The sequence below is a fragment of the Pungitius pungitius genome, chromosome 10 (assembly GCF_949316345.1).
Source record: "Pungitius pungitius chromosome 10, fPunPun2.1, whole genome shotgun sequence".
Classification (NCBI taxonomy): domain Eukaryota; kingdom Metazoa; phylum Chordata; class Actinopteri; order Perciformes; family Gasterosteidae; genus Pungitius; species Pungitius pungitius.
In genome coordinates this window covers 18,981,591-19,204,093 of record NC_084909.1, presented here as the reverse complement: position 1 = coordinate 19,204,093, position 222,503 = coordinate 18,981,591, and the positions used below count along the sequence as shown (strand labels likewise).

General features: G+C 44.1%; 15 protein-coding genes, 2 long non-coding RNA genes and 2 pseudogenes across 27 annotated transcripts; 5 read left to right on the top strand and 14 right to left on the bottom strand.

Annotated features, from left to right (window-relative positions):
- Positions 1 to 8,662: 8,662 nt before the first annotated feature.
- On the bottom strand, positions 8,663 to 13,462 carry asb1 (ankyrin repeat and SOCS box containing 1). Of its 3 annotated transcripts, none has more exons than XM_037489344.2 (5): positions 13,238 to 13,458; positions 12,571 to 12,709; positions 11,521 to 11,823; positions 10,451 to 10,851; positions 8,663 to 9,864 (listed from the first exon to the last, which is right to left on the bottom strand). In XM_037489344.2, exons 1-5 carry the CDS (start codon positions 13,332 to 13,334, stop codon positions 9,704 to 9,706), a joined length of 1,101 nt encoding a protein of 366 aa, XP_037345241.2. In that variant the 5' UTR covers positions 13,335 to 13,458; the 3' UTR covers positions 8,663 to 9,703. The 3 variants fall into 3 exon arrangements, with proteins under 3 accessions (XP_037345241.2, XP_037345242.2, XP_062421109.1); XM_037489345.2 differs by having other exon boundaries at positions 10,451 to 10,833; positions 13,238 to 13,456; XM_062565125.1 differs by having other exon boundaries at positions 9,762 to 9,864; positions 10,442 to 10,851; positions 13,238 to 13,462.
- Positions 13,463 to 15,172: 1,710 nt separating this feature from the next.
- On the bottom strand, positions 15,173 to 30,116 carry traf3ip1 (TNF receptor-associated factor 3 interacting protein 1). Of its 2 annotated transcripts, XM_062565024.1 has the most exons (17): positions 29,862 to 30,116; positions 28,578 to 28,646; positions 27,498 to 27,659; positions 26,604 to 26,732; positions 26,087 to 26,440; positions 25,933 to 26,004; positions 25,784 to 25,804; positions 25,533 to 25,556; positions 25,285 to 25,360; positions 24,946 to 24,966; positions 24,175 to 24,262; positions 23,302 to 23,388; positions 23,003 to 23,135; positions 22,889 to 22,919; positions 22,674 to 22,750; positions 17,367 to 17,584; positions 15,173 to 17,070 (listed from the first exon to the last, which is right to left on the bottom strand). In XM_062565024.1, exons 1-17 carry the CDS (start codon positions 29,982 to 29,984, stop codon positions 16,905 to 16,907), a joined length of 1,851 nt encoding a protein of 616 aa, XP_062421008.1. In that variant the 5' UTR covers positions 29,985 to 30,116; the 3' UTR covers positions 15,173 to 16,904. The 2 variants fall into 2 exon arrangements, with proteins under 2 accessions (XP_062421008.1, XP_037344719.2); XM_037488822.2 differs by lacking the exon at positions 25,784 to 25,804.
- agr1 (anterior gradient 1) lies at positions 30,096 to 34,760 on the top strand. 3 transcript variants are annotated; one of them, XM_037488825.2, is made up of 9 exons: positions 30,096 to 30,810; positions 30,902 to 30,949; positions 31,037 to 31,147; positions 31,357 to 31,420; positions 31,725 to 31,777; positions 32,914 to 32,990; positions 33,091 to 33,154; positions 33,463 to 33,546; positions 34,628 to 34,760. In XM_037488825.2, exons 3-9 carry the CDS (start codon positions 31,054 to 31,056, stop codon positions 34,681 to 34,683), a joined length of 492 nt encoding a protein of 163 aa, XP_037344722.2. In that variant the 5' UTR covers positions 30,096 to 30,810; positions 30,902 to 30,949; positions 31,037 to 31,053; the 3' UTR covers positions 34,684 to 34,760. The 3 variants fall into 3 exon arrangements, with proteins under 3 accessions (XP_037344722.2, XP_037344720.2, XP_062421009.1); XM_037488823.2 differs by lacking the exon at positions 30,902 to 30,949; XM_062565025.1 differs by lacking the exon at positions 34,628 to 34,760 and having other exon boundaries at positions 33,463 to 33,554.
- Positions 34,761 to 39,710: 4,950 nt separating this feature from the next.
- adarb1b (adenosine deaminase RNA specific B1b) lies at positions 39,711 to 115,188 on the bottom strand. 3 transcript variants are annotated; one of them, XM_037487730.2, is made up of 13 exons: positions 114,965 to 115,188; positions 102,019 to 102,132; positions 90,159 to 90,235; positions 68,765 to 68,802; positions 54,028 to 54,102; positions 50,765 to 51,690; positions 49,385 to 49,499; positions 49,076 to 49,244; positions 48,849 to 48,994; positions 48,099 to 48,267; positions 44,438 to 44,619; positions 42,795 to 42,973; positions 39,711 to 42,374 (listed from the first exon to the last, which is right to left on the bottom strand). In XM_037487730.2, exons 5-13 carry the CDS (start codon positions 54,053 to 54,055, stop codon positions 42,198 to 42,200), a joined length of 2,091 nt encoding a protein of 696 aa, XP_037343627.1. In that variant the 5' UTR covers positions 54,056 to 54,102; positions 68,765 to 68,802; positions 90,159 to 90,235; positions 102,019 to 102,132; positions 114,965 to 115,188; the 3' UTR covers positions 39,711 to 42,197. The 3 variants fall into 3 exon arrangements, with proteins under 3 accessions (XP_037343627.1, XP_037343628.1, XP_037343626.1); XM_037487731.2 differs by lacking the exon at positions 102,019 to 102,132; XM_037487729.2 differs by lacking the exons at positions 68,765 to 68,802; positions 90,159 to 90,235; positions 102,019 to 102,132; positions 114,965 to 115,188 and adding an exon at positions 67,854 to 68,091.
- A 10,716-nt stretch (positions 115,189 to 125,904) lies between these two features.
- Positions 125,905 to 126,846, bottom strand: LOC119229191 (olfactory receptor 1D2-like). Its single transcript, XM_037489374.2, has one exon. It carries the CDS (start codon positions 126,844 to 126,846, stop codon positions 125,905 to 125,907), a length of 942 nt encoding a protein of 313 aa, XP_037345271.2.
- Positions 126,847 to 128,195: 1,349 nt separating this feature from the next.
- LOC119229190 (olfactory receptor 1D2-like) lies at positions 128,196 to 129,137 on the bottom strand. Its single transcript, XM_037489373.2, has one exon. The coding sequence runs from the start codon at positions 129,135 to 129,137 to the stop codon at positions 128,196 to 128,198; it is 942 nt and encodes a 313-aa protein (XP_037345270.2).
- Positions 129,138 to 131,226: 2,089 nt separating this feature from the next.
- On the bottom strand, positions 131,227 to 132,159 carry LOC119229189 (olfactory receptor 5AR1-like). Its single transcript, XM_062565120.1, has one exon. The coding sequence runs from the start codon at positions 132,157 to 132,159 to the stop codon at positions 131,227 to 131,229; it is 933 nt and encodes a 310-aa protein (XP_062421104.1).
- Positions 132,160 to 133,837: 1,678 nt separating this feature from the next.
- LOC119229184 (olfactory receptor 4B13-like) lies at positions 133,838 to 134,764 on the bottom strand (annotated as a pseudogene).
- A 2,120-nt stretch (positions 134,765 to 136,884) lies between these two features.
- On the bottom strand, positions 136,885 to 137,826 carry LOC119229181 (olfactory receptor 5AP2-like). The gene has a single exon (XM_037489364.2). The coding sequence runs from the start codon at positions 137,824 to 137,826 to the stop codon at positions 136,885 to 136,887; it is 942 nt and encodes a 313-aa protein (XP_037345261.2).
- A 2,044-nt stretch (positions 137,827 to 139,870) lies between these two features.
- Positions 139,871 to 140,812, bottom strand: LOC119229179 (olfactory receptor 5AP2-like). The gene has a single exon (XM_037489362.2). It carries the CDS (start codon positions 140,810 to 140,812, stop codon positions 139,871 to 139,873), a length of 942 nt encoding a protein of 313 aa, XP_037345259.2.
- Positions 140,813 to 150,127: 9,315 nt separating this feature from the next.
- On the bottom strand, positions 150,128 to 151,069 carry LOC119229178 (olfactory receptor 4B13-like). The gene has a single exon (XM_062564916.1). The coding sequence runs from the start codon at positions 151,067 to 151,069 to the stop codon at positions 150,128 to 150,130; it is 942 nt and encodes a 313-aa protein (XP_062420900.1).
- Positions 151,070 to 153,587: 2,518 nt separating this feature from the next.
- LOC119229173 (olfactory receptor 4B13-like) lies at positions 153,588 to 155,267 on the bottom strand (annotated as a pseudogene).
- A 1,858-nt stretch (positions 155,268 to 157,125) lies between these two features.
- On the bottom strand, positions 157,126 to 158,070 carry LOC119229171 (olfactory receptor 4B13-like). The gene has a single exon (XM_037489352.2). It carries the CDS (start codon positions 158,068 to 158,070, stop codon positions 157,126 to 157,128), a length of 945 nt encoding a protein of 314 aa, XP_037345249.2.
- A 915-nt stretch (positions 158,071 to 158,985) lies between these two features.
- On the bottom strand, positions 158,986 to 161,892 carry LOC119219055 (uncharacterized). Of its 4 annotated transcripts, XR_009957029.1 has the most exons (6): positions 161,259 to 161,743; positions 160,790 to 160,871; positions 160,609 to 160,699; positions 159,894 to 159,965; positions 159,772 to 159,793; positions 158,986 to 159,148 (listed from the first exon to the last, which is right to left on the bottom strand). It is a non-coding gene; the product is annotated as an uncharacterized LOC119219055 (long non-coding RNA). The 4 variants fall into 4 exon arrangements; XR_009957030.1 differs by having other exon boundaries at positions 159,640 to 159,965; positions 161,259 to 161,892; XR_009957031.1 differs by adding an exon at positions 161,064 to 161,090 and having other exon boundaries at positions 158,986 to 159,965; positions 161,259 to 161,745.
- A 5,661-nt stretch (positions 161,893 to 167,553) lies between these two features.
- On the bottom strand, positions 167,554 to 168,504 carry LOC119229169 (olfactory receptor 6N2-like). Its single transcript, XM_037489348.2, has one exon. It carries the CDS (start codon positions 168,502 to 168,504, stop codon positions 167,554 to 167,556), a length of 951 nt encoding a protein of 316 aa, XP_037345245.2.
- A 3,163-nt stretch (positions 168,505 to 171,667) lies between these two features.
- Positions 171,668 to 174,352, top strand: zgc:162396 (uncharacterized protein LOC555292 homolog). Its single transcript, XM_037489563.2, has 6 exons — positions 171,668 to 172,013; positions 172,094 to 172,254; positions 172,339 to 172,555; positions 173,600 to 173,700; positions 173,874 to 174,011; positions 174,128 to 174,352. Exons 1-6 carry the CDS (start codon positions 171,903 to 171,905, stop codon positions 174,228 to 174,230), a joined length of 831 nt encoding a protein of 276 aa, XP_037345460.2. The 5' UTR covers positions 171,668 to 171,902; the 3' UTR covers positions 174,231 to 174,352.
- Positions 174,353 to 175,384: 1,032 nt separating this feature from the next.
- On the top strand, positions 175,385 to 178,417 carry LOC119229330 (putative methyltransferase DDB_G0268948). Its single transcript, XM_037489608.2, has 6 exons — positions 175,385 to 175,648; positions 175,766 to 175,926; positions 176,383 to 176,599; positions 177,429 to 177,532; positions 177,639 to 177,776; positions 178,275 to 178,417. Exons 1-6 carry the CDS (start codon positions 175,538 to 175,540, stop codon positions 178,369 to 178,371), a joined length of 828 nt encoding a protein of 275 aa, XP_037345505.1. The 5' UTR covers positions 175,385 to 175,537; the 3' UTR covers positions 178,372 to 178,417.
- Positions 178,418 to 182,869: 4,452 nt separating this feature from the next.
- ube2f (ubiquitin-conjugating enzyme E2F (putative)) lies at positions 182,870 to 208,182 on the top strand. Its single transcript, XM_037487986.2, has 10 exons — positions 182,870 to 183,103; positions 185,179 to 185,328; positions 186,204 to 186,233; positions 187,323 to 187,388; positions 192,551 to 192,618; positions 194,796 to 194,866; positions 195,117 to 195,174; positions 197,299 to 197,331; positions 198,495 to 198,557; positions 205,785 to 208,182. Exons 2-10 carry the CDS (start codon positions 185,214 to 185,216, stop codon positions 205,833 to 205,835), a joined length of 555 nt encoding a protein of 184 aa, XP_037343883.1. The 5' UTR covers positions 182,870 to 183,103; positions 185,179 to 185,213; the 3' UTR covers positions 205,836 to 208,182.
- Positions 208,183 to 212,778: 4,596 nt separating this feature from the next.
- Positions 212,779 to 218,076, top strand: LOC134132839 (uncharacterized). Its single transcript, XR_009957025.1, has 2 exons — positions 212,779 to 213,791; positions 213,925 to 218,076. It is a non-coding gene; the product is annotated as an uncharacterized LOC134132839 (long non-coding RNA).
- The last annotated feature ends 4,427 nt before the right edge of the window (positions 218,077 to 222,503 follow it).

Sequence of the window (222,503 nt, the reverse complement as noted above, 5' to 3'; positions counted from 1 at the left end):
ATTGTTTGCCTTCATCAAGCGAAAACCACAAAAGCCAAGTCTCACCCTTCGGGGGTTGGAGTTCGGGCCTCATTTACCGACATCACAGTTTGTTTGTGTGGATGAGTTATGGACCTCCTCTGCTGGCATGTTCTTCTGTGGTGATTACAAAGACCCATACAGTGACTGGGAGGCTTCCACCAAACTGTCACACAGCGACTTCTTTGTTCTAGGAAGACTGGCAGGAGGTGGCTCTTTACACTGCAAACAGCACCACTTACCCCCCTACTGTAAACCCGCCAATCCCTGAGGGCCACCTGGAACCTCAGCAGAGTCAAACAAAAGGGCCTGCATCAAAACCCCAGCGTTTCATCGATGGATCTGGAATATGTATTTCTCACTCTTGCTCACACTTTGTATATTTTCTGGAGGAATGGAATAATAATTCTGAGAATCCACATTTTCCTCTCGTCAAGGGAAAAGCAAAGCCAGTGGAGCAGGAGGGGGGGGGGGGTACCGTTCACGCTGTGGGTTTTCAGGCAAAATCCTAAATGTTCAACTGATCTGTTTAGAAAAGGATCCAAGTGACACTTCCCTGTGTCTTTGCTGATTCCCGAGCTTCAACGTGTTATAAATTGAGTTTAAAAGGAAGGAACCACGAGAATAGAGAAGATTGAGGATCATTATCTAAAGAGATTTCAGTGCAGATGCAGCTTGTAATGTTTTTTGCTCTAGTTTGGGGGGGGGGGGGGGGGGGGGTGTGACAGGCGAAGAACAGCAGTGCCAGGAGCAGGAAGCACACCACTAGACCTTCATAGTAATAGACTAGATGATCACAGTGCTCATTTCAAACTTCAAACGTCAAACATTTGAGCCTCAGAGAGAAAAGAAGAGACAAATAAGTACAAAACAGATACAAACACACAGAGCCGGATAATGTGCATGGTAACAATAGATAATAAACAAGAACGCTCTGCCCGGTTTGGTTAATCCTGCTTCACCGCCAGATGTGCAGAGTTTGACAAATACGATCACAACAGGTGGCAGAAAAAAGTACTACAAGATGTTTTTTGGAAACCTATTTTGGAAACTAAATAGACCGCATTAAGGTTGTATTTCTTTCTGGCGGTTTCCGTTTTAACAAAAGAACCAATAACTGATTTAGAGCATCACTGAAGGTTTTACATTTCTATGGTCCCATGTTTCATTTGACTTGCATTCAGGGTGAGGACAGTGGACAGAAGAACGTTGTTTTACAGAAAGGAACCAAAACCACCACAAAGCAAAACAGACTGAAGGAAAACGACCAACGAAACCGAGCTCATGGATCTATGATGATGATACAAACAAGGAAACAAGCAGCTCCCTTTAACCCGATGCCCGCCAACCGCCTCCGTTTCAGCTCTTTTCAGCTGCCCATCAAACACGGCGTGTGACGCGCCAAGTTGGACTTCGAAAAGCCGTAGGACTGGTTTGAGTAACGCACGAGGCTCGCCACAGCTGTTTGATCATTACCCGCAGTAAGAGAGTGGCTGTGATGGACATTTGGAAGAGGGAGAGACATAAAGAAGCTGGAATGGAAGAAGCAGGGCATCAATCAAACAGCAGCACGAGATGACCTTGACCGTGAGATACAGAGTTCAGGCCTTTCTTCTCCTCCTCCTCCTCCTCCTCTTCATTTCTATCCCTTCCCTTTCTCTTCTCTGTATCACCCTCTCTGTCTTGTCTTTGACCCGCTTTGTTTCATGCAAAAGCCGGCATATCCAGACGGAATAGATTTGGGCGACGGCTTTGATCCTTTTGTTATGATCCTTTTATTTGCCTCAGCCACATCCTTCTCTCTGCTGCAGCCACCCCACAAGATGCTTTGAATTAGGCCGGAGGACGGGACGGTGGGAGGAGAGGGGAGCAAGGGGCGAGGGATGCTCACGGCCGGTACCGACAAAGACGGGCCTAGACGGGACAGGAAATGGATTACAAAGTAAAACGCGTAAAAATAACCTGCTGTGTGAGGAGTCATTAGTGACAAAGTCAGTGAAGCTGAGGTGATGATGTTCTCCTGCAGGGCTCGTGTGTACATCTTGTAGCATCCCATTCCAGAGTGAAGGTTAGTCACGTCAGATTAAAGCGGGGGTCGTTAGTCCAGTTAAAGCTGTTGTTTTTTCACTAAGGCAAGGCCATTTTATTTCTAAATAGAATAAACTTTGCAGTGCAGTTTAAGAGTAACAAAGTTCCAAAATGCAGAAACGGTCAATTGAAGGCAGCATCAAACGATAAAAGTATTTAACCTGGATTTAAAAGGAGCTGAAGGACCACTGCGGCTTTCTGGGACTTTATTCCAGATACGTGGGGCAGAAAAACTCAATGTGGTGGTTCAAATAGAACGATGCTGATTGTCTTGAGGTGATCTTCTATGTGTTGCGCGGGTCTACAGGAGACCCAGCACGCAGCAGTCTGTGTCGGTGCAAACACTAAATCCCCGCGCAGATCTACAGTCAAACCGAAAACCGTGGATTATAGTGATAGCAGGAATTCAGATTACGTGATTCATCCAGCCGTGGCTTATAAAGGGTAAAACATCTGGAATGTCAAAAAGTCTGCTTAGAATGACATTTGTTTGGCTAATTGTTTCTAAAGATAAAAGCTGCATTAAGGTACAGTGTGACAGAAGCTCTCAGTATGGACACACATCCCACTGACAGGCCCAGTGGGTCCAAACGGGGCAGTAAGTATAAAACTATGAGCCACGACCGATTTACAGCCATTTATTTTAATCAGCATCTGCTTTTAGTACCATGAACAATTGCGTTTTTTGTTTGTGTTTTTTTTTTTTCTTATAGGTTTCATGAATATGCTCTTGTATTTAGGGGTACAGTATTGTAAATTTAAAAGCTCATAGAAACAGCTTATGAGACAATATTGGAGATGGAGGTTAAATCTCAGTCAGCAAAAACGCAGTCAAACTCATCATTACATGCAGAAAGCAATAAATCACTTCTTATGTCAAACACTATTCAGCTCCATTGGTGGAGGAGAGAGGAGTGCGCACAAGAGCTTCACCCACATGTGGGACACGTTTGACACGCACACATGCACACACGCACACATACCTGGTCACAACACTGTCCATCGAACACACTGTCAGGAAAAAACAGAGCATGCCGCATTGCATGTGAAACGTCCATGCAAAGGCCGCAGTATGGACTCGTGCTGTACACACACTCCATCTGACACCTTTCATATTTCTTTGTATAAACACGACTTGGCACATGGCACATACGCTTTAATCCAAGAAATGTGTGGTTCATTACCATAGGATGCGGATGTGAGCCGTGATAAATAAAATAGCTGTAGAATGTGAAATGTTTATGGGACGCATGTTTCCTTCCTCCTTCTTCCAACAAAGACCAAGCTGAATTTACAAAAACAATCAGCTCTGGTCTTTTCTGCTCAGCTTTTCCTCAAAGCAGCATTGTGTTATTTTTGTAAATTATGGTCCAATTTTGAGTAAAATAGACCAGAAGGGGCTGCTTTAGGGCGGGGCTACAATGAGATTGACAGATTGCTGCCACGGTGCTGTCTGGTCTGGGAGTTGTCTGTGTTTTAACTTCAGAACATTAACACTTTCATAGTTCATAAAGGTCTCTCCGACGCCTGTGTTTGTGCGTCCATGTGTTTATCTTTTCGCATGAGAACATGGGTGTTGGGCTCCTGTATATGCAGGTGAGATGATTATCAAAGTGTGTATGAAAGATGCAGAGGGCAGGATGGGGGCAGGAGGTCAGGAGGCCGCCTTCTGCCTTTGAACCGGCTCGTCTCACTCAAAGCGCTCATCGTTCCTCGTCGTTTGGTTGAACTTGGCTCCACCCCCTTTTGTCCAGATAGAAAAAGCCAGTGCGACAGCCACACTTAAGGCTTCAAATGGTTTCTCCCCACATCTATCTGTTGCACAGCAGCCGCGGGGCCTCGAGGATCCCACTTTGCGTTGGTGAACCGCCACCTGTCCACCTGTCCCTGAACACACCGCAGGACTCTCCCACAGAGCGGGCGTGCCAGTGGGTGAGAAAATGAGAGGGGAGGCATACTGCGGGGAACAGCGCCTCCTTAAGCACCTCCTCCGGTGGCTTGATTAGAGACGCGGGTCAGATGGCTGCCTGGCTCTCAGACCACAGGAGATGACACATCACAGATCACTCAGCCCACAGAGGGGAGAGGAACTCCATCATTAAGGTCCGTGTTGGGTTCTTCAGTCATTATACAAGTCAACTCGAGAGGTTCGAATTGTGATGCCTTCCCAAATCCCATCTGAGGTTTTAAACCCATTTTGAATTCATTTTAAATTTGGTAAGTTACTGCGACCACGTGACAACCAATGAATGCACACCATCCAATTACATGGCTATTCATTTTTATAATAGATACATGACAAATAATGTCAGTTTGTTTTTGTTAGCTATATGTTCAAGCTTATTGCTTTAAGTACACGACAATGAAACATTATTTATGTGGCATTTGGAGGTGTTTTGGGGTGTAATGCTATGTATAAACGGGAAGGGCTGTATACGTTATGCCTTGCTTTTACCCATACACTTTTGTTGCACACGCACACACACGCACACACGCACACACACACACGTTCCCTGTTAGCTGGGACCCTAGAATAAGCAGCATAAACCAAAGGAGACACACACACTCCTCCATGGAATTCACTGAGGACAGGATGTTGGCTTCACAGTCACGCGATGCTGCACTCATCCCAGCCTTCAGCCTTGATTCCCATTACACATTATCTGCACCAGGTCCTACACACTGACACAATGGATCAAGACCGTGTCTTTGTTATTGTCTTTTAAATACATTCGACAATTACTAATGTCAGTTTCACTTAGTTTAGGTTTCAGTTCCAGTGAGAGAGTGAAAAACTGTACTTTCAGAGCACGGATTTGTTGCCAAACCTATTTTCCCTCAAAGTATTTTTTTTACTTACTCGGAAATCTGGGAAGAGGAAATGCTCGATTTGATGTGGTGCTCCATTGTGGCCTCGCAGCTCGACCTGTAGGAAGAGAGACATGCAAACTGCTGGCACGCTCCTTTTCAAAGTGTAATCATCAGCATGGCATCGAAAAACCTAGATTATATAATACATTTTAAATTATTCATGCCGCATTCTGATATTTCAGTTGATTCATTCACTAAAATCCCAAACAGTGAGCAGCCTGGGGAGGTCGGTGTTACCAGTCTATTCCCATTAGTGCAACTTCCCAACACCAGACACCTGGCCAGGTGTCAAAGGAAAGGCCCTTCTACGCTATGTCATGTCTCTGGGTAGATTTGGAGCCCAAAAGTATCCTGCGGTAAAATTCTGATAAAAAAAATTTCGGGACCAAATTGTCCCGATTGACAGCTGCAATGACCCACATGGGCAAACAGGGCAGGTAGAAAAAAACCTTCCCGAAACACACACTCAAGGAACAAAAACCAATGCAGGCAGAGCAGGATTCTGAAAAAGAAAACACCTTTTCTGAGCTGTGGTTGCAAAGCTGCTCAAATACATGAAGCAAGACGACCTCGGAGTCCTTTTTTCTATTTATTATAGCTGCAGCTTTATCTCCATTTCCAGTGATTGCCGTAACAGTTGGAAGCTCCTTCACGTTCCCTGTGCACAACAGTGGTGAGAAGTCTAATCAAAAAGTATTCATAACTACATTATGAGTTTAATATCAACTGCAACAGAGTTCAACGTTGGAAACAGCCTCATATTTGGTAACTATCCAACTTCCAGCAGTCATTATTTCATTATATTCTCATAAATAAATAATAAATGTTATTCAGGCTACCAAAGTAGTGTCTCTGTACCTTTGGTCCTCTGTGTGGCCGTGTTTGTTCCCCCAATGCACAATAAAGAAAGTGCGTCACTGTTGTTTGACACCAGAGACGTCTCGTCTCTCGGGGGGGGGGGGGGGGGGGGGCGGGCCCCGTTTTCCATGGCCGCAGGTTCCAGCTCTGGTGTGGGATTCCCAAGGCCTCAGGAAAACCCAGTTTACAACATTCCCACAGTGGTGGCCACCCAATGACTGTCTTCATCTTCTCGTTGCCCTCGTTGTTGTCAGGCAGCGGTTTGGGAAGCGGCCCAACGTTTCCTTAGTCCGTTTAAATGAGGAGGAGGAGGAGGAAGAGGATGGGAAACACACAGCACTCACCCTGCCATCCTGGACCGCTCGACCGCTTTGTCCCCCGTCCACAACATCCCCCTCTCCTCCAACACACACACACACACACACACTCCAAACCACGGGATCTTCTCTGTGGCGGAAAATCCTTCCCATGAGCGGTCCGGCCCTGCGGAAGTAATTAAACATGGGTAGTTTGGTGTAATGGACGTTGTCATGCTGCCATTAACTGATCCCCAGGCTCACAAACTCCGCTCCACAGCATCATGTCGGAAGCCTCCGGAAAGAAAACGCTAAGAAACATATACGGTTTCTACCCAGAAGTTTTGAGTTTTGAGACGTGGCAGATCAACGGTCAGCAGTTTCATCCGAGTGGTGGAGGAGAGTTCAGGAGACCACCAAACCCACCATGTGCACCAAGTCCCACGATGAACCAATCCGTATTTAACCCAGCGCCTCACCAGCACCACCACAAGACTGGAGCTACTTGCAATTAAGAAAAAGGAATCTGCTTCTTCTCCCATCGTCGCTGCTGACAAACGATTGTAAGAGAGTTTATTGCCTCCGTCATTCTTACACGTCACTGATTGCTTTTTGAAAGTCTTTAGTATCTTTTATAGTCTTGTATCTTTTAATTAAGCTCATAACACTGTGACAGTAATTACAGAAGGACGTGATGTCCTTCCTGCCCTCGCCCACAATTCACGACCAAGTCTCTCCTGGAAAATAGTCAAATTAAAGCCTCATTAAGTGTTTTAATTAAAGCCCTCGGAGGGGAAACTCATATATGGGCTTTAATTAAAACACACTGATTAGTAAAGATTTACGTCAAAATGTCCAACCATATACTCTGTAATTCTATCTATGAAGCTGAAGGAATTCCTTGGCTGAGCACTGATTGAGTGCTTTATAGAGCGAGATGGCCTTAAACGCAGATAAGTGCTTCCTGACTTGCACTTGGCGTTAGTTTGGCACAAATATATATACACAAGTATATCCTAAAATGTCAGAAAGCATAATGGTATAATAAGCGGTGAAAGAATTTCATAGTAAAAAATAAATAGCATGCAATAAATACCATTTTTTGTGGAGGCTGACTTGGAAGACTTTCATTCCGGGAAGCATCTTTGGACTTTAAGAATACACCACAGACTCACAAGATGAAAATAAAATAGATATATAAGGCTTTGTCATCCACATCTCAGCCTTCGTTAACTCACGAGTCTCGTTAAACCGTTTTATGTTTTGACAAATTCCGCTCACACAAAGAAAAATGCAGCTTGACCTTCATGAAATCTGAATTGCACTTGCTTCGAAAACCTTTGTTTGTGTATGTGTGTGTGTGTGTGTGTGTGTGTGTTAAACACATAGCAATGTGGTCATTGGAGGAAACAGAGTTCCGGACCGCCTGAGGAATGAGATCATTGCATATAAAACGCGTGGCAATTACCAAATGGTAACAGGCTCCCCAGCAGGCCGCCTGACAACAAGGCGCGCACACACACACACACACACACACACACACACACACACACACACACACACAATGTGGGGGATGACTCGACAACTTACAGCAACTCTTTCTACCCTTTACACAAACCGTGTCAACATGTTGTCCACCATAAGCACACACACTGCAGGCAGCATCCCGTCTGCGTGCTGCTGAGATCTGCATCGCCGTGCAAATCCAGCTATGAGCATTCAGACATAAACCTCAGCATCCCCGTTTCCCTTTTGTTGCATAAGGGACAAAAGGAAGCCACTTAAAGTGTTTGAATACGCGGTTGGATTACGAGTGCAGAGCAGCCACTAAATTATAATTTGCTGATGTGCAGCATTCAGTCTAGTGGCATCATTTGGTTCAGGTTCTTCAGCAAAACCATCGCTTCCCTCCAACTGCGACATGAGAGAAGAGCAAAGGGAAACTCCCCTCAGGAAGATAGCGGTTTACCAATGTCCGCTTCGCTCTGCGTGTGTGTGTGCGCTTGTTCTGCTAATGAAAGGCTTGTTTAAATAAGTTCTGAAAGACGAGGCTCTTGAGGACACATGCTGAGGTCCTCCGATGCAAACTCACAAGAGGTGGTCAGAAGGAAAAGAAGAAGAGGTGAAAGAAGGAGAGACAGATGGGAAAGAAAGAGAAACGGGATGTTGGGAGACAACGAGACGTCCGCCATGCTTGAAAGGAAGACAGTGCCATCTAGAGACGTCATGTGACAGTGGTCCCTTTCATGCATGGAGTAACTATGGAATGATTCATTGAGAAGAGAATCATTCTTGCAGAGATGTTTGCAGAAAATCTTTCGAGCGGCCCGAGGCTTTTCAGAGAGAGACCCCGTGTGTCTTCTGGAGTCTTTACGGGACCTTTATTGGACGGACGGCCCTCCTCTGGCTCGGCCCCCGGGCTGCCTGCTGCGTCCACTCGCCGCTGCCAGGCTCCGGACTTTGGGTTTTCACAGAGTTGTTGTTGTTCTCTCAAAACAGCTTCTCAACAATAAAGCGAAGTCTCCACCCAGCACTTTGTCACACTTGTATTGCATCACTCTCTGCAGCTCCCAGACCAAAAAGGATTGATTGACAGCGACCAATCGGGGGACAACAATCTGCTAATCAACATGGTTAAAAAGCCTTATTAGCACACTAAGCAGTTGGATACTGATACATTTAGGCAATAGAGGAAAAAAAAAAAGTAGTTTCATAATTTCAATTTTCATGTGAAATTTGACCTCTGCAGGTCTTACATGATGGTAACGTACATCAGTAGTTCTTGTTTCAGTTATTAGTTAAGATCAATGACAATGATTTTTTTCAGATTTTTTTCCTTTTTATATCTACAATTGTATTTTTAGTATTATCAATCTTTGCAACCCTTTTCCAGAAGTCAATGTTAAGGCATACGGCTAAAATAAGATCCTTGAATGTAAACACAGAATGACAAACATAAAGTGCTTAATGCATCAATCGAAGCAGAATACAAGCTAATCTATAGAACATTTCTTCCTACCTGTACATTAGTAATCATACATATAAAGGATCTAGCTTCTAAACCTACTCCATGTGGATCTCCCTCTCAATGGCCGAGCCAGTGGCTTGCAGATAGCAAACTATGGGCCCAAGTGTTCATGGAGCTAAAGATGTTCACATGAGGGAGGGGAGGTACTCACATGCACAAAGGACACAGTATTCTCTGCTCAGACACTATGTCATGTCAGTGGTACTGAGATCCAAAGGAGGGCCTTTAAGGTGCCTGGTGGCTGCACCGGTTTCACTTTATGAAATCAAGGATTTGAGCTCTTTCACTAAACAGTTACATGAGCGATTCAAAAGAGCTGGAAGTGGGTTCTTCTGCCTCTGAATGGGATGTTTAATACATGGCCAGCGGAGTCACAGCTTCTCACCAAATCACATGTTCACATGCAGGCCAGGACTTACTAAGGCTTCTCTCAATAAACCATTACAACAACAACAGGGTGGGACCATTAACTCTCTGGCTTAGCAATCGGCCTACAGGGACCAATAAATTGCGTTGTGCTGGAATATTTCCCGTGGTTGTTCCTCTAAGCTTTGGTTGGGAGGAGCTCTGGGTGTCCGTTCTGATGAAGCAGGAAGTTCTTGATGGTTTTGGGCAGCGGTAACGAGGTTATGTGATGGAGCCGGTTTTTGCCCATCGCTCTGCGGATCCCGATGCGACACAGGCTGGTCAGCCTGCGGGGGCACCCTGAGAGGAGACAGGAGGACCCCCGTTACACCTGGAACTCGGATATCAGGACACACAAAAGGCGGATCTGTGCATCTAGATTTGAGAAAAGCTGATAAAATGAAACTATGGCTTGTTTCTATTCAAGTGTCACAACAATGTGACGAGAATCCAGACTGAATGTTGAAAGCTGTGCATCTCAATCAAACATAATACGATTCATTTAAGTTCTAGAAGGCTGGGAAGTGGCAGGTGTAAATATTTGGGAGAGCATGACTCAGAGATCGAGAGGGGCTCACTTTCCTGCTGGGTAACAAAAAAAGAGGTGCTGTTGGCAGGTATCAACCTGTTGCACGGTAACTTTCTAAAAAGAAACTAAAAAAATGATATAACATTTTGTAACTAGCAACCAACAAGAAAAAGTGTTTTTAATTTGACTGTAGAATAAATCATCAGAAGAAGAAATAGCAGTTTATGATGTTTTTTACCAAAAACATCATAAACCTTCCCAACCTTCCTCCTTACTAAAACCCTCCGTCCTCTATCAGCTGACCCCGTCGCCCCCCCCCCCCCCCCCGATGCCCGAGTCTTCTCACACATTACTCACGCCTCGCCTCCAGGAAGGCGCCGAGCGCCTCCGGATCCACCTGCCTCCGATTGGGCCCCTCCAGCTCTAAGCCGTCCCAGGGCACCAGGGCCGGGTCGGCGCCGTGGTCCAGCAGCAGGTGGACGAACGCCGCCTCGCAGCCGTGCCGCAGCACGGCGTCCAGCAGGCAGGAGGCCAGGCCGCGGGTCAGCGCCTCGCGGCAGACGGGCCCCCTGTAGTTGAAGTCGGGCTGAGCGCCGGCCTGGAGCAGCAGGCGGAAGCTGTGCAGGTGGTGGTAGGCGGCGCTGACGTAGAGGGGACACACCACCAGGGTGTTGAGGGTGCGAGCGCTCAGGAGGAGGCGGGGCCCCAGCTGGTGGTCCATGTCAACGTCGGCCTTGAACCTAGACGGGAACACGGGTCTAAAACGTGATTACCTTTAATAAATACAGATTCATCTTGATTGGAGAAGTGTTGTTGACAAATTCAATTGCATTTCAAAATATTTATTTTTGGTAAATATTCCTATGTCCTGGCTCCAAGATGGTGGAATGAGCTCTCTGATGACATCAGGACCGCAGAGGGGATGGAAGTAAATCTGTGTCATCGGGTATTGAAAGAAAAAGGTGATTGAATTTCACAGATTTACTTCCATAAGAGAGCCTTTACATCTTCAAGACACACCTTTTTAGACTCTACCTTGACTAAAATACTAACAAACCGTAGCACTTAAATTGTACTTATGGCACTTTTCTATAACATATTTTGAAACTGCTTATTTGATGAAAATTGTACTTTCTTGTTACTTGTTCTTCTGAGTTTGTATCTCTATGTGGAAATGCACTTATTGTAATCCGCTTTGGATAAAAGCGTCAGCTAAATGACATGTGATGTCATGTGTCCACGTGCTGTTGACTCTAGGATTGGGTTTTTTTGTGCATTCTGGGAAAGTTCAGGTGCCTGAAGCAGTGGAACGTTGACCTCGAGACAATCTATGGCATAAATAACAGATAATACATACATAAAATAATAAGGGGGTTTTAAAGATGGACAAAAGCCGTTAAAAGACGCTTCCCGCCATCCTCCCCTACCTGATGAGCTCCTGCAGTACGTCCAGGCTTCCCACCCGCGCGGCGTGGTACAGCGGCGTGCTGCGGTGGTGGCGGCTCCCGTTGGGGTCGGCTCCGGCCCGGAGGAGGATCCGAACGCAGTTCAGGTGACCGTTCACCACGGCGACGTAGAGGGCCGTCTGACCTTTCACGTCGACCAGGTCCACCGCGGCGCCCTGGCCGATCAGGTGGGCCACGCAGGCGGCGTGCCCCGCCGTGGCGGCGATCCGCAGAGGGGTGCAGGGCAGACAGCCGCAACACCAAACGGACTTCTCATTGATACGCCTGGCACCCAGGGGACAGCAGGGAGGCCTTATTGGTGTGCGTCCCAAAGTGAAACAATGTTGAAATTGCATTCTTTTGAAGACTAAAAGCAGACCATTGACGATAAAAACTAAATAAACTTCACTGCGGTGTGGTCATTCCAAATTAAATATTTACCACAGCTACCTGGTGAACTGCTTTCAACACCACTGCCACAGGCGAGTTTGGATAAAAGGCAGGGCAGGGAGAAACCCAACGAAGGGAGAACCCTTTTTAATGAAATAACAGCATGTTGTAAACCATGTGGAATGGAGACGAACTGCCCCAAAGCCCCGTAATGACGGGTTGGCTGGGAGCGGAGAACGAGGGCTGAACACCACCACTGTGGGATTTGGGGTCAAACGAGTGCTGACCGCTGGTCACGCCTGGCTCCGACATGGTGTAAGCGTTACACGTTTCACTACCTGTGGCCACGGTCCCTCCACGCAAGCCAAGTATCACACCCCCACCGGGGGCCAGCCAATCAACCGGGACGGCGAGCCTGTCCAGCCCGTGGACCTGTGCTATGCCGGTTTGGTGGTGGAGACGTGTGAGGCCATGTTCTGCACGCCCTGCGTCTGTCTCTCTCTCCCTCTCTCTACCGAGCTAAACCCGCGCGGCACCAAAACCACAAACCACTTTGGTCCAAACACTTGCAGTGCGACTGCTGAAACACATAAAACTAAAGATCCAGTGAGATTCAAACCAGAACCCCTGACTGGCTCCCACCGTCTGAAGCAGTCTTCCTGCAGCAGGCTCCTCAGGGTGTCCAGGTCTCCCACGTAGGCCGCGTTGTGCAGCCGCATGTCGTCCTGCTCGAGGGGCTTGTCGCAGAACTGCTCCTGGAGCCATTCCTTCAGGTTCTGGCCTGGTGAGGACACACGGATCAGATTCTAAGCCTTATGACTTATGAGCAGGTCTCTGGTACACAACCAACACAAAAGATACACTTTAAAATACTCCCTTATTTCACAGATCAGTGAAAGCTAATCGATTAGGTAGTAAGAGCTTTGGTCTATGATGATTTGGTTGACGACAGTCCGTGTAAGAGGTTTCAGAATGCAGGACATTGTGAAAATACACAATACAATGAATGATTTGGGTGTCATGCATTTGACAGTGCTTTTCTCACTGCATACTAATGAGTTGCATAACATTTTTGTCGTGCAGAAAGCCTCACAGCCATCTGGAGATCCTCGTGTGGGTCCTTCTCATGCACAACAACACAGCACCACGTAGAACAGCACTGACACACAAACTGCCCACGTGAGGCAGGGCCATAAAGTTCTAGTGCAACGTCATATCGCATCAATAGCTGTGGGTCAACACCTCTGTGTCACGTGGTCTCCCTGTGGACCCTGAGGACCATCACGAATCATCCCGGACTCCTGGTTACCTGCTGCGGTGGCGCCGGGCAGGTCGGAGACGGTGATGAGGGGGGGGCGCCGGACGCCGGGCGGCTCCTCGTCACCGGCCCGCGGACCGTCCGCCATGCTGCTGCACCGTCACACCGTCGCTCCGGGAGGTCGGAGCGGGTCTCTCGCGCACACACGGTGGAAAAAACAAACAAACACGGACGGACGGACGTCCGAGCCCAGAAAGGTGTGCGCGTTGACGACGGGGCGCGTGCGATGCTGCGTCACTTCCTGGCTGCGGATTTAAAGGGGAAACGTCGCTTTAAACGCGAGGCGGACGTGGAGCGTCCTGACACGTAACTGTCCAACATTCAATTTAAACGATTTACATGAACACATCTAACGCGCTATTGTAAAGGAAAACTATTCACTTTTCAATAAGGAATAAAATAATTTAAAAAAAAAAATAAGAAAGGAATGATGGCTGAAACTTTACCAACTCAACAAAGTACGGCTGTTTAAATACTAAATCCTGGGGGAAAAACTCATTGAGTTGGTCTGAAACAAGTCATTGAAATATTGATATTACGTTATACATTTTTGTAACACACAGGACAAGTCCTCAGCACCATCAATAGTAGCAAAGTATGTAGCGTTAATTATCAGCAGTGATAATAATAATGCGAATGGGTCCTTTCGTGTATAATGAACCCCAGATGACTTCTTGTCGTGCTTTTGTTGCCTTATAATGAGCAGTTTATCTCTTCACAGAGCCAGCCGCCATGTTTCATCAGCAGCCCTGAGGCCTCCCTGTCCTACGCACTACGTCTGTGGTAAAGAAAGCCGCTGTGAATGAAGCCCACCCCACAGAAGGTCGTTTTAAAGGTCACCGAGCAGTACCGAAAGGAATGAAGGACCCCAAAGAAAGGAGCTTGGCCTCGTTTTTGAGTGTTGATGTGTCCTTTGGGTGGATAACATACACCAGAGTGGCATGATGCAGTCACCGAGTGCCTGGTGGCGCCCTGCGAATGAATGAACGTGTCCTTTAAAGTGAACAGGTCTCCAACCGCTGCTCAGACAAAGCAGTTTTCAATTATGAAATTCAGGGAGCAGTGTTGTGCAAATATAATTTAGAGACATACGGTTTAAACTCATTCCATCTCAATACCTGGGGACATAGGACGCAGCTCGTCCCACTCGTGGCAACTCAAGAGTAGGTCAGACCGGAGAGGTCATGTGACCACTTCCAACCCCGGCCGTGTCTTTCATCCAGACAAAGTGTAGTTCAATATTTAAAAAAGAAAAAAAAAATGGGGTCTAATGGGATGATTGGGATTAACATTAGGATTAGTGAGTGTAGACAACAAAGGTGAAAGTAAACGCTGTGGTCACTCCTTAGCAGCAAGATCCTTTTTTTAAAGATTTTTTTTTAATAGTAAAGATTAAAAAGGAGAGGGGAAACGCAGATGGAGCAGTCCTTTCCTTGCGCTGCACGCTCGGCGTACCTTAATCCACCTGTTGAGACTGGGCCCGTGTCTTTGTCCATGCCGTCTGCTCGGGGCCTTTCACATAAATAAATGCTCCATCCAAATCTCGCTCAATAGCTGTTAAAGAGGCTTCCCGTTAAGCTTTGTGTGCGTGTTGCAGCTGTTTCAGGGCTAAGAAAAAGAAGACAAAAAAAGTTGCTGCTAATGTTACTCAAGGGTCTCAATAAGAAAAGTGAAATGCTTTACTTCTGTCATGTCGGACAGGGCTTCAAAAGAGAGAAGGAGTCCCGTCGAGTGTGACTTGGCGGCGGTGCCAGACGCCTCGAGGACTTCACATGAACTCGTCAAAATCACAATCCAAGGCCATTTATCACGTTGCTCTCGCTCCAGACCTCATTAAGTCCAACTTGACTTTGAGTCTATAGCTTTCTCCAACAACTCTGAGCAACACTCTGCGCTGACTCTAAAAAAACCAACAAGAAACACGTATTTACTGCAATGTAACCATTTATTTCATGCCACTACAAAATTATATAATTTTTGAACTATGATACAATCTTCACATATACAAAATGTACAGTTTAAAGATTATGATACAAGTAGTTTATATTGTTTCGTATGAGACATAAACAAGCAGGTTCTCACTCTTCCACAGGTTTTTTTATGCAACATCTCTATAGCTGACTTTTCAATGGGTTACTTTGCTTACATTTGAGTGAATAAATACTCATAAAAAAGGATGAATGAGTGAAACTTTGCATTGTTTCCCCCACATTTTGTTCAACTATTGTACCGACTATGTTTTAAGTCTGTTAGAATCATGGACTACATTCATCAATCAAACCAAGTGTTTTTAAAATGATTTGGTGTAAACACTGGAAGTGACTCCGTGCAGTAGAACTAGAGGGAGCAACCCTCGGGTACTACTTAAATATGCTAACTGCATTCAGAGGGAAAGGGCCCACTATGCAAGGAATCCCGGCTGACTGCTCTAATCTTCTCACGCGGGGGGGGGGGGGGGGGGGGGGGGGATGTCCACATGGTAAGAAAACTGGGACACTGTGGGGTTTTTTCCAGACAAATATTGATCCTTTTTGGCTTCCTACTGCAATTATCAGGCTATAAAGTCACCAAAGGAGCTTGTAACATCCTGTCATATTTGTCCTTATTCATAAAGAATAGGAATGAACGTTTTAGAAAATAGTGGCCTTCTCACTAAACTTGTCTCCATCCCAAAAATGAAACAATTAGGCAGGTCCGAAATAGAGTGGGATCTTCACAATGATGGCTGTCCAGGTCTTTTTTTTAAAAATTTTTACAAGATATAGTTGTTGTAAGTAGGAAACGGTTGCTAAAAGACAGAATAAATCTCTTTTCTTCATTTGTTTTGGAAGGGTAACTTGAAGAAGGAAGCATAAAGAATAATGTTTGGAAGCAAAAGAAGTTCATGTAACATACATTTCAATGTATGTTACAACCTTGAAAATGTGGTTGGACACAGGAATATTTCATTGCTGGTGTATTGCTCGTTGAACTGGCACTACAGGTGTAACATTCACATGGGAAACTAGATTAAAAGAAAACGCTCCCAGAAGCCAAGAAAAATTAGACGCTTTTGTGAGGCAATGAAAGTAAACTAACCACAAGGTGCCACAACTTTTCTGCTTGGTTAACAAAAATAAAGTTAAACAGAAAGTAAATAGCTTTCAAATTGAATTTTAGGGATTACAGAGTGAAAAAACAAATCAAACATTCATGGTTTTACTACTGTGTATATAGTGAATACATAGGGCTTTTGATGAAATCATCGCAAAGTGAATGCAGTCAAACCTCCAGGCCATGAACTGTGCACTGGCTTGTTTGTAAAAGGCACCATTACAGCAAAGGGGTATATGGTCGCCCGGTTTAGTGTGCGGAGCAAGAAGATATTCAAATTAATGTATCCATCAGTCATTTTAAGCAGATAGAAGAGTAGAATTGGACCTCCAAGCCATCATTTGGAGCGTTTATTTACCAACACCTGACAGATGGTGTCTGATATGTTTGGGTCCATGTCCTTTTGGGACAAAAACCACCTCAAAGTGCAGCGTTTGGTCTCACCCCGCATCACCTCAGAACAAAATACACTCGTCTTACCATCATTCTGTGAGACAGTGTTCATCCCCAGCGCTCCAGTGCATTTATTTGGTAACGTCTTTCTTTGCAGAGTTAGTTTGTCCCGTCAGGTCCTGGAGGAGAAGTTGATTCCAGTCACCATCTTCTGGATCTTCTCCTCATTCTTCAGAATGTTGGACTTCATGGCACAAATCTTGTCCTGCTGGTCCTTGATCAGCTGCTCCAGCTCAACGAGTTCCGACTTCAGAGGCTCCACGGCCCTGTCTGTCACTCTGCAGCACAAGCATGCGCACACACGCGCCACTTTAAAATAGGTTGAAAAAATAAATAAAAAACAAACAGTAACACGCCACCTTACAGGTGCTCATCACTTTTGATTTATGATGACAAGGCATCACACAATATTTCAAATTAGATATGAAATAGTTATTAAAAGTAGAAGGTTAACATCAATTTGGGGGACTTTGCTATTAAAATTAAAATAAGTAGTCCTGAAATCAGTACACAAATGTTAAGATAGCACCTTGCATGGGACAGCGGCTCGGCCTTTGAAGTGTGCCAACCTCACCTCTGCTCCTGCAGCAAAGCCTGCGCGTGCTCCTTGTTCTCCCGCCGCCAGGTGTGCAGTTCAGCCTGCATGGCGTCCACGTCCTCCTGTATGTAGTGCATGATCTTACCCAAGGGCAGGGCGCTGCGGCACACCGTCTGGACGGACGAGCGGAGGCGCTCGATCTCCCGCGTCACCATGTCCCGCTCCTTCTTCTTTAAAGCGTCAGACACAAAGCTCTGCAAGTGGAGGAGAAAGGCCATTTGGTGCAGGAGATGTTATCTGCTTTTTAAAAAAAGGGCGCTACATTTGAGTTTTTGACACAGCCAACAGTGAGGGGGGGACGGGAGGCTGAGTGCTACGTTTCCGTGGCAACCCCATTGGTTGAGACACTGTTGCTCTAAAGGTTAGCAGGGTCAGCTACGTCAACAAAGGATGGAGAAGGTCTTATGAGCAAATGCACCCCCCGCCCCAAACTCCCCCTCCTCCCCCAGGTGGGCATTACTGCCCTGTATCTTTACAATGCAATGTGTCTTTGTGTTATTAATGCTCTGAATACCCTATTTAGCACCTTTAAACTACATCATGAATCAAGCAGCTGTATTATTATTACAGAGACCAAAACATAACAAACCCTCTCTTGAGTTCTACCTTTTCCAGCAGAGGCTCAAATGCCCCCAGCTTGCATTTAGTGGTTTAGGATTTCAAGGCTAAAAATGTTAGACAGGAATTCCACCAAGCTAGCTGTATATATAGAGATCAAAAGGTGCTGTCAATTGGGTTGGGCAAAGCTGGGGGGCTGGTGGATGAAGGCCTCCAGTGTACGGTGCGTGTGGTAGTTGTGGGAGGGGGGGGGGGGGCGTTCACCATATACAAATTACACTCAATGGCAGAAAGGAGGGGGGGGGGGGGTATCAGGGAGTAATTCCAAGGATGTTTGTTCAGCTGGACTTCGCAAGGCTTCGCACACTCAGTGTGTGCGTAATGTGACGGCATTGCAACTCTAAAAGGCGCACACACACACACACACACACACACACACACGCACACACACACACACACACACACACACACACACACACGCACACACGCACACACACACAAGCTCCAAGTCCTGTTTATTTTAGTAACAAGCTGTGGCAGTGGGGTTATTTTACTACAGTATTGAGTAACAACTACTACACTTCTTCCTCCTTTCAAGTTCAACCCTTGGGCCAATTTATACCAATTGGCTCCACACATGGGAGCACCTGTCCTCACAAGGCGGCGGGAATCCTGTTCACTACGCAGTGTAAACGGAGCGACAGCTTCCTGTTCACAACACTCGGCCTGTCACACATGCTTGGCATAGCTGGCACACACATCCTTATCGAGGCATCTCTCTCGGAACGAGCCAAGCGGCCCGGTGATTACAGCTTGACTGGACAAGACCACACGGCACAAATGACATCAAACGCCGAGCGTTTTGCCGTCATGCCTTTTCACAGGAAGCGAGTGCAAAGCTCTGACGGCCCTCGCTCTTCGGGACCCATTTTGCGGGGTTGAAACGCCTCGGCCTCGGCCCCGCCGCTTCCCGAACGAGGTGGGTGGCTTTCCACTGGGCGCCGTGAGCCCTCGCAGCTAGACAAACACTGTACGGCTCATTCCGCCTGCCTGGCTGCGGGTTCGCTCCACACAGCCCAGACAGGACCCATGGCTTCTTTCTATTTGCCGTCCTCTTGCTACCCCAACCTCTCCTTCTTTCTCTGTTGGGGAAAAAACAAACAAAAAAAAACCTTGGCGTGAAAACATGACCCCTAGTTGGAGTCCAGCTGGGTATAAATCAGCACTTTATGGAGGTCTCTGTCAGGGCCTTCCAGACCTGTGTGCTCCTGGTTTTCCTTTTTCTTCACCCAGATCACGGAACAATATTTGGACGTAGTGACCGCAGAGGCGTGGGAGGTGAGGGGAAGGTTTTCCCATTATCTCAGACAGTGGTGAAAGCCTAAGGCAACAGGGAAGACTCAGCCACTGGCTAACGCTACAACGGGCAGGTGGACTAATAAGGGGGAGGGGCCAATGAGAATTGTTTGGTAGATTGAGATGTCTCCATCTTGTGGGAGTACATTCATGTATCTGGTTTTCATCATTGCTGGACTGCAATGTGCAGTTGTCAGATTGAAATCCTTCTGTAGTGTACCTTGAGCTTCACCAGAGTGATCACATGCCCAATTGCCTCAGCTTGTAGCTTTGTGCATATATGTGATTCATCGCACTGGAGGCAGAAGGAAGGCATTCCTCAGTCTCCTTTGAGATTAAAAAAATGTTCATTGATGGGACCCGTCAGCGGAGGAGCAACCTCCAGGGTACCATTATCTGGGAAAGCAATTATCTGGATGCTAGCTGACGACGGGAGATTAGCTTACATCATAAGGGCAGCCGCTCCATGGGAGGATAAGGGACAAGTGTACAAACCTCCCACTGGAACATTCAAGCTGTATCAATTTAAGGAAAATGTATAGTCGTTCCAGTGGGTCATGCTCAGATGTCACTCATTATGGACTGCTCTGCTGTGTCATCACAGAGACACAAAAAGAAGATTTGCCAAAAGGATGCACAGATGATTGAGGAAGCCTTGGATAAAGGTCGGAGCGCCTGGGGAACGATTCTGCTGGTGACCATTTGAAGAAGCCGAGCGGATACTGGCTCTGGGACCGTGTTTATGGGCTTCCTCGTCGTTTGTCATGGCGGGCCGTTTTAAAAGTCCAGCTAGATCATAAAAATAGCTTGTAGTCAGTGAGGTGAGGAGGAGAGCTTACAGGATGTTGTTGTAAGGCAGCCCCTTGGGGAGCCCACTGAGCTCACCCTCCTGGGCAAGAGGTGAGCGGACAGAGGCTCCTCAGCAGTAACTGGAGATGGAAATTAGCTCTTTTAGAAGTTGCTCATCGGTTGTTTTTTTCGTGGTGAGAAAAAAAAAGTCCAATTTCGGAGGTTTGGAAGATAGAGCTGCTTGAGGTGTGGTCGGCTCACCAGTGGGTGCTTCAGGTAGGTGCTCCTCAAAAACCTGACCCCATGCCTCCAACGAGTCAATAGGACTTCCACGAAAGTAATGTGACTAATGGAATGACACAGGGTCGTTTCCGTGTGCTTCCACGAGAAATGTGTATAAAGACACAGAGGTCTGCAGAGAGGAGTATTTATTTTCTTGACAATTCTGCAGAGAGCATTCTGGCCCTTCTCCTCCGTGACTCTCACTCAACAGCGATCCATTTGTATGCCACAGGGTTTATTTATACATTACAAACCTTCATCAAGGCTAATTTGATGAGGGGGGGAAAAGAGTACACAAAAATTCTTATGAAAACGCAGCTGCTGCAAAGGGGCAGATTCTGTCTAAATAAAAAGGGGGCTATCTTGGAATAATATACAATACCGCCGAGGGGGTCATGAGGAAGGGCATCCCCATAAATATACAACAAACTCTCCAGTCACACACACTGGGGTGGGACGTGGCAAATATAATCATTTGACTGTTTAAGAATTACTTTTATTTACATAATGTGGCAACCGGCTTAAACAATGCCTCAATTCATTCAGGAATGACAAAGAACACAAATTACAAAGACGGCAAGAATGCGTAGCCTATCAACATCCTTTCCTTAACGGAACGTGATGTCGGGTCCTAAACATGGGGGGGGGGCTCGTGACTCACTCAGTGTTTTGACAAACATCAGCTTTTGAGAAAATGAAAGGCGGCGGCTGAAATCTCAAACCCGTCGGTCATACCGCATCGAATGAAGGAGCTCAATATTTACATTTTTAACCATGTGTGTTTTACCGTGATTACAAGAAAAAGGGGAGCCAAAAACCCCTCTTCAATTAGGTTGACCTCTCCCCCCTTTCATGTCAGGAAGGAAGTCATTACAGTTCTTTATGCAGCTGACGAGGTAAGGCCAATAATGGTGGAGGGGTGGACTCAACAAGCCCCATGTCCAGACATACCTGTTGGAGGCTGCTTGTGCAGACCATACAGGATACATTAAGGAAATTAGGATAAACTCTACAAGGCTATTCAATGCTCGCGCTCCACAATGAGCTCCTCTATTTAAAAGCTTTTCCCGTGTGTCTGTGCATGTATGTTTTGATGTGTCTGTGCATGTATGTTTCGGTGCATGCTTTCTTTAGATTAGTTGTTTTTAAGAGGAGAGTTGATGTGGGTGGTGCAAATGGGGCGATATGAGAAGTTCACGTCACAATTAACCTGCCCAGAGATTAAGATTCACGATGTAATGCCTACAATCATACAAATACGCTTAAAGTGGCAGCAGAACATACTGGATTCTCTCACACACACACACACACACACACACACACACACACCTGTAAAGTTAAATGTCTGGCCAACAAATTCCTGTCAAGCTATTTCAGTTTACTGGTGGCAAAGCGGAGACAACGTGAGGTGTGAGTTACGAGGGATGCTGTCTGAGGCCGCCGTCGGGAGGAGATGGATCGGGGGATTTTTTGCATGAGTGACAGCCCAAAACAGAGCATCCATCAGAGTCAGGGTGGTCAGCTAGGAAGGGGTGCCCGGGAGACTGTGCTCCAGTGAAAAGGACCACCCAAAGCAGAAGGCATAAGCAATCTCACACCATGGACGACAGACCAAACTGGAAGCTTCACACCGAAAATAACAATGAGAGGCGGCTCGCTCTTCGGCTGATAAATAAACTGACTGACGGGAATCCGTGATCAACGGCAGGGATGAGTCACCGTGCACAAAATACACGCCTAAGAAGAGATGTTGAGAAGAAAGTAGTATTTAATCCTCAAGCCGGTTGTTCATCGTCTGTTCTTCTGAACAACCAAAGTACACACCAGGGGAAGGAGTGTAAACAGACAGAATAAGACTGCTCTGAATGCTAGTCTCTCAGATGGCAGATATCGTCAGAATGAACAGACAGAAAAAAGCAACCGGCTCATTTTGCTCCAGACATCTTGATGAGTGTATCACTTGTGTGTGTGGTCTGTTAGGGGCCACACTTGCTTGTCTGGTTATTAGCCTCTCGGCCTCACTGAAGGGGAGCATATTTGTGGTTACGAGGCGGCGCAATTACACCTCTCTACTCCATTTGTTTATATCTTCATTTTGATAATAACCAGGGCTGCACTGGCCCGTTCACTGTGGTTAAAACATTTGCACTGTAGAGCAAACCTTGCAGAGAGACCGGCTGGCGAGCTTTAGAGGGTCCCCCCGAGTCAGTAATAAGGGTGTGCAGGGGGGGGGGAGAACTAGGCCGATGCTGCCCCCTAGAGGACAAGCAGAAAAACGACTGCTATACCGATCCTTACCTGCTCTTTAGATTTGGGGGACGACAGGGACAATTCATAGTCTTTCTTGGTCTCGAGGATCTTCTTCACGAGGCCACCTGCGCGGAGAGAAACCGTGAGAGGAGCGGTGAGAGGTGAGCCTCCTCACAGCACCACAGGAAGGGAAATGTGACCCTAACGAGCCTTCCAGGATAAGAAATGAGAGGGCACTGAAAAACGTGAAAAAGAGCGTGTACCGTGTTTGTCTTCGCGGTTGACGTCCTGCCCCTGTGATGGAAAGACATAGTGGATAACTGTCCAATGAACTCGCATTACATTCCAACAAGCTCGCTGTCCAAGTCACTCACTACCTCCATCTCAGGAGCCTGTGCAGGCGGAGGCACCGCCTCCTCCACGAGAAACTGCTCATCTTCGTCCTCCTCGTCCTCAGACAGCATCTTCCCATCCATGATGACTGATGCTGGGGGCTTGGCACTGGACAGCCTGGTGGAACAGAGACTCATTTCTAACTGAAAGCTGACATGTGTTTGACCGGTCAGATAATCACACAGATACAAATGCTGTCTTCATTCTGTTTCAGGCTGGCAGCGAGGACACTGAAGAATGTATTAACGAGGAAGAGGAGTACTGGTGGTGTTAGAGTAGTCACCTCTCAGCCGGCGTCACATCGGAGTAACTTTCCTGTTTCTTGACTCGGGGGGGGGCGGGGCGAGCGCTGCCCGGCCGTGGCATCTGCCTGTTGTCACGCATTGAAAGGGTTTAGACACAGAACTGAAGGAAATGACATACGGGTGCATTTATTATAAGTCATTTTCATTTTCATTTGTTTTTTCTTGACGTGCTTTACAGGCCAAATCTTCTGTGAGCAGCTCTCTGGGATTTGCCAGACGTGGACTTAAAGACAGATATACACTCATTCAGACTTTAGAATGATAGTTTGTTGATTGTTGCTGAAACACTGAAATAAAAACAGAAATACCTCCACTACGTGCTCTGCTGGAACAGATCCTGGTGATGGCCCAGGCACAAACTTAGTTTTATCGCAAACATCCTAATATTTAAATAAAGAAATTGGATAAAATGCAATAACTAAGAAATGACAACAGAATGAAATTGCCCAACTGCTGGACTTTATACTGTTGAAACACCCACATCTTCTGGAACAGGTGACCTACTGTACAAGATGATGGGGAAACGGTGTGCTGATTTAACCAATGAGACGGCTCCCTCATGATTATTGTCCTCAATGTGAAAAATTCTCATAAAGAAATAAAAATTAAAAAAAGAAATCACTACACGATTGAAATAGCATCTTAAATCTTCTTAACAAACGGCATAAGCTTGATAACTGTATTTTTTTTAATAGCTATTTGTGTTAGATGTGCATGTTAATGTTTCTCAGGTAACTGTGAGAGCAAATATTTACAGCTAATGGGAGCTGCTTTTTATTGCTAGATTAATGTCCTGTCCCTCAGTAAAGCGCTTGCACAATGAGGTGCGGTTGAGTGCTGATTGTACAGACCTGGAGGCCATGTCGAATGCCACCGAGGAGGCTGCAGTGTCTCCATTTTCTTGGAGGGGCGGTCTCTGGGCTAACGGAGCATCTCCGTCTGTGAAGGGACAGCAACGACTTGTAGTCAGCTCAGTATTATATAGCAAGGGTTAGAGCTGTCCTTCCATGACGAACACCAAGAGCACACAGAATGCCCGAAATGCTGCCAATCCGACAAAGATACCACTGGTTCAGAGACATTTCTAGATGGGTTTTGTTCTTTTGGACTGAACTCGAGTGAAATTTCTCCAACCCGCCTACTGCTACTCCTCTAGTGCTCCCCTCACTGCGTAAGGCGGTGGCAATTTTTTTTTCCTCTATGAGAGTTTAGTCGAGGACGGCAGCCGTTGCTTTAGCAATCCTGTAAGGCCCTTGAGACATTGAATGTTATTAATGAACTTCACTGACTTGCTCAGACCTTTAAAAAAAGAGCTTATTGTTTCCGTATCTACAATGTGATTTAGTCACAGTGACTGAATGTGGAGCATGCACTCAAAAGGGAGCACTCTGACACATTGGGGAAGACATTTCTGGATCCTTTGATCCTTGTGCTTTCAGGACTGAAGGAGTCAGTTTGGTCTATCTATGGAATTGATCCATTTTCTTTTTCTGTTACTGCAATTTGCAAAGGAACCCCTCAAAATTCATTTTCGATCAAGGGCACCTCTGCTGTCATGATGACACCTTCCACATGGAGAATCCCTAATGTTAAATGAGATGGGTTAGATAGAGAACAATTACCTCCCTCGCTGTCAGATTCATCTGTTGGAGAGCAGAAAAAGATTGTGTTAGTTTCTTGACATATAAATGCAGATAGTATGTTTCTTATTGTCAGTGGTATGAAACTATTGTTGACACTGCCAACAGTAATCCTGAATCACTTTTACCTCCCACTAAGTGGAACCAGTCAGTGATTTTATTACGCAAATAGAAACCAGTCAACTGTAAAATCTATTTGGCTGTCGAAGAGACCCTCGGTTGATGATTCAAGGGCCGTTATGCTCTACAGCTGCATGTGAGATACACCTCATAGCTGTAGCCGTTTCAAGTTGTGTGTTGGGGGAGAAAAGATGGGGTTACCTTGACCTCCAATCTTGGGTCTCCGCCTCTGCCCTTTGGCAGATGAAGGCCGAGGTATTCTAGCTGGACTGTCGGCCTGCGAGAGAAGCAGAGACAGCAGGCAGAGGATACACGTTTAGAACGATAAGCAGCGACGGGCCACACATCCGACTGACTGTGTGGACGCCCCGCCATGTAGCCCCCTCTATGGAGCCATCCTTTCATGATCAGTCTTTACAACAACTGCAAATCACCGATTACGAACTTACCTGGTTCTCAACTGCTTCTGCAGGCTGCAGAGACAAAGAACACAACATGACACCACACACCGAGGTCACATTTAGCAATGATACTAATAATATGAGGACACCAAGGCCTCACATGCCTGCTAAAGACTATAGCTCAAATAAGCACTACAACAAGTAGCCACCCCACTAACGCCATTGCAATCAACGGTCAAAGCGCAGATTACAGCACAGCTCTCATTTTCTACGCATTTAGTTTCTGCAGGGTTTAATACCTCCTCGCCTGGTGTTTGATCCTTACAAGGAGAAATAAAGTAGAAATGAACAAGTGTGTCTCTAATTGGCTGACATGGTGTATAGTAAACTAGTAAACCACACCATCATTCTATGAGATAATCAGTTGCTTCCACAAGATGGACCTTACCGCTGGCACAGGTTTGGCTGTTTTGCTGGGCTCGGGACTCGCCTTCTGCTGTGGTTCCTCTGACACTCTGGCCTATGCACAAATACACACATGAGGTAAATAATGGCATTTGTGGCTAACATTTAAAACTTTGGGGGGGTTAAGGCAGGCATACCTTCCTCGTGCCACTCTCTCCACTTTTGCTCCTCTCTTTGTGTCGCTCCCTCTCTTTGTCTCGGTCCCTTCGTTTGTCCTTGTCTCTTTCCCGGTCTCCGCGAGAGTCTCTGGCCTTATCTCGGCCTTTGTCTGGCTCCCTCTCTCGCTCCCTCTCCTTGTCCCTGTCTTTCCCCCGTCCTTTGTCTCGCTCCCGGTCCCGGCTCTTGTCCTTGGCGTGGGGGTCCTTCTCCGAGCGCTCCCTGGCGCCGTGCTGATCCTTCTCCCCATCCCGGCGTCGGCTCTCCTGCTCTTTGGGCTGGTCCGGGTCCTTGTGGTCCCGGCTCCCGCTGCGGTCTGTAATCGTCTTCCTCTCCTGAAATAATTCACGCCGAGCACACAAGGTGAGGATGGAACGCCCGTCTCGGCCACGTGCTGGGACACTCGATCATTCATGGCGATGCTAACTGCTAGCACAGACGGCAGGTTGGAGTGAGCTGTGTGTCGTTGCATCATCAGAGCCGGCGGAGGACTCTCACCTCTCGATCAAGAGGACGTTCGCGTCCCTCCCTGTTCTCCTTGTCCTGGGACCTGGTGGTGCTGGCCCTGGTCTTTATGTCCACCTTTTCTCCAGCAAGCACTCGCTTCACGGCATCGTCACTGGACATCTGGCAGACAAGAACAGGAAAATCCTTCACTTTCTTTTCTTATTTGATTTGGTTTATGTCATGAATTTGAATAATTTTTAGAAAACAATAATTTCAGATCAGACTTTACTGTATACATATACATTTTCCTGCATAGTATTGTTATCATATTGTATACTTCATATTATTGTTTTCCCACAGTAAACTCTTGCTTGGATTGAATGTGCTAATGAATAAGAACAAAAGTTTTGACCAATACAGCTCACATGATGAAGAACTGTGCAAAAGAGGTTTTGGTTATGAAAAAAATGGTTTTAATATCTTTCAACTAATCAGATATTACATATTGGACCAGTTGATTCAGGGAACCCTTAACTTATCTAAAAGCGTTATTGTTGAAATATATCTTTTAAATATAGTACGTATTTTACAACAGCAAATAGGTTGCATAAGATTTACATATACATACATATATTCCCCGTGACATGAAATCAAAACAGTGTTTATAGAACAGCTATCCAATTGGGACAAGCTCATCTCTTTACACTCCATCTCCAGGGCGCAATTAATATATTTTCAAGTTCTTCCCGAGGCTGGCTAGACATTACCACCAAGAGTACTGTTTTTTATTATTTGTTAGAAATACATAGATAAGAAAAATGTTTAGTTTTTTTCAAATATATCATCTGAATGATATTGCTTTTCCTGAAAAGAGACTAGAGACAGTGGAGAATTGTGAAAGTGTGCATTTTCAATGCATCTATTGGGTCTCACATACACACACACCTTGTTGATGCAGCACTTGGCCATGGCCTGCAGCAGCTCGTTGGTTTTCTCGGGCTCATGTCCAGCCACAATACGTGCCGGCTTTGCCCCCAGGGGCTCCCCACTCACCAGCATCACGACGTCGATTGCCTTCTGGAGGAAGACCATTTTGGAGTCCTTATCCTGAGAAGGAAAAAGACGCCGCGATGAACAGGATGCCGCCGAAGACTGACAAGAGGCTTTGGTTGTGAAGACAAACGGACTCCATTGAAAAACCTGAATTAATAAAAAGGCCTGCCTTCACGAAAAGAAGAACCAACAAGCGCCCCCCCCCCCCCCCCCCCCATGACATTGAATTCCAGATAAAGGACCCAGCTGTGTAAAGGAGTAAAAATGATAATTTACAAAATATATTTGAGCTGAAGTTAGTATAACAACACACAACAGTGATCACTTTTGTGATCACTTTTAAATAGGAATGAGCAGTGTCATCCTTGCTCTGCTTAACCAGGATACAAGTTATTCTATTAGTTTAGGTCCTGGGCTGAGGACTTGTGCATCCATGTTTTCTCTCTCTGTACTCTATACCTTCACTCTTCAATTCAGTGGTTGCACCTTCTACAAAAATCCTATGACAGACGTGTATGAGCAAACAATGCTACATTCTAAACTCCACATTCACAATTTAACATTATCTAATGCTCCTGTTGGGAGACATCCAGTTTCAAACAGGGACATTTAACGCAGCATCTTTCTGTCGAGTATCGATTTGGGGTCAACTATCAAGCAGTCCACTTCTGACACCTTGGATGCCCTCTTAGTTATGTCCTGCCAGATCCTCTCCTTCAGTGAGTCACAAAGGCAGCGTGTAGAGTTACTCACTCACTGACGCCCTCAGACTGGGCATCAGATCACCTGTGCGTTACAGACCATGTGACACGCAGGCTATCTCATACACAAAGAAGGCTGCTGCGTTGAACATCAATGCAGATTATGTGTACAAGCATTGACACAAACGATTATAAACCAAAAATAGTGTAATTAAATTTGTGCATCAGAGAGTACAAATGATCAACCAGAAGGACAGAGTGATCAACTTACCTTAACATTATCAGACTTCATTTCATTTTCCCCATACAGACCTTTCATAAAACCTGCAGTCTTGATGACCTGAAAGGGATAACAGGTTAAGGTTAAACACTCGGTTGTCAGATTATTTGCATTTCCATAAAAACTAATAATATATAAAAGTACACATCGGCATCAACATCTCAGCATCCTGTATAATGTGGCTGTCCATTTGTGCAGTCAGACACATTGCTAAGCAGTGGAAAGGAGTCGCACATGCCGACACGCTTCCCTCATCAAATATACATGGATCGACTGACTACTTAACGCGCGCGGAGTGGGATCTCACATGGGTTAAGAAAGGTTAACGAGATTTTATCGTAACTTCACACCTTGTATCAAAGGATTCTGTTGTGTGTAAAGAAAAAAAATAAAAGAATGAGCCCTAGATTTGGTGCATTGTTTTACGGAGACACAGACTTATTTCTGATGGGTTTAAGCTTAGTCTAAACCATCACAGCATTGTCAACAAAGTAGAGATTCAAACAACAGTTGTCAGCCCGTGTCAATCCAAGCCTCCAAAGCTGACGTTTTCTACAGTAGGACATCACCGTGACCTGTAGATAACAACTAATGTTGAAGCCGACCAGAGAGGAGCAGCTGCTCAAGTGGTCCCAACAGCCAGTGAAGCAGACATGTTACCGAGGAGTCCATCACTGGGCTCCTCGGCCCCTCCATGGAGCACACGGAAAGGCTTCTGGTAGATGTGCAATCGCCTCCGGTGATGTTGAACACGGGGAATACGCAGTGATTCATCACGTCACCATTGGTCTTATCAAACAGCCCAGCTGCGATAAGCCGCTCAGCATCCGTGAGCTCAACGTGACGGATTTAAAGAGCAGGACACCTATAACCAACGTAGCATCCTGGATCGGCTCGCTCTGGTTAGCCGACGGTAACAGAAGAACTGGTCGGATCCCGGAGTGCTCAGGTCGTGCCTCGCAACTACACGACGCCATAGACACGGCTAGCTTTTTTAAATAGCTCCGTTATAGCACGTAAAGCGACGCTGTTTACAATTCTAAGCGATCTTTTTGCGTTTTTACGTTGCTTCCCGCTCCTTGGTTAGCATAGTTCATGCTAACGGTGTGTTAGCCCGTCAACTGGCTTGCTCGTCTTTTTATTTTATTCAATAGACAAAAAAACGTTCGTTAGGCGCCAGCCTTTCGGTAAATAAGAGCCAAAGCGGCTCGTGGTGGGGGTGAAACAAACGCCTAAGTTGCTAACGTTATCCTGAAGTTAGCATGCGAGTCTCACCTCGCTGAAGATGTCGTGAAGGTATCGAAACGGTGGCTTGCTCAGCAGTTTCTCCGTGAGAGGAGGTTTCTTTATCACTTTGCCCAGCGTGTCCTGGGTCTTCTTCACCACTGCCCCGTTCATGGCAGCAGGCGACCGTCAAGCTAAGGGGCTTTAAACGCAGAAGAGACAGCAACAACTATTCCGCAGCGCACAAAAAGCCTGCTGGCTGTGTCGCCTGGTTGCCATGTCAATATCCAGCAATCCCACAGTGCATCATTGATGAAGACTGCGCCTGCGCGGACGGTCACGGTTGCTAAGCACCACCGGCGCCCATAGCAACGGCTAACAATCTGCAACTATTCTGACGATTGGATAAATAGACGGATAGACATATGGGCAAATATATAGTTTTTCCATATATACACATATGCTCTGGGAAATGGAAGTGAGAGTGAAAACTCTTGCAACACTTGTAGTGTTAAGAACAATAATTTAAGGCTGTCAAATTTTGGCTGATTTTTTTTTTAAATGTCTTCAGGAAAATTCCAATTAAATTAAGAAGTTTCAGTAAGGCTAGGTTTGCCATTGTGATCTAAACCTCCTTTAAAAGCCCACACATACATGCATAGGCCCACATGTTCTTATGATCCAGTACGTTTCTAGTATGAGTTTATTGAGAAACCACACTAGTACCACTGAAAGCATCAGACAGAGACTGAATTAGTGAGCTGGTTTTTTTTGACGATTGTCAGCTCGGTGTCAGTCTGTCTCTATCTCTCTGCCCCTCAGTTCAAGCAGTTCAAACTGTGTGGGTGTTTTTTAGGGAGTGATTTCTTTTGTTTAAAAATGAAGCGCTGCTTTGCTTTACCTGTTTGGTGGGTTCACCTGCTAGAAAGCACACCCAACTCGAGAGCACATACAGTATATTGAAGGCTGCCACAGGCGCTCGTTGCTTCGTGCCGTCAAGGTAAGACATATATTGTGTGTGACTTAAAGGTCAGGAACACTTGAATTAGAAATTACTTTTGCTATAGAAATTGACATCCTGTTTTTATTAGAAGGTATAGATGGAGCTTTGAGAAAGCTTTTTGAAGACAGCGATTAAGGTTGTGTGCCGTTCGTCCAAAAGTTAACTTGTAATGGCTGGAATCACTTAACTGCCCTGTTGTCCTAATTGTCAACTGTCGTTGCAGTTCTCCCAAAGGTAGCGATGCTCCGCTGTGTCGTGTTTGCTCTGTTGCTGGGTGTCTGTGCCGGTTCTGGGAAACAGAAGACAAAGGCCATGCCGCAGTCCTTGTCGAGAGGTGGGTGACCTTCCTTCAAAGCTGGAAAAGCTTCCTTCTCGAAGAGTTATTGACTCAGTGGATTTTCAAATTGTGAGCTTGGGTCTGGGTTGTAAGACACACAAATAACGCTTTGAATTTGAACCGAGTTTGTCAGTGAACTGACTCAGTCCCGTGAAATAGTGCGCCATGTTCGTGTGTATCGACCTTTTTGCTATTGTGTTTTGCAGGATGGGGGGACGGCATTCGTTGGGTCAAAACTTATAAAGAGGGCCTGTCGGAGATGGTCAAACGGTAAGAATCTGCACACGGAGAGCAGCCTTGAATATTCATTCATTGTGTTCAGGAGGGACTTTTGGTATATTTTCATCCAAACGCAGTATAAATCACTGGTTCATGTTTTGGTTAAAACGGCATTTAATGAAAAAAGGCCATCTGATCAATAAGGACATGAATACAGCCAAAATAAAAGTACGGCACGATGTATTGGTCAGTGTTCTGTTCAAATATGATATCTCATGGATCCCGTTGTGTAATTCTGCATCCACACCCAGCGTTGTACTCATTGTGTTGTTTCCCTGTGGTTTCTCTCTGGCAGTAAGAAGCCCCTGATGGTCATCCATCATCAAGACATCTGCCCGCACAGCCAAGGTACTGCAGTCACAGCTGAGTAGTATTAAACATGAAAGTAAAGGCTTGCACACCCTGCATTGTCCTCACAACACAGACGTGGGCTTGGTTTCATGAGGAACACAATGGGGGGCGCGTTCCTCAATAATACCGAGCCAACCAAGCAGGTTGTATCTATCAATCACACAGCTGGGTTTTAGGAAGGAAGCTCAATGGAAGTCTCTTCTGGTATTTCTGAAATCATAAATAGTAAAGCCGCCTACAGGGCAAAACGGGGCTTTTACCCGTCTGGTTTGTCAGGTTTGAGGAATGAAGCAAAACATGGGTATCATATACTACTACTCGTACTCATATAGGATTTGATTTAAATAGTTTAACTCAAACATACTGACTTGAGGAAAGATTAAATAAATTAGGCACCTGCTGACAAATCTTGATCCGGGCTTAATTAAGTGAAGCACATGGGCCAGAAGTTTTTTATTAACACAACCTATGTTAACACCACACCAACGTTAGAGCTATTTTAACATTTTATTTGGTTTTCGAAATGCGATTATATGGATTATATGTTATGTATTATACTTAGCTTTCTCATTAGCTTATTTTCCCATCGCAAAGCTCCAGTCTTCCTCCATAGCGTGTTCACTTGTCAGTTGTTATGTTGTCTATAATTTGATCACAGAGTTAATATCCTTCCCTCTGATGTAAACGATATCTGTGTGTGCAGCATTTAGTGCTGCGGTTCTGATGGATTGCTTTGTCATGCTTGTCATGCATATTTTGTCAAATCAATGTGTCTGGTTCTTGTGAGTAAACACAACTTTTCGGTTGTAAAGAAAAGTTATTTGGGAACACCATTTTTTTACTTTCCAAACAGGTTCCTGGATACACGCATGTAGTTTAAAAGAGACATTGATTAATTAGTATTCTTCACTTTCAATTTATAATTTCCAGTTCCAGGTAAATCAATATATTTCCGGCCTGCCACTGGGGAACACATTTACAACCCCACGCAAACAAGCTCCTTTTTTAATCTTTATTGGTGCGTTGTTGCAACCAGATTCATTAAATAGTACAAAGTATTGCTATCATGATGACTTTAAAGACCGTCCTGTTTTATAACATCAAATCCATGCTAAGCAGAATTATTCCAACAGCGCTGAAGAAGGCCTTTGCCGCCGATAAGTCCATCCAGAAGATGGCAGAGAAGGACTTCGTCATGCTCAACCTTTTGGTAGGTTCAAGGTTATTTGAAAATAAAAAGCATATTTAGAAGTAACCGTCTGTCGAATACTTCATGCTCAGTTTTGACTAACTATTGATGCTTTTAACAGAATGAGACGGCGGATGGGAGAATGGCCCCCGATGGCCACTACACGCCCAGAATCCTCTTTCTTGGTGAATATACTTTTTATTCATGAAGCAAATTTTCTATTGATACATGGACGCCAAGTGTGACTATATATATGTATACAGCATGACATGCTAACAGGGTAACAAGCTGTCACTTGTGTTCCATCTGCTTCTCGTTCACATGTCCTCTCTGTTTTGTCACTGCTATGCTTCTCTCTTTTTGTCGCGTCACATTCTCGCTGCATGTTGCTCGCCACCAAACAGTTATTGAGATGATCGGCGTTGACCCCCCAGCTGTCTGTGTGTGTGTGTGTGTGTGTGTGTCTGTGTGTGTGTGACGTGTCTCTCCGCAGATCAATACAACACCGTGCGCACTGAGCTGGTGGGAAAGTTCCCGACCCACCTCTACACCTACGAGCCGGCTGACATGGCACTCTGTGAGTGACTGGGGGGGATCACGGGGGGGGCTCACGTCGACCCGTCGGTGGCATGAGGAGAGGCTGTTTTTAACTCATCTTGCGCCCAGCTGTTTTATTTATAGAAACACAACAGGCTCTTTTCATAGGAAGGATTCATCAGAACCAAATCCCTTCAAATCGTCAAATCAAATTCTAAGTGGTGCATTCAAGTTGGTTTTCCAGAATGAATGAAATTGATGAACTCAATAACACCCCGGCAGCCTTGCACTAGCACACACTACTCATGCAATGTAAGGCCCAGTTGCATCCTGCCTGTCCATGGTGGTTCCAGTTCCCTATTCCCAGTTAAGCATCCCATTTGCCGATCCCAATGAATCCTTTAGGAAAAACAGCAAACCCAACAGACAGTAGGTGTAGCAGTGGCTCAGCACCCTGAAGGGAAGGGAAACAGCGCTTGTGTTTTGTTAACCTTTTGAAGTAAGTGAGATGTCTTCAAAGCGCTGACTTTAAGAGGCTCTTTAACGTAATTCTTCTTTGTTCTAATTGGCAATTCTATCTCATTTGAGGTTACGTTCAGACAGAAGAGATGGGACTGATCCTGCAGAACGCTTTGATATTCTAAGCTCGGAAGTTTCAAGGCAAAAACATGTCATGTGGAATTTGAATGTATTTATTTACCCTTAATCCTCCACATAAGTTCATCACAAGTTTATCTGTTCAACCAAAACCTTTTGAAATAGTTGAGATTCATTCTGGGGATCACAAACATCTGGATCAAATTTACGTACAGATTATCTACAAAGCTTTGACATGCGAGCGGTGCTATAAACTCGCGAATCATCCACGTCAAGGAGATTCATCCTCTGAGGACCTTGAATACGAATCACATGGCAATCCATCCTATTGTAGCTGAGATCTTTCATTTGGGACTAAAGTGGGACGGAGAGTCAATGCTGTGGCTACAGCACAAGAAGCCCCACAATGCTTTAACTTCATCATGATGAGGATTCTATTTTTTTTTTTTTTTTAAATGAGCATTTCACCAGCAGGGGAGAAAATGTATGTTGTATATTCTAATTCGTATGCTCTTTTTCAACAGTGACCCAAAACATGAAGAAAGCCGTAAAAGCAAAGGCTAAGAAGGCTGAACTCTAACCAGGTTCCCACCTGCTCAGTGTTCTACGACTGACATCTTCACATCAATAAATCCAGAATAAGTGATTGAAAATCAAAGTGTGCATTGTGTTGCCCGACAGTCATTGTGTGGATGGAATCCTGGGGCTATTGAAGCTTGCATGTAGGATAACTTAATAACTCGTAGCTGTCAATCATCTTAAAAATAAGGTAGTATTCTACCTTATTACTAGCTTTTAAAGGAAGAGTCATTTTAAAGGAAAAGCCTATTAAGATCACTTGAACTCTTCCTCTAGTTTTTTTTATTTTTTTATTTTTAAAAGGAGATAAACTACTCGTATAATTAGTGAAGGTGAGAATTTGGAGGTAGGGTTTCAGAACAACTGTGGACTTCCAACCAAAGATGCTATTGCGTGTTATGGCATGTTTTGACCACTAAGTGGCAGTATAATAGTATAATAGTATCTACAAGGTCCTATCGCTTCTTTACCTGAAATGATGTTGGTACTATTGTCAATGCCAGAAGGGATGTTCTTAAGGTTTCATTATATGCATTGCATGAAGTTTTTAATGAGAGCCTTAGCACAGGTTAAATATATTGTGTGTATTCTTCTTTGCAGACCGTCATGTATTTTAAATAGCATTCCTGAAGAGCTCAGGCCTCGACACAAACCGCCCTGATGGCGTTTTCTGGCGTCACGGCCAGGACTAATGAGCTGTTTGTAGTTGTTATGGCTGCACTGTCCTGCCTCCACCTGCTGAAAGAGTGTGAAGCGGGTGGTGGCGACATGGAGACTGTTCTGCACACTGAAACCCTTTATTAGAAATAAGCACAATGCATCATTTTAACCCAGAAAAACAAGAAAGGCAGAGAGCATTTAAAATGGGTCACTGAGTTTCATTCCTTGATATTAGTTTCCATAACATCTTGTCAGGGAGGAATGATCAATTATTCAGACTGTCAAAGCCTTTTTTATCCTTAAAAAAATGTTTGGGGGACTTCTGTATTTCATTGGGACCCAAGATGATTCGTCAGAAACCTCCGGAGAGTTTTGAACTATTTCCTCGCAATGTTTTTCTCAAGAAATAGGTTTCGTAGGCTTACACACTCCCCCCCGGGTTCATAATACATGTGTTTTCTCCTCACTCTCCTCTCTCTCCATTGCCTGACAATTCCTCGTCTGGCTCACTGAAGCGCTGTCGAAAGATCCTTTCCTCAAAAAAACGTCTCATATTGTGCTCTAAGCATAAAAGTAAGTCTACCAAGAGCGACAGAAATACCAAACTTTGGGTGTAATGACACCAACAAAATAGTATTTACAAGAAACTGCTAGTAGAATATAGCTGTAATAGTGTACATACAGTATATGTATATATAATTGTTTCTCACTAGTGTACCAGGTACAAGGCCTGCAGAGAGGCACATGGGGTTCAGAGCGTCAAAGAGTCAAGGACTAAGCAATTAGGGGAGCTGAAGGCTCTGGATACGATATTTAGAGCATATGAAGCTGTAGTGTTGGAACCTGAAGCTGTGTGAGCTTTGTCGATGGAACTGTGGACGATTGGGACGATGTTGGTCAAAACCAAAACGCAACACCCAGGGTCACCAGCATGGCCTTTGTCATGGGATCCGTGTGCAAAGTTGTCCCTTTGACTACTTTTTTCTGAGAGGAGACACACCGAGGGGGACATTATAAAAGCAAAGCAGGCCCCCTTGTGTTTACAGAAATACTGTTATATGCTGCCACACACACACACACACGTACGAGGTGCTTGACGTTGACTTTGGGTGTGCGTGTGACAAGGGCACGGGGCTATTAGTCCTCGTTTGCACACTGCTTGGACAATTTAGCTATTCAAATAGAGCCCGCCTACTGGAAAACAGCTCCTTAATGAGGAGCTGGGCCGGGTAATATGCCATGAATCTATTCTTTCCCACACAATCACAAACACACAGAACCATTACGTACGCCAACTCTTAAGCACAAAGTTACACACACACACAAGGGCTGACGGATATTATAATTTGTGCAGAGCGAAACGGGCAGCCATTTTCGCCACGTAAATCAAAAAGGTCAAAATGCAAATGTCAGCATTTCATCCCCCCCCCTCTGCCTTTTAATTATTCTGTCAGGTTCAAAGAGGCTTCATCAGGAAGGAGCTGCTGTGACGAAGGACGGCCTGAGCTCACAGATAAGCTCCGTCGGTGTCTCCTTTTGACACTTTCTTCTGCGTATCTGCTCTCCTCTCACACACACACACACAGCGGCACTTAGCATCACCTCAAAGGAAATTACAAAGTATGGGCATGAGACGCCGTGCCGAAGAGAGGCTTCAGCAATTACCAGGCGACTTGTGTGGATCTTCAGTGCATTACTTTAATCTGCGGGGAGTCGTCTTGTTGGCTGATTTCGAAAACTCAAAAGAATAGTTGGTTTCGGGTTGTAGTGCGAGAAGATATGCTCTCCATTATTATAGAAAGATTGTTCTTTTTTTTTTTTTTTTTTTTACAAACCAAGACCTGTGAAAATGAAAATGTTTTGACAGACCTTTTGTGCCATTCTAAATCTATCTCACACTCATTAGTTATCAAGGTAATTAAATCAGATGCTCCCAGATGAAGGCCACGGCACACACACACACACACACTCGTGGAGGAGACTCCTGAGGAACATTTCATTTTTCCTTAAGCAACAAAATAAAATGAATTTACCAACATGTGTGTACAAAAGAAGGAAGGAGAAGGAAGCATAAAAGCCACTGAGGCTTGTATCTTTCAATCCCCGACTCATCCAAACATGAACAGTTTGGCTTTTTCTCCTGAATATGGAGGCCTTTAAAGTGTTGTTGGGTAAGTGTAAGATGCCGTTTAACGTTGCCGTGGTTGCGTACCTCACTCACTTTGTGCCAGGCGGCGTTCATCTCTGTTCCAACTGCATGGTTTGGCTTCCCAGGCGTTTCCCTTCTCCTTGGGGGATTCTTTTTATTTAGGGAGTTGTTTAAGTTGTTTGGGAGCCTCGGCGTGTCCTCACTGGTCAACCTGTGTATGACGTCCATGATACCTAATGAACATGCTTATAATGCCTAGCACAGTGTCATCATAGTTAGAAGAGCCCCTAAATAAGATAAAACGCTTCACAACAATAATCACAACCCAATATAAAAGATGTTATTACGCCTTAAGAAGAACTATGGTAACACTTCATAATGGCTGTGCAGTCCCTGGGTTTCTTTTCAAGGATCCGAGTATTACAATTACTACAATGGTAATACAATGGATTATAACACTGTTTATAGATTTTAATTTCACTTTGTTGTTGAATTAGGGGGGGTGGTCAGTGAGTTTATTCCTTGTAGATGGCGGCTGGCTCGGCCCGTTTGGAGAAACCGACGGAAGTACCGAGTAAAACACTCAGCGTACCTTTAAGACCAATTAAGAGTGAATTCTAAGCTCATTTTATAATCATTCATTATTTTATGTATTTCAAGTATGGGATTTAAAATGTGTGTGAGGAACGAGCAATTATGAAATGTGATGAAACTTGACCTTAGACCTCATTTTAAAAAATCCTGTGTTTTGATCATTGTTGTTCATCATTATGACTCCATAAACATACAAGTAGGATTTCACAGTGTGTTCTTATAAGTCACTATACATCTATGTGTATGTATATATCTATACACTGCATCACACATGGAGCCGGGGCCTCGGGGTCGATGGGTGTGACGCCATCAGGGCGAAAAAACCCTGGCGAGACACAAGGTCACAGAGACAGTGGCGGCGGTGGGGGGGGGAGCGCGGCTGCCACATATATCAAGTGTGCTGAGCAGAAAATGGAAATGGAAATGTGAGCCTTGGAAGAGTGCGGCTCCCATTTAGCCCTGGACCAGAGATGATGATTTGTCATTTCTCTCAGGGCCACGGCGCCGCCGCGAGGCCGCCGGCCCTCACCGGCCTTCACTGGCCCTGCTATGGAGGACAAAAAAAGACTTAAGTATAAATAAATGTATGAATAAATACAGCAATAAATAAATGCGTAAATAAATAAATATGAAGATAAATAAATAAAAGTATCAATACATAAATGCTGAAATATATATGAAAATAAATATATGAATGTAACCATAACTAAATAAAAGTTGATAATGAAACAGGTCATGAACAAATACATACCATATATTTATTTCCACATTTATTTATGCTTGTGTCTGTATGCTAATGAGGTGGGCGGTCCTAACCTCTGTCTGATACTGAGCCCACTATTACAAGCCAATGAAATATCTGACACCAAAACGTTAGAGATGCAGATGGTGGACGAACACGGCCTTCTGTTGATTGCATTGACCTTTTCCCGCTCAACCCTTTTTCCCAAACTTCTCAGGTTTTACTTTGTCGACTTAGTTTGATGATGAAGGTCGGTGTTCAGTAGTAAACCATTTAGTAAAAAGTCATTAGGAAAAGGTGGGGGCATATTTAAAAGGGCTCATTTCCTCTGGGATTAATAGAAAGTTGCCGATGGATACCAATGATGGCGACTTGCCTTCAGTAGCTGAGGGATGGATAACCAGCTCAAAGACGCCTCACAGCCACGGATGGTGCACGCCTGACCTTCTCAGGTATGAACAGCCTGGAGGTTTCCTGACAACACACACGCACAATTACTTTAGTCAGAAATGGGGCTAAATTTACTGTGTAGCACATTTGTCATTTCAGGCTAGTTGTTTTCAGGCTTCACATGAAAGTTCAGTAGCAAATCTTGTAATTACTATTAAGTGTTCTCTGTTGTACATTGTTTTGAGCATTAATATGGCAGCAAATCAAAGCTATTTGGGGGGTAATGTGTAGGAATTAAGTCCCGTCTGCGTGTTGTAATGCAGCGCTGCATAAAAAAACACACATTTGCAATATCTGATCTTTTTAGGTTGGACTCCAACAACAAACAGGCGTTGCCATAGTTACGCTCCAACGGAGAACTGCGTCCACATGTGGAGCCTGCAGCGTGGGAACGTTCTGAGAGGCGTCAATCAAACACACAGAGACAGCGTGATGAGAAAGAATCCCAACCATGTGCAAAAGTAAACTAGGAACTCTTTTATTCTTTTTTAGATCATTTTCTATATCCATGTTTAGAGTTTTTTCTTCTTCTTTTTTCTACTCGAGTCTTCATGCTAGGTGCAGCTTCGGTGTTGGTAGTACATGCTGTGGAGTGTGGACCACTGGAGGGGGGGGGGCAAAAGTATTCCACTACAGGCACACCTGCAGAGGAGTCGTCGAGGGGGGGGAGGGGGGGGGGCACTGACCATCATCGAGGATTCACAAAGGGTTAAGCGGAAGCTGTTCAGTTCTTGCTGTGATAGTTTTCATCCGATCCATAAACAGGGACGGTTTTATCATGACATCATCAGTTGACATCTTTAGTGCAGTTAAAGGAAACAAAAAGAAACCACTTCAGAAGCAGGCAGTCGAGAGGGGGGGGGCAAAAAAGACTGAAGCAAAAGGGGAGGGGGCAGACTCCTGTTTGTGATGGAGCGACATAAAAGGAGACGTCAGGAGTATTGCTTGTGACTTTGGTCTGGGCCTATTTGTCGGGGGGGAGGGGGGGGGGGGGCTGTTTTTTTTTTCTTTTTTCTTCCAATCAGCTGTGTTGGGTTCTCCTTACCTGCTTTTCTAATACTCACAAAACAATCAAATACATTTAAAAAAAGAAGAAAAAGGTACATATATGACATCACACGTGCCAGCTTGTGGATGCCACTTTTAGCTGAGGCACCTTACAGTGCATATTCATTTTTTTTTTTTGTTGTGTTTCTTTTCAAACATTGGTGGCTACAATGGGGATGAAGCCTGTTAAAAGCCCGGCAGTGTTGGTGCCATGCGTTACGTACGGTGCCCAGTGACTCGTGGAGAACCACCTCCACCTCTGAACACTTTTCTAAGGTGGGATGAACAGATTTGTGTAGTTCCTTATATACAGAGAATTTGCTGTCTCACAATGTACACATGTCCACTGACGGCTACAGATCCACTGAAGAAGTACTGACATTTGAGATTTCCCTCATACGGATTGGAATAAACAGTTTTTGTAGCAATTACTACATTGTTCAGTGAATATACAAAAAAAACAACAAAAAAAAACAGTAAAGGGTTGGTTTGAAAACAAAAAATAGGAGGAAGCCAGAAGAGTGGGACAGAACACACATGGACATCATCTTTGGTGGAGTATCCAGAGTACACACACACACACACACACACACTTCCTACAGCTGGGAATAGGAATTGACTGCAGTTACTTGGTAAATATTTTGTCATTTACAAATTGGAAAACACTATCTAAAACATCTATGCACTCAGGGTGTAAAGGTGAGCTCACACAGGTGTTGCTGGAGATGTAGAAGACAGAGGAAACGACATCACACCGTGATACAATTTGGTTATAACCCGTCTTGGCCGACGTCGACGTGGTGGATCACTGCGTGTTTGCGACCATCTGCAGCTCCACACGCCGTCTGTTCCCTTAAAGGTTCAAACCGATCGTAGGAGGTCGGCTCACCACTAGTTTCACTACAGTAGCATCCCACATCCTATATGCCCAATCTTAAGAAAGACAAATCCCAACCCCCCCCCCCCTGAAACAATCAAACCAACAAACAATTACAACACCTTTACAAAAGAGAGACAAAGATTCAAAGCTGCCTGTGGAGGAAGATGCTGGCAATCATTCAGTGATGGGAGCACAGGGCTCTGCACCATACTGCTTCTTCTTCGTGTATTTCCTGCTCCGTAGGCTTCCCGGTTCAGTTCCCATGCAAAAACATGGCTTGGATGGAGGAAAAGATTCAACGTGCAGCAGCTCGTCCAGAGACCCAGGCGAGGAGGGGGGCGGGCAAAAGGGGAGGGGCTTTGGAGGGCGGAGTAGGCCACAACGCCCCCTTTCCCTCCCTCACTGTTCAAGTATGAAATGAGAGTGTCACGGATTCATGAAGTGTGCCGACCTGCTGTGACCTCTGGCCTGTTCTCACCAGTCAGCGAATCAAACACAGCATTTAGAACATTTCACTCTTTAATGCAGGGATCCAACGAACCGACCAAATGACACATTCAAATGTTTTAGAGCTTTTGGGATTTCTCTTTCTTTTCAGCATTTATGGTCCATACATCGTTTTTTTTTTTTTAGGCTACATTTCACCCTAAACTGGCTACACTCGTGGATCCGAAAAATAGATAAAAACTGCATAATTTCAAATTCCACATCCACGGCATAAAAGCACAGATTCCAGTTTTAAAACAGAAAACCAGCAGGAAAAAAACCATTAAAATCAAGTCCTCTGAGGAATGACAGCGAGGAGCTGTGGATGGTTGGTGAACGTTCATTTCCACAGTGCAGGACGTGCCGACACATGGGACGGAGGTAAGTGTCTCTGTGGGCTTGTTCCTATTGGGGAGAGAAGGGGAGGAGGGGGGGGGTCTCTTGCTTTCAGTCCTGGGTCAGGGACAGATGGAGTGTGTGTGTGTGTGTGTGTGCCTGGTGGATCCCTCAGGAGCAGAGGGTGAACTGGTCTTGCTCGCTGGGCTTTTTGACCCAGGCCCCCAGGCCGGCCTTGTGGAAGGCCTTGATGAGCGCCTGCTTGGCCGAGTGGTACTCCGTGGCCACCTGCTTGGCGTCGTGGTACGAGCTGGGCTTCAGCACCTTGATCCACAAGATGGAGGACAGCTGAAACGGAGAGAGGAGCGGGAGTTGAAGAGCTCATCTGTTCTACCTTTCTCTATTTGTCTTTAAGAAAAGAAAGAAATTCCAATCAGCGAGACTGATTAAAGCTTCAGCTAATTTGCACGTGTAGTCCCTTGACCGGAGGACAAATAACACATTAACAAACAGCACTGGATGGAATACATAATGCAAAAATATAATTGGTAAACAGAAAAACAAGAGCTACAGACCAGCATATTAAAAGTAACAATCATTTTGCTCAACGATTACAGAGCTGAGCAACTTTTAGAAGTGTAAATTCATGACATTTCCGATCATATTTGAATAGCTTTCCGATTTGCTTCAGACTGACCACATGGGACAAATCCGAGTGGTCATCCAGAGCAACGGGGGGGGGGGGGGGGGGGGGCGGCGTGCGTCTACCTTGGAGTGCAGGCGCACCCAGCGGCTGTAGAGGGCGTGCTTGCAGAGGCGCGAGGCGCGGCCCATGTCGTCCTTGCCCGTGGTGGCGTTGATCACCTCCAGGGCCACGTCCCCCACCGTCCAGTTCACGCTGAAGTTGGGGGCCTTGCCCGGCTGCCTGGCCTCTGCATTACTTATGCCTGGAACCAAGGAAAAACCTGGAGTCTAATATATATATATAATATGATTCACTTTTTAAGATTTGTTTTGGAACATAAGCTTAAGGGTTTCCTTTCATGTGCTGTGACAGCTTCGCCGCCCTCAGCCTCCTGACATTTTGGACCCTGACAGCGTTACCTTATAACACGCACACAGTGAATTGAGAGCTTTCCTGTGGCAACAATGTCGACCATTTAAGAACCTTTTTCAAAACATTGTGTCCAAAAAGAAAGCGTTTTCGAGCTTTCAAGCGGTAAAAGGGCTGCGATGAGATCATTATTTTCTCCCTCCATCCTCCAAAGTGTCCGTGGGAGACCAGCAGGAACTTAACCTCCTGATATCCGACTGCATGGATGTAATAAAAAAAAAAATGGATGTTGCACCAAACCTGGAAACAGATTACTTCAAATAAAAACCTCTCCCACAGCAACCTCTTTTTTTTGGCTTTTCTTGTTTTGTGCTACCGAGTGAACACAAACAGGGGGTTGTGAGGTCACAGCCTCCACTGTATCTGAAGCATGAACGGGACAACATCTGGCTTCCATAAATCCCGGTGTCCTGCTCCTTGTGTGCGCATTAAGCTCATTGGTTCCATTTCAAAGCCCTTGTGGCAGAAGATGATATAAAAGGGATGAAATCCCCGTCGCTCCGACGCCGCGGCCCTTCACCGCCAAAACCTCTCTAAAGAGGAGAAGGTTGTCCATCTCCACCGCTGTTATCTTGTTCACATGTACGGAGCCACCAGGGAGGAGCACGTGATGAGACGCCCCTTGGCCTCGTCCCCAAATGATGTTTCAGAAGCTCTTGCTGTTTTCCATTGGGCAGTACTGCTGACATGGATTGGGTTTTGGACAATTTAAAACTCCTCCCCCAAAAAACAATTTTCTAATTAATTAAGTCGGTACTTTCAGCTTGCATTTGAAGCGTTTTTAGCCTTTCATGAACCAAAAATACCAAAGTAAGGAAACAAAGAGAAATCTAAGGAATGTGGTTAGATAGCCATATCAGGCTAAACATGTCACTACCTGTAGCAGAGCACATCATTAACTAACCACACTAGGAGGCCATCATGTGTGTAGCCCACTCGCGTGGCTAGCTAGTTGGCTAGCATCTCTGGCGGGTTCATCAGCTAGCGCTGGCTAGCTAACGTTAGCTGATAAACCCGCCAGAGACGGTTGTTGAGTCCTGCTCTGTAGCCTTTTCAAAAGGTTCAAGCCAATGCTGCAAATGTACACAGTGATAAAGCTACTGAAATTCCACGGGAACAAGGTAGTAAATGTCAGCTCACATCAAACAGATGGGAGGCGGCATACTAGTCTTCCCGCTGTGGTGGATAAATGTGTTTATTGCTCACCGTCCTCCTCTCTGATATTTAGACACAGTTATTACCGAGGCAGCGTCGCCTCAGTCTTTCCGCGTTAAAGGGCGTAGAAGCAGGAACTCACCACTGAGCAGCGGCCTGTTGAGAGCGAACTGCTGAGGCAGGTCCTCAATTTCTGCGATGCGCTGGTACATGGCCCTGGAGAGGTGGTCGGCATGGTAAAGGCTGCCCAGGATGATGCTGGAGAAGTAGATCGGCTCTGTGAAGTAGCTCATCAAAGAGCCCTGGATGCCCACCACGTTCCACCTGCACAGCAGACCACACGCACGTCAGGTAACCTGCAACCTTCTTTTTCAGAAATATGCAGTTTTAACCGCTTTCTTGTGTTGAATATGGATGCATAATCAACACAAGTTATTTTAGAAGATAGTCACAGCAGATAAAAACCAAGTATTTCGGCAAAGAAAGCAGACGCTGTCCTAAAGTTCCCATGAAACGGCTGACAAAGTGCTATGATTCTGTTCACTTCCTGTTTGCTGTGAATACATCAGGTCTGACGGTTTCAGTATGTCATAGTGCTGAGTATGCATGATGCCTCTCTGCCAAACTCCCTATCAACAGCAACCAGCCCAACACGGAGACTGGGTTCTACCCGCGCATCACGCAGGGTAGAAACAAAGAGGATTGTGGAGAAGGAGGCCAGCGATGGAGCCGATGCGAGCCAATAGTAGGCTGTGTCTATAATAAAAGTGCTTCATTGAATGCAAAATTAGGATAAGATGTTATTGATTGAAATGCATCCCATTTTGCAGGATGAGTGAGCAGGATTGATTTTTATTATTGTTTTTCCCAAGAAATGAGCCCAAACATAGGTGTCATTTGTCGACGCTGCGTCAGGGTGTTTGTCTTACACAAGTGTGTGTGGCTTCATTCGTGGGCCCTTTGCCAAGCTTTGGTCTGTACAAAAAGGACAGAAAGTCGCCTGACAATTGAGAAGTTCAGAGGCCTGAAACACGGATGAATACTAAATGATAATGTGGAACGTGCACCCACACATACAGCTGCACAGGTAAAAAAAAAATATTTCAGCACATGACACACCAATGCAATCCACCACACACAATCCTACAGTAGTGTACACTGCAGGTTATCCAATTTCATTGGTGTACTTCTATGCTTTGTCTTTTTCCCTTTGGGGGAGAAAAGAAGTAAAGACATACAGGCGGGTGTAACTCACCCTGCATGAAGCCCCCAAGCCATTCTTTCATTGCTAAAACATACATTTTTAAGAACAAATCCCTAAAACAATGGTTTAATTATTGTTAATTAAATCATTTTGGTTTAAAAAGATATTACTCATATGGGAGTAAATGTGCATTTGATGGAGCCTGTTTGAGCTGCGGTTCAACGCACATTTGATGTATTTGTATGAATTCAAGGCAACCAGGCGGCGATGTGGGATTGGTATAAAAACTCCATTCCCCGTTCCTAGCAATGAAAAACCTTGTCGCCAAGGGCAACAATGTGGCTCCATTATGTATGTGGACATTTTTTACATAGGACTCAATGGAACAAAAGAATAAGTGGTAACACTTTCCATGTCTACAATGCATCACAAAAACTATTATAAAGAGTTATATTCATCTTATATTATATGGACATCTCACTTTTAGATATATCAGAAAACAAATTACATGACGTACACCTGGATTCCACAGCAAGCAGCGCATTCGCCATAAAAATCAGGAGACAGTAAAGTTAAGTCAAAGAATATTACTGTGTATGTAGTTGCATGAATGCATGAATTGAGTATTTTTTTCACTTCATACACACCAAGTAAGGACCTCTTATAATGATTAAAATGCATTGTAATATCAATTAAAATCTAAATATAACAATGTGATTTATAATATAACACTTGACCTTTCCATAAACAGCTTCATAATTATGATTATTATGAGTGCTTAGAACTATAATTATTCAGTGTCATAAACTGATTATAACGCAAAATGAGCATATTAATAATAAAGCATAGTGACAAGCATCATGGATGGTGTTACCATGAGGCTTCTTCTACACAGGCAAAACCAAACGCTAGTCGGATGAATGCATTGTTAGTAATGCTGTTTTTATGCTGTTGATACTTTGGTGGTGTATTGATTATTATTGATCCATTATCCATTATATTTTAAAAAATCCCAAGACAATACTATTCTTATTCTCCCTTTTGCTTCAGGCAGACTGCTTGAGAGTGTGTGAAATTACCAAAATGGACCCAGAACAATGAGGAATATGCGAGCATAATACCCCGGGCTACTCAAAAGACACCATCGTCTCTCTGTGTGTGTGTGTGTGACTGATACTGCGTGTGATAATGCAATCTAAGAATTCATCCGCTGCGAGCAGAAAAACACACATTCAGTACAGCCAAACAGCTCCGTGTTATAACACACACACATTCATCAAAACAGGGTTACACAAATACACCTGTAGAAAAAGAAAACACTGTGAAAGGACACACAGGGTATGTAAAAAGAACCACACACACAAACAGATTTATGTTTTTGGAAGCATTCAATTCCTTTCCTGCATACATCTCTGTATTTCCTTGTTGTTTTCTTATTTGATATTATGCACACACACACACACACACACACACACGCACACGCACACGCACACACACACACACACACACACACAAACAAACAAACAAACAGAATCTGCCTTCAGAGCTTCCACCTGGTGCTCCGGAGCTCATTAGAGCGGCGCTTAGGCGGAGGACGGCCGCGGGGCTGGTCATGTGACCGAAAAGGGAAGCGAGAGGAGAAAACACTGTGTGAAGGGAGGGGGCGCAGTGAGAACGCGCCGACCCGGGTCGCTGTATCAAACAGCGACCCCCGCAGCCAACCATCACTCACCGCGAGGACAGGAGCGGGTGGGAGGAGGATTCCTCACCCGGTTACCGGCTCGAGTCCCGAGGGGTGAGGCGCCGCGCTTTCCCCCTTACACGGGGAGGGACGCGCTCTCCATATCCGATCGCAACGGCAACCCGTTCATGTTCTCCCGTTGCTCCTCCCCATCGAGCAAAGCCCGGCCCCCACCTTACGAGGCGTATGGTCCACAAACGACTTTGCCCTCGACTGACTCGGGTCGCCCGCTGCCCCCGCTCTGTCGACGCTTCCCCCCGTCGCACGCGCTCATCGGGCGGTTATTAGCACCCAGGAGGAGGAGGAGAAGCAGGAGGAGTTATGGAGGAGGTTCACCGTTCATCACGAAGGAGGCAAAGAGTCGCCTTGAACACGGACAGAGACTAAAGACACTTTCATCTGCCTGCTGGGGAGGATCCATCAATCCAGGCGTCCCTGACACGCGCTGCAGGAAGTGGAAAGACAAGGCCGCCATGTAATGCAATTCACCACAGCCCACAACATGCTGCAATGAAAAGGACTAATGAAACCAGACGGCCGAATATGTTCCCGCTGACTCAGAACCGTTTGGGAGAAGTCAGCTTTTGGGATTTTTTGATCTTTCATGCAGATTGAATGTGTTAAAAAAGCTTTAGAGGGGTTGGTAGGTGGGTTTTCATCTGAACTGAGCTGCTGACTCTTGCTTTTCTGTTTCACAGAGACGTTACGGCGCCATCGATGTTCTCGTCTGTTGGCAAAGAAATTCAACTAAGATAAAACCTTACATTTCTATTCAATCATTCAATGATCCTCTGTGAAATAGACAGGGCTGCTTGTTAGAACCGGATCATTCACAAACAGAAGCTGCAGACGAATCACCTTGCGATCTTGTCGCTGCAGGACATGGTGAGTAACCTCTCCCCCTGCAGCACGCCGTCCCAGGTCTGGATGGTGTTGCTGGACCTCACGGGGATGGTGCCCTCTCCCGACTCAATTTTGGTCCTCAACTGCCCCCGTGCTTTCCGGTTGGGATGTCGGTCTCCTTGGTCTGAGCCACGCCGCACGGAAGATATTAAAAGGAGGAGAGAGATGCATAAAAGTGGTAAAGAGGTAAACGTGGCTCTGCTGGACGCTGATGGATCCCTATTCATGTGCAAATGTCCACGCAAATCTCAACACGAGGAGACAGAGAGAGATGGAAAAATGTATTATTTATTATTCTGTTCTCAATGTTTTCTACTGTTCCGCCAGCAGGCGCCATCTATTCAGTGACTAATTGAATGTGGCTGTTTTCTATTAAGCCCGCCATGTGCAACGGGAAACACTTTGACAAGAGTAAGAGGGAGGTTAATCAGACAGACAGTGCGAGTGCGAGTGCGCCGGGCGGGAGGAAGACTGATAGAGACAGACAGAGAATGACAAAATGCTCTAATTACTGGAGCCTTGTTTAAATGCGTCCGTGATGCCTATTTGGATTCAGGGTAAAAGTTCTGATTAAATTAAACCGCGCGTCGTCGGGAAACCTGCAAACTGAATTAAACAGAAACCCGCCGTCGTTAAAACTGAACTCTGAAGGCGAGACAAATAAAGACGGGAGCGTTTAGGAGGGGGGGGGGGGGGACCGCGCACCTTCGACTCCGGCCTCGTGAGGGGAGAAGATCCGGGCGTCTCCGCAGGGCGAGGTGCTGATGTAGAGGTGGAACTGGACGTTGTCCTTTAACCTGTAGCCCCCCTTGTCGCACGGCACGAATATCGACCTGTGGTGGTCCTCCTTGCTGCAAAGACAGAGAGTAAATGGGCGAAGCGGCCAAAACGCAGCGTCGCAGCACGAAGGGAATCAGATCCGCCAGACTGACCCGAGAAAGACCTCCAGCTGGCTGTAGAGGTAGCGGATGAGCGAGCGCCGGGCGATGATCTCCGCGTGGCAGTCGTTGAGAGCCAGGCCGCGGTCGCTCATGTACTCGCCGTTGATGCATTTGGTTCCCGTGGAGACACAGATGACCTGTGCCTCTTTGACGTCTGTCCCTGATGAGGGGACAGCGGACAAAAGACACGGCGGTGAAACGCAATGTTAAAGCGCGGGGTGATCTCACGCCACCGATCCAAAGTGTGTTGTTTATTTTGTACAGAAGCACGGCGCACGTTTCCCCCCCCCTGTAACATACCTGTTGTCATAACGACTCCTGCGAGCACTTTCCGTCGTGCATGGGGGGAGGTGAAGTTTTCTGTCAGCTCACTGAACTTATCCACCACCAAGCGAGACACTGCATCAGCCAGAACCTGAAAACACACACACACACACACACACACACGCGCGCGCGCGCACACGCACACACACACGTGAGTTTGCAAAGCGCGTTGCTGCTATCCTCCTCCTGTACCTGTCGGCTCCAAACCAGCATCAGAGCGCTGAAACCGCAACAAACTGAGTTGTCCCCCCCCCCTCCCCCCCACCGAGGTACAAGACCGTTCTAATGAAACTGGGTTGACCCCCCCGAGGTACACGTAACGCACGCTTAGACCGTTCTAATCACCATCTCCCTCCTGACAGCAAAGAGTGTCCTCCTAAACCTGGGGAGTGAACTTCAGGCGTCTTTAGTTCTTTGGGCAGCCCCCCCCTCCTCCTCCTCCTCCTCCTCCTCCTCCTCCTCCTCCCCCTCCTCTCGTTGCTAATGGGATAAAATGACGACAAGCAAGAGGAGAGACGACGGCTGGATGACCACGACTGAGAGAGATTATTCCAATATTACTTCCCTGATACTTTGGAGTCAGCCACTCGTAGCCGGATCATTTGACTCCAGCGCCAAGGTCGTCCATAGTGTGAGAAGCAGAGTTAATGTCTGCCCCCGAAAAGGCGGGGGGGACCAAGACGCAGAGAAAAAAACATGGTCCAAAAATGATGGACATAATAGATGCTTATTTTCGTACATTTATGTCGAAATGCATTTTTTTAATGTGTTTAATGTTTTGAGCGTCCCAAACTACAGAAATACTAAACATGTGCTCTTGGGGACTCGGACCATTTGTCCCCATTAGTTCCTGTTCAATACGGAGCGACAGGGAATTAATAGAGCAATTAGTGGGGGCTCAATCGTTAAAACGGGGTTCTCCTCAAATAAATCTGTTGAAAAGTGGAGAGAAGGAGTACAGGGGACCAGCGGGGCTTGGGGGGGGGGGGGGGGGCCCTGACTGTCCACAGTGTGTTGTGGGGATTACCTTGTTGTCTCAGTCACCTCTAGAGTCGCATGAAACGTCCACCCGGCCCCCCCCCCCCTTTATCCCTGCACACCCGAGGCGAGGGAGGTTAAACGACGTCTTCTGGTTTAGTCCTGGCTTTACACCACCCTGCTTTTATTTTTTTTAAAACCCCATCTCATCATTAAGCTGAAGGCCAAGCAGACCTGTTTCCATGCACTGGATGACACCATGTGATGGAGGGTGTGGTTCCCATGGATGAACTTCGTGGGACTACACTCCGGTTGCTTTTTTGGATTGAGTGAGACTCTCTGCACATGTGGCTATACGGAGAGAAAGGAACACGTTACCTGGGGCAGGTGTAGCTGCAGGCCCTCGCTCGGGATGGGTTGCCGGGACGGCGTCTGGTCGAGCTGCATGTTGAAGAGAGCCGAGAGCGCCGCCTGCGCCGCCCGGGCCTTGGCCAGCTTCTTGTTGCGCCCTGAGCCCTCAAACGTCTGTGCGTCCACCGTTACCGACATCACAAAGTTCTTGGCGTGACTCTCGCCGCTCTCCGAGACAAAGTCATATTTGAGGCCCGGCCTGAGCTCGTTGAGGATCATGACCGGGTTCTTGCCGCTGGACGGCGAGCTGAACGTCGACGGGGGGGGCAGCGGGGCCTGCGCCAGGCTGCTGCCGGGCGGCGCGGGCAGCGGGTACTCCCCCAGGGAGCTTAGGGAGCCGCTGCCGTTGGAGCCCAGATAGAAGGGTTCCTCGGGCGCGGCCGGGGTCTCGAAGCCGTTGAAGAGCATGTCCGGGAAGTCCGCCTGGTCGGACGTGAAGTCCGTGTTGACCGTCAGCGTCCGGCCCATGGCCAGGTGCGCCTCCGAGGCGTTGGGGAACTGCACGAAGGAGCGCAGCGCCTTCTCCGCCGCGTTCAGCTTGGCCTTCTTCTTGGTCGGGCCCATGCCCTCGAACATCTGCCCGTTGACCTCCACGGTCATGACGAAGACGGGCGCGTGCACCGGCCCCGTCTGGGAGAGCAGTTTGTACTGGAGGCCCGGTTTGATCTCGTTCAGCTGCATCAGGGCGTTCTTGGGCAGGACCGGGCCCGGCGTTTTCTTGCGCTTCTTGGCGCGGAACTTGGAGTGCGTGTGGCCATTGCTTCCCTCCTCTAGGGGGCGCTTTCGACTGCCCAGGCCGCTTCCATTGGGGAGCTGCTCAGCCACTCCCAACCCGTCCTTGCAGGACACGTTGTCCAGGTTTCTGTTTTCCTTAACATCGGTGCTGCTCGAACCTGTGGTGCCCAGAAAGAGTAACTTACAGCGCCTTCGTTGCAGGATCTTGTAAATGCAAAATTTATAGATTCCTTTATCACTCTTTGGAACTGAACCAATGATTTGTGTTCCGTTATCAAAGCAAGAGAAGCTGTCTTTTAATTTGATTGAACAACCTTCAGACTATCGATGTAACTACAAATAGTACATTCAGATACGTCAACATATTAGAGTTAGAACATTCAGAACAGTAGGGCCATTTTTTGGACTATATTTGGTATTTTATTTTCAATGAACCTCTTGAAGTTATAGTTATAAAGGCTTCTGATGGTCAGGGTAAAGTAGGAGACACATTTAACTACTGTACTTTTGTCAGGCTGCACGGTGTGCACACACACACACACACACACACACACTATAAATTCTTAATTGCTCGAGTGCTTAACAGAGGAATAAGTTACATTTTAAGTGAACTACACCCTACTGGGGAACACATATCACTGTATCCAGTTAGCAAAGTGGATGGAATATTGGCAAAAATTTTCATTTATAACATCCTTCAGCAAAGGCTTGCTAGGTTACTCCTTGCGGTGCTCAGGAGAGAGAGAGGCCGCAGTGTGCATGAGTGGGATTGCAGGTTGGGTTGAGGGGGTGCAGGGGGAAGAGTGCAGGGGGAGGAGCTGAGGACCAGGCAAACGGGAGGATGCATCAAAGAGGCGGAAGGAGGAGACTCCACCTACTGCAGGATCCTAAAGTCTTGACTTGTGACACTGATGAGAGGTTCAAATGCTGTGTGCCTGTTTTTCATAAGATTTGGAAAAGGAAACTCTGAATTCAAAATCAGTTTCTAATGAGGTGCCATTCATAAGACCCTGCGCCTCTGAGATCCCCCCCATGGAGCTTGTCAGAGAAAACAGTGTTTTAGGGTTGCAAAGTGCACAGACATGCCGTTACCATCTGCATAATGCCACTGACATTTCAAAAAAGGCAACAAAACAAACAAAAAAGACATTTTTCCAAAGAGCAAGAACACATCCTGCATATCCTTCAATTTACGAGCAATATCTGCACAGAAACCATGCGTTGTGTTTTTGCCGTGTGTGTACAAGCAAATGATGGTTTTGCAAATAAACAAGAGGAAGGGGAGGGACAGCATCGCAGCCCAGGCACAAACTACCACCCATCTATACGGTGACAGGTGAAATGTGCGTGTTGGCCAGCTGAAGCCTTTTAACAACTTCACAACCCTCCAAATGAATTGTTTTAAAACAACGCGGCATGTAGTGCTGTTGCTTGTTATGTTTCTCACATGAAGCTCTCGGCTACTGGAAATTTCCATTGAGTTTAATGCATGATATGCTTGAATACTGTCAATACCTCCCGTGGTGATCTTTTTAGTGTTGACAACAAAAAGCCAATCCAAAAGGTCTACTTGCAAAGAGAAAACGTGTGGCACGCTGCACACAGACAGACTGATAACCACACAAAAAAGAACAAACTGGAGCTCTCTCTCTCTCGCTTTCATTTGCATCATCCATCACATTTAAACTCATCCCACAGCCCTCATCCAATAAGAAGAGAATCCGATCAGAGGACGACCATGGAGCAGCAGGAACGACACCATGCAACGAGTTATGGCACACGCATGCGCTTTGGGTCCTCATGCCAGCGTCATGTGTAATCAGCATCCGTTGGTCACGCAAAGAAAAAAAGTCCCATGTTGCTGGATTTGTCGGGTAAAACTCCCCGTGAGGGCTGCATGGACCAAACACTGCAGCTCACTTTGAAATGCCACTCGTTCGAAAGGGCTTTTGATTTGAAAGGATTTGTCACACAAAAGTCAAAGCGTCTCACACGTTTTATCTTTAAATGTATATTTTGGACTGGCAGCAGAAGTGTAAGAAAGATGACCACAGAGCAAAGACACCGAGTGTGGCTGCCTCAAATGAAGCGGTCCGTTTGTATTGCAGGTGAGGAGACGCACTCCATCCCGCCCCTCCGAGCCTTCAGAGGCTCTCCAATTAACTCCCGGGGAGCCGGAGAGGAGGCAATCGGTTACATGACCTGAGGCTTCTCAGACGTAATGATTAGTCTCCGCACTGCTCTGTGAGTCGGTCAGGACAAATGATGGCTTCCATCACGCTGATGTGGATGAGCGGGATTAGGCATGTAACAGATATGTTACTTAATGTGGGGAGCGAAATGCGTTCACACCGATTCCACAGTGTCAACGAAGACACTCGAGGGAAGACATGCTGGACAGACAGCAGGGAGACATGAACACAGACATCTGGAAGCACACAGGGAGACGGACGGAGGGACGGAAAGGGAGAAACAGAAATGGGGAGTCGACTCACTCATATTCTCCTCCTCATCCACATCCATGGCGGCGGGTTTGTTGGGACCCGAGAGCTGCCTCGCCCCCGCTGCACCTGGGGATCAGAGGACACCAAGGTGGACTGCGTGAGCAGGGTCGCAGCAACACATTCAGAGACCTCGAGTGGATACAGCGGCCTTCAATTCCTCTAATGCTCCAGCCCGCAGACACACACACACACACACACAAAGGAATGCACATATTGCGCCCTGCGAGGTGTCCGTGATTCAGGCGTATAAATATTCAGAGGCTGAGAGATATCAAGGTGAGGGAGGAGGCCAGGGCTGACAGGCCTTAATAGCAGGAGCAGTCTATTGTGACTTTAATATCCCTCCGATTAGACCTCATTTCCCACTGCCTCCTGGGAGATATACAGCGAGTGACATGGCCAAGTTACTCCACTGGCACAGGTGCACACATACACACACACACACACACACACACACACAATCCCAAAGGTGGAGAGCGCCATTGAAGCTCAATTAAGCCATTTTTTTCCCGCTAACAGAATCAAATGATTTCTTGTGATCTTCTTTTCTTTTTTTTTTACACACAGACAACCAACGCTATAGGAGTTTGTGTCTTCCCTTCATTTTGGGCCACAGCTCCTTTGAGCCGGTTCCGATGAGCACGGACGGATCCAAAGCAGCAAAGGAGTGGCCCATTGAAGGAAAGAAAAAAAAAAAGCATTTGGTCTACGTTTGACATGATTTAAGTCAACAATGAATGGAGGACAGGAATGTCAACTTGTACACTGTTGGGAAACTAAAACAGGATAAAAACAGTGAAAGAGGTCAACATACAATATTAGCAAAAAGTTGTACCTTATTTACTTCAAAACCTACTTAAGAAGTGCTTGTAGGAGATCTGAGCCCCACTCAGTCACAATGCTACCCGTATAATGTCCATATATTAACATGATATTGCAATTAACCACTTTTAAATAACTTTTTTCTTATCCATAGAATTATCATAAAACTTAAAATAATCAAATATACCCACATACCTAAAGAATACCTTAAAAGACCTTGTGCTGATGTTGCACATCTGCCAACACAAAATGTGCAACATCAGCTAAAGTCTTTTGGGTTGGTAGGGAAATAACAAATTGATGATTTGTGTCAACCATGAAATTCGTTCTATTTCCGCCTGCTGGTCACCAATCTATTGATCTATTAATACTCGTCCAAGGAAAAGTTGCATTACTGGCTAAAAGTAAATGATTAATGACAGAATTAATCGTTGTAAGAAAGCTTCAACTGCATGACTTGCTCCATCGCTCTCCCAAACCAGCCACTTAAAAATGGTCGCGCGACATCGAAAGAAGAAGGAAACAAATCGCGTCCTTTCCATGAGAGAAAGACAACGTTAAAGCGTCAGAGAGCAAAAGGGAGGAAGGGCGCAGGAGAAATACAGAGCAGAATGTGCTGGTTTCTCTCTCGTCTTCCACCGCTGGGCTCATTCCTCAGCCAGACACTTTCTTAAGCTAAACCAAATGGGCTAATTAATCTGGGCTAATGGTGGGTGACAGCAAATATGCTAGCACAATTATCACCCTATTAAAGATTCATATTCCGACCCATAATTGAAAATGAAAAGGTGGGGTGAGGGGAGTGGGTACAACAGAGTGGAAGAGTCATTTTTCTCAGGTAGCAGAAGCCAGGCGACCCCCCCCCCCACCCCCGAGACCACCAGGACCAGATACTTAACACGTTGCAACGCTATTGGGTTCGACATATCGGCGATTTAAGGTTTTAATAAGTCGAATTGGTCTTGGACCCACGTGTATAGAAAATCATTACATTCAGCAGAGGGTAAAAGACTGAATGTTCGGTGCCTTTTACCCGCACACGACCTCTTCCTCCCTCCCTCCCTCCCTCCCGCTCCCCCCAACGCACACTGCCGTGCGGCCTGATCAGCGCGCGGCGCCGAGGAGCCTGTCACTTTCGATTCTTAGGAGGAGGCCGCCATGCTCGTACATCGCCGACTATTCCCTGAAATCAGGTGCAATCAGCGGGGAGAGTGTGCGTGTGTCTCCAGCAGGACATCTGGAGGTTAACGCCTACGCAGTCAGAAAATGACTAACTTCATGGATGGAGCGATGAAGTGATCAATTGCTCTCGATTAAAATCACACAAAATGAGAAAATCGGTGCATTCCGATGCTGTGGGAAAACTGTGCCGAGTGGGTCTCAATGGATGCGGTTTTGTTTTTAGCTGATGTAAGCATATGCTTTTTTTTTCGATACATGCTGATATTCTACAGAGGAGCGTCGGAGACAAACCTATTGGTGGGAAATGATAACTGAGGGTTGCGCTCTCCTCGCAGCTCCTGCACTACATCACATCACATTGAGACAGTGAGCAGAATCCAGCCCATTTTGGACATTAAATGTCTGCAAAAGCAAATTGGACCTTTGCATGCTCGATGTTGGTAAAATGTTTTTCAGAGCAAACGCAACCAGACCAGTGGAATTAGGGCGCTGCGTCATCCAGTTGTGAGGCGGCTTTGTTTCAGGTGATACTGAGTGGGAGGCGGGGAGAAGAGAAAGAAGATGAAAAACCTCAAATTCAATCTGGCACACTGAGAGGGACTGAGGGGAAATAAGGCGGTTTTGATTTACCTCATTCCTCTCCTCTGCTGTGACGGGGCGATAGACTATCGCCAACGTGGAGGGAGGGATGGGGAAGTAAAGGTGAGGGAAGAATGGAGGACGAGACGAATGGAAAAATGCAATCTGATTCAGGTAAAAGTGAATCATTATCTCTTCTGAAACAGAAAGCGATGGAAAGATCTGCCCTTGGCAGGCGGTGGGGTTCAAACCTCCGAAGGCTAGAGAATGAAGTCCGGTTCATCAAAATCAATTCACACCAACTTCTGACCATAAGAGAAAAGAAAAAAACTACAACATTAGAGAGGCAGGGGCCTAAATAATGAAATGATCCTCCTCGCATGGAGGGCTGACCTTTGAGAAGTGACGTAAACCTCAAACGCAACGCAGAAGTAGCCTTCTGCAACCAAATGGGCCACTACATCAGGTAGACCCGTTCAAATCAGCCCATCACAGACTGTACTCCAATGGCCTCCACACTCACCACATCTCAATCCAATAAAGCACCTTTGGGTGCAGGAGATTCTCGTCATAAATGTGCAGCCAACATATCTGCAGCAACAATGTGGACCCATATCTGTGAGGCATGTTTCCAACACCTTGTTAAAAAGAATTAAGGCAGTTCTGAAGGCAAAAAGAGGGTCCGACCTTTTACTGGCAAGGTGGACCTAATGAAGTGGACGGTGAGTGCATATCGAGTTAGTAGCAATTCATTAGCGGCATTAAGGCAATATTCTTCTCTCCGACTGCTACAGAACCAATGGGCCGGTGCCACCGAGCCCACACGGTCACCAACTGCACTCCTCCAAGAAATCTGCTGTAGTTCAAGGGAAAATAAAAAAGGCGGCATCAGCACACAGGGTCTACGATGTGAGTTTGGAGGATAGATCCAGGATTTCAAACTAGTTCAGCAACAAAAAAACAGGTTAAGAAGATAAAGATAGAAGATAAAGCCACGGCTCCCTGTGTGAAGGTGAAACAGAAGACCAGCAGTGATCCGGTAAAGCCAAAGCAGGTACTGTTACAGCTACTCAGTATGGACCTGGTCTGAGCTGTCGATGCTACGATTGGAATGAATTGGAATGAATTGGAATTCTCTGTGCAACGATCTAAATATTCTAATTCCTCCTCGCTACAGTCAACTCCTGCACAGCAAATAAACCAGGCAATTATTTAATGAAGATTCATTTATTTATCCTAACCTTCCACTATTTGGGATGCAGCCTGTGATTCATCTACCTGACCTTTCACTGGAAAGGGACGGATCTTAAAGCGCTTGGGACATGGACCTGTCCTCACTAGGTGGGTCGCTTTCATTGTGTGTCCCTCTAAAACTCTTTCTCTTTGCTTTTCATTCAAGCTCTCTTTCTACATTTTGCCTTTTTTATTTAGTGGCCAGTCAGCATCGGGTCCACGTTGCTTGGGATGTAAAAGGTGAAATGACTCTATTCATTATAGGCTCTTCTTGCCAATAACAGCCCTTGATGCTTGTCCCACTTACAAATCTACTCCTGTCTCCAAAGTACGTTAACAGCAGACCCCCCCCCCCCCCTTTTGATGGTGCTCCTGTCACAACAGACAGGGGAAAGCAGAGCACAAATACATCCATGCACATCCTGGTCTCGATGATATTCCTGCTCCCCAATTGGTTTTTAACACATAACCATCGGCCTTTGGAGTGTTTTAATGGTTGATTAATGCCTCACTTAGATGCACAATAATTGATGTGTAAAAGCAAAGAACCAAACACCTCGGTAAAGTCAAACACACTGAAAGCACCCAGCAGGTTTGTCGTATTCAAGGATAACCGGAGATGTAAAATCTAATGAAGAAAGAGAGAAGAATCACAGAATGAAAGCTTTGAATGAACAACAAAGATCTAAAAGAAAAGCATGTCTCATTCAGGACAAAATGAACACGATAACAGATTTTTCTTTTACTTTGGAAACCTCACTTTGAAAAGCCCCCACCGTGAAAGAAAATACCACTTTTAATTTAAGTTCAATCACTTGACCAATTCATGTATTCAGTCTTTGTTCCTGCTAGTTTCTGATTTAAATGAAAAAGGTCCTTGAACACGGCAGGTTTTTCCCATTCATAATTAGTCGGTTGCTTATTTTTCTTTCATATTTATTCATCAAGACAGAGAGGAAATATATTTACCATTCAGACACAATGACATTTATTTCATTCTAAATATTTCATAATAAACCAAAAACCTGTTAAATCCAGTATGATATCCTAATTGAAATACACCTGATATTTACTAGACTATCCTTACTTACCTGGGGGAGAGCTTTACATTAGAGCTACGAGGACAGAAGCTAATTTACGGACAATAACAAAAGGTGAAAATGCTTTAATCAAACACTTGGAGCGTGCCGGCCGCCGTCAAAGCTTCAAACCTTGAACAACAGAGGAGAACATCTCTCCTCTCAACTGACCCGTCAACTTCAACATAACCTTTGACCTCCCATCAGTGATTGAGAAGCGTCGACGGGAGGTTTAACGTAAAGACGGAACAGACGAACAGAGAAGTGCGGGGCTGTGGCTGTGTGGACGGGCGGGGGGGGGGAGGGGGGGGTTCAGTCTTCCATCATCATGGCGCGCTGATGGCGAGGGGGGGGGGGGGGGGTGGAGAGGCAGAGGCACAGTGTATCAATGGGGATTTTTTATTTGATGGCTTTCAGAGGGAGATTGGATTCCAGAAGGCTGGCACAGTCAAGGTTCATGGAAAGAGGGAGGGGGCCATGTCTTAAAAGGCTGGCTGACAAACAATGCCCCCCCCCCCCCGCGGAACACACAGCAGCGCTCCTGTTTGTAACCCACTATAAAACCAGCCCTGCTATGGGTCCAAACAGAGCGCAGTAAATCACAGGCTTTCATTCAGCTGGTTCCATCTCTGGTTTCCTTTAAAGCCCCCCCCCCCCCCCCCCCCCCCCACCACACACACACACTCGCACACACACACACACACACACACACACACACTCTTTCGGCTGGCTTCAGGTGTGGTCATAAATCATCAGAGTGAGTAGCTATGATTCCCCCAGTAGCAGCAGATCCACGAGGGGGGGCGGCTGATAGGAGGCTGCAGCTAAATGGCCCGACACGTGGCAGACGGCCGACCCCCGCGGCACAGACGCACACACATCGGGGGGGGGGGGGGGACACACACACACACACAGGTGGACACTTGCAGACGCAGCCAGACAAACATGCGCCGGCTATGATCGTCGCCTCGGTACCATGACGACGGAGCGCCATCAGGGACAAAGCCATCATGGCTACACTGTGAAATACATTGACACAATGCAGCCATCGTGGTCTGTGGTATTTTATGTTTGGATGAACCCACTCGGTTAAGTTAAGGGAAAGTGGCGTACACAAGTGAGAGTAGGAGGTATGTTTGTTCCCCATCACCTGCGGTGTTACCGCTACCATTATGTAGGGGGGCACCCCGCCCCCACAAGAAAGTTTACATTATCCACCCTCTGCACACGATGGGCACAAGGTGTCGTGCCATTTAAAAATTGTATTAGAAATGTTTGCTTATGACAAACCATGTTCAGGTTTCCTTGTTGAACATATTATGTTGTGCTTTGTTCATCTTGGTGTTTGATGTAAAAGGGAAAAAAAAAAAAAAATCTACTTGAAATGTACTCATCGTTCTCAATATGTATTCATGCTGAAGCTTATGCTTCAGAAAACCAATTTGTTTTCTGATTTTAATCTGTTTACTCAACTAAACTGAACCTCCAGAGGCTGCTGCATAAAACACCACTCATCACCTTAAGTGATGTCACTGGAGTTTTAAGACAAAGAAGAAGTGACCTTAGCTGACCTCCGTAGCGCGCTCATGATCTCTGCTCCATTAGCCACCATTAGCCTTATGTCACATATTTCACATTAGAACTGTTTGAGGTTGAGTTGCACTGTGGGCAATGTAGGCATCTGGTTTTCTAACAAGGAGAAAGAATGAGGAGAACCTGTTCTTTAAACTTCATGCGTGCTAAATCAGCGATCTCATTCTTTATTGCAAATAAATGAGTAGCTTGTTAAAAATAAAGAAGACAAAATTCAAAATAAATGGTGACAAACATAAATTGACGCAGCTTTACAGGTCAAATTACAGTTATAGCGAGACTTCAATCAAATTATTTCTTGGATAATTGTAAAATACAATATGCTAAGAATTGTTAATTACTTCTGGACACATCAGTCACTCCCAACTGAAGACCAAACCGAACGTAACATTCTCCCTGAATACAAATCGGATTAAATGAGGGTGAGGAAGTAAAAAGAAAATGTTATCCTCAGAGGAGTAGCTCTAAAACAAAGAAAACAGGAGAGTTGTGGCCGAGAGCGGAGTAAGTAAGGGGAAGCAGATCGAACGAGACTGAGAGTCTGTGATGAGGAATCGACGATGAGGGGGAGGAAGAGATGAAAGGAAGGAAACGGAGGAAAGGGAAGCGGACAGAGACAAATGGTCGAGGGAAATGGCCGCTGTGGGAGAGGCGGCGATGAGACAGCCCTCTCAGCGGCCCTAACACAGACTGATCGGCCCACCGGGTTCCGCTACCACTCCAATCCATTCCCCGTCGCCCCCCCCCCCCCCCCCCCCCCCCCCCCCCCGTATTCACATCGCCTTTCAAAGCCGTACCCAACTGCGTGGAATGGGGCAAACGTTACCCTAAGCAGGGCCCCTGGGCCCACGCTTGCTGTCCACTGGGAGCAGCTCCATTGCAGCACTTGGGGGAGTCGTTTAGTAATCGTTCATTGGCTGATAGTGATTAGATCTGTGCACCAGGCGCTGAAAACCATCACTACTTCTTAAAAGCGCGCCTTTCGTATTCCAAAAATGTCCGATGCGATGGACGTGTCCCGCATCACAGCGAAGGACGGCAGGGATTTTCCTGTAAAAAGGCCAGAACGGGTGCAGCAAAGAGAGCGAGGGGGGGGTGGAATGGCAACTAAAGAGGATCAGGGGATCATTGTTAACTGCCTGAGTATGTGGTTAGGTAAGCGGGGGCTACTGTCGCCACCCTACCATCCCATTACTTTCCCCAATAAAGCTTTGGCAGTCCGCTGATTACCTCAAGAAAGGTGCGCGAGAGGAAGAATGTTAATAGAAATGAGGTGGGGGTGGGGGGGGGGGGGGTTTCTGTGAAGTCAGAATCCCTCCTCATCGCTCTCTGAGCAGGTAATGCATGGAGTACGGGCACCGGTGTCCTAATGGAGAGGGGTCGTGGCGAGGGGGGGGGGCTGCCTGTCGCGCTGCCTGATTGGAACTGATGGGGCCGAAGTAAAGGGGGGGGCCCCACGGAGTACTGACCAAGCAACACGACCCCCCCCCCCCCTGTCTCAAACAGAGAGAGAGAGAGAGAGAGAGAGACTCCATTATTCAATTTGGCCCTTCTAATGACCAGTGAATAAGGCTGCCAGAAGCGATTTGCCCTGCGAGCCCTGCTGCTGCTGGACGGACACGCTACTCTCCACTCTGCATATTAAGAGGAAGCAACTGACATCCAATTGGGCACTTTGGCTGAACGAGAAAAGGGATCCGAGACTAAATAAAACACGGGCTGCCTGTCGCACACACCTCGAAGTGTGTTGATTGCAGCTGGAAGACACGCTCTACACGTTACCTTCGTATTTAGTTACACAGATAGGTAATTGGAGTGTGGTGGAACAGGCGGAACACAAACATGTGTGTATACAGTAGAAATATGACGTCTTACATCATTTAACTGCATGTCCGTCCCGGTATGAGGCACAAAAAACTAGAGCTACGACTCGTTGCTCATTGCCAAGAGTCGTGAATAAAGCGCGGCACCAATCGGTTCTGAACACCTCGGCGCGGCCACAAACGCACACCGTAGTGGATTTGACTCAAGCTTTTATCCTTGTTTTTTCTTACAGAAACAAAGCTACACTTTGACCGTACAAAACCAAGGTGGAGTGGATAGAGTAACATAAGAATGGCTGTCTACCTACAAGCCCCAAAAGGTGTGTTTTGCTACTACAACTATCCTGCTGATTACCAACCGTGAGGTTTCTCTTCACGATGCACGAGCTGTCATCCTATGAACCTCTCACATGGACCTATCGCGACCTGCTGGGCCGGTCAGTGCGGTTACTCCTCCTCCTCCTCCTGCTGCTGCTCGTCCCAGGGAGAAACTGATCTACTGTCCCAGCATTTGTGTTAAACTCCCCCAGGTCCTGGAATCAATAATAATAATAATAATACCAATAACAATAAAAACCTCTGCTTTAGCGTTCCCCCAATTTTCCGAGGTTGTCGGATTGCTGCCTCTCCTCTTTTCACTGGCAGCTGTAAAATGTGACAGCTGTGATTTATGACGCACACAGCCATCGAGTGGCTGTGTGCGTACGTTTGAAAGCTGCTAATGTGAGTACGTGAAAGGCCCAAATGGTACAGGACCACTGCTGCTGTGCTCAATGCTCAAGCAATAGTGATCCCCCCCCCCCCCCCCAGCACGCAAACATGCCGACGCGGATCCCTGTGATGGCGTGCACCGACGTCAGCAGACCGAGTACATACGCACTGAGAAGTTCTGTTAGTACACAAACCCAAACCCAGCATTTAACACGACGGGTGTATCTCTACAACATAGTTCATACCCTCTGGTTCCACTTTCTTTTTCCTGTGGTGCTTCTCTGCTGGCCTTCATTCCTTATGGCTGTGTAGATGTATGTATAACCACCTGAGTTAAGCATTTTCATCCCCCCCCCTCGACCCGAACCTGGTTAGCTTTAGAGGCAAAAATATTTTTCATGTTAGTTTGACAAAGACATTTAATTAACTTAATTTTCCACTTCATCCACATTCATTCAAATGTTTTGAATTCAGTATATTTATTAGAAATAAATGAATCAACCACATGAATTGACTGGCTCATTAATGTAAATGTAAATTATGTATTTTCAGAGACAATTATAAGGGTTAAAAGCCAATGGCACATCTTCCACAATAATACATTTTTTATCAATTCATTTGTTTAACATATATGGTAGAGTTACATTCTTTTCAAATGAGTTAGCAGCCAATTCCGCTGAATTTAAGCATTAAAAGACAACCCTTGATCCGTACATTTCCAGGATCTCTTGGGTCGGTTCTTGTGGCTCCAAACATGACAGAGCCCTCAGAACTGTGTCTCCATCTAGTTTGTAAAGGCACACAAACAGTTGTTCCTCGAGACCCTCGGGCGCTCTGCGATGGTCCTGCTTTGCCTCCCTGTGTCCATTTAACACACAACCCACTGTCCCCCCCCCCCGCCTGGATGCCCATGGGTACTCTGCGTTTGCCACGTAGCGAGGCCCGTTCAGGCGCACCAGCTCCCCGCCGCTCACGGACAGCAACGCGTGCGCGGACGCTTTGACGCCATGATGCCTCCGTGTGGGCGTGCCGGGGAGCGCCTGCATCTGCCATGCTGTCATCCACCAGCTGAACTTTCTCACGTTGACAGACAGCAAAGGGGGGGGGGGGACTAGGTTGAGGGGCGCGGGGAGGGGGGGGGGGGGGATGAAAAAGGTTGTGGGGAGCTGACAGAGGGTGGGATGAAGCAGATGTCAGAGGTGGTTGGAGGGGAGAGGATGTGGGAGGATGGACAGGGGGGGGGGGGGGTGGGTGGGGGGCTGAAGCTATATGGTGAGTGAGCTCTTTCTATGGGGGGGGGGTTGAATTGAACCTTTCCTCTGTGCTGCAGACAACGGTTCTCCATTTATATTTTTATTATTATTATATTACAGATATGATGCAGCGGCTGGTTCAGTTACCATGAAAGAGATTCCTATCAAGCCGGCCCACGAAGGGTCTCACACCCCCCGCCCCCCCCCCCCCCCCCCGGTCTGTTACAGTCAATACCGGCGCGCTAATCAAGGCTAATTACACCGAGACGGGCCGACGCGGCTCATTTCCTGTGGTGACGGAGCGCCGGCGTTAGGTAAACCAATGGGGCCGTGTCTGCTCTTTCATTCCCATTGTGTCTGCTGTCAAACCTTAATCGCTCTGGTTGAGCTCTTTTTTTTGGGGGGGGGGGGGGGGGGGGGGGATGGCTGTAAATCTTGTTTTGGGTCTGCGTACGGTTCCCTCGAATACTCAGTTAAGATGCCGCACGTGCCGTTATGTGAGAGGCATCGTTTTTTTTAGTGCATCGATCCTTGTGCGTGTGAACATGAGAATAAGAGAAGGTTCGGGAGGACAGGAGGAAAGGAAGCAGTGGGAGGGAGGACAGGAGGAAAGGAAGCAGTGGGAGGGAGGACAGGAGGAAAGGAAGCAGTGGGAGGGAGGAAGGATGCAAGGACCGCTGAGAGGCAGAAACTCGGTCGTTGCAGGCAAAGTTGCATCCACGACGATGGAGTGGGAGCTCCAGACGGTGCAGACCCCCCCTCCTCCCCCCCCCTCCTCCAAGTTACAAAAGCTCATTTTGGAGAATTTGCTGGCACGGCAGAAAAAGCCTCTGTTCCCCTCATTTTCCATATTTCATACACGGCCCATTGGCGAGCATCGTCTCTGAGTGTCATGGCTTGGCACATTTGAGAGGTGCCTTCAAGAATGGGAAAGAAATGCTCAAGTTCAGCATTTGAAAGTCACTGTGCTCTCTATGCTAATTACGTATAATACAAGCATCCATATCCACATATATAATATATATATATATAGAGTAAATATGAGCCATACTGGAATAACTAATACAATTAACATTTTATTTAGGTATAACTATTAAAAAGTGTAAAAAAAAGGGAGAATCAAAAGGCAGTGCAACAAAATATTAGGACAATGTATATGAAAGAAAATGAAAGCAGTTAGATGTCATTTATAATCAATATTCTCATCCAAAGCAAACACAGCCCAGCAGTAATATGTTTGTGAAGAGTCAAAACCTCCTCCAGCAGCAGACTGAAACATTTAGAAACTGACCGAGGACCCGTGAACGCAGCTGAATAGAATTGAGCCGGTTTTATTCCTTACATTTACATCCTTACACTGTAATCAGGATTGTTCCTCTTGACAGTAGTACCACACTCTCTTCTATTACTTCCATTACATCCTGTGTTCTTCTTCCCCCCATTGTGTGACATGATCAGCCAACAAAGAAGTCCATCATATCGCACTCTCATAAAAAAGCAAGAATGCTAACCGGTAGAGAGAAAAAGGATAAATTAAAAAATTAACATTTTTTAATGTTGTGCACGGGAGGCACCCAGGGGGGCACCATTACCAAACCACCTCAACTGGCTCCTTTCCACACAAAGAGGCACCGGCTCTACTCCACCATTTGGGCCGCTTGTAGCCATGACCTAGTTATTTTGGTAGAACTGAGATTGAGCGGCAGGTCGATTAGTCAGGTGACGTTTTGCACTAATTACGTGCATAGCTGCACCCCCCCCCCCCCCTCCGACTGATGCAATCTACCACATGTAGTCTGGTTAGCGATGGGTTCTGGTGGGGTTAAGGAGGCGGATCGGGAACGCTTGCTTCGTTGTTAACTCCCTGTAGACGTTTCTCCCCCGATGGCCACCAGTTATGCCTCCACCTGGCACAGGTCCCTGAGCCACTCCCCCCACCCGGCCCCGCTGCCTCCCATAGTGATTGGAAACACCTGTTGTGGTGGTCTCTCTGCGTTCCAATGTTCACACATTCCCAGTGCGCTGAATGAAGGGAGCCATCGATCAGTGGGGCCATTAAAGCAGAGTCCTTCTAAGGAATCCAACTCAAACAGCTGACCGTGGACACTGATGTGCACCTACTGTGAAGGACCAGCGAGTCGAGCAGTGACCTCACCGCCGGGCCGAGTTCTGTGGCCCACCAGGGTCGTGTTAAGCAAGCGCCTGACCTCGTCCCCGCGGCTAGCTGCTAGCTGCTAACCCGATGGGCCCTAAAGCCAGAGCACTATGCAAGGGCTTCCAGCGGGGGGGGGGGGGGGAGCAATAAAGCTGACTGAGACAGCGAGGGGAGCAGCACACCGGCCCCCCAAAGGCCGCTTAGTCATCGTTTCCCTCGCTGCGGAGGGATAAGGTGCCACTTTCATTCCCAAGGCGATAAGAGTGGAAATCAGATGTGTGTAATGCTGATGGACGTAGTGGGTTTGCTGAGTGAAAGGCTCTCGAGTGCGGGGGGAGGGGGGGGGGGGGGGGAAGGGAGAAACGCAACATCAGCAGAGGTGTGGATTTACTTGGATGAATGGACGCGGCTCGACGAGGAGTGTGTGTGTGTGTGTGGGGGGGGGGGGACATGGCTAATACTGCCAGTGAGCTGTGGCCACCTGAGTAATTACTACTTTGGCGGGTGGGCTAATCCCCGGAGAAGAGCAGCGGACTCGGGGGGGGGGGGGGGGGGGGAAGAGAAGCTCGCAAGCTTCGGCGGGACCGGTCACCCGCCTTGAATTACCCAGAGGAACACACCTGTCTCCCTCTGGGAAGGTCGGGAGGGGGAGGGAGAGACAGTTCTCCGTGGATCTTTAAACACACACACACACACACACACACACACACACAGTGGAGCTGCTGCTTCCATCGGCCACCGAATACAAAACGGAAACACAAGTTCTAACCCTCATTTGTAAGCGCGTCTTTCCTGAATTGATTGACAGTTGTGATTTCATTCAGCTGCTACCACGAGCGTAGTTCTACTGGTTGGGACCCATTCACACACAGTACATGCAGCATAATTGTTGTTGATTGGTTACATTAGACATAGTAAACATGAGAGTAAATCTATTTGTTTTGTTTATAGTCTTATAATAAAAAAAACGTTTCCTCCTAAAATACAATCCATATGTTCAATAATATTAGCAGAATAAAATGTATAGAACTGATGTTTCTATGGTTGATGATTATATTAAATATATGTATAAATGTGCACATTTTCTTTGAAGGAATTCTTATCATGGAAATGATATATATATATATATATATATATTTTGTAGCAAATAGTCCGGTCCGGTACAATCTCCTACAACAAATGTCTAGACATTATGACAAAAGAACTCCAAACAGATGTTTTTCTCACTCCAAAATAAGACAATTCAAAGCATTTGGACTACACGACATGGATCTCAGATCAGTCTGCTGAAGAAAGATGCAACTTCAAACTTTCCCAGACAAGAGAGGCCAAACTGTCTAAAAATGAGAGATAAAAGTTGATCCTCCCGGTCCCTGTGAGGGGTTACCTTTGCGTTCGGAGCGTTTCTTGCGCCTCCTCTTGAACCTGCGTCGGATCAGGCAGTAGTAGGAGCCCGGGCTGTGCGCTCCGCTGGTGAGAGGCGCCATGGCGCCGCAAGGAGACCGGACGAGAGAGAGCAACGCGTGCACCTGAGCTGCTGGGAGCTCACATGGGCTACCCGGGACGACCACACGCCTCCACCACACTCCTCTTTGTTTCTACATCTGTCCTCCCCGTGTATCCAAGTCATCCCTCCTCCCTCCTCCTCCCCCCCTCCTCCTCCTCCTCCTCCTCCTCCTCCTCCTCCTCCTCCTCCTCCCGCCGTTTCTGTCCTCCGTTGACTCCATGTTCGCCCTATCAGTAGTCAGCGAGGGGGTGAATGTAAAAAGAGAAAGAGGGAGGGGACTAGCGGAGGAGAGTGAGAGGGTTGGAAGCGGCGTCGAACCCTGCACCGGTCTGGTCCCCTCTCAAAGCATCGGACCGGCGTGTCAGTGCAACACACACACACACACACACACACACACACACGCTCATACACACACACACTCATACAAACAAATAAATGAGATTACCCGTACAATGCTGAAATGTAAAACCATGCTGAAATAAATAGTTCTTGCGCTTGTGTTGCCTTGGTTACCTCACCAGAATGAGAGGCCTCTCAGAGGGAAGCACTCTGCTGACCTCTAGTGGTGATCTCTGGTAATTACACCCGGCTTACTTCCAAACCACATTCAAGCAACACTTTTTGACCGCTCTCTAATGCTCAAAATGATGAGGATTGTGGCTCAATGAATTATTCATTGTGTTTTGTTGACTGGATGGTCGACCAAGTGTTTATTTTGAGACAGAATTGTGTTGTGGATAATGAGAGAAAGAAGTGAGAGCGACAACACACAAATGGAAAAGAAGTCTCACCTTTGGCTGTGCAGTGACGTTTGTGATCCAAGACAAATCTGATGGAAAGACAGAGAAGAGGCTCAAAGTTAGTAATCAGTGGAGTTACTGCCAAACATCTGGATTAGTGTGCAACCTATGTGGTGCCATGAACTTTGCGATGGATCAGAGGGAGTAAAAGGCTCATATGCCATCGCTGGTGATTCTTTGACCAGGTTCTTACAATAACCGTTCTGTACCGGCCATAAACCGGCAAAATTGTTCCTAAAACATGAATGATTTCAATATGATACAATGTGCTACAATGCTTCCATGTGAGGCCACTGTTAAGAAAGGTGATGTGGTGGTTCACACACTCATCTCCACCAGATCAAACAAACAAAGCTGTCCCTGAATGATGGGCGACCAACACGGTGATTCATCCTAATAAAGCAGGTCTCATATCATTGAATTGGAGACCTGAATTGTTCACAGCATTCATATTCATATTCAGGGTGGATTAACAGCCTTGTGGTCTGGTGCAGCGCGTTGACGAGAATATAGATCATCGTACAGGTAAACAGGGCAATATATTACATTCCTTTGGATCTAATAGTAAAGACCATGCCCTTTTAGGAGCCACCGTCTGCCACACACATTTTCATGTGATTGGCCGTTTGGGTCGTTTGTCACACTTGCACATTCTGCCACTTTTACACACGCGTGCCGCCGCATGCATGACAGTTTGACGGCGGCACGTACAAGCAAAGGCGGTGACATCACAGCCGGACAGAGAAACCACGTATAGCTCACAGTTTGTGCTCACAGTGCAAGTCCACAGAAAGGTGGGGGGAGCTAGAAAAGAAGAAGCACTAAGTTCATCAGACGGACTCGCAGTAAGCTCCCATCGCATGTGAAATAGAGATAGATATTAGGGAGGATTATGGCTTCTTGAACTTCCACTTAACAGCTTAGCGGAGAGTCTTAAGCAATCAGAGCCCGTATTTAAATAAAGCTACATTCATTCATTTTCCTCTTCATTTGAATTACAGATTTATTGCAAATGACCACTAGAGGACAAACACAAATTCAAAGCACAACCTTTAAAAAGTCTGTGGGCTCACTTGGACTTTGAGACGGTGGAAACTATTTCGTTGGGCCGGTGGTGAAAAAAAATCTGCAAAACTTTATGTCAATTGGAGTTTTTAAAAAGAAAGTGAACCAGCCGCACTGAATCATCAGGGCAGTGCTTTCATCAGGATGGACACATAAAGAGAGAAATTAGGCGGCGCTGGTCGACACGTCACACCTGAGACCTAAATGAAATGGTTCTGTTCATTGTGAGAAACACATCTTCCAGAACCAGCGGAACCAAGACGCTTATTCAGTTTGGTACATATCACAGTGATTATTCAGATTCAACACTCCAAAATGCAAAAGGTGGATCATTTTGTTTTTGAACTGGAATAAAATGAAAGGCACACCCTGTACTAACTGAGGATGACAGTGAAATCTTTTTATTTTTTAAAGCATTAAAGCTCCATAGCCTCGCGATAGTTGTCTCAGTCCAAAAAGATGTCTGACCTCTGGGGTCGTCTCAGGTCAACAAGACCCGCCTCCTCTGCGGCTTCCCTCCTTCCGCTTGGCAAATCAAGAGGTTTTTTCGGGTAGAGCTAATGCAATTTAAGTCAAACAGAGCGAGAGAGAGAGAGAGAGAGAGAAACTTAAAAAGGGTCGAACAGAGAAAAGGAAATAAAAGCCAGTAGGAGCCAAAGAGGAAAGAGAGCCAGCAGAGATTTGTGATTCTGGGACAGAGTGTCCGCCAGAGGAAGCAGGCAACCCTAAATCCCCCCCACCCCCACCCCCTCACCACCAGCTGCCAATCCATTCCTGCCTCATGTGCGCAGGCCAATGCTGACCACGGAAGTGTTTTTTTTGCACTGGTAGAAACCCGACCAGTGGCAGGAACCAGCTCCACCGGGGCGCGTCCATCTGTGGGTTCCTGCGGGAGAGGTACTCGCTGTGGACCAGGCACCACGCTCTAAATATAGACGTAGTGGGAACAGCTTCTGGGCCTTTTTTTTTTTTTTTTTTTGCTTCTCCAAACCATTTATCCGGAATTGTTAAGCCAGTAGCAGAGATTTAGAAGAGCTCGGTCCCAGCGGATGTGCTGGAACAGCAGCCAGACTCGGGCGGGGGGGGGCGGGGCGGCACTCCCCAAAACGGGGTCACATGTCAGATACCGGGGCGTCATCGAACTGACATGTCGGCATTATTTTTACACGGCAAGCGCACGAGCCCCTTTGGCTGCACCGAAAGGGGCTCGTTAGTATTTAGGAGCATTGCTAATTAAACAAAAATAAGCCCTCCGTCCGACGGGCTATTTGGAAACATGGCGACCCGCAATTCTACAGGAGAATGATGTAAGAAGAGCGAAAACGTCACTGTGTCCCCCTGATGCTGAGATTCGAGAACACAAAAGTCTTTCTTGTGCGTCTTCAGGCCCGAATACCTGGACCAGAAAAAAGGTCCAGACGAGGACCCGCTGCCTTGTGAGGACGCTCGCCTGCTGCACTCGAGTCTGGAGGAGACTCAGAGAGCCGGAGGGGGCGGCGGGGGGGGGTTTGTCAGACGGATTAGAAGAGACAGAAGGGGAGAGCCTTCTAGAGTGTGTGTGTGTGTGTGTGTGTGTGTGAGTACTTGAAGACGGCGGGTTGAAGAGAGACGCGGGGGACTCTGTCCAACAGACATTAGAGGCCGGGGACAGTGAGGTTAATGATGCGAAAGAGGGACAGACCAACTGAAAGGGAGACACGGCTGTGCGGGACAATGAGTGTGCGACTGTAAACCTCGGCTACCAGTCTTCGGCCAACTAGACCCCCCCCCCCCGCCCCCACACACACCCACACCGCGTCCCGACTGCCAAGACCCACTACCCCCTCCCTGTGACCTAGCTCTTTACCCATACATGCCTACACAGGGACACGACTTTGAATTAAATCCATACTTTGTGTATGTATACGCGTGTGTATAAGGGCAGAGGAGCTGAATCACTCTCCATCCTCCCTCTGACAATGTCTGGCCGTGTTGTTGTTCTACTGAGGTTCGTCCAGCAGAGGGCGCCACCGCCACGAGACAATCACCCGTCCTGCAGCACGTCCACCCAGAGCCTTTGGATTGGAGTTTTCCTGCGTTGTTGTGCGACTGCTCAACACGTGTCATGCTGTTTTTTACCGTTTGAAGGGCGCGTGCAAAGCGGATCCGGGGCCCCAGGTGGAGCGCCCCCGCCCACACAGAGGTGCCCAATGTCAGCGACCAATGGAATTGTCAAACTGGACACCTTGTCGGTGTCATAGCGGTTGACCCTCTGGAGACCCTCTAAAAGACGCCTTAAAACCGGCCTTTTGAGGAAGAATTTATCAGGCTGTTCAAAGGAAGCACTGGTCAGTGCCCCCTCCCCTCCCCCCTGCAGCTTTTCAGTATTCATGTGCGAGCTCCACATCTTAAGGGGACTGGGTCTGTGGTGCGGATTTGAAGCGTTCTGGGTAGTCCGTGCCAGAGGAGCATGTTTCGGTGCTGCACTCATGGAGGTGGACTGCAGGTGAATTTGGGGCAGGCCTTTGGGAGGCGGGAGGCCGGCGCCCTCCAGACGCCGCTCAGCTTCGCTTCACAAACTTCTCCAGCCATTCTGATGTTAATTTGGAAGTAAACCGTCTTCAACAGTTTAGACACTTTCAATATTTCTAACTGCCGTTTTCTCATCACGTCACGTCAGAATTCCCAAGAAACAGCTGATGAATTAGAATGACAAAAGTTAACGTGTTTATCCAGGCAATTTTAACAGTTGCAGTTAACGCAACTGACTCCCGGTGTGCGTTAACCTCTGACCCCTGAAAACCCCCTCAAACACGTTAAATGATGGAGGGTTGAGAGCAAAGTGCACGAGGACAGAAGGAGTCGCTCGTGGAATTCTGCCTCAAGATGATGAAATTTAAAATACACGCTTTTTAAAGTGATTACTCGTTAATAAGTGCATTCATAAGGTTTAAGAAAAAAAAAAACTTTATTGTGATTAATTTCAAAATGTGTTTAGTCAATAGTCTAATATATATTGACTGCCTTAATATATACATACACTTTTTTTTTTTTTTAATGACACCAGAGAGAATGCCCCAAGAAAAGAAAACTTTAAAAGCGCACCACGCTGTATTGTGTGGTATGATTGCACAGGGTGAATATTTGCTGAGCACTGCATTCGTTTTCAGGGTTAGAGAGACTGGAAATGGGTGTGTTTGCGTACAAATACGCAGTATCGCACAGCAGTCCAACAATTACCTAGGAACTAACCAGAAAGCCAAGACTCCCAGAAACGGGATTATCCCTGTCATTGCAGTAAACAGTTTGGCTTTATTCCCCGTTTACCAGCTGCTACATTTGGTTCTAAATAGGAGGGCCTGTAAATAGAAATGACTTTATTCTTCCCATGGGAGTTCCCTTCAGGCTCCCCAGACCGCCACCAGCTCCCGCCGCTGGGTGTGGTCCCTCCGCCCGGGACACATCCGCTGCTTGTGGCGTACGGGTTTGGCCAGCAGCAGCGTGCGTGTGCGTTTGTCTTGGATTGGATGCACGTGGGAACAATGGCGTGCTCTGTGTTAGCCCCTCTGGCGACATATACACTTAACGGGGGGGGGGGGGGGGGGGGTAAGGGTAATGGACTTCTTTGCCATTAAAAACAAGAGTTTTTGTGGGGCTTTATAAACAGAACCAAACATGGCGCACACATGTTAATATCCTGAATTTACTTCTCTTAAGCCACAGTGATGAAGCCCTATTTCATACCTATAAACCCTCATGAGGTCATCGCACACGCGTGTGTACCGTGTACCCATGACAAAAAAAGGCCTTCCGTTTGAGAGGTGACGACCCGAGGTGGCTGCCGATCGATTAGGTCTTTCCTCGCGTCCGCTCCGACTCAGATGAACAACATCCTGACAACAATCTCCGGGAAATCCTACACAATTTGCATGTTGTCATGGCAACACGGACATGATCAAAGTGGGTTTCTTCACGGTGCAGGTATGGGCTGCATGGATCTGGATGTGGTTTTTGGAAGATGTGTTTGATCCACCAAGTTAAAAAACAACAGCAGAAGCTTTTTTTTTTGGGGGGGGGGGGGGCGGGGGATCATTGATATGGTGCTTCAGGTTAGTGTCACGTTTTTTTACCAGGAGATGTCAGCAGAACATACGCAATGTCGTTTTTCTCCCTGAAGGATGCTCGAGGACGTCTAAATAGTAAAGGGATGGTAAAGGATGAAGTGGCTGCGCGTACACACACGCACACACACACACACACCCCATCATATGTTACAACAGGGATGTCAGCACTTTCCTCATATAACGGATGAGCCCTTCTCTGGGCCTATTCGTCTGCAGGGCCCCGCTGTGTGCACGGTTGACGGCACAACCTTCCATTTCCTGCATGTGTTGCAGAGGAGGAGGAGGGGGGTGGGGGGGGGTGTTGAGGTCACGGCGAACAAGAAACGGAGCCCTGCTCGTAGAAAATGTGAGTATTTAATTAACAAGGCAAGGACAGACGGGCCGAGGTGGCGCGAGGCGGACGGATGATTAAGACTGACGGCAAGTTGTTTGGGAGAAATATTAAAAGCTGGAAAAGCCTGGCTCACTTTGAAATGTCAGCGCTCCCCTCACACAAGGAAATCCAAGCCTGCACTGAAACTATTGGATTGACTGGAGAACACACTCAAAAAGGTTTTTACTGCACCGCAATGCGGTTTGACATTGAGAATAATGGCCGCATTCACACGCACACGCACAAACACACACACACACACACACACACACCTCTAAAAACAAAGAACCGTGGGGACAGTGTGACAGGTGAGTGTTGGCCACTGCGGTAGAACGCCCACGAATAACAATTGATCTTTTTCTTTAAGGCCCGATACTACTCCGTAAAGCTGTCACTGACTGATCATTATTATCATTTGATTTATCTTGAATTAAAAAAAAAAGCAATTTCTGAATGAATTACACAGGAGGGTCTACAAATAGAGTTTAAATATCCAAATATTGGATAAAGACTGATCTCTAAAGCTACACATCACTGAATATATGCTAACATTAGCCACCAATGTGCTAACTCACGCCAGATATTGTGTTCATCAGGAATTTTGCATTAAAAATAGTAAAGTAAAGTAAAAACGTTCTCCCTTTCTGCTGACTTCTTGAATTCAGTTGTTTGCCACCAAGGATAAATCCTGCTTGTGCTGCTGCAGCAGGGGGAGGACTCAACATTACCAAAGTGAAACGGCAATTCTGAAGCGAATCCTTCTCAGCAGTGGGTCTGCCGAATCCAAAAAACAAAAAGGCAGGGGGCAGCGAATGAAACGAAGGCTGGTGACCCAGCGGTCTTTCCCCAAGTGCCCGCTCGCCAAGTCCCCCGTGTGCATCTGCGACCGCTCCCGTGCAGCCCTGCATTCACTCTGCGGAGTGAACACATGGCAGACTTGAAAGTCCCTGAACAAACAGCCCACGTTCCGATGAAACTCTGCTGCATCGGGCCAGTTGGAGGGCATCCCAAAAAAGAAAGAAAAAACCCTCTTCTTTCCTCCCTCACCTGCTCTGATGGGACTGCACGAGTATCCCTGTGCTGAGGGTGCCCACGCAGGCCTACATCACAGTGTGTGTGTGTGTGTGTGTGCGCGCTCCCCTCCCTCGCTGGCTGCGCCTATCTGGGTCAACCCTCTGGAGAGTTGCCAAGGCCCTTGGTAAAGTGGGCATCTGTCCATCACAGCTGGCCAGCCAACACACACACACACACACACACACACACACACACACACACACACACACACACACACAGTGTGGGAGGGGGGAAAGCGTGGCGCCACCAGGTAACATCTGCATTGCCGCCCGCCCAGTCCGAGCACCGAGCGCTGTCACCTGATCCCCGCTCTCGGTGGCGTGGGAGGCGGCGGCCCGCGTCCGTGCGAGGGATCGGGCGCAGTGGGACTCGGCCTGGTTGTAATCATCGGGGAATGTGAGAGTACGCGCTTGTGTTCATGTGCATGTTTGCATACGTGGATGTGCGCCCTCGACAACATCGGGCACAAACTCACTGGACAGGAATGTGGAGACCCAGCCAACAAGCTTTTCCAGAATGGAGCCTGAACCGGGCCCCTGCAGAACCGCTCCTTTCAGAACCCTCCCCCCCCCATCCTGCCCTCCCGGCGCACAATGGTGGTTTAGGCTTTCCCATGCGGCTTTCTTTACAGCGGTCGCACTGAGATTACAACGGAGGTGCTGCAAAAAAGTAGGCCACAGACTGTTGTGTGTGTGTGTGTGTGTGTGTGTGTCAAAACGTCAGGGTGTCCAGGAAAGGGAGGTAAACTAAGAACCTTTTGTGGTGGGGGGGGGGGGGGGGGCTTTATCAGCAGGGCACATTTCTCAAGCAAATGTGTGTAAACGCGCACCAATAACTTATTTGAAGAGGTGGGACGCTGTAAATGCTTACGTTGGTCTGTGAAATCAATTAAAAGTGGAGAAGTGAAGTCATTCCAGGTGAGTCTGTTAGAGGTGCCTGGGAAAATAAATATAAAGAGGTAGTGACAGCGGTGCATAACCAGCCGATTACGGGCCAGGTGGCGGATGAAAGCGACACACAAAAAAAAAAAGATGTATTAAAACTTTGTCTTTGATTACGTTCACAGCCTCCGTTAGGTAAATTAACTTCCTGAAATGTAGCTTCAAAGAATCCCAAACTAACGTCAGTGTGTGGATATACATAGGGCTGCAACAACGAATCGATGAAATCGATAAAAAGACACTATTAAAAGGGTTGGCAATGAATTTCAGCATCGATTTGTCACTCAATGAGAAAAACAAATAAAAGAGCCGAGCCGACGTAGAGGAAAGAGCAGTTGCTGTGAGTCACATGACGCCACGTAGGCAAAGACGTCTGTTCGAGTTGTCCAAGGTGGGCAAGCATCTCACATTGAATTAACAAAAAAAGTGTCAATGGCAAAGCAGAGCGCCACGTAGGAGGAACGTAAGGAGCCTGCAGCTCTTCTGACGCTGCCCTTTACTCCTCATCCAGCTGATGGAAGCTGGTCCACGATGGGGAGAGCTAACCCGAACCCATCTTACATGAAGCCTCAACAGAGTTTTTTTGGGGGGGGACAGAATGTGGAAATCTAAAATTGAAGGAAACTCAAGCACAAGGTATACCCGTTTAAGAAACAAATATATATATATATATATATTTGTTGTTAGAAGGAATCCAGTGACACGCGGCGGGATGGCAGACGTCTTGTGTACAACGCCGCTGTACATGAAACAAAGTGACAGCATCCTGGCGCGTCGTTGTCGGTGCCGATGTGGCGCTCGGGCCTCCGTCCCCCTGACACCCCCCCCCCCCCCCCCCCCTTGTCTCTCCCTTTGATTTTTCCCCCGCCTTCTTCCGTCTGCCTGACACACGTCAACAGAGAAAAAAGCAGTTCCCTTTGGAGCCTTAAGTGACTGAATGTGTGGCTCCGGTTGGTTCGCAGCGTGCGGTTCTCGTCTGTGGCTGCCTGGAACCGCACCCCGGAGCGGCGTCTCCTGTTGATGAACGCGTGTCAGAAGAGAGGCGAGGCATCAACGGAATGGGGCGGGGGGGGGGGGGCAGCCTGGGGGCCTGCTCGGCTGTGCTGACTGTGTTCGACTCTCTATCCGTCTCCATGGCTGTTGTGTGACCCCCAGCAGCTTTGAGGTCAAAATTGATGTTTTGCCAACTCACAGGAGACTTGGGGAATTATTTAAGATGGAGAATAAGAGTTGTGTGGCATCCGTCTGAGTGCAGACGCATGTACAGAAGGAAAAGGAAGTGTGAACCAGCATATTTTACTTGTATCCCCTGTGAGTTCTATCTAATGATCCAAATTATTCAAAACTGAGGGAAGATTTGTGGAATCCGTCATGATGCGCGGCCACTTCAACATGCCAATGTCGGGCTCTCTTCATGTCTCACTCAGAGTATCGTATTTTTAGAAATGAACAAGACCACTGCCAGCCAAACTGGCCCGTTAACTTGAATCTCCTTCCCTCCTGTCCTGTCCAGTTCGAGTTTCGTTGTTGCACGCCGAGAAAGCTTTAAAAGACATTACAGTGAAAAACTGCCTTTGACATCTCCTTTCACCAGGCCATGGTTACATAATGGCTGCTATTTTAGTTTGGTAAGTAATAGGGGGGTGGAACAGCACACAGTGTCCAGGGTGCGATGTCCTACTCCGCTTGGGTCTCTTTGTTCGGAAAAAAAGGATAAAAAATTAAAAAAAACATAATCCTAATTACTAATGTAGCAGTTCAAGCACCCAAATACTAGCATATTGTACATCAATGTATTATTGATTAATAATGATATCATACTGTAATGACCTCCCAATGAATTGTGAAAGTCCCATTCCCAAGGGAGCCCTGGCCTGCTGAGAGCTCTGAAGGGGGCGGAGTCATTGTGATGTCACACCTCGGCCTTTTCTAAAGCCTCGAGTCCGTCCACCCGGCCGTCGCCGTCTCGGCTTTTTGAAACCGATGAACGGACCGTTCTTTGAGTGAGGAGGAGTGACGCAGTATACAACAGCAACCTGTCAATCACCCTGTGAGGTCTCCTGAACACTGGGGGGGAGAGGCACTTTTTTGGTTTTTGGCATAGTGGGACATTCTGGTGCATCCACAGATATGCCCAACTTCAGCTGAACAATGTTTAGACACAAACCGTTTACACAAAGAAACGGGGTCATGTTCTTTCCAGAAGCAAAACAAAGCTGGATCCTCAGGCCCATGAAGTAAAGCCCACTGGGGCCACCTTTAACTAGTTGGTTTTTGCACTTATTACTTCTGACGTTTGTGTACGGTTGGACACGGTCTCTCAGCGCCCGAGGGGCCCCTCCCCGATGTAGTGGTGGGGTGAACACTGCGTATTCTTGTGACCATTTTGCTCCTGTTTGAAAGGAGGAACTTCCAAAGAAGTGGCTATTTGGGTAGAATTAGATTCATTGAGATAATTCAGACATTAAACAAAGTGGCTGTTCATATAGAGCAGGGGTGACCAAAAACATCATGGCGAGGGGTCCCGCTGACGATCCAAGGGTCACACAGAGTAGAAAGTGACCAACTTTAACCCCAGTGGTTCCTAAACGGGGGCCTCAGATTACTTTCCTTGTTACAAACTAACTTGTGTTTAATTGGAGTAGTTTTCTCTCCCAAAAGGCGTTATGTCTACCTCTGACATCTAACATTTATATTTAAAAAAGGGCTATTTTTATTTCCTGCCAGCTAGCAGAATAACATAAGACCTCCTGAAATGGACTGCATGCTCGAGCACAACGAATCCCAAAACCTGGTGGAATAAACGTTGGTTTTTCCACAGCTCGCCCCTTCTAAACGCCGTTTGGGGAGATCTGCCCCACTTGCTCCAAATGTTCTCGTCTGGCATGGACGCTTCTCCACCAACAGGAAACCAAACATTACAGCTTCGGGGTTAAAATACGGGTCTCCTGACCCAAAGGAAATGTTCTGCCCCGCCCTGCACCGCCATCTAATTTACTATGTTAAGAGGTCTAAAAATATGAGGTGTTTCTGTACAGGGAAATTATACAATACGTCACGTATGCCATTGTTGCCTTTACCAGGCACATAGTAAGAAATACTAGTAAGAGCCCAATTTGCATTCAAGACAGAGTCACCAGATTGACTGAACAATCAGTAAGAAAAACGTCCTCTATCACCTCCGTTTAAGCCCATCATCACTTCACTTATGACAGTAATCAATTCACAAGGGCCCTCTCCTGGCTGTATTTCTATGTGTGTGGGTAGAATTGTGTGTTTGCATGAGTGCGTGTGTGTGAGTCGCGTCTGGGTATTTGTTTGGCACCGAGCGTGCAGCAGATGTGAGATAATTTGGAGCCCTGAGAGACACGCGCTCGTGTGTTACAAAGCATCATGGGTACATTTGCTGTCATTGAACTTGAGTGGACTTCAATGACAATGTTCCGTTCTCTACTGACACATTATTTTATTAGCTGGCCTTTATCTTCATGGTCACTTTTGTGTGTGTGTGTGTGAGATGGTCAGCTTTGACCTTTACAGAGGACTCTAAAAGTCTAAAACACTTTCAAATTGTTTTTTATCGTGCACACCAAGCGTTAACTTCTGAATGAAGCCTCACGACTCAGTTAAACCCAGTGTCCAGTTTGCCCAGTTTATATAACTAGTTCCCATGGGACACGGGTCACACTCATGCTGCAATTAAGACAACAATAAAAGAGAGAGAGAAATAAAGTTAAAAGTCAAAATGCTGACCAGCTGAACAAGGTATACTGTAATTGGACCAGAAGAGTGGGCATGATATACTGTTGATCCTCGGGGTGAGGCATGCGTGACGTAATGGGACAAACTGCCATTCTAAGGTGGGCGGTGACAGCAGCGCGTGGAGGCAGACTGACTCTTGCCATGAACAGACAGTGAGGCCTCGAGTCGCCACAGCCGTTTAATCTGTGGGGCCTTCGGTGGCACCGGCTGCAACCTCGGGGTCTTAAAAGTGAAGCCAATGCGGAATAGTCACAAACTTGCATTCTTTCTAACGGCCATTAGGGGGCGCCTGTTTTAGCTATTTAAAAGTCTATTAGACAATGACATCTCACTTGAACACATTATTTTAAGGCCTCACATAGTTTAATTTCTTCTCAAATACAGAATGGTGGTCATTTCGTAAGTTACGGTCCCATTTAAAATTAAAATAGAAGTTGTTCATGTTTTTTTGGTGCTATAACTAACACCGTTTTCTGAGTTTACATAAATTGTCGTTTTTCGAACAACAATGTCTTATTCAATGTTTTGTTGTACTTCCGGATAAATAACAAGGAACAGCCAAAATACAAGAGGGTGACCAAAAAAAATGACTCTAGGGTCCCAATGGCAGATCCCAAACCGATGGCATCACCTCCACTTATATACAGTCTACAGGCCTCCGCTCCACAGCTTTAACCTGTTTTCAGCTTTCGTCCATTTGTTCCCCTTTCACCCAAAGAGACACTGATCCAGAGCGTCACTCCGTATTCTCTGGGGGGGGCGACGGTGGCAGGAGCAAGTGAGAGGATGCTGTCATATTGACAGTGTTGTGCAGAAAGGTGATTCCCTGCACCGGGATGGGGACGGTGGTTTGCTCACAGACACCTTAGTGAAGGTTTTTCTTAAAAGTCAAAGGCAGAATCATGTATCATGATCATGTCAAAAGTCAGCCATCGGTACATAATGTCATCCGACGGCTTTGAAGTGCACTAAAACACAGCAGCAGATGTCTGTCATTTCCTGCATGAAACATTCAAGCAGAGGCAATTTGTCTTTCCATCACATCAATTTTTCATGTATCCACTGCGCGGCATTCGACAACATCCCGACGTGCACGCAGTACACGCAGTACACGCAGTGCGGAGCCAGAAGGGGGCACAGAGAGCAAAGCAACGCAGGAGCGCTGTCATTATTCAATCAGAGCCAATAAACGGTACAGGCATCTCCAGCAGGAAAAGGAAACGTCTCTGGTATGAATTCCAGTGTCTCCTCCGAAGGTCAGACAGCTCCTGGTGCTGACGTCTGGGGTGAGAGCGATAATGTTTTCATTGGCTCGCCGTCAGCATCGACACGAGGGGGCCGACTTTGAATGGGACAGTTAGAGCTCACCTTCATCCTTTGTTTATCGAAACCCATTGGACTCGTCAAATCTGCCCCCACAGTGCCGTGGTTTAAAAAAAAAGAAGAAAACTGAGCATTTTCCCCCTGAATCACAGCGCTGAGAGCGCGTGGAGCGACGCAAACAAATAAACTGCAGGGGACACAATTAAGGGGGGGGGGGGGGGGGCGCAGTGAGGCGAGGCGCTCCGAGGACACAGGAGAGTTTGGCCCCATTTGCTCCACTCGGAGCTTCTCCAATACGTATCGGGATCACCAACTGAGCAACTTTTTAATGTGTTTTTTTAGAAATGTGTCCTGAATTGGCTTCGCATGCATTATGACGATAGTCATAGTGCACGTTTGCTTTGCTGTAAATAGAGGCCCCGGACAGGCAGCGCGGCCCACAACAAACCACCTTCTGCCAGCACATAGCAGCAGCTGATAATGAGTGACTCATCAGTGCTAATTTGCTGAGCTAATTTTATCAGCAAACCTCGCAGGCTTGAAGACACGCCGCTTCGGCAGGACGGGTGAACAGCATGAAGCTCAACGGCAACACGCCACGCCGTCAACCGGGCCCATATTACATCCATCCCAATGGTTATTGTAGAGAATATAATATTTCTGTGAATATGGGGTGCTTTGAGTTAGCGAATTTTGAAAATGAACGCTTTTGTTAGCACTGAGCTACTTAAATATGGGCCAATTAACTTAACTTATTCACAACAGTCTTGTCCAGAAGCACTTCCTTGACAGGAAACGCTTGCCATGGTGCAAACTGAGGGGTGAAATCACTAATGGTGTTCACTGAATGGATTAAATAAAATACACACACAAGGCTATACAGGGAACATTTTAATGTTTTAAGTGACTACCGATAGCGCTGCAGAACGTATAAAAGCCGCTCCTTGGATCAATATTTGGCCATTCCAAATCACAAAATGTAAAAGAATTGCTTGCATGTTCACTAATAAAATCTTCCCCACAACAAATCAATGGCGGTGGAATTTATGTGTGCCGACTCCAGCAGGGCTGCAGTGCCACAGTGTGACAAACAGTGTGAGATAAACAGGGAGAATGACAGTGGGGGACAGTGAATGTTTCAGCGTTGCATGTGGGGAGCAATCTGCTGTGCTGTTGGGCCGCGGTTTCTCCTGCCAACAGAACCTCAGGTGCTTTTTTCCATTCAGTTTAGAAAACAGGGAACCACCGCCTACCAAGATGGTTTAACACATCTAATTATTAGAAAAAAACGTATCAATCCATACCCCAAATCCATACGATTGAACGATGAAGATTCATTCTACATAAGGAATGGTGGCTTGGATAGATGTTACATAGATGTTTTGGATTCTTCTATACTGGTGCTGCTTCTACGATCTACTATTATCATGGAATTCTCTATTCTTAAGCCATGATCATTAGCAGAAGCTGTGCATTAGTATAAACATTATGATATTACACAAAAACCCAACTGAGCAAAGCTCTTCTTCCACTCATAGAAAGCATTTCTAATAAGAGGCTTCTATATTTTTCTGCAACCAGCGCAGCATGAAAGTATTGTCCATAAACAAACCTACGTTGACTACCTTAAAATATATTGTTGCATAAAACTTGGGCCCCATTAATCTGTTGGATGCATTAGTCTGAGGCCTCCACAGAACAGGTTTATTCATCCAGAGATTACATGGCAGACAGGTGAAACCTATTTACTTATTATGTGACATGTAATGGCATTTGCTCGCACCAGATCTTATGTTAGGGGATGACCACATGTTTTTACAGTATTATGCACTCAGACTTCAGACTTTTATTTGTGAATCATTAAAAAAAAAAAAAAAAAATCAATGTTAACTTTCCCCGACTTCCAGATGATGGACCATTTTGTGTTCATCCATAACATAAAATCCCAATGAAATCATTTTGAATCTGTGGTTACACCTTGATGTAGTGCAAAGAGAGTGAAGACTTGTGCAAGGCACTGTGCATAATCCGTTAAAGTCTAGCTTTCCATTCTGCTCGGCTAAACTTGGTCCCTGACTAAGAAGTTTGCTTTGGGAAGGAAGCGGGTGCTTAGCTTGTTGAAAACCTGGAGTGCACACAAATCGCTCATGCATGCACAATGTCTGATAGAACTCCATCTCTATTAATATTTGAAATCCAGCAGCTCAATCTCTTATCGCTCCCTCCCCCCCCCCCCCCCTTTGAGAGCAGCTTCATAAAATCCATCTTGTTGGTATCAACTGCTCCCTCAGTGGGTTAGGGGTTTGCTTAGCCATTCAGTTAAAGTGGAAAATCTCAGAATACGTCTTCCTCCATAGCTGCAGAATTTCTCTAGCCCCAAATTTAAGGCAAGAATTTCCATCCCAGTGGTCCGTGGGGGGTGAAACACTAGTCGTGCCTGAATGACGAGGCATTGTGTGTAAATCTGCAATATAAATTGGTTATTGAATTTCCGTTAGCATCACATGACTGCTCCCCTCACGAGAGACAGGAGAAGCTGTAAACAAGTGGGTCACACATGTGAATGCAACTGCTGTCGCATGTAAAAGGCAGAAATCTCGACGACACCGTGTGTAAGATTTGCATCCAGGCGATTGCAAGCAACAATTGGGGGAGAAAAAAAAAAAGACATCCCCATCTTAGAATCAATAATCCACTGCTCTAAGCATCAGCGTGTCGGCAGACTGAAATGTAAAGCCCTGAATCCGTCCAACGACTGACAGTAATGCAGACGTTTGGGGTGAGCAGTGAAATATCGAAGGACGATTGCATGGGGGGGGGGGGGGGGGGGGGGTGCAGAGAATGACACTGATGTTAAAACCCACATGTAAAACCCTGTCACCACACGTCAATCCAAGTTACCACATACTTCGCTCAAACAGCAAAAGCTCTTCTCATAACCATTTTTTATTGCTAATTCACACGAGACAGTCGTCCTTTTATTAGCTTCGCTGTACAGGTGTACTTTTCTCTGACTGCGGTATACTACTATTACCTGTGATGGTGTATATTTATGTTCTTATTAACATGAATATCTGTCAATAATATTATTAATATAAAACTAACCTTGCTCTGTCACTTTTGTTTTAGCACAGATTATTTTACCATCATTTTCAGGGCGACGTAAGAAATAACAAATCCCTGCTTCCATTTCTAGCTGGTTGGACTTTTCCAATCACAAAAAACTAAAATCCTCAGCCATTTATCTTTTAAGAAGTAAAACAATTATATAATAAATCTATTCCTGTGCACAATTGACTGAATCTTGTACTTCCTTGGAAGTGCAATGACAATTAGTTTTTTAAAAAGCATCAAGCAAAGAAATAAAATGTTTTTCTATGTCGTTCGCTATTTCAGTTCAGTTCAATTGTTATTTTGCTTAATCAAGTCTTGAGAGAGGTGACCTGCAGCCACAGTGAGCGTAGATTAAGTGTCATATACTCCGTTTTTAATGGCTGAATCTTTAGCTGATAACCCCTTTTTTGGGAGATTTCTGAGAAAGACTTCTCCTCGTGAAGAGACTTCTCTGTTTGATACCCACAAAAACATCGTGTTTGGAACATACGGCAGTTACTTAATGCCCTTGATTGAATAACGAGCTGAATAAATATATAATACAAGCCATGGTCTTACATGCCGTGCTATACCACGGACAGCAGTCTCAATGTGCACAGCTACGATCACGGATTAAGTAGGAAGTCTTCATTTAAATAAAGTTCAGAAAATAGCACTACTTTAGTGTGCCAATGCTGGGTTTCCCGGCTCTTGCACTCAGCAGCGCACACCAGTCGGTTTCCTGTAAAATAATGATTCAACACACACACACACACACACGCACACACACGCCATATCCAGGGTGATAATTATAACCAAGTCGCCCATTAATCAGCGACAGCTGTAATTATCTTAATTCCAGTGTGTAATCTGATCAAGGTGAGGCAGATCAAATCACAGCCCTTTTCTCCCGCTGGGCTTGAAGGGGGTTTCAGTAACGGCAGCAACAGCAGAAGGGTTCGAAAGAAATTGGCTTGGACCAAAACAATCTGATAATACGACATAGACGCTGATAAGCCATGCAAGGTGCAGGCATGAGTGGAAGCACTATCTCCGTTGTCTGCAGGCCGTTGTGGCTGCTAAATGATTTTTTATTAATTCATTTATATTTTTAGAATTGGTAGCAACCTCGGATGGAGTATCGCAGCAACTAAAACTATGGAGTCCTCCGCCAATGTTTAGCTGTGGACCTGTACTTATTTTCCCATCAGGGCAGCGGTCACTTCTTAAACCGACTGTGCTACGCTAGTTAGCGAACAAGGAGCCAAAATACTCAACTCAATCACTTGCAATACTGTTTTGGCCGCCCTTGTGGTTTTTAAAAAGCACCACACTTGAAACTTGTTATATAACTGGTGCTGCCTTTCCAAAGAGAATAATAACTGCTTAAATATTGGCATTGGCTTCAGAACTCCACCATCAATCAGCTCACAAAATACCAAAAAAGGTAAAAACATACTCCTGCTATGTACACAACACGTGAGGTCCCTTACATCCTGAAAGTACACAGCAGCCAGGTCCCCGTGGAGATGCGTAATCATGACCCTGCTATTGTAGTCGTATGGAGGACGTCTCGTCCCCCATCCAGATGCACCGAGTGCTATCTGCAGTTTGCACAAACCAGATGTCACACAGACGGTGAGCAGACACGCGCCCTCCTGGGATCGAACCCACGCCATCGCCGATAGCAGCCGCTGTCGCGGCTTTTCCCCGAGCGTCCACGCTGTTTTTTTTCCACATCTGGCCCCCAGTCGCCGGGCTCCAAAACAAACGCGGACTCTGATAGCGGATCCGCACGGGCCGTGTGATGGAAAAAAAAGGACGACAACGGTGAGAAACAGAAGAACCGAATGTGGGAAAGAAGGCAGGACCTCTCCAGATGGATCCTTCACACGGACATCCACGCTAATCAGTGTGGAAACGGTGTTCTGGCTACTGGCTCACGCGGAACATGTGGCGTCTGAGCATCTGAGGCTATCAAAACATGGCCAAATCTCTACTGCAGTAGATGGTCGGAGGCTGATGTGGATTCTCATTGGGCTACGTAACTCAACTCAACCAGACGAGGAGTCGGTTGCGTTCCAAAAACAGCGAGAAGAACGATGGATGTTGAAGGCAATGCCTGTCACATTTAGACCGTGAGCGTTCGTTTCCAATCTGCTCATGCGGACCTCACAAGCTGCTTTGGGAAAAAAATAAAAAGCAAAAAAAAAGAATGTCTCTCCCTTTCTTCAAACCTCACCGGTGATGCGTGGCCCCCTGGCCCCATTTTGCACACATCAGTTGGTCACGTTGCAGAGCTAAAAAGACACAACCATCTGTTAGATTTGGTTGACACCAGAAGGGTCAGAGCTGGGCTTTTTGGTGGGATTCATAACTGGGTCCAATCTGAACGTGAAAACCTGTGTTTTTTGTGCTCAATGTGACTGAATTTTCCAATTCCAAACATTATCCTCCAATCCACCACGATTTGAAGTCTATAAATTGTCCACGCATTGCCGACAGGAACTAAATGCATCAGTAATATAATCAAAGTCACCACAGAGAGCCCTTTCAAAAACACTTCACTTATGTACATCGGTGTAGCAGATTTGGTATCAAAATGTCAGCAGAACCTTCACATTACTGTCCAGAGGGGGGCATTCAATGTAAGCTCAGGATTTCGGCTTAAAACGCTCAAACTAAAGCAACTGAAAAGATTTCAGCGAAGCCCCCCGGCTGCTGTTGATTGAGCCAAAAAAGCCTTGGTCACAGGTACATACAACCCATTCAGTAGACACACACAGTGTGTGTGTGTGTGTTCTTGGCCATAGAGCAGAGATAAACTCTAGTCTTTCCCAGGAACATACCGTAGCAGCACCTTCTCTCAGCTTCATGCGTAACGCAGCACTGGCTGTGGGAGCAAAGGTCATCCTTTGCAGCCGCTCCCATTTCACTGGTGCTTAGATTCACCCATTCAAACAAAGTAAAAAAAATAACTGGGTGCTCATGACACGGATGAAATACTGCCGACCTACTTCCTGGTGGTATGGATATGGTATAAATCATCCGAGGCGGCCGACCTTGTAGCAGCAACATGGGGAAAAGAAATCGATAAAGACACAATAATACGGTGTGTTGGAAGTGCGTAGTTGCCTTCATCAGAATCATCGTCATTACCATCGGGACCCAACTCGGTTTCATCCCAATTGTGTAGTGAGTCAATGAGAGAAAGAAATGCACATCAGCAGAAGCTTTAGGCAGCGGATACTGTGACTGTTCAGACGAGGGTTTCTCAGGTCTCCTCTACAGGTTTTAGGTTGGTTTAAGTATGAATAAATCATGATAAAAACCCATCTACCTTGTCTTTATACTGGTTTAAAAACGAGACCCACAAGCTCGACTAGCACCAGCAGCAACGCCCGTCCAGCCACAAACAGCGCACTAAATATTCAGTGGAGTACCTGAAAGGGGCGGGTGGACTCAAGAGGACAGAGTGCTGCGCGTTGCTACTAAACCACGCGCACAAATGTCAGCGCACGCGGAAAACAGGACATTCAAAATCCCCAAAAACGTGATGCCACTATCTGAGTCTCCCTGGCTCAGCAATAGATCACACACTTCCCACAATGCAACACTATACACTCACCGGCCACTTTATTAGGTACCCCATGCTAGTAACGGGTTGGACCCCCTTTTGCCTTCAGAACTGCCTCAATTCTTCGTGGCATAGATTCAACAAGGTGCTGGAAGCATTCCTCAGGGAGTTTGGTCCATATTGACATGATGGCATCACACAGTTGCCGCAGATTTGTCGGCTGCACATCCATGATGCGAATCTCCCGTTCCACCACATCCCAAAGATGCTCTATTGGATTGAGATCTGGTGATTGTGGAGGCCATTTGAGTACAGCGAACTCATTGTCATGTTCAAGAAACCAGTCTGAGATGATTCCAGCTTTATGACATGGCGCATTATCCTGCTGAAAGTAGCCATCAGAAGTTGGGTACATTGTGGTCATAAAGGGATGGACATGGTCAGCAACAATACTCAGGTAGGCTGTGGCGTTGCAACGATGCTCAATTGGTACCAAGGGGCCCAAAGAGTGCCAAGAAAATATTCCCCACACCATGACACCACCACCACCAGCCTGAACCGTTGATACAAGGCAGGATGGATCCATGCTTTCATGTTGTAGACGCCAAATTCTGACCCTACCATCCGAATGTCGCAGCAGAAATCAAGACTCATCAGACCAGGCAACGTTTTTCCAATCTTCTATTGTCCAATTTCGATGAGCTTGTGCAAATTGTAGCCTCAGTTTCCTGTTCTTAGCTGAAAGGAGTGGCACCCGGTGTGGTCTTCTGCTGCTGTAGCCCATCTGCCTCAAAGTTCCACGTACTGTGCGTTCAGAGATGCTCTTATGCCCACCTTGGTTGTAACGGGTGGTTATTTGAGTCACTGTTGCCCTTCTATCAGCTCGAACCAGTCTGGCCATTCTCCTCTGACCTCTGGCATCAACAAGGCATTTCCGCCCACAGAACTGCCGCTCACTGGATGTTTTTTCTTTTTCGGACCATTCTCTGTAAACCCTAGAGATGGTTGTACGTGAAAATCCCAGTAGATTAGCAGTTTCTGAAATACTCAGACCAGCCCTTCTGGCACCAACAATCATGCCACGTTCAAAGTCACTCAAATCACCTTTCTTCCCCATACTGATGCTCGGTTTGAACTGCAGGAGATTGTCTTGACAATGTCTACATGCCTAAATGCACTGAGTTGCCGCCATGTGATTGGCTGCTTAGAAATTAAGTGTTAACGAGCAGTTGGACTGGTGTACCTAATAAAGTGGCCGGTGAGTGTAGCTACCCTGCATCTAGCGCTAGGCAGAATTAAAGACCTCAGAGACACAGAGGCTATTACACAATCACTTTCATACTGCCAGCGATGAGGAAACGCATCCTCACCTCGAGTGAGCCAGTCGTCCCGAGGCGAAAAGGACAAAAGGGACACATACATACTGTATACACTATGTGTCTCCATGCTTTGTAATGAATCACACACACACACACACACAGAGCCAGGGCTTTTGAAATGCAATCGAATGGGGGTAAGTGGAGGAGACAAGCAGAGAGAAACAGAATGAAATGGAGGAGTCCAGGATCCCCTGATATTTGAGCCCATCTAAAAATAGCCACACTGGCGCACAGATATGAATTGTACTTGTGAAAGTCTTCAGATGGCGTAGGGAGAAGAAGAGAGAGGCGAACGGCAGAGATTCCCCTCCAGGTAAACACCGTGCAGGCCCCGGTGTTTACCTGCTCCGTCTGGGAGTGAATGTGAACCCTCTCCCCCTCACTGGGATTGGTAACCTTACACCTCATTTGGCTCGTAACGTAATTGGAGTGACTGCAGGTTCAGAGAGTCACGAGTCCAGCTTGGGCGCAATAATGGCGTTTCGGTCTCATTTTAAACATGGCGTTAGAAACTGCGCGGTACGGACTACAGCCTCCAAGCGTGTCCACAAACATTCATGTTGAGTCAACTTGAACGCAGCCTGGATCATTGGCTCCAAACCAGTTGGACGGATCTCCTGTTCACTTTGTCCGTCACACGAACGCGGCTGTAGCCGTTGGTCACGCTGCCAGCTGGAGGCCTCGTCTGAACTCACCGTTCCACTGAGCAGTCACGGGGAAAGCGCTTCACATTTGCCAGTCCTTTGCGGTCCAAAGACACCCCGCGACGCACCTGGGAGAGAAGAAGGGCATTAATACACGTGTGATGGGGCTCTTTATATGATGTATGAATATGGTATGTGGACAAGGCGGAGGTTACCATTTGAAAAATCTAAAATCAAAGAGTAGCCAAAAACGAAAGGAAACTTCAACATAATGGAGTCCTTAAGCCAAATAAATGTCTCCCGAAAATAAACCAAATTAACCTCATGAATTGGAATTTTTCCTTTAGCACAAAAAGAGAACACACATTTGTGGCCTTATATTACAGAGACAAATAATGATGGAATGAATAGTTTTAGTTTAGTCCTCAGCAGCGCGCTGATATGCCTGCAGACATGTTATGTTCTACCACTGCACAGTCAATACAAACACCAATGAGGCATTGCTTTAACCATTTACGCCTTTTGTGTAAATGTCCGTATCATTTCTTGAAAAGGAGCCGACGTGTGACTTTTTGGAGCAGAGGCCGAACAAGGCCGAAAAGAATCTCTGCAGGCGGACGGATGAGCTCCTGACTCCGCTCCCAGCAGCCCGCCTAGAACCAGCACCACAACCGAGACGCAGGTAACAGCCTAAAGATCCACAGGGGTGGGAGGAAAAGGAGCAGTTACACCCCCCCCCCCCTATCTAAAGTGACACTGATTAATTAAATAGATGTTTTTCTCTCTACCCAACCAGCCGACAGGTGAGGAAAAAAAGGAGCAACGGACACGTATTTAAGGAGATTTTAAGTTCACATTTAATGCGTGTGACATACATGAACCGATCACGTACCATGATGAACATATGCATTATTAAAACCTTTTAACCTGTAAAAGCTCACAATCCTACTCTAACAAATCAAGATAATCTAATTTATTAAAATCATTCTAGCAGAACAGTTCCACCCTGAACAGTGTTTGGCATGTACCTCTAGAGACCATATGGTATCCACATGCCCATATGGGCAAATAGGTTCCAAAAAAAGACACTATGAATCTACTGCATCCTGTGGATAGGAGTGTGTGTGTGTGTGTGTGTGTGTGTGTGTGTGTCTCCATCATCTGTATTCAAGACACCCACCAAGGTGTTCTACACCTCTGAGCTGCCAGAAGGACCTCGTGCTCAGGAGTCACCTTCCGAAAAGTTAGTTTGAATTTACATGTCATGCCGAGCGGTCCGTTTGCACGACACGAGGGATTCGTGTCTATGGAAAATACAGCCACTTTATAAAAAAACAGATCAGCTGGTTCTCACTTCTACAGACTGTATCATAATAACCATTCCTTATGTCTCGGTCTGGGTCAGCCCTGGTCTTGGTCCTGACTGTCCCAGTTCAGGTGGTCTGACTAAAGCAAGGTCTGCAGTATCAGACATGACTTAAGTCGTGCTTACTGGATCCACAATAGAGTCAGACGGGTTTTTTCTGAACCCAATGTTGCATAAGAAGTCAGCCGGTATGACTCACCTCGTGCCTCCTCTGGCCAGTGACTCGGAAGAGGAGGACGGGCCTCGCCAAGTCTCTAAGGGCATAAAGTGTACGCTGCTAATTCGGCAATCAATCTGAGAACATTCACCAAGTGCTATCTGCGCTTTGGATGCCGCCTCCACCCCCAACTATCAGCAGAAGAAGAAAAAGACACACTGGATCACATCCAAAGGGGCCGGTTGGGGACAGCGGTGGGGGGGGGGTCGCCTGCTGCTGAACGACGGGGGCGTGAGGCCCCGGTAACGAGGTGGGGCCTCGTTAGAAGTACTCTAATGGAGGGGGGTGACTTCCATCCAGCAGTAGAAGAAGAAGAAGAATCTGCACCACGTGTTTGTTTGAGGCAGACGTCAACCATGGTGCATCAAAGACAACACCCGGTAAGCCATTTCATTACGAGGAATCGGGTTGCTCATTTTTAAAAGAGCTTTGCGCGTTCAAGGCCTCTTTTTAATTTGTGAAAGCTGAAGGGAGACTTTTTTAATCTTTTTTTTTTTTTTTAAAGAGGGCCGACCGCTGCTCGCACAGTTCGCCCTTAGCTAATCCGAACTTTCAACACTGTGCAATTAACCCCGTTTCCAGAGGAAGGGAGGAGAAATGGTGCTGGTGGAGGGGAGATGCTGCTGCGCTCAATTAGAAAATAAAAACTGCGATATTGGTTCATCAACGGGTCCATTCTACATGCAAACTCCGTCTGCAATGTCACGTCAGACGAGCTTTGGGCCTCAGTCCTCCGCGGGAATCGAGAAACCCAAAAGGTGACGTCTTTCACCATATTCATAGGAAAGTCCATGTGGCACTGTTGCCCAAACATGACAATGAGGCGTTATCTCACACATATGTATCCAGTAGAGGTTTTTTTTGTATTATATTTATAATATAGAACATTATATAGGACTGGCTGATGTCAATGTAAAAGCAAGAAAAAACACACCCCTTTCTAAATGATCTTTTGGTTTATGGTGATCCTGCTGCACACTGGCTGCACTGGGATCAGAAAACGCCCCGTTGACCTGCTGACAAACGCCGGCTCTGGTTCCTGACGGACGGCGTCGGGGTGTCATGTGGCGCATGAGTAAACACAAAGCGGCTTTCAGTTACAATGAATGATGGATGACGGGTGGATGGCAAGTGTAAACTTTCACGGCCCTCCGGGTGAGTAACCGTACCCCCTACGGATGCCTTTCTTAAGGGACATCTTCTGTTCTACATCCATATGTCCGTATAAACATAGGTGATGAAGATTTGCCAGGTGAGGTGACTGGAGAAGGTGTGTGACCGTCACCATGGTTACGCCTCAGCTCGCCCATCTGTGTACGGTATGCTGTGTCTGCCTTTATGGACTATACGAGGGAATGATGGACAGCAACTGGACTCACACACACACACACACACACACTAACAGTTGATATATTACAACTCCCATCTTCTATGGCGCCAACAGAAATGAGACTTGAGCTGGTTTATAACAATGAAACGAGCGGATAGACACCCACGATAGTACAACATCAAACTACACGACGTCGTGAGCATCTAGAAGTGCAAAGAAACCTGTGACACGAGAGGCATCGTTATACCTGTAATGAGGCCCCTCACATGTCATTTCTTGGAGCTCCAGCCGGGTTTCAAGTCCACCCAAACACGAAAAAAAAGACCCCTGATGATGGCGGACGACTGCAGCAGACACCACCCCGTGCACCTCGTTTTTTTTTTTTTTTTTTTGCTTACTCCAAAATGCTTCAGCACTCCTGCCAGCCGCTACACGTGAGTGGCAGCGTTAGTGGGGATCGTGCAGGCAGGGCTGGGGATTTCGGGTTTGAAATGTGACGTTCCAAGACATAATGAATTAGTGGAAGAACAACAAAGCGCCAAGCCAAGCCGTGAACCTGGGACCGGGGGGGGGGGGGGGGGGGGGGGGGGGGAGAAGGATGAACCTCAGTGATTTCGACACTTGGCTTCCTTCTGTAGGCGACGCAGTTAGCCGCTATCGGGTTTCTTTCTGCCTCCCGCCTGTCTACCCCACATCCTTTTCCCCGCTACCCATCTGCTTTTCTTGCTTGCGTCTGACTCGTCTGACACCTCTGGTGACAGCTCGGCGCGTCTTGACAGTGCAAGAGGCAGCAAAAGACAGATTTCAGCCCAACACCCACAAGGAGCCACAGACGGTTCGGTTTCAGCTGATGCTCGACTTAAAGGAGGCAAATATTCAGTCAAAAAGGACGCCATTGCAAAAAAGGGCCAACACTGGAACACTATCCAAACCATTTTATTGATTTATTAGAAAACTGCTAACAGGTTCCTTTTTTCCTGACTAACTGTTGGATTGGAACAGCATGTTTTATTCAAAGAATGGCCAAAAGTGAACCGTTTATCATCAGAAGCAGAAAAAAAACAATATTAAAACGGTCAGACTTTAAACTTTCTGAACATCCCTCAACAGATCAATGATGCTTCTCTCAGAAAAATAGACTCTCACCAGAAACCTTGCATTCTAAATCTCAGTTAAAAATGAACCGTTTCAAGTCGAAAATCTGTGAAACTCTGACTGACCTGCAGGTCAAAGTGTTGGATGTTCTATTGTTTGATACTTGATTTTACAATAAATCATAAAGAACTCGTACACTGTGATGAGAAATAAGACCACAAAGAGCGGAACGTGAGCGCAGCACAGAGGAAACAAACTGCTTCAGGTACACACAATTGAACCCTCTTTGTGTGTTGAGAGCTCACAGGCAATAGATGCCTCGCTCTATTCAACACACTGGAGCCTCACGTGGTCTGACTTACGGTGGCTGAGGTTTGCAGACAAAATGTCAATGCAACTTTATTGCTGTGTAACGGACATCGCCAATTAAACTGTTGAACTACTTTTTTGCGTTTAACCACAGAGCTGCAAACATTAACACAAGGTAGCCTTAAAAATGCAAATTAAATGAACACATAGCTAGTGAAGAAAAAGCAATACTTTAAAGATATTCTGTATTGCAGCTGTGGTCACGTGGCTCTAGTATTATAACACTCAATTTGTTGTTCTAATATGAGTGTTTCTAGTGGCACAACTCTACACCAAAGAGCAACGCTTGACATTACTACAAAAGGCTAAACGTTGTGGAGGCTTCATGGATAATTGTCGCCCCATCAAGAGAATTCATGTCCGAGAGACACATTGGATTTCTCAGCCCTACAAGGGGCGCGAACACACACACACGCACACACGCACACACACACACACATTAACCCCCCCGGCTTATACGCAGTATAGATTGTGAGTCACAAGCACTCATTAGAAGGGGACTGAACACAGCGGCTGCATTAGAAGAGGTCGCTCTCGGTTGGCTGACTGCAGCACATACATTGCGACCCTGTGGTGTCAAAAGAGGGGGGGGGGCAAAAGAGAGTGTGAGTGTGTGTGTGTGTGTGTGCGTGAATGCAATGGTGACACTGTAAGTAACTTAACAGCCATGCTGGCAGGTTGGTCCAGCTGTACTAGCTAAATGCTAACGTCGGCACGCTAACGTGTAAATGTTCTGCAGACGTTCCCCGCTGTCATCGCCTGAGTTCAGCATATTAGGGCTAGCAGTCGCTAGATGGAAAGTGCAGATGGGGGTCACCGAACATTCAAATCCTCCTGAGTGGATCATGGATGTCCACTTTCAACAGATATTTCATGCAGGATCAATGTGGTGCGCCGAGCGGCTTACGATCCCCCACCGAGCGCCCCACCCCCCCAAAAAATGTCTGTTTAATAGGCGGAAACCAAAGAAGGGGGCCATTGACACGTGTTCCTTTAGTGAGTCAAATTGAACAGGTTTCTGAGTTGCACGGTGGACACTTGGCCAACACACCAGATGGGTTCAGTTAGCAGACATCCTCTGCAGGCCGCAGGGTTTAGCGCTCGCTCTTCCTGCACCGGAACCACATGTAAACACAGACCAACACGCCGCTGGCCCGAGTGAAAACATAACACAGAGCAATCAGGTTCTAATCTGGGCTCAATCTAGTCGAGTGTTTGAGCAAACCACAAACTAAAAAAAGGGCAATGAGCTGAAACCTGGCATCGGGTCCCCGTCTGTTAAAACGTGACATGATTTACTTTTACTTTGTTGCCCGTCAAATGTGGCTAAAGAGCAGGGCATGCGTTACCAAGGTCACCGTGACAACCCGCCGTGCTGTACTTAGGGTGCTGCCAGCGCAGAGGGTACTTGGGAGCAGGTATTTCTGAGGTCAGGTGAGCAGAAAATCATAAAAGATGTTGTCCAGATGGACGGGAAAGGTTGTCTGTGATTAGCGATGCTGCAGATTTCTGTGCCGTTGACTGGGAGACATTTCATAATACGGTCAAGCTGTAGAACTGCTTTTGTGGATCCGGTGCACTGGTGTGTTTATCCTTTTTCATTTGAGTGCACCCACATGTTCTACCACACATTGGTACATTGCAAGGGGTTACTGTTTGTGTTACAGTTACAGTTTGTTCCTGTAGGCATTGACCATTGTTTATCACCTCATGAGAGTCTCACGGAAACACATTCTGGTGAGAGGCACAGAACCCCTCTTGGATCAGGAGTCTGAGGCAGACATCAATAGCGGAACGCTTTCCATCCGACATATTGGCTTTGCTTCGTTTAGAGGCTCACTCCTTTTTTTTTTTTGGAACTATCACAGACAAAAGAAAATCCTGTTTATATGAGTATTAAAGTCTGGGTGCAGCTGCTAAGGGAAGGGAACACAATAATGAAATGACATGAAGCAGTAATTTGACCATCTACGACCACCGTACTCAACTAGAAGGGCACTCAGTCTGTGGAACTGCACACTGAGGCTTCACCCAAATCACTGCAGGTGCCAACATCGTTTCTCCACTGCTTTTGCTTTTCACAGCTGCCTGAGAGACGAATTGTGAAACTCGAGTCAGACAATTTTACCTGAGGACAACTTCAGAATCCTCCCGAATATGTGTCCATCCACCCAATCTTTGTTGACACGTAGTACCGAGAGAGTTCCTTTTTTTTTTTTTTTAGAGCTGCTAGCTGGGGGTAAAGGGGGGAATACAGGCTGAGACGAATCCTTTTGTCATCCACATGCAGGGCTGGGAGCCATGTGACAGCGTGGAGCATGGTGCCATTGGAGAGAGAAGAAGCGGGGAGCTGTGATGTGGCCCTGCTGCGGTGACACATGCTGACTATTTTCAAACGGCTTCCATTTTACAAGCAGCCCCCCCGCCCCCCCCCCCCCCCGGACTTCTTTGCCAGCTGCGACGGCAACCAGTGAGCGACACGGACTGCTTGTTCTCTCGCACACAGCCCAACAAACGCACCCAATTTCCAGCATTAACGACAACTGGCAGCAACAACAAAAAATGTGATTCCAAAATGAGGCCGGACAGGAAATGATGAGCAGGTGAGAGCGTCGGATTAGAGCCTGTTCATGTAGGCCCCCCATGAGGCATGAGCCAAAGGAGAGACCACGGCCTGCTGCGGAATTACGCATTTGTAAAAATGTACATGAATTTGAGGGTGAAGAAGAGGGAGGAGCCATCAGGGCAGCATCTACAGCTCAAATAGACATGGACTCGAGCTTGGGGGATAGTCCGTGTGAGTGACATGAAGTGCGCGTCCACTTTCGGTCCTTTGCGGAAATCTCACTCAGATAATTCCCTCAAAGTGAGTGTAACGCGCAGGGTTTTCCTAGGACACTGCCCCCCCCCCCTCTCACATTTCTTCCTCGCTCATTCATTTGACGCGCTTCCTCCTAATCTTCCCTGGGCTGCCGACCTCAAAGACTGAGGACACACTCAACCATTCACTAACTCACCACTCATTCACATGGCAGAGAAAGCTTCCCTTGTTCAGTGTGCTTAAGTGTTTTCCCCCCCCCCCCCTCCCCCCTCCGTGAGTGTGTGAGTGTGTGTGAAAGTGTGTGTGCGAGCATTTCTGACCGTACGCATTTTGCTGCATGATATCGGAGTCTCCAGCAGCCGAGGGAAGATCTCCTCCATCCAGAGTCCCATTGTGATGCTGAAATACAACTCTGTGACCAAGTGGGGTTCTCCACTCCGCTCTCTCTGTCTGGCAGCAATGAATGGGACCTCTGTGACTCAGCCATGGCAGTGGATGATTCAATGGCTGAAAGGGGAATGTCGCCCGGTTTCCTTCAACCGTCCCTCTACCCCCCCCGGTGGAAGCCGTCGGGCCAGGCCCGGAGGAGCAGGTCACGTGACTCCTGACCTCGGATGCTGAGGCGGCTGCACGACAGCAAGCAGAGTCCCGCCGAGGGGGAACATGAAGTCTTTAAAAGTTGGGTTTTCTTTCTTCCAGAAGACAAAAAAAGTAAACTATACCATTCAAAGATCTATCACTCATCCGTTTAGCACAGCGCTGCTTTGCAGAACCAGATAATGAGGAATCTCATGCCATCCCGGTAGCGTCTATTTTTAGATTGTTTACCCCACATTTTCCAACGCCTGACTTCGGAAATCTGTTAAAACGGAGCCCCTTCTGTCGGAGTCGTGAGCGGTGAGTCATTCCCCCAGCAGCCAATTTGTTATTTGTTGCCATTGTCATGGTTGATGTAGCATATGTGCACTCGTCTTCATCCGCTGCCACAACAGTCTCCCTAAACCAGAGAAAGATGGAGTTGTGAAACTCTTATTTAAATCACCCCCGAAGGTTGGTGTGATCGCTCCAGATCAATGTCTCTTCATGACACACAAAAGATGCACGGGATATTGGAACTAATGGCAATAAGCTGCTGGCGATGCGCTGTGAAAATGTTACAGAAGGTCCTGATCACGACGGTCTTTGCGTTGTCAGAGAAAGAGGGAGCAGCGATACATGAGAGGAAGACCAGCGCAGATCAAGTGGTCCGATGTGCAGGACCAGCAGGGAACCTCCAGATTGGAAAGGTTAATCAGCAGCGCTCCGCTGCCCTCAAATAAAACACCTCACCCCCACAGCTTCATCACTGTGTGGAGGGGGTTGGTGGAAAAGAGCATCCACGTGGCATAACCACGTTTCAAAGCCTTCTTCTACTCTGGCCAAAGGCTTTTTACAAATCCTTGACATGCAGCGACAAAACGCATCGTCCCTCAAAGTGCTTCCCAAGTCCATTCGGCCACGTCAGAAACGTTTAAATTACAACACATGATGAGAAAGAAAACAGGAACACCACCTTGCTCCATTGTTTAAAATGTATGAACACTGGACCAGGCCTCCAGTACAACCAACTACTGGAAAAGGGATGTCATTGGGATACAAAAAGAGAAAAACCACTGCAAGGGGCCGAGCCCTGCGGGAGACCGACGGACCCCTTCAGCGCCGGGCGCCAATCATCACTCACGTTCAGCCCGGCCCCCGAGCCGCGGGGTCCAACGCGCCGCCGGCCGGTCTGAATCACTAGCGAGTTCAGCGCCTTCAGTGTAAACACAGGCATGCTAATTAAATCAATTCATATTAATTAGTGAAGTACAAGGCACAGCCAGGAGTCACTCACATACACAACTTTAATTTGTACCCTCAAAGTAACATTCCTGCTCACAGCAGGAAAAGGACATGTTTAACAGCATGGATAGGATGGAGCTACTTGGATTAAAGGCTGCAGGGCCCGTCGGGCTTGAAACTACACATGGAGACCATGACCTAATGTTACGGAGGTACTAAATCAAGTGAGATCCAACAACATGCACGGGATCCATGCAATCCGACTTAGTGGGCAACGCGAGGAAACGCCCCCTGCTGGCCAGTATAAAGAATGCAGGTAGCTTAATCCTCAATACAATAGCTTCATTCTCAAGAATAATTAAGACAGACACAGCTCCGGAATCCCAAATAAAGACCAATATTTCCCCAAAGACCACCGATTGGTGTCAGAAGATCAAGGGCGTTCCTTCATTGAGCGCATCACAGTCAGCCCACCTCTATACTTCTCCTCCTCCCTTCTGCTATAAACTATGCAAACACGCATTTTTCTGCAGGCTAAATAAGAGACATATGAGACATATTGCTAAAAACAGCACAACTAGACTATGCACTTTGGGTGGCCTCTTTGCAAAAGAAGGAATACAAGTCAGAGTGGCAGACATCCATGATTCATAACTGCAGATGAATCACTGCGGAAAAGGAAGCTGCATCAGGGTCTGTGATCAAAACAAAAACAAATTAACAAATTAGGAGATGTGTAAGAAATTAGTGCTTCAGTACTGAATTGTAGAACCATAGGAACACCCAAATATATTCCTTGGCTTCTTCAAGTTGTATTTCAAACAGACCTCCTTTTGGGACACATTCAATAGAGTCCTGTATTCGGTTCCAATTAGCAGCACTGCATACAAATTAACTGAAGTGCAGCTGTGCTTATTTACATCATCAGTCCTACAACTATAAATACCCCGCTGGAATGAAGACGTGGCAGGATGAAATATTGCCGCCTTGGCGGTGATTTCAGAATCAACCGACGAGCTCTTTATTGCACGGCAGAAGGTGCCTTTAACGCTCACGACGTCCTCCGTAATGTCCATTGCAAATGAAAGCTTTTAATTCGCAAAACCCAAGGAACTTGCCTGAGAATTTGTTTTATTCAAGATTAAAGTAACCCTGCAAAAGTAAAAAGGAAATGCTCATTTCAAACGTTAAATACTTTTGATGCAGCATAAGTGGTGAACGTGAACATCCGTTCACTGACTTGACATTCCACTCATTCCAAGGGTTCATGACGGCTGCGCTGACTGCAGACCGGGGGGGGGTGGGGGGGGGGGGCGCTCCTCTCTGCCACGGAGCGATCAAACGGTGGCCTCATGAATCATGGGAGCCGTCACTGTCTGCTCCGTCAGGCGGCCCACAGAACCATCATCTGAATATCATAGGAGTCATTGAGCAGCGGGCGCGTGTCCGACCTCCGCCGGCGTCACCGGGACATATTTCGTCCCCCCCCCCCCCCCAATGCAGTGGAGCTCCACTGTGTGTCGGAGGTCTGGAAAAACTCGGTACGGTGTATTGACTTTGTGGAAAGAAAAATAGATGAAGAAAAATCTATGTTTATTGATCAGAAACTTCCAGCATTTCAATATCTAATTACTAAAGGAATGCGATGGATGTGCCCCGCTGATGACACAATCACACGCACGGGGGCTTTCCGCTGCGCCGGCCCGACCTCCGGACCCGGCCTGCTGACCTAGAACCCTCGAATGCACAAACGCAACGCCTTTAATATATTCATATTCTGTAAACTCACCTATACTTTCCACGAGTGCATGGCTTAGAATGAGGAGGACACTTATTTTCAGGTTCCTACACCATTAAAAAAGCTTGGCAAGAAAATGTGTCGATGCACGTCCTTATTTAACAGAAGTCAGGAATGTGTCCTGAAAAGGAAAAATACAAAAAGTAACAAAGCACACAAACAAAATCCTCCAACGTGTCGGACTGAGCAACATCAAGGATATTGTGTCTTCATTTTTTGGCTCTGAATCCAGGTGATGTGTAAAAAGAAAGGCTATTGTGCGTATTGAAGACCCAGGTCTGTCCTTGGGTCCCGTCCCAACAGCAGAGAGACGTGATGAGTGAGGCCCGCCGGCGGCGCAGATTAAGCTCCAACGCCGTGCCCTTGGGATCTGCATTAGGAGTCATCCTCTTTGTGTAAAGGTCACCCCCCCCCCCGCCCTCAGAGGGTTCAAGTTTAACTACCAAGTGGAGGTAAAATAAAGAATAAATGACACTTTGTTTAAAGGCAAGGCCAGTGACAAACGGTCAGAAAAGCATTTGTACAAGACGCCACGTTTGACAAAAGACATTTTAAGTCCTCACAGATTTAATCACTGTAGGATTTTTTGTTTTTTTAAACATGAACGCAAACCATACATCTATTAGGGCTGTACACTAAAGGTAGACCGACCTTTAAGGTGGACTAGTTCATTCATATTTTAGAGAAGAGCTGTATTACCATAATTAATGTTTGTTTCCTTATTTAAATACATTTTAGTGTATGATCTATTCCTGGTATGTTATTTTTTTTTTCATATTTGTCACAATTAAACAACACATTTTTCTATTAAACGAAAGTAACCAGAGTAAATAAATAATGCAGTTTTTGAACCAGAAGCTGCTTCTGCAGTTACCTGCGTGCTCCAGAAATGGGGATGAAAAAATAAAAGATGAATAAAATATGCTCTAACAAAAGAATCAGTTCCTGTGTGAGACCCCCACGCCGGTCTAAAAGATGAAGTTGGTCTGGGAGGCCAAATATTTGGTGAAAAATACGGAGCCAGAGCATACATGATTTATGTTAGGTGTTGTTCGGGTGCACATTATGTTTAGCAAAAGGTAAACGATGCTTACAGTGTTTGGGGGGTGTGAAATAGGGATGTGGGGGGGCGGGGGTTGGCAGTCGTGTTGGATGAGCCGGTATGGATCCACCGTGGCATCGGGTCCCCTGGACTCTTCTATCTCGACCTACAGCAAAACAACGACACAAAGGAAGGGGAAGAAGTCAATTTGGTGGCAAAAAAAGAAGGAAAAAGGGGAAACAACGTTGTGAGGAGCGTCCCTGCACGCCATCGTACATCTACGAGTAGAACCGGGAGCAACAGACGGGGGGTTTCCCTCCGCTGGCATCTCCTAATGGATGGTTACAGGATGTTCAAACGGCGTGAGGGCTCCGTCATCTTTCTCTCTTTGGCAACTCACGACACACATTTGCTCCGACCCTGAAATGATTCGGGACGGCGTGCGTTTGTTACGCTGAAGACGGGCCCGGGATCACACTTCCACAGCAAAGTGCTAAAAGCTTTAGCGATGTAGACGATGTCCACTGACGGGGGTCAGGTTGCCTAAATCGGTCCCAAAATGGCACCAGGAAACCATCACAAGCCATCGTTTCACTACGCACAGGCTCTCATGAAGTCTTTGGTCAGTGCCGACTGGATCCCCCCCACAATGCACCAGGTCTGCTCCTTCTCACAAATATTCCATCAAACTGCCGGTAAACTCAAGGGCTGGAAACCCGACCTGCGCCAAAAACAAAAAGAAAACTGCCATGGGTGGCATTGTTTTTTATTCCTAATTATGCCCGTTTGGTTTTGTTTCAGCTTTCTCTCTTCCAATTACTCTGAGTGGACATATGGTGAAAATATGATTCATATTTTGGATTAAGGATTAAGACATCAACCATCTGCCAATCAAACTATTGCCGGAAGCTCATGTTTATAATAAAGTTATTTTAATCAGTTATTACACATCTCAATGGGTGCACATGTTTTATTCACCCGCTATATCCAAGTTAAATATTAGTTAGCTTTAGATTTGTTTTCGTTGATGCCTGGTTATGTATGAATCTTACTGTTACTAGGTTCACTTTGGATTTACAAAGAGCTTGAGCTTTAATATGCACATTTTAAATAGTCTACATTCAGACGCTACTAACTACATACACCAGCCCTCTGTGTCAGACCCACACAAGGACACAAGAAGAAACTATTCATTGTTAGAAAACAAACACACAATGTAATGTAGAGGCCTATCTGTACGGCTGTCAATAGATTCAAATAAATACTAATAATCACACATTTTGGTGTTCATTAATCGCGACCGGAAGGAAACAAAGTTACGTTAACAACGTTAACGTCACACCACACTCTCAAATAAGCAGCGCTAACACACAAGCTAAAATGCATTCGAGTGTCAGAAGGCATCAGACCTCACGCCACACCTTGGTCTGCTGGCATCAGCGGCAGCTTTAATTGACTTTGTAGCAAAAGGAGCCGAGCCCTGAAGAAAGATGGTTTTCTGTAAGCCGTCCCTGTTGCACGGTGACTTTGCCCTTCGACTCGAATACCCCCCCCCCCCCCCCCGTGGGAAAGACACTTTGAAACCCAGAGGACAAGGACACTCTGGCGTCGGGCATATGCATCAGCAGACCTGACAACGTGACAGAGAGCGAGGTCACACGAGAGGACGGCGGGGGGGGGGAGCAGGCCGGATCACGAGCACGGCCACATGAGGGCAACAGGAACGGAGACGGACAAAAGACAAGGGGACTGGAAGAATGGAGGAGGGGGAAGGAGGGGATGATTCAACAAAAATGTGCCGTCAGCATCCCTGGGGCCAGCAGGGGAGCATCAGGCGACTTGACGTGGGACGGCAAAGTCTCCCCCCCTGCCTCCTCTCCTCCTCTCCCACATCTCCCTTTGTCTCTGTTCCATCCACACGGCAGATCTCCTCCCTCCTCCCCTCTGCCCTGCTCCTCACTCTATTGAAATGGCCTCTCTTCCACAGACACACACGGACCCACGCTTGCTTGCACGAGCATCCCACATCTTCATCTTCATCTTCTGAGCCACGTCTTATTTACGGTTCCATTGCGGGCCTCCGATCGCCCTCCAGGACAGACGTCCTTCTCGCACCTTCTCGAACTGTGCAAAGATGTTGAATAAACAAATGGAGGGGGGGGGGGGGGTCATTCCAAATAAAAACATCTCTTGAGAATGCAGCAACAAAAAACTGCAGCGGGGCTGTTGTGAGCGGAGGAGATACGACCCGTTACAAACACAACTTTTTCTCTTAAACACATAAACACACACACACACACTCAAACACATTCCCACACGTTTTGTGTTCTGAGGCTCAATAAGAACAAAGACGCAGCTCAAAAAGCACAAACCCTGCTATAAATACAGCCTGTGATTCCCTTTGCAGTAAGTGTAGGGCTCTGCAGCAAGAGCACAGACACACACACACACACACACACATACACACACACACACACACGGTAATGAAGTGTGTGCCAATGATTGGACAGAACCCCCCCGGGAGGCACAGCGCAGCACTATCGCTGCTACCGAGGTGAGTAATAGCACCGCTACGTCTTTCTTTCCAAAAAGCACACGGTTGGCACTGCCTGTGCACCCGCTGACACACACCACCGGGGTCCGCACCTCGCTCTCCTCCTGCAGCCAGCCGCTCCAGAGACCCCTCGGTGGGACACGGACCCCTCCTCCCTATCCGGGCGGAAAAAGGCGTGCGCGTGCCACGCTTGTTTTTGGTGAATAGTCAGAGGAAGGCTGTAATGCATCGACTCTGGCCGTGCCCTCAGGTCTGTGCTGTCTGTCACATGAGAGGATGCAGTGTGTGTGTGTGTGTGTGTGTGTGTGTGTGTGTGTGTGTGTGTGTGTGTGCGTGTGCGTGTGCGTGTGCACCCCGGGTCGGGGCTGCAGCGGGTTTTGAGCAAAACCATACAACTATTCACCAACACTATGAAGGTATTATAAAGTGTACTTTTTTTCTGATTTGTGGATAACATTAGATTTGCATCCTAATTCTACAGTGTCTTTTTCTCTTAACGAGACAACAGAAGCTCAGTGCTGTGGCTTTGACTAGTAGCCGTTTAAATCACCACGGAGACCAATCGATCAGCAAACTGACAACATTTATTTAAATCAAAGTGTAAAAAGAAGCGGCCATCTGCCATTCGGAGTGTCACTGAAAGCGGTCCCGGACTTTCAGATGGTCCGTTTTAAAAAGGCAGCGCCGACACTTGTTCTGCGTGTGGGTCATTGTCCGGACGCCGTCTGGCTGACAGCACTCCGCAGCGACTATGTAGGTCATCGGGCCGGGTTACGACTCAGCTCGATAGTTTCACTTCACGTTGGCCGCTGTTTCAGCCTCGAGGGCTTTTAACCCTGTCATACAAATAAAGAACTCTGAGATACTGTGACCACAAAGATGTTCTCTTTTCTTGATTTGCTTTGACTAAGCAGAACTAATATGTAAACCTTCAAAACAAATAATAATAATAATTTGGAAAATGAATGTCAGAAGTGGCGAAATGCTGTGTGAAATTGTGAAATTGTCATTTAAAGCTGGTTTTCCAATACGGGCCGACTGTGAAATAAAGGCCGGCACAAACCAATGAATGCTGGTTGCCAACAACAACAGCGGCGGCACGCATGATGAATCCATCATTATGGTCCACAGCGCGGCATCCATTGGGACTTACACCAGTCGTGTGTCCCACCTCTGCTGCTCCAACTGAAAATATTGTTTCATGGAGCATACAGTGGGGAAATTAAGTATTGAACAAGTCACCGCTTTTCGCAGTAATCATAATTCCGCAGGTGCTCTTGACATTTTCACCAGATGTCGGTAACCAGTAATTCAAATGGATAAAGATATCGCAACAAATTAGTTCAAGAGCTAGGTTAGGTGTCATCAACGTAATAATGAGCATTTATTTTTGAAGTTTTTTTTTATTTTTTTTTAAAGGCACATTTTGCTAACAGTAGCTTGAATTGTAGAATAACCAAATACTTGGGTCCATCATCAGAATTATTCCGTGTCAGTCTCCCCTTCATGGCAAACAGACCACTGTCTCCAGCCTATGGGATAAGAGTTTCATTTAATATTCTCTTAATACTCTCCAGGAGACTCAGATTTTTTAAGTAAAAAAAAAGACCAAAAAAAAGGACACTCTCACCTCAAGGTGTTGATGGAAAAGTCTCTTAAACAAAGCTGCTCATGAAGTTCAGCGCGCACGTTTGCAAAGTGGAACGGTCGAGGTGCCGAAAAGTCACACCTCCTAATTTGAGCACATTTTTTGGCAGCAGGAGGGTGTGCGCAGCCTGGGGAGGAGAGTTCTCAGCCATGGGAATGACGAGCAGCGTGTGACTCTGCGAGTCCCGTTTGCCCGGCAGAGGGACTTCTCATAGGCGCCGACAAAACTGACTGAAGGAAAAACCCAAAGTGACATCACAGAGAGCCTCGGGGGCGGGGGGGGGGCTGCCGGCGATGAACTGTCGGCGTGACCCGACGCCCGATGACGAGTCAAAGGGCCCGAGGTCCAGAGCAGTATGCGGACCACACGGCACGCTTCTTCCTCACAGAGACAAAGTCCAGAGTCTCTCTCTCATGCGGCCAACGTGTCCTGTGATCCCCCACCATCACCACTTAGTGACCCACAACACCCCTTTTTGACAGGACCGGACAGGACGGGACGGGACCATCATTATTTGTTGTTGTTGGGGAAAGCAACCGTCTGCACCACCACATTTCCAAATATATAGATATATTTATAACATTACTGGAACGGGTCTGTCAAAACCCACATAATAAATCCTGCAACGTGGGTTTGCTATTGTTTGTGTGGAGTCTAGTAGTTATTTTTTGTGACCTGCAGAGACAACCAGCAAACATTCCACTGCAGCTCGCGCAAACTTTCCACCACCAGAACAACAAGAACTCTGCGATCCGTCTGCAGGCCGAGTTCCACGAAACGAACGACTCGTCTCAAGTGCTCCCGGAAAGTGTGGAGCGCGCGTTGAGCGGATACCACGGCCCAGACGTGTAAACATTTGTCCTGTGTAGCACAGTTTCTTTCCTTCAAAGGAACATATAGTGAAGAGGTTAACCTAAACACGGGGTGTGTTTGTGTGGCACTGCAGCAGCTTCTGTGCGAGCGGTGACATAAATTGCCCTGGGCCGGAACAAATCCTGACCCGTTTTATAGAAACAAAAAGGCTCAAATTAAAATGTTCCCACTGAGTGAGCAGACAACACAAATATGCCCCCATGGGCTGCCAGCACCTGCTACGCCCCCCCACACCCCCCCCCCCCCTTTTGGATCCACTGTGGCATCTCTATTGGCTCTAAGAACCACCTGACCACAGAAAGAGAAGCTCTATATTTAAAAGACGTTTTAACTTGTAAGATGATAGCGGGGCGAGCGTAACATTAGTTCATCTATGATCTATATGTACTTGTTAGTTAATAACTACATTAAGAGGCATTATATTCTTCTTAATCTCGCTCCCCCCATTTTTCTTCTATATATAGCCATCTCATCAGGGGCTCCGTGCACAGCTACGTAGAATATGGACCAGAGGGAAAGGGAGAAGGTTGATGAAATGGGAGCACAAAGGTTCAAAAGTATGAAGGAAAATAAGTTGTTGGAGGATAAAACCGGGCAATATGGCGAAATGTCATACATCTCTATCTCATCCTCATGTTAAAACCAACTCGAGGTGAAACTAATCACCAGCATGCTGCTGGAGACCCGGGCCGCGTTCAATTCAAAGGCCAATTGTTTCCCCCAGGTTTACAACTTCAGGGGCTTAGCAGTAGTAACGGTTATTAGAAAAATGTTGCATTATTTATGGCCTTAATCCAGCACAAATACATGTACAGAAATCATTTTATTAGATATATATATACACACACACACACATCTACAAGGTCATAATTCCCTCTGTTTATACAACTAGCTGCAAAGTGTTGCATCGATCCGATGTCCAATCAGCTGTGACCTCAGAGGCCTCGTCCTGCCCTTTGTGCTGCTGATGCACAAGGACGTGTGTAGAGCATCGAGTGTACTCTCACGCTTACGCACTGACGCTAACCTGCTCTGGCATATGGATTAGCCCCTCTGAGAACACACATCTTTAGTAAAAGTGAAAAGGGGTCACGAAATTACTCAGACATAAGAAGAAAAAGGAATGAAAAGACTTCCTCAGAGCAAAGAAGTAAAAAGTGACACGTTAGGCATCCTGGAAAGTGTCTCAATTGTATAAAGCTTAAACAGTGTCCGTAACCCGCTCGCAATGACAGTGGTGATGGAGCGGCATTGAACCCCCCCCCCAGGGAAGTCAAGAATGCATTTGCATGCAAGCCAGGGTTATGCTGCTTTATTTTAATTTAAAAACTAGCTTGTAGCAGCCTTTGTCCAACACTGAATTATGTTTATTGCTCTGATTGACAATCAGATATTTATCACCTTTCCCCGGGCCTCCGATTAAAAGGATTCGCACGAAATGGTCTGATTTCCAGGACATCCACAAATGCGTCATGACAGCAGTTTTTTTTTTCTGTAGTTCTGAATAGCAGAGTGCACTTACCACGGCCTGCCTTACAGGCCAAGCAGAACCCAGAGGAAGAAAGGAGCTGCTTTAGTGCACTTGGCACAACGGGCAGAGAATGAGGCTTTCCGCTAAATACAAAAGTTTGATTTAAAAAGCACATAAATACAAAAGCACATATTGCCCGACATTCCCACGTCCTTCTAACAAGCTTATCCTCAAAAATATTACAAATCAAACAGCTTGGAGTCAAGATTGGTGCCATTGCTCTTTTTGTAAGAGGTATCCGTACTGGTTGCCTCCGTAGTTTAGGAGCCGCACATCAAACATTACAGGCCTACATCACGGCCCCCCATCTATTCGGTTGATCTCCAATAACCACTTTGTTGGACCCGTTATTACATTTGTGCAGCACACCGGAGAGGTGCACACCGCTGACCCTTCACGTTCCAGTGGTTAAGAGGAACAGCTTTATTCTGATGAAAAAAAAAAAAAGCCAACCACGGCCAACACTAATATAAAATGACACGGTGCAACACAGCTGTGGGTACAAGGCTCCGATGCTAACGTACATAGACGGATACCCGATACCACCTGTTCATGCCTCTCCCAGGCTTTCACGCTGCTCTGTAGCTTGAAGTTAGTAAGAGAAGCACTTGAGCAAACCTTATCTGTGACGGCATGTTTTTCCGTATGTCCTCCTATCAAGAGTCATAACACTCAGACTGCTGTGGCTGCAGTAGCAGCTATCAATTACTTCAATAACAGGCATTTCATTTTTAAGTCAATTCCGGTATTTATCTTCGTTTGCAGAGAGCGCGCTAACTTGTAAATAATTAAGAACGAGGTAAATAACTCTTGAGGCTTTGCAAGTTGCTGCATAAACATTTCAGTGGTAGCATCAGCAATATTATGTGAATATATATACATGGGGACAAAAATAGAAAAGAAAACAAAGAAAAAGTCAACACTTGTAATCTCTAGAAAAAGAGCCGGCAGACACACAGCTGAGCCGCGCTGCTCTGACCTGTTAATGCAGGCGGCGAAATAAAAAGCAAACGGTTCCCCTCCAGACAGCTCACACAGACACAGGGCTTCTCAAGCAAAGCAGAACAAAGCCATCTGCAAAGCCTCCCAATGGGGGACACACACACACACACACACACTGCTGCCACTTTTCAACTCGCATAGAATTTTTAAGTCAATTACGGTCAAGTTTGATCAAACAAAGTTTTTTTTTTTGTGTGGGCGCGCATGTATACACGTGTGTGTGTGTGTGTGTGTGAGTGAGTATGTGTGTGTGAGTGTGTGTGTTGTGCATTTGATAAATTGCCCACATGCTGTCCACACTTGAACTCAATGCAGCTGGTATGTGTTCTGGCTTTAGGACCCGGAGCGCACGCTCTTGATGGTTAATGCGTGCTGGCGTGATGAGGAAATAAATCGGGGATAAATCGGTGGAAAAGGGCAAAAATGAAGGATGCCCACGGCCTGTAACCCCTCTGCGTCTACGTCGCATCAGAGCCCACGCATGTTCAAGTGAGAACTTCAATTATATATCGCAGGCTGCTAGTAACGTGCCTTTTATTTATTTAGTCCTTTTTGAAGCTCCTAACAGATATAAACTTTTTGTGGGGGGGGGGGGGCAACTTAGAAAGGATGAAACGGGAAGGTGGAAACTACCATGTACTGATTAACCAAGTTTGAGAAAACAGGATGTGTGTTTCAGGAAAAGCATTCGGGACAGGATGCGTAGTCGTACGCAACAAATGGCGCGCGGGTGGGCGCTGATAACGAGCCAGCGGAAGTCAAGAGACTTTACTTCATTTGTTAAAGGTTTCCCCCCCCAAAAAAGTGCTGTTAGACAAAGAGCGGGACTTCTGTTTGGAATTACAACACAAACATTACGTTTTAGCCAAGGACATTGGACTAAGCTAAACCGGGTCAACACCCAGACGACACTTAAGACAACAGTGCCGACGGAGGGTGTTTTGCCGCATCGTGTGGGGAAACAAATACGCTCAGCAGGGCACCAAGAAAGAAGCCGCAGACCTTTCATTTCACGGTAGACGTGTAATCAATATTTGGCTTGCAAACCATCATTCATCTCGCCAAAAGTCAGTGGGACAATTGTCACACACACATCACTTTTATTTAAGACCCTGCGCTACTTGCAGGTCGCTGTGTTGTGCCAGATCCTTAAAAAAAGTTAGAAAAAAGCATTTATGGCAAACCCATGATGATGAAGATACTCATTAAACGTTACATGGAATTTGCATGCCGCTAAATACCCAACTGAGATCGGCTTGTGCCGTTCTGAAAAAGGATCCTTCCACCGACCACTTATCGCACTCGGCGACTTCAACGACCAACATTTGCGCATCGTTTAGTTAACCGAAAGTTAGAATAGATTGTCATAGGTTTTATTTTTCAAACATCAGTTTTCGTCTGTTCATGGGAAACGTTGTTGCAGCGTACCCACGGCACACCTGTGCATTACGGCATCGAGGCAGCAGCAGAACCGAAGAGGACACGTGTTGACCAATCGAACAAGCTTGAAGCAAATATTCATGACCACTTGAGTTCGCAGATTACCAAAAAAACATTTGTTTGTGCAGAGGAATCACACAAAACACCTATTTTGGATTAAAAACAGCGAATTTCGCCTAAAGGTGACGCGTTTACACCCATGAGCGATTTTGGTTCCAAGTGGAACTTTGTCCGATAGTTTTGGAGGTTCTATACCCACGTATGGAATGTTAAGCTAAAAATAGCCCTGTGCATGCGATTAACTCCTGATAATGATCCAAACAACGGTTAAATACCCCAAGAAAAGGCCCCGGGACTTGGGGACCAGGAGGGTGGGGTGAGCGTTGGGAATACAGCCACAGATCTACATGCTCATGATTTGGATCGAAGAGATATTTACTCAGAAAGTAACTCCATATCGGGTAAAAAAAAAAAACGCTTATTGCTGTAATTTGGCATTACGATTGGAAAATGTGAGTTAAAGGGGAAATATTATGAAAACTCTCCTTCCTTAGTTCTTCTACACGTTAATTTGGGAATCTGGAAGGTCGACCGACCCAAAAAATAAAACTTCTGTGATTTGTTATTACATTACTTTTATCCAAAGCGACTTACAATAAGTGCAGTTCAACCATAAGGATATAAACACAAAATAACGAGAAAGTGCAATTTCATTAAATAAGCCGATTTACAACTTGTTATAGGCAAGAGCCCTTATAAGTACAATTTAAGTGCTAGAATTTGTTAGTCTTTGATATACGTCGTTATGGTTGTTGTACGTCAGAAACGTGATGCTTGAGTGACTGAGAATGAGCTTCCTCATCATTCTCCCGTCACTATGAAAGGAGTCTCTCTTACATGGGCTTGGTGCATGCTTCCACGCCTGAAGGGTATGGAAAATGAACTGTGGTCCAATCCCAATCTCCACCTATACGGACTGCTGTGCTTTGAGGCGCTGACTTGGGGAGGGTTTAGTTCCGTCCCGCTGTCACATCGCTGGGTGTTTGTCTCTGGCAGATTTCTAGCCCTTTATGGACCCTTTCTGTAAGTCAGCATTAAACGCTGTCTTTGGCCAAGGGAATTACCCACAAGTCACAGCAATGCGAGTGTTAAACACAGGATAATCGTTGGAAGCATGGAGACTTTAAAAAAAGGTTTTAGTGTGAACGTAGCATTAGGGGGGACTTTGGGTATGGGCCCGTCTCTTGCATGACGTTTGAAGAACAATCACTGAGCCTTTTGTAATATATGACATAGGGTTGTCAACATAAACGCATTAATCTAGGAGATTAATTAAAAATATTTAACGTACGTTTTGTTTGTTGAGTGCGGAAAACTAAACGGATGCTGGCTGCAGTCAGTTACGTCAAGATGGAGAGAACAAACAGGCGCGACATGCAGCGGAGGACTTACTCCACGGGTCAAACAGAAGGGGGGTGAGTGGCACCACGGACCACGTAAAGCACCGCTATGCTAAGCTAGCTGCTAGCTGCTAGGCTAAGCTTACCCTGCAGAGGACACCACTGTGTCCCTAAAAGACCGCGGTTTGAAAACGTCCTGCTAAATGTGGGGAGATTGTTGGCACGTCAAACACAGCCGTTAAATGATGGAGAGCTGAGAGCGAAGTGCACGAGGACAGCAGGAAGAGTTCAACATGCCTCCAAGATGATCACATGTGTGTAGTTTTGTGTTTAAAGTAGTGTGTCTACAATACACGTTTTCTAAAGTGATTACTCATTACTTGTTTCAGTCTTTAGGAGAAAAACATTCATTTAAAACATTGTAACAACAACAACATTCATTAATCACCATTAATCAAGATTAATGAATTATAAAATGTGCGATTAGTTGTTGTTTTTTTTCTTCTACTGACAGCCCAAAGCCTCAAAGCGTGTTGAGTTGAAGACACATATGTAGATTCTCATGAACAAGGGGTGGGGATTACGTTTTATTGCCATTACTGCATTCATTGTGGTTCACCATAATAAGTTGGAAACTTTCCATGGGAATTAACGGGACTATACGTGAATTAAATGCATGCCTGCCTGCAGTAAAATGTTGCTCATAAGCAGACATGCGTGCAAACATTTCCAATACAAATTTAACATTTTTTACTCAATCCATGTGAGAAGAACATCATTCTTTCATCAGACGAAAACATGAACGATGAATAAAATGGGTTAGGGGTAATAGTGTATTTTCTATGATCACCCACCTCTCCCAAGAACAGCCACTTCTAAATGTAAAATTATTTAAGCTTCTGGTTTCAGTGTTTTTCCGTAAATCCTTTCAGGTGTACGTCAATGCTAGGTCACTTATAAACACAGCATGTGCTGCATTTCATACATCTTTAACATCTAGTTTGGAATTATGTTTTTATTGCTCACCCTTTTATTAGCAGTAATTATAGTTAATGGTAAACGAGGTAATGACAAAGACGTTCAAAAACAACATGTTTGGGGAAATTTTCCACCCCTTTGCAGCACTATTGCTGCCTCAATAACAATCGAGCATTTGCTCTTTTTGAAGAAAAAGAAAATAAGGGTTTGTGTCGATTACCAGATTTCAAATTTGATATCGTCTGCCTGACCGGTTTGTGCCTTGTGAATTTATTGCCACTAGCAGCCCACAGCATCCCAGCGTCACACCCAAGGTGCAGCAGCTGCTTTTGTGAAACCATCACAGAAGAACGTTATAATCTTTTGAGCACCGAGCAGCCGGATGCTGCAGCTTTTCGTCCATCCACAGGGAGACCTACAAACTTAAATTAACTTTTTTTGACCCCAGACCTGCTCACCTCAAGACAACGATGGCGTTTCTAAGCGGCGTGCGGAACGGAAAGGTGTGAGCAAAGAAATACCCGCACCATATTGGTACCAGGCCGGAAACATTCTGTGTGACACTTTAATACTTGTGTGTTTCAAGCACTTTTTTACGTGAGATTCCTCACTTGTTTAATCCTTGCTTTAAAAGATGCAATGACTTAGGAAAACAGACCAAAAACAGGAGGGGCCTCAAAGAGATATTCAACCACAGAGACTTAACGGCTAGCTCCTGAGCTAAGTTAGCTAGCTAACTCCATCATGCTTTAATGCTGCAACACTGAGAATTAGAAGAAACATAGTTGTCACTCATATGCAATAGCAAGGGGTTTCCTCAACGGTCCATTTTTTTCATCAATTTTATCTTTGACTTGTTTTAGCCACACTGTTTCCGGCGAAACGGGCGGACAGGTGACAGACCCACGTGACGCAGAGCATCCACAGGTCAAAGGGCATCGAGGGGAGACGTCATTCTGGATTCATCCCTCAACGTTCGTGGAACGAATACAGCAAAAACAGTTTCCCCTCGGGAGTATCCACGTGCTTCCATTTTAAGTAAAAAAAAGCCTCAGTTGTTACACTTTTAAGAAGCGAAACCACGCCGTTTGTGTAACTTACGTACGACCGCTCGCTTTAAACCTCCGCACCGTCCAACGGGGCTGTGCGAAACATGCGCGCGACCCTTCCGACATGTCGCGGCGGATAGCTTAGCATTCGTGCCCCCGTTTCCCCGGGCATCGCAGCTACATGACGCCGTCTCCCGGCGAGACCTTTGCCGGCTCCACTGACAGGGCAAACCCTGGGAGAAGATGACAGCCGTGAATCCCGCCGCACACGGACACAAACACACACACCCACACACGCACGCACGCACGCACACTGCTATTCCGCAACGCGAAAGGAAGAAGTGCATATGATGGTGAGCCCCCATCCTCGTTTCTCCGGGTCGAAGAACTACGTCCGCGCAGTTCGGAAGGCTTGCCAGCGCGATCTTACATAAACACAACCGGAACCCAGATCACATTAGCGACCGCGCTCGTCTTCATCCTCCGCAAACCCCGAAATAACAAACACCGACAGCCTACTCACGGTTTGCGGCGCGACGTTAAGTTCGCGTTTTCTCGGACCCCCTCGGGACCTCCTCCGCCACTTCGCTTCAAAACAAAGGTGACGGTTCCGCCGCGCGTCGTCGCTGGCGTTGTTGCGGGGGAGAGAGAGAGAGAGAGAGGGAGCGGGCTGCCGTACGGTCGCGTGCACACTGCGGTGTTCACAGCCTGCCGTCGGCGATCTCCTTCGTCTCGGTGCTTCTGTCGCGGCGGGTGACCGTGACGGTGCACGAGCGCCGCCGAGCGGTGCGGAGGCGCCAGGGCCAGCGAGGAGCGCGGCGGTGACCGCAGGTTAAACGCGCTTCCGCTCGGGGGGGGGGGGGGGGGGGTTGGAATAAAAACCAACACAGTGAAACGTTAAATAAATGCCTTATTTACATAGGGCATTTATTTTCGAGTTAAATTACGGTGTTATGTTTTTAAATATTGATTTCAGTGGGAAACGGCTTTGAGTATCTCCCACTAGTTTCCCTGAATCTTTGGATCCAAACTTCTCCCATCCCCAATCCTTTGTTGGACATAACACAATCGAACATTGCATTGTATGCGCCACTCACCCGAATGTAGTTCACAGGAAAAACCTCAGATCACAATGAAAGTAGTCTCCAAACTCCCAAAATCCCCAACTGCATCCCCGACTTGAAATATTTTTTTAATTATTTTTTTTTTCTTAAAATAGAAAATGAGTGGTTTCATTCACTGACATACATTTTGCTCTTCACTCACCAAACTAGATGGTCAATTTGAATTATTGATTCTATGTTTTACCTATACTTATTTCAGCAGTCAAGCTCTCCCTCTCTGAGTGGGGCTGGTTTAGAGATCCTGCTTGTTCCCTTTTTCCAGCAGGCATTTTAATAATAACAGTGTTTGTGTGCAGGTAAACGATAATCTAATGATGCTACTTGTTGAATAAATACTCGCACTGAAACACTCAAAGTAAAGCTGACTGCACAGGTTCTTGCCTCAATGCTCAGTGGTGAAATTGAAGCTTTTCTGGGGTTCACATGTCCGTCTGCCTGATTGCAATTAGTAGTAAAATGAATAAAACCTGTCATTATTTTTTTAGCATACTTGTCTGACTTTGCTTTTGAGATTGCACACAGAATTTAAAATACACAAATGCCACAAACATTTTAATTTTTAAATTATTTTTATTTCTGTAGCTTTGTGAAAAGAGGGCTTAGCAAAAAACAATAGTTAGGACACTGACTGAGATTGATATCTGTAACAAAATAATTATATATATTAATTATATAATTAATTATATAAAAAATAATAATAAGAGTAAACTATATACTTGGGCTGAATGATAACATGCATAGAACAATATCTGTGAATAGCTACTGGTTAAATGTATAGTTTTTCTATTATTGGTCTGATATTCCCTTTGCTATTAATACATTTAATATAACGTGTATTACATGTATTTTAGATAACAATTTAAATTGTCATGGACAGTTTGTGTCCACTAGGTGGCCTCAAAACTGCAGTATTAACCTTAAATGCACCCATGACAGACCTCCTCATTGTTAGATCATGCAGCCGGTATCCAAGGCTCCATAATATAGAAATGTGTTTGCTACATTCCAACATATTTCATATATTCATCTATAATGTTTGATTTTCTCCTAAAATCACAAAATTGATGGGACATTTTAAGATTGTATTTCATGAAATATTTCTAAAAATGTAGAGATAAGCTTACCTCTATTCCTCTGTTCCTTGATAATACCGCTTATTAGGAAATGCTCTGATGAGATAATATAATATATAATATTAGTATTAAAATGCATCTAATACAACATGCAAACATACTAAAAGCATAAACTATACATTTAACTGCTAGCTATACGCAGATAATGACATATGCATGTTATCATGAAGCTCAAGTTACTTTGGCTTGTGTGTTGTATGAATCTTTTTTTTTGTGGTTCCAGATAGCAACTCAAACTATGTCTGGTTATTCGGTTGTTATTGGGCATATGTCTTTGTACACGTGCAGTCTCAAAAGCAAAGTCAAGAGAAGTATTCTTAGAATTAAAAAAGAATGTAATTAAGTTTTTTACTGAATGTTTACGTGATATTCTTTTGGGATTAATTTGCACACTTTTATTTTCCAAAGCATTGTGTGAGATAAATTCAGGTCAGGGATTGGAGACCACGGCTGGAACCTCCGTACCTCCTCAAACCGCTCCGCCCTCTGCTCTCTCACGCCTGACGGTGGTATCCGTCCACAGCTCCAGAGGTCACTCTGAGGGTCACATGAAAGGTAACATTGTACAAGTTAATTAATCTCTTCGTTGTTCTTGTCTAGGGAGAAAAAATGTAAAACGTTCTAGAGTCATTATGTCTGAATGCCATACAAGTCATTTTCCTTAGACCACAGCATTTGACCAAAATGTCTCATCATCCGGGCCCTTTCACCTCTTGGGCCAAGAGGTGAAAGTAGTTTTTATTTCTTGGTGCTACTATGATACATCATGAAATGTCACGTGTGACACGTGACATTTAGCCTCTTCTGGGTCCAAGCGCTCTGCTCAACCAGATTTAATAACAATGGCGGAACCTGTTAATTTATTTAGGATCACGTCCTACATTAGTGATGCACCCTTGGCGGTCAAAAAAGATTTAAGCTTAGTTTAGTCAGTTTAGTAGTATGATGTGACAAAGCTAGGTCTGTGAACGCAAGCCACGAGCTATGTTCACTGCTCGAGGGGACATTTCCTATTGCATTGATGATTCAAAACACCGAAATTATACTTGTGTGTGACTAACTGCCATCATATATGAAAGTCAACAGGAGATAAACCAAAAAAGATACAAATTGCTTCTAGTAGTTGTGAATTAAGACACTGAAGGTGTGGACGTGTGGACATGTGGACATGCTGTTGCTCTGTACGCATTCAAAGTCCAAATTACTGATCAATGGGGCATCTTTACCTTGACAGGCTCGCTGCCCCGCCACAAAGTCACCTGACTGACCTCCCCACATTGAGTGGTGGGGGGGGGGGGGAATCGACGCTTTCCCCATCGGACCGTTTGCCTTCACAAAGAACGAAATATATGGAAGTCAACAGGAGATAAACCAAAAAAGATACAAATTGCTTCTAGTAGTTGTGAATTAAGACACTGAAGGTGTGGACGTGTGGACATGTGGACATGCTGTTGCTCTGTACGCATTCAAAGTCCAAATTACTGATCAATGGGGCATCTTTACCTTGACAGGCTCGCTGCCCCGCCACAAAGTCACCTGACTGACCTCCCCACATTGAGTGGTGGGGGGGGGGGGGAATCGACGCTTTCCCCATCGGACCGTTTGCCTTCACAAAGAACGAAATATTTAAAAAGCGATAAGTCAGAAAAGTCTTCTCCCCTCCCTCTGTGGCTCTCTGCTAAACTCCTCCACTCTCGCTGTTCGTACCTGCCCTTTCTTGCTTTGGGAGGGGGGGGGAGGTTCACGACAGCACCCGCTGCTCGTTGAGAAGAAGCGTTGGAACGATACGTTCTTTTCACTTCACCAAAAGTCGCCAATAACGTCACGAGAAGTCTCTAGATTTGTCGCTTTTTGAAAAATGTGTCGCTGGAGAGGTCTGAAAAGTCGCTAAATATAGCGACAAAGTCGCTAAGTTGGCAACGCTGGTTCACGTGTGCGCGCGCACAGAAGAACCACCCACTGGACTGACGTTATCAAGCCAGCCGCTGTCATATCGGCTGTCATAGCAACCTGTGACTTCAAACACGAAGCCAGCCGTTGGCACTGATCTTTGTTGACCAGTGTCATTCATCAAGCCATTGTTCATTAGTAAGTGTTTGAAGAGAGCCATGGATGCGGTTAAGTCTCTCTGTCCATGTTTGTTCGACCCTAAATGGGAAGACATCATAGAAGACGATTTCAAATGGAACATGTTATCAAAGATAGGGTGCTTTTTCTACAGATTGAAAGAGAATCAGTGGATCAACTTAGAGAAACGCATCTCCGATGTCACCATTCGTCTTTTGTTGGCAAAACTTATTATGGAATTAATAATCGAGCTAACCAAAGAATGCCACAAATGTTTAGTGACGACTGGCAGATTGAATAAATTCAATAAAAGTACATTTCTACATGAGATGTTGACTCAAAGTTTTAAAGACATTCTCGAAGTTGGAGACAAAGTTGTGTCTACAAGTGCAAAACACTTGATTGACATGATTCGTATTGAGGTGTCAAAAAATGTCAACAGTTCTTCCATTAAAGAGGAACATAATTTTCTTATAAAGCATGTCGTTCCCCTTGAAAAACTCAACAAAATGGTTCTTCATGCCTCAGAGATGTTGTGCGATTTTACTGCAAAGATGAACCCAACGTCCAAATGTCAAGTACGAAGAAAGAAAATGGCTTTGAGCAAAAAGCTTGTGCCAGTCGACCAAGGTGGTGTTAAGGAATCAGAAGATCCAGCCAATGTCACATCAGACGGCAAGCCGGAGAAAGAAGAAAGAGACGATATTAAATGTATCAAAGGAATAGTTCTAGGACAGGGGAACGAGAATATAGATTCCTTGTTGGATGACATGTCAGAAAGACACAGCTCCCTCAGAACACAGGTTCCTCTGGACGTTTGTGAACGTCTACTTTCGGCAGGCGCATGTGAACAAGACTCTGTCAAGATGTTTTATAACGAGTGGTTCATGGTGACATGGCTGAATCGCATACAGGATCAACTTGAGGCAAAATACAGGGATGGAAAATACAAGCCCATATTGATGGATGAAATAAAAGAATTAATACCAAAGCTGGTGATTTGGGATGGCGATACACCAAATAATATGGTCCGTATTTCGATGGACGCTGCAGTCACAAGGACACGTCTGAAGTATTTCCTCTTGAAACGCATTTGGAAAGACAAGGAAAATGTCAAATATAGAGCAATGAGTATAGAGCTTTCTGAAGAAGTGTATGTCTTCATGAACATTTTGAATTGCTTTAACAATTATGAGGTTCCCGTGATGGTTGAAAATATCATAAAGGCTAAAGACTCACTTCAGAGTTTAGGGCTGCTCAAAACGTCACAGAGTTCACTCGTTAATCTGAAAACGTTGCAGCGTCCTTCAACACCTGCACAGGACAACACAGCGCAGGACAACACAGCGCAGGAAAGAGAGGCTTTTGTTAGGCCGGTCATAGAGAAGCTGGTTCACAGGTTATCAGGGAAGTTCAACAATGCAAGTTGCACCAGTGAACGCAAGGTCACTCAGTGTCTCTTAAGAACGGTTTTGTCCAGAGTTGAGGACTTGGACTTTGATGTCAATCCAAAATCCTCCAAGAACTTGGACAAGAAGATTTTCGACAATCTGTTGAAAGTGACGGGCAACACAGACATCTTGCTGAGCTGCTTCGTTCTAGGAGACAAAGAAGTTGAAGATTGCATCATCTCCACCATCAAGGATCACTCGAAGAAGAGAACCTCCAAGTTCTTCGGCAGGGTCGGCCAAGCATTTTCACTCTTTAAGAGATGATGCAAAGTCACACCCAACTAAGTGTGACATTGTGTGATACAAATGTCACACTTTATGAACCTACTTCCCCCTTCTATCCACCCCCCCCACCCTACCCCCCCAACCCCCCAAATAAGACCCCCCCCAAATCCCTTCTACCCACCCCCCAGCCATCTTACCCCGCCCCCCCCAATAAGACCCCCCCCAAATCCCTTCTACCCACCCCCCCCCACCCTACCCCCCCAACCCCCCAAATAAGACCCCCCCCAAATCCCTTCTACCCACCCCCCAGCCATCTTACCCCCCCCAAATAAGACCCCCCCCAAATCCCTTCTACCCACCCCCCAGCCATCTTACCCCGCCCCCCCCAATAAGACCCCCCCCAAATCCCTTCTACCCACCCCCCAGCCATCTTACCCCCCACCCCCAAATAAGACCCCCCCCAAATCCCTTCTACCCACCCCCCAGCCATCTTACCCTCCACCCCCAAATAAGACCCCCCCAAATCCCTTCTACCCACCCCCCAGCCATCTTACCCCCCACCCCCAAATCCCTTCTACCCACCCCCCAGCCATCTTCCCCCCCCCCAAAGAGACCCCCCCCAAATCCCTTCTACCCACCCCCCAGCCATCTTACCCCCCACCCCCAAATAAGACCCCCCCCAAATCCCTTCTACCCACCCCCCAGCCATCTTACCCCCCACCCCCAAATAAGACCCCCCCAAATCCCTTCTATCCACCCCCCACCCATTTTACCGCCCCCCCCCCCCCCTCCTCCGGAGAGGCAGCAGACCTCTGCTGCCCAGTATGATGTTGCGCAATGTTCGCGCTTATAAATAAAATAAGACCCCCCCCAAATCCCTTCTATCCACCCCCCACCCATTTTACCCCCCCCCCCCCCTCCTCCGGAGAGGCAGCAGACCTCTGCTGCCCAGTATGATGTTGCGCAATGTTCGCGCTTATAAAAACAAAATGGAGGAGCTCCGTATTAACATCAGAGTATGTATATGACCCGCAAATGCCACAACACAACACGAACGCGACAACACAAAATACAAAAGCCACAACACATCCGCAAATGCCACAACACAACCGAACGCGACATCACACCCGCAAATGCCACAACACAACCGAACGCGACAACACAAAATACAAAAGCCACAACACACCCGCAAATGCCACAACACAACCGAACGCGACATCACAAAATACAAAAGCCACAACACACCCGCAAATGCCACAACACAACCGAACGCGACAACACAAAATACAAAAGCCACAACACAATCGCAAATGCCACAACACAACACAAACGCGACAATACAAAATACAAAAACCACAACACCCGCAAATGCCACAACACAACACGAACGCGACAACACAAAATACAAAAGCCACAACACACCCGCAAATGCCACAACACAACCGAACGCCGCAACACAACACGAAAGCGAAAACGGAAGTAGCTAAGTAACTGCCCACGGGAGCGAGCGTATTTTGGAGGAACGCCCACGTGTGTTGTGGCTTTTGTATTCTGTGTCGTGGCGTTCGTGTTGTGTTGTGGCATTTGTATTTTGTGTCGTGGCGTCCGTGTTGTGTTGTAGGATTTGCGGGTGTGTTGTGGCATTTGTATTTTGTGTCGTGGCGTTCGTGTTGTGTTGTGGCATTTGTATTTTGTGTCGTGGCGTTCGTGTTGTGTTGTAGGATTTGCGGGTGTGCTGTGGCATTTGTATTTTGTGTCGTGGCGTTCGTGTTGTGTTGTGGCATTTGTATTTTGTGTCGTGGCGTTCGTGTTGTGTTGTGGCATTTGTATTCTGTGTCGTGGCGTTCGTGTTGTGTTGTGGCATTTGTATTTTGTGTCGTGGCGTTCGTGTTGTGTTGTAGGATTTGCGGGTGTGTTGTGGCTTTTGTATTTGTCTGAACCTTCTCGGCCACCGTAGCCAACAGAACAAGAACATGCCAAGATTTTCTAAAACAAGAAAAAATATCTAACCTCAACAAACTCAGATACCTTAAAACTCGTGTTGTCACTGATAACAAGTGCATTTGCCTTAATACAATTAAAATATATAATAATTATTTTCTCAATATGTTGGAAAACGTTCTTAAATTGAGAAATTCTGGTGCCATAATCATAATCATGAAGCTACATATCTTGATACAATAAAAGCAGTTAAGGTGTTTTTTCTCAATATGGAGTTTAATTTGCTTGAATTTAGCATCTACCTCTTTACAAAACTCTTAAATTAGGCAAAACAACTGAAATGTATACATCATATTAATGCTTAAAATCAATAACCTTACAAATAGTAAATGTGAAAGGCTTGCCTAAGATAAAGATAAGAGTGAAATATCTCGAGGCTGGTCTCTGGAAGTCTTGGGTCTACAGACGCAGCGCCCTGTAACAGCGCACTGGCAGGGAAGCGCTGGTCTAGTAGAGCCGGAACCCTCCTCGGCGGGGGGCGAACGGCCCTCGGGCTCCCGCTCGCTGGAAACCGGCCGTGCCCCGAAACGACGGCGGGGACAGCGGACTGAGCGCGACGCTCTCCTGCTGCGCCAGGTGGTACGCTCTTTCCGACGGCCCGGGCCGCCCTCGAGCAGCCCCCGCGGACGTGGCGTCGTCGGGCAAGGAAGGAGTCGAGCGCCTCAGCCTGCCGCATCTCTGCGTGAAGCTTGTCCGCGACGGCCCCAATGGCGCCCCCAAAGAGGGGTGCCGGGGAAAGAGAGGCATCTAGCCTCAAGGAGGAAGGACAAATCCTTTCTCCTTGAGGCTAGATTGGCTCAGCCACAGGTGCCGCTCCGTAGCCACCAGGGCTCCCATGGAGCGGCCAACGGACTTGGCCGTCTCCTCGGTGGCTCTCAACGCGAGGTCAGCCGTGTGCCGCAATGATGGCTAACAAAAGTGAATCCTTCCCAAATGGCTTGTGCACGGAGATTTTTATTATATTATTTATTATTTAACATTGCACTCTTGCTTCGGGGCTCCGTGTCAAACAGATTAGTGCATATTGTAGCCAAGACTCGGTGTGAAGCATTCATGTTTGTCCTGATTTTGCTCAGTTTTGCCCATATGAACAGGTTCAAACTGACGAAAGTTCATTTCCTACGTGCGTTCAGACAAAAAGCAAATGTTGCCTCTCGCCGTATCACAACTGTTGTCCAGTTTGCATTCAATCGGCACAATTAGCCACGTAGCAACCGTGCCGCCATTAGCTTTGCGCCACCGCATGATATGAATCCGTGGGTCCTACTTCCTTACCTTCTGGCTCTTCATCAGTGACATTTGATAGCACCTGAGGGCTATGCCATTCCCCTGAAAGCAAATAAACAGATTTTATTTTGGGAAATAAGCTCAATTTTTTTTTATCAACATCTCCACGAGTTTCCCGGCGACATCATCAGATGCGCGGTCTCTTTTGACAGAAAAGAGGCACGTTGAGTTTTTTGCATATGGATTAGTTTTGCGCACCATAACTAAAGAGTTCCAGCATTAAAGATCAAAGTAGAAGGTCTACATATATTCAGCGGCCTCAACAAATAAATGTTCCTGTCAAAAATCCAGAATAATCTGCTACACCTTATTTTTAACCTCTTAACTGATGCTAAGATGGCATCCCTTCACTTTGTTTCTCTGTGCCAGTCGTACCAGATGCTTTTAGATGACACACACTAAATATATTGCCTTAAAGCGGGGCGTATGCAGTCTTACCCAGTGTCAGTGTGGTTGGCTGTGCAGCAGCAGGTTTTGCAGCAGCAGGTGTGTGGTGTTCTGGTGCCCCAGAGGGCTCTGCTGTATGGAGAAAAAGAAGAAGTACCACTTGAGACTGTGTGTCTCCAAAGCTAGCCAAGATACAACCAATGAGCTAATGCCTATATTTAGAACGGATGGATCCCGGCGATCAATCAGAATTCAAATAGTTTGATTGAATTAGCATCGGAAGCCAGGCAGAGTCATCCGTCTGGTATTTGTATCCAAAAAAAACATTTCAAATTGATTCTCTGTCTGTGCAAATGTCCACAGCTGAGTGACTGTGTCCTTATTGTCTTTGACAATTTATGTCTCTAAAGGAAGGCGCGAACAATGTCACGGTTTGGGTTCATGTTTTATTTTGTAGTTCCATGTCTCTTGTGGGTAACTTCACTTCCTGCCTTGTCCCGTCTTCCCTTGTGATTAAAATACACAAATGCCACAAACATTTTATTTTTTTAAATATTTTTATTTCTGTAGCTTTGTGAAAAGAGGGCTTAGCAAAAAAAGAATTTATTTTGTACAGAGTAACCGCTTAAACTGTACACATGACAATAAATATCTTGAAGTAGAAATCATTTGTTAATAGTCAGGACACTGACTGAGATTGATATCTGTAACAAAATAATTGATTAATATGACATTAACAGTAAACTATATACTTGGGCTGAATGATGACATGCATAGTACAATATCTGTGTATAGCTACTGGTTAAATGTATAGTTTTTCTATTATTGGTTTGATATTCCCTTTGCTATTAATACATTTAATATAACGTGTATTACATGTATTTTAGATAACAATTTAAATTGTCATGGACAGTTTGTGTCCACTAGGTGGCCTCAAAACTGCAGTATTAACCTTAAATGCACCCATGACAGACCCCCTCGTTGTTAGATCATGCAGCCGGTATCCAAGGCTCCATAATATAAAAAATGTTTTTGCTACATTCCAACATATTTCATATATTCATCTATAATGTTTGATTTTCTCCTAAAATCACAAAATTGATGGGAAATTTTAAGATTGTATTTCATGCGATATTTCTGAAAATGTAGAGATAAGCTTTCCTCTATTCCTCTGTTCCTTGATAATACCGCTTATTAGGAAATGCTCTGATGAGATAATATAATATATAATATTAGTATTAAAATGCATCTAATACAGCATGCAAACATATTAAAAGCATAAACTATACATTTAACTGCTAGCTATACGCAGATAATGACATATGCATGTTATGATGAAGCTCAAGTTACTTTGGCTTGTGTGTTGTATGAATCTTTTTTTTGGGGTTCCAGATGGCAATTCAAACTTCGTCTGGTTATTCGGTTGTTATTCAGCATGTCTTTTGACCTTTGTACACGTGCAGTCTCAAATGCAAAGTCGAGAGAAGTATTCTTAAAATTAAAGGACATTTTCTGCTTTCATACTTTTAACATTCTTTTAACGTGTAACTGCAATGAGGCAGACAAACAAATGAACACTCAAAAGGGTTAAATGCAGAGCAAAGAATATTAAATGCAAACAATTCCCATAACAAAGCACATGTGGCATAAGGACACAAATCATCCGATCTTTACCGAAACTTCACTGATAGCCGGTCAAGCATGCAAATATAAATATGTCGTGACATTTTTAGACATATAAGACTTCATTTACAAAAATGATGTAAGTGTATTTTAGAAAATTCCTTTTCATTTAATTTGACATGTAATAACACTTAGAATTCTGATCCTAATTTTGGTCAATTTAAAGCCATAAACGAGAGGATTCATGATGGGGGGTACAATGAGAAGCTCTATTGCAATAACATTTTGAATGGTTGGAGAGAGATTTGAATCAAATCTCAGATTAAAGACATCCAAAAGCATAGTCACAACAAAAAAGAGCAAAGAGGTTAGATGTGGCACACATGTCTGCATGAACTTTGCCCTGCTTTCTAAAGAATTCACACATGTTCTGATGACATACACATATGACAAAACTATGAAAATACCATGAAATAAAAAAAATGTTACGGTTAGGTTCGCTACTGTGTTGTTGACAACGGTGTCAGCTGTTGAACAAGCAAGTTTCACAATAACCAAATTCACACAATAAAGCCTAGCAACATAACGGCTGCATAACATTAATCGAGATGTGAGGATCATAGTCACGGCAGAAAGGCAAAAAGGTGTGAACCAGGAGAAAGATACGAACATTAAAAGTCTCTTCTTTGACATGACAGAGTGGTACACCAGGGGTCGACATATAGCCACATATCTGTCATAGGACATAACTGCAAGAATGGACAAATCACTGCAGACAAATGAGTACATCACCAAAGCCTGAACAAGGCATCCAGAATAAGAGATTACATGAACAGCAGACAGCAGATCCCATAGAAACTTTGGGTAGAAACTTGTTGTCCCATAAAGTCCATTCATGCACAAAGTGCACAATAAAATATACATTGGTTCATGCATGTTCTTATCCAAGATGATGACAACAATAACAGTAACATTTACCATCACAATGAAACAGTAACACAGTAAAGTGACAGAGAAGAGAGCAACTCTGAGGTTCATTGGCTCATTTAAACCTGAAAGAATAAATGATGTTATTTGAGAGTTATTGTAGTTAGTAATCAATGACATTATTTCCTGTGTTGTGAACCTCCACCTTCAACACAAGACCTGTTTCTTCATCGCACTCGTTATAAATATCATGTGTCTATAGCAACGCATAAGCTGGGAATTCAAACCGACCAATCAACATATACAAGAGCTAACCCTTTTTTGATAGGTAGATGGATAGCTACTTACTATATTAACCTAAAATCTAAAAATGTTAAATATAAACAAAGAATAGAATAGGAATTTGAAATTGAATGAACTAACTAAACACTTGTTCAATGATTTAACAAAACAAAAGATGTGATGGTGTTGTAGTAGTGCGATTAATGTGGCCCGGTGTGTCTATTGGAAAAAGGCCCCTCTCTCCCTGCAGTATCCAACATTTAATTCATTCATTGAACTTCTGTGCAGCACCATGTCCAGACCGTCCAGTTTTAAACCAATGATGGTGTCTTTGGCTCCAATGCGCGCCGCCCCGCAGCAAACATATGAGGGGTATGTGGCACTGGACACATCGGACTGGTAGAACATCTCCAACATCTTGCTGCACACATTCAGGAGCAAAGAGTCGTTGTGCAATACATTGTATGAATTGAACAATAAGTTCAATTTTCTAAAACATTCATAATTATTATAGTAAATGTAGATAGAGGTGATGGAGAAAAGTAGGTTTTACCCTTTAATATAAAAATAATATTTCTAGTGGTGGTCAAGAGGTGAGATAAACACACATGTAAGTGAAGTATCGCCGAACAACACAACGTCTACATGGGTCCAGGCCGACATCTTACAAAGGGAGGATTTCAGCTTGCCCATAATGTTAAAGAACATAAATGGCTTTTTAAAAAACACAAAACAGCGAAGCCATCCCCTCAACGTGATAATGTTTCAGGTAAAGGTAAAACCTTTTATTCATGTTGGATCAATGTTCTTGAACAGTCAGAGTGACAAATCAACACATACTCATGCAATACGATAGTTTAGAAAGCAATTTTAGAGATCATGGATGCAAATTAAAAGTATTACTTTACATTGAAAGTTGATAGAGAAGAAAGATGTCCGCTCAAGTCTTAGGGTCTTTCCTCTGTGAAATTTAACTTTTAAAATTCACATACAAATGTACTTTATGTATATTTTTTATAACACTCTCCCTTTTGCCCTCATGTCACAACATTTTCATGTTTGTTCAATTTAGAAAGTTTTCCTGTATCGTGTTTGACAGTGGTAGGTTTCAGATTATATATATTATATTACATTAATTTAACTACCTATTAGAAAAATGCAAATAGTTCAGTAGACATTTCAAAAGTTCAAGTTCATATATATGAAACACATCGTAGTAGATTATTTCCCACCCTTCAGTTAGCTTATCAAATATGATGATGCATTAAATTTTTTAAATTAAAACCAGCCAAGATTCTGTTCCTAATTTTGGTTAATTTAAAGCCATAAACGAGAGGATTCATGGTTGGAGGTATAATTAGAAGTTCTATTGCAATAACATTTTGAGTGGTTGGAGAGAGATTTGAACCAAAACGCACATCTAGGATATCAAATAGTATAGTGGCAGTAAAAATGAGCAAGGAGGTTAAATGTGGCACACATGTCTGCATGAACTTTGCCCTCTTTTCTGAACAATTCACACATGTTTTGATGACATACACGTAGGTCCAAACTATGAAAAAAAAATGAATTGAGAAAATTATTATTACTATGTTTGCCACTATGTTATTAACAATAGTGTCAGCTGGGAAGCAAGCAAGTTTCACAATAATCCAATTTATACAATGAAGTCTGGCAATGTATGAGCTGCATAACTTTAATCTAGATGTGAGGATCATAGTCACGGCAGAAAGGCAAAAAGGTGTCAACCAGGAGAAAGATACGAACATTAAAAGTCTCTTCTTTGACATGACAGAGTGGTACACCAGGGGTCGACATATAGCCACATATCTGTCATAGGACATAACTGCAAGAATGGACAAATCGCTGCAGACAAATGAGTACAACACAAAAGCCTGAACAAGGCATCCAGAATAAGAGATTACATGAACAGGAGAGAGCAGATCCCACAGAACCTTTGGGTAGAAACCTGTTGTCCCATAAAGTCCATTTATGCAGAAAGTGCACAATAAAATATACATTGGTTCATGCATGTTCTTATCAAAGATGATGACAACTATAACAGCCACATTCACCAGCACAACAAAACAATAAGATATTAAAGTTAGAGAGAAGAGAGCAACTTGTTGGTACTTCATTACATTCAAACCTGAAAGAACAAATGATGTTATTTGAGATGCGTTATCCATTGTGGTTAGTAATCATAGTGATTATTGCCTGTGTTGTACCTCCACCCTCAACACAGTGCCTGCTTCCTCATCTCAACGTTGTTGATATGTTCTGACTATAGCAACGCACAAGCTGGGAATTCAAAGCAACCAATCAACTTCAAGAAAGAGAAAACTCGTTTTAAACTTGCTGCAATCCGCTGAGTGGCACTAACTATGCATGAAAAACGTAAACATTCAAGGAAAATAAAACTTTTCAGAGGTTCATGATAATTATCTTGATTTGAAGTTGAGATTTCGACCATTAAACAAAAAAATACTTTGAATTTTAACTAAATAAAAGGAACAATTAAAAATACGAAGTATATTGAGTTTTAAGCCAAATCTAACAGTGAGGAATTCTGGATTTAGAAATGCTAGGCCACATTTTCGCCAAATGTTTTATTGCCCACTACATGGCACATGGCTTTGTGATTGGTGCTCGATAATAAATATAGTGCAGTAGTAAAAAACACATTAAAATTAAAATATTTCATCCTACATTTTTACAAACTAACAAATCAGGAGTATGTCAAAACAATTATGCTATTAAGGCTTCAAATGTATTTTTTAAGACCATAAATAAAATGTATATTAAAAGTATATTTCAAGGGATGTGTAACTGTGCGTAATTGTCCTATGGATGTAGGAATGGGAGTCAGTGGCCCCAGGCTTTGATGATGAGCCCAACTACATTGTAAAGTCACTTCCTTGTCCTTGACTGTGTTTGAGCAGCAAGCGACATAATGTAAACACAAAGGCCACCTCCTGCTTCCCCCCCCCAGCCGTCCTGCTCTCCACTCTCCACCTGTCCAGCTGCCGATCCGGCGTGAACAACAAAGCCATGTCTCCCTGAGGATGTGGGCTCAGCAGAAACCAAACTCCCGGTTCTGTTCTTTTTAGCAAGTGGACATCAGACGGCCATCTTTGGGTTGGGTAGGAGAGTAGCCTCAGGTTTTAGCTGGGTTAACTTTGCTGCCCCCCCTTCTCCACCATGGGGCAGCTTTCTACTTGGTGTGATTAACATCAGTGAGAAAAGATACTGTCTATAAGAGTCTCAAATTCACCGTTATTGTAATTGACATGATTATACATAATTTTGACATTCATTATTCTTTGCCATATCGGTCTTTTTCCGAAAGTTCAATCTCAAAAGCAAAGTCACTGACAAGTGTCCTAAAAATACAGCGGTTGAAATAAGTATTGAACACGTCACCATTTTTCTAAGAAAGTATATTTCCAAAAAAGCTACTGACATGACATTTTCACCAGATGTTGGTAACAACCCAAGTAATACGTACATACAAAGAAACCAAAACAAAGAAGTTCAGAAATAAAGTTATGTGTAATATGTGAAATGACACAGGGAAAAAGTATTGAACATGCTTACTGATATTTATTCAATACTTTGTACAAAAGCATTTGTTGGTAATGACAGCTCAAGACGCCTCTTGAATGGAGAAACTAGTCGCATGCATTGCTCTGGTGGGATTTTGGCCCATTCTTCCACACAGTCTTCAAATCTTGAAGGTTCCGTGGGGCCTCTTCTATGAATCTTGGTCTTCAGTTCGTTCCATAGATTTTCAATGGAATTTAAGTCAGGTGATTGGCTGGGCAATCATTCTAGCAGCTTTATTTTCAAAAAGTACAGGTCACTCCTTTGCCTATAACCTTCTTGCCAAAACCTTTTTTTATTTTGTCTATGAAGCGACCCTACTTGTTTGATATTGTCTATTTTAGGCATATCTAACTTTTACATGTACAATAACAAAACCGAGCCTACGACAAGTGTGCTACATGAGGTTTCATACTTTATGTCTACACACATTTTATTACAAAGACACTCAAGGAATTTAAATGCATTTTAATCAATGTGAAGGGTAATTTAGATTACATTTACTAAGAGTATTTGAGATTTTAACACAAATTGTATTCATTTACCTACAACAATTAGCTAAAAGCAGCTTATGTAAAACTGAATGGGAAGTGCAGATTTCAAAGTACAAACAATAATAAGAATAGGAGGTCATTATTATGGGCCTCTGAAAATCCATGTTACCTAAAATAAAAGTCATTCAGTTTTAAATATTATCCCACACAGAATTCTGTTCCGTATTTTGGTCAATTTAAACCCGTAGATGAGAGGATTTAAAATGGGAGGCAAGAAAAGAAATTGTATTTCAACAAAATTTTTAACTGTTTGGGGTAAAGAGTTTGAACCAAATCTAATATACAATACATCAAACAGTATAGTAATGACAAAAAACAACAGGGAGGTTAGATGTGGCACACATGTCTGCATGAACTTTGCCCTGTTTTCTAAAGAATTCACACATATTTTGATTACATGAACGTAGGTCCAAGCTATGAAAACACCATTAAATACGTAAAGGATTATTGTTGTGTAAGCAACTATGTTGTTAACAATAGTGTCAGCTGGGAAACAAGCAAGTTTCACAATGACCCAATTCACACAAAAAAGTCTGGCAATATATGGGCTGCATAACTTTAATCTAGATGTGAGGAAAATATTTGTGCCTATAATGCAAAAAGGTGTGAACCAGGAGAAAGATACCAGCAATACAAGTCTCTTCTTTGACATGACAGAGTGGTACACCAGGGGTCGACATATTGCCACATATCTGTCATATGCCATAACTGAAAGAATTGACAAATCACTGCAGACGAATGAGTACATCACCAATGCCTGAACAAGGCATCCAGAATAAGAGATTACATGAACAGCAGACAGCAGATCCCACAGAATCTTTGGGTAGAAACCTGTTGTCCCATAAAGTCCATTAATGCAGAAAGTGCACAATAGAATATACATTGGTTCATGCATGTTCTTATCCAAGATGATGGCAACAATAACAGCAACGTTTACCAGCAAAATAAAACAGTAACACAGTAATGTGACGGAGAAGAGAGCAATTCTGTAGTTCATTGTTTCATTTAAACCTGAAAGAAAAAACAATTTCACATAAGAAGAATTATGAACCATGGTTAGTGAATTGCTTTTTGCCCTGTGACATGCACGTCCACCCGTTAAACATGGTACTTGCTCCATTATATTATTGGTATTAATATCTTGTCAACAGCCACACTTCAGCTGGGATTTCCAATCAGCCAATCAACATGTAGAAATGGTTTCCCTCCTTATTTCAGCCTGATGCAATCTAGTAAGCACAATGACTAATGTACATGAAACCTAAAAGAACATTGCAACTGGAATGAATTGTTTTTGTAAAAGAATGGGCATAATTAATATAACCAGTTGGCCATCTAATCAGAGGTCAAGTGATGTAACATGTTGGATTTGGAAATAGCTCTGAAATAGCACGTATTCATATGCATCTTGTATGCAAGTGTTGGGAATACGGTTGGGTATCGTTTGAATTTGAACGATTCCGATTCCTGGTTTCGATTCCGGTTCCCAGCGATTCTCGATTCCGATTCTTTTAAGACACAGAGTACGGCGTGAGAGGGCTAGGCCGAACGGAAGAACCTTGTGTTGGTAAGCTTTTATCCCCAAAAGCGAACCTCAGGAACTTCCTGTGTAGTGAGAGCATGGCTGATATGAAAGTCCTGAAGATCCACCGTGACAAACCAGTCCTCGGACCTGATCTGTGCCGCGATCTGTTTGAGAGTGAGCATCTTGAAGCTCAACTTCGCACGGAGGAGATCTAGTATCGGACGAAAACCCCCATCCTTCTTTGGAACGATAAATTAACGGCTGTAATAGCCCGACTCTCTGTCTGGGGGGAGAACTCGTTCTACGGCTTAACAAAGAGAAACTCCACCATCACGACAGGCAGAAGAAGAATTATTCACAGATAAATAATACTAATAATAAATGTATTTTATTCCTAAATACTGAAAAAACAAACATTGAAGTGGCCACCGGATTCTCAGAATTAACGAGTGAAGCATTTTCTTCATTAAAAAGTGTACAATGACAAGACTCGGCTTAATGAGATCATTGTGGATAAGCATAAGAATATACATATAGAATGTACATATTTTGTACTGTGTCATCATTTCATCATCATCATTTTAAGAGACATGAGATTCAATATCCTAAATGAATTAATTAATAAATCCTAAGGAAAAAAACAACATTCTATACATATGCATGAGATTTAAATAATTTCAAATGAAAAAGCATAAAATGAAGCTCGGAAAAAATGGATGTCCTCGACATCTATTGAAACAAAAAGAGAATATATAGTGCTAAAACTTGCTAAATCGGAAAAAGGTCTAAGGACTAATAACCTAATGTATAATAAAGGTCTAATAAGGTCTAATAAAATTTAACTTTTTAACTCTAGAAAACACACAGCCAATAGCAAGCTTCGCAGTGTGAGTTTGATTTACATTAAGTTGAAATACATTCTAATATTGGTTTGCAGTTCAAACAAACAAAATTCCACTCTTTAATTAATAAAAGGGTTAGTAAAAGGGGGAATCACAAAAAGTTATGTTAAAGGCACATTTTGAAAAGAGTTATTTTTTAAACACATATAGTACATATTCATACCATCAAGAACTGATGTGAGTCAAGGGGTTCAGTTTGGTTCAAATGTATCCATGAACTTAACGTAAAAAGTGAAAAAAACTACATTAACAAACTAAGAAAATTGATACACAAATGAGTGATTATTATAGGCAATGGAGTTTCCTTATCTAAGTAGGTTAGTTTTTAATTGAATAGCACCAAAAATTCTTCTCCGAACTTTGTTTAATTTAAAACCATAGAAAAGAGGATTCATTATTGGAGGAATGATAAGATATTCTATTGCAATGAAGTTCTTAAGAGCTTGAGGTAGGTTTTGTGATCCATATCGTATATGTATGATATCTAAAAGTATGGTCACAAGAAAAATGATTAACGAGGTTAAATGTGGCACACATGTCTGCATGAACTTTGCCCTGTTTTCTAAAGAATTCACACACGTTTTGATGATATACAAGTAGGACCAAACTATGAAAAAACCATGGAATACGTAAACTATTATTGTTGTGTAAGCGACAATGTTATTAACGATAGTGTCATCTGGGTAACAAGCAAGTTTCACAATAACCCAATTCACACAAAAAAGTCTGGTAATATATGGACTGCATAACGTAAAAAAATATTTGTACCTATAATGCAACAAGGTGTGAACCAGGAGAAAGATACTAACATTAAAAGTCTCTTCTTTGACATGACAGAGTGGTACACCAGGGGTCGACATATAGCCACATCTGTCATAGGACATAACTGCAAGAATAGACAAATCACTGCAGGCAAATGAGTGAATCACAAAACCCTGAAAAAGGCATCCAGAATAAGAGATTACATGAACAGCAGACAGCAGATCCCACAGAAACTTTGGGTAGAAACCTGTTGCCCCATAAAGTCCATTTATGCAGAAACTGCACAATAAAATATACATTGGTTCATGCATGTTCTTATCAAAGATGATGGCAACAATAAGAGCAACATTCACCAGCACAATAAAACAGTAACACAGTAAAGTGACAGAGAAGAGAGCAAATCAGTGGTTCATTGTTTCATTTAAACCTGAAAGAAAAAACAGCCTAACATGAGACGAATTTTGCACCATGGTTAGTGAATTGCTTTTTGCCCTGTGTTATGTATGTCCATCCTCAACAGCTTTTTCATATAACAGTTATTAATATCTTGTCCTACTACGGCCACACGTCAGCTGGGAATTCACACCAGCCAATCAACATTCAGGAATAAGTTTCCTCCTTGTTTTGTCTTGATGCAATCTACTGTAAGATACAATACATGAAACCTAAGAGTTTGGCAACTGTACTTGTACAGAACTTTTCTAGTAATCCAACCGCTCAAACCGCTTTACCATCATTCACCCATTCATAGCTACAGGAGCAATGCTGAGCAGTGCTCCCACTCACCAACAGTCACCCTATTTAATCTTGTTTTAGAAAAGAGTAAATGTTATTCAAATCAAGTTTAGATGGCGGTTGCCGAAGGCTCCAATATTCATATGAAAGAAGCCATTTCAGATGGAATCTGGGAGATGGATCACGTGCATATTCGCAATAGCTTTTAATTTTGCATACATTTTGCATAAGTCTCATATGCAATTAATTGAAACAGCAAGGCATTCGGACAGCTAAAGATTCCACCTTCTTTTCTAGCTTCCTGTTGCCGTATCAAAACTAACAAGTCCTGCACAGGCCCGAAAGCCTAGTTCGGCCGTTACTCGTTCCAATAGGATCCAACGAATCTAAAAGTGGTTGAATCGGCCAACCAGAGCCGGATTTAGGAAAAACTCCACATTGACGTTTCTCTGTCCTCCACTACAGCCCTCTTTAGATTAGTTCAGCGACACTCTTATCAAACCTTCCATGATTACTGTTCATACACATGGCTATCACGCGAATGTGGCTAGACATCCTGTTAATGATTCTTTTTAGGCGATTCTTTACATTTGAAGGTATGTTTTTTTATTTATATTGATTTATTTCTTAACATATAAACAGATTTTTACACACCAGAACAATCTCAAGAGTGTCCCTTTATTCTGACAGAAGAAGTTGTCCAGATAGACAAAGTCAATAAAGAGACACTTTTCATCATGAGTCTGTTATTTTCGGAGCAGAGGTCCTGTCTCCATGTTTTATGGGGGGGTACAATCCCCCAAACTGTAACATTATAAAGAGAGGTACATCGCATTTCAGTCTGCGGCTCACATAACAGTATCTGCTAATACCGGCCCACATGACTGCTGTGACGGTATTATTTGTCTGTGTGTTTCTTTAATGCCAGGTTACTGGCTAACTGGCGAGTTGGGCCTGATGCGCCAGTTTAAAGCTCCGCCTACCTGGCGACTTGGGTGGCTGATCACTCTGTCCCTCGCCGTAACCGATTGTTTGTGGATTGTCCTGCCGAGAGCTAAATATAGACTTTACCTTTTGAGCAACTGGCTACTTCTCCTGTTATAGGTCATGGCTGTCAGAGCCAGGTCGTGACACTGCTGTGATGTAAAGCCACGTTTAAAATAGTCTTCATTATACTTTAAATCCATGTCTCTGCCGTGGGGGTGACGGTGGTGCATGGAGTAGTGTGGTGCACAGGGAACCACAAGGTTGGCAGTTTGAATCCTGGTTGCTCTGCGGAAATGAATGGGATTTGGTTTAGGGACTTTTAGCTAAAGAATCTACGGGTGCCTCGCAGGTGCGTGTCGAGGTGTCCTTGAGCAAGACACCTTACCCTTAACTGCTCCCCAGGATAAAATGTAAGCCATGGGTTAAAATGCAATGTCAGTCGCTTTGGATAAAAGCTCATTCATTCATTAATTCATTCATTTTCCTGGTTTATATTTGTCTTAGTTGGACCAGGTCATTTGTCATATAACATTTCTTAGAAGCTTTTTGAAGAATCTGCCTTATTTTGTTGTTCATTTCTAGTTCTTGCTTAGTTGTGAATGTTGAATCACAAGAAGGTCAAATATCATTTTTGAAAACTACAAACATACATACAGTAATATACAAGAGGAGTAATGACAAGAAGTTCAATTGCAAATCACAATTAAAAGGGCCTCTGGAAAATCTTTGAGCCAAATTTCACAGTACATGACAGAGTTGTCTCGCAGAATTTTCATAGTTATGATTTTAGTTCAAAACTTTATCAAGTTGCTCAATCATTTGTTTTTTTTTATCTTGGTCTTTGTTGGAGAGGATAAGAGGCCTTTAATTAGGATCTAAGTAGTGGAATTTTACAAGTCACAACAGCAAAAATTCTTTTCCGAATGTTGGTCAATTTAAAACCATAAATGAGAGGATTCATTATTGGAGGAATGAGCAGATATTCTATTGCAATAAAGCTGTTAAATGCTTGAGGTAGGTTTGTTGAACCATATCGTATATTCATGATATCTAAAAGTATTGTTCCAAGAAAAATGACCAAGGATGTTAAATGTGGTACACATGTCTGCATGAACTTTGCCCTGTTTTCTAAAGAATTCACACATATTTTGATGACATACAAGTAAGACCAAACTATTAACACACCGTGACATACGTAAAATATATTTGTAATGTAAGCAACTATGTTGTTAAATATAATGTCAGCTGGGAAACAGGCAAGTTTTACAATAATCCAATTAATGCAATAAAGTCTGTCAATATATGGACTGCATAAATCTAATTTAGATGTCAGTATTGTATTTGTGCCAGAAATGCAAAAGGTTGTGAACCAGGAGAAAGATACTAACATTAAAAGTCTCTTCTTTGACATGACAGAGTGGTACACCAGGGGTCGACATATAGCCACATATCTGTCATAGGACATAACTGCAAGAATGGACAAATCGTTCGAGACAAATGAGTACATCACGAAAGCCTGAGAAAGGCATCCAGAATAAGAGATTACATGAACAGCAGACAGCAGATCCCACAGAATCTTTGGGTAGAAACTAGTCCCATAAAGTCCATTTATGCACAAACTGCACAATAAAATATACATTGGTTCATGCATGCTCTTAACCAAGATGATGGTCACAATAACAGCAACGTTTATCAGCACAATAAAACAGTAACACAGTAAAGTGACAGAGAAAAGAACAACTCTGTTCGTCATTGTTTCATTTAAACCTGAAAGAAAAAACAGCCTTACATGAGAAGAATTAGGCATCATGGTTAGTGAATTGCCTTTTGCCCTGTGTTATGTATGTCCATCCTCAACAGCTTTTTCACATAACAGTTATTAATATCTTGTCCTACTACGGCCACACGTCAGCTGGGAATTCACACCAGCCAATCAACATTCAGGAATAAGTTTCCTCCTTGTTTCAGCCTGATGCAATCTACTGTAAGATACAATACATGAAACCTAAGAGTTTGGCAACTGTACTTGTACAGAACTTTTCTAGTAATCCGACCGCTCATTCACACCCATTCATAGCTACAGGAGCAGGCCGTGCTCCCCACTCACCAACAGTCACCCTATTTATTCTTGTTTTGAAAAAGTTTAGAGTAAAAGTTATTCAAATGAAGTTTATTTAGCGGTTGCCAAAGGCTCCAATATTCATATGAAAAAAGTCATATTCGCAATAGCTTTTCATTTTGCATAAGTCTCATATGCAATTAATTGAAACAGCAAGGCATTCGGACAGCTAAAGATTCCACCTTCTTTTCTAGCTTCTTGTCAAGTGCTGCACAGGCCTGAAGGCGTAGTTTGGCCGGTACTCGTTCCAATAGGATCCAACGAATCTAAAAGTGGTTGAATCGGCCAACCAGAGCCGGATTTAGGAAAAACTCCACATTGACGTTTCTCTGTCCTCCACTACAGCCCTCTTTAGATTAGTTCAGCGACACTCTTATCAAACCTTCCATGATTACTGTTCATACACATGGCTATCACGCGAATGTGGCTAGACATCCTGTTAATGATTCTTTTTAGGCGTTTCTTTACATTTGAAGGTATGTTTTTTTATTTATATTGATTTATTTCTTAACATATACACAGATTTTTACACACCAGAACAATCTCAAGAGTGTCCCTTTATTCTGACAGAAGAAGTTGTCCAGATAGACAAAGTCAATAAAGAGACACTTTTCATCATGAGTCTGCTATTTTCGGAGCAGAGGTCCTGTCTCCATGTTTTATGGGGGGGTACAAGCCCCCAAACTGTAACACCATAAAGAGAGGTACATCGCATTTCAGTCTGCGGCTCACATAACTGTATCTGCTAATACCGGCCCACATGACTGCTGTGACGGTATTATTTGTCTGTGTGTTTCTTTAATGCCAGGTTACTGGCTAACTGGCGAGTTGGGCCTGATGCGCCAGTTTAAAGCTCCGCCTACCTGGCGACTTGGGTGGCTGATCACTCTGTCCCTCGCCGTAACCGATTGTGTGTGGATTGTCCTGCCGAGAGCTAAATATAGACTTTACCCTTTGAGCAACTGGCTACTTCTCCTGTTATAGGTCATGGCTGTCAGAGCCAGGTCGTGACACTGCTGTGATGTAAAGCCACGTTTAAAATAGTCTTCATTATACTTTAAATCCATGTCTCTGCCGTGGGGGTGACGGTGGTGCATGGAGTAGTGTGGTGCACAGGGAACCACAAGGTTGGCAGTTTGAATCCTGGTTGCTCTGCGGAAATGAATGGGATTTGGTTTAGGGACTTTTAGCTAAAGAATCTACGGGTGCCTCGCAGGTGCGTGTCGAGGTGTCCTTGAGCAAGACACCTTACCCTTAACTGCTCCCCAGGATAAAATGTAAGCCATGGGTTAAAATGCAATGTCAGTCGCTTTGGATAAAAGCTCATTCATTCATTAATTCATTCATTTTCCTGGTTTATATTTGTCTTAGTTGGACCAGGTCATTTGTCATATAACATTTCTTAGAAGCTTTTTGAAGAATCTGCCTTATTTTGTTGTTCATTTCTAGTTCTTGCTTAGTTGTGAATGTTGAATCACAAGAAGGTCAAATATCATTTTTGAAAACTACAAACATACATACAGTAATATACAAGAGGAGTAATGACAAGAAGTTCAATTGCAAATCACAATTAAAAGGGCCTCTGGAAAATCTTTGAGCCAAATTTCACAGTACATGACAGAGTTGTCTCGCAGAATTTTCATAGTTATGATTTTAGTTCAAAACTTTATCAAGTTGCTCAATCATTTGTTTTTTTTTATCTTGGTCTTTGTTGGAGAGGATAAGAGGCCTTTAATTAGGATCTAAGTAGTGGAATTTTACAAGTCACAACAGCAAAAATTCTTTTCCGAATGTTGGTCAATTTAAAACCATAAATGAGAGGATTCATTATTGGAGGAATGAGCAGATATTCTATTGCAATAAAGCTGTTAAATGCTTGAGGTAGGTTTGTTGAACCATATCGTATATTCATGATATCTAAAAGTATTGTTCCAAGAAAAATGACCAAGGATGTTAAATGTGGTACACATGTCTGCATGAACTTTGCCCTGTTTTCTAAAGAATTCACACATATTTTGATGACATACAAGTAAGACCAAACTATTAACACACCGTGACATACGTAAAAGATATTTGTAATGTAAGCAACTATGTTGTTAAATATAATGTCAGCTGGGAAACAGGCAAGTTTTACAATAATCCAATTAATGCAATAAAGTCTGTCAATATATGGACTGCATAAATCTAATTTAGATGTCAGTATTGTATTTGTGCCAGAAATGCAAAAGGTTGTGAACCAGGAGAAAGATACTAACATTAAAAGTCTCTTCTTTGACATGACAGAGTGGTACACCAGGGGTCGACATATAGCCACATATCTGTCATAGGACATAACTGCAAGAATGGACAAATCGTTCGAGACAAATGAGTACATCACGAAAGCCTGAGAAAGGCATCCAGAATAAGAGATTACATGAACAGCAGACAGCAGATCCCACAGAATCTTTGGGTAGAAACTAGTCCCATAAAGTCCATTTATGCACAAACTGCACAATAAAATATACATTGGTTCATGCATGCTCTTAACCAAGATGATGGTCACAATAACAGCAACGTTTATCAGCACAATAAAACAGTAACACAGTAAAGTGACAGAGAAAAGAACAACTCTGTTCGTCATTGTTTCATTTAAACCTGAAAGAAAAAACAGCCTTACATGAGAAGAATTAGGCATCATGGTTAGTGAATTGCCTTTTGCCCTGTGTTATGTATGTCCATCCTCAACAGCTTTTTCACATAACAGTTATTAATATCTTGTCCTACTACGGCCACACGTCAGCTGGGAATTCACACCAGCCAATCAACATTCAGGAATAAGTTTCCTCCTTGTTTCAGCCTGATGCAATCTACTGTAAGATACAATACATGAAACCTAAGAGTTTGGCAACTGTACTTGTACAGAACTTTTCTAGTAATCCGACCGCTCATTCACACCCATTCATAGCTACAGGAGCAGGCCGTGCTCCCCACTCACCAACAGTCACCCTATTTATTCTTGTTTTGAAAAAGTTTAGAGTAAAAGTTATTCAAATGAAGTTTATTTAGCGGTTGCCAAAGGCTCCAATATTCATATGAAAAAAGTCATATTCGCAATAGCTTTTCATTTTGCATAAGTCTCATATGCAATTAATTGAAACAGCAAGGCATTCGGACAGCTAAAGATTCCACCTTCTTTTCTAGCTTCTTGTCAAGTGCTGCACAGGCCTGAAGGCGTAGTTTGGCCGGTACTCGTTCCAATAGGATCCAACGAATCTAAAAGTGGTTGAATCGGCCAACCAGAGCCGGATTTAGGAAAAACTCCACATTGACGTTTCTCTGTCCTGCACTACAGCCCTCTTTAGATTAGTTCAGCGACACTCTTATCAAACTTTCCATGATTACTGTTCATACACATGGCTATCACGTGAATGTGTTTTGGAGGGCTAGACATCCTGTTAGTGATCATTTTTGTTTTATATTGATTTATTTATTAACATATAAACTGATTTTTACACACCAGAACATCTCAAGAGTGCCCCTTTATTCCGACAGAAGAAATTGTCCATATAAGTAAATGAAGAGACACTTTTTATCAAGAGTCGGCTATTTTTGAAGCAGAGGCCAAAATGAGATTTTTAGCTAAAGAATTCACAGGTGCCGCACGGCAGGGCTGGACTGGTAATCTGGCATACTGGGAAAATGCCCGGTGGGCCGACGCACTTGGGGGCCGGTCAATAGGCCTATACAATTGATTTTTTTTGCTTTCGACCGGCCCATAAAGCAGGGACAGCGGCCCATTGGTTCATTTTTCATTCTGACACTGGGCTGGCCCAATCATCTCTTAGCAGGCTCCACCCCTCCCTCTCCGTGTGTCAGTCAGATGCGTCAGTGGCTCACAGCCAGAAAGAAATCTGTGGATTACGATGGAGAAACAAAAACGTAAGAGCAAGGGGGGTGCGGAGAAATTGCGGGCCAAAAAAATAATAATCTAGAGGTTGATGCCTCAACATGTTAAAAAATAACCGACATGTTTAGTGCTGCAGCTTCAGTTGTCAAAACTACTACAGTACCTGACGACATGTTGCAGAAACATAGGGTTGCCAACTCTCCCAACCCCAAATCAGGGACACTTTCGCGGGCTGACGGGGGGGTGATAGCGGTCGGTGCCAGGGCTTGCACAATCCATTTTTTCTTTGCAGCGCCAGCCTCACTGCTCATTTCAACAGAGAGGACAGCTCTCACCCGGCACCCGCGTGCACACTGGTCTGATGCGTCACAACTTCACAACAACCGGGAGTTTTTTATGAGGGGCCGTTTAGGACTTAACTACTGAGACACTCTCACACACACTACTGAGACACTCTCACACACTCTACTGAGACACTCAACACTCACACACACTACTGAGACACACTCACACACACTACTGAGACACTCTCACACACACTACTGAGACACTCTCACACACACTATTGAGACACTCTCACACACACTATTGAGACACTCTCACACACACTATTGAGACACTCTCATACACACTACTGAGACACTCTCATACACACTACTGAGACACTCTCATACACACTATTGAGACACTCAGACAGCATCTCACTATACAAAATGAGAGCATCTCACTATACAATGTGAGAGCATCTCAGTATACAGTGTGAGAGCATCTCAGTATACAGTGTGAGAGCATCTCAGTATACAGTGTGAGAGCATCTCAGTATACAGTGTGAGAGAATCTCAGTTACACCGGAAGGCGGAAGCAAAGAGCGCTGATTTTGAACAGCGCAATGCGCCAATCATACGCCCTTCCTTCATATGCCTTGAAGTCTGCGGTCGCCCGTCCAAGTTTATAAATACTACCATATTCAAGGGACGGAATGTCATTTTAGGACGTTTTCAGGCGAGAAATTAGGTGTTTAAGCAACATTTCTGCGGTCGGTTTGTTAACATTCAGCCATCGTAAAAAATTCCATGGAGGATGTCGGAGACGTGAGGCGTAGTTAACGGGACCATCTGATGCCCCCAGCACCGGGCGGTCAGCCTCATCTCACGCCTCAGACAGCAGCCTGTTCTCGGCCAGACTTCTGTGAAATTGACTACTTGTATTAGGGGGATGTTGGACCGTCCTGATTTGCAATGCCCTGACGCGTATTTGTCCTCCTTTTTTGGAGTTGCGCTGGGAAAACTGTCGCCCCCCCCCCCTCTCTGGCCGTAACGTCCGCGCCACCCCCGCTAACCTGAAACGACTTTGACACCCCTGATTTAGAGCCTCACGAAATATTGTCCTTTTTTATGGTGTTATGGATATGGTCACCCTACATTGTATCTACTTTTCCGTAGCGGAGACACGTGTGGATCTTACAATAGAAATATTCATTAATTAATATTTGGATTTTAATGTATTATTTAATCGATTATTATCCTTCGCTTTGAAGCTGATGCCCTGCTGTCGGTTTCCATGACGGTCTCCCCACAAGACCTTTAATAAAGACACGATTAGTTTTATTCCACAATAATAGACAGTACAATAAGCACGCACACTATGGATACAGTATAGTTTACGTATCGTTTATTAAGGTTATGAATTTAAACTCTGCTCGCAAAATAGCCATTAAACAAACACCAGTCTCAGATTAGAAGTTATGAACACTCATCCTAGTTATACTATCGTATATATGACCGCTACGGAAAAGTGGATTGAAGCGGAGCATTTCACGGAAGTCTGGCCGAGAACAGGCTGCTGTCTGCGGCCTGAGATGAGGCTGACCGCCCGGTGCTGGGGGCATCAGATGGTCCCGTTAACTACGCCTCACGTCTCCGACATCCTCAATGGAATTTTTTACGATGGCTGAATGTTAACAAACCGACCGCAGAAATGTTGCTTAAACACCTAATTTCTCGCCTGAAAACGTCCTAAAATGACATTCCGTCCCTTGAATATGGTAGTATTTATAAACTTGGACGGGCAAGCTCGGACTTCAAGGCATATGAAGGAAGGGCGTATGATTGGCGCATTGCGCTGTTCAAAATCAGCGCTCTTTGCTTCCGCCTTCCGGTGTAACTGAGATGCCTTCCGGTGTAACTGAGATTCTCTCACACTGTATACTGAGATGCTCTCACACTGTATACTGAGATTCTCTCACACTGTATACTGAGATTCTCTCACACTGTATACTGAGATTCTCTCACACTGTATACTGAGATTCTCTCACATTGTATAGTGAGATTCTCTCACATTGTATAGTGAGATGCTCTCATGTTGTATAGTGAGATGCTGTCTGAGTGTCTCAATAGTGTGTATGAGAGTGTCTCAGTAGTGTGTATGAGAGTGTCTCAGTAGTGTGTATGAGAGTGTCTCAGTAGTGTGTGTGAGAGTGTCTCAATAGTGTGTATGAGAGTGTCTCAATAGTGTGTGTGAGAGTGTCTCAATAGTGTGTGTGAGAGTGTCTCAGTAGTGTGTGTGAGAGTGTCTCAATAGTGTGTGTGAGAGTGTCTCAATAGTGTGTGTGAGAGTGTCTCAATAGTGTGTGTGAGAGTGTCTCAATAGTGTGTCTGAGAGTGTCTCAGTAGTTAAGTCCTAAACGGCCCCTCATAGTTTTTTGCGCGTCATTGACTTAGCCGGCTGTGATTGGAAATCGGGACTGGAGCTGTCCCGGACGGGACAAATCTAAATTGCCCATAATTCGGGATGTCCCGGGTAATACGGGACGGTTAGCAAACCTAGCTCGCAGGCTGCAGAGGAGAAAGTGCAGCAGAGGAGAAGGTGCAGCAGGTGTCAGTGTGAATGTGAAGTCCAGGAGGGGCAGAGTGAGCAGGAGAGTGTCATTGAAACAGTAAGCAAGCAGGTAGCTACATGAACAGGGAGGGAGTGTTAATCAGGGCGGGTGCATGAGGATAGTGTGTGTGGGCCTGGCTGGGCCACAACCAAGATGATGACAATTTAACAGTTACAACAGGCAATGAGGCAACAAACATAATCGTTGTCGGTTGTTGCTATTATAAAGTGTGAGTGTCAGGTTGTCATTTGTCAAATTGTCACTTAAAAGTTACTGCAATGGCCACTCGGCTAAAGTCAAATAACACAGCATAAGCTATTTTGCACTGTTTTTGTAGCTAGCAGAGTTGAGAGTTCACTTATTCAATTGCAACTTGGGATATTCTAATGTAACCATTTAAAACTCATAACGGCCCTTCTTCTCTAGAAAAAAACGTAAATGATGCCATTTGATTATTTTAATTATTACTCGCCCACATCGAGTTACACGTTAGAAGAGGTAACTAACTTATGTTATTTGGGCGTTAAAAACCTGCTTTGCATTTTGAAAGCTGTATATTCAACTAACTAGATATTTTCTAATGTTTCTTCTGAATTTCCAATATCATCAATATGCAATATTAGGGCAAGTGAATACTCTAAATGTTATAATATTATCAGGACGTTTTGTGTCAGTACTGTGTTTGTATAGGTTTTAATGGGAAGTATCTCAACAATTAGAGGTACATTTTGTTTGATGTCATATTAAAGAAGGGTTTGTGCTCTTTAAAGGGATAGTTCACCCAAAAATGAAAATTGTGTCATCATTTTACTCACCCCAAAGTTGTTTCAAACCTGTATGAATTTCTTTATTCTGCTAAACAAAAAGTAAAAATATTTTGAAGAATGTCGTTAATCAGACAGTTGATTGACACCATTGACTTCCATAGTATTTTTTTTCCTACTATGGAAGTCAGCTTTGTATGGGTTTTTGGGAACGGAACAGTAGATATGCATATCTACAGGGACCGCAAGGATAGTGTACTGGTTGGTGGTTGTGTCTGACCGATTGTAGAAAGTAAACAAAATCTGTACATATACAAGCCGCACCTGTCTATAAGCCGCAGGTGTCCACATTGTAACATGAGATATTTACACAGAAGTCTTCAAGGACAATAACTAAGGAGTTGGTCGACTCCACCCACCGTATCTGGTCGGCGAGTGTCCGCTGAATGGGGTGCCGTTTGTAAAATGTTGCACGTTCTAAAATCCTGTGCAGTTTTGGTACATTTAGCATTATCATATAAATAAATAAAGCAGGACAACATTCTCATGTCATTTTTTCAAACATTTAGAGACAAAATCATGTAACTACATGCAACAACTTTTCCAAGTACAATGTTTGGCAGTAACACCTTTTATCTTCACCTGCTCAAAGAATTTCTTCCGATAGACCGGTAACTCAGGATCTGCACGTCATTACACTCTACAATCGGGTAACTTTATTTTATGATGACATCGTTAATTCTTTTGACTGTTAAGTAAAAAGAATACATTTTCACAGACGCTTCCCTGTCGGTGGGCTTTGGGTCTGATGAATTCATGTATCATTTGTTGTTTTCTTTTTCAATTGAGAAACTAAAAACCAAATTTAAAAACGGGCCCGAAATTTATTTTGTAAAGTTTTGAAGAATTTTTGTGATCCAAATGACTCACTTGTGTATTCATTAGAGACATTAGTGGAATACACGAAGAAGTCATTTGGGTCGCAAAGCTTCTGGGTCACAAACATAAACTTTCAAAACAATTTTCAGCCAGTAGCCCGTTTTTCATTCTGAGTTCCTCAAATGAAAAACAACAAATGATACGCGGATGATGATTCGGTTTCTGCAACCCGTATATCTGATTAAACCAGTATTGAGAAAAGTGTCTCAATATGGCAAACTAGCTCTTATTTCTCAGCATAGTCCTACCTATACGATTTATAGTTTACAAGAATTGTATTTAGAAAAATTCATATATAAAATGATGATTAAAAAAGAATTCAAATAATTGCTTAGACCTCCAAACAAACAATTCTGGACTCCTGTGATGTAATCTCTTGCTTACTTTTCACATAGTAGAGTACAACAACAGGTCTCACAAGCACACACATACTTAAGTCATGAGGGATGCAAGCTTTTCATTGGTCCCTCAGGCCTCTTAATGCCCACCACTTCTTAAGTGTATCTAAAGCAGCTGTTGAAATGAAGCTTGAGGGGTAGTTATGCTTTGTACAGGTTTGAGATTACTTTCAGTGAAAGAAAATATGTAAGGACATTTTTAGATTTAAATATGATTAATATTGTGTTTCACTCAACGCCTCTGATGCAATGTTGGAAGTCAACACTAATGAGAGCCCATGGGAGGGCATGCTTCCTTTTTCAAAGGTTATTTGTGTAGAGGAGCTAAGTTAGAAATGGTCAACAGGCCATTATCTCCATTATCCCTGGAGAGCAATTAAACAGGCCTTGCTACCCTGGAGCCCCCCCCACCCCCACCCAGGAAATCAAAACAAAACAAAGATGTTTTTCAGCTTAGAAAATGGTCAAGAGAATGAACTGTCACAGAAGGGGCAGCTACCATGGCAAAGTCAGGGATGAAGCATCAGTAATAATTAGCTAGGCCCAATAATGATTTCACGTGGCCAGTCCTTGATGGCACAGAGTTTGGCCTCCTGGGGTTTTACCAGGCCTCGCCCGATGGTGTAACCTAAATAGTTGATCCCACTAAAGGCCAACTTACATTTCTTTTGATTCGCCGTGAACCCCGCTTGTCTGAGAAAGTCCAGCACCCACGGCAAGTGGCTTTCCCAGTCTGGACTCTGGATCACCACATCATCCAGATAGGCAGCCGCATACTCTTGATTAACCACTTGGTCCATCAAGTGTTGGAATGTGGTGGGAGCTCCATGTAGACCAAAGGGCATCATCCGGTACTGCCACTACTCGTCCGGGAGGGGCTTGATCCTGCTGTCAAAGGAGCCAGCCAATATCCTGTAGTGAGATCTAGAGTGGTTAGGAACCGTGCATTGCCCTAGTTCATCGACATGGGATATGCATCAAATACATTTTTCGGAAATCATTACAAAAACTTACCGTGTGATCTGGCTTGTCTGCCAGCACAATGGGGCTTGACCAGGCACTATCACATTGATATATGAGATAATTGAGAGGGTGGGGGAGGTCAATTAAAAATGATGGCAACCAAAAAAGGAAAGTTGAGCAAATCTACCATGTGAACCTCTTCAAGAAATGGCATGATTGAGAGGCGTTGATCACTTGTCTTCACCCCAGTGAGGCGAAAGAACCCACCGGAGAAGTGCAGTTCGGTCCGGACCTCTCCCCACACCGAGGGAAATCAGGATGTGTTTTCAGCCCTTCAGGCTGCACACAAAAAAAAAATGCGGAAGGGTATTCATTTGGATCCCCCAATATCTAAACCATGGTTATGCCCTAGTCGATATCATATAATAATTTCATTTAATATTAGATAGTAGAGACTTGATCATTATCTTTGGAAGTTAAGTTACAGACAGTTAAGTTCTGTCGGATCCGTCCCACATCCTTCGAACAGAATACGAACTCTTGCCTTCTGGTAGAAGGTACAGAATACCTAAAACTAGATTGTACCGGTTTAAATAATCCTTTGTACCAGTTTCCATCAAAATTTTGAATCAAAATCTAAATTAGAAGTTGTATGATGATTTGTATGAGATAGGCCTGAGGTATGTGCAATAACCCTGTGTGCTGTATTTTATTATTTTTAGCTATTTGTATTTGTTTATATGTAGTTTTGTGTTTTTTTTCTATTTTCTATGTGTATTTTATTGTCTGTAATGGCAGCGATGGCACTAAGCACTTTTGAGTCCAAAACAAATTTCCCCCAGGGGACAATAAAAGTATATTCTATTCTATTCTAATAAACTGTTACACTTTAAAGTTTTTTCGGTGATTTCGTTGCTCATGTGTACTGAGATACTCGCTGGATGCATGGTCTGTGCTCAATTTTAAACCTTTGATTCTGTCCTCTTAATGAGTGAAGATCCATTATTTATAGTTTGGTTATTAGTCCCTGTTCTAGCAATGTGGTGCCGATTGGTTTATTATTTTGTGAATTATTTTTGGATAATTAATTTTTCTATTCATGTCAATGATTCACTCGGCCTAATAAGCAGACATGTTCCTGAACGGTACATAACACAAGCCGAGGCAATACACTATAGACTGTACAAGCTTTGCACACACATCAACGAGGCTAGCATTATTAATATAAAGGCTGCTTATCCGCAAAACACACTCCATAACTAGTGCTGTTGCAGTACAACTTTCTACATTATACCGTTTGGGTCCCTTAAGAGCCTGTCACACAGATCATTCACAGAAATCAAATAGTCAAGATGTAAAAAATATGATATTTACTTAAGAACAATTGAGGACTGATGTCCAGACAGAAAAACAGTTGTAGCTACGGGTTTTCGAACACATAAACATGTCAATTGTAAGAAATGGCTGAGACTGTGTGATTTTAAACATTCATGTCATGCAATCCAATCTTCAGTAGGGTTTGTTACATTTAAAATTGGGATTTATTTCATGAGGTTTTTTTGAAGTTGGCAAATATTGTTGTTAAAATCAACTTACTACATCTTTTATTTGTATGATTCATTTTGAATAATACATTTTAATTTGATTTCAGAGGCCAGTGAAATAAACTAATAATCAGTCTTGACACATCTAAAGTGCATTTTAAGTTTTATTGAGTGATATTTGTATGTGTATAAAACTCATTTGTTATTTGGAAAAGTATACCTCAAACTAAAAATGTTCCGTCCTGGCAACGAAAGTGACCAACTAATCAGGTGTTTTAAGTGTTTAACATTATTTATGTCGTGTTATAGTGGAACGCTCGCCCTCAATGCTAATGTAAACCCTGGTTGGATAAGGATTCAAAATTGGATATGAAGATTAAATCTGATGCATAGCTTCAGTGTTAAAACTGATCAAATAATTGCTGTCTGTGGTTCTGGGCTGTGGCAATAATTTTGAAAAATAATAGCTTGCAGCAACATACTCAATTTAATTCATTTCTAAATACACAAAAGAACAACAGTGAAGTGAAGGATTATTTTAGACATGACTTTAGTTCAAAAGGTAAAAGGTTTCTCATTTCTTTCTGTTTCTTACTGATCTAACAGTCCTCAGAGTTTATTTAGGATTTAACTAGTTTCATTATATGAAAAATTCTACCTAGGATTTTATTCCTAATTTTGGTCAATTTAAAACCATAAATTAGAGGATTCATTATTGGAGGAATGACCAGATATTCTATTGCAATAAAGTTGTTCAGTGCTTGAGGTAAGTTTGTTGAACCATACCGTGTATGCATGATATCTAAAAGTACTGTCACAACAAAAAGTAGCAAGGAGGTTAAATGTGGCACACATGTCTGCATGAACTTTTCCCGGTTTTCTAAAGAATTCACACATGTTTTAATGACGTACAAGTAGGACCAAACTATTACAAAACCATGAAATACGTAAATTATAGTTGTAACGTTACCAATTATATTGTTAACAACAATATCAGCTGGAAAACAAGCAAGTTTCATAATAACCCAATTCACACAAAAAAGTCTGGCAATATATGTGTTGCATAAATTTATTTTAAATGTAAGGATCATATTTGTTCCCGCAACACAAAATGGTGTCAACCAGGAATTATATACTAACATTAGAAGTCTCTTCTTTGACATGACAGAGTGGTACACCAGGGGTCGACATATAGCCACATATCTGTCATAGGACATAACTGCAAGAATAGACAAATCACTGCAGACAAATGAGAGAATTACAAAACCCTGAAAGAAGCATCCAGAATAAGAGATTACATGAACAGGAGACAGCAGATCCCACAGAAACTTTGGGTAGAAACCTGTTGTCCCATAAAGTCCATTTATGCACAAAGTGCACAATAGAATATACATTGGTTCATGCATGTTCTTATCCAAGATAATGGTCACAATAACAGCAACATTAACTAGCATAATAAAACAGTAACACAGTAAAGTGACAGAGAAGAGAGCAACTCTAAGGTTCATTGTTTCAATTAAACCTGAAAGAAAAAACAACCTAACATGAGAAGAATTAGGCATTATGGTTAGTGAATTGTTTTTTACCCTGTGCTATGTATGTCCATCCTTGACATGGTACTTGCTCCATCATATCACTCCTTTTAATATCTTGTCTTACTACATACACACGTCAGCTGGGAAAACAAACCAGCCCATCAACATTAAGAAACTGGTTTTCTCCTTGCTTCAGCCTGATGCAATCTACTGTAACACCAATGCATTAAATCATTCAAAAGAACATTGCTTTTGAGAAAACTTGTATATTCATTTAAAACGCAATAGAGTCTGTGACCTCTAAGGAGAAAACAATCACATATTATTAATGCCACACACCACTGAAAAGCTTAAAATCTGGCTACAAAGCCAACAATTTTGTTTTGAACATGCTCAAAACACTCCAACAATTATTACGCATTTGAAAAATATCATGTGCAAATTTCAGCCAAAACTGAACAGACTATACATCTTTGCACTTATCAATTCAAGCTAGAGCACCAACAACGAAACCAAGACCCAAAGCAACACCACCATTTGCACTGAACAGAACAGTATATTTAAGATTTCTTTTAGACAAACCTTAGCTAAAAAAGCTATTGGAAAACCAACTCAAGCACTCAAATCACATTATCACTTTTCGATCATGAATTACCTTACCATTGCCCTTTTCAACGAAAAAACTGTCACATCTGTATGTCTACTTTTTTGGGGGGGGGGGGTTTGTCCTGTCTAAACATTTGTTTTGTGACTTCGTTTTTTTTTGCCAAATTAACTCCTCTGGTTTCAGGTTCCTTGCCCTTCCTCATGTGTCACCATTCTGATTGTCTTCCCTGATTCCTGATTGTGTCCACCTGTTCCCACACTTCATGTCTACTTATGGCCTGCGTCTCCCCTTGTGCTGTGCCAGTGTGTCACGTCCGTTTGTCCTGCAAACCCGCCTCACGTCAGTGTCTAGTCCAGGTCATAGTTTTGTCTGTCCTGAACCACGTTGTGGAATCCTAAGTTGGCTTTACGCCGTGGATTACCCCAAAGCTCTTCAAATCATTTGAGACCTTTTGTTTGCTTATTTCCTCTGTAAGATGGTTTCTGCATTTGGCTTTTTGAACATTTCAGCTCTTCAAGTTCATCCAGAGCTTTTTTGATTTCCTTGTCGTTTAGTATTGCCCAGTGCTAATAGTTTAGCCGGAGTGTTTCCCCGTCCATCCCTCTTGGGGAGTTTTGTTTCCAGGTTTCCCTGTGTCTTTTTGTTGCAAAATAAAGGATAGTTTGCTGACCTTTACTCTGGGTCTGAGTCCTCCTCAAAAGCTAAGCACATGATTCCCGGGGGGTTTTTCTAATGTTATACGCTAAACGGATGTCTGTCTCTTCTAAAGCATTCCCTACAATGTCATTAACTAATTTTATGGGAGGAGGGGGGTCTTTTACTCTTCAACCTCAGAGCTATGCATCATTTCTTGCCCCAAGTTTCCTCATTTTACTGCCGCTCCAACCGAAGTAGATATGCCTCAATTCTATTGACTCAGACGACTCCTAGGGAGGTTGGACTTTGAAATCTGCCAAGGAATGGCTGAGAACTGAAAAAACTGCACCTCAGCAGACTACCTTGAAGGTTTGTGAGGCCTCCACTAAAGCCTCTGTGGCAGCGCGAATGGGAGGCGGAGAAACACTCAGGGATTTTAAGATTTCCAACAACGCCACTTGGGATAGGCCCAAGACCTTTATAGCACACAGGTTCATTCCACTCAATGGGCAAGGGCTCGTGGTTCCCAGTTAAGCCACAATTATAATGGAGTTATATTGCAAAATTATCTTGGTCATGATTTTGGCCAAAAAGGTAATTATATTACTCATCATTCATGTTCCATGTTGATCTTGGTCTTGGATCGACCGGATGAGTGAAAATTTGTTGTCTAAAATTTTTGACAAGCTTTTTTAAATGTTTCAAATATATAATATTGTTTTACAAACGTAAAAACATACAATGTATGAGGTACATACAAACAATGTATTACACAACTTTTTTTAGCTCACTTAGCAACTAGTTTCATTGTAAATGCTCTCCAGTGTCACGGCCCTCCGTCCAGGCGCCTCGTTCAGTTCGCTCATATCAACGCCGGAGTCTAAGCTGGTCTCCCGAGATTTTGCTAGAAAGCTGCAACCAAACCTCCGTTTAGAGCCTCTTACAGCACCTGCAGCTGTCAGCCGTATGGCTCCTCTATAGTTTTGCAATGCCCAGGACACAGAGAGACCACAAGGGCTATATGTAAAAAAAAAAAAAAAAAAAAATTAGGAATCATTTATATTTTAAAATCACAGTCTTCTAAACAGTAACACAATCATAAGGAACAATACGATTACGAACTGTCCAGCACTTGCAGTCTATTCATAGTCCATCCGGTTTCTGTTCAAATCCAGAAGCAGTGATCAGTAACAGTCTTATACTCAGGGATATAATGCATCGATCGCTCAATGACTCCCGGTGACAAAGGCAGGCTGGCGTCTGCACTATCCGTTGCAGGCCCATTTGATTGGTCAGCCACCGTCATGTCGCCCTTGCCGTTTCCGTCTGTCGTCCTCTTCCGTTCCGTCCGTATTTTTTCCCTCCCCTTGAGTTAGCACAAGTAATAAAACTTAAAATTCTGATCCTAATTTTGGACAATTTAAATCCTTAAACAAGAGGATTCATGATAGGAGGTACTATGAGAAGTTCTATTGCAATAACATTTTGAATGGTTGAAGAGAGATTTGAACTAAATCTGACATTAAAGACTTAAAAAAGCATAGTCACAACAAAAAAGAGCAAGGAGGTTAAATGTGGCACACATGTCTGCATGAACTTTGCCCTGTTGACTAAAGAATCCACACAGGTTTTCATGACATACACGTAGGTCCAAACTATGAAAAGACCCTGAAATAAGAAAAATGTTGTTATTAGGTTCGATACTATTATGTTAAGAATAGTGTCGATCATGAAATTCACACAATAAAGTCTGTCTATATATCGGCTGCATAACTTTAATCTAAATGTGAGGATAATTATAGTTCCCACAACGCAAAAAGTTGTGAACCAGGAGAAAGATACTAACATTAAAAGTCTCTTCTTTGACATGACAGAGTGGTACACCAGGGGTCGACATATAGCCACATATCTGTCATAGGACATAACTGCAAGAGTGGACAAATCACTGCAGACAAATGAGTGAATCACGAAAGCCTGAGAAAGGCATCCAGAATAAGAGATTACATGAACAGCAGACAGCAGATCCCACAGAATCTTTGGGTAGAAACTTGTTGTCCCATAAAGCCCATTAATGCACAAAGTGCACAATAGAATATACATTGGTTCATGCATGTTGTCATCCAAGATGACACACAATAACAGCAATATTTACCATCAAAATAAAAAAGTAATATAGTTAAGTGACAGAGAAGAGAGCAACTCTGACGTTCATTCTTTCATTTTAACCTGAAAGAATAAATTATGTTATATTAGAGTTATTGTGGTTAGTAATCATTGTCATTATTTCTTGTGTTGTGAACCTCCACCTTCAACACAGGACCCGTTTCTTTATCGCACTGTTATAAATATCATCTGTGTATAGCAATGCTTGAGCTGGGAATTCAAACCGCCCAATCAACATATGAAATAGCAAACCGTTTTTTTGATAGGTAGATGGATTGATTTTTGCTTTATTAATCTAAAATTTAAAAATGCAAAACATAGACAATTGAATAGTAGGAAATGTAATTAAGTAGTGCACATATTTAACAAAACAGACAAACAACGGTGGGAAGATGTTACAGTAGTGTGAATGAAGTGGCCTGAGGGGATTCATTGTGAAGTCTCATTGCAGTGGACAGGAAGGATCTCATGTCTCTGTCTTTGTGATCTGTTAAATCCAACGAAATAATTTGATGTAGTAAACAAAACTAGGTTTACTTCTGGGCTCTATTCCTCAAAAGTGGTACACCTAAGATCTGAGCAAAACAAGCTATGCGTGGAATTAAATGGAGTATCGGACAGTAGGTCTCTCAGAAATCTGAAGAAGAATCCAGCAGAGCCGTACAGAGAGTTGATAGAAAGACACATAATAAAAATATACATGGGCTCATGTAAATTTATCTCTCGTGATATCAACGCTATTATGACAAGATTAGAAAAGGTAATAAAAGCATACAACAGTATACACAGGACAAATGCTAGGTAGCGATAGTTCCCCATGTTCACAAACATGGTAAGGTTAAAATACTGGGGAAAAGTATTGTTTTCCATAGACAGTAACAGAGATTGTTTGATGAACAAAGAAAATTCTGCAGCTGGATCCTGGACCGGTTACAATGCAGCTGGAACTCCTTCCTACCTGTTTAGTTCAGGCTTGCTTTTGACCTTAACTGAGACATTGAAGGGATATTGGCAATGCAACAAATTAACTGGGTTAAAAATAGTAAGACAAAACAAGTCAATAAGGGATTATATTATATATATCTATAGGAAAGGTGTATGCATAACACATCAAGCAATCCTTGTTGGTGAAGATGCAAAAATGTTTTCTGAACATGAAGATTGATTAGGATGAATAACTCCTAATGTACACACATTTCCAACAAACTGATGAATGACAATATCAGTTCAATGTAAATATACACACTCCAAACAGTCTTCCCACTGAGCTCTGTGGCTTGACATTTCAATGAAGAATTAAAGCTGCATGCAGCGTTGAACGGGTCCTCGCTACCCTTTGCACGTCGGGGCACTGGCCGGGCGGTTAGAAATGCGGCCGAGGACGCTTGCGGCCGTCAGACGAAGCGTTCGCAAGTCAGTGGTTGTTAACCGTGTGGAGCAACGCCAGGAATGCCGCTTTGCAAACTTTATCTTTGATATTATCATGGTCTTAGGCCTTTTATGTCAACATATAACCAGAATCTTCTGATGTACCATTAAAAATTAAAGCCTCTCAGAATACCATAGATGGGTGTAGATGAAGAGAAAACTTCACAATGGATTCATAATTTCGTAGACACGTTTATAGTCACGGTTCATATTCTAATTAGATGCTTATGCTTTAGCTTCCTTGGTATTTTAAAAGCTTTTCTTAACATCAGACCTTTTGGATTTAAAAAAAAGAAACTAAAAAAAGGGGTGCACTGACTACCATCAAGTGACAAGTGAACGCAAAATGAGAGACCTTGTGAAATAAACAATTTGTCCAGTTGAAATGCTAACTGTGTTCCGATGCACTGCACAGCTGTTTGCATGCTTTGGGGACGGTGTGGCCCGTAAAGCCAAATCCAGGAAATACGATGTGGGGGGGGGGCTTGGTTCTGTGAGTACGTCTCACAACTTAATAATGGGATTTTGCAGACTCTATGTGCAGCAAAGCTTTGTTCTGGACTTAACAGCAGCGTTGTGGTTGATGCCTTGTCCGTTTTTTTAATTCTGTTTCCAGGACGTGTTGAATAAAAACGATCACCTTACAAAGCTGAAGGCAGATAATGTGAACTTGCCATGAATGTCATACATTGGGGTTACATTAATCATTCTTAAATCACTTCCTTGGTGGACAATAAGAGATAACCAACCATCATAATGAAGTTATATTGCAAAATGTTCTTGGTCAACGATTTAGGCTAAAAAGGTAATTATACTACTCATCATTCATCTTCCTTTGTTGATCTTTGTTTTAGATGAATCGGATAACTGATTTGTCGTCTAAAAGTTCCAACAACCTTTTTTAATATTTGCCTGAATTCTTTTGTTTTCCGTTATGTATGTTAAATCACAAGCAGATAAATATTTTTGTACAAAAGTAAAAACAATAAATATATATGAGAGGATTCATATGAGGAAAAATGCAAATCCCAATTTAAAAGTCCTCAGAATAATACATTCATGTCATCACAATAGTAATTAATTCAAGTTTGACTCATGGCTCATTGATGCCCTATTTTCTCTAGAAAATACACGTTATGACAAATTATAATGAAAATGAATCTTCATTTGGCCCTTTAAAAAAAAGCAGGTAATGTGACACTGTAGAATAATGTATTTATAAATAAAGCATTACTACATGTTTTTGAGGTTACTTAGCAAGTGGTTTTATTGTAAAAGTAATAACACCAATAATCTTTTTCCGAATTTTAGTCAATTTAAAACCATAAATGAGAGGATTCATTATTGAAGGAATGACAAGATATTCTATGGCAATAAAGTTCTTAAGTGCTTGAGGTAAGTTTGTTGAACCATGTCGTATATGCATGATATCTAAAAGTACCGTCACCAGAAAAATTACCAAGGAGGTTAAATGTGGCACACATGTCTGCATGAACTTTGCCCTGTTTTCTAAAGAATTCACACATGTTTTGATGACATACAAGTAGGACCAAACTATTAAAAATCCATGAAATACGTAAATGATTATTGTGATGTAAGCAATTATGTTGTTAACAAAAGTGTCAGCTGGGAAACAAGTAAGTTTCACAATAATCCAATTCATGCAATAAAGTTTGTCAATATATGGGCTGCATAACTTTAATCTAGATGTGAGTATCATATTTGTGCCTATAATGCAAAAAGGTGTGAACCAGGCCAAAGATATTAACATTAAAAGTCTCTTCTTTGACATGACAGAGTGGTACACCAGGGGTCGACATATAGCCACATATCTGTCATAGGACATAACTGCAAGAATGGACAAATCACTGCAGACAAATGAATGTATAACGAAAGCCTGAAAAAGGCATCCAGAATAAGAGATTACATGAACAGGAGACAGCAGATCCCATAGAATCTTTGGGTAGAAACTTGTTGTCCCATAAAGCCCATTAATGCACAAAGTGCACAATAGAATATACATTGGTTCATGCATGTTCTTATCCAAGATGATGGTCACCATAAGAGCAACATTTATCATCACAATGAAACAGTAACACAGTAAAGTGACAGAGAAGAGAGCAATTCTGGGGTTAGTTCCTTCAATTAAACCTGAAAGAAAAAACAACCTTACATGAGAAGAATTATCTATCATGGTTAGTGAATTGTTCTTCTCCCTGTGTTATGGGTGTCCATCCGTCAAATGGTACTTGCTCCATCATATAACTGTCCTTAATATCTTGTACTAATACAGACACATGTCAGCTGGGAATACAAACCATCCAATCAGCATACAGACATAGGTTTCCTCCTTGTTTCAGCTTGATGCAATCTACTGAATAAACAATGCCCAAAATACATGAAACCTACAGGAACAATTGAAACTATCTTGTCATGAAGGTAGTCACAATTGCTACAGTGCACCTGAAGTTCAGATGACATTTCCTAAGGATGTAACAGTCATATTAATAAACACCTATTTCAATTGGAGCCAGCAGAATATATTCCCTATAGCTTTGACCCCCCACATGGAAAGAACCTATATAAACATATGTTTTAATATATGTTTTGATATAGGTAATTGATATATGTGACATATATAAAATTGGCCGTTTTCCTATATGTTATAATATATATGTACATATATGCGCCACATATATGCGTCACATATATGCGCGCATATATGCGCCACATATATATATGTGACATATATAAAATTGGCCGTTTTCCTATATGTTATATATGTACATATATGCGCTACATATATGCGCCACATATATGCACGCATATATGCGCCACATATATGCGCCACATATATGCACGCATATATGCCCACATATATGCCCACATATATGCACGCATACATGCGCCACATATATGCCCACATATATGCACGCATACATGCGCCACATATATGCCCACATATATGCCCACATATATGCACGCATACATGTACACATATATATACATGCATAAATGTACCTATATAGGTACATATATGCACATATGTCCACCTATAAGTAAAATTATTAAAATCCAAACTAGGAAACAAAAATAAAAGCCCAAAATGTGGAAATTTACATTATTTATTTAAGGACTATCAAAATGTACAAAAATGACAACAACAAAAAAAAAAAAACATTTCATGGATCTTCGCATCTCTGCGAGCTTGGAATTTATAGCTGTTCCTATCTGCCCTCGGCTGGCTGCCGGCCATTTCTTCAATGTAGCATCTAGAGAAGACAAAAATAATTAGACAATATAATAATATTGTAACAATAATGAGCGAATGGCATTCAGCCATCTGTTCTGAATTAACAAATCCTGACTTTTTAACACATTCCGTGTTCTCTGGGCTGGGCTTTGAGCAAACAAGACCTTTTGTTTCTCACACACACACACACACACACACACACACACACACACACACACACACACACACACACACACACACACACACACACACACACACACACACACACACACACACACACACACACACACACACACACACATACACACACACACACACACACACCATGCTCGAAGAAGGTATGCATTAAAATCAAGCAAATCAATTACCGGCATAGACAAAATAAGGCAGGACAGAGGGGATTAAGGGTGAAGGAGGGGTGAATATTATTTATGAACACTTCAGACAACAACAATATGCCATGAGGTTATTTGCAACAATATATGTTCTACAAAATAGAGGACTACACACCTTACAGCACATTGAGGGCAATACCCCAGAAATGTGGCTTTAGAAAAGGAAAGGTGGGATCAAAAAGTGAGCAAGCAATGAATTAGTATTATAGGTGCTAAGCAGATACAGTAACAATAATGGGTGCCCTACCTTATCCAGTCTCCATTGATGCCTAATATACATTGATACAAGTAGGCTATGGTTAAAGTGGTGAACTTATAAAGTCTTAAAAGTTTTGTTTTCCCTTCTCAACACTTTATGCATTTACTCACCAATAATGGCTGCCTTTTTAATTTTGTCCAGGGCAACCAGCTGCTCCCCGTCCCCTCTGGTTGGCTTCCCACCTTAAAGTAATATTTCAAAATTATTATGAAAGGCGGGTAAAATGAAGGTGGAGTAAGCAAGAGTTTTTTTTATATATACACACACACATCACATTTTCTTGAGGTGCAAGGAAATACAAAAATAGCAAGTAAAAAAGCGATGGTATGCCCGCACACAAACATGATTTATTCCACTGCATGTAACGCCTCGGCTCGGCTCGCTTTGCTTTTCCACTGCGTGGTACGACTCGTCTCAGTACGGCACAGCTCGGTTCGCTTTAACTGAGTTGCTTTTCCACTGCAGAAGTACCACTTCAGTGTGTTCATGTCACGTTTAAAGTACCGTTACGGTACGCTTAGAACATCAACAGACCAGGTACCATTTAAAGCGAGCCGTACCATGCTGTACTATGCAGTGGAAAAGTGCCATAATTGGATCCTACAAAGCATACAGTTTATACTCATCCTTACTACATAATGTTATTCACCTGTGGTTTCGCTGAGTTTTTAGTTGTTGCCGCAGTCTTGTTAGAGAAGAAAAACATCTTTTCAACAATTTTATGCATGTGGGGCAAGTAAATTACATATTACCACTAACTATCCAAACATAAAAATCTCTATAGCTTAGTTAATAACACACACTGAATGCAGACTGGTAGTGTACCTTGTTCTTTGTGTCATGACGCGCCTCATCATCCACTTTCTCCTCCTCCTCCTGTCTCGTATTTAGAAACATTTTTCTTTTTCACGACAACCTTTGGAGGGAGAGGGAGAAACAGAGGAACCATGAATGTATTGTAATGTAATGTAACAGCACACACACAGGATGCAGACAGGTAGTGTACCTTGTTCTTTGAAAGTCTGTCATGACCCTCCTCCTGCTTCTCACCCTCCTGGTGCTTGTTTTTGGAAGACCCTCCCTTTTTACTGTCAACCCACAAGACACTGACTTTTAGCCCAACTCTTATTAACTTGCGTTACACCACCTTGCACATATATCTTGGCAAAGCACATTAAATCATCATAGATGACACAATTACAAACCTACAAACATACACATTAAGAAACAAGAGAGGGGAGATAACTTAAACTAAAGCACCAATTGGTGCAGTCAGTTACCTTTTTTTAAGCCTTCTCAGTCTTCCCCTGCCGAATTAAGAGACTTAACATTAACATTAGCAAATAGCTAATGTTTGCTAATGTAGCTAACAGCCAGCATGCTAAGCTAGTCAGGTAACAAGATCCATTTTACACTTCTTTACGTGCGAGCCAAATTTAATGTAATATATACATAAAGAATGTAACATAACTTACTTGCCACGTCAATTTGGCTGGGTGAACCGGCCAGGGTTGGCGGCCGTTTCGCCATTCCACCAGCTTCTCGTTTTGTTCAGTCGAGGCAAAAAAATCTTGAACTGAAAAGTTCCGGACACAGTCAATCGCCAAAATACTATGCGCCCCACTATCATCACCCTCAGTCCATTCAAGTAGTAAAAAGCAGTAAAAATGGAGACATCAGCGTTTCGCTATGTCTCCATTTTTACTACTTTTTACTTAGTCCCAGCCGTTATCTTTCGGCGCGAAAGATACGATCGCAGCTGCATGTGAATGACGTCATCCACAAGCGGCCCAGCGCGGTTGATGACGTCATTCGCACGCGACGCTGTAGTGGAGCTGTACAAGTATCTCAAATTAAAGACAAGTGTCTTCGTTAAAACCGTGTACGGAAATGTTGACATTGTGTTAAAATTAATTAACCACAGTGAAATGCTCAGATAGATATGGGATGATGATTACTTTTTTTTGCTACATTTAGACTAATGACCTTTCAGCCATTTAGAAACTGCATTAATGTGAATGTGTGGAAGTGACTTGACATTGCAAAAAAAAGGCTTGATTGACAAAATAAAAGAAAAACACGAGTGATGTTGTTATACATTTTCTTCTTTACCACTCACTTCATACAAGAAATATTTGAAATTGTATAGCCATCATAGCTTTCCATCTCCGCTCACTTAATTGCCATAGTTAAATTCCATAACATCACATTACATGTGATACTAATTTCACGTGTTTGCATTTACACAAGTTCTTGCAGAATTTTTATTATAGTTAGTTCTTAATTAATGCTTTGATAATAATATGAGCTAGGCATCATGTATGACAGTATGACAGTGAGATATGAGCTACATAATGACCAGATCCTGCCATGAGCCATATAAGACATATCTTGTTTGTACATTGGGTGTACATTGGGCTTATATGTGGATATAAGAAATACAGGAGACCTATATGGTCTGTATATGCACATATAAGCACCACAATTTAGCCTTTATGTGGCATATATGCAACATATATATTGTCATATATGCGCATATATGCGGCATATATGCACATATATGCTGCATATATGCGCATATATGCTGCATATATGCGCATATATGCTGCATATATGGGCATATATGACAATATATATGCTGCATATAGGCGACCTATATGCCCATATATGCTGCATATATGCCCATATATGCTGCATATATGGGCATATATGACAATATATATGCTGCATATATGGGCATATATGACAATATATATGCTGCATATATGCGCATATATGCCACATATAGGTCGCCTATATGCTGCATATATGCCCATATATGCTGTATATATGGGCATATATGACAATATATATGCTGCATATATGCGCATATATGCCACATATAGGTCGCCTATATGTAGCATATATACGCATATATGCAGCATATATGTACCCTATATGCAGTATATATGTACTTATATACTGCATATAGGTTTCATATATGTGCATATATCCACATATAGGTTCTTTCCATGTGGGCCTGTATGCATGTGCCTCGTGAGGCACTTGGGAAGCTCAGGTTTGCATGTTATTTTAGTATCTTGGTGTTGCTGTGTCGAAGTACTATTCTGCACAGGCTTATAAATCAGACCAGACCAAATGGACCATAGCTAAGACTTTCAGACCTGACCAGATTAATTTGCCTAATACTATAGAATGAGTCAGAGGTTTAGTTTAATCACTTTTCACTTTTCCCTCGCCGTGGTATGGAACTGGGCGAGTATATAGGTTTTTGTGTGATAATCTTTTTTAACATTTTCTCTGTCCCTTGATTAAACAAACCTGTGTTGCTCAGTCCTATTCGAGGACCTCCCCTCATATAATAAAAAGGTGGCGTTGTTGCAGTATTTTAGAAATAGACAGGACAGAGACATATTACCAAAATAATTTTGGATTGTATGTTGGTATACACCGTGGAGCTGGTTCTCTATAAGGTTCGTACATTTGCTTGTTTTTGGTGAATCTTGGAGCAAAACAGCAGTTTGTGTGCCAGAGGACCCCTGAAACATCGCTCCCAGCTGCTTTCAGAGAAGATACAGTGTTATCAGGACGAGGAGATGCAAGAACTTCGGGTAATGGTGCAAAGGTTGAAGGCAGATAATGAGCGGCTGTTACAGGAAAGACAGGCTCCTTGACTGCACCCCCCTCTGCCAGCGATGTTAATCTTGACTATGCACAACCACTCAGTACTCTCAGTATGGAAACCTCTAATAGGTTGACACCAATTGTTGAGTGTTTGGTTTACATTCCTAAGGTGAATGAAGATAAGTGAAAAAGATAAGTGTTCCAGATTTACGGGAGAAGGGGAGGTATCGTGAGGGAATGGCTGGATGAGGTACAGTCAAAATTACGCACACATCGGATGTCTATTATAGAACAGGCCCATTTTATTTATGACCATTTATGAGGAGCAGAAAGAGATGAGATTAAATATCGTTCTAGACAGGTTCGGGAAGATCCCAAACTAATTTTTTCCATCCTTCAGACTCAGTATGGCTGTGTAGACTCACCTATTGCTTTATTGCAGAATTTCCACTCTCAGAAACAGCAAGAAGGGGAGATATTGCGTGAGTATATAAATGCGCTATTCTCGCAAATGGATATAGTTATACAACATTCTCCTGAAGGGGTTGCACAGGCAGCTAGCCTCTTACGTGATCAATATGTTGAGTTTGTTTCAGATGGCAACCTTAGTTGTGCGCTGAAAGAACTTGTTCGTACTAATCCTGCCTATGATCTCCATGATGCAGCCATCCGATGGGAGAAAGAAGGTAGAGCGTGGGAAGGGAGGCCAAGATGCTCTTCAGTCCTATCTGTTTTTAGCATCCATCAGGGTGCTTCAGGTAGATCCGAATGCATGGTCCCCCATGCCACTTTGAAGTCTGAGGTAGCCGAACTACGGGAAATGCTATAAAGTCAGCAGGAGCAGTTTATGCAGTTTTCCCAAACATTATTGGCCTTAAGCGTCCCTAAGCGCCCTCAGTTTGAATCTAGGGGTGCAGTCATCTGTAGACGGTTTCAACGGCCAGGCAATTTTGCTAGGGACCGTGAGAATGAACGGGCAGCTCCCCAATCTGAACATTCCTACCTTTCTGGACGGGATGGGTCAAGGTACACGCAGCCACCGTCGGAAAACTGACACCCTCTGACGGGCAGAGCCGCCAATCAGATGGGGTCAGGCTCGAATAGCATAGTGTCCACCATAACTGAAAACTTCGTTATTCAGCATTTTCAGTCGTGGGGTCAGGAGAGACTGCAGTCAGGCAGATGGTTGCATCTCAGAACAGCCAACCATCTAGACATCCCTATGTTGGCTATTTAGAGTTAGACGTCACAGAGCTTGGCAAAGTGATTGCAAAACGTGGCATTCTTATTGTTAAGGACCCTCCGAAATCCTTACCCAAACCAGATTACCCAGGTGTCTTGGGAATGAATGTTATTGGTCAATTTTTTGAAGAACTGTTTGGCCATGTTTGACCTCCCCGCTATTAAGGGAGCGAATAGCACCTGGCACCAGGCCTTACAGTACTGTCATCAAGTGCACCTCACACCACAGGCTGAGAAAGTAGGAGCAGTCAGAGTTAGAGGTAAGACTAGAGTATGTGTCCCGGCTGGCACCATGAAACTAGTGGCAACCACTTGCTCCCAGGAAGTCTTTAATCCTCGCTGCTCTGTACTATTCCAACCCCCTGAGAATAGCAACCTTCTCGGTGGCTTATTGATGGCACCAGCTATCACTGTGGATATATTTCATTCCCCACGCACTAGGGTAGGATAAGTGTGCCAGATAGAGATTGTGAGCCCACCTGCAGGCGTTATCAAAATTGAGGGGATGTCGAACAAGGGTGTTGTGGCAACTTCCTCTGTCCAAGCTGCTGGAGGGAAATCAGTACAGAATGCTATCGGGGACATCGACTTGTCCAGTATTCCCTCCCATGAACAGGGAAAGGAGAAGTCCCTTTTGCATAAGTACGAGTAAGTTTTCTCCGCATTTGAGGGTGATATAGGCTGTACAAACTTTATTGTTCATGACATACCTTTAGTGGACAACACGCCCGTAAGACAGCGTTATCGACGTATCCCTACATAAGACTATGAGGCAGTTAAAACTCATATCCACCAGTTGCTGGAAAATCAGGTCATTAGGGAAAGTAGCAGCCCCTATGCCTCTCTGGTTGTACTGGTGAAAAAGAAAGATGGCATCATTCGTCTTTGAGTGGATTATCGCCAACTCAATGGTAAAAAACGAAAAGATGCTTTCCCTTTTCCCCGTCGTTGGATGCCTTGTCGGGGGCCCACTGGTTCAGTACCATGGATCTGGCCAGTGGGTACAATCGTTGTGGCAGAAGGCCAAGAAGGCCTGGAAGTCAAATTGGAGAAATGCAGCATATTTCAATGCTGGAGATGCTTTGCCAATGGGAGAGAATGATAAAGGAGGAGGGGGTTCTGTATCGCTGTGTGTCTAGATCTGATGGAGGGGAAGAAGGACAACAGCTAGTATTACCCACAAAACTAAAAGAGGAAGTATTGCATCAGTTACATCAGGGCCAAGGACACCAAGGTGTGGAACAAACAACTGACCTAGTGAGACAAAGATGCTACTGGCCAGGTATGATTAATGAAATTAAAGAGTATTGCAAGAACTGTGAACGATGTACATTGGCAAAAGTGGTCCAACCAAAAGTTCGTACCTCTATGGGCCATTTATTGGCCTCCCGAACAAATCAGATATTGGCCATTGACTTCACCCTGCTCGAACCTGCTGAAGATTGTAGAGAACAGGTTCTGATTATGACTGATGTGTTTTCGAAGTATACACAGGCCATCACCCCAGTCCCCACAGTGGCCCGACTGCTGGTCCATGAGTGGTTCTACAGGTTTGGAGTTCCGTCCAGGATTCCTTACGACCAGGGGAGAAGTTTTGAAGCGGTACTCATCCAGCAGCTATGTGAGTTGTACGAGGTCCAGAAAAGCAGGACCACACCTTACGGGCCACAGGGAAACGGCCAGTGTGAGCGTTTTAACTGCACATTGCACAATCTGCGGCATACTCTGCCAGTGGAGAAGAAGAGGGACTGGACATTGTACGTTATCTTATGATGTTTGTTCAGGATCTGCAGTTGCCGGTGGACTTCTTGCAAGGGAGAGTAAAAGACCCCGCTGCAACTACGGTGGACAACTGGCTTGGCGAACACCAGAGGCGACTGCGAACAGTCTATGGTTGCACAACGGAGAGAGGAGAGACATAACCAAAATGTTGACGAGGGGCTGACCGTTGACCCGTTAGAATATCTGAAGGACCAGTGTGAGGGGAAGAAACAAGATCCAGGATCACTGGAATCCAACACACTACAGAATTCTGAAAGCGCAAACAAATGGTGGGTCTGTATATACTGTGGCTCCTGTTGAATACCCCAACCAAACTAAGCAGGTGCATCAAACAATGATTAGACCTGTTCTCCGGAACGCAAAAAGGTGGCGTTGTTGCAGTTTTTAAGATATAGACTACCGCCCCAGTGTCACATTCACCTAACGTTTTTTCGGATGGGGCAGTTGGCAGCTACATGGGGTCTTGCATGTGTAACCCCCCTGCAGCTGTTGCTCTAGAGCCAATGCACAATAGACAGAAAATAGAAGAATATTAAAATTCCAGGTTTGATGAGGAGACAGGTAGATAATTCGTCTGACAAGAAATGTCCACCCCACTCTCTCCACCAAATACTACAAAGACAGAGGAGCCCTTTTTCCAACAGACTCGTTAGAAGAACAGTGACAAGATCCTTCCTGTCCACTGCAATGAAACTTTACAATAAATCCCCTCCGGCCACATCAATCACACTACTGTAAGACCTTTACACTGTTGTTGGTTAGTTGGTTAGTTAAATCGTTGCACTGATGCTCAGTTAGCTAGGTTGATTAAAAAATATATATTTTTTTATTGTATTATGATTCTTTTTCTTTTTTCCCATGAAAATATTATATCATACAATAGATCGACTTTTAATTACAAACTCTTTTTCTGACAATTCGGAGTGCGTTTTATTTAATCACAACCCTGAAGCCATTATATGATCAAGATTATTTATTGATTGAAAGAAAACACTACACACTCTCTACACATTTATTTATTCATCAATAATTGTATTATGAGAGTATTATTATAACTATTGATGAAGAATGAAAGTGAGAAAAGACCTGCTGTCTATTTATAGAAAAATACACGATTTACTCTCATTTTCTGTGGTTTGTTCTCACAGGTTCTGAACGTGAAAACAGATTTAGAACACATTTTCTTATTTCTGCCATCTTCAGGCCATAAACAAGAGGATTCACCATTGGAGGAATCACAACAAACTCAAGTGATATAATTATAGCTAAAAATGGATTCAGCGCTTCAAGGTCAATTCTGCTAAGAACAACGTCACAAAATACAGTAATGGAGTAATTGACGAATGTAACAATGTGTGGCAGACAGTTTTGTACGACTTTGCTCTTAAACGCTGATGAGCGTTTCCTACAAATGAGTATTATTCGTATATATGTAAACATGACAAAGGCCAGGGGCAGGAAGACGGTGCTTATGGAAACAAACATGCCGACAAGGTTATTCATCACAGTACTGACACATGACAATTTTACAACAGGCCAGTTGGCACAGAATACCTTTGGTATCTTATTGCCACACAATGGAAGTCTGGAGGAAAGATACACACAGGCTGCAACAGAAAAGCTTGGATAAATCCATGCAAAGGCAACCAACTTTGAGACTGCCTTTGATGTTATTTTGTTGTGGTAATTTAAAGGTTGACATATAGCAACGTAACGATCATAAGCCATTATGCCTAACAGGGTGAGCTCGTAGGATGCGTAGGTGTAAATGACATAGATCTGAGCAAAACAAGCTGCGCGTGGAATTAAATGAGTATCGGACAGTAGGTCTCTCAGAAATCTGAAGAAAAATCCAGCAGAGCCGTACAGAGAGTTGATAGAAAGACACATGATAAAAATATACATGGGCTCATGTAAAGTTATCTCTCGTGATATCAACCCTATTATGACAAGATTAGAAAAGGTAATAAAAGCATACAACAGTATACACAGGACAAATGCTAGGTAGCGATAGTTCCCTATGTTCACAAACATGGTAAGGTTAAAATACTGGGGAAAAGTATTGTTTTCCATAGACAGTAACAGATTGTTTGATGAACAAAGGAAATTCTACAGCTGGATTCTGGACCGGTTACAATGCAGCTGGAACTCCTTCCTACCTGTTTAGTTCAGGGTTGCTTTTTACCTTAACTGAGACATTGAAGGGATATTGGCAATGCAAAAATAAACTGGGTTACAAATAGCAAGACAAAACAAGTCAATAAGTAATTACATTAAATCAGAATTGCTATAGAGTACTTCACATTTACTGTATGAATCCAATTCCTAAACAAATCTTAAATGTTTTTCATGCTTACATTGCTTACTGTGTGTGGCACAGCACATATACGCACTGTAGCTTCCTAGGAGCAGCTGAGGACCTGTATATCTTGTCACACATGAGTATGTCATAGCAGTCATGAACCAATGGGGAAATGTGTTTTCACAACACGTGAAGCAATAATTGATATTTGATGGTGAAAATGCAAAAAACTTGCTGATCATGATGAAGATTGATTAGAACTCTTAGCGTACACACATTCCCTACAAGGTGATGAACAATAACTGGAGAATATATACAGTGAGGAAAATAAGTATTTGAACACCCTGCTATTTTGCAAGTTCTCCCACTTAGAAATCATGGAGGGGTCTGAAATTGTCATCGTATGTGCATGTCCACTGTGAGAGACATAATCTAAAAAGAAAATCCAGAAATCACAATGTTTATTTTTTAAGTATTTATTTGTATGATACAGCTGCAAATAAGTATTTGAACACCTAAGAAAATCAATGTTAATATTTGGTACAGTAGCCTTTGTTTGCAATTACAGATGTCAAACGTTTCCTGTAGTGTTTCACCAGGTTTGCACACACTGCAGGAGGGATTTTGGCCCACTCCTTCACACAGATCTTCTCTAGATCAGTCAGGTTTCTGGGCTGTCGCTGAGAAACACGGAGTTTGAGCTCCCTCCAAAAATTCTCTATTGGGTTTAGGTCTGGAGACAAGCTCGGCCACGCCAGAACCTTGATATACTTCCTACAAAGCCACTCCTTGGTTATCCTGGCTGTGCTTCGGGTCATTGTCATCTTGGAAGACCCAGCCTCGACCCATCTTCAATGCTCTAACTGAGGGAAAAAGGTTGCTCCCCAAAATCTCACAATACATGGCCCCGTTCATGCTCTCCTTAATACAGTGCAGTCGCCCTGTCCCATGTGCAGAAAAACACCCCCAAAGCATGATCCTACCACCCCCTTGCTTCACAGTAGGGATGGTGTTCTTGGGATGGTACTCATCATTCTTCTTCCTCCAAACATGCTTAGTGGAATTATGACCAAAGAATTCTATTTTGGTCTCACCTGACCACATAACTTTCTCCCATGACTCCTCTGGATCATCCAAATGGTCATTGGCAAACTTAAGACGGGCCTCGACATGTGCTGGTTTAAGCAGGGGAACCTTCCGTGCCATGCATGATTTCACACCATGACGTCTTAGTGTATTACCAACAGTAACCTTGGCAACGGTGGTCCCAGCTCTTTTCAGGTCATTGACCTGCTCCTCCTGTGTAGTTCCGGGCTGATTTCTCACCTTTCTTAGGATCATTGATCAATCTGGGTTACTAAGCATCAAAAGAAAACAAATGATCCTTTATTATTTTTATGTGATGTAATCTCTTGCTTTGTTTTCACATAGTAGAGTACAACAGGTCTCACAAGTACACACATACACACACACATAAGTCATGAGGGATGTAAGGTTTTTATTCTTGTATTGGTCCCTCAGGCTTTCTTAATGCCCACTGCTTCCATGACATCCTAAGAGTATCTAAAGCCGGTGTTGAAAGAGCTTGAGAGAGTTACACTTTGTACAGGCTTGAGACTGGTTTCAGTGAAAGAAAATCTGTAAGGACATTAGATATGATAAATAATGTGTTTCAATCAATGCCTCTGATGCAATGTTAGATGAAGTCAACACTAACCAGAGCCCTTGGAACGGTATGCTGCATGCTTTATTTGTGTAGAGGAGCTAAGTTGGAAAGGGTCAACAGGCCATTATCTCCATTTTCCCCAAAGAGCAATTAAAAATCCTGTCTACCCTGGAGGGCCACCCCGGGAAATCCAAACAAAGATGTTTTTCAGTTTAGTGAATGTGGTATCACATGAAAAGTAAGTAGTAAAAAACATGTGCTGAGACTTTTAAACCTATTTTTAAAAGTGATGTTAGAGGTGCGGCTCTTGGCCACTCCAGGCAGAGGCAGTGCTTCAGTGATTTGTGACTTTTTGCCCAAAAAACCTTTTCCAAATTCAGAGAGGTGAAATGGAACGGTGCAGTCTCAGACGATATTCTGGAGGCTCTCATCAAACAAACTGAGCGACTATACACTAAAATCTCAAATTATCTTTGGCATTTCCGAGTCTGAGATAAATCAAACGTATTGGGAGATAAAATACATTCCGTGTGGTATTTATTCCGTATTTCTCGTGATTAGTAACGATTGTCCTGAAGAGAGTTCTCTCTTTATGGAACCAGTGGCTTTGCGCATGCGCGCGTGACTTTCAGTCCACACGTAACATATGTCTCCTCTGTGCTCTGACTGCAGCTGGACTGCTGCAAGCCGCGAGGATTCTGTGAGACTCGCCAAGGACAGCAACTGCAAAACAATACGTGCTTTCACGTCAGACACCACAAATAAAACAATAAAACCAGATAAAGTCGTTGGATTCGTCGCTGGTCGCGAATAGGGTTTGGAATGTCAATCGACCAAACAACGAAGGAGCCTGCGTATATATAATTTTAAAGTCAATTCCAAGAATACATGAGATCAGATCTTCTGATTACATGTCTTTTGTCTTTCCTTAATCCTAATGTTAATGTATACATTTTATGACACTGAAAACACGTGTGTCCTCCTTTTTGTTTACCGTTTTTAACCTCTCCACAGGCACTTTGATAATAAACCAAACTTGTGTGTCAGAGCAAAATACTGAGACTGAGTTTCACTTGCAAAAGGCTCGCAACGTTGGAAGACTTGGAATTGGAAGATCCGATGTACTTCCGCTATTGACGCAGTGATTTCATAGAAGAATAAATTATTGCATCAAAATGCAGCTGGTAAAATACAATCTGCAGAAATGATCTGGCCATTAAAGGGTTAACAGAAAGGCACCGCCTCTGTAAGCCATTGTTTTCTAATCTGAAGCTGAAGGGGGTGACGTAGGGCAGAGTGTGTGAAAGTGCATGCAGGGAAAGTGCAGGCAGGGAAAAGCAGGAAAAGAAGCCGCTCAAAAGGAGGGTTAAAGAAGCTAAAAGTAAGGAAACAACGCAAAAGGCAAAGCAGAAGGGAACGACGGACAAAGGAAACTACTTTGGTGCAGAGGTCTGAGAGAGCAAATTTGGCAGCAGCACGGAAAGAAGGGATCAGAAAAATAGCATGACATACCGACTGTTTGAGGGAAAGGATCATGCCTTCTCTTACCAAAAGTATCGCTTCACACCTCCAGACGAGCTCAAGAACATCATTCTTCAATACCTCTCTAAAAAGGTATACCACTAAGTCCTTTTTAAATTTCGCACTTTTCAACAATTTGCACAATTACACCACATGTGTAATAACACACTCAGAAGGAAGAGCCACATGTGCTGGCTGTGGATCTGGGATGCGGGACGGGTCAGAACTCACGCCTATTGGCGCCGCACTTCCAGGAAGTGGTGGGAATCGACATCAGTGAATGTCAACTGGAGGAGGCCAGAGCCGTGCCTGGGTACCCGAACGTCACATACAGGTGGGAGTCGCCAATAAAGTATGACTTTGAAATGCTAATGTTCCAGGTATATTCCTTAGTATGACCAGTCTCCTGCACTAGCAGGAAGGGAACCGCAGAGGAGCTTCCTTTCCCAGACTGCTCTGTAGACCTGCTGGCAGCAGCGTCGGCGGCCCACTGGTTCGATCAGTCGAGGTTCCTGGCCGAAGCAAATCGGGTTTTGAAGCCCGGGGGATGCGTGGCTCTGCTGGGTTTCAGCGACTCTGGCACCAGGTTTAACTACCAGGGCTGTGGAGAAAGACTCAATCACATTTATGAAGAGGTGGGTTGTGTTAAACATGATCAGCAGTGCACACTTTGTTGGCCCACTGTCACTGTTTGTTCTTGGTACCAGCACACATGCAACACCCTTTTTTGATAAATGACTGAATGAAACAGACGCACACTGACAGCAAAAAGTACAATTTAATTAGTGTAACACACTACAACCTGCTCTTTCTGTTATCAACAACAATGATACGAGCGATGAACAAATATTCATCTCTACATATAATTAATTACCAAATAATTGCTTGGATTTCCAAACAAACAAAGTTTCCAACATTTAGCTCGGTGCACCCATGTGTACCAATATGGGTTACTAATCATCAAAAGATGCTTGTTAGCTTGCTCTGATAAGGTCAGAACACAGACATGTTTTCATCATGTTACTCAACATATTGCTATCACCTAGTGCAGGGGTGTCAAACTAAATTTACGTTTAGGCCAGATATTGACCACTTTGATCTCTCAGGTTGCCGCACGAATGGTCCAGCCGACCGGGGTGGGGGGGAGGGCGCGTGGACGGGACAAGGTCATTTTCCAGCGGGCGGTGCTGCCTGGAGAAACCCTGTCGTTGAAAAGGTCTAACGCTGGGGTTCCCACACTTTTTTGGCTCGCGAGTTACTTTTCACTCAACTCTTTAATTGAAGCCCTAATAATAAATAAATCAACAACAGCGCTGCATACCGGGAGCGCCAAACAAATCGGTATGAACAAAAAACACAAAAAGCCTCTCGTCTGTTTCAAAGGAAGGGATCTACCAGCACTGCGTTGGTGAAAAACCGGGTCCCCCTGGTCTAACGCATGCGGCCACTCACAGAGTGCGACCCCCAGTGAATAGCAGCTTATTGCATGGAAATGCGATTTATGCCGGATTTGGGCCGCTGGCCTTGAGTTTGACCCCTTTGACCTAGTGTATCGCCTCATTCTTCACCCACATGTGCTGTAATCACATTTATCCACAGGTTTGTTTTGATTTGTCTAATATTCATACAAGTATACTCATAATGGGGTGATTACCCATTTATTAGCATTTGCCTTCCAGGTGAAGCAGGTGCTGCTGCCATTCACAAGCAAACGAGCGGCTGTAGCTGATGGTAAGCTGGAGGAGCTCTACACTGCCATCCCCTTTCCTGACAAAGAGAGGTAATCACCACGCGACACATCTGTGCCAAAGATGAATACAACACAATTGTCTTCTGAACATACAAGGATATATTGATTTACTTCAATGTATTTAAATACAAGTGTTTTATGCCCTTGTATTGTTTGGTTGTCTCTATATGTAATAATAACCCATAAATATACTGTCACAACAGGATTGAGAGTGTTCAGGTGAAGTCGTCAATCTCAGTCAGGAATCTGGCCGGCTTCATTGAGACCTGGTCCATGTTCCAAGGTTACAAAAAGAAAGACCCCGAAGCTGCTGGCCAACTGCTGCTAACGACTCAAAAGAGGTCATCTATCCCCACACACACAGCTGCACTTAACTTAAACACACCTGCTGTCATATCATGATCCTATTTTGTGAACATTAGCCGTGGGACTATTCAATGAGTGCACTGCTTCACAGGTTTCTGGAGGAGATGGGAGTGATGTCCCCTGACACTGAAATGGATCAGGAAATGGAATATTTCTGCATCCTAACATCAAAACCAGCTCCATCAACATTGTAGAATTGGATGTTTTAAAGGAGAGTTTATGGGTCTTGCCCGCTACAATCTGCATTTAATTAACTTGAAAACCAATTATTGAATGTGTGTGTTCAGCGTGGAAATAAACCCTGAATACAACTCTTTTTCTTCATAGTGATCGTTTGTGTAAAGTTGATGTATGACAAACTATATTCTTTTTTTCATCTTGCACCTCTCAAATCGTTTTCCAACAAAACAGCTGATTCCTTTAAAGCAGAGTGAGAGGTTACACAACTGGAGGTTATTTTGAAACAAAACACACTTTCACAGAAGGGGTGCTTGGAGGCTTTGGTTAAGAAGTTGAGTAGTTTTTCTTTCGCCAAGCTGTTGAAAACAGGGCAGGTTGGTGGCCCCTCGGTTCTTTCTTCATTCTCTGTTCTCTTGCAGAGGGGTGGAAGCACGCTTGGTGATTCATAGAGGTTTTACCCGCTTTATGCTCTGCAAAAAAGGCTTCTTACATGAAAATAGAATGCAAAAAAATCTGCTATTAAAATGAAATAAAAAATTGCTCTGGGGCGCCATCAACTTAAGATCCCGCACGGGGTTCAGGACAGAGAAACATATGGCCGTGACATGACACTGACGCGGGGCGGGTGTGCAGGACCAACGTGACACACTGGCACAGGACAAGGGGAGACAATCAGACTGGTGACACATGAGGAAGGACATGGAACCTGAAATGAGAGGAGAGATCATTTCCAAAATAAAACAGGAAGTCACAAAACAAACGTGGAGACAGGACCAAACCCCAACTTGACATACGGGTGTGACAGACCTGAAGGCTTTACCTTCTCTCTTTGAATTTCTAACCTGTTTTTTTCCAGCAGAATGATTTGACATCCAGGATGCATCCTTCAAAGTCATAATATGCTCTTCTGTCGGCTTTGTACTGATATTGCCTTTTTGGGGGGGTTGGGGCTTAGCAATAGATAAAGGTATTGAGATATCATTGGTTAGAATGAAAAAAATCGTTTAAGGATCCTGCACAGAAAAAATTAAGTAAAACACTGCCACATCATGACAGAAAAGGTCTTGGAACTGTCCCTTTAATAGAGTTCATTGTTAAACAGGCCACATACTTGCGAAAGCTGTGGGACCTCCCTTTCCCATGTACCGCTGTTGCCCCCTTTTGTGTGTCTGTGTGTGTGTGTGTGTGTGTGTGTGTGTGTGTGTGTTTCGGCCAGCGAAAAAGGAATAACCCGTGTTTTGTCCACTTGATCAATAACAGAACACATGATAACGCATGGCTTTTTTCTCTAGCAACTGTTGAGAGAGGACATCAGCAAGCGATGGCTTATCGCCTGTATGAAGGAAAGGAACACGCTAGATCCTACTGGAAGTACAGGATTGCCCCAACGGATCATCTGATACAACAAGTGCTTAACTTCTTGGAAAAGCAGGTAGTGTGTTGGTAAAATTGTGGTATTATCTCCTGCAATTATAAAACATTACCGTTAGCGATGTTATTGTAAAAACCATTACAGGGATTTCATGTAAAATGCAAAGTATGTTGTCAGGTGGGTCGTCCCTTTGAGCGGGCAGTGGATGTCGGCTGTGGCTCAGGTCAAGGCACCCTGCTGCTGGCTGAACACTTTGCCTCCGTGCTGGGGACAGATGTTAGTCCAGCCCAGCTGGAAATGGCTTTGCAGCATTCCAAAAAGCCAAACATCACTTATAGGTAAGCGTGGTGCAACTTATGTTATCTTATGTATCTTACATATTTTAAAGAGGAAATGCATAATTGCACTTGGACCGCAAACCTAGGTAATTTCAGTGCAACTCACCACGTTAACGGCACATATTAGCTGCAGCTCTGAAAACGTGACTCGGGGAGTCTTGGCCAGAGCAAAAACAACGTGACCTTTGTCTGGTGAAAGTCGGTCATGCAGTAAGGCTCAGAAAACAGAACAAATGTCCTGTCAGCACAGGACACTCAAATTCTTTTGAAATATGTGGCATGTTACAGACGTTTGGTGGGTGCCGTACATAAAAAAAAACGTCATTTTTTGCAAGCTGTTTTCGTTTCGAATGCAATTTACATTATTTAATATTTCAACAGATTGTAACCTGAAGCAGCGGCCTCTTAATGGAACATCAGGGCTTAATCCAGCAGTTGCGACTGTTCTGTCCTCAGGGAGTGTGCGGCCGAGGAGCTGCCGAGCGCCGACAGCTCGGTGGATTTGGTGACAGCCATGTCCGCCTTCCACTGGTTCCACCGGCCTCGCTTTCTCCAGGAGGCCAACAGGGTCCTGAAGCCCCGTGGCTGCTTGGCTCTGCTCAACTACACCATTGACATGCGGCTCGGCTACCCAGACTGCTGCTCACACACACTCAACCAAGTCTGCCAAGAGGTGCTTGTGGAGGTGTTCACCTGAGAGACGTTCTAGTTAATGTTCACCCACGGCTGTTGTCTTACGTCATTTTTTATGGTGGTGGAAAACACAGAGACAAGGGTTTATTAAGTTATTGGATCTCCGCTCCACTTGTGCGTTGCATACCAGCCACTCACCACTCAGCTGCCTGATTATTGAACTCAAAAGAAGAATCCTGTTTTGCAGTTCTGCAGGTGTAAGAGACAGATTATTTTCAGAACAATTAATGGCCTCCAAGGGGAAGGCAAAAACCTGTAAAAACACGGATTCTGGGATATTCTACTTCTATCAGGCTAGTAGGAATAAAACATCCGACATACAATTGGGACTTTTTGAATCTGTAGACTTATATTCATTAAAACTTGGCATCAGATATTGCATTCATGTTATTTTCAGACACCAAATTTGAGAAAACTTGAAATAAAAAAAACTAACTAACACTAAAACTGACTTCTTAAGTAATTAAGTGGTTCTATTAGTAGTAGTATAATTGTGATATTTAGTATTTTTATTAATTGGAGGTGTCTTCTGCCAATCAAGAACTAACAACATCACCATCTTGTGGATACTTAAAGTAAATGACTAGCTTGGCTGCCAGGCAATAAATTTGTGTCAGACCCCATTAAAATATGTACAAGTAACAAAAATGTCACATGGCTTTGTACTGATGTTTTTGTTAAATGGCTGTGAACCCATATCTGATCCATGCTATACATATCTATCTATTGATCTGTGCACATGTGAGAGTTTGTATGTTATGGGACTATTGTCACTGATCTCATGACTGTGCGTCTCTTGGTTTCACCAGTTCTATGCAGCCTTGCAGCCTTACCGCAGCGCTCACCTCGGTCACAGCTCTATTGAGATTTACCGCGAGGCCTATGAATCCATCCCTTACCCTGACAAGGAGTGGTGAGAGCGCGCTTTGGTTTGGTCAATTTCAGCACGTTTCATGGCTGCTTTTCACAAAGAATGTACAGTAGCTCCTGTGTTGACCGTGTTGTTCCGTGTGTTGCAGGCACGAGTGTGTGTGGGTGGAAAGGCCCATGCCTCTGTCCAGTTACATGGGGTTGGTGGAGTCTTTCTCCAGCTATCAGGCGCTGCTAAGAGAACACCCGCAGAAAGCCACTGCGCTCTCTCACCACATCTGTCAAAGGTAGAATGCAGGGTGGCAGCATCGCCACAAGGCACAACACACACGACATTTTTTGTTACTCGGACGGTGTTTTATGGGGGTTTTAATTCAGCAAAAACAAATCTCATGTTAAAATGGTGAACAGATGTTTACTTCATCCCAATTAGAAGCAATGTAAACAGCAAAAACAGACCCTTTTTTCCTCATGGTTGGTCCACCATGGTCCTCTTTAGGAGCTCCTGTCCCAGCCTGCACCATGTAAAGAAATTGTCACACATGATGTTGAGCCCCTTCGCCATGTCCAGGACAATTCTCGTCCCTTGATTCATATCGGGGTGTCCTCCAACAGGTTTCCCACGGTGGACTTGTAAGACTGAAGTATTTTTGTTTTGATAAAAATAAAAAGGATTCCCCGAACACCATACAATTCCACAAATTTGACAACGACACGATAGCAAGAGCTGAGGGCTCATTAGTAATAAGTTAAACACATCCTCTGACCGAATGGTGTCTCCCCAGGTTGATGTCCATAATGAGGGTGACCTCTGTGGAGACACAGGTGGTTGTGGCCGTGAAGTATTTTTACCTCCTGGCCTGCAAACCGCAGGACGCCTGACTCCTGACTGCAACCCGCACTTTCAATAAAGTCATGAAGAACCTTGTTCCACCGCCCTGTGTTTATTCAACGTTTCCTCCTGGACATCTTTCTTAAAACCAAAGTGATATGTTTCAGTACACAGATGACCATTGTGTGAAGATGTCTTATGCATTAGCTGAACTTGAACATTTTAAATGATCAACTTAGTGTGCAGGTTGGTAGTTTTTAATGGCTCGACCAACAAGAAAAGAGGTTGCACCATGTACCACTAGAGGGAGACATGTGATCGAAAGTGACAATACACTGCTGATCCATTTTACAGTACAGACCTACCTTCCTATTCAATGGTTTATCATAATTTTTATCATTGTAAACTAATATTAAAGACTATGAAGGAACGGATATGGAACAAAAAAATGCTCAACAAACCAGAATATGTTTTATATATGGATGTATTAGTATTTTTCTTCAAAGAAGCTGTTTTTAGCTTTAAAGACAGCTTCTTCCAATCAGCTTCAGGAGAAGATCACCTGGAATGGTTTTCTATTAACAGGTGTGCCAACACAACCTGTTGTGTTGTGCAGAGGTAGGGTTGGTGCCCAGTTCTATACAGTGATCTATCTCACTTTAGTTCTAATCCATATTAGAGAAAGCGCAGTCAATCCAGTAAAATTTCAAGAACTAATATTTTGAGATAAGGGAAGCTGAAGTGCAAGAATGCCAACTCATTTCCCCACTATACGCAACAGCTGCAAGAAAAAAACATGGCCCCGTCGAGTGCATCTGAGCCTTCTCTGTCTGATGGGTTCAGCTGTATGAGCAGAAAGTTCCTTTTGGATCAATATCAAACATTTTGTATCTATTATTAGAAGACCTTTCCATCCTGTGAAATCAAATGTCTTATCCCTGCACGTTATATTATATATATATATATATATATATATATATATATATAGTCAACGTGCTATATATATGTATTCTAATATATTCATTTTAGAATACAGGGTATCAGGGTCTGCCACAGACCTTGCTTTTATACACACACAGAAGCACACCGTTTGCCATCATCCTAATAGATTTAAAGCTGAAATCCACTCCAAAAGGACTGTAAAAACAAAACCATTTTTCAATCCTCGTGTTTAAATATACAAATAGGAGGCTCATTTGCATACTCATTTGCTTTCGTGATACATCTTTCCTCATCCTCCCGTATTCAAATCAAGGTGTCTTGGAGTGTACGTGTGTGTCAAGGACAAAGAGAGACAAATGGCCTCTTTGTGTCGACGATAGCCTGTTCAAACTAAAAGCCCTTCTTTAATACGTTTTTTAAATAAAAAACATTTTTTATTTAAACCATTTACCCACAAACTAACTTGCTCCCACAATTTTTGCATCAACAATATAGTTTCTATAAAACGTTTCCACCATTTAAAACCGACTGTGTTGCATGACAACAGGCACCATGAGGCACCAGGTAATAGGTTCAATGTGGTGGTATGCATTTAGTCTGTGTCACTGCCGATTTGCTAACAAGTGACACACTGACTTCGATGTAATGGTGTTGACCCACTCTCATCCGTAGTCCTTCCCTGACATGATGTAGATGTTGAGACAGAAGAACATAGTTTGACACTCTCACATGTGCACAGATCAATAGATAGATATGTATAGCATGGACCAGATATGGGTTCACAGCCATTTAACAAAAACATCAGTACAAAGCCATGTGACATTTTTGTTACTTGTACATATTTTAATGGGGTCTGACACAAATTTATTGCCTGGCAGCCAAGCTATTCATTTACTTTAAGTATCCACAAGATGGTGATGTTGTTAGTTCTTGATTGGCAGAAGACACCTCCAATTAATAAAAATACTAAATATCACAGATATACTACTACTAATAGAACCACTTAATTACTTAAGAAGTCAGTTTTAGTGTTAGTTGGTTTTTCTTATTTCAAGTTTTCTCAAATTTGGTGTCTGAAAATAACATGAATGCAATTTGATGCCAAGTTTTAATGAATATAAGTCCACAGATGCAAAAAGACCCAATTGTATGTTGGATGTTTTATTCCTACTAGTCTGATAGAAGTAGAATATCCCAGAATCCGTGTTTTTACAGGTTTTTGCCTTCCCCTTGGAGGCCATTAATTGTTCTGACAATAGTCTGTCTCTTACACCTGCAGAACTGCAAAACAGGATTCTTCTTTTGAGTTCAATAATCAGGCAGCTGAGTGGTGATGCTACCATACACAGAGCCACCTGCCCATCAGCAGCTAACAACATTCACCCCATTCAGACACTTTGGAGACGTTGTATGGATCCATAACTAAAAACACAGTGGTATGCCAGTGCTGGTTTTTGATCCAGTGCTCTTGCACCTGAGTTTTATAATCAGTTTATAACAGCGCAGCAGAAGTAAAGCAAGCATGCTGCATGAAATTGGATTACTATTATTATGACATGTGCATTAGTCATCTTGCTTGTGACTTTGGTTTTCTTCCCTTGAACTGAGTAGACACCACTCACATGTGGGTCATTTGGTCCAGCAGGAAGCCCAAAGCCCGACAGATGTCACTGTAATGTACGTGCAGAGAAGCTGGCTCAAATAACAACCATTGAATGGATTGTCATGAAGGCTTTATATACATATTTATGGTACCCTGAGGTTGACGTTGGTGTTCCCCTCAGCTTAAAATCTACGGGTTTGACTGAGGCCGGGCTGGAGTGTGAAGGAGTTTCTGATAAACCCGGATGATATCATCAGATTTTTTGCTGAATCCAACTCGGTGGCACCAAGGACAAGCATTAACAACAATAGCTAGACTCCTTGGTGTTGGTTTTAATATACTTTAAAACATCCACCATGCAAGCAGCAGATGTCCTTCTGAGTTGAGCTGAACATTTAACAAGCCACTGTTCTGCAGACATCAAAGTTGAAAGCTAAATCAGCGTTATCACCTGAAGGCTGTGTGCCACATGGTGGTAGGATGAAGGGAGGAGGAGCGAATCGATCTGGCACTCAGGAGATTACATTCCTGTGGGTTTTCTAATCATTTCACTTGAGGGCTGTTGTGTTAAAAATGAAAGATAAAGTTGAGAAAATAAGTCTCGTTAAACATTTCACTGTCGTAAAAGGTAAACAGAAGTCTCAAACTCATGAGGGGGCATCCACATGGAAAAGCTCAACAAACTTTCCTTATCCCTCTCTTTTACGGCGTTGTTGAGCTTGAAGACTTAGAAGTGACAGAAATATTTTATTTCAAAGTGAATGCCTTCATCTTCATTACAGAACTCTCTTCAATGGGTCGTCCAAGGGGAGGGTTCAGAAAAGATTATTCCCCCTCGAGAATTCTTGATCCCATTTTTGACCTTCTGTTCTTCATGTTCTTACTCCTGACAAGGCATTACCTCATTCTCGCTTAAAGCTATAGTGGGTTAATTTAATAAAACTGTGACCTGGCCGCCATCAACCTCTACCAACAAGCACAAAAATGACCTTTTTACACCTAAACAGTGCACTAAGATTTCCTTCACTGTTGGGTTTGGTTGCAAATGTTTACAAATGTTATTGGAAGCTGCTTTTTCACAGCCTGGTAACATCAGGATATAGTGACAATTCAAGCTTTGCTTTATTGCTTTATTTATAACAATGTCAGCAGCTGTGGCTTTTGTGCTGATTTGTTGGGGGCTGTTACATTTTGTTACAACTCCACAACATGACATCCAGATGTAGGCCGGTCCTCAGTCAGCTCCATTGAATAACATAAGCATTATGTGAAACACACCATGTGAAGACGGGTGGGTTTGGTTCTTACTTTGGTATGAGCATCACAGAAAGCCTGACAGCCAACACCCGTCTAAACAGATTTTGATGAAATACAATGAAATCATCTGCTCCACGATTAATAGTCCGCTCATTTTAAAAAGCTTCACTCACCAGACAGGTCAGTCGAGAGCACGTTCTTGTTGGGCAGTGACAGCCCTCATGCCCCTGGGTCCACAACTGGCTGAGTGAATCACAGCGTTATCCAACTTTAGGGCGAACTGGGTTCGCTCCACAGCAAATGAGCTGTTCTGACAATCAGTGAGTCTCTGCTTTCCCTGTTGTACAAGGTGCCCTCTTCAAGGCATTTACACTGTATGTTCATCTGTGTATCTGTAGGTTTTAGGTTTTTCAAATTTGCTGTATTACTTTGAATTTTAAAAGATGCTGAGGAGAGGGGGGGCTAATTGATTAACAACAATACACAAATAAAACAAATGAATATCTAATTATAGATACATTCAAAATAAAGTAACAAAAAAAGCTGTTTGCCTGTATTATCAGCTTGAACTCTGTGGTAGAGAATATAACAAAAATATAAATACTGCTTCTTATTTTGCAAACAATTAATTGCATATGATTTTAAAGAGCTCATCTTGAACTTTGGTTTGAAAATAAAGGATGGCTACAATCCAAAAAAAGGGTCGGAACTCTGCTCCGCGGAACTGCCGCCATGTGAACACGGACAACAATAACGGACGGAACGTCCTGCGCTTCCGTTACCCATGACACCCGAGCGAAGTTCTGACAGCTGATTCCACAATCAGTTTATATCCCCTCCGGCCCCCCAAAATAATCACTATTGAAGTAAGTTACAGTCGGACGTGACTCCAATAACCTGCGGCCGGGTTTGCGGGCATCGCTTTGAACAGAGGAGGGCGGCTCATTATGGTGTAGCACGGAGCAGCTCTGAGAAAGCAGGTAAAAAGGGGAACACACAAGCTAACGCTGGCTAGCAGAGCTACCTTCTCTGTTAACTGAAACGAGCGACATTTCTTCTTGCTCTCCACCTTCAGCTACGACCTTGTGTTCATAGCCAGCTGTGATTTGCGGCTTGTTAATACCATTGGTTTAACAAGACAAAAGTACAGTGACGAGGCGGGAACGTAACTTCTAAAAGCACCCAACATTAGCATACATCATTAGCACACATCTCGATATCAGTTCAATAGGTTTTGTCTTGAGGGAGACGCACTTTGTGTTAACGTACTCCGTTTCCTACTAGTTTAAAGTGAAGAGGGTATGTTTGTATGTGTGTTTATCTGCTACCGGTGTTTACCTGTGCGTGTGTGTGTGTGTGTCTGTTCGCTGCATATGCTGCGTTTTTGTGAAGCTTACTGGACGGTAGTCCAGGTAATCCAGGCCAGGGAGCGACCTCAGGGTGCCGTGATTGACAGCCCAGGCAGGTGGGTGCCGAGTCCGGCTCGGTGAGGCGCATGTTACGGGCGCAGTGACATCTGATCCCCTCGCACCCTCCTGCTGCCCCAGGGAGCTCGGGCGGGACACGCAGAGGTGCCAGGTCACTGCCCCCACCAGAGAGGTCAAAGGTCCTGTGCACCACCTGCAGAGCTGGGCCACTAGTCAACGGGTAACGGTGGGCTTCAGCAGAAAAGTAGTGCGAGCGGAACGTTTCCAAAACAACAGAGTAACTGAGTTTGTGCTGCGTGTAGTCGTTGGGGCTTACATGTTGGCAAGGTGGAGCTGTGTGGAGGCCATCGCACCAAGGGAGCACATTCTGAACCTTTAACACGTCCTTAAAGGTGATTTGATATAGTGTTTTCTGATGTTATTCTGATGGCACTAGCCATGACATGACTTCCAAACTTTAAACATTGTTGAGTAATTGTACTTTTAGCTCACTCACGTAGACATATTTTGAAACATGATCTTTGCCAATATTAAGTTCCCTTTTCTTGATTTGAAATATGTTAATCCACTATAGATACTTTTCCTTTCAAAAATATTTCTAAAAGGAATGCAGAAACAGACCCGCAGGGAATTGGTAAACGGCAGTTAATGGCTCCAGCAACACGTGTTTACAGTGAATGAACAGTGAATGCCAGATCTCTCAAGTTTATCACCGTCATGCCATGCGTGTCGGCTTCCTGCTGCAGCGTTCATAGAAAAGTTGCCTAAAGCATGACGTCGAAGCAGTCTTTTCATTTTCTTATCCCTTTGCTGATACACAGCGCCTGTTGAATATCATTCAGTGAGTCAAAATGGTGTTCATGATCTGTAGACTCCCCCATGTCTGGTCCTATCTCCTCTTTTAGATCTCTAAAACATAGATAAGTTATTTCTTGTTGTTTTCTTTTGGACTGTTGAGTTCAACGTTGGCATGCAAAAGTCCTTTTGCTAATGTTACAGTCATGAATGTTAAGAGTTGTTGAGCAGACGGCCAGAACTCAAAATGCTGCTTAGATTGAATGTCTTGTCAATATTATCTATTTGTGTGAAGTCAAGGTCAAGTGATTTTGTTATTGAGTGCAACACTGTCATTCTCTTGTTATTATATTCAACTGTTAGACAACACAGAGCCTAATTCCACATGGCCCCTCAGATAGATAAGATAAGTCTGTATTACTGCCGCAATGGGGAAATTCCCGGGATTCACAGCAGCGTAGGTTAAAGTGCAGAGACCTAGTGAAAAAGAAACAACATCCAAAACAAGTGATATCAGTAAGCAGCACTGTGTTATTCCACTGGGATTGAAAGTGTAGGAGCCGGATGCGCCCAGAGATGTGAATGCTTATAAAGCTTGATGTGAAATCCGGGTAATATGTATAAATCCACTCATTTTGTGTTGTCTTGCGTTGTTTGTGAGGGTGTGTATGTGTGTGTGTATGCTGGAGGAGGAGCCTATTCCAACTCATTGGGATAGTCCCCGGTCAGTTCACAGCCGACAAGCTGCTAGGCAGTTGACCTGTTGTCTTTTGGTCGGTGAAAATGAGTAAATAGATGTCATCAACACCTTTTCCCCCTCTGTGATTGTCAAGCTTTTTGCAGGGCGGCGCAGCACAGCGGCGCAGCCATGCTCACGTTGGCCAGTAAGCTGAAGAGAGATGACGGGGGAAAGACGGGCCGTGCCTCCGGAGCCCCCGACTCCACCCACAGGGTCTCCATCAGGGACCGCCTCCTTACCAAAGGTACCTGGGTTAATTCATCCGCTCGTATTCTTATCTCATGCAGACCAATAACAAGCTAAATGTTTAAAGACACTGTAGGAGCTAAAACTTTTTTTATTTTCATACAAAAAGTATAAATGACTTCCTCAAAGGCTGTTTGGGACACTATGGTTGGGTTCACACAGTAGATTCATTGGTAGTTTCTCAGATATATCCTATGCAACGCTATGTAAATGTTGGTGGATGTAATCTTACTTGCACCTGTCAAACGCCCTTATGTGCAACATCACTATAACCTGCTTTCTCTCACTTTGCATTGTAGCACATATATGACACGGGTCATCGGTTATTGGTGCCTCCCCAGTGTTGATCATTACTCTCAAGGAACTTCAGTTTCCACGTAAAATAACTAAATGTGAAAAGTTCTGGTGGAGTAAGAATTCAGCACTGGAAGTTCACAGACAAAACTACACTGATATCAGAAGCACACCTTCAGCAACAAGGGAGCATTCTACCCGGGTGTAAATCCTACAGTGATACAATCTGTTAGTGATCTAAATGCATCCCGCTCGTCTTTTCTTGTGAAGTGTTGAACCGGCTGATGCATGAAAGCAGTGAAGGGACCGTCTTAGAACTGTCTGACAGCGTCTTAGAAGAAATCCCACCAGACCGGACCCTGAGGCAACAGCAGCCGAACAGCCCTCTGCCCTTCACCTGTCGCTTCCTTCTGTGTCATGCGTCTACAACTTGCATATTACGCATTATACTTTAATGCAGAGAAACCTTCTTTACCCCCATATTGAAAAAAAGGCAGAAGTTGTGTGATGTGAGTGTCTTTACCCTGTTTGCTGCTCTTTTATTCATGATTCTTTTTTTCTTTCTTTCTCTCTTTATAGAAGTTGCAGAACTTGAAGCCCATCTCCCAAGTGAGTATGCTTTCCACTTCCATACACACAGATCTCCGTTTAGTTAATCATTTTTGTGTAGGTTATTAATAACAAAACTTTAACTGCATTCAAGTGGCATAAAGTTTATCCAAAAACATATTATTTGTTCACTGATTTTTAAATCAGTCAATCAATCAAACAAGTAGCTTTAAAATAAATAAATAATGATACATACACAACAAAACGAAAAACCTGCTAATGCACATGCTTGGGAGAGCCTGCTGAATTCACTCTGAATTCTTTGGCTGAACTCGGCATGTTTGTGGCCTGATTAGTGTCTCACGTCGAGCACCATGAGAGAAGCAAACGTAGTCACGGCGCCGGTTGAGGACGGTTGAGAACCATCCGGTTCCCTGGGAAACGTTTGACTCACACATCTTCTGTAAATAGATAGGGGTGGATGAGGATGTGCACCGCTAAGGAAACCATCCTCCTCTCTTTGTCTACAATGCTCACCCGACTCGTTGTCACAGCAGTGGTGAAAACTAATGACGTTCATTGGGGCTTCAGCACTTGTGCTCGGTGCCGTGGATCTGGACTTGCTGCGTGAAACTGAGGGATTTTCACTGTTGTGGGCAGTCAGGAACTCAGGGGAGAAAAGCTGCTTCATATGGTCTGCTTTAAAAAAAACAAGAAAGACTCAACAAATTTGTTCAAATGAGTTTGAGAATTTTATTTAAGCACTCACCAATTTTACATCCCATATTATTTGATTTAAATGATACATTTGCGTGAATGAGGAAAAAGGAAAAAGAAAAGCAATCCTTCCGATGTCCTGAAATGACCTTCAGAGGTTTAGAGTGCTGTGTTTTACATGCAACCTCTTACAATTTAACATGGTTCAAAAAAAGTCTCCCGCAGTACATGCCTTTGAACGCCAGGGGGAAGTATAGTGACACACGGAGTACCTCGGCCCAATTCCTGCAGTTTGTGTGTGTTTAATAAAAAAATAATACATTATTAATGATTTCCAAATCTGATACAAAGCCACGTTAGTTCTTCTCAAAGCTGCTTTTTTTTACCGTCGTCTTTAATAACTTAAAATGCCCCATCTTTATTCTGGTCCAGGTACATGCAAAGCCAGTTTCCCAGACGAGGACAAGCTGCATCATTTTCAGCTGGCAGTGTCTCCTGGTAAGATACAAATCACCCGTCTATCCGTCTGTCCTTTTCCAACCGATTTAATCCTTTCATTTCACCTCTCTGTCGATAATCGCTTGGCGGCACATCGTGTCGGCTGGTTAAACGCAATCAACCTCGGATCCAAAGTCAAAGGCGGTCAAATTTGCTGGTGTAAAGTTTGAGACTTAATTGGGGCTGTGAATTCATCATTATCTCCCGTATCAAAGCTCAAGAAAGTGCGGCATGCGAACAGATCCACCACATGTCATAAATAACGACTGATGGCAATTACAGACCGGACCGTACTAAAGCCCCCTGGGGCGCGCACGTCAGGGAGCGCACAAGGGGTCTCTGTTTTGGGGTCATTAATGCACTGTGCGGTCTCAAGGAAGTGACAACGTACGAAGAGTCGGACACAAGCACAGCTGTTCTAATGGCTTCCCTCAGCCCTGTCAATGGGGGAGAAATACAGACGGTTGATTACTAGCTTAAATATATATATATATTATTATTATTATACGATCGCTGCCATATTTACTGACCAGAAGATTGATTGCTAGCATTTTAGCTTTTCTGTGGTCAGTTCACTTTATTCCACCATCAGCCTGAACGATCCACACTAACAGGGAAAAGGTTCAAGCCCTCTGAGCCATATCCACAGATTACTCATTTGGTTTAATAAGCAGGGTTTGAGTGTCACGTTGGTCGGGAGATGCTAGTTAGTCCGTGTGCGTTTTGAAGGGCTCTCCAGTCTTCTCCTTACTGCAGCATAACTGCTGCACCGGTGTTGTTCCCTGAGTGCAATCTGCTGGCTCAGCAGCGTTTCTCTCTAAACGGGCCACGTGTGAAATATTGGACAAACCCGGCACAGTTGGCGTGTGACTACCACAAGTCTCTGGAGGGACCCTGCTCTGTCACACACTTCCTCTCCCAATGTCACCTTCTCATCGCCTGGAGGTCTGTGGCTCAGAGGTAGAGCGGGTTCTCCTCACTGTCCACATCTACCTGTCCTTGGCAAAGAAACTTAACCCCAAATTGCTCCCAAAGGAGCGCTGTGAGTGGTCGGATTACTTGAAAGCCCATTTGCCATCCAGGCCTGGTGAGCAATAAAAGTAATGTTGTGTTTGTATATGTCCCACAAAATTCTTTTTTAAAATTTACTCCAGACAATCGCAGAACAAGGCGGTGTAAACACTGCTTTAGTGACAAGGTCAGGGTGGATGTTCGGTCCAAACACTGCTCCTTAAGTCGAGGAGGCCCCAGAGGCTCATAGATCATCCTGAAGTCTCTACGTTGGTCTATTTGGCACGTCGTTTATTTAGTTTACTAGAAGACTGCACATAACTAACAGAAAGCGAGGAATCACTTCCTTCAGGGGGCATCATGCCAACACTTTGTACTGAGGCTGCACGTTATACCGGTGTAAGATCTCCTCACGGTATGAACCTCTCACGTACCGCTCATACCGGTGTGACCTCATAACAACTTGTTCTTCTGCAGGCGGTAGGTTTTTATCATTTTCCTTTCTTTCTGTTGCCAACTGTTATGTAGATGTTTTATTAAGTGGTGAATTCATTTAATACCTTCAAAGCATTTCAGATCCTGTGCCCCTTCCACCTGAATGTGCTCAGCGTCGTCAGCTTAGTTTTCACAAAGGTCTTTGTCAGCAAAGTCCGCCGATAAAAGCGAGGTTCAGCAATTAGAGAAAAATCAATTAGAGAGCAGATTCTGGTGTCATGTTCTTGAAGGGAGTTGATGAGGAGATTCTTCATGACTAATGACCTCTCTCTCCACTGATGTACCTTACCTCCCCCCCCCCCCCCCCACTATGCACCTTTCACTACCTCCTTCACTCTCCTTGGATCTCCTACCTTGTTGTTTTGTTATTTTCTTTTTGCTCTGTGTTTGCTGTTGATTACATGTAGTGTGTGAGACAGTTAATTCCATTTGTACTACAGCCAGGAAAAACAACGCTACTATGAAGTCCGACCGAATAAATAACATTATGGGAGCAAATAAGCGCATAAACAAAAAGGGAAATAAGGGTGGAAATAATCTGTGGATCGGCCTGTCCTTTGTACCAGCTGGTGGTGAATATTAAATACTTATCAGTTAACTACATTTCAATATATATTCTACGGGAGAACAAAACACTAAAATGAATGGAAGTATATGAACAAAAACCAACGAAAAACTGTTTTTTCTGCTGTCCTCATCCCGTGCTGTCCAACTGGCTTTCTGTTTCCTAGTTCTGCAAGTTATACACAGAAGAGGCATTCATTTGTGCTGCAGGGAGGTGGTCAGGAAAATGGAAAATGTGAAGGGAGCTCGCCTCAGGAAATTGTCCAATACCTTTTTTTTTTTATCCACACCAATGAAAGGTGAAATCATCTCCACTTAAGGGGAGAATTTATAGCTCAAGGCTCACGTATGTGCTTCTTCTCCCTTCTCTTTTACTTTGTTTTGTGTCTACTTCTCTTCGCATATCTTCGTTTCTCACAAAAATGCTTCACAGAAAATGTCAAAATGAAACTCATGTGAGTGTGTAAGTGAGAAAAATATCCCACAATTCTCGTTTAACAGTTGAACTTAGCTGAGAACAAAAGGTATCCCTACCAACACGCATTTATTATTCATTTTGGTACATAATGGAGCTTTCTGGAGCTCTTCGGTTACCCCATCTGTTTTCGTTCCCTTTTCCCAGGCAGCAGCTCTGTGCTGTGACCCCGTTGATCCGGACCCCTGTGTCTCTGAGGAATGGGGACACAGGGGTCCAACTCATTGTTTGGGATATTAGAAATGCAATAGTGTGTCGTCTTTTGTGTTTCAGATGGGTGCTTTTTTTTTCCTGCTCGATTTTGAGTTTGGATAATTAATTAACAAACTGAGTGTATTAGCAACCCGTTGTCGGGATCGGCCATTTTTCAAGGTCAACAAGAGGTCGTTGTGTGTGTTGAAAAACATATATATTAGGAAAGTATAGTTCAGAGTGAAGTAAATAATAATTACAACATACGGTAAACAGCATTCAAGATAAATAGTCTGTACATGCACAGCTGGGGGGGATTACCTAATATGGGCACAGCTCCCCCCTGGGCACCCATGAAGACACACCATGAGACTGACTGTCACGATCCAGAGAGCCATCTCAATCTCATGTTGAAGCAACAGTTGGTATCAAGTGAACCAAATCCGCCTCCTCCGCCTCCTCTTAGTGCTCCTGATGGCGTTTAGAAGATTCCGCCCCCCAAAGACAACAAATAAATCTCTATCGCAGCTGTGCATGCCTGTTAGTGAAGTCCATGCTAATATTCACAACAACATTCGCTTCCAGCTTTGGCAGATTGTCGCCTCGAATGTTTTCCACTGACACATCAGAGCAGTGGTCCCCAACCACCGGCCCACGGACCGCACAAAGAATACATGTCTATTTTTGCGCTCGCCCTTCTTGACATATTTCCCAAGCGTCACCAAGTGTTTTTTTTGCATTAGAGGGTCCTCTTAGCTGTACAGATGAGCTGTCACTCTTTAATGTAACTTAAATGTATCTCTCACCCCGCCTCACTCCTTCCTGCAGGGGGAATCCTAATCATGCACATGTATATGGGTATGATGGTATAATTCTTATTCTCCATTTCTGACAAACAGATCCTCTTAAAAGTCTCACATTGTTCTAGTTTCCGTCTTTGTTTTGGAACCTTTGGTCTTGGAAACATATCGGGTCTGGATTTGATCAGTTCAGTATTTGAACATGTGTGCCTCAGTTTGAAGGCCCAGTGTCTTGTGACAGAAGAGACTGATTGTTCCAGTGTACTGAAGACACTGATCCATTATTTATGAGCTCTCACTGCCTCTGTTAGTCACTACATGCTCTCCTCTGCTCCCTCTTTCACTTTGTTACTTTTTGTTCCCTTTTGTCCCCGTTCCTTTCTTTATCCTCTTTTCCACTTGAAGGTTTGTTTAAGCTGTATCTCTCTTCCTCACAGCGTGGTTTTCCGTTTTTTCATTTATAATACAACGGCGAGTTTTTGTGCAATGATATTAAATTGTCTTTGTTGCAGTGAATAGAATCTGATTGAGGTTTAGATACCCATTTTACGAATACCGTATCTCATATTGCGCCGTGTTTGACTATGGAAAGGCGTGGGGAGGAGGAGGGGGGGGGGGCGGGCGGAGTGGTAGTGGCAGTGTCACAGCAGCACTGTATTTTCTTGTCAATTTAAATTGGCTATTATTATTTCAGGATAAGAGAATTGCCCCAGATGTGAATGAGATGGTTTTGAAAGACAGAAAGCAGATGTACATTTTAGTATGTGGTCCATGGACGGAGCAGAGTACCCTGTATAGAGTGTATAAGAGGCTACATGCACATCTGGACCATCTCAGTCCACCTGTGTGAGCTCTAACAAGCAGCTTTCCTTCTTCCGTCCCAAATCCCGTCTCCGACCTCCTCTCGTCTGATCCGTGACCTGCAGCCGCTTCCTGCCTCTCCTTGTCTGACCCCGTGAGAAAAGTGCGACTAATTAGTCTCACACTTCCTGTGTCCTCAAGATTTATTTAATTGCTGTTAATTGGACAGCGCACGGAGGGAAATATACATAAAGGTACGATGTGTGCCCGTGCTTTCCACTTCCAATTAATGTCGGGCATCAGGTGTTTTTGCCTGAAATGTCGCCGGCCGGCGTGAGACGGAGGATTGAGCCGGGGTTGTGTTGACCCCATTAACTCGCCCGTCACATACGCATTGATCTGGTCGATCAGGGGGACCACCGCTGTGGCAGCAGAGGCCTCCTGGCTTTTGGAAATCTTATACGAGCTTGTAGCCAAATAGATTGCTTTAGGGCTTCGTTTTAATATTCATCCCACAGTCGTAGAGCTGGATTGTTCTTTTTCAAACCGGTTTTAAAGGGATGTTTTCATCCGCTCAGCTGTACTTAAGTGCAACAGCAAAACAGCCTCCAGTGATGTAAAATACACGATGATATACTGATGCCCTTTTTCCATCTGCTCCTTTTGCCGTTTTACAAGCTAATCTCACGCTGTTTTGTTCAGATTGAAACACTAATCAGCAATTATACAATAATAATAGTTCTAAAATATGAAATGTTCTGAAAAAAAATGTAGTGTAATGTGCATAGATTATTGAAAACCTTTTTTCCTCTTACTTCTTCCAGATGAGGGTTACTACCAAAGTGGAAGGTTTGAGTTTGAAATAAACGTCCCCGAAGCCTATAACATGGTGGTGAGTAATCCAGTCCTTTTCTCTCTCTACAAAAATAAAAAGCATTTGCTTTTCTGCTTGTGTTTGTATGTGTCCATGCCCGCGTGCGTAGTAGTTCCTGTTTAGGCCTTTCAGAATAATGGCTGCAGATCTGCTGTCGGATATTACGTTCCTTGATGTTGAGGCAACGTAATGGTGCCTTACATTTATGCACTTAGGATTTTTAGAGCACTGTGTACATATTCTATTTCTTATCATTAATGTTAATTTATGAGGGCAGTGAGCAATAGGTTTTTCTATGCTCTGGTTGCAGAGTCTACAGACCATACAGCACCCTTTTTTCCCCCCAGACCATCACAAGTTGATACGTTTCTTTATCTGTAAGCCTTTTTCTTCTTGCTACAAAGGCTTAACTCACGCATGTGCGTGTGTGTGTTTCTGTGTGTGAATCTGTCTTCATGTGTGTGTCTCTATCAGTACGTAAGCAGACGTACGTATGCTGTGTATCTCCGTCTTATCTCTCTCTTGCTCTCTTAGACACAGTTAGGTAGTTAAACTGTTTAAAATCGGGGCTCCTTCAACTTTTAAATTAAATTAAATTAGTTTTCAGACTGCTTTTAACAGTGGATTGTGCCTGGTGGTCAGGTTTGTTTGTTTGAAGATATATGTACACGCACACACACAGTATAATTAATTATATCATTCTAAATATTTAGCATTACGACCACGGTGACTGCATCAGCAGAAGTAAACAAGTGTCTTACCATTAAAAGGTGCAGTGTGTTGTAATTTGCACCATCTAGCGATGAGTTTGCAGATACCAACCAACCCTGACCATCACAAGTTGATACGTTTCTTTATCTGTAAGCCTTTTAATTATTGCTACAAAGGCTTAACTCACGTGTGTGAATCTGTCTTCATGTTGGTGTCTCTATCAGTACGTAAGCAGACGTACGCTTGCTTTGTATCTCCGTCTTATCTCTCTCTCTCTTTCACACACACACACATGCACACTCTCCTCCACACGCAGCCACCTGTTGCAGTTTTATGATGCCAGCCACCTAACTATAAATTCTAAGCATTCCATCATGAAAGGTTAATGGATTCGTGAAGTAAGTCCTGTTGGCATTCAAGTAGAGAATTGCTCCTGTGGGAAGAGGCGTGCAGCCCAGACAGACACCTTCGGAAGCATTCCTCATCATTGCCTCCTGTTTCACAAAATACAATCAGTTGCTTAATTCCAGAAGCTTTGACATATCTTCAATGAGATTCTTGCTAGTTGAGATGAGTAAACATCATCACAGCAAACACTGGGCCGCCTTCGAAGCCTTGGTGTACGTAGTTGCAATCATGTGACTGTGGTGTAGTTAATGCACACTACAGCCTTGCTTTTCTACCTGATAGCGTTCGCTCAACATAACGTGTGAGTGTCATTGTTTGTTTGCCACACGGCTTATTTTCTGCGCTCAAATCAGTCAACAAAGGCAGTGAATTTGTCACCGTTGTTCACAGTACAGAAAACACTGAACGGCAATTTAATTGATTTGTCTTCATAGTTAAGCTGGAGAAATCCAGAGGGAACTCTGAGTTGAGGTGTTACTCCTTTGTGTCGAAAGGAATCAGATGAGTTGTTTAGGACGCCTCCCACTGCGGGTGTTTTCAAACATGTAAGCTGAAAAGTAAAAAACTAAATAATCTTAGAGCCCCCAAACACATGAAATAGAGCATATCCAGACTCATAACAGTGAATACGTCACCTGTTGGCACTGGCCTGAGCTTTTAAGATGGACGTATTTAACTACTAATTCCTTAATTATCCCAGAGAAACAGAGAAAATGTAAAAAAAATATTGAAACCGTCTCGCCAGAGAAGCAAATACTGTGGTTTGATGGCCTTTTTGCCTCCTCTTGGCCTTGTGTCTGTCTGTGTTGGCAACATTATTGTTTCTGAAATGCTTTGAATTAGATGGTTGGAAATCTCAATGAATGGTGATTCTGAACTTTTTCTCTGACCTTTGTAGTAAATCAGTCTGATATCCAAATAGCTCAGTGGTAATTGTACAGCAGTGTACTTATTGCTACTATTATGTTTGACGTTGCACAGTGATTTAATGCTGGCCACTAATGTGGCCTATTTTTCGAGTTAGTTTAAAATCAAATTAGATCCTTAAGCATGTCTTTTTCTTGCTAATGTTTCAGCCTCCTAAAGTGAGATGTTTGACCAGAATATGGCATCCGAACATCACAGAGACCGGAGAGATCTGTTTGAGGTAATGCCTACTAAGTTACCTTCAGTTTGATGTTGCATCGCTGTTCTTCCTGCTTTTGAAATGAATGGAAACCGCAAATAAAGATAGACGCTTCTCACCCACACCCAGCTTTTGCTATACAAAGTTCACAACCTCTGGCAACACTGTTGGCGTTGCTTGAGGGCAACAATGTGCAATTACAAGCTGCCACACACTTTGATGAGACGCAGGTATTCTAAATGACACCGTTTCCTTTTTGATTCTATTTCAGCTTATTGCGGGAACACTCTATTGATGGCACAGGCTGGGCCCCCACTAGAGCTTTAAAGGTAAATACATTGTATTTATTGAAGAGAATGTGTCCTTGTTAAAGGAAAGGCCAAAGGAACCCATCGGGAAAGCAGAATGCTTCCAAGCCAAAATCTGGCGCTGTCGCTCACAGATTCAACAGAATGCAAATGAATGCCGACTCGAAGGGAGAAACACCATGTGACTCCGTTTTTACCGTTTAATCTGGAACGGCATTTAGCTTGCACGCTTGGGTCAGGCCCGATGTTAGCATCAGATCTGACTTAAGTGACCAGCCTCTGAGGTTTCTTCGCTTTCTTTGTTTCAAATATTTCATTTCATTTGTTTGACTGACGACATGGTCAAACAGGTAATTATTTCCATCCCAATGCTCTTTGTGTCAGGAAGGCACATTGTTGAAAATATCCGCATTGTTTTATATAGTTGGTTGGTGAGAAAGTAAATAACAACTAAAGGATGAAACATGTTTAAATAGTTATTTATGAACTGAAGTATTCAAATACTCTGTGTAAAAGTACTAAAAGTAGTAGTGGCACATCGTTAATATCTTTTTAATACCATACTACACCAACCATATTATTTTCCAAACAAAAAAACCGTCCTTGACTCTTATGTTAAAATTGCATATCTATCCCACTGCATGGGAGCTACATTTTATTATCAGCCTCAACAGTCTGTTACTCACCACATTATTGGAACCTACAAAGATGGGATGAACCGGGTGCAAAGTATCACGGTAGACATTTCTATCCCCTCTCTCTCTTTCTGTCTTTCTCTCTCTCTCTCTCTCTCTCTCTCTCTTGTGACGGGATGATGGAGATTGCTGCAGCATTTGATTCTGTTTTGCCCAACTTCCAACGCAGCCCCTTGCTGTTTCCGAAAGGCGGAGGCGCACGTTGTCACGTGCGCGAGAGCAGGCGGGCTCGGGCTCTTTGTGGGCACAAAACCTTCGTTGGAATGAGGTCGGAGCAAAAAGCGGCGAGTCAGAAGGGAGTGTGGAAGATTGTGAGTGGGTGCTGATGCCACTCTCCCCCCCCCCCACTCCGCGGCTTTTACCCTGCGAGCAGGAGCAGGCGGACGCCTCCTCGCTCACTGCTCCCGGGTCGTCTGTGATTTTGTTTTCGCACTGCAGCTCACCAACTGCCTTCTGAGGGGAAAGGAGAGCGGAGAGCTCTATTGGAGAGATTATACCTCCGCTTTTAGAAATAACTTTAATAAAAGTTGGTGATTAGTTTGGTTCAGCCGACAAGGGAGAAAACAAATATAAAGTTTATGTTGGTTAGTGGATTAAATCTGCAACAGGGGACCAAAGGAGACATGAAAAGCAATAACATCTTCTTTGAGAGGGGGTTCAGTGAGGAATGAATTTCACATTTCCTCTGCTTTTATCACACTTAGCAAACAGACATTCTGGCACCTCCAAACTTTATTTCATTATGTCTATGGAAAAATACTTGTGGCATGAATGAGCGACACATCATTTATTGTAATCACTGATTATCTCAAAACTGTGGACGTTTGTTCTGGGCAGCTCCCAGGGGCCGTCATGGTGTCCTTGCTGCTCTTCACTCCTCCTGAAAGGAGAAAGCAGGGGATAATAAAGGAGCCAACCTCTATAAAGGTGTATTTGTGTGACTACTACACAAACAATCAATCAATTTTGCTAATGAATATTTTCTAGAAATAATGCATAAAATCCTCCCCCCTTTAAAAAAGCACGCCAGGATGGTGGGTGGGACTTGGCCCTTGTCACAGTGTGTAAAGCTCACCGTCATGGAGAATGAAATGTGAAAGGTTTCATTTGTTAATCCATCAAAGTAAATACACAATGCATCTGGAAGTTATTCACAGCTTCACTTTTTCCAAATGTTGTTATGTTACAACCTTTTTCCAAAATTGATTAAATTCACAGGCGTTTGTAATATTAGATTTTACATTTCCTCGTGATATAAGCGTCGGCCGAATTAATGTGAGTGAAATGATTCAATTCGTTCACACTTTGTGTTCCAGGTTTGTTTGTGCCCATATAATACACCATATTGTTTAGTATGAATCAAGACTCTTATCTTTCGGCCTCATTGTACCCCAATTGTCTCCCCTGTATATTGAATACTGTTTGATCATTTATCATTTGTTTCTTCCAGGACGTTGTCTGGGGATTGAACTCTTTGTTTACCGTAAGTTTTGCTTGTATTTACTCTATTAACATGAGCGTTGTTGCAATCTGAACTACACATACGATATCTTTCTCAGTATGAAGTGGTATTTGAGATGATAGGGGAAGGTACAAAACAAGAAGATGGATTGCACATTAGAACAGCTGGTTCTGGGTGTCCCTCTGTGCTTTGACTAAAGCGCAGACCAGATTTCACTTTTTCTGCCCGAGCAGCTCTGAATTTGGTCCGGAACCGAGCCAGAACCAACTTCTAACAGGAATTCTGTGTACTCATCACAAACAAATATATGAGTGCTTCACACCGCTCGAAACATTAGAGTCTTGACTACAATCTGCACTCATCTGTTTCGAAATACTCCAAACACAACTCCAACGAGTTAGTAAATGGGTTATGCAAATGAATCCCCATAATTTGCACAGGGCAGGCCATGTGTAAATTATTCTCATCGAAGCGAACAACGAAAGCAAGACACAGAATCAGTAGCGACGCAGAAGAAGTGATATCAGGATAATTTCTCTCAGACAAACCTTGCCAAAACTAGAGCTAAATCACCTCCAAGCATAGGAATCATAAATCATACATTTTATCACGGTCATTCTGTCAATATGAAAGCATTCAGATTAAATGAAATGATTAAATGTTAAATTGAGAATAATTGCATTTAAAAATTTCAAATAAACGTTTTTGGAATCTGCTGAAAATAAAACTTTTTATTCAAATCAGTCCAAAACCTGCTTACTCTACTAATTGCAAGCTTGCATGAATTTGAAAGCATCCCCACTTCCCCTGAGGTCAGCACTGTGTCTGTGATAATGGGGATGGTAATCTGCATTTATGTGCGGTTATGCCCTAAATCTTACCTCATAATCGGGAAACAACCCCTCAGCCCGATCCGCCTTTAACATCTATTATCTCTCTAATAGCACTCTGTGTCTTGCCTCGCCTCGCTTTGTTGTGCAGCATCGCCATGGCAACAGCTTATTATAATATTTCGTTGCCGCGGTTGCAGAATCCGATGTGACATGGCGTACGGCAAATAGTGCAGAGGTTTGTAGATTTGCTGTTAACCTCTGGAAGCAAAATGTGGCTTATAGAAGTATTGAATTATGCAATGATCTCCACTTTTGTCACCTTTTTGTCTCTTTCTCTTACCTCACCTCCAGGACTTGTTGAACTTTGATGACCCTTTGAACATCGATGCAGCAGAACATCATCTGAAGGACAAGGTGAGTCCCCCCACCACACCCCCCCGACACATTCAGGGATGAACATAATTCTGTTTCAATGCCGGTCACTTAATTCGGTGCCAATCAGGGACTGCAGACATTGACATGGCGACGGTAAACACTTGCAAGGCCTCCTACTGCTTCTCTTATATTCTCCATAATCATATTCATACCCTCTGCCCGCCGGGAAAATAAATTGGGACATGATGCACAGCTGCTGCTGAAGCTGCCTTTTTTATTTTTTCTTCTGCACACGACTTAATGTTTTTTTTTTAGTTGGGATTAATCAAAATTCCGTTGAAAGGGTTTGAAGGCAGTGTTTCCCCTCGGTCTACACCTTAAGGGGAGGGGGTAGTGGTTGGGTATTTGGGCAAACGGTGCGGCCGACATATTTGCCACATACATATGTCAGTGACTCAAGGTGCTGCATCCCACATTCAGGGTATTAGTGATATTACAATATGAGGCTATATGTGTGCTTTGATTGGAACAAATGTTGTCAAAAGAAATGTGAAAATGTATTTTATCACCCAGCCATGACTGCATGTTACTATTCCCCCATTTTTACACACACAAACAGGCACACTGCTGGCATGGACTCGGGGGGAGGGAGCAATTTGGGATTCCGTGTCTCGAGCACAACATAATGTTTCAAATAGATGGGCACCGTGATTATTAGATGGTGAACGTATTCCCTGTACGTCTCCACTCGGCCCGTCCTCAGCCCGTCGGGCCGCTGGCAGACAGGAACCGCACGCTCTCACAGATCTCAGCTCTCACAGTTTCGCTTGCAGTCATTTCTTTCCTGGGCTGCAAAGCGAACAAATGGGACTCTGCAGGGAGCCTTCTGACCGGGGTAAAAGTCGTTAGTTGAGCCTGAGTTGAGGTGAGCTGAGAGGATTTCTTTTAGTTTCTTTTTTTAAGTACAACATTTAAGCTTTGGCCCCTTTCCCCTGATTCATTGGGATGCACCCAGTAGTGCGTGATAAGGGCCATGTAACCCCCCCCCCCCCCCCCCCCCCTTTCCCCTTATTCATTGGGATGCACCCAGTAGTGCGTGATAAGGGCCATGTAACCCCCCCCCCCCCCCCCCCCTTTCCCCTTATTCATTGGGATGCACCCAGTAGTGCGTGATAAGGGGGCCATGTAACCCCCCCCCCAGGAGACGTGAAGAGTTTTCTGAGTTTTGTTTTGAGGGGGAGCGAGATTGTATAACGAGTGGCTTCTGGATTGTGGCCATGATGGTTGAGATGAGTCAATGGAGGCAGGGGAGCCTTTGAAGACTTGTTTAGAAGCTCGTATTCGTTGGTTCAGGAGCCCAAGCTTCTAACATTTCTCCGTTTGACAGCACCCCGATGGACAGGAAAAGGTTGAAAATAAGACCCCTGGTGGTCAGTGGGAATTTCCAGTTCCGGTTACAGTTAGACTCACCGCCCACCTTGATGTCCCGATCGGCATGATTCAAAATGTGGATTTCTTGTTCAGCACAGAGTGAACCGAGTGTCCGTATCGTAGGGCGTGTTGGGGGAGTGAATGACGGAGTCATCACATACACAGCTTCATTAAAGCAGTAGCTTCACCACTTTACTTTGGGAGACCTGGTGCACACGCAGATGGATCTGCAGGGACCAGTCACACGTTCACACAATCAGCCAGTTGGTCGCATGCCAATGTAGCTGCTTTCTTCTGATGTCCATGAACTTGATTTATTAAGTCCCTGAACATTGAGTTTATGGTATACATCTCTAGTTTAAAGTCTACTTCACTACAATATATTTTCATTTAGTAAATGATGGACCACTTAGTCAAATAGGCCATAAAATGGAATATTCTTTAGGGCGGGATTACTGTGATTGGCACCATGGAAGGTATCAAACACTCCTTCCACAGCTGCTGAGTGACACGATGCAAAATACTGATAAAACCTGTAATCTACAAAATGAGCCATGACTGCTTCACAGCGGGTCTACTGGATTTACGTCTTCAAAACATGATCATTTAGCAAAATGAATTGAAGAAAACTCTCAAAAGCTGATTCCATAGCTTCTTTTCCCCTGGGGAGTGAGAGCGCTGCCTCGGTGTGCTGTTGTGCGTCTCTGGAGTCATAACAACTGAAAACACAGAGTCGGCCATCCGCGACCCCCCCCACTCCCACTGAGTAATCAACTCCAGCAGCGAGAGGGGGAAGCAGTGGGAGTGTGTGTGCGTGTCAGTGCGCACCCACTAGTGCGGATGCTGGCGCTCGTGTGTGTGTGTTGAAGCGTTTGAAGTGGAACTCCTTGTGTTGCTGATCTCTGAATACATCGGCCTGTTAAAGCTGCTGAAAGGAAGCATCTCACATTCAGTGTCTGTGTGGGTCTTTTGTACCATTTGTTGTTTATGAGTAGGCTGTGTGTGTGTGTGTGTGTGTGTGTACACACAGGGAGTTGTATTATAAACCCGGTTAGTGCGCTTGGCACAAAAATTGAAGAGGCCAATTGGCTTGATGCAGCTCCAGCATTACCTGTGTTTATGTGTTTTATGGAGTATTGTGAAATATCAATAGATATTGCAGACTTTTAGGTGGAGGGGAGAGATAGTCCTTTGACTGATCTGTCTAGAGATTCATCTTTGTTTGCTCCTTCAGTTTTTATTAGATTTTCATGAGGGCAAGTAGTGAACTGTGCATACCTGCTCTGACTGTTTGAAATCCTCTGCAGTGCCTTTTTTTAATGCTATCAGGGCAATATGAACCAAGATCTCTGAGGAATGTTTCCAATACTTATTTTAAAGTATGACACAGGAAATTAAGGCAGTTATGAAGGCAAAAGAGGGTCCAACCTATGGCTGCGCGGTATACCGGTTCAGACGGTGTAAGATCTCCCTACGGTATAAATTTTATCTTAAATGTCATCCCGGAGCGTTCAGCGGTCGGAGCTACTCGTCTTACGTGTGTTGAGATTGAGTCATGGTAATAACTTTATGACAACAATGAATAACCCACAACAAACTCTTTAACAAGGTTAAACACACACAAACAGACACAACCGCTTGTGGCACATAAACAATTTGTAACACTATTTACCCCACCCAACTGCATGCTGGGTGCAGCTCTGTTGCTACATGTTACATCAGAAAACGATTTATTGCAAAGTTGGTCTTAATGTCTTAATACCGTGATATGGATTTTTAGCGATACCGCCCAGCCATAGTCCAACCTTTGACTAGAAAGGGGCCCCTAATAAAGTGGACGTGTGTGTGTATGCCCACTCGATCCTGAGTGGTGATCAATATATAACAGTTTATGCACCGGCATGTGAAGAATCCATACCTGTTGCTGGTACACCGCCCAGCCCTATTCTCCGTTGCATTGGAATGCATATATAAAAAGTGCATATTTTTAACTGGACTAGTAGCGTTTGAATATGACCACCAGCATCATCAGGCTTTTTCTCTCATTGATTTGAAAAGCCAAATAGACACGCAGATTCTTTGTGAAGGTGAGGACAATTCAAGCAAATTGCTTTCTTGCAAAGTCGAGGGCCACTGTATTGGGAATGCAAATTGTGAGAGAGCGTGATTGAAATGAGGAGGGGGGGGGGGGGGGGGTACCTCCGTCACACTCGCCTCCTCCCGTTCCAGCTGCATCCCTCTCTGACCCGAGCAGTATTCAAGTCTGAGACGGACTCGTCTCTGCTTCTGCTTCCACTCGGCGAGCAGCCACACTGCTGAAGTGTGATCCCTTTTTGTTGTCGCAGTAATTCTATTCTTTGTGATCTTAGATCTCAGCTGTGCTATTATCTGATTGTATTTCGCCTCCTCTCATATGTGTGACTGTTGAGGGACGAAATGTAATGATTCGAGCTTTATATTATTTTATGTCTCTGCAGAGAGATGAGACTTTAAAGTTCCCGTGTCCAGGACTTAATGTGGCTTTTGGATTTGGATGGCACTATTCTTAGAAATCTTAGGCAACACAACGTACTTTAAACAAGAAGAAAGAAGAACTGACTTATTTTTATAACCATCAATAATTACAGAAGAAAAGCCGGCGTAAATATCATCAAATGTATGGGTAGGACACACCCTCCATGAAGCTCAAAGAGGTGTAACACAAAGCATTTAACAAAAGAAAGAACTATACCTCAATGCCAAACTAAAACCCATTCTAGATAAAGATAACTTCCATGAAATAACAAATACAAATGATTAAAGTACTGTACTCTTACAACTACAAACTACAAAAGCCTTCTACTCTGTTTTAGTTCTGAATACATAAACCAATGGTTCAACAGTAGAACTATCTCACACGTCTCATGCAGCATAATCCCAGTCACATTCATTTCCCTAATACATGCGTCTTTGCAGAAAATTTAATTTGCCATTAAAAACTCTTCAGACCCGTCCACAGTCCCACTAACAAGGCGCCTTGTCGCTCAAGCTTCCTGCTGTTCGGAAGGTTCCAGCCCAGATGTGTGTGTTTGGCTGCATGAGGGAGTTTGTAAAGGGTGTAATTGATATAGAAATGGCCATTTTGTATTCCATCAAATAGCTGTTGGCGGGTCACTAAGGTCAACACCACCTTAAGATCCTCTTAATGACGGGTTGTACATGAAAAGGTGAATCTGTGTTTTCATTGGTTACAGTTCATGAGCATTCATTCCAGAGTCATTCTAAGAACACCCTCTTTAGCTACTTATCCCTCGGAGCTGATTAAATTAAGGATGCCGTGATGTGACGGCTCAATCAACTCTATTATTTGGCTTTTGAGGGTGGAATGGAAGGCTTTTAACATGTGCTGCAAACCCACACCTTTTCTAGCCTCGAACCACTTACCCAGATGTGTCGGGCGGCGGGTGTGTTGGGGGGGGGTTTGACATTTTTGACTAAAATCCTCAGTTATCCTTGTGAAAGTGTGAAATCAGCCAGGACCATTGAGGACCTCTGTATCCCCGGCCATCTCTCTTCTCTCCCTGTATTTCCCATGTCACGCCTCCACCTCCCCCTTCAGTCTGTTTGTCCATGCAGGGGATTCCCGTTGCTTATTTACCCCCCTTTTGGCAGATTCTAAACTGTTTGTACCTGCAGGGTTTGATTTGCATTCCCTTCCTTTAGATGCTGGTACACACTCTGAGTACCTGCACAGATTCCTGGGGGAGAAGCATTTGCCTGTTTGCAAGGTTAAAATAAGGCGAGCAAAAGTTTTTCATCAACTGCAGGGTGTGCCTTGAGTCTCTAAACTAACAGCAAAGTAATTTGCAGCCTCAGCCAAACAGAGTAGGGTGTGTGGGGGCAAAGTAAGAGCAAAGAACCATTTCTGTAACTGGCTGATTTAACTTTGAAATGGTGTTGAAAGGCTCGTCCATCCTAGAACTCTTTACTCTTTTTGTTCATACGGTGTGTCGGTTTAACTCTTAGTTTATTGGGGATTTCACCGCAAGACGCAGCTGAGTTGACGAGAGATGCCAGAGATTCGGATGAGGACTTGTTTACCCTTTTTATGCTTTTCCTTTCCCACAGACACATCATCAGAGAGAGACATTTCAAGTGGACCATGTTTCTGCTCATTAATACATAGAAATGCTGTGGTCTGTTTCCCCTCTCATCTTTGGACATCGAAATGATCATCATGACGGTTCGCATATCAATCCTGAGATGAAGGCTTTTTTTTAATTTTCTGCTCAATTCAGTTAGTGTAGCCCAAAATCACAAATCAGTCCCTTAGAAGAGCAGAATGTGTAAAAGCGTCAGTGTCTGACGCTCTGAACAACTATCTGATAGGTTGCTGTCAAAGATCCGTGGGGCTCAGAAGATGAACTGTGATTGTGTTGATTTCCTTCAGAAAACCTCCCATATTTCTGCAGCAGGTTTATTCCCTGTACTTCAGCTGTCCCTCGTGCTTTGTGCTGATTGGCAATTGGTTGCACGCTATAACGAGATGGTGATCCTGGTTGACAATACATCATCTGCATGGTCATCGTGAGCACAGTAGCATACTATGCAGATACAGCATGTTAAGTGCATGTCCAATATACCAGGACAACGTGCTGCGTCTGCCAGCATTCTGACCCACAATGCACTGCGCAGCCAAAGCACAGAACTAGAAACTATCAATGTGTTAAGGTCCAATCCTTTTAAAGTTCAGCGCTGTGAGGAAGGAAATTAATGAAACATGTTTGAGCATTTGATCTGCTTACTGCTCAGCTTGAATTATACGCCTCGTCCCGGCGATCGACGTTTTTCAACACTATTGAATTATTTGAATCACTTAACGCAAACTTCAACATGTAGGGAGCATCCCATCCTGCAGCAGCAGCTTGTCAAAGTTAAAGGCATTTTGTGAAGTTCCCTCTTGATGGCACATCCAGAAGAAACTTCTAGCCTCGTGTTCTAACCAAACGAACCAATACAGCGTGAGCACGTGGACATCCCCTTACAGTCCGTGTGCCCTGAAAATGTGCCATTAAAATAGGGCCTGCAGGGAGAGACCCCTCAGCGGCAATAAGGCCAACCCAGCATCCCGCTGTCATTGCGACTGGCAGCTCTTCAGCATTCCTGCAACCGACTTTGAATCTTTGAATGCAAGTCATAGATAATTCAGTTCCACGGGTAACATCCATGCTGCCGAAGCGCTATCATTCATCCCAGAAAGGAGTCTCGTTAGCTGCAGACGGCGGGCAACCAATTACGGCAGTTTTCATCATGCACAACGTGTCAACCCACAGGGCCGTTGTGCTACGCCGTGCGTTTCTGTGAACTCATCGAATCCTTTCACAGGCACAAGCTGCTCAATTCTCAAATGAATAGCTGTCTTTGACCTAATCCATGGAATTGCGTGTATGTGTGTGTGTGTGTGTGTGTGTGTGTGTGCGCGTGCAGGATATATGAAAAAATTGTAGGCACAAGCAAACCAGTCGGGGGTAAGGGAATGAAAGATGGTTGCCGGGTAGAAGAACTCTCATAGAAAGTGGTTAGAGAGAGGAGACCTGCAGTAAAATGTCAACCTGAATGACTCCGATGACGTCATGAAGAAGATGTAGTTGAAGATGTGGTTCTACTTGTATGTGGTTTTCTAAAGAATATATATATATTTAAAAATAAATGCAGCTACAAAGGGCAATGAGCTTTGCTGTTTCTAAATGATGTCATTTATGGTTATTTGGAGAGTTGACCGTTTGCTCTTTACAATGTTTCATATGTGGCTTCTACATCTAACTCTCGTACTCTCTTTACTTTCCTCCAATCCAGGAGGATTTTCGGAAAAAGGTCCAAGATTACATCAAGCACTACGCCAGATGATAGATCCGTGGGCTTCCTAATTCAGCCTGCACCAACCAACCAACCAACTGCTCTACCTGCCTCCGTTAATCTTGGCGAACCCACCACCCGCACACGTGTGAATCAACAGCTGACTCTTTCACCCTCCACTGCTGCCCCGCTGCTCACTGCAATAAACTCCACATTACAAAAAGAAAAAAGGATGTGTTTGAGTGAAGAAAATGATGCCTGAGTCATCCTAACAGATTGAGCGTTACCATGACCACAATGTGCGTTCAATGTTGGAAGACCACTGTATGACGGCGTCTCCCCGGAGGAGTCCCTGAGCCGCAGTCTGAGGCCACCGGCGAGGCGACGTGGGGATGAAAATTGCAAGCTAAAGAAGAGAGCTAACGAGTCAAGAGATGAAATATCTGTTGCTATCAGCTGTTCCAGTGCCTGCTGTGTTTGTGTCACTGAAGACAAAATGCATGTGAATTCACAGCCACGCCCTGTAGTAAGATGTAAACACATAGGTACACACAGGCCTCCAGCTCCCCTAGACAGCATGTGAATGACCACATTGTCCATTCTGTCATTCTGTGCATACGCACGCACGCACGCACACTCGCAACTCACACACACACACACACACACTGTTTGTGTGTTCAGCTCCAGTTGGATAAAGAACGACTACAAAAAACCCAGCCAAATATATTGTACCGTTGTCATCTGTGCCCTTTCGTTATCTTTCCTCCCTCGACCCCTTATGTCTCTCTCTCTCACTCACACACACACACACACACACACACACACACAACCCCAGGTACCTCTTTCCGTTGAGGATGGAGAGGTTCATTTATCCTAAAGTGCAATCAGACAGCAACATATACAAGGACAACGTTTTGGTGTGTGGTTGCAATAGGATTTAAGGTGGAACAATGACTATGAGTTTAAAGTACTGATGCAGGTCTACTTTTAATTGCATAACAGATAAGAGCGAAGCGATTGACTGTCCCAAAACGTTAGTGTTCTGGATCGTTCTTCCTGCTCTGAGGTGGTGTTCTCGCCCACAACACGTTTTTTTTTGTTTTTTTTCAGCGAAAAAACAAAAAAGCTGAACAGCAAGCGGACTCAGTGACTAGGAATCTAGCATTGTCCAGGAATTCTTGAATTCCTCCTTAAACACAAATGGTGATTCTATGCTTGGAGTTTTCCTTTAAAGCTGAAAGATGGCACTTTTACCACAGTTATTGTTTCATTTCTTTGTCATCGTGCTGCAATATTAAATAAAATACAATTTACTGTCCCAAGGCTGATAGGACTACATTGTACGCACCTTCTCATTCTGGTTCATGACAATAAAGGCAGATCGATAGAAGCTCGCAGGATGCCAGCGAGTGAGCTCACTAGCAAGCAAACATGTGAGTGTCCTTTTCTCTCTCACTTCCTCTGTTGTGTGTGTGTACTTCTTGGCGTCCATACATAGTGGAGGACATTGGAGGTGTCTCCCCCCCCTGGACAGGTGTGAAACAAGTCCCCGTGATGCTTGCTGTCTCACTCATTAGCTTTCTGTCCACTGGAGTTAGGTGCTGCTGCTCCTCTGCCACTGTGTGTGTTTGGGCCATAAACTGCGGGTTCAGAATGAAGAGAAAGAACGAGAGCCCGGGAGGCTGTGCGTGACTGTGCGTGAGTGTGCGTGAGTGTGTGTGTGTAGCCTGGTCCTAGCTAGCGTTGTGCCTCGTATATCGACTACACTCCATTCAGCCACATGTTCGCACATCTGCATGAGGCAGAGTGCAATCTGACCAGTCGTGCATTTACTAGGGGTGTCAGAAATGTAGTTATTGAAGATTGTTGTTTTGTCGATTGTGTGTGTGCACAGAGAGTGAAATTGTGTGCTTGTTGAGCGTTTGTGTGTTTGTGTGTGTGTGTGTGACATGTTGAAATTAGGTGTTTTTTTTTGTTTTTTATTGCATGCTCTGGTTCCCTCTCGCTCCTTGTTCTGTTTTTCTGGCCCAGGGTTCTACACCTCAAACTGTCATTGTTTCCTTGGTGGAAGTGAACAGAACAAAAAGGGATCGATGACTACTGGAAAAAAAAAGGACCTCAGAATATGACAAACACCGGGTTTTAACAAAAATATGAATGTGGGCGTTGTGTTAAAGGCTGAACGCCCGATACTACTTACCTAACGTTAGCCTTACTAATACTCTGACTTGTCATATGTCCCTCAGTTTGGCAGTTCTAAGTGTTTATTTCTGGTCGCCATGTTGGGCCGGGGGGGGGAGATTAACAACTTGTCCTCAAGCGTTTCTTTCTCAGATTGTATATCCATTTTTAAGATATATTAAAGAGAATATAAATGGGGAAAAAGGCATCCTGTGTGTTTAATTGACTGAAGAGAGCGAGGATCTTCTGCTCGTGTGATATCATTTATTTCCGATAATTACATTGTTACCTGGTCATTATTTTAACACAAAATATCATTTTTGTTACCAACCGATTTCATCCCCCTGTTGGTGCGAGACTGAAGCTTCACGTGTTCACGAAATGTACTTTTCTCGTTGCTAAAGGTTCCTCAGGAAACCCAGTGAGTGGACTTCAGTGCCCCACACAGTCAGTTACAGCCGTGCACACTGTGTGTGTGTGTGTGTGTGCACGTGTGTGTGCAGCTGACAGCCAGGTAACGAGGCAGGTGAATGCTATGAATAAAATGTCCCGCTCTCACAGCACACATACCCCAGATTCTTTGTGGGCAGGTCCTTTTTAACTACCCCCCCCCCCCCCCGATTAAACCTGAAGTGCAGATATCCATTAACCTGCCTTGGGGAGGAGGTGGGAAAATAATGAGGAACAACAGGAATCGTGTCCCCGCAGAGCGCCTGTTGACAGCACACCTGCCAGCCACATTAAGGAAGAGATTAATGGGTGTGATTTATAGGCCATTTGTCACCTAGATTGGATGCAGTGGGCACTGCTGTATGGGACCTGTGCGCTTGGTCTAAATATGTGTTGTTTCTGTTACTTCAAATTGCAAATAACATACAAATAATTTACCTGTGGGACTGCAAAACAAAAAGACAAAAAAAAAAGAAAATGGTTTAGTTCCAAAGGAAGAAGGAGATTTCTAACCCTTAATCAAATTGAATGAACATCGCAGGCTCCCTTCAGCTGCAGATGAGGACTTTGCAAATTGCAGTAATTGCCACCCATCTCCCTGGGATTGACACTAGTTAAGCATCTACACTCCTCCCTTTTGTAACTTATGACTCATTATAATAAGAGTCATTTCCTTATACACCAAAGACACATTTATATTCCTTGTATCTTTACTCTGGTTCATTAGGGCTGAAACTTCATAATACAAAGGAAAGATCATAGTTGGGTTGGTGCAGATGTGTCTATTTATTGCTACTTATTGGAACGCTACCTTTTAAAATGTGCATGCATCATTTCATTGAAAGTAGTGGTCATTCTTTGCCTAAATGTAACATATCTGTATTATTCACGCCCCTCCTTGGCCTTGTGTCAATCATCCCTGAAGCCAGACAGTAAGAGATGGATCGGATGTCGAAGGTGCGTCTTTTTTCCTTTATTCTCTGTGTGTGTGTGTGTGTGTGTGTGTGTGTGAGTTCCTCCTGCGTCGGTCTGACTGTGTGTTGTGTTGTGTTGTGGTGACCTGGTGGGCGTTGGGTGCCAGCCGCCTCCTTCCCTCCTGCCTCTCCTCTCCCCACCGTTCGTCACGCTGGCTGTTTCCAAGCAGCACCTCCTCTCAGCAGCTCTTAACATTCCCCCTCGGAAACTTTTCAGACATTAACTGCAGTTATATAAACGTTCTCTGCGGCGTCATCCAGGACCGGCGGGATATTCAGGGCAGGAGTGGTAAGCACTGCACAACGGTATGTGTGTATATTTAAAGTACTATGCACAATCCCAACGACGTTGTGAGGAAAAGAGAATACAAGAGAATACATCTGTGTCAAATACCATTGCACACATCCAACATTCATTTTGTTTTATTTTATTTTAATTGCAAATGAGTAATTTGCCTCAGAGGGCTTTACAGTCTGTACACATCCTCTGTCCCAAAACCCTCACATCGGCACAGGACAAACGCACAAAAAACCTTTGAGGGGGAGAAAGAAAGGAGAACGTCAGAGGAGGGATGACTCTCTCGGGGTGGACGGATGTCATGTGTACAGAAGGAACAGCGTGGAAGATGTACAACGCTTTCAATCCCTACAGCAGAAATGATTCAAAAGGTGTGAGTAGTAAGCCAGGTGAACGGCAGCGACAACCAGCATCAGAGGGATCCAGCATCCACACAAGCTTCTGTGGGGAGGGAGAGCACACAGACTTTAGGAAAGAAGCAAAGCGGGTAATGTAGGCTCATGATGACAGAAATAGTAATGTTTCAAGCTCATTTTTATAATGTCTCTATAATGTCAGGTAATAAATCAAGTGATTTTCTCCTAGACTTTCTACTACTGGTCAGTACAGCGGATGCAAGTTGAACTCACTTCCTCATTGGCTAACCACCCGGTCACCAGCCGGTAACCACCCGGTAACCACCCGGCAACCAGCCAGCAACCACCCAGCAACCACCCAGCAACCACCCAGCAACCACCCAGCAACCACCCAGTAACCACCCGGCAACCACCCGGTAACCACCCGGCAACCAGCCAGCAACCACCCGGTAACCGCCCAAACCATTTTCAACCGATTCAGTTAGTTTTGTGTTGCGTAATAATAAACTATCCAGGAAGTCAACTTTAACTTGATGTTAAATGGGGACTGTGGAGGTAGACAGCCAATGAAACCCAAATAGGTCATGACCCAAACGTAGACAGCTCCTTCTGCCGTGTGTGTGTGTGTGTGTGTGTGCGTGTGTGTGTGTGTGGAAACGAACGGGCAGGTGTGTGTGTGTGGAAACGAACGGGCAGGTGTGTGTGCGCGTGTGTGTGGAAACGAGCGGGCAGGTGTGTGTGTGTGTGTGTGTGGAAACGAGCGGGCAGGTGTGTGTGCGTGTGTGTGTGTGTGTGGAAACGAGTGGGCAGGTGTGTGTGCGTGTGTATGTGTGGAAACGAACGGGCAGGTGTGTGTGTGTGCGTGCGTGTGTGTGTGTGTGTGGAAACGAGCGGGCAGGTGTGTGTGTGTGTGTGTGTGTGTGTGTGTGTGTGTGTGTGCGTGCGCGTGGGCCTCCGCCGTCGTTCCTCTAAACGGAGGCTCTGTTTCCTGCGTTCGGCTTCAGTTGCTGCCCACGTGCTCCCTCCAGCCGTGGGAGGCGTTGCATTGTTCTGCGAGATTAGCTTGGCAGGCTGCAAACAGTGATACATTTAGTCATGCTGCACTTTTACCAAAGCAGAAACAATGAGTACAGTTCAGTAATTGAATAAAGTTACATCTGTGCTTCTTGTTGCTTTGTTGCACTGGAACAAAGCCTCCAAAGCTCGTATTTCGGACCTTGTTGTTAACTGTGGTTCTACGGTCGGAGTCCTTGACCAGTGGTGGTGTAGGAATCACAATACCACAATATGGGGCTCAAGGTTACTCATGGAAATGCAAATCAGTGCCTTCACGTTGAGAAACAAGTAGAAAAGGGGACAAGCTGCACGTCTGAGCTGGTCAGCACGGTAATGCAATTGTGCAGAAGTGCATTCTCTCGACCTACCAGTAGGGGGAGTCTCCTCCAGTTTGTGATTTATTACCTCAGTGAACATTGTAAAAATGAGTTTATGGTCACAGTTGCTAGCTTCAAGTCTTCTTCAATACTAAATGAAGGGGAATGAAGCAGAATATCCTTTAGGGCTGTATGCGGCTTCTCTCCATTTCTCATAACATCCAATAACATCAGTCCTCTAACCAATGGGTTAGAGGACTTCTTATAAGCTCCTTATAAGTCAGCCGTTGTTACGAAGCCCAAACTGAGAACACATTTATTTTCTCACAAGAGAAAACCTCTTTGCAGTGCAGCGCCTCATGGATTCAGCCGTGTGTTGCTGTTATACAGTAAAGTGAAGTTTGAATTGACACAATGTTGTACTCAAATCTCCCAAAATGAAAGGAAATAAATAGAAAGGTTCCTTGCTCTCGATAGTGAGATATCTCCACACAAACAGCTGTTTGCGTCCTACAGCATTGACCTCCTGAGCAACTCCTGAGGCGTCAAATTGTTTGCTTACTAATTAGTTTGAAAAGGCAATCTGTTGTCAATTGGTTCCCTCCAGTAGCCTCCTACTGCAGCAACCGCGTGAACCTGGTGGAGGACTACGCCATAGATGCAGAGTTTCTGGTATGATCTGATCACTCCTTTCATTTTGCTGGTTGGAACTCATTGCAAAAGACGCTCAAACTAACAGCCCTCAGCTTCCTCAACACGTTCAAACATAAGCTGCAACGAGCCCTAGTTGACTGCTGTACTTGCTGACCTCACTTCTCGCTTCCATTTCTTACAAAGTACTTCCAGTAATCTGCCTTTTTCTTTTTGTACATAATGTTTATTCATTTAACTGTGTTGTTTTTAGCCATGTGTGTGTCATACTGTATGGGGCCTGTGGACTGTGCCTGCCTCTTGGCCAGGTCGTCCCTGTAAATAAGAATATAGGTTTTCAATGGATTTTACCTGGTTGAATAAAGGTCAAATAAATAAATTAAAAATGTTGGTGTTCACTTAGAATGGCGCGGAAAGAGGATCGTTTCCAACTCCACTCTGCAGCCAGTGTTCCTTTAGAGCTCGTACCTGTACTCAGGTGATTCCACATCGACTTGGTCCACTCGTATCTGAAAATGGAAAAACAGACCTTTTGGTAAAAAAATAAAAAGAGAATTCAAAACTGTTTGCTTTAAATAACTTGCTTTTTTCCCTCCTGTTGTTTCCTTCCAATTGTTCAGCTATCAGCTGATCTGACAACGTGAGATCTAGGAGTCAATCACCCTTGTGGAGCAGCCCCCCCCCCCCCCCCCTCCTCTCTGTCTCCTGAGATAGACCCCCGTCAGGGCAGGACGTGACACTGCTCTGATGAAGCAGCTTATCTTATAAGAGGATGAATTCCCTCTGCAGACATTCCCGGGCTGTGTGGAAGATCCTCGCTCTCTTCCACTTTTCCATATTGTTTTTCAATATGCGACACAGAAATGTTTCTGTTTCTTCTTCTTCTCATGTCAAGACCCCAGAAAGCTCCAGACCAGCTGATCTTCTCTGTGTGTGTGCAGTACTCGTCGCAGCTCAACTCCCAGAACGCATGTTGGAAGATTGAAATGTTGCTTCAGGTTCCGCTGGGAGAAAGGCGAACGAGTCGGAAATACACCACAGGCCCTTGGGAACGGGAGGAGTTCTGACACACAAACACACAAACACACACACACACACACACAGTTTGCTGAAGAACACATGCAGCAACATGAACGGCGTACATCTGCAAAAGACGTTTAGACACTTAATGACGTCAGAAGCTCACATCCGTCCGCCTTACGGTACACAACCTGCAGGCTGCCATGACGATGAGGATGACGTTGACCTAAGTCACAAGAGTTGACTGAACAAAGATGAATGGATTTGCTGCACAAGTTAAACGGCGAGCATGATATGAAAGGTTCCACCTTGCAGCCGAATCGTGGAACATCTTTGGATGGAAAGAACTTAGAAATAGATCGTAAAGCTGTGAGTAGCCGTTCACAGTCACATGTTTCCTTGTTGTCTTCGTTGAGGAACCTTTTTTTCTGCTCTGTGACTCATTGTCGTGACACACAGTGAAACATCGTGACTGCTGCAATGACCTGCATCTACTAACCAATCAGAACCTGAAATGACTCGCTGAACTTCATGAAGCCTAATCCTGAGAGGCTCATTTGTAATTTCCTCACTGCTTCAACTTGAAGTTGTTTTGCCATATTGACGAAGCTTCTCCTTCTGCTTTGAGGATCGAGGAGCTAGGAGGAACCTTTGAGGAACCTTAAGCAACAGCAGGAGAGTTTCATACCAGAGACACATCACAGGTTAAAGTCATTATTTCATTTGATTTGTTTTCTGATTCACCATCTGGTTTAAATATATGTTCATCTGATCAGCTGATCCTCACAAACATTTCCTCTCCAAACATGTTCTGGTTTCCTCTCTCCTCCCACACAGGATGCAAGCGAGGGAAACAGGGATGTTGTCAAGAGGCTTGGCATCTGCCCACTGTTGAGTAAAGCCAAGGAGGGAGACGACACACACAAGTGTGATGGGAAAAATGTGTGTAACCCTTCAAATGTTTGCACGTGCTGGGATGGTTGTGTCCATGTGAAGGAATTGAGCTGAAGTGTCTCACGCTGATGAGATGTCCCCAGTCTACTGAGTCACAACAAGTTGGTCTACATGTGTTGGATGTACGTTTCTGTCGATGCCACATGGAGGTGAACTGAGGTATAAGTAGTTTGTGGCCCTGATGTGAGAGGAGGAAGGTTCTTGGCATTCTACTGAGCTCTTATTTACTTACTTTGTTCTTATTTGTCTGTGCAAAATCTTCCACCACAATTTGGTGTCAGAGGTGGGATCGTTTGAAGTTCCATCAGGACTCTGTGGACGTCCTCCTCATTCCACAAAAAGTGATTCCTGCCCAAACCTCATCAGACTCAGGGGGAGGGGTCCAAAGAGGCCTGAGTGACTTTAACATCCAACCAAGGAAGAGTCTCACTCAAATTGGGTAAGAAGTTGATATTCTGATTGATCTGAATTATTACGGTTGATAAAAGATTTCAAAGACATGAATTTAGAACTTCGTAATAGTGGGAGCAAATTAGAGAAATCATAATAATAATGTGTATGAATTCATAAAAGTAGTTGCAAAGTGTTTCTGATTCATCATTATCCAAATGTATTTTTGCTGAGGAAGAGAGGATTGATTTGAGAACGATTGTATTCAGATTCAACTCTGAAGTTGCATCATCGTGGCCTTGACCAAAAGGGCAAAATATGGTTTGTGAAATCATAATTGAAGTAACTCAATAGAATTCAAGAACACACACACAATGTGAAATACATAATCATTCTGCACTTTATTCAAATACAAGGGCATAAAGATTGTCCATTCGGTTTGGTCTTTAATTTAGAAGAATAAGCTCATAATTGCTGGAATGTCAAGATTTACAACTGTATTTTTCCACAAACAAACCGATTATAGAGAAAATCTTATGACATCAGATCTATAGAAAATCTAGATAATTGGTATTACAACAACTAAATAAAGTAAAATATTCAACAAAATAATTGTGTTTAAATACAGAGCAACAATTGGTGGTGAACGTTTCAACCGGAAACCACAAACAACCTGATCAACTTTCTTAAGGGAAAACGTTTTGAGGAAAATAGACTGTGAAATAATCTGGAAGAAGGTAAAGACTTTAAATAGAGCTTTGGCTATTTTGAGTGATGTGTTAAATTAACAAATGCTCAACAAGAGGGATGGATAGGCTGTAATAACAACTAATCCGATACTTTGCATTGAGTGTGAAAAACAATCCCACGGTTCCAATGACGAGAACATTAGTTTACACTTCATTGAATAAATCACTGTAAAGAAAGTAACAAAGTAACAACGTATCCTGCTTCTACTTGTGGGATGTATGTCTAATATCATTAATATCCACAGTCAGCAGGACTGAAGGAACAAATAAATGGTACAATTTATTAAGAAAATAATGGCTAAGACAGAAATGAATTGGATTCAATGTAGCTCCATTGTGCTCAAGTCCCAAACTAAGTCACGAACCCAAGTGGAAGCCATTAGGGTCACTTTTAGAGGGGATTAATAACGCCCGGGGGTTTAGTGGGGTCTGTGGGATGGAGCTCAGTGGTGGATCCACAGCGCAGGGATTGGTGAGCAATGATGCCACCTAGACCACGAGTGGACTTACCAGTATTTCTGTTACATTAATGGTAATAGAATAAAGATATAGACACACATTTAAACATATTTAATAGCGCCGGGACTTTAGCGCGTTAATTACGATGAATTAATTACAATGTGAATTAAGATTAATTAATTACACAAAAAATAACAATAATAATTAAACATTTTTTACGCATTTTTACACTAATTTTTTGTACCGCGGAACGTTTCTCACTGGAGGAGTTTTGGGAGGACCGATTATACTGGAGCACCAACTAGCGTCCATGACTTCAGACAACAACAAACCACAGTGAACATGAACGAAGAAGCTGACGAGACCGTGTCGGGTGGCCCCGTGAATGTGAAATCTTATTATAATAAACACACGGATGGAAGCGTCGATAAGAGCGTGGTTGTGTGCAAGCTGTGCAACAAGGAATTCACATCGAGCCTCAAGTATCACCTCAACGCTAAACAATTAGCAGCTAGCGTGGACGTACAAGGACCCACACCCAACCCACACTGCACCAGATGACTGGTTTAAGGACCAGGGTAACTAAGTCCACGTCTGACAAAATAACCAATGTTCTGAATGTACTTGAAAGTATTGGTCTACTTAAAAAAACATAGTTTACAGAAGGTCTACTTACCTATAGGCTACCTGAATTTCTGAAAGTACTATATTTCTAAATATGCTATTTCTACACTTGTCTGCTGGAATTGGTTGAACAAAAATAAAAATCCATGTGAAAAAAATTACTTCTCACTGTTTCATAATTAATTACAAAGCCTCTAATTAATTAGATTTTATATATTATATATTATATATATATTGACCTTACATATATTTTTTTTATAATAATTTTTTACCTATTATTTAAAAAAAAATCTTTTCTTTTTTGACCCTACATATTTTGACTTTTTTCACAATATTTTATTGCCCATGACATGACTGGAATGATCTTAGATGGAGCAACCTACACGTCCCTGTCACTAATGCCAAATGCCCCAAATTTCTGTACTTTAAACCTTATCTGGGTTCAACCCTCAAGGGACATGGTGGCTCCTAAATCCTTTTTTAGTTTTGGGTAACTGACATTTATAAAAAATCATAATGGGATATTGCCCCAGAGACGGATTGGTGCATCTTGGAGGATCAACCATGCTATTCATCCTTCCTGCATTGGTAAAGGCACAAGTGAGTTGAATTTGAATGTAACAGAGAATTGGAGGGTGGATGCACTAAAAAGGGTAAACAAATCTACACCCTGTGCCAGACTGTCAGTTTAAGGTTGTCCACAGGATGCCCTGAAGTAGACAAACATGTGATTGTCTTGAAAAATGCCCTCATAGGCTGTAATAAGTTTCATGTCAGTGTGACCACTGAATGAGACACATCTGCTCATCTTTACTGACTCATCCGGCCTTCTCTCCCGTCAATAAGGTGGAACCCTATAGGCTACGTAGCATGGCTAATAAGTGCTAAAAGCAAAGCAATTAACATCAAATTCAATTCATCATCATTCAAAAGATTCTTCATCATTCTTGACAATGCCATCATAACCAAGTAAACGCACCTTGTGTTTCTGCATAACCCCCAGGGTTCACTTCTCTGAAACAACCAGTGGGGACAATGCCCCCACTACTACCTCCGCGGTAGTGTGCTCAAGACTTGGCGGGTGGGATTTGAACCCACTGGCGGTGCGCTCAGAGGCTTTTGGCACCCTGCACTCACCCCTACACTACCAGTCCTGGTCACATTTTGGTAACTTTGATTCTCCTATTTAACCTTGAGCATGTGAGTTAAACTTTAAAACTCTCTTAAATGCTATTTCCACAGCTGGGCTTGAACCCACAACCTTCAAGTGCAGTGCAGGGGCTTATGTCAGCAGCTCTTCCACTGTGCTACTTCACCACACACTAACCAGCCCTTTATTTGTTGTATTTAACCTTGAGACTGCTACTCAAACCTCAAAACTCTTTCAAAGCAGAAGTGATGTCTGCATGAAGGGGCATGAACCCACAACCTCAGACAGCAGGTTGGAGCCTGCAGCCCTTCAGTTGTTCCCTTGTGCTATTCAAGCACATGCCTCAATGTGTCCGTTTCTCATATTAGACCTTGGGATTGTTTACTAAACCTCAAAACTGTTTCAAAGTTTGAAGCCCTGACTGCAACCAAACCCTCCTTCTGAGAGAGAAGGTTTGAACTCAGGATCCTCCACACTTCAGCCTTCCTGCTATCTCCCTGCACTGTTCCACTATACACCTGTTGATGCTTTTGAATCCAACCTCAATTCTCATAGATTCTCAGGCTGGAATCCACAACCGTTCCATACCGTTATAATAGAATTGCAGGTCAAGTAAAGTCATATAATGGCATTTCTAATAAAGCCCTAGTTGATTTCACTACTTTTATGCTGTGATCCTTATTTCACTTTTTTCGACATGTGTGCTGATGCCCGCGTGTGAATTGAGAGGATCCATACCGACTCCCCTATGGAGCAGCAGAGAAGCTGTACCAGAAAGAAAAAGAAACATTGATGGGCAGAGATTTAGGAAAGACACCAGATAAGAACGCTGCGTGTGATCACCATGGCAACGTGGACATCAAGGAGGGAGGGCTCACATCGGCGGTGGAGGAGGGGAGCAGCAGGGGGGGGGAGGTGGACCCCAGTTAACAACACACACACCACAAACCACCGGATTATGAAGCAATGGTTTATTAATCAGAAATTGCAATAAGTTCTAAAATGATGAATTTCGTTATTTTTTGTATTTTCAAAAACAGTAAGACAGCATGTTGTAAAATATAGACACATAAAAATTTAGACACATACAAATGCAACACTAGCATTCTTTTATGTGTTGGTTTTATGCAATTATTTAATTAGTTTGGTTGAACATTCTTTTCTTTTTTCCTTTTAATTTGTAGTTATATATAAAAACTGCAATAATGTTGTACCTTGGTAGGACAGAGTCAGTGTTCTTTCACACAGAGGCACATGGTGTTCTGGGTCATCTGAAAATAAAGATGTTGGTGCGTCGATGTCTGTAATCTGGTGGGGACAAAGATGATCGTCTTCATCCCCTGTTTTGTCGAGTGAGAATTTTTCTATGTTCTGTGATTGTAGATAGCAGATTCATTTCTGTAATATTATTCAAATATCTTTCAGTAATTGTTGTCCTGTACACATGACATCCGTGGTGTGATGCTCCATCCTGAGAGAAGCTTTCAGTCTTGTTCGTCTCTAACAGATTTCTTCCTTATTTTCCCCTCACACTGTGTCTCACACTGATAAGATGTCCCGTTGTCTTCGTTGAAGAACCTTTTTTTCTGCTGTGACTCATTCATTTGAAGCATTCTCGTGACCACAGTGAAACATCGTGACTGCTGCAATGACCTGCATCTACTAACCAATCAGAACCTGAAATGACTCGCTGAACTTCATGAAGCCTAATCCTGAGAGGCTCATTTGTAATTTCCTCACTGCTTCAACTTGAAGTTGTTTTGCCATATTGACAAAGCTTCTCCTTCTGCTTTGAGGATCGAGGAGCTAGGAGGAACCTTTGAGGGACCTTTGAGGAACTTTAAGCAACACCAGGAGAGTTTCATACCAGAGACACATCACAGGTTAAAGTCATTATTTCATTTGGTTTGTTTTCTGATTCACCATCTGGTTTAAATATATGTTCATCTGATCAGCTGATCCTCACAAACATTTCCTCTCCAAACATGTTCTGGTTTCCTCTCTCCTCCCACACAGGATGCAAGCGAGGGAAACAGGGATGTTGTCAAGAGGCTTGGCATCTGCCCACTGTTGAGTAAAGCCAAGGAGGGAGACGACACACACAAGTGTGATGGGAAAAATGTGTGTAACCCTTCAAATGTTTGCACGTGCTGGGATGGTTGTGTCCATGTGAAGGAATTGAGCTGAAGTGTCTCACGCTGATAAGATGTCCCCAGGACCTTCATGTGTTTTCATATGTCTTGCACTGAGGAGGCGTCCGTCGGGCCTCTCTGCCATAAAGCCCCGAGGTGATAGTCGACTTCATGGAACTTTCTCCCATCTCTCTGCTGCACCTCTGGAGCTCAGCCACGGTGATCTTTGGCTTCCTCTTTACTTCTCCCACAATGGCTCAGTTTGGCCGGACGGCCAGGTCTAGGAAGAGCTCTGGTCGTCCCAAACTTCTTCCATTTAAGGATTATGGAGGCCACTGAGTGCTGCAGAGATTCTTGTGTAACCTTGGCCAGATCTGCGCCTTTCCACAAGTCTTTCTCCGAGCTCCTTGGGCAGGTCCTTCGACCTCATGATTCTCATTTGCTCTGACGTGCACCGTGAGCTGTGAGGTCTTATATAGACAGGGGTGTGCCTTTCCTAATCAAGTCCAATCAGTGGAATTAAACACACCAGGACTCCAATGAAGGAGTAGAACCATCTCAAGGAGGATCAGAAGAAATGGACACCATCTGAGAATCACAGCAAAGGGTCTGAATACTTATGACCATTGGATATTTCTTTGTGTTTTTCTTTTTTAATACATTTGCAAAGATTTCTACATTTCTTTTTTCTGTCAAGATGGGGTGCTGAGTGCAAATTAATGAGAAATAAAATAAATAAAACTTTTTTTGATTTTAGCAAATGGCTGCAATGAAACAAAGAGTGAAAGAAGGTCTGAATACTTTCCGTTCCCACTGTAAAACTAATTTGTTTCTATTCATGAAATCAAACCAGACACCAGAAAAGCTACTCCGAAGGCGTGATGGGGAGGTTGTCTGCTCGACACCATGGAGAATAAAAGAAAAATGGGAGTTTGTACGTCTTCAGTCACAAGACGCCAACGCAATGTGCAGACGAAGATCAAGTGCTTTGAGTCACGTCTCATTAATTCAGACATTCAGATATGAACCGGAAGATTTAGTGCATGACGACCTCTGGGTGAGGCTTCAGAAAGCAAAGGACATCTTTCTCCCTCCTGGTGTGTCTTTGGTCCACTTTCACACCAAGAGGGTTTTAGAATTGTTCCCCAGAGGAGCTTCTGTTTATTTCTTCCGTCTCGATATAAACGGACCTGCTCTTATGACAATCTCTGCAGAGACAACCGAGCGACTGGGAGGCACATGCTGGGGGGGGGTGGGGGGGGGGGGGAATCTTTGGATATAAATTGGATATACAAGAAGCTGTTAATCCTCATGATGGAAACACAGCGGCGATGCAGAGCCCTCGTTGGGTGCTTTCAGCGTGGCATCTGAAAGCACCCAACGAGTCTGAAATAATGTTTGAACTACACGAGCCTTGTGAAGGATTTGTATCGTCGTTCGATGTTGTAAATACATCGACGTGTTGATTCCGTTCATCTGTCTTTGTCTCGCTTCATCTCACATACACCCCCCTGCATCACTCTGCGTCACTCATTTATCATTATTATTGTACAAGGTGATGCCAGTGGCTACGTTACCTCTCATAACCCCAATCAGCCTAGGATGTACGGATGTATGTGGGGGAGGGGGGGGGGGGGCAATATTGCGAGGTCAGATTTCCAAGATTAAAACACTAATTTCACTAATTTTGTTTCTTCTGATTACGTGTCGTATAATAAATAAATAAAATTAACTTTTCATTTTTGACCTTCTGATCTACTTTTCATACAGGCCTATCCACATGTTTTTGTTTACCCTTTTCTTTTTGTCGTGATAGTGGAGGGAGAGGAAAGCACTTGTGATTCAGAATAAGCATTTAGATGGAATATCTGAACAATAAAACAGGCAATCATACTTTTGGGCTCTTTGCATCTTTACGGCTGCTCTCTCTCTGACCCCCCACCCACTCGCTGTCCTTGGTCATTAAACAATAATTGACGCTTCCATGGATTGTTGCTGCTGTCAAAGTGGCCGCTGCCCTTCCAGTCATGTGTGGCTTCGGCATAATGTAAAACTTCAGGTCGCCATTCTCCCCCATAAATAATTCACCGGGGTCTTGAATAAGACGAGTTAGTGTGGGGGCGGGAAAAGGTCGTCGCTCACAGCGAATCCTTTGAACCCTTTGCATTGGATTATTGTAATTATTGTAGCATCTTTCTGTAGCAGTTTTTAACATCACATTTTACTTGTTGTTAACCAACGACTCGTGCTAATGACAAGACTGAACAGTTATGTGACAGTTATTTAAATATTTTTGGGGGATTTTTTTTCACTTTGATTTTATATCACACTGATTGAATGATTAATGTAACCAGGATTTTTTTTTTTGCAGATTAATCAAAGTTATGACAAACTAAAACAGGAGCCACTAACAAAGGCTTTTAAATGGATTGTCAGATGGTTCAAAGAGCAAAAGACGGTGCAAAGAGCGCTGACTTTAATACGGACTGACTTTTATATAAGTTAGCAAGCTGCCCTGCCAGTTTGGGGACGTTATGAACCACACACAGAGAACCAATCTCCTCTTGCAACGGTTTAGGTTACTAATTACATCATAATCGAGATCGCCTTTTACTTCAGCTCCATTAGTTCAATGTCTCAAATAACTGCATCAAAACGATACTCATTATTAACCCTAATTAAACCTTAACTCATTATTGGACATTTCCCCTCATTGTGTACTGTGACAAACTGGAATTTAAATATATTCTCCAGAATTGAATCAACCCAACATGCAAAGTACTTTGAGGTTACAAAACAACTTTTATTGTGATACAACCATAACGAGAACAAAAAAGTTGACATATGTTTGGTGCAGAAGTATTCACCACCCCGTGTCTATACTTGGTAGAACCTGCTTTCACTGCAATTACAGCCTCAATATTTGATGTGTCTCTAAAACCCTTAGACTTCTATGGT

What these genes read in the sequence shown, in the direction of transcription:
- traf3ip1 (XM_062565024.1), bottom strand. Translation starts at nt 29,984, where the DNA reads ATGAACGGGGCAGTGGTGAAGAAGACCCAGGACACGCTGGGCAAAGTG. An exon ending in ACCCAAGATTGGAGGTCAAG is followed by an intron (nt 24,967 to 25,284) that starts GTAACCCCATCT and finishes GCTCTCCAACAG; the next exon opens with ATGAATCTGACAGCGAGGGA. An exon ending in CACAGGCTCCTGAGATGGAG is followed by an intron (nt 22,920 to 23,002) that starts GTAGTGAGTGAC and finishes TTTCCATCACAG; the next exon opens with GGGCAGGACGTCAACCGCGA.
- LOC119229181 (XM_037489364.2), bottom strand. Translation starts at nt 137,826, where the DNA reads ATGATGCCTAATTCTTCTCATGTAAGGCTGTTTTTTCTTTCAGGTTTA.
- LOC119229171 (XM_037489352.2), bottom strand. Translation starts at nt 158,070, where the DNA reads ATGATAGATAATTCTTCTCATGTAAGGTTGTTTTTTCTTTCAGGTTTA.
- asb1 (XM_037489344.2), bottom strand. Translation starts at nt 13,334, where the DNA reads ATGGCGGACGGTCCGCGGGCCGGTGACGAGGAGCCGCCCGGCGTCCGG. An exon ending in GCCCGGCGCCACCGCAGCAG is followed by an intron (nt 12,710 to 13,237) that starts GTAACCAGGAGT and finishes TGTCCTCACCAG; the next exon opens with GCCAGAACCTGAAGGAATGG. An exon ending in CGCCTTCCTGGAGGCGAGGC is followed by an intron (nt 9,865 to 10,450) that starts GTGAGTAATGTG and finishes GTCTCCTCTCAG; the next exon opens with GGTGCCCCCGCAGGCTGACC.
- LOC119229178 (XM_062564916.1), bottom strand. Translation starts at nt 151,069, where the DNA reads ATGCCTAATTCTTCTCATGTTAGGTTGTTTTTTCTTTCAGGTTTAATT.
- adarb1b (XM_037487729.2), bottom strand. Translation starts at nt 67,953, where the DNA reads ATGGCGCCTCTCACCAGCGGAGCGCACAGCCCGGGCTCCTACTACTGC. An exon ending in CAGCTGGAGGTCTTTCTCGG is followed by an intron (nt 48,995 to 49,075) that starts GTCAGTCTGGCG and finishes CTGTCTTTGCAG; the next exon opens with CAAGGAGGACCACCACAGGT. An exon ending in TGCAGCGACAAGATCGCAAG is followed by an intron (nt 44,620 to 48,098) that starts GTGATTCGTCTG and finishes TCTGCTGTGCAG; the next exon opens with GTGGAACGTGGTGGGCATCC.
- ube2f (XM_037487986.2), top strand. Translation starts at nt 185,214, where the DNA reads ATGCTCACGTTGGCCAGTAAGCTGAAGAGAGATGACGGGGGAAAGACG. An exon ending in ACTTGAAGCCCATCTCCCAA is followed by an intron (nt 186,234 to 187,322) that starts GTGAGTATGCTT and finishes ATTCTGGTCCAG; the next exon opens with GTACATGCAAAGCCAGTTTC. An exon ending in CCGAAGCCTATAACATGGTG is followed by an intron (nt 192,619 to 194,795) that starts GTGAGTAATCCA and finishes CTAATGTTTCAG; the next exon opens with CCTCCTAAAGTGAGATGTTT.
- agr1 (XM_037488823.2), top strand. Translation starts at nt 31,054, where the DNA reads ATGCTCCGCTGTGTCGTGTTTGCTCTGTTGCTGGGTGTCTGTGCCGGT. An exon ending in TCGTCATGCTCAACCTTTTG is followed by an intron (nt 32,991 to 33,090) that starts GTAGGTTCAAGG and finishes TGCTTTTAACAG; the next exon opens with AATGAGACGGCGGATGGGAG. An exon ending in GCCCAGAATCCTCTTTCTTG is followed by an intron (nt 33,155 to 33,462) that starts GTGAATATACTT and finishes GTCTCTCCGCAG; the next exon opens with ATCAATACAACACCGTGCGC.
- LOC119229169 (XM_037489348.2), bottom strand. Translation starts at nt 168,504, where the DNA reads ATGGAAAACAATACTTTTCCCCAGTATTTTAACCTTACCATGTTTGTG.
- zgc:162396 (XM_037489563.2), top strand. Translation starts at nt 171,903, where the DNA reads ATGACATACCGACTGTTTGAGGGAAAGGATCATGCCTTCTCTTACCAA. An exon ending in TTCAATACCTCTCTAAAAAG is followed by an intron (nt 172,014 to 172,093) that starts GTATACCACTAA and finishes TAACACACTCAG; the next exon opens with AAGGAAGAGCCACATGTGCT. An exon ending in CTGCTAACGACTCAAAAGAG is followed by an intron (nt 174,012 to 174,127) that starts GTCATCTATCCC and finishes ACTGCTTCACAG; the next exon opens with GTTTCTGGAGGAGATGGGAG.
- LOC119229190 (XM_037489373.2), bottom strand. Translation starts at nt 129,137, where the DNA reads ATGGATAACGCATCTCAAATAACATCATTTGTTCTTTCAGGTTTGAAT.
- LOC119229330 (XM_037489608.2), top strand. Translation starts at nt 175,538, where the DNA reads ATGGCTTATCGCCTGTATGAAGGAAAGGAACACGCTAGATCCTACTGG. An exon ending in TCAACCAAGTCTGCCAAGAG is followed by an intron (nt 176,600 to 177,428) that starts GTGCTTGTGGAG and finishes TGGTTTCACCAG; the next exon opens with TTCTATGCAGCCTTGCAGCC. An exon ending in TCTCACCACATCTGTCAAAG is followed by an intron (nt 177,777 to 178,274) that starts GTAGAATGCAGG and finishes GTGTCTCCCCAG; the next exon opens with GTTGATGTCCATAATGAGGG.
- LOC119229179 (XM_037489362.2), bottom strand. Translation starts at nt 140,812, where the DNA reads ATGATGCCTAATTCTTCTCATGTAAGGCTGTTTTTTCTTTCAGGTTTA.
- LOC119229191 (XM_037489374.2), bottom strand. Translation starts at nt 126,846, where the DNA reads ATGTCATTGATTACTAACTACAATAACTCTCAAATAACATCATTTATT.
- LOC119229189 (XM_062565120.1), bottom strand. Translation starts at nt 132,159, where the DNA reads ATGGTTCATAATTCTTCTTATGTGAAATTGTTTTTTCTTTCAGGTTTA.